The 288,358-nt window shown below is 40.6% G+C and overlaps 9 protein-coding genes and 1 long non-coding RNA gene across 14 annotated transcripts in view; 7 read left to right on the top strand and 3 right to left on the bottom strand.

The window, feature by feature from the left end:
- The window catches only part of LOC117292236 (serine/threonine-protein kinase SMG1-like), an 87,245-nt gene extending 1,438 nt beyond the window's left edge, over positions 1 to 85,807 (top strand). Inside the window, exons 2-72 of the mRNA XM_033774212.1 lie at positions 317 to 450; positions 1,206 to 1,264; positions 5,185 to 5,262; positions 5,964 to 6,045; positions 7,256 to 7,352; positions 8,580 to 8,656; positions 12,054 to 12,126; positions 13,477 to 13,574; positions 14,733 to 14,845; positions 15,307 to 15,391; positions 15,829 to 16,074; positions 16,496 to 16,597; positions 17,502 to 17,578; positions 18,716 to 18,908; positions 19,251 to 19,381; positions 20,482 to 20,625; positions 21,537 to 21,652; positions 22,261 to 22,354; positions 23,962 to 24,063; positions 24,675 to 24,878; positions 25,708 to 25,798; positions 27,195 to 27,315; positions 28,057 to 28,125; positions 28,379 to 28,506; positions 30,151 to 30,315; positions 31,582 to 31,736; positions 32,739 to 32,979; positions 33,271 to 33,407; positions 34,884 to 35,138; positions 36,467 to 36,623; positions 38,295 to 38,424; positions 38,767 to 39,390; positions 40,190 to 40,343; positions 41,231 to 41,396; positions 43,146 to 43,334; positions 44,662 to 44,887; positions 45,786 to 45,953; positions 46,193 to 46,505; positions 46,875 to 46,986; positions 48,069 to 48,239; positions 49,172 to 49,306; positions 50,453 to 50,646; positions 51,823 to 51,976; positions 52,765 to 52,851; positions 53,912 to 54,012; positions 54,948 to 55,101; positions 55,626 to 55,745; positions 56,698 to 56,972; positions 57,643 to 57,816; positions 58,654 to 58,826; positions 60,516 to 60,583; positions 61,193 to 61,297; positions 62,831 to 62,916; positions 64,271 to 64,488; positions 65,968 to 66,066; positions 66,868 to 66,986; positions 68,206 to 68,469; positions 69,051 to 69,305; positions 69,674 to 69,791; positions 70,918 to 71,018; positions 71,597 to 71,847; positions 73,270 to 73,413; positions 74,146 to 74,350; positions 75,052 to 75,176; positions 76,738 to 76,942; positions 77,698 to 77,917; positions 79,738 to 79,822; positions 80,654 to 80,718; positions 81,599 to 81,748; positions 82,628 to 82,794; positions 83,116 to 85,807. Of these exons, the coding sequence (XP_033630103.1) occupies positions 317 to 450; positions 1,206 to 1,264; positions 5,185 to 5,262; positions 5,964 to 6,045; positions 7,256 to 7,352; positions 8,580 to 8,656; positions 12,054 to 12,126; positions 13,477 to 13,574; positions 14,733 to 14,845; positions 15,307 to 15,391; positions 15,829 to 16,074; positions 16,496 to 16,597; positions 17,502 to 17,578; positions 18,716 to 18,908; positions 19,251 to 19,381; positions 20,482 to 20,625; positions 21,537 to 21,652; positions 22,261 to 22,354; positions 23,962 to 24,063; positions 24,675 to 24,878; positions 25,708 to 25,798; positions 27,195 to 27,315; positions 28,057 to 28,125; positions 28,379 to 28,506; positions 30,151 to 30,315; positions 31,582 to 31,736; positions 32,739 to 32,979; positions 33,271 to 33,407; positions 34,884 to 35,138; positions 36,467 to 36,623; positions 38,295 to 38,424; positions 38,767 to 39,390; positions 40,190 to 40,343; positions 41,231 to 41,396; positions 43,146 to 43,334; positions 44,662 to 44,887; positions 45,786 to 45,953; positions 46,193 to 46,505; positions 46,875 to 46,986; positions 48,069 to 48,239; positions 49,172 to 49,306; positions 50,453 to 50,646; positions 51,823 to 51,976; positions 52,765 to 52,851; positions 53,912 to 54,012; positions 54,948 to 55,101; positions 55,626 to 55,745; positions 56,698 to 56,972; positions 57,643 to 57,816; positions 58,654 to 58,826; positions 60,516 to 60,583; positions 61,193 to 61,297; positions 62,831 to 62,916; positions 64,271 to 64,488; positions 65,968 to 66,066; positions 66,868 to 66,986; positions 68,206 to 68,469; positions 69,051 to 69,305; positions 69,674 to 69,791; positions 70,918 to 71,018; positions 71,597 to 71,847; positions 73,270 to 73,413; positions 74,146 to 74,350; positions 75,052 to 75,176; positions 76,738 to 76,942; positions 77,698 to 77,917; positions 79,738 to 79,822; positions 80,654 to 80,718; positions 81,599 to 81,748; positions 82,628 to 82,794; positions 83,116 to 83,193 (10,772 nt within the window). The 3' untranslated portion in view covers positions 83,194 to 85,807. The remainder of the gene's footprint in view (positions 1 to 316; positions 451 to 1,205; positions 1,265 to 5,184; positions 5,263 to 5,963; positions 6,046 to 7,255; positions 7,353 to 8,579; positions 8,657 to 12,053; positions 12,127 to 13,476; positions 13,575 to 14,732; positions 14,846 to 15,306; positions 15,392 to 15,828; positions 16,075 to 16,495; positions 16,598 to 17,501; positions 17,579 to 18,715; positions 18,909 to 19,250; positions 19,382 to 20,481; positions 20,626 to 21,536; positions 21,653 to 22,260; positions 22,355 to 23,961; positions 24,064 to 24,674; positions 24,879 to 25,707; positions 25,799 to 27,194; positions 27,316 to 28,056; positions 28,126 to 28,378; positions 28,507 to 30,150; positions 30,316 to 31,581; positions 31,737 to 32,738; positions 32,980 to 33,270; positions 33,408 to 34,883; positions 35,139 to 36,466; positions 36,624 to 38,294; positions 38,425 to 38,766; positions 39,391 to 40,189; positions 40,344 to 41,230; positions 41,397 to 43,145; positions 43,335 to 44,661; positions 44,888 to 45,785; positions 45,954 to 46,192; positions 46,506 to 46,874; positions 46,987 to 48,068; positions 48,240 to 49,171; positions 49,307 to 50,452; positions 50,647 to 51,822; positions 51,977 to 52,764; positions 52,852 to 53,911; positions 54,013 to 54,947; positions 55,102 to 55,625; positions 55,746 to 56,697; positions 56,973 to 57,642; positions 57,817 to 58,653; positions 58,827 to 60,515; positions 60,584 to 61,192; positions 61,298 to 62,830; positions 62,917 to 64,270; positions 64,489 to 65,967; positions 66,067 to 66,867; positions 66,987 to 68,205; positions 68,470 to 69,050; positions 69,306 to 69,673; positions 69,792 to 70,917; positions 71,019 to 71,596; positions 71,848 to 73,269; positions 73,414 to 74,145; positions 74,351 to 75,051; positions 75,177 to 76,737; positions 76,943 to 77,697; positions 77,918 to 79,737; positions 79,823 to 80,653; positions 80,719 to 81,598; positions 81,749 to 82,627; positions 82,795 to 83,115) is intronic.
- A 6,180-nt stretch (positions 85,808 to 91,987) lies between these two features.
- Positions 91,988 to 110,726, top strand: LOC117293045 (adhesion G-protein coupled receptor G4-like). Its single transcript, XM_033775258.1, has 13 exons — positions 91,988 to 92,107; positions 94,999 to 95,187; positions 97,107 to 97,350; positions 99,371 to 99,487; positions 100,389 to 100,528; positions 101,410 to 101,556; positions 101,942 to 102,314; positions 103,195 to 103,370; positions 105,387 to 105,548; positions 106,242 to 106,357; positions 107,852 to 108,105; positions 108,666 to 108,735; positions 109,251 to 110,726. The coding sequence occupies exons 1-13, from the start codon at positions 92,015 to 92,017 to the stop codon at positions 109,948 to 109,950; spliced, it is 2,781 nt and encodes a 926-aa protein (XP_033631149.1). The 5' UTR covers positions 91,988 to 92,014; the 3' UTR covers positions 109,951 to 110,726.
- A 6,354-nt stretch (positions 110,727 to 117,080) lies between these two features.
- LOC117292885 (ethanolamine-phosphate cytidylyltransferase-like) lies at positions 117,081 to 133,382 on the bottom strand. 2 transcript variants are annotated; one of them, XM_033775053.1, is made up of 13 exons: positions 133,216 to 133,382; positions 129,093 to 129,308; positions 128,248 to 128,336; positions 127,557 to 127,718; positions 127,324 to 127,390; positions 126,679 to 126,726; positions 125,131 to 125,209; positions 124,092 to 124,230; positions 122,583 to 122,659; positions 121,699 to 121,776; positions 120,712 to 120,843; positions 120,060 to 120,148; positions 117,081 to 118,288 (listed from the first exon to the last, which is right to left on the bottom strand). In XM_033775053.1, the coding sequence occupies exons 2-13, from the start codon at positions 129,206 to 129,208 to the stop codon at positions 118,126 to 118,128; spliced, it is 1,239 nt and encodes a 412-aa protein (XP_033630944.1). In that variant the 5' UTR covers positions 129,209 to 129,308; positions 133,216 to 133,382; the 3' UTR covers positions 117,081 to 118,125. The 2 variants fall into 2 exon arrangements, with proteins under 2 accessions (XP_033630944.1, XP_033630945.1); XM_033775054.1 differs by having other exon boundaries at positions 133,228 to 133,382.
- Positions 133,383 to 133,455: 73 nt separating this feature from the next.
- Positions 133,456 to 139,717, top strand: LOC117292886 (centromere protein X-like). The gene is made up of 5 exons (XM_033775055.1): positions 133,456 to 133,524; positions 135,912 to 135,963; positions 137,112 to 137,165; positions 138,675 to 138,763; positions 139,443 to 139,717. Exons 1-5 carry the CDS (start codon positions 133,486 to 133,488, stop codon positions 139,455 to 139,457), a joined length of 249 nt encoding a protein of 82 aa, XP_033630946.1. The 5' UTR covers positions 133,456 to 133,485; the 3' UTR covers positions 139,458 to 139,717.
- Positions 139,718 to 142,368: 2,651 nt separating this feature from the next.
- On the top strand, positions 142,369 to 202,634 carry LOC117292520 (regulatory-associated protein of mTOR-like). Of its 3 annotated transcripts, none has more exons than XM_033774594.1 (32): positions 142,369 to 142,621; positions 148,899 to 149,001; positions 150,235 to 150,317; positions 150,949 to 151,107; positions 153,556 to 153,702; positions 154,803 to 154,981; positions 156,955 to 157,014; positions 157,565 to 157,665; positions 158,985 to 159,129; positions 160,175 to 160,349; positions 161,271 to 161,354; positions 163,211 to 163,321; positions 163,889 to 163,963; positions 164,852 to 164,917; positions 166,933 to 167,124; positions 168,451 to 168,594; positions 169,819 to 169,951; positions 179,760 to 179,876; positions 184,879 to 185,159; positions 187,089 to 187,201; positions 187,916 to 188,096; positions 188,832 to 188,936; positions 190,409 to 190,517; positions 190,896 to 191,010; positions 191,570 to 191,694; positions 193,457 to 193,564; positions 194,482 to 194,588; positions 196,480 to 196,610; positions 198,152 to 198,241; positions 200,039 to 200,158; positions 201,555 to 201,684; positions 202,551 to 202,634. In XM_033774594.1, the coding sequence occupies exons 1-32, from the start codon at positions 142,481 to 142,483 to the stop codon at positions 202,617 to 202,619; spliced, it is 3,999 nt and encodes a 1,332-aa protein (XP_033630485.1). In that variant the 5' UTR covers positions 142,369 to 142,480; the 3' UTR covers positions 202,620 to 202,634. The 3 variants fall into 3 exon arrangements, with proteins under 3 accessions (XP_033630485.1, XP_033630484.1, XP_033630486.1); XM_033774593.1 differs by having other exon boundaries at positions 169,819 to 169,987; XM_033774595.1 differs by lacking the exon at positions 179,760 to 179,876 and having other exon boundaries at positions 169,819 to 169,987.
- A 4,003-nt stretch (positions 202,635 to 206,637) lies between these two features.
- Positions 206,638 to 209,796, bottom strand: LOC117292907 (rRNA methyltransferase 2, mitochondrial-like). Its single transcript, XM_033775083.1, has 4 exons — positions 209,697 to 209,796; positions 209,112 to 209,282; positions 208,425 to 208,578; positions 206,638 to 207,462 (listed from the first exon to the last, which is right to left on the bottom strand). The coding sequence occupies exons 2-4, from the start codon at positions 209,259 to 209,261 to the stop codon at positions 206,996 to 206,998; spliced, it is 771 nt and encodes a 256-aa protein (XP_033630974.1). The 5' UTR covers positions 209,262 to 209,282; positions 209,697 to 209,796; the 3' UTR covers positions 206,638 to 206,995.
- Positions 209,797 to 209,918: 122 nt separating this feature from the next.
- LOC117292769 lies at positions 209,919 to 223,307 on the top strand. The gene is made up of 11 exons (XM_033774917.1): positions 209,919 to 210,020; positions 211,545 to 211,685; positions 212,804 to 212,930; positions 214,003 to 214,066; positions 214,627 to 214,710; positions 215,494 to 215,648; positions 217,332 to 217,481; positions 219,008 to 219,047; positions 219,846 to 219,914; positions 221,813 to 221,934; positions 222,952 to 223,307. Exons 1-11 carry the CDS (start codon positions 209,921 to 209,923, stop codon positions 223,001 to 223,003), a joined length of 1,104 nt encoding a protein of 367 aa, XP_033630808.1. The 5' UTR covers positions 209,919 to 209,920; the 3' UTR covers positions 223,004 to 223,307.
- A 1,300-nt stretch (positions 223,308 to 224,607) lies between these two features.
- LOC117292683 (centromere protein M-like) lies at positions 224,608 to 229,378 on the bottom strand. Its single transcript, XM_033774819.1, has 5 exons — positions 229,215 to 229,378; positions 228,749 to 228,828; positions 228,326 to 228,424; positions 226,752 to 226,923; positions 224,608 to 224,899 (listed from the first exon to the last, which is right to left on the bottom strand). Exons 1-5 carry the CDS (start codon positions 229,287 to 229,289, stop codon positions 224,765 to 224,767), a joined length of 561 nt encoding a protein of 186 aa, XP_033630710.1. The 5' UTR covers positions 229,290 to 229,378; the 3' UTR covers positions 224,608 to 224,764.
- A 333-nt stretch (positions 229,379 to 229,711) lies between these two features.
- LOC117292463 (RNA polymerase I-specific transcription initiation factor RRN3-like) lies at positions 229,712 to 259,946 on the top strand. Its single transcript, XM_033774507.1, has 17 exons — positions 229,712 to 229,829; positions 231,489 to 231,683; positions 233,518 to 233,574; positions 235,037 to 235,126; positions 236,345 to 236,489; positions 238,008 to 238,119; positions 238,429 to 238,498; positions 240,071 to 240,169; positions 241,847 to 241,945; positions 242,987 to 243,143; positions 243,731 to 243,861; positions 245,214 to 245,344; positions 246,395 to 246,518; positions 246,964 to 247,127; positions 254,256 to 254,411; positions 255,757 to 255,832; positions 256,102 to 259,946. The coding sequence occupies exons 2-17, from the start codon at positions 231,540 to 231,542 to the stop codon at positions 256,210 to 256,212; spliced, it is 1,866 nt and encodes a 621-aa protein (XP_033630398.1). The 5' UTR covers positions 229,712 to 229,829; positions 231,489 to 231,539; the 3' UTR covers positions 256,213 to 259,946.
- A 6,685-nt stretch (positions 259,947 to 266,631) lies between these two features.
- LOC117293062 lies at positions 266,632 to 275,545 on the top strand. 2 transcript variants are annotated; one of them, XR_004519352.1, is made up of 8 exons: positions 266,632 to 268,697; positions 268,808 to 268,901; positions 269,807 to 270,568; positions 270,875 to 271,037; positions 271,438 to 272,649; positions 273,612 to 273,744; positions 274,234 to 274,482; positions 274,727 to 275,545. It is a non-coding gene; the product is annotated as an uncharacterized LOC117293062 (long non-coding RNA). The 2 variants fall into 2 exon arrangements; XR_004519351.1 differs by having other exon boundaries at positions 270,875 to 272,649.
- Positions 275,546 to 288,358: the final 12,813 nt, after the last annotated feature.

The following is a 288,358-nucleotide window of genomic DNA, read 5'->3' as shown; positions in this document are numbered from 1 at the left end:
TCTCATTGAGGTAAATCACATGTGCCTATCCTGGGTGTCATTTTGGTGGTCAAAATCATAATACAACCATGCACAAAAGAGAGTTGACATCCAATATTACGCGCATTGTTCGGAGGAGCGTTCTGTATTGTGTAATAAATCAATAGCTCCCCCCTTGCATAACGCGAAACGCTACAGGTACGCTGAGGTCGCGCGCACGTTTTTACACACAGAGAACAGCTATTGTCCAATGATCTGCCTCCTTTTTGAGAGTGTGACGTCAGATGCAATGGGTCTTATACATTTCTTGTTCTGTGTTTGTGAATCCTTTTCCCAGGTCGGAAGTTGTTTTCTGATAGCTCCCACCTGTCTTCCCTGGTCAACAAGGCACTCCACGAGGATGACAAGGAAAGACGGATCACTTCCCTGAGGAATCTAAAGGAATACGTACTGAGAAACGATCACATCAAGGTAAAATACACACTAGAACTATAGATACTTAAACCACAAGGAGTCTGTTAGATTTCACCTCGTTTTGTCAGACTTTTATGGATTCATTCAAGTTAGTAATAATAATAATAATAATAGTAAATAATATTTATAAAGCGCCTTTTACAAAAGTTACAAAGCGCTGTACAGTAACTACAAATAAACACAAATTATAATAACTTATCTTAGCATAATTAAATGAGTTTTTAACATGGCTTTGAAGGATTCAAGAGATGAAGCCTGACGGATGTGAAGAGGTAGATTGTTCCATAATGTAGGTGTGCTGACTGTGAAGGCTTGTTGGCCATACCAGGTGTGGGTGCGGGGTGCAGGAGACAAGCACAAATGGGAAGTAGAAGAAGAACAAAGATTGCGAGTACTGTGGGCTTTGGTAGAAATAAGGTTCTGAAGATAAGTAGGAGCAGACCATTTCTGACTTTGGAAACAAGCAGGAGGACTTGTTAATGGGAAGCCAGTGAAGTTAACCCAACCAAAATATCAGGCTTTGCTTGGGGGCTAGCAGATCTGGGATCAATTTCACAAAACATTAAGATTCATCTATACATGGAATTGATCTTTACTAAAATATGAATTCAAAGATATTTACTAATAGGGAGATTGCAAACATAGGTTAGACCTTCTGCTTGTTAAAATATTCCTACTTTTTTCAAATTCTGACCAAAATATCATGCCTGTTTTTTTAATGTTTCCTTTGTCCTGTTTCTCTACTCAACCAGGAGGTACAAAGGCAATCAGACAACCTGCTTTATGTCCTAAATGATGTCATCACTGAAAGGTTAGTAATCCCTTGCTCATTACCAGGGTTGTAGCTAGACAAATTTGAATGGTGGACAATATATCAATTTTTATTAAAGGCACTGGACACTATTGGTAATGACTCAAAATAATTATTAGCATAAAACCTTACTTAGTAACAAGTAATGGAGAGCTGTTGATAGTATAAAACATTGTGAGAAACTGCTCCCTCTGATGAAGTGCTGAGTTTCAAGAAAGAAGTAATTTTCCACGAATTTGATTTCGAGACCTCAGAATTAGATTTTGAGGTCTCGAAATCAATCATCTGAAAGCAAACAACTTCGTGTGACTTGAGTGTTTTTATCTTTCATCATTATCTCGATTTTTCGACGACCAACTGATTTCAAATTTTCACAGGTTTGTTATTTTATGCAAATGTTGAGATACACCAAGTGATAAGACTGGTCTTTGACAATTACCAATAGTGTCCAGCATCTTTAACACTAATACAATGTATAGAAATTTGAAGATAATAACTACAGAATTGTACATATTTTAACAAAAAAGGGCCATTATTTCTGACCGTGCAAGCTTCAGGCATGACGCCAGGTTTCCAAACTCTTTGTGTTGTTGGGCCATGCAATAAAGTTCAATGGCCTTTTGACTGTGTTCTTTCTCTGTGGATATCCTGAAGACGAGCAAAGTTTTGAAACGTCTACACCAAACCGGCTCTTTTCAGAGCCAACACACTCCCTCAAAAAAGAGATTTTACACATGGTTGTACCCGCAAGTTTACTATTCATATTTATATTTATAGTTACTCAGACATCCATGCAGAGTGGACAATATTTTGATTTACTGTAGGGGAAATCTGTGCTGGGCTGACAATGTATTTTGTTTAAGAGTACTATGCAAAAATTGTGAGTCCTGGGCAGGCCCGCCCAAGACCGCACACCTTAGCTATAACACTGCTCATTACAAAGATTTGAAACCCTTGTAGGTCACTTCATATTAATCCTTGGTTGCAGCTGATACTGTCTGTATCAGACCGTGTCCAATCATCAGGTGATCATCAGTGGGTGGTTGAGTCATATTCCAGCTGTTAGTACAAATTAAACTGGGCGCAACTCTTGACACCTCAGTGGGCAAAAAAAAATTCATTTGCTTCGATTCCCCTGTAAAAAACTTGTGGTATTGTTTATCTTCAAAGCGCGCAGTCTGGGCCCATTTTCATGGCTCTGCTTACCGCTGAATTCTGCTCTTAGGATCACGATTCCCCCACTTACGTGCAAGCGCCCAATTTCTGTACTAGCCTTGTAAGCGTAAAATGACAAGGAGTACGCACGCGCAGAAGCCAAAATTCTACCGCTAACCCATGGAATACGCTTGCCATAAGCACATAATTCCCTGCTTCCGTAGGCGTAAGCGTCGATTCGGTGCTTACTGTAAAAAGAGCCATGAAATTGGGCCCTGGTTTCTTGAAAGTGTGCATAAAGTATGTCTTAGAGATTAGGTCCCATGCAAGAATTGAAGAATGGCCCTTGAACATGAAATACAAAATTAAAATGTTAGCAAAATCAAAGGCACAAATTCTGATGACTTCACTGTTTTCTTTATTAAGTGTGATGACCCGGTCTCTACTACACGGTAATGACCTTGGTTGGTGCGAGGACTATTATATTAATAGCCACCAGACCAACTTAAGAGTCCCTGCCTGTAAGAATGTACCAAATTAGGGGGGGGTGTGATTCATGGGTTCGCAGATCTTCCCAAATTTTGTCAAAATGTTGGCAAACTATGAAGGGGATAGGTCTCCAAAATGAACTTTGGTCAAGAGATAGACTGGACTTGTTTTTACAAATGGTGTTAGTTTAATGTTGGTTGGTAACTGTTGCCAAGGTCAAAGGTTACAAAGAATATGGGTGTTTTTTATATTTTCTGTCAAGAGCCAACTTCAGAGCCTTTTCAAGATTTTATTTAAAGAACAAGGGCTCTATCCTTTCAGTTTGGGACAGCCACTTATAATATCTAGGCACATGTGATAGTCCCAAATTAATTATAGAGCCTTTGTTCATTTGATAAAATGTAGACATGGCTTTGAAGTTGGCTCTCCACAGAAAATATTGGTGTTTTGTAATACATTTTCTGTCAAGAACCAACTTCGAAGCCCTGTCAACATTTTATCAAATAAGGAAGGGCTCTATAATTAATTTGGGACAACCATATGTGCCTAGATATTATAAGTGGCTGTCCCAAACTGAAAGGATAGAGCCCTTGGTCTTTAAATAAAATCTTGAAAAGGCTCTGAAGTTGGCTCTTGACAGAAATATAAAAAACACCCATATTCTTTGTAACCTGTGACCTTGGCAACAGTTACCAACCAACATTAAACTAACACCATTTGTAAAAACAAGTCCAGTCTATATCTTGACCAAAATTCATTTTGGAGACCTATCCCCTTCATTGGTTTGCCAACATTTTGAAATTGGGGGATATTTCTCACTTCCGGTTGCCACAGCAATGTACAAATGTAAGTATAGGCATGTATTGTGAACTTTTGATCTGTAATATTTGTTAGCGCCACTCAAATCCCATTTGGTTTTTGCTTTTTATGTGTTGCTGAGAATCTATATAATCAAAAAACGCAGACAACTTAATGGGATCATATTGGCACGTGGATTTCTAGACGACGCAAAATCACCCGAAATAGGCAGTTGTGTAGTTTCATATGACCTTTGACCTTTGTTATATTGGTGGGCCAACATGATCCCAACTATTTTTCAATTGAAATCTGTTTAGGAACACTCAACTTAACCAAATACAAGAAAACACAGATGATGGGATCTTGTTGGCACAGATACTTACAGTGATGAAAAAAGTGAATGTTGTCCCAATTTAGGCCAAAATGTGTGGAATGACAATACTTTAGAAAATTTTCAAAAAATCTTTTGACATGCAAGTTGCAGAGATCCCAAGATTCTTTTTCCATTTGTCATTAGATGAAAACTGTTCCAATACCCAGTTGCCATAAAAACAATATTTTGTTGTTGGCGTGCGAAGTTACGGAGGTGCGAAAACGCAATATATTGGTAAAATTTGAACTTTGACCTCTATTATCTCTCTGCGCCTACGAGATCCCACGCACTTTGCACTTAAATTTGTTTTAGGGATGCAAGTTCTTTCATTTGAACTTGTTTAATTCATGGGATCTTATAGGCGTGCTGAGTTATGAGGCGTTGAAAATGGCACGAGGGCACTGTTTGTCAAAGGTTCAGGTGCGCGTAAACATGACGCGCCAACGAGATCCCAATTTTTTTTTTTTTTTTACTTTTGTTATAAGCCCAACTGGAGGTTTCAAAAAGTGTTTTACTTTTGGTGGGATGACCTTGGCGCACATTTTTGTGTTTGCGGGGAATGTACTATTCGTTTCTCAAGGGCTTTTAGGCCGAAACTTTGATAACTGGTAACTCCAAAACCGAAAGCGTCAGCAAACTAAAATTTTGGATTTATTTGTTTGGTATGATGATGTATCACTTTAATTTTTTAGAAGAAGATCTGAGAATCTATGAATCACCACTTGGTACACTCTTACAGGCAGGGACTTATTAGAGTTATTACCATGCAGTGAAGATTGGGTTCTTGCAATGTTATTGTCTAAAAAAACTATTGGATACTGGATTTATTCTTTGAAATGTCAAAATGTCCAAAGGAATCTTGAAAGGCATCTAAGACCTTTATTGATTTGTTTAATTATTTATTTATTTATTTATCCGTTCAGGCTTTAACATCAAAAACACACAGCAACAATAACAGAAAATGGAGGATTTAAAAACATTAGGAAAACATTTAGAGACATATCAAAAACAAAAAATCTCTTATGCAGATGCCTTTTAGCAAATAATCATGGTGCTGTTTCTCATGTGTGAATACCATTTTGTTTGTACATTATCTATGCTGTAGGGTTAGTAGTGACGTCCGGGTGGAGGCAGTATTCTGCATTGCAGCAGTGGGAACACAAATGGGTCTGGATCTCAGAAAGTAAGTATCTTTATGTTTATTTTGGTTTTAAACCCATTGCATATGACATCACACTCTCAAAAAGGAGGCAGATCATTAGACATGTTAGACAAAAGCTGTTCTCTGTGCGTAAAAACATGCGTGTGACCTCAGCGTACCTGTAGCGTTTCGCTTTCTGCAAGGGGGAGCTATTGATTTCTTACACAATACAGAAAGCTCCTCTGAACAAAGCGCGTAATTTTGGGGGTCAACTCTCTTTTGTGCATTTTTGTGTACGATTTTGACACCCAAAATGACACAGTAGTATGCTGCTCGTATTGGAAGGGGTCTATATACACTAAAGTGTGTTAGCACTGTATATTCAGTACTAACCCGAGTTCTGTGAAAAAAAATCTCAGGCATATTACTCGGGTGGGATTCGACCTCACGACCCTTGCAATTCTAGAGCTGTGTCTTATACCAACTAGACTACCGAGGTTGCCCAGTAGCTAGAGGCAGTTCAAATCCTATGTTTTAGCAGCTGGTACTGCAACGATTTAATACGATTTGAACTGCTTCTATGTAGCTACCGGGCAATCTCGGTATTCTAGTTGGTAAGACACTTCTCTAGAATTGCAGCTTGCCTTTAACCTGCATTTTTGGAGCAGCACTAATAATTATTATGAGTAATTACCAATAGTGTTCACTGCCTTTAAATGTATGTATTTTGTTTTTCATTGTAGATTTTTCCAGTGGGTCTTTAACAAGGTGCAAGCTGCCTCAACAGATGATGCCAAGTCCCTTCTTTTACTAGCTGTAGTACAGGTACATTTGGTTATTACTTTGAACCAGTTTTTAATTTGTTCCACTTTCTTTTTTTGTTCTGTTAAAGCCATTATACACTATCGGCAAAAAAAAATAAATAAAAGTTCACAGATTTACAAATAACTTTCAGGGTTTACAGAAGGTAATGGTGAAAGACTTCTCTTGAAATATTATTCCATGAAATGCTTTACTTTTTGAGAAAACATTAAAACAATTATCAATTCTCGTTGTCGAGAATTACGGATTTATTTCAAACACATGTCATGACACGGCAAACGTGCGGAAAACAAGGGTGGGTTTTCCCCGTTATTTTCTCCCGACTCCGATAACCGATTAAGCCTAAATTTTCACAGGTTTGTTATTATATATATAAGTTGTGATACACGAAGTGTGGGCCTTTGGGCAATACTGTTTACCGAAAGTGTCCAATGGCTTTAACCATTCTGTTTTTTGTAAGGCAACAACTGCCACCGTTGGGTTACTCAGTTTGCATGAGCAATAATCTAAGGGTGCATTTGATTAGCTTGTCTGGGTCGACCCCGCAGTGCTCACTTGGATGAGCCCCTGACAAGGGCTAAACGAACGATCACTCACCGCTCTTGTAGTGACATAATGCACCTGGGGCCAGCCCCCAAGTGACCCACTCCACAAGCAGGGCACTTGGGGCTGACCCGGGTGAGCCCCTGGATTGACGTCAAAGCTATTCGATTGTACCAAGGGCAGACCGGGGTCGACCCAGGGAAGCTAATTGAATGCACCCTAAGATCAATCCGGTGAATCCAGTTTTAGATGTGGGAGGAAAACCCCAATGGGGAAAACCGAAGCGATCAGGTGGGGAATGAAAACTGAATCCACATGCAAGGCTCATGTCTGAGGTGAATGCATGGAAAAAGCACTGAACCAACATAATCCCCCTTCAGCATTGGTAATTTTGTTGAACTTGAGCTCTACTAATATATTTACTTTAGAATTGGAATTACTTTGGAGCAATATATTGAAAACAACAGTGTCCTAATTTGATTGAATTCATCATTATTGTGCTTAAAACCAAATAGATTTCCTTTCAAGATTATTTGCTAATTTTGGGGTGTACTAAATAAGAGACTTTGTAGGCTTTCGGATAGAAATTATTGGCCCAACAATTTCTTTTTGTGAGTTATTGCCAAAGTGTGACCCTACCTTCAACAAGAGTATTTGGTTTTTGTTGTAGACTTTGAAGCGAGACAATGAAAAAAAACAGTGTAAGAATTTGATCGCCTTCATCATGACCAACATACAGGCAACATTGGAAAATGCTGACTCCCCAGGTATGATTAAAGTTGCTTTTCCTACACCCAGTTCAGACAGGCGCACCAGAGTGGCGCCGAACCAAATAGATTATGAGCGGCTCTAGGTCGACCCAAATAACTTTTTGTTTCAGACAGGGAAACTTAACAAAACATTTACATTGGCTCGGCTCTTGAAAAGTTTGACGTCTGAAACCAAGGCGCTCCAGAGTTGTTCCTAACTACTGCAACAATTGATCTTTCGACTTTTAGCGCATCCAGCCGCTCCTAACTGTTTCAGACGTCAAACTTTTTATGTACTTAATTCAGAATTTGGTTCAGCGCAACTCTGGAGCGCCTGTCTGAACCGGGTGTTATTTATTTTGTTTAAACGTCCTATTGTCTGACCGATCACAATCATTCACCTTGTTTTTGATCTGCTACCTTCGGGGTCTGGTCAATATTAATCCAGGGGTTGATTTCACAAAGAGTTAAGACTAGTCTCATCTCGAGTTAGGACGAGTTTCTTAGGACTAGCCATAGGTTTTTAATATCTCCTAGGACTAGTCCTAAGTTAGAACAAGTCCCAACTCTTTGTGAAATCGACCCGTGGAATAACAATTCTCTGTTGTCATATTTTGTTGAATTTTTTTTAGAGACATGGTCAATGGTATTACTCACTGAAAGACGCACAGTTTGGATGCAATAAAGACATGCCCTTTGTCATACACCCTGCTGAGCACTCTGTGGTTGAACTTCCAACGCAATGTAGTAGCTTCATATATTACTTGTTTTTGCGTGAAATATCATTCTAAGAAATTAACTTGTGAAAAAAATGTTCTACTAAAAATCTACTTAACTATGTTATGTTAAAAATGCACGCCCTCATTTGGTTGAATGAGCGTCACGTGGGCGTATTCTGCGTGGAGCATTTCAACCAATTTCAAGAAAGCGTTGTCTTTGCGTCGTGATTATATCGTTTTTGTTATCGCTGCAGTGTGACTTGGCCTTACCTCGTATACATCAATACTTTTCAGTTTACGTTTCAGATTTCAGGGGAAAACCCCAGGGAAATATTCCTGTGAAACCCATGCAGTCAGATAGGGACTGAAAACCCAATCCACATAGTGGCCCCTGTGGGATTTGAACTGGGGTCCTAGAGGTGGGAAGACGAGGAAAGATACCACTATGCCAACCTGACAACCTTGTCTCGATACAAATAAAAATCAACCAAAATAACAGTTTTGTCTAACTTTCTTTTTTTTACAGAATTGTTGATTTCCTCAGTGAATGCCATTCACTACATTTGCCAGTTTTATCCCTCTGCATTCAATGACCACTTCAAGGTGAGCTAAGTTTACATTTTGTTTTACATAGTGAGGTGGATTAAGGAAAAAAAAACCGAAGATCGTGACACGGCGGACAAAAGCACCAAATTTTCACCTAAGCATCAGTTTGACCCGTAGATTTAAAAAAAGTCATGCTCCAAAAAATCTGAGCATGGGATGACCTTGAATTACGTCATTATGACGTCATTATGTCTTTTAATGTAATAAAGCAAACGCAAATACCATGGTTGGATTTCTACATGCCAAAATTATGTTTCTGAGGCCAAGGAATTTAATGCGGGTGGTATTAGTTTGTAACAAATTAATATCCTTTATGGTGACTATGTTGATGCTCAAAAAATTGCAATGACCTTGACCTTAGGACGTAATATATTCAAAATGTCGGTCATTTCCTTAAAACAGCATAACTTTAGTTATGTAATGCCGATGCAAGTGATTTTAGTGGACAGTGAACCAAAACTAGAAGAGCTTGGCAAAGCGCTAGATACACTCTCCCCGGGAAAAGCTTGAGGAAAAGATGGCATCCCCGAAGTCCTCAAGTGCGTAAAAGGAATCCTCATCAAGGATCTGCATGAGATATTTTGCCAGTGCTGCACAGAAGGTACAGTGCCACAAGTCATGAGAGACGCCAACATTGTCACTCTCTACAAAAACAAAAGTGACAGGAGCGATTGCAACAACTATCGCCCAATCTCTTTTCTTAGCATTGTGGGGAATTCTTTGCTTGAGTTGTCTTAAAAAGACTTTGAATTCTTGGTGAAAGAGTCTACCCAGAGTCTCAGTGTGATTTCAAGCCAAACTGTCGACCATTGACATGATATTCTCCATCAGGGAGTAGGGAAAGCCACCCTACATCGCCTTATAGACCTCACCAAGGACTTTGACCTCGTGAGCAGAGACAGCCTTATTGAGATCTTGGCCAAGATTGGTTGCCCTCCTGCTTTGCTTTGCATTGATAAGTCCTTTCAAGAGAACTTTAAGGGGTCCATAGTCTCAGTGGCGTAACATCTGAACCCTTCGACCTCTGCAACAGTGTAAAGCAGGGCTGTGTCTGGCTCCAACCCTTTTTGGCATTTTCTTCTCTGTTCTACCCAAGCATGCTCTTGGGTCAGCCACAGAGGGCATCTACCTTCGTATGATCTCGGATGGAATCCCCTTCGACCTTCCAAGACTCGGAGCAAAGACCAGAGTCCGAACGAGATGCCTTAGAGATTTCCTGTTTGCAGACGACACAGCCATCACTACACACACACACACCAGATGACCTGCAGCAGCTCATGGATCGATGTTCTGCAGCTTGCAAAGACTTTGGACTTACCATCAGTCTAACAAAAACGCAGGTAAGGGGCCAGGTAGTTGATGAACCACTGTCTACCAGCATTGCCAACCATGAGCTTGAGGCTGTCCATGAGTTTGGTTTGTGTATCATGTCTCAACCATCTCCGACAATCTCTCGCTTGAAGTAGAACTCAACAGGCGTAAAGGAAAGGCTGCCACAACACTCTCCACGCTTACAAAGAGATGCAACAAAAAGCTTTCAGAGCATACCAAAGTCCAGGCCTCCAAGGCTTGTTTGGTGAAAACGCTCCTCTACGGCAGTGAACCCCGTACCCTAGGCTCCCGTCAAGAGCATAGACTCGACGCCTTCCACATGCAACGCCTGAGACGCATCCTCTGAATCTCCTTGAGAGACCACATACCAATAACACATTGCTTGATAGAGCGGCAAGTTTCCATGTTTACCACCCTCAAGTAGAGACGCCTTGGCTGGGACATGTCACCAAGTGGAGGGCGGACGTATCCCAAAAGACCTCCTGTGTGGAGAGCTGGCATCACTGGGAAGAGGCCGTTCGGAAGACCCAAGCTGCGCTACAAAGACACTTCCAGGTGTGACCTCAAGTCACTTGCCACCAATTCAACCACCTGGGAAGCAGCCACTGCAGACCGATGCGCCCGGAAGGAGGAGGTGCAGAGAGGTTTTTCCAAGTCCAAGACCTGTCGCAACGAGCAGATGAGGGATGACTCCCGAGGGATGACTCCCGAGGAAGGCCCAGCCTCAAGCAGTTAGAATAGCTTCATCTTTCATCTGCAGTTACTGCGATAGAGACTGTCATTCCCGCATTGGACTCTTCAGCCACACCATAGGCTATTCCCTACCGACATCCAATGGCACAACTCCGTGGTTCTCAAGGATTGACGGATGCCTACTACAAAAAGTTTCATTTTTGACCCTCCGTGAGACTTTTTTTTTGCAACCTTTCCTGTGAAGTTCCCCATATGCGCTATTCAACATAATTAATCTCCCCTATAACCTATATCCGGTCGGAATCATTGTGTTAATGTGTTTTGTTTTGGTTGATAGTATTGTTTATGATATCATACATCACGGTATCTTATAGATCAGTGCCTTGGTAATTGTACCAAATGAACACAAAAAGATTAGCATTTTGGTAAAACCACACGACATTAATTTTGTTTTCAGACTTTGTGTTATTTGTGTAGTGTTGATGATGATGACGTTATAATTACATCAATATACTCACCATAAAGGATATTATTTTTTTACAAACTAATACCACCCTAATTGAATTCCTTGACCTTTAGAAACATAATTTTGGCAAGTACATGTACATTGTGTAGAAAATCCCATTGCATGGCATTGTCCTATGCTTTATCACATAAAAAGAGGTTATGACGTCATAATGACGTATTTCAAGGTGATGCCATTCTCAGATGTTTTGGAGCATGACTTTTTTTAAATCTGTGGGTCAAACTGATAATTTGGTGAAAAAATGGTGCTTTTGTCCGCCGTGTCACGATTTTTTCCTTAATCCACCTCACTAACACTCCTTGTCAGAAATTTTAAAAAATAGTTGAAAATATTTCTGCAAGTAACTTGAGTGACCACCAAGGCCATGCACTATATTCACCTGACGTGTTCACAATCATAAAATTCATTTGGTTTGCGGTAACACCTTGTGTGCATCTACATGTACTTGCCAGGTAGAGTTTGTTCTGAGAGAACTGTCTACATTGGGTCCCCTGAACCCCTATAAATAAGCCCTCTTATCTCTTCAGTCTCCTGACAATGACTAGAGCAAGCTAGTCGAAGCGTTGAGACCAATTCAAGAACTGACTCCGCAGTAGTGCGATCATAAAGCTAAAGTAATAGTCCCAGCCAATTTTCTGTACCTTTTGCTCGGGTAGTAGTTAAAAAGCAGGACTGTTCTTTTCAGAACTGAGAAGTCCCCAAACATCTGATAAATCTACTCCGCGGTAGTAGAATAAAGAAAGACAGTTCTTTAAGATTAACATTAACTATTCCTTTTTATTTGTTGAACAAATCAACCTATGAGTCATATAATGAAAAGTTTCTGTTCATTTCTAACTTTAGGACACTGTTGACATTCTGGTTGGATGGCACATCGACACGTCACAGAAACCCTCACTCATCAAGTACTGTGCAGGTAAGCTCCCTTTCTAGGACTCACCCTTAAAGCCATTGGACACCTTCGGAACAGAAAAAAAAATAAAAGTTCACAGATTTACAAATAACTTTCAGGGTTTACAGAAGGTAATGGTGAAAGACTTCTCTTGAAATATTATTCCATGAAATGCTTTACTTTTTGAGAAAACATTAAAACAATATCAATTCTCGATATCGAAAATTATGGATTTATTTTAAACACATGTCGTGACACGGCGACACGCGCGGAAACAAGGGTGGGTTTTCCCGTTATTTTCTCCCGACTGACCGATTGAGCCTAAATTTTCACAGGTTTGTTATTTCATATATAAGTTGTGACACACGAAGTGTGGGCCTTGGATAATACTGTTTACCGAAAGTGTCCAATGGCTTTAAAGGGTCTATGTACTTTTTCTAACACAAAACACAATGTCCACAGATTTACATTAAACTTACTGGGTTTGAAGATAATGATAATAGAAAGCTTCCCTTAAAATATTACTTACTGAGGTAGTGTAGTTTTTGAGAAATGACTAAAACAAGTCACAAAATAATTTTTGTCTCAGTGAGACGAAAATTATTTTAGCATGTAAAAACCTATTAACCAGTTATGATATTATACCATACCAATACGTTTTTACATGCTAAAACAGAGACGAAAATTGTTTTTGTTACGTTGTTTTACACATTTCTCAAAAACTACAGCACCTGAGTAAGTAATATTTTAAGGGTGCAGTTTGGCGTGTTGATGACGCAGTGATTGCGTAGGCGGTGTGACATGTTTGTTTGACAGCTGGGTATCTCAACAAAAGTGTCGTCATTAGTGCAGGGTGCTATTGTGGAAGTGTCGTGGTCGAGCAGTTAAGAGCACCGAATTCAAACTCTGGTGTTTCTGATCAGCAGAATGTGGGTTCGAATCTCCAACCGTGACACTTGTGTCCTTAAGCAAGACACTTAACCATTGCTTCGTCCTTCGGATGGGACATTAAGCCGTTAGTCCTGTGTGTTGTGTAACGCAAAAGAACCCAGTTCACTTATGGAAAAAGAGAAGGGGTTCGCCCCGGTGTTCCTGGTCCGATCGGCAGCAAATTGCTCCACAGCACCTTGTAAAACATTACATGGTGCTATCAGAATTAGGTCTCATAGTTCAGTTGTAGTCCCACATCTTGCAGGAAATACTGTACATGTGTATGTTACAGCGCCAGGAACGTCACTGAGTGACGGATATGTGGGCTATATAAGAAGCCACAATTGTTATTATTATTACATTTGCTTTTTCCACATGTCTGAGTTTCAATTGGTGTATCGGCCACTCATGACAAATTTACATGACACTGTTATTTCTCATCAGATTCTCTGATCAGTTTCCATGTATACTGGCTGTCAGATTTCAATTTCTCCATCACGCTTCTTGGTCAGTTCTTGGAAGATATGGAGGCGTATTCAGAGGTAAAATTTGTAAATGTATTGGTTTTCTGTAACACCATAGTGTACAAATAAAACATGGTGTGGTGTGGACAGTTGATATAAGCTCCCAAACCTTCCAATCTGATGGGAGCCAATATCAACTTGTCCATGCATATCAACCCTGTGAGTGAATACTGGAATGCGCGATTGGTAAACAGCACATGAGACCAAATTTGGCTCTCTTTCATAAATATATGTACAGGTTATAGTAACAGGGAGGTTGCGCATGCAAACGGATACGGTTAGTGCAACGGATACGTCATCATTATGACGTCATGTGCTACTTGCTATCCGCTATACGTGCAGACGACACTGATGTCCTGCTTGCTACATGTAAATAGGTTACGGATAGCTAAATGTATGCGTATCCGTTCGCGTGCAAACATTGACTGCTATTGAGTGCTAGGGTTAAAACTCTGTTCTATTTCCAGAGGCTGAAGCCTCAGGAAAAAAACAAACAGTCTGGGAACACTGAGGGAATTGTAGTTTTAACCCTAGCATGAGTAAAAACAGACTGTTTTTGTATTATGACACCCCATCCAATACACTACCTTAAGACCATGTCACACGAAGCAATTTACTGGCAACCAGTCACAGGCAATCTCAAGGAAGAAAAGCAAATTCACATTTCAAGGTTCACAAATTTTCTTGTTGATCATAAGACAATGTTATAAAATTACTCATGTGCTGTTAAAGTGGTCCTGTAGCATGCACTGCAGTTGGTTGCCTCCAGGTTGCCTGTAAAAGTTGCCTCCTGTGACAAGACCCTTAGACTTCTAGGCACCAAGAAGCTACCGTTGCTAAGGGGAATAGCACACTAGTTGCCATTGGTTCATTGGTGACTATGGGTATAGTTGGTTAAAATAAGACATATCATGTGACAGGCTCTGAACCAATCAAAAGCCATAATCTTATTTTAGAAGATAAAACGCTGTTGCACAAACACAATATTATTCTCTTCACACCGAGGGTGTGTTTTCACAGCTGTAACCAGTAACTGTTACGGTCACTGAGTAGTGGTTAACCAGTGGCCAAGTCGACCAAAAAGATTATTGGTTAGGACCGCGAAAACACACCCCATCACAGTGCATGAATAGACTTCTACCAAGTCCTTTTCCCTTCCTCATTTTGGTCTGTCAGGATCTAAGCAACTGTTGCCATGGCGCTACTGGTTCAGGAGATGGTGGTAGAGGGGACGAGGATGAACAGCAGACTCCAGAGATCTGTCGGAGTAAGATCCTGGCTCTCCTCAAGTAAGTTCCTCATGAAGATTTGAGCCGAGAACCATTCCTTGGCAAAACAGCCGAATTTGAAAAATGACATTTTAAGAACAGCAAGTACAGTGATCAGCTGTCATATAACATGCATTCTTCGCTTACACAGCTAGCGCAGAAATTTGGCGCTTGCACAATAAGTGGAGAATGGTGACTATAAGCGCAGAATTTGACGGTATGCAGAGCCATGGATTGGGCCATGGTGGTTTTGTTTTCCACTCAAATTAATTGTAGGCCTGTGATTAATTATGATTATTCTTGAGTGCAGGATTTGAAGAGCTTAAAGATTATTATTGTAGCGCTTTTTAACATCGGACTCAAGCTCTGGTATTTCAGGTTAAAGGATAAATACAATTACTAAAACCCAACAGCAATTTTAATTGATTGTTCCAGTGAAGTTAACCATAATTGATATATAAATCTTTGTTCTGTTTTGATAGTGTGTTCACCACAGTAGTCAAGTGTCTGGGAGCTGGATTCAGCCCCCGACCAGGGTCTCCCATCACGATCGACTACATGTCAGAGGTAAACTCAAGCCTGCAATTTGTCAGGGTCTGTCACCAGTCTGCCTTGCCTTCAGATTTTTTCGAAAACTACTGCCAAGAAAGGAGTAGACCCTTGTTCTGACCAAGCCTTTAGGTTTTGATTTTGTAATGTTATAGAGAGTCTGTATACCATACCCCATATGTGGCAGAGGGTGCCCCATTCCCGAGGTGTTCCCATACTTTAACACACTCTTTTCTTCTTGTACAGAAGAACATCTCTACAATTCTCTAAAGAATAGACCTTATTATGCGATTTCACAAAACACTAAGATTCATGTTTAGATGAGTTGATTCTGTCAAAATTTACATCCAGAATGCTCAACAGATTTGATTTGGGGTTTTTTCCCAGTATAAAAGAACCCAATATATTTGTAGTAATTTTGCATTACAATGGTAATCTTTCCTCAATACCTACAGGTCTTCAAAGGAATCATCCAATGCGTGGAAACAGTCCGGAGTGAGAGCCAAGGAGACGGTACCGATGACGTCATCGTCACGGCAGGCAATGAGTGCCTCTCCATCCTCTGTGATGGTATGAGATCCTCTTTAGTCCAATGTCGTCAAGACGTCTTCAGCTTTGCCCTGATGCAGGTTGAGGAGACCCTAAAGGCGGTGCTCCCCCGGACCTCTAAGATCCTGTCACCACTTGGATTGATGTACAGGGTGAGTTTAAGATGTGGGTTCAAATCCCCAGCCATGAAACATTGTGAGAAACGGCTCCCTCTAAAGTAACATAGTTTTCGAGAAAGAAGTAATTTTCCACGAATTTGATTTCGAGATCTCTGAATTAGATCTTGAGATCTCGAAATCAAGCATTGGAAAGCACACAACTTCATGTGACAAGGTTTTTTTTCTTTCATAGTTATCTCGCAACTTCGATGACCAAGTGAGCTCAAATTTTCACAGGTTTGTCATTTTATGCATATGTCATGTATGTTGAGATACACCAAGTGAGAAGACTGGTCTTTGACAATTACCAATAGTGTCCAGTGTCTTTAAATTACCGTATTCATGCCATGGAAATTGTGCAAATCTGTATACATTTATGTTCTTAATCTTACCAATGTTGTGTACACCCTTTCAGGTACTGAAGCATCAAAGCACCGGTTTACCCCCCGACCTAGTTGAGATGCTCTACGGCCCAGAATCAAAGTTCAAGAAGCTACGCTTCCATAACAATAAAGAGGTAGGCGTTGACCTATAGCCCAGCAGGTCTCAGTCTAACCCATGACAACCACATCATTTGCCGTGGTGTCCTGTGCAAGGTTTCAATACAAATTTTCATTTTCCTCATGGAAGTGCCCCTTATCAAAGCATAATTGCTGTGCCCCTTCAAGGGTAGAGTTCAAGGCCTGTCCCAGACAGTCATCTGGGTTTTTTTTTCCATTAAATTTTTGTAGGCATGGGATTTGTCCGGATTTTTTTTAGTTTGAATAGCTTACAGATGTGCAATGTACATGTACAGCGTTTCTAACAATTAGGGCATTTATAAATGGGAATAATAGAGTGGTGACTCAACTTAAAGGGAAGGTACACGTTTGGTAATTACTCATAACAAATATTAACTTAAAAACTGACTTGGTAACAAGCAATGGAGAGCTGTTGATAGTATAACACATTGTGGGAAACAACTCCCTCTAAAGTAACGTAGTTTTTGAGAACGAGGTAATTTCTCACTAAAATAATAAAAGACTTCAAGCTAGAAGTCTTTTATTCCTATCTGAAAGCACACAAATTCGTTCAACAAGGGTATTGTTTCTCTCATCATTTTCTCGCAACTTCGATGACCTATTGAGCCCAAATTTTCACAGGCTTGTTATTTTATGCTTATGTTGGGATACACCAAGTGAGAAGACTGGTCTTTGACAATTACCAAACGTGTACCTTCCCTTTAACAATTTTGTGTCTTAAAAACTGATATATATTTTTCCAAGACCACATTCCTTCGAGGTGAATTGATTCTTAAAATGCTTTTTATAATCAAAAACTGCTGTACGTCTGTCCAAGTAAGTTTTTGTTGCCATTAATTTAAAGAGTGATTACCAAACTTAAACCTTCCCTTTGAATGATTTTAACTTATTTTTGTTTAGGTCCTAGCGTTGTTGCTGAAAGTATACCAGAAGCTTCTGTGTATTAAAGATGTGCCGATGCTAGAGGCAATATATAGGTAAATGTTTAACTAAGGGAATAAAAGGGTAGCAACGAGTTCTTAAACAGCCGTTTAAAACCGGCAGGGCCACGACCCTGCAAGGTTTTAAACAGCAGTTTAAGAACGAGTAACTACTCTTTTATTCCCATTCATAAATGCCTTTTTGGGTAAAAGGCGTAATAAAGTATGAAACTCTGTATAACTTATCCGTTTCCAACATCCTTGAGCTCTGTACGTGTGTTGCATTTTATAATAATAATAATACTATCGAAGTCTTATATAGCGCACGTATCTACCAAACAAGGTACTCAAGGCGCTGAGTATATACAAACTTTCAGAAAGATAGGTAATTGCAGTGATGAATTCTGAGACCCAATTATTTAGCACCTTATAAGGGTTTACAAGGTGCTCGGCGCATACAGCAGCCACAGCCAGGAACACCGGGGCGAACCCCTTCTCTTTTCGATAAGTGCACTGGGTTCTTTTACATGCGTTACACAACACATGGGACCAACGGCTTTACGTCCCATCCGAAGGACGAAGAAATGGTTAAGTGTCTTGCTTAAGGACACAAGTGTCACAACTGGGGATTCGAACCCACACTCTGCTCATCAGAAACACCAGAGTTTGAATTTGATGCGCATTTAAGCGCGTAATAAGCATCTAAGCGTATCCGAAAACAACCGGTTATAAACACCAAGTGATAAGACTGGTCTTTGAAAATTACCAATAATGTCCAGTGTCTTTAAAGGGAAGGTACACGTTTGGTAATTGTCAAAGACCAGTCTTCTCACTTGGTGTATCCCATCATAACAATAAAATAACAAACCTGTGAAAATTTAGGCTCAATTGGTCATCGAAGTTGCAAGAAAATGATGAAAGAAAAAACACCCATGTTGGACGAAATTGTGTGCTTTCAGATAAGAATAAAAGACTTCTAGCTAGAAGTCTTTATTATTTTAGTGAGATATTACCTCTTTCTCAAAAACTACGTTACTTCAGAGGGAGTCGTTTGCCACAATGTTTTATACTATCAGCAGCTCTCCAATGCTTGTTACCAAGTCAGTTTTTAAGTTAACATTTGTTTTGCGTAGTTACCAAACATGTACCTTCCCTTTAAACAATTAACTCTCTGATTTTCTTCTCGCCATGCAGCTTCCTCCTAGCTGATCTAGAACTGGCCTACGATACCCTCCTCTCCTACGCCGGCTCCGAGACCCGATGCCAGCTTGTACCTGATAACCCACTGAAGGACAGTCATCTGACGGTACAAGAGGCTGAGATCATGGTGGTGTTTGATCTCAGCACGCTGTCTGAGATCGGCAGTACTAAGAGCTCTATTATTGTGGTATGTAATTATAACATTCATACTCAGTTCTTATGTAGCGTTTTATCACACCCTAGAGGCGTATCAAAGCGCTCAGTATTATTTCCTGCAAGGTCAAGTAGCTACGTATTGAAGTATGAGACCTATTCCTTTATAGCACCATGTAATGCTTTACAAGGTGCTGTGGCGCAATATGCTTTCGATCAGACCAGGAACACCAGGGCGAACCCCTTCTCTTTACGATCAGTGCACTGGGTTCTTTTACGAGCATTACACAAAACACAAGACCAACGGCTTTACGTCTACCTCCAAGGGAGGAGAAATCATGTGCTTATCTAAAGACCTCTTTCTTGTTTCCTGTAGATGTGGGCGTTATCACCAAGTCTCTTTGAGCTTCTGACCAAGCACCTGAGTGCTACTCACTGGCTGATTGCTGAGTGTTTCCCAGCTACTCATTACTCACTACTCAATACTCTGTGTGCTCATAGTGAGAGGTAAAGTAGTAATGTTGAGTTCATCATAACATAGTCAAATTCAATTTTTCAATTTCTACTAGTTTCCCAAAAGCCTGGTTCATACTTCCTGCGAATGCGAATGCTAAGCGTTTTTTTTTTTAGCTCAGAGCTCTGTACTTGGTGTGGATGTTTCGCTAGAGTTGAGAACATTTTTAGTCTTCCGAATTGTTCGTTGATAATTTGTGATTTCAAAATTTGTGAGGCATTTGCACTTGCAGGAAGTATGAACCGGGCTTCACTTTGTTGGTATTGGTATGGATGGTTGTGTGTCGGCCCAAAAATGAAATAAAAAGCTGTCATCTATTGGACCTAAGTTTATTTTGTCTTTGTTTATTGTTCCATGTATTTTCTTTGTTGTTTTTTTCTTCCTTGTAAAAGAACACTGTACTATTGTTTATGACAATTGTATTCTCTGTGTTGTGTATTATGTATATGTGGGTGGTTTACAATGAATGGTCCTATAAGCACAGAAAATAGTAATAGAGAGGTTTTGCAAGCGTGCAGATAGAGATACAGATACGGATATGATAACTGTATCCGTTCACGTCAGCCGCATGTTGGATTTTGTTTCGCAAACTATAGGTATGTTTCACTTGAGTGCGCTCGCATTCATCATGAGTTTTTTTCTGACAAACATGACCGATAGAGACCCCGTTTTTTATACACTGCATTTTCTCTTCGTTTTGCTTGCAAATGACAAACAATTTTCTATCTATATCAAGCACATTACCAGTGAAAGCAACTCTGTAGGAAATGGTTATGATCTGGGACAAAAATACAACTAAAAGTCTGCAAAACAGTATCTGTTTTTCTGCGACGTGTACGAGCTTCCGTATCCGTTGCTAATGTGTATGCAAAATATGATAGTCGCGGATACTCGTTGCGTGAACACACAAAGTGTCGACGTATTGGTATCTGTATCTGTATCCCTACGCTTGTGAAACCTCTCTTTTGAGTGGTCTGGCACCTGATAAGCTCTGCTGCTTTGTCTCATGCCCACCAACCTCAATGGCAGATTGTCCATCATGATAAATATGAGTTAGAATGACTTTTCATGTATCTATGCTCTTCTCTTATAGCAACGCCCATTTCATCTCAAGCAGCTTCGGTCTCGCCTCAACCAACCTCGGCTCGGGTTCCTCTAAGACCAGTAGCTACTTCCGTACAGTTCTTAATCTACTCGGCACTGTACTGCCCCACCCTGCCGTGTCCAACGATAGCAGGTAAGCATCAACAATCAGTCAGGAGTTTTTTTGGGCCAACTCCCACAAGGGGATATAAACATTGGTTTAACGTCTAGGATTATGAATTGCACAAATCAAGAAATTGTGTATAATAGATGTTAAATTTGCATCGGGATGAAGAATAGTAATTTTTGGTTTTTACCCATACGCCGATGTGTGTTAGCACTGTATAATCTGTAGTACTTTCTCGAGTCCTGTGAGAAAATATCACAGGCATATTACTAGGGTGGGATTCGAACCCACGACCCTTGCAATTCTAGAGCAGTGTCTTACCAATTAGACTACCGAGGTTGGCCGGCAGCTAGAGGCAGTTGGAATCCTATCTTTTCAGCAGCGGGTACTGCAAACGATATGATAGATGTTAAATTTGCATCGGGGATGAAGAATATTAATTTTAATACAAAGAAATTGTGATTTAGTACCTAGACAACAACACTTATTCAAGTCATTGTGAAATCAGTGGTTAGCTTGGTAGGGTTTGGACCCACAACCCGTTGATTGCAAGTCCTATTAAAGTAAAGAAAAGTCTGTTTTTTAGTATCCGGTTTCATAGGCATTAAACGACTTTGAATATTTCTATTCCCCTAGACAGGATGCCAGCCCATCGTAGATTTTCATCCCAAGTAACCATTTGTACTCCTGGGTGGAGAAAAGCAATCATGATTAAGTGTCTTTTTAAGTGCCTTGGTCAAAGACACAAGTGTCGTGACTGACCAGGCCAGGATTTGAACCCACATTCTGTAAATTAGAAAAATTGAGTCCACTGACCTAGACCGCTCGGCCCCAGGACAAAGTAAATGATTGGTACTTATTACCCCCCCCCCTGAAACAATTGGGTGCCAACACCTATTTAAGAAAGTAATGCCTGATCTTTACTTTGTGACTCACAGGCGTCTGTGCTTGCAGTGGTTTTACAGCATCTTACAGCACCTTCAACAAGGAGATTACAAGATTCTATATGTGACTGCTCCATTCAATCTTGCTATCCAGGCACTCCTCCCACTAGGTAAGTCATCAACGATAACACCAGCCCTCAATAATAATAAAAATAAATCTTATAAAGCGCTGGTATCTAGAAAAAACTATTGACTGCGCTATTAATATATCCAATGGGAAAATTAATGGTAGGCTTGACTGAAGAGGTAAGTTTTGAGATTGGATTTGAATGAAGAAATGTCAGGTTGTTATCTAAGGGTGAGAGGGCTGCAACCGAGAAACTTCTGTCCCCATAAGTTTTCAACCTGGAAGGTGGAACGGCAAGCAAGTTGGCATCACTGGACCTTAGCTGGCGAACGGGCTTATACGGCAGGAGAAACCTCTGCAAGTACAACGGGGATGAAGTCTCTGTCATACAACGGTATGTTGTACAAAGGAGTTTGAAGATGATGCGTTGCTCAAGGGAGCCAGTGTAATGCTTGAAGAACCGGGGTGGTGTGCTCAAACATTATGAGTGATTCGCAATACAGTGCGCCCTCTCTTGTTGAAGTTCACACAATTTCTTTGAGTTAATCAATTAAATGTGAGATGTCTACTCAACAACAAGTTTGGAAACTGATTGCAAAAACAATCTAGAACAAACGGCATGACAATGAACTGTAATTTGTTTTTCCGCAGCTCACAGTAAAGAACTGAACATCTGCCTGGGGGCATGTCAGTGTCTTCAGTTGGTACTTACCTGCGGGGAGCCATGCACGGACTTCTTACTAGGGTAAGTTTAATAGTTTGTTTGTTTGTTTGTTTGTTTGTTTGTTTTTATCTTTTTTCTTTCCAAATATCACAATAAATAATAATAAAACATACAAGGAAAAGGAACAAAGGGTGATAAGAGGACGGCACCAAAAAACCTAGACTTAAGGCCCAGTCACACAGGCCCAGATAACGAGAACGATAACGAGAACGATAAAAATGCACGCTCTCGATTGGTTGAATGAGCGTGGGCGTATTCTGCGTGGAGCATTTCAACCAATCGAGGGCGTGCATTTTTATCGTTCTCGTTATCGGGGCCTGTGTGACCGGGCCTTAAGCCAGGTTCATACTGCCCGTGAATGCGAATGCGATACAAATGTTGACGTCACAAATTCACAACGAAATTCGCACTGAGTTGAGTTCATCTCAACTCACTTGCGAATATCGCTGCGAAAGGAGGGTTGTGGCGTCAAATTCACATCAAATTCGCTTCGCATTCGCATTCGCAGAAAGTATGAACCGGGCTTCATACAGAGCCTGGACCCTTTATAATAGAAAATTAATTGGTTTTAGTTTACAACATGAACAATGTTGATTGGTGAATTGAAAGGTAATAGAAATAGAAATAATAATAGCATAGAGTGTCCAAGGCACCTACAAGAATACAATACAATAACTTGCTACAGCTTACGGAAGCAGGGAACTCCGCGCTTACATCAAGCGTATTTCACGGGTAAGCAGGGAATTATTGCAGGTGCGCATGCATTACTAGGCATTCTTCACTTATACCGCTAGAGCAGAAATTAAGCTGAGAATGGTGATCGCAAGCGCAGAATTCGGCGGTAAGCAGAGCCATGAAGTTGGGCCCAGCTGTACAACCAGAACAGGGCCCAATTTCATGGCTCTGCTTACCGCCGAATTCTGCGCTTACGATCACGATTCCCGGCTTACGTGCAAGGGCCGAATTTCTGTGCTAGCCTTGTTAGCGTAGAATGCCTAGTAACGTGAAGTACGCACGTGCAGAAGCCAAAGTTCGCCACAAACCTGTGAAATTACGCTTCCCGTAAGCACAGAATTCCCTGCTTCCGTAAGCGCCGCTTCTGTGCTTACGGTAAGCAGAGCCATAAAATTCGGCCCGGGTCTGCCACTTTGGGAGTTCAATTGTATATAAAGATAATGGTGGAAATAAAGCTAGAAAGATTTCATGTTGGTGGACGTGTAACTGATTCATTATATCAGAGGAAAGAGTGTTTGTCTTTTTAAACCCCACCTTTTTAAAACCTTTTTAGTGTGTCTTCTTCTATGGTCACCTTGCCAGTTAGTTTAGAACTCTAGCATAGATAGGGTTAGAGGGGTCTGTCTCCTGAAAAGGTCAAAACATTACTGATGCCAGCAGGGATAGGTCTATGTAATAAGTAATTAATTAGTTCTCTGTTGGCGGGACAGACGTATCCCCATACTTTTTTTTGGGCACTGGCCTTGTGACTAGTCTTTTTTCTTTGTCTTTTTCTTCCATTCTGTGCTTTTTAACATGTGTTCTGCGCCTCTGATCATTTTGTATGTAAGGGGGGCAATATAAATTATTATTAGTTGTCTTTTGAAATGAACTAATTTTGTTGTGAACTTCAGGTGCCTTGAGATGTGCAAAGTGAAGTTACTCAACACCAATAAGATAATCAGGAAAGCCTACACGTCTCTACTAGCCATGCTCCCATGTGACATCCTCGTAAGGTATGTGCTTAGACTAGTCCCCTGTTTTTACCCGCAAGGCTAAAAACAGGTATTGGTTTTAAAGACCCAGTGATTTCATTGGATAAACAAGCAGTGACATGGTGCATTCTTCTGAAGACGAGCAGAGTATACTGTTCAAAACGTTGAGACCACACCAGCTTATTTCAACGCTTATTACACAGGGTTGTACCCGCAAGTTTACTGTTTATTTATAGTCAGTCTCCTGACGATGACTAGAGCAAGCTAGTCGAAACGTTGAGACCAATTTAAGAACTGACTCCGCGGTAGTACAGTAATCACAATCCTATAAGCTAAAGTAGTAGTCCCAGCCTACTTTGTATACCATCCGCCCGGGTAATAAATAAAAAGCAGGACAGTTCTCTTCAGAACTGAGAAGTCTCCCGAACCCCCGCACAATCTACTACGCGGTAGTAGAATAAAGCAAGACAGTTCTCTAAGAACATACTCTACTTGGCAAGTAGATACACACACGGTGTTACCACAAACCAAATTTATATTTATAGTTTCTTCTTATTCATCCAAACCATGCAAAGCTTGAAACAATACTCAAATATACATGAACTTCTTTCTGCTATTTCTTGATATTCTAGGAGTGATGCATCCCCCCTGACCCAAGCCAAGCGTCTAAGTGAGCGGAAGCAAGCCACAGTCACCTTCTCTGAGGAGGACCCTCAGGGTGTGCAGGCCTTCAGGCTAGCCAGACGTAGCCACATCAGTAAGACACCCATGGGGACATTCCACTCTCAAGATTTTCGCACTGTTATCTCCTTCATTCTACTAGGAGAGGCACCAAGGTAATAAAACGAGCCTGTGATTTGGCAAAAAAAAACAAAATTGGCAGTTCATTTATACTTACAAATCTGGCTTTCTAGGTGTGTATGAAATGTTGTTTATTTTTGAGGAGTGAATTTATTTTTTACATTTTTAAGTTTTCAATGAAACTCATGGAAGTGGCGTGGCCCAACGGTTAAGAGCACCGACTTCAAACTCTGTTATTTCTGATTAGCAGAGTGTGGGTTCGAATTTCCAGCCATGACACTTGTGTTCTTAAACAATACACTTAACCATTGCTTCGTCCTTCGGATGGGACGTCCCATGTGTTGTGTTGCGCATGTAAAAGAACCCAGTGCACTATGCGTTGTAGCACCTAGTAAACCCTTATAAGGTGCTAAATAATTGGGTCTCAGAATTCATCACTGCAATAACCTATCTTTCTGAAAGTTTGTATATACTCAGCGCCTTGAGTACCTTGTTTGGTATATACTTGCGCTATATAAGACTTTGATATTATTATTATTATTATTATTATTATTATTTGAGACTATGTCAGGGTTGTCCAGGGGTTAGACTGCAGGACTTGCAATCATGACTTGCAATAATAAGGTGGTGGGTTAGAATCTTGCCAAGCTAATCGCTGGTCTCACAAAGACTAGAATTGGGGCGGCTGAAAAAAAAATGTGTTCCAACTAAACTGTTGTATGATGTACTTTGTTTTCAACTGGCTTCCTGCTCATTTCTGCTAAGTAGATAAATGTGTCGGACAATATGTGTAAGTAGGAACTATATCTCGGTATTTGTCAAATTTCGTTTGACTGACCTTGTGACCTCTTTAAAACCTTACAGCAATGCTGATTGGCTGGAGAAGCTTTACCACACATGCCAGCGTCCAATCAAAACAGCGGACGTCAAGGGAGAGATCACACTGCCTGATTTTGTAAGTATTGATATAGGCCTTGAATTTCGTTCTCGAAGGGGGTACAGCAATTTTATACGAGTAACCTTCTTTTCTTTTTTTATTGGAACTCTGCGAAGGGCACCACAGCAAAAGCACAAGGCACCAAGGCAATTGCTGTGTGGATCTCCAATCCTCCAATCAAATGAAAAGGATCAACTTGGGTGTTATCTAATAAGGGAATATAAGTGTGGTACAAGGTCTTAAACATTTGTTTAAAACCTGGTAATGCGCCTGCGCACTAATAATTGGTGTACATTAATTATCTGTATATTTATTGCATTATGCATTAAGTAGCGCTACGTGTATGTGTTAAAGGGATGCTGCAGTGAATTCAAATAAAACCGTTAATTTTGCTGTCATTTATTTCGGATATATGTATTGAACATCAATAAAATGTGTTTTGTTTATTCCCGACATATCTGACTTGCGTAATTAGCGAATAATTCATGCCCCCCTTTTGTGGATTGTTACCGCCCCCCCCTACCATCGACGTCACGTCGGGAATTCAAACATATCGTCGGCAAAAAGAGTCTTGTCCCTAACTACACGCGCCTAGGAACCAGGCCACACAGTGCACACGTCTCTATATGCACACAGCCAGGGGACCCGACGGCTCGGGTTACCGACATGACGTCACGTTTATGCAAATGAAGGCTCCCTTTTAGGGGCGGGGTGGGTTCCCCTAATCTCTTGAAAACCATTTTTAAAATACTTGCGCATTTAATAAAAAATAGAAACAAATATTACAGGTTTAAAAAGTCATGTTTAATCGTTTAAATGAAGAAGAAAAAAACTGCAGCCACCCTTTAAGCTTGCACCTCATGGCTATGTTGAAAAACTTCTAGCAATGTTTATATCACACGTTTAGACACCCACATGTGACGTGCTCTCCACCAATAGGAATAGAGAAACAGGTCTTTGGTATTTACGAATATGTCATAGGTCGTCACGGTTAAGAGCATCAAATTCATATTCTGGTGGTTAAGTCACTTGAGTTTGGGTTCCAATCCCGGTCATGACACTTGTGTCCTTGAGCAAGACACTTCACTATAATTGCTTCCCTACACCCAGGGGTATAAATGAGTACCTGCGAGGGTAGAGGTTGATATTGTGAATGAAAAAGCCTTTGGAGCGATATAAACTGTTGCCCAGGTTGTATACTCCCAAGGGAGCTGAGAAAGAATAAAGGGATGCTATTGGCCCAATGACCAGGACACTAATGTAAAGCGCATTGATACGGTTATTGTGAAATGCGCTATATAAGAATTTGTTGATATTATTAATAACTTACCAATGTGTATGTTTAGCAATTACTGAATAAATAATTTTAAATTGAATTAAGTAATCTCAAGTTTGTTTTATTTGTGTGAATCAGATCGATGGCAACAATGGTCTGCAGTGGTTCTGGGCTACGTGGGAAGCAGCTCAGTTCTGCGTCTTGGTGAAGCTCAGAACGCCCATCGGTAAACCTCAAGAGACGTTCAGAGCCATTGAAGGTGAGGGGAAAAAAACCACAATTAATGGATTTAAACCATTACAGTATTGTAATGGCGCGCTCAAGTGAATCCAAGTCCACTCTACATTTACAGTGGCAACCATTTTGGCGTGCTGATTTTTGTTGATATTTGTCAATATATTTGCTCTGGTCAATTTGTCTTTGTTCAAATTAAAATCTTTATGTAAACGTTTTAGTTTATAATACTCAGGTTTAAGCTTAAAGGAACGTTACAGAATTGGTAAGAAACAAAAACCGTAAAGATCACAGATTTACATAAAACTTACACGGTCTAATGATGATGATAGTAGAAAAGATCCCTTGAAATATTTTTGTCTGAAATGTCATATTTGATGAGAAATAAATAATCTTAATTTCGCGTTTGGAGTTTATCGCTCAGTGAGCGTTTTTATTCATTTTTGTTTTGGCATCGCTGCAATGCAAAATTTGTAATAGGTTTTTTACTATTCTCTTGTGACCCTGATGGTCGACTAATCTCAAACCTCTACAGGTTTGTCAGTTTATGTATCTGATGGTTTACATAAAGTGCTTACACTGCCAGCAACTGTTTTGTAAGCTAAAACCAGTTCCGTAATGTTCCTTTAAATGTGGAAACAAAACGATGAAGAAAAACCCCCACAGAATTGCACTTTTTTGAGTCAATCTGTAAAGAAAAAGAGCACAGTAATTTATTTGTGTCCGTCCTACGAACTTGTCTTAGCATCATTTCTTTTCCTCACAGCTGCTCTTCTGGAGGTTGGACGAGATCCCAAGCTGCAATCAGACGCCACTTCAGACTCTTCCTGTAAAGGTAGGACTTGATTTGATTTGAGTTTAATCAGATAAAACAACAGCCAGAACATTTTCAAAAATAGCACAGACTTGACAGATTATCTGGAGATCGCTGGTTTTTTTTTCTTTATCTTACTTTTGATTGAAAACTGAATTTTCAACTTTTCGACCCACCCAGCCACAATTTTGCCCATGTGATCCCAACACCACGTCATAGGCTTTTGTGATTTTGCCTTGGTGTAACCTAGTCTGATTGTTCTCCTGTCCCTTAGTACTGAGTCCTGCATACACCCTCCATCAGCTGAGACCAGTTCTTCTACTGCAGTTTCTGGAACATCTAGAGAAGCTCATGTACAATGCATATGAAGGATGTGCCATCGCTATGCCATCAACACCTAAGGTATGTATTGATTGCTGATTTTATTAATTAAGTCTAGAAAGGGTGGGTCCCCATATTACCTGAGATTTCTTGAAGATTCCCTCCCCCCATAACACTTGGAAAGATAAAGTCTAAGTATAGACCATGTGACCTTGCACATTCTTTGGCTAGTCTGGCAGGCAAGATAATAATAATAACAAATTCTTATATACATGTAGCGCATTTCACAATAAACCGTATCAATGCGCTTTACATTAGTCCCCTGGTCATTGAGCCAATAAACATCCCTTTAATCTTTCTCAGCTCCCATTAGGGAGTATACAGCCCCGTGCTGCCGTGGCGCTCCGAAAGCTTTTCATTCACAATACCAACCTCTACCCTCGCAGGTACCCATTTATACCCCTGGGTGAAGAGAAGCAATTATAGTAAAGTGTCTTGCTCAAGGACACAAGTGTCACGACCGGGATTCGAACCCACACTCCGGTGAATTAGCACCAGAACTAAGATACTGCACTGGTCATATGGGAAGGTTTACTTTTGGTGTCACAGTTTCCACATAAATCCAAGGGTTATGAAAGTAAAAGCTGGACAAGTTTTGAGATGTCCCCCCCCCCTTTCATCAACACCTAAAGTATGGATTACTGATTTCATAATTGCATCTGGAAAGGGAGTGTTCCAAATCTTACCTGAGGTTTCTGAAGATTTTTTCCCCCACAGCACTTGGAAAGACAGAGTCAAAGTGTACCCTTCATTTTTGGAAACGTTCAATTTTTTTAAACTCATGTGAATGAAGATGTATTCGATAAAACTAAGAATTGTTTTTAAAGTAACGATAAGAATACATGTAGAAGTGATTTTTTACTCATGTCACATTCAATTCAAACTCACATTTATTTCCATACTTAAGTATTGTTTGAAGCTTTGCATGGTGTGGAGAGAAATAAGGAAAAACTATAAATAAATAGTAAATTTGCGGGTACAACCATTTGTACATCTCTTAGGGTGAGTGTAGGCTCTAAAAAGAGCTGATTGGGTCTCGACGTTTCGAACAGTATACTCTACATAGTTGTACCCGCAAGTTTACTATTTATTTATAGTTTCTCCTTAATTCCATACTTCATGAACATTTCAAAACAGTACAAAGCCAAAACAATCATTTTTAAAGGAGTAACCAATAAGAAAAGCTCTTTTGTTTCAAGTCAGGAACATAATTAAGTATGGAGGCATCATCTAGAAGCCGAGGCTTGTGGCTAGGTGCCTGATGGACGGACGAATATAACATAAACAGGAAAGAGAATAAGTAGGATTTGAAACGTTGCATGGTGGAAATATGATATAGAAAAGGTTTGCGGTAACACCATGTAATGACTATCTCTAATGAGTTTAGGTGGTTCTGAAAAGAACCGTTGGTTTAAACTCGACGTTTCGATCAGTATGCTCTGATCGTCTTCTGGAGAAGAAAAAAAAGGAAAGAGAATGTACTTATTATCTACTTATCTGTTGAGCGAATACTACAATTGCATTGTTCAATGTTCCCTATGCCGGTAGGCAATTAGCTAAGAGTTTTACACACAATAGTGCCCTCAAGAGTCCTATCCCCGACGCCCTCGTTTTAACAAAATCCAGAGAAAGGACAATAAAAACTTTTGGTTTCTCGTTTTATAGGCGGTGAGGACATTCTTCCGGACAAACCGTGGTACGTGTCAGGACTGGCTGCGTAACATACGCCGTCTTGCTGTAGCCGCTGCAGTCAACTGCGGTCAGCACGCCATCGCTCTCAGACATGGTCTGATCATGCTCAGTGACCTCACAGTCAAGAACAACACAACCGTAAGTTTGTAATTCTCTACTAGAGGTCATTTGTAAAAAATAGTTAAAGGCAGTGGACACTATTGGTAATTACTCAAAATAATTATTAGCATAAAACCTTACTTGGTAATGAGTAATGGGGAGCTGTTGATAGTATAAAACATTGTGAGAAACAGCTCCCTCTGAAGTGATGTAGTTTTCGAGAAAGAAGTAACTTTCCACGAATTTGATTTCGAGCCCTCAGATTTAGAATTTGAGGTCTCGAAATCAAGCATCTGAAAGCACACAACTTCGTGTGACAAGGGTGTTTATTCTTTCATTGTTATCTCGCAACTTCCATGACCGATTGAGCTCAAATTTTCACAGGTTTGTTATTTTATGCATATGTTGAGATACAGCAAGTGATAAGACTGGTCGTTGACAATTACCAATAGTGTCCAGTGTCTTTAATATAGATTACATTTTTTTGGTGTTGATTTTGTAGGGACCTTCAGGTGGATCATAAAACTGTAGGTCCAAGTAGGTTTGATGCATTGCATGGTGAAGTGTCAACAGTAGTTTGGCTTGCAGTAACACCATGTGATTGTATTTATTTTGCTGTGTAGATTTTTCTTGTAAGAATTTGTCTTGATATTATGTTACTATTGCTGCTAGAATTTTCCTGCTTGCTACCATTTCCCAGGTTGTATCGTAAACTTGGGTGGGATCCTTGACATGGCAGTTACAGGTGTAATGGCTTCTGACTGGCAACCCCCAAACAAAGATGTTGGCAATAGGGAGCCCACCAACAGGGCTAGATTCACCAGTTGGCAGAGCGCCGCTCTAGTAAATTTGTCTTTGTTTAACCCCTAATCCTTGTCATGTCGTGGCCGAGCGGATAAGAGCACCGAACTCAAGCTCTGGTGCTTCTGTTTAGCAGAGTGTGGGTTCGAATCTCGGTCGTGACACTTGTGTCCCTGAGCAAGACACTTAACTGTATTGCTTCTCTCTACCCAGGGGTAAATGGGTACCTGTGATTGATTTAGCCGAGTAGCGCATATTAATGTTGCACAAGGCTGTATACTCCCCACCAGGGAGCTGAGATGGTTTAAGGAGTGGATTAAGGCCCAGTGACCAGGGGTAATAATGTGAAGCGCTTTGGGACGCCCTCTGGGTGTAAAAAAGCGCTATATAAAAACGGGTAATTATTATTATTATTATTATTATTATTATTATTATTATTATTATTATTAAGTGGAGATGGTACTAATAAAATATTGTTATCGTAATTATTATTATTATTACTAGGGTCAGGTGTTTGAGGATGCATCCCTGAGGGTCTTAATGAGCCTAGTGAAGCTACGCTGCCCCCATGCCATCACAGGTCTGCATAACTGGATACAGGAGGAAGCAGGCAGGTCCCTAGGCTGGCTCACAGCATGCTTACCTGCTGCGGATGGCAGGTAAATACCAGGGCCCAATTGCTTGATTTCAAGACCTCGAATTCTAATTCTGAGGTCCCGAAATCAAATTTGTGGAAAATTACTTCTTTCTCAAAAACTAAGTTACTTCAGAGGGAGCCGTTTCTTACAATGTTTTATACTACCAACCTCTTCCCATTACTCGTTACCAAGTAAGGTTTTATGCTAATAACTATTTTGAGTAATTACCAATAGTGTCCACTGCCTTTAGGCAAAAGAAACCTTGCTTAGTAAAATCAGATTACCGGTCAAGAATCCTCTCAATTGTTATGCCAAGTTAACAGCAGCCAAAAACCAGTTTCAAGCAATGTATTTGCCATGAAGTTTTGAGCAGTAACGTATTAAAGCTCATTTTTTGCTTAAGCAGGCCCAGGAACCAATTTCATAAAGCCTGTAAGCACAAAAACCTGCTAAGTACATGACAATCTTGCTTAGCAAAAACAGGTTACCATAAAGTTTACACTGTTGTGACTTGTGCCCCACTCATGTTTGTGTTTAGGAGAGAAATTTGTCCAGCAGTATTTTCTGCTAAACAGCTTTATGAAGTTGGGCCCTGGAGTGTTTCCAAGCCAGGGCCAAATTTCATGAAGCCGTTACGCGAAAAATTCTGCTTAGCAAATTTCTTGGTTAGCAAGAGATGACTTTGAAACCAGTCACAGCAATCGTAAGTGTATGGTATTCTGGCTACGGTGCGTACAGCAGCCATAGCCAGGAACACCGGGGCGAACCCCTTCTCTTTTGGATAAGTGCCCTGGGTTCTTTTACATGCGTTACATAACACATGGGACCAATGGCTTTATGTCCCATCCGAAGGACGAAGCAACGGTTAAGTGTCTTGCTTAAGGACACGGCTGGGGATTCAAACCCACACTCTGCTGATCAGAAACACAAAAGTTTGAATTCGGTTATAACCGCTCGGCCACGACACTTCCACATGATCGTTTGGATCATTCGTCTCATCTGATTTTTTGTCTTGTTCAACAGACATGAAGCCTGTATCAATGAAACCCTCCTAGCCATCAAGAAGTACCTGCAACTAGACGAGATCCCACGCTACGCCCATCTCCCAAAGACCACTCCCTCCACGGATCCTTGCCCTGGCAGCCCAAGGTCAAAGGCCACTGAGGGTCAACAACCTCCAACGAAGGTGTTGACCAGAAACTCTGAGACAACACCTCAAGTGGTGACCCAGAGCCCAAGAGTTGTCGAGTTTCTTGTGAACCAGGTAGCGAAAATATTGACATTTTAAGGTTTATGTTCACATTAACTTAAAGGGGCACGCTGTTTCAGGGATTTGAAGGTAATGTTTCCCTTCAACCATTTCCCGACACTATTAAAAAACATTTACCCTGCCTCTGGATGGTATTATTTTTTAGGACTTTTTACCACTGTAAAAAAAGACTGTGTGGATGTCTGTAAGTCCCAACATTATGTGGTCCACACTTTATTTGTCGCGATAAAACTTTGTGATTGACATTCTGTAATATGTTATTTTATCATTTTTGTTTACTTCCAGGTGACGCAGTCATACGTTTCCGTGTCTGATTGGAAATCAGCCTTAAAGTGGCAGGAAGCCCTAGTAGAATTACGGGTTATGGTTCCTGATGCCCTGCAGAAGCATGTAGTACTGGGCCAGGACATCAATGTAATCAAGTAAGACACTATTCCTTTAATTTTTTCTAACATCTTGACATCAGTTTTACGTCCAGCATTACAGACTTGGGGGTCAAATTTAAGAAAACGCTAAACACTACAAATGATGCCCAATTCCTGCTGAATGGGAAATTGTTTAGCAATCTTTTCTGCTTAATGCAGTCGACACTATAGGTAATTACTCAAAATAATTATTAGCATAAAACCTTATTTGGTAACGAGTAATGGGGAGAGATTGATAGTATAAACCATTCTGAGAAATGGCTCCCTATAAAGTGATGTAGTTTTCGAGCAAAAAGAAATTGTCCACTGATTTTATTTCATCTGAGCACCTGAAAGCACACAGCTTTGTGTGACAAGGGTGTTTTTTCTTTCATTATTATCCTGCAACTTCGACGACCAATTGAGCTCACATTTTCACAAGCTTGTTATTTTATGCATATGTTGAGATACTACAAGTGAGAAGACTGGTCTTTGAACCTTACCAATAGTGTCCAGTGTCTTTAAGGAGCGCTATGAAATTGGGCCCTAATCCACAAAACCAAAAAATGAAAAAGTTAATTATAGGATTTTGAATTAAACTTACATGACTTAGGAAACAGATTTTTTTAATATAAATTGAAGCACTTTGGAATGTAAACGCAGCCCATAATGTCAATAGTTGGCATTTATACATAGGATTGAAACAATCAAACAGTAACAAACAATTTTGGTTTTAACCAAAGGTATACTTTCCATATAAAGACGTTTTTGTTCTCAAAGGAAATATTTTTGTTTTTCCCAAGAGCATGACATCAAATAAACAACAAGACCTACTTCCCAAATAACAAAATAGGGGGGTTAATTATAGTCCTGTTAGCTAAAGTAGTAGTCACAGCCAATTTGCCATACCTTCCGCCCGGGTAAAGTGTCATGGCCAGGTGGTTAAGAGCATCGAATTCAAGTTCTGGTGCAGTCACCGGAGTGTGGGTTCGAATCTCGGTCATGACACTTGTGTCCTTGAGCAAGATACTTTACTATAATTGCTTCTCTTCACCCAGGGGTATAAATGGGTACCTGCGAGGGTAGAGGTTGATATTGTGTATGAAAAAGCCACAAGCGCCTTACAGGCAGCTCAGGGCTGTATACTCCCCAGGGAGCTAAGAAACATTACAGGGATGTTATTGGCCCCATGACCAGGGCACTAATGTAAAGAGCATTGATACGGTTATTGTGAAATGCGCTATATAAGAATTTGTTATTATTATTAGTATTAGTTAAAAAGCAGGACAGTTCTTTTCCGAACTGAGACGTCTCCCGAACATCCGATAAATCTACTTCGCGGTAGAAGAATATAGAAAGACATTTCTCTAAGAACAAACTCTACCTGGCAAGTAGATACACACATGATGTTAACGCAAACCAAATATATATTGGTATACTTTTCTTTTAAATACAATTTATTTTTTCAAATGAATAATTGTTGTTTTCCCCCAGAGCGCTAAGCCATTTTGACGACCGGGATTTCACCGCCATCACCAACCACTTGGATCTTGTGCCAGGTCTGTCCCCGGACTCCAGTGATCTTGATGACATCTCTATGACTCCAGAGATGATCCAGAGTCCGGAGGCCGTACTACTGAGAGGAGAGCTGGAGTTAGTGAGAGGGTTGACCCACTACCACGTATCGGGATGCATCAACACTATGATGGCTGCCTTCAATAAGGATGTCTCGTGCCAGCACCCTGAAATGTGAGAAATTTTTTCATGACATTCATCCATACTTTAGTTTCAATTTTAATTTCAGTTTCAATTCACTTTATTATCCACGATGGCAAATTCATTTCGGCCTTTTATCATGTTTGTACAACAAATTTACAAAATTTACATAAAATTATGATCTACCACAAAAACAGACAAAAAACACAACAAGCCACAAAAGTCTATACAAATATATATATATATATTACATGAAAAGCTGCATTATAAAAAGATTATAAAATATTATAGAAAATCTAGTATATAAAAAATAAAACCCATGACGATCTCTGTATTATTGCATGAAAGAATCAACGTTCCAATTGTTCATTAAAAATCCGGACACCTGAGAAAACAAATGAGTTAGCATAATCTAATTTCCAGTTGTTTTGCCCTCAGAAAATCGGTACAAGATTATTATAAACCCTTTACTGAGTGGGGCCTACTGAAAGGTACACCAACTTGTCTTCTGGTTAAAGTGGCTTTTATTGTGGTGTGGGAGGGGTGGGGAGTTGGGGGAGTGCTAGTAACTCTTAAAGGAACATGTTGCCTTGGATCGGTGGAGTTGGTCTTTGAAAAGCGTTTGAAACCATTTGTTGTGAAATGCATGTGGGTAGAAAGATGTTAAAGCAGAATACAATGATCTACACAAATATGCCTCAGAATCTTTTTAACTCGTCGACTAACACGGTCGGCCATTTATGGGAGTCAAATTTTTGACTCCCATAAATGGCCGACCGTGTTAGTTCGCGACGCAAAAGGAAAACCGTGCAATTTTGAGTGATACTTGTGTGGATCATTATATTCTACTTTTAAAACATCTTTCTAACCATATGCATTTCAAACACTTTTTATAGACCAACTCGTCCGATCCAAGGCAACGTGTTCCTTTGAGCTACTCAGACATCAATGTTACAGCCTGATACAATAAACAGATGGCTGGAATGGATCCACTTTATAAGAGTGTTGGAAATGTGTGGCCTGTGTTGACACACTCACACTACGCCATGTGACAGATTTTGGACCCATATTTTGTGTAACGCATATAAAAGAACCCAGTGCACTTACCGAAAAGAGAAGGGGTTCGCCCCGGTGTTCCTGGCTGTGGCTGCTGTATGCCTCCTAGCACCTTGTAAACCATTATAAGGGCCCTACATAATCGGGTCTCAGAATTCATCACTGCAATAACCTATCTTTCTGAAAGTTTGTATATACTCAGTGCCTTCAGTACCTTGTTTGGTAGATACTTGCGCTATATAAGAATACAATATTATTAAAAACTGCAGCTTACAAATGCTATGCTTTTTTTTTTTGGATCGTAGGTCTGCGTTGATTAAAATCCTAGAACAAGCTCATCAGATGGCAGAGGGTAGCCTGGCACTGTCCTGGCAGGATTGGCCATCGCACACACCGTCTGGCTGCGCTATGCTCATGCAAAGAGCCAGGGCAGTGCTTCATACCATCCATGGATACATGCAGGTTAGTTGAGAGTCGGATGTTAAAGATGCTATGTCAGATTTTTGGCCCCAAACATAAAAAAATAGATTGTTTTGAGTGAATGGTATTTCAAAGAGTATCAACCGCTCTAACAAAAAAAGTTTAACTTTTACTTTTAATGGTCAGGAACCATGACAAAAATTTAAACATTTCTTATAAAACACATAAGAATTGGTCACATGATATATTGTTGGGATCCCGACAAAAACTTATTTTGAGCACTTTATTTCACTGCTACTAATAATTGCCGGACCTTTTCGAGCAATAGCTCAAATGAAAGCTTGTAACTTTCTCGACCCCCTTCAAAATACCCATTGAATTTTAAATCAAAATTTTTGGGTCAAATCGGCCAAAAATCTGACATAGCATCTTTAAACATGGGCTACAGGATAATCTCAATATTTTAACTAATACCCTTTTTGGGTCAAATAGACATCGTAGATAACGTTTAATAACACTTTTACGCTTAACATTTGCATGTAGTAATGAATAATTTAAGTCAAAAATGCACCGCTCCGCACGACATTTTCAGCCGAGAGTCAAAAACTGCTTATCTATGATAATAGTATGCAATGACCTCTTGACGTCATTGGCGCAATTTCCCAATAGGGTTTGTGCACAGTTCTCCAGCTTTGGCCAAATGAGGGCGCTCTTTTCCATATCAAAAAGTGCCGATGACGTCACAATTTCTTTGACGCACGGATTTGTTTCGACCTCGCGTTTTTCTGAATTTTGGCTGCTGAACAGAAACACCAGAGCTTGAGTTCTCTGCTCGACCACGACACCCCATTAAATAACCCAGTAGTATAAACAAACTTGAGGCCTTGGAGTGATCTGAAAGGTTTAGATGACATTACATTTAACAAAGATGATGTTGTAGTATGAATTTTAAGTGACCCATGTAGAGACTCCCCTCCCCTCCTTGTCTTCCAGTAGATAGCGATATAACGCCCGTTCAGACAGGTGCTCCAGAGTCGCGCCGAACCAAATTCTGAATTAAGTACATGAAAAGTTTGACGTCTGAAACAGTTAGGAGCGACTGGACGCGGTAGACGTACAAAGATCGACTGTTGCAGTCGGTCGGAACGACTCTTGAGCGCCTTGGTTTCAGCCGTCGATCTTGTCATGAGCCGAACCTAATGTAAATGTTATATTAAGTTCACATGTAAAAAACCAAAATTTAATTGGGGCGACCCAGAGTCGCTTCTAATCTATTTGGTTTAATTTGGTGGACCCAGAGTTGCTCCTAATCTATTTGGTTTAATTGGGTCGACCCAGAGTGGCTTCTAATCTATTTGGTTTAATTGGGTCGACCCAGAGTGGCTTCTAATCTATTTGGTTTAATTAGGTCAACCCAGAGTGGCTTCTAATCTATTTGGTTTAATTGGGTCGACCCAGAGTGGCTTCTAATCTATTTGGTTTAATTGGGTCGACCCAGAGTGGCTGCTAATCTATTTGGTTTAATTGGGTCAACCCAGAGTGGCTTCTAATCTATTTGGTTTGGCACGACTCTGGAGCGCCTGTCTGAACCAGGTGTAAGTCTCTGCGTTTTGTAAACAAATAGAACCCCAGTTTATAAACCCTCCGCTGTGTGTTATTGCATCCTCCAAAGCGAACCTGTTAACGCAGTTATTTACATTTTTTTACCCCTAGGACTGCCTGATACCCATTTCTGAAGGGCTGAGGTTCGAAGCCTCCCAGCATGACATCAGTAGTGTAGGTCAAGTGTCAAAGGTCACGACCTACCAGTATGGACTTAGTCAAGACAATTCAAACTGCGCTGGTATGTACTTCATATTCTTTTGGAAGGTTTTTTATCAAACCTCTACTGTCCCAAATCCTCCAAACATTTCAAATGAGGAGTTTATTAAGTATTGTTTTCGTCTCACTGAGACGGAAATTATTTTGTGACTTGTTTTACTCATTTCTCAAACACTACAGCACCTCAGTAGATAACATTTTAAGGGAAGGGAAGTTTAATGTATTCTTTGGACATTGCATTTTGTGTTAGAAAAAAGTACATAGACCCTTTAACATTGAGGTACCAGGACTAAGATGGGTCGCAAGAGTTGCAGTTAAACTCTAAAGTTTCTAGCTTATGACAAGTGACTGTTTTAATTTTCAGGTATGGCCTCTGAGATAGCAGCCCACCTCTCGAGGGTCCAACTTGCCACCGTGCAGCTAGCTCGGAAACAGGGCAACCATAAGTACGCCCAGCATCGCCTCCTTGAGTACCTGGACCTGCTAGCCCCATCGGTGGACAACTCTGCATCGTCCACCGCGGCATCCATGGGACTTGAGATTCAAAACCGCATGAAGAAGTCCGCACAGCCACTTCTGACAGCCCTGGCTTCGGTCGGCCACCATGACAAAACGTCGTCCGAGATGCAGAAGGTGATCCGTGAGAGTGCCAAGCTCCTCCATGCCATGGGGTGCCACCTGGAGGCGTGGGACGTCCTGTCGACGAGCAGCGTCAAATACGCAACGCTCATCAACACCAACCTGGTCCTCGAGGGCGACGTGGAGATCAGAGACACCAGCGCCCGCTCCCTGCTGAGCTTTGTCAAGTGGTTCACGGCGGATCATCGGAACGCACTGCCGCATCTTAAGATGGCGTTGAGGGTAGACTCTGGAGAGGTTTCCAAGCTGGCTAAGAATGTCTCCATCTTGTTGGATATAGAGCATGTTGGGGCTGGAGAGGGACTTGGCCTTGGATTGGGAGAATCAGTTGATGTGTCACGACAGGAAGGTAATATTATAACTTTATAACTTTTTTTTTTTTTTCAACACTAATAAAAAAACTTGTAATTTCATCTGTCAAATTGTTAGGAAAAGTATTTGTTTTAGTGACAGAAAGTTTCAGACAAATTCAGACACTTTTTAATTTGTTTAGGTTAAGTGGCAAATCACAAACTAGTTTCCGTGTTGGCTGGGTTTTTTTTTTGGGGGGGGATAAAGAGACACTAGAGAGCATAGTACTGTAAAATCCACATCTATTTCTCTATTTCGTGAGAAACTTTGCAAAGGTTTTTTTTATTCCTTTTTGAAAAAGAACGACCCATTTTTTTTTAAAAGCAGTAAAAAGCATTTAAGGAAATCAGCTTACAAGTCCAGATTATAACTATATTGCCTGACTGTTTTAAAGGTAAGGGCTATGCTCAACTGATTTGGCCTGTCACCAAGGGCACACTGCCACCTACTCCTGGGGCAGCTGAAACAGGGTTACCCCTTTCACAGATTGTAAGGATGTAGGCAGGTGTGTCATCCACTAGGAGTCGGGCTGGTCTGGTAGAGCAGAATGCAATTCCTTCTACTATGTGCTTGGATCCAATAAAATTTAGAAACCACACTGTTAAAAAGTATTTCAATTATAATTTTTGTACAATATTCTACACCAAAACCTTTGACTGATAATACTTTCGAGAAAGACTCTTCTTGGCATTCTTACAATAGATCCTTTTGGTTGGTAAGCAGTTTGTTAACAGCTAATTTCATTTTTCCGAAATCATTTTTAAATTGATTTTATTCATGTGTGTGTGTGTGTTTAGTTGTTGGTAGTAGTCCCGCCATCATTGATACCGATGCCGTGTGTGGACGTCTGCTTCACCTCACCACTATGCAAGCACCGTTACTCACCAAAGCCTGGTCATCTCTGGCTTCATGGTGCTATCGATGGGGACGTAAAGCTGTGGATGTTGCAAGGTGAGTAGTAATTCAATCACATCCTCTTCTCAATTCTCGTCACAGAGGGTGCGTTCGATTAGCTTCCCTGGGTCGACCCTGGTCTGCCCCCGGAACTTTTGAAAAGCTTTGACATCATTCCAGGGGCTCACCCCGGTCAGCCCCAAGTGCCCTGTTTGTGGAATGGGTCACTTGGGGCAGCCTCGAGGTGCATGACGTCACCACGAGAGGGCGAGTGTGATCGTTGGATTAGATCTTGTCAGGGGCTCACCGCAGGGTCGACACGGGGAAGCTAATTGAACGCACCCATAATTATTTTGTATCGCTTCTGCTTGAACTGTTTTGCCATCTTGTCGCTAACTATGAACTTGATGTATTTCCTGTGATCTATCTTTTATCAAGAGTAGCTGTCTTGTCTTATTTTCTTCTGTCCTTTTGTCTGCATGTCTGTCTGTTTGTTTTGTTTCTTTGTCTGTCTGGCTGTTCTGCTAATCAAAACGGCCCCATACCCTATTTATAACATTTATCCTGCTTACTGCTATTTAAAGGGACACATTGCCTTGGATCCGGCAAGTTGGTCTTTGAAAAGCGTTTGAAACTGTTTGTTATGAAATGCATAGATAGATAATTTAAGGGTGGAATATAATGATCCTCACAAACATGCCTCAAAATTGCACGGTGTTCTTTGTACGCCGCAAACTAACACGGTCGGCCATTTTATGGAGTCAAAAATTTGCTTTTACGTCGTAATATAAAAGTAAAACCGTGCAATTTCGAGGCAAGTTTATGTGGATCATTATTTTCTACTTTAAAATATCTACCCTAACCATATCTGTGATCTTAACGATTTTTGTTTCTTACCAATTCTGTAACGTTCCTTTACCTACTTGCTCATTGTGGCTTTTCAGTTCTGAGGGCGGAGTCCAGTTGACTGAGGAGGAGAAGGCTGAGGTCTTGACCACCCTCCCTGCTGAGATAACAAACAGCGAGACAGACGCCATCTTGTCTATCCTGAGCCAGGCTCACTGCAGCGCAACCAGCATCCATGAAGAAGACATCCTGGAACAGATGCAGGTAAAACTCAAACCTAAACTTAAAACTAATAATAGACCCCTTGCAGTATGCACAACGCACTCACGTGTGCCTATCCTGGGTGTCTCTCTTTGGGTGTCAAAACCGTATACAAACATGCACAAAAGAGAGTTGACATCCAAATCTTTGCGCATTGTTCGGAGGCGCGTTCTGTATTGTGTAAGAAATCAATAGCTCCCCCTTGCATCACGCGAGACGCTACAGTACGCTGAGGTCACGCGCATGTTTTTACGCACAGAGAACAGCTATTGTCTGATGATCTGCCTCCTTTTTGAGAGTGTGCGATAGGTCTACATGTATATAGTAATAATATCAAAGTCTTACATGTATATAACGCACATATCTACCAAACGAGGGGTGGATTTCACAAAGAGTTAAGACTAGTCTTATCTCGGGTTAGGACGAGTTACTAGCCTTAAGTTTTAGGACTAGCCTTAAGTTTTGAATATCTCCTAGGACTAGTCCTAAGTTAGGACTAGTCCTAACTCTTTGTGAAATTGACCCAAGGTACTCAAGGCGCTGAGTATATACAAACTTTCAGAAAGATAGGTTATTGCAGTGATGAATTCTGAGACCCAATTAGTTAGCACCTTATAAAGGTTTACAAGAAGCTACGGCGTATAATCAGCCACAGCCAGGAACACCGGGGCGAACCCCTTCTCTTTTTAATAAGTGCACTGGGTTCTTTTACATGTGTTACACAACACATGGCCCAATGGCTTTACACTGTACACGTCCCATTCGAAGGACGAAGCAATGGTTAAGTGTCTTGCTTAAGGACACAAGTGTCACAGCTGGTCAGAAACACCAGAGTTTGAATTCGGTGGTCTTAACTGCTGGGCCACGACACTTCCACAATTTTTGTCATTTTGCCCTCAAGAAAGACTCTGCTAGACTACCTTACATTGAGACAGGTTTTAAATTACCAGGTTCTAAACATTCTTTCCGATTGGTTTAAACGTGATGATGTTTTAACCAAAACCAGCCAAATGCCAAAACATGGTTATCACTTTTTTTAAACGGCCGGATCCCACTTTGTCTTTCTCCATAGATTCTGTTGATTTAAGTAGTGTCCAGAGTTGGGAATGATTTAAAATGGAATATCCATGTAGACAGGTAGACGACATTGTATCCAGAGCCTCACGGGAAATATACTCTATATTCTTGTTGAAAGAAGCCAAGGTTGACAATAATGTGGTAATAATTAAAGTTACCAGGAATATATGTTTTCATTTATACCATTTATATGGTTTGTAAGCAGTTTGCAACAGCTTATACAACTTTTCTCTACCAATCCTGTATAATACCTTTAAAGGAACACGTTGCCTTGGATCGGACGAGTTGGTCTTTGAAAAGCGTTTGAAACCATTTGTTATAAAATGCATATGATTAGAAAGATATTTTCAAAGTAGAATATAATGATCCACACAAGTATCACTAGAAATTGCACGGTTTTCCTTTAACGTTGCGAGCTAACACGGTTGGCAATTTTATGGAGTCAAAATTTTGACTCCACAAAATGGCCGACCGTGTTTCTTCGCAACGTCGAACGAAAACCGAGGTATTTTTGTGTGGATCATTATATTCTACTTTTAAATTATCTATCTAACCATTTGCATTTCTTAACAAGCGGTTTCAAACGCTTTCAGACCAACTCGACCGATCCAAGGCAACGTGTTCCTTTAACTGTTGATAAATTATAATTTGCCGTTTTGGGTTTTTTTTTCGCAGTCCGTCTACCATGACGGTACAGAGACCACCCGTCGACAGCTCCTGAGTGCCTGCCCCTCTCTACAGTCTGCCCACCCTAAGGTAGTGACTGACCTCTTGGAGGTGTGGAACAGTGTCTGCCGAAGGATCTTCAGTCACTACCGTCTAGCTGCCAGGAGTTACTTCATATTCCTCAAACTAGCTGGAGAGGTAAGAAGCATCTTCTAGCAAACCCTTTTCACACCCAGAAATTCGTTGGGATGTTCTGACAAATAAATTGTGTGTGTATATTCACCCTCCAAGTTCTTATCTAAGTAATTCCTGGGAAAAAGCGTCCCCTTGTTAATAATAATAATAATAATAAAATACAATTTATAAGGCGCACAGTATCTGGAAAAGAACCATTCAAAGGGCCGAGTGCTAGCAAGCTGACAAGTTTAACAGATGAGACTTGAGGTTGTGTTTGAAAGTAGAAAGATCAGGTGTGTCCCTCAGCTCGTCTGGCAAGGAATTCCAGAGACGCGGTGCGCAGCTGGAAAAGGCACGATCTACGTAACTTGCCAGACGAGTTCATGGCTCAGAAAAGTTCTTTTTATGTCCTAGCAGTGAGGTGACCTTTAAGGGACAATAGTGTCTCTGGCCGGTTCCCCGGTTGGAGAGTTTGTACAACCCAAAAAAGTACAAAATAATTGCAGGTCTTTTCACACTTGTTTGTGTGCAGTGATATTCAAACCAACGACTTATAGTAAGGACAGTAAGTCTATGATTGCCCATAACATTGGTATTTTTGTATTTTTTGCTTGTCTTTTTTTTCTGAGTTGCCTGGCTTGGCTGGATGGTGGGTAAGACGTATCACTCCTGTGGAGGATGTGTTTGGTCTTGTTATTGTCTGGAACCAAATGGTTAGCCACTTTGAAAGTGACTTTTTGTCACTATTGGCTTTCTCTGCCAGGGTTCTTGTCTTTTGTTTGCTTCTATCGTTTTGTGTGTCACCTCCACTGGAGGTTGTTTCCTACAGTACATGTATCTGCCCCCCGGCCAGGCCGTGTTTCTCAGTACTTTGCTTAGTGTTTTTACATTTTTGTCTCCTGACGATGACTAGAGCAAGCTAGTCGAAACGTTGAGACCAATTTCAGAACTGACTCCGCGGCAGTACAGTTAATTACGATCCTATAAGCTAAAGTAGTAGTCCAGTCTAATTTCTATACCATCCGCCCTGGTAATAGTTAAAAGCAGGACAGTCCTGTTCAGAACTGAGAAGTCTCCCGAACCTCCGATTATCTACTCCACGGCAGTAGAATAAAGCAAGACAGTTCCCTAAGAACAACTCTACCTGGCAAGTAGATACACACATGGTGTTACCGCAGACCAAATATACATTTTGTATTCTTCTTTAAACTATTATATGGCTTGTTCTTGTAAATCTTTGATTTGCTGGGAAATAAAATGAAATGAAATGAAATGAAATAAAACATATTACAAGTACTTTGTAATTACTTGACTGTTAAAGAATGATGTTTACTATTTGTTGAATCAGCCCTCCAAGAAGCTGTCTGTGAGTCACCACATTGACAGTACGACCCTGAGTAGCTTGAGAGACTTTGGGGAGACGGAGGCGGACTCAGCCGAGGCCCAGGCAACCCACGAAGACGGTAACATCACCGCCACACTGCGTCTCCTAAGACTGCTTGTCAAGTACGCAGGGGAGCTCAGAGATGTACTGGAGGATGGCCTGGCACACACGCCGACCGGACCATGGAAAAGTAAGGGTACTGGGTTGGTTTGGCCAGCAGGACCAGATAGCTTGTCATTTCACCGGCCCATAATAATAATAATAATAATAATACAAAGTATTTATAAGGCGCTATACAAAGAACAGAGCGCCTAACAAAGGGAGGGCAACACAAGAACAAAAACAAAAACAGACCAACGACAAGCCAATAGATAAACAAAAAAAGGAGCAAGTTAGGATGGTCAGCTTTTTTACTGGGCCATATTTGCAGAGACGCAACTTTTCCAATTTTTGCCCCCCCCCCCCAATGTCGTAAGTCATCTGCTCTAGCAATGCAAAGGTCATGGGTTATTAAATCCCACCCAAGTGATTTGCCTGTGGATTTGTTTACAGAACTTGGGGAAAATACATTTACCCAGTTTACAGTGCTTCGTACACATCGTTGTAATGGTAAACACAAATTTAATATGGCAATGTTGCCCAACACATCTTGAGATGAATCATAGAGTCTTGCTTGTTAAAGCCGTTGGACATTGTTGGTAAATACTCAAAAGAATTATTAGCATAAAAACTTACTTGGTAACGAGTAATAGAGAGCTGTTTATAGTATAAAACGTTGTGAGAAATGGCTCCCTACTGAAGTGAAGTAGTTTTCGAGAAAGAAGTTATTTTCCACAAATGTGATTTTGAGACCTCGGAATTAGATTTTGAGGTCTCGAAATCAAGCATCTGAAAGCACACAACTTCGTGTGACAAGGGTGTTTTTCTTTCATTTTATCTTGTAACTTCCCTGCCCAATTGAGCTCAAATTTTCACAGGTTTGTTATTTTATGCATATTTTGAGATACACCAAGTGAGAAGACTGGTCTTTGACAATTACCAAGTGTCCATTGTCTTTAATTGGAGCCTTAATTCTTTTTATCCCTCAGGTATTATCCCACAATTGTTTTCTCGTCTGAGTCACCCTGAAGCCTACGTCCGTCAGAGCATCTCAGATCTCCTGTGTCGTGTAGCTCACGACTCTCCTCATCTCATCGTCTATCAGGCTGTCGTTGGATGTCCGTCCACCACGGCGGAAGAGAAGAAGAGTAAAGATGGTAGGTTTGGATGAATAGCCTCAATTTCTAAGCAATTCAACAATTTGAAAGTGTTATGGCTGAGTAATCTGCTCATTGACATGTTTTGGTCATGTGCGATTGTGGGTTCACATCCCTTTATTAGCATAATAGCCCTGTCCTTCAATCGGCCACGGCACGCCAAAAGCAGGGGTTGACTGGAATTTCTGTTTCAGCATGAACCAATCAGTAATTTTATCTCCATTGATCTCTCCCTTCAGTCGTCCAACAGGGAGTAATCTCTAAGCTCCTTAAGAGCCCCAGCAAAGATGCAACCGACGACACAGACCCCTCGGACGTACCCCCATCAGACCCCGAGGCGGATGACAGCCTCGAGGAGACAGACGAGGAGCATAATCGCTCCATGAGCATCCTGGAGGACTGCCTGACAGCCATCGTGGGCACCCTGAGCAAGCACAGCCCGGAACTGGTCGTCGAGATAGAGGTCTTGGTGCAGGAGCTGAGACGCATCACGGTGCTGTGGGAGGAGCTGTGGTTGGGGACCCTCAATCAGCTCCACGTGGACGTCACAAGGTGACTAGGCATTGAATGCGTATATTTTGATATCTTTCTTTGGAAATCCAGAATTATGTTCATGTAAAACTTCCAACAACTTCACGTCTGATGATGAGTATACACATTTAAATTGACAGATGGTGGACGATTTTGTTCGCACATAATTACTTCGGAGCGCCCTCGTTTTGTTGCATACAGTTAACACAAATATTTAGCCGAACATTCCATTGTGGCACGTGCATAGGCACCTGTCTCTCACCGCCGGAAGGACCACTGCTTAAAAAACCTTGACTGATGGTGCTGTCACTGCTTCCAAAGGGAGACTGTCCTGCAAATTGTGAATGAATAGACTCTTCCTTTAATCAATGTTTTGCTCTTTCTTTGAAGACGTCTTCACCAGCTTGAGGAGGAGGTGAAGAGAGTTCAGAGGAATGACGGACTGTCTCCAGCAGAGAAGAAACTGATCATAGCAGAGAAGCACAACGCCATCATGAAACCGGTCAGTCAATGTACTAACATATTACAATAATGTACCACATTGGTGCCCAGCTGGGCCCAATTTTATAGAGCTGCTTAAGCATAAAAAGCAGCTCAGCACTAAAGTATTATGCTCCCTGGAATAAGGTTACCAGTCAAACTGCCATGTATTGTGTACAAGTTGTCACTGGTTTCCTGCTCATTTCTGCTAAGCAGGAAATTTTTAAGCAATATTTTCTGCTTAAGCAGCTCTATGATTGGTGCCCATGGCCCAATTTCATAGAGCTGCTTAAGCACAAAATTTTGCTTAAGCACGAAAATCCTTGCTTAGTAAAATCAGATTACCGGCCAAGACGCCACTCAATTGTTATGCTAAGTAAACAACAGCTAAATACCAGTCACAAGCAATGTATATGGCATGAAATTTTCGCCAGTAACATGTGTAAAATAAGCGAGCTGTTTTCGTGCTTAAGCAAATTTTTTGCTTAAGCAGCTCTATGACATTGGCCCCAGGTCAATGGGCCAGTAATGATCCTGTAATCTTTCTTAGCTTCCTGGGGAGTGTGGAGCCCAACTTCAAAAACAAAAATCTTACTGTTTTAACATTGACTACTCTGAATGGTCCCTTATGGCAGTAATAATGATTAGTTTAGCTATGCAGTAATGCATTCGTACCAAGCTAAGTGTACTTTTAAAGGCAGTGGACACTATTGGTAATTACTCATAATAATTGTTAGCATAAAACCTTACTTGGTAACGAGTAATGGGGAGCTGTTGGTACCATAAAACATTGTGAGAAATGGCTCCCTCTGAAGTAACTTAGTTTTCGAGAAAGAAGTCGTTTTCCACGAATTTGATTTTGAGACCTCAGAATAAGATTTTGAGGTCTCGAAATCAAGCATCTGAAAGCACACAACTTCGTGTAACAAGGGTGTTTTTTCTTTCATTATTAACTTGCAACTTTGACGACCTATTGAGCTCAAATTGTCACAGGTTTGTTATTTTATGCATATTTTGAGATACACCAAGTTAGAAGGCTGGTCTTTGATAGTAGATTCTGGAAAGTCTAAACTGACTTGTTTTGTTCATTCTTTGCATCTAAAGGTGGTGTACTCACTGGACCAGGTGCATTCCATCACCAGCCAGGCAGCAGAGACCCCCAATGAGAAGGCCTTCCAGGATGCGTACAAGGATACCATTGAGAATGCCCTCAACTCACTTAAGGATCCAGAGACCCCTAACAAGCCACAGTCCAGCTGGACACTCTTTAAACAGGTTAGTTGTGAAACTGAAATATGTTCAGGAAACATGTCAACTTAAAGGGGGATGCACTCTAAGGCCGTGTCCGAAACGACGACTTCGGCTACAGCTACGTCTAGATCAGCGCGTCTACCAGTGTTAAAGAATAGGCAGACGCGCGCGATCTAGCCGTAGCTGTAGCCGAAGTCACCGTTTCGGACACGGCCTAAGTTACCATAAAACTAAACTGGTTAGAAGCACTTAAGATGATGTATAACATTTTGAGAAATAATAAGGGAATAAAAGTGTAGCGACGAGTTCTTTCACGGCCGTTTAAAACAAGCAGGGTCATTGCCGTGTGATAAAGGCCTTCGGCTCGGGCCTTTATCACACGGCAACGACCCTGCAAGGTTTTAAACGGCTGTTAAAGAACAAGTCACTACCCTTTTATTCCCATTCATGAATGCCTTTTTAGTTTTAAAGGCGTAATAAAGTAAGAAACTCTGTAAAACTTATCCGTTTCTGATGTGCTTGAGCTCTGTATGTACATGTACGACGTCCGTGTGTTGCATTGTTATGACTGAGGCGCCTATTTCCCGCAGTTTCCGGTTGCGTTCGTGCGCGTATAGTCTTGGTGCAACATGTTCTCGTTTTCCTTTCACACACAGCGCGGCTAACTTACCGACAGCGCCCGCATTTCCCGTAACAAGACTAGCGCGGAGTATCCGCTCACAACCGGTTAGAAACACTGGTCATTATCAAAGGTTTAAACACCCCCACGTAACGCGCTCTCCACCAATATGAATAGCGAAACTGTCTGAGGTATTTATGAATCCCTTTTAAGGAATGTGGTTTTAGAGAAAGGGATTTAAACAAATTTTAATGAAACGTTTCTTAGATTGTGAATTTCAATTACAGATTATTCTTCTGGCGTTGACTCGCATCTGGTTTGATTTTTGTATTTGCAGCTTCATTCTGCGCTCCAGCAGAGAGCCACCAGGAAGGCCACCTTCATGTTGCAGATGAAAGACATCAGCCCAAGGCTGTTCTCTATGGAGAACACTACCATCCCACTACCAGGGCTAGTGTGCCATCGCAGTCAGGTACCATAGCCCCAAGATTACCAAAAAAACATAGAAATATAACCCGGAGAACATTGACTGCAAATTATTTTGCCATACAGTAGACATCCCATTGATCAATGAACAAGAGTAGAACGGTCTATTTGCGCTGCCATCGTGCCATTTTGCCATACACGCATGTCACGTGATGCTGATTTTGCCATACACCGTGTCACGCGATGATCATTTCTGCCATACACGCATATCCCGCAGTATCGATACAGAAGGGCGGCCGAGCTCAGTTTTCTTTGGGTTCTACTTCTATGGGAAAAAACATAAAGGTCATGTCACTCAAGGCTGTTAACAGGCAACCAGTTCCACTACCAATAATATCAAAGTCTTACATAGCGCATGTATCTACCAAACAAGGTATTCAAGGCACTGAGTATATACAAACTTTCAGAAAGATACATGTAGGTTATTGCAGTGATGAATTCTGAGACCCGATTAGTTAGCACCTTGTAAGGGTTTACCAGGTGCTTCGGCGCATTAAGCAGCCACAGCCAGGAACACTGGGCGAACCCCTTCTCTTTTCGATAAGTGCACTGGGTTCTTTTACATGCGTTTACACAACACATGGGACCAACGAAGGATTTACCTCCCATCCGAAGGACGAAGCAATGGTTAAGTGTCTTGCTTAAGGACACAAGTGTCATGGCTGGGGATTCGAACCCACACTCTGCTGATCAGAAACGTCAGAGTTTGAATTCGGTGCTCTTTACCGCTCGGCCACTACACTTCCATATCTCTTCCAATTTGTGATTGCTAGTCCTGCTGTCTAACCACAAGACCATAGTGACTATGTAAATAAGTGTAAACAAAATTCATTTCCCAAATTACTTTTACCTAACGCGAGTTTGAAAATACATCCATTGTATCTCGCTTACATAGTCTGCCTGCACGCTCAAAACCTCTGGCGGCAAGATGCAAAGCTTTTGCACGAAACCCCTCTCGTGCAAAAAACCACGGTGCTACAAAAATCATGAGAATCAATGACATGTTATCATTTACACAAACAATTGGTTAATGGCCTGATGTTTCAGATTCTAATTAGAATCAAATATATTAAGCAAGTTTTGCTGCTATGGTTGAAACCATTTCACTAGATGACTCCCTGTACCTCAACAGGTGGTGACCATTGCCTCCTTTGACAACTCAGTCAACATCCTGCCGACCAAGACGAAGCCTAAGAAGTTGGTGTTCCACGGCGCTGATGGCAAGAGGTATCCGTACCTCTTTAAGGGGCTGGAGGACCTCCACCTGGACGAGAGGATCATGCAGTTTCTCTCAATTGTCAACACCATGTTTGCCAGGAACAAGAGGTACGTGTCATATGTAGGACTCTTCCTCTGTGCTATTTCCTGAAGCTGCCAAGCAGAAAATATTGCTTGACAAAATTCTTTGCTAAGCCAAAAATTGGTGGGGCACCAGTTGCATCGATTGGCCGGCCTTTCCCAGCTTTGCACCTCATCTCTGGAGTTCCTTGCCAGACGAGCTGAGGGACATAAGTGATCTTTCGTTTTTTAAATAAGGGAATCAATGTGTGGTGAAGAGGTTTTCAACTAGTGGTTTAAACCAAACGAGGCCTGGTTCTTGATAATTTTACCGAGACGAAGTCAAGGTAAATTATCACCACACATTGATTCCCATTCATAAATACCTTTTCGGTCAAAAACATCAACACTTTTTAATCAAAAAGTAAAATAAATGCAAAAATTATAGTTGTTCAATGATTTCTTTCAATGTTCAACACAACACCCCTCCAGCTATGAAATGGTAAAGCCCTCCGCCGCCCTCGGTTAAACAACTCCTTATAAGGGAATGTTGTGCGTGTATCGCGTGATGTGGCACAACTGTTTCAGCCGTTGCTCTCGATCAATAGGAATGAAGAAACTGTCTTATAAGCACAGGTGCAAGCTCGCGTGTCACGCCCATGTTTCAACACTTTTTACTGGTCATAAACAAAGGTTTATACACACCCACGTGACGCGCTCTCCACCAATAGGAATAGCGAAACTGTCTGAGGTATTTATGAATGCCATTTTAAGACCTGTCTTTTTAATATTTCATTTGAACCACAGTGCTTTGCTAGCGACCAGGGCCCAATTTCATAGAGCTGCTAAGCACAAAAATTTGCTGAGCATGGAATTTCTACCTTTGTAAAAACAGGATTACCAACCAAATTTCAGTTTGTTGCATATTCCTTGTTACTGGTATCCAGCTGTTGTTTGCTCATCCTGAAAATCACATTGAAATTTGGTTGGTAATCCTGTTTTTGTCAAGGAAGACATTTCATGCTAGGCAAATTTTTGTGCTTAGCAGCTCTATGAAATTGGGCCCAGTACCATGTTATAATTTTTTTTAAATTATTATTACTGTATAAAAAAAACTATGGTTTAAGTGTCGGGTATAATGTGATAGATTTATGCAGTATTCTTAACGCAAAACAAACACCTAGATTCATGGCCTAATGCTGGATCTTTTTTTTTTGCCGCCAGACAAGAGGCCTCCTTATACCATGCCTGCCACTACTCAGTGACCCCTCTAGGCCCTCGATCAGGACTTATACAGTGGGTGGATGGAGCTACTGCTCTCTTTGGGCTTTACAAACGTTGGCAGCAGAGAGAGGCCATAGCTGCAGCCGCTGCTAAGGTAGGTTATCTTAATCAAATTCAACTTATGGATTCCTAAATCTTCAGTGGCCACCTTTTTTTCTCATTTTTTTTAAAACAAAAAAAAACAAGCTTTTTATGTTTTTCAAAATTCTGTAATAAAAAGAAGTCTTTCTGACCAAACAAAATGTATCTTGCTGATTTGTGTTGCCTTGGTACTTTCCCAAAGTCAATAGTTTTTCTTAAGTGAAAATTTACTTTCATATTATGGGTCGTACATGATTGATTTTTGAGTTCATAAAATGAGTTCATAAAATAGATCGTACATGTACGACCTTGGCATTGAAATAACATTTCAATGTTCCTCTTAAAAATGTTGATCCTAGTTTCAGCCAAATAGCTCTCAAACAATGACTGTCGCCCCTGTATGCACTTAAACAAAAATAAATATGCAAGTTGACCCAAAATAAAGCTAACAGACACTCTAGGTTAAGGGCTACAAGGAAGATAACATAGAAATGCAGAAACTCAGTGGAGCTGAAGGTAGGAATTGATATTCCTCTAAGAGATGGCAGATCATAGGATGAAGGGAAACATGCACCAGGCAAGGAGTTCCAAAGAGATGCAGTACGAGGGGTAAAGCTACTGGAGTAGCTCTTTGTTCAACATCTTGGCACAGCCACAGTATAAGGATGAGAACAAGCAGAAAGCCTGGTCTCGCGCTCAAACACCCTGACAGGAGGAACAAGGTTGAATAGACTGGTGGAACATTTACCATGGAAATACCACTTTAATGGAAATGTTTTTGTTCCATTTTGTTTCCTTTAGAGCACCGGTTCATCAACTGGTCAACCTCAAGTTCCGCGTCCCAGCGAGGTGTACTACAAGAAGATGAAGCCAGCCCTGGAAGAAAAGGTATGAGTAACATCGTGAAAAGACTTATGTATCTTTTAAATGTTTTTTTTTTACTGTAAAGCTTTTTTAGGAGTGTTGTCCTTTTCCGGGTTTGAAATTTACACTGAACGTCTTTCCAGAGGCCAGTTAACTCAACACCTGATAACTTACTTTGTAAAGTTATCACACAAGCGTGAGTGGAATACAAAGAAATATAGCGCTTCTGCGTCCCATATCCAACGAGGCCGAAGGCCAAGTTCGATATGGGGCGCAGACGCGCTCTATTTTTTCGTATTTCACAGCGCGCGTTTGATAACGAATTTATCTTCCAGTCTCACTTGCAACGCGCAAAATTTCAGAGCGTATTTCACGCGCACAAAGTTTAGAATGTAATTTTTGCACTGTCCGTAGACGGAGCGTGACAAAATGACGTTTTACAATACGCACTGTGTAATAAAAACAGAGGAATTAGGATATAAAATGGAGGTTGTAGCATATATGTTTTTATCCCCCTAGTAGTTCGAGCTTCTGATTGGTGGATTAGCGCGTACTGGAAGATAAACAAATACAACATGGCTTGAGGGTGACTAGTCGATATTAGCTCCCCGAGGTATTGGAAGTTGACAAACTGGTTCCCGAGGCGAAGCCAAAGGAACTAGTTTGTCAACTTCTAATACCGAGGGGAGCTCACACTGACTAGTCACCTTAGATAAACCATGTTATATTTGTTTTACTATACTTTATAATTCAGTTGTTTAGAGCAAGGGAAAACTACGACTGTAAAATAAAATGAACCATGATAAGTTTGTTCATGCGATGGATGTCGCTAGAGCGATGTTCGTGCATGTGTACAACTGTAACACGATCGTAAAGCGCATGACAAGTTGAATAGCTCCCGGGGAGCTATTACTTGTCGAGCGCATTTACCACTTGCATGAATACTCGCGTGCGCGCTTGGTAATTAGCAAAATTAACACCTGGCACGTGATGATAAATGGACCAATGAGAACTCGACTCTCGGTCATGAATATGTACGATGTATAGTAATATCTGTTACTTTATTCATCATTTCTGTGTTCAGGGTTTGTCTGAGCAGACTCCACGTAAGGACTGGCCGGTGAATGTGATGCGTACCGTCATGCAGGATCTGATGAAAGACACACCCAGTGATCTACTGGCTAGGTAAGAACTTTTTCAACATCTAAGTCTAAAAATTTGTTCTATGTCCCAATTTAAAAAAAACATTGTGATTATTTGTGTTTTTATTTTGTTTTGGTGTGGGTGCAACTTTGTCAATGGATACATGTGAATCAAGTTTTGTAAAGAGACGCTACTGTCCAACTACCGAAGTGTTCAGCAGTAGACCAAGTAATTCTGTTAAATTAGCTATACATGTAGTTTGAGATATATATATTTGGTTTGCGGTAACACCATGTGTGTATCTACTTGCCAGGTAGAGTTTGTGAGACCAATTCAAGAACTGACTCCGCGGTAGTACAGTTTATTACTATCCTATTAGCTAAAGTAGTAGTCCCAGCCAATTTTCTATACCTTCCGCCCAGGTACATGTAGTAGTTCAAAAGCAGAACAGTTCTTTTCAGAATTGAGAAGTCTCCCGGAGTCTCCCGAACACCCGATAATCTACTCCGTGGTACATGTAGTAGAATAAAGAAAGACAGTTCTCTATGAACAAACTCTACCTGGCAAGTAGATACACACATGGTGTTACCGCAAACCAACTATATTGATACTGAACCTCACCATGCAATGCCTCAAATCATAAATAGTTTAAGATATATTGACAATTTTGTGAGTTTGGATTTTTGGTCAAAAGTCAACAATCAAAGAAAATGAAAGAAAATGAAAGTTAAAATATGACTTACAGATCAATTTACTCAAACATCATCTCCATCCATCACAACATTCAAGACAAACTTAAAATCTCACCTGTTCAAACAAGCATACTCACACAATCCTCAGTCCTAATTTGTCTCTCCTCAATCCCCATGAGCGCCTTTTTAGGCGGATACCAGCGCTCTATTAAGTGTTCTTTATTATTATTATTATTATTATTATTATTATATTGACTGAGCTTTCCCTTGGTGTTTCCGTTTCAGGGAGTTGTGGTGCTCAAGTGGCAGCTCATCAGAGTGGTGGCATATCACCCAGGCCTACTCTCGCTCTACGGCTGTCATGTCCATCATCGGTTACATCATCGGACTCGGTGACCGTCACCTTGACAATGTCCTTGTCAACTTCCTCACTGGTGATGTAAGTAACACTGTGTGGTGATGTGTTTTTTTTTTTGAGAAATAATCTGGTGTATTAAGAATGGCGTGTTATATTGTGTCTTCCACTTTTTGGAAATGTAACTCTGCCCACAAAAGTTGTTCGCTTATTTTTTGAATATTTATTTTACTATTACCATATATTTTAATTTTAAAAAAGAGTGCAGAGAAAGAACATTGATGATAGTACATGTTTCAAATCTGGGCTACTAAAACTTCCAGGGGGTCAGGTAACATGCACAGTTAACTAGCCTTAGACCGATTTCACGAAATGCTAGGATTAATCCTATCTCAAGTTAGGACGAGTAACTCATCCGAACGTAGGATGGGTTCAATGCGTCCTAACGTCTATGAATACGGAACTTAACTCGTTCCTAAGTCCTATGATTAAGTTAGGAAGAAATTGGTGAAATTGGCGGCTGGTGGGCTACTTTACAAAAAGCAAAAAAGACAATGCCTGTAAAGAATGAACATTGATAGATGTACTATTTTGTTATTTATCGCCAGGTTGTTCACATTGATTACAATGTGTGTTTTGAGAAGGGTAAGAATCTACGAGTCCCAGAGAGAGTGCCGTTCAGAATGACCCAGAACATCCAATCAGCTCTCGGAGTCACAGGTGTTGAGGTAAGTGACAAACAGAGCCAATAGGCCGTATCCAATAACCCCTGGCCATATTGTAAGGCAGGCCGTATGCGCGTCTAAACGCAAACATCAATGTGAAACACACAGCGTTCCCGGTTTGATTTCTATGGCACCCTGTACACATTCACAGACGCCATGTTGTGGCCAGGTATTTGACTGGTAATGTCATATTTGATGCGGTCTATTTTCATGGCGCTGCTTACCACCAAATTTTGTTCTTATGATCGCCATTCTCCGCTTACTGTAAACTTTTCACAGTTAGTCTTGAGATGTATTTTCTTCAGAACTAAATGCTTCGAGTCCCGGTCTTTACACTTGTGTTCTTAAGCAAGATACTTGACCATTAATGCCTCGACCTTCGGATGGGATGTAAAGCTGTAGGTCCTGTGTGTTATGTAATGTAAGTAAAGGAACCAAATTAAACCTAACGCTAAGAGAAGGGGTTCGCCCCGCTGTTCCTGGCAGTAGCAGCTGTAAACGCTGCTTGTAAACCCTTATATAAAGTGCTTTATGAATGAGTCTCATAATTCCAAAACCTAGCTCTGCTTATCCTGTTGAAAAACTGAGCACTTTGATTCATCCCTTGAGATGTGATAAAGCGGTATACAAGAAGCCAGTATTGTTATTAAAGGAATTGAGGCATTGCATGGTGAGGTATCAATGTATATTCGGTTTGCGGTAACACCGTGTGTTACCGCAAACCAAATATACACAGTATTATTATTGGTGTTATGTCTGACAACTTATTGAGAAAACAGAATAAGCTCTTGCAAACAACTTACAAACCAAAAGGACCAATGGTATAAATGCAAAAATAGTTAATGGCCTGACGTTTCGACCCCATTAGAGTCTTTCTTGAAGGCTAAATGACAACACAACAAACATGAACAGTTGACTAAATGTACACCTCCACTCCACCATTTGTTGTTTTCAGGGAACCTTCCGCCAGTCAGCAGAAGAGGTACTAAAGATCATGAAGAAGGGACGGGAGACCCTACTGACACTCCTTGAAGCCTTCGTCTACGATCCCCTGGTGGATTGGACTACCGCCAATGAGGGTGGTTTTGCCAGCGCCGTGTACGGTGGCGGGCAGATGAACCCCGTGGTGGCCGATGGAGGTCAGAGCAAGAGAGAAATGGAGAAGGCCATCACCAGGAGTTTATTCTCGTCCAGGGTGGCGGAGATGAAAGCTCCATGGTTCAAAAACAGGTGAGGTGCACTTTCTGTTTCTTCCTCTTCAGTGCAGCCTTCATGATTGAAGATAAACGCACTGCCAGACAACCGGGGCGTTATGTGCGTTGATAGTTTTTATAACAACACACGGGACCTACAGCTTTATGATCCGTCCGAAGTATGAAGCAACAATGGTTTTGCTTAAAGGAAGTGGACACTATTGGTAATTACTCAGAATAATTATTCGCTTAAAACCTTACTTGGTAACGAGTAATGAGGAGCTGTTGACAGTATAAATCATTGTGAGAAACGGCCCCCTCAGAATTAGATTTTGAGGTCTCAAATTCAGGCATCTGAAAGCACACAACTTCATGTGGCAAGGGTGTTTCTTCTTTCATTATTATCTCGCAACTTCGACGACCAATTGAGCTCAAATTTTCACAGGTTTGTTATTTTATGCATATGTTGAGATCACCAAGTGAGAAGACTGGTCTTTGTCAATTACCAAGAGTGTCCAGTGTCTTTAAGGACACAAGTGTCACGATTGGGACTCAAACCAACACTTCATCTCCATTCAGAGGATTTCGTCATCTAGGTTTGGGAGATTGACAATAATTGTTGCTGCTGAAACCATTGATTTCAATAAACTTCTTAGCTTTCTCTTAATGGTGTGTTATTGTTTAATGCCCCCCTCCCCCCCCCCCAGAGATGACATGCTAGATGCTCTCTCCAAGCTTGAGGATCAACTAAACACTTACCTTGAGGCGGTGAGTGACAGTAAAACACTGGAGAGCAATACAGACGAGTACACCCATCACATCAGCACCTTACAGGCCGCTCTGAATGATAAGAACCACTCATTGCATACACTACATACCAGGTGAGACCAAGAGTCCTGGCTCGGACGCCCTCAACAATATCCACCAGCGTGATTTTTGCACAGTATCAAACACATCCTGGAATTGGAGCAGGAGCCTAAACTGAGGTTTACAAAAAATCCCCTAATTTTATTATACTGTTAAAATAGAACAATTAGGTCCCGAATGCCCCCACAAACCTGGGAAAACCATTTATGCTTTGTGCTCTGTTATGGCAGATATCCAGCATTGCTTTTGGAATGTGACATCAGCGAGAAGGCTCTATTTTTATCTAAAAGTGCATAAATGGTCATAAGTAGAGTGTCATGGCCGAGTGGTTAAGAGCATCGACTTCAAGTTCTGGTGCTAAGTCACCGGAGTGTGGGTTCGAATCCCGGTCGTGACACTTGTGTCCTTGAGCAAGAAACTTTACTGTAATTGCTTCTCTTCACCCAGGGGTATAAATGGGTACCTGCGAGGGTAGGGGTTGATATTGTGAATGAAAAAGCCTTTGGAGCGATATAAACTGTTGCCCAGGTTGTATACTCCCCATGGAGCTGAGAAACATTACAGGTTATTTGCCCTATGACCAGGGCACTAATGTAAAGCGCATTGATACGGGTATTGTGAAATGCGCTATATAATTTTTTTTATTATTATAATAAGTAATGTTTAAAAAGTTCTATTACTAGATAAACACAAAACGTTCTGTACACAAAATTTGAGTAACAACACAAAATTTTAAAGAAGCTTCCGGCGTATGGTAGGGAAGTGCCATTATAGATACAAATAGGTTAAAAGTTAAAGCAACTAGGAAAGCAAACCAAAGTGTACTAAACTTGTAAATGATTATGGTTCAGATATGCGGAGTGTCACCAGGTCGACACAACCACGACGGCTACACTGCAAGCTGTCCAGGAGAAACTGCGAGAGTTAGAGCATTGGCACATCCAGCACAAGCTGGCCCTGGAGACGGCTAGGGGTAACCACCTGACTGGGATAAGCCAAGAGACTGAGAAAGATCTGGACTTGGGTAACGTCTTGTAGTGGTATTATTTAACGGATGTTAAGTTTGCATCAGGGATAAAGAATATTCTTTTTTTGTTACCCGTACACACTGATGTGTGATAGCACTGTATTTTCAGTACTTGTATTTTCAGTTCAGTGCTAACACACATCGGCGTATACGTAAAACCGAAAATGAATTATCCTTTATCCCCGATGCAAATTTAACATCTATTGAATTGTTGCAGTACCCGCTGCTAAAATATAGAATTCAAACTGCCTCTAGCTACCAGGCAATCTTGGTGATCTAGTTGGTATGACACTGCTCTAGAATTGCAAGGGTCATGGGTTCGAATCCCACTCGGGTAATATGCCTGTGGATTTTTTGTTCACAAACTCATAAATTACTGAGTATACAGTGATAACGCACATCGGTGTATTTGGGTAAATTTAAAATGTTTTCTTTATCCACGATGCAAATTTGTTATTGTTATTAATATTAATAATAATAATAATATTAATAATAATAATAATAATAATAATAATAATAATAATAATAATAATAATAATAATAATAATAATAATAATAATACTAATAATAATAATAAGACTTGGAATGCACATGTATTCACCCTGCTGGGTGTTCAAGGCGCAGTAAAAACCAACAACAAACCAAACAAAACAAACCAAAGAAAAAAACAGACACAACAAAGATAGTCTTTGAAAACCTGTGACATAAGATAGGTTTTGAGAAGAGATTTGAATGTTGTGGTACAAAGACAAGATCTAAGATTAAGTGGTAGAGAGTTCCAGATGCGTGGCGCAGCTGAAGAAAAAGACCTGTCACCCCATGAGTGTTGAGACTTGGGTTCAATGAGAAGAAGCATGGAACTTGATCGAAGATTCCTTGATGGAGTGTTAACTCGAAGAAGTTCAGAAATATAGTGGGGAGCCTTGCCATTAAGTGCTTTGTGGACAATGAGCATCAGCTTGAAGATGATTCGTTGAGAGATAGGGAGCCAGTGTAGTTATTTCAGAATGGGGGTGATAGCACAGGATTTTCTAGACAGTGTCACAATGCGGGCAGCAATTTTGGAGCCGTTGAAGTCGGGAAATCTGGTTGTTAGAAAGACTGTAGAGAAGAGCATTGCCGTTGTCAAGGCGAGAAGTAACAAATGCGTGAATGACCTTTTCAGTGGCACTTTTGTCCAAGTACTTATTGTTATCATTATATATTTCTGGTAATGAAACCAAGGATGCCTCTGTAAGTGGACAACCACATTTTACTTGTAGTCATGGTACTTTTTCAACCCATCCTTTTGAGAGTCAAACATTCCTTCCTGAATATTAATTATTTTCAATAATTTCAATCAACATTCATATTCGAGCAGGACATGGAGTTATATATAAGTACTAGAGGGCGCACTGGCCTATATACACAACCCGGCATGCGCACAGGCGGCCATTTTGTAAGTTGACAAAACAGCATCGCGTAGTGTTCAATAAACACAAACTCCAACTTGTGTTTCATATACAACGCGCGTACAGACCGGCGCGCGCATGTCTCCTTGCGGTCCTGTCGCGCTTGTGCAAGAAGCATCACCCTCTAGTTCTTATATATAACTCTATGGAGCAGGATCGTCAATGTAGAGTTTATCTGTTTGTTTGTTTGTTTGTTTGTTTGTTTGTTTATTTATTTGTTTGTTTGTTTGTACAGGTACTCCACCCTATGCTCTTTGTGTGCAGTTCCTGACCACTGCAGGCCAGACACAGATGATTTCACAGGTAAGACAAACAGCTTTTTGCAAAGCCTCTGTTATTGTTGGTCCTACACACTAAGAACTGACCATAAAACCACGACCAGAGCGTTTTTCTGTGTGTGTCCGTATGTGAAAATTTTGTCTGAGACGCCCCCCACAAGTTTTTTCATGAACAAAAATAATAATTTTTCAAAAAGAAAAGAAAACTGTATAGAATTATCCAGATTGCACAGTAATGCTTTTAATATCGCAGACATTTTTGCAATTCAGCGTTCTATGGCAAAATGTCAAAGATTTCGGTCCAGAATGCCCTACAGTGACAAAAATGGTTATACACTGACCTCTATAAAAAAAAAAAATTAGAGCTTTTTCCAGTGCTGTAGCTTATAATCTGGTTGGCTTATCGACCCCATGCACAGCTGCAGCGCACTTGCAGGTGCCTATCCTGTCCACCATTTTTAGAGTCAAAATGTACACAAAGGAATAAACTCCAAAAATTGTGGTAATGGTAGACATGCATTGTTCTGCGTTGTGAAGGCCAAAAGTCACAGTAGGTGTTGGATGTTTCCTATATAAATGTTTCTTGCAAACATTTGGTCATCTTGGTTTGTGTTTTCTGTTCTTTGATATCCAGTGTGAGCATCTTGAGACGGAGCTAAGCAGTCTACTGAAGCAGAGACGTACAATGCTACGGGGATGTGTAGAGGTTCTACAAACATACTGTAATATGGCGGGACAGGTCAGTTCCAATCAATCAATCAGTTTATTTCCACAGTATCAAAATCACAATCAATATCAAATCAAAGGCAATGTAAATAAGGGAATAAAAGGGTAGCGACGAGTTCTTACACGGCCGTTTAAAGCCAGCAGGGTCGAATTGCCGTGTGATAAAGGCCCGAGTCAAAGGCGAGGGCCTTTAGCGAACGGCAACGACCCGGACGTTTAAGAACGAGTCACTACTCTTTTATTCCCATTCATAAATGCCCTTTTTGTTAAAAAAAGTTAAAAAATACAATTACAGACACTTGACAGTTAAAAGTTCGAGGTTTGAAATATTTTTTTCAAAAACTTTGTGAAGAGTCTGTTGCGCATGGGTTGTGTGTACGCGTGCGCGCTTAGAAATAGATTACGCGCGCGTGCTTAGAAGTACTAATAGCTATGAATCGCGTTCCGCATGATAATCTTCGGGCCTGACACGCGGAAGCCAGCCAGTTGTAAACACTTGTCATTATCAACCGTTTAAACACCACCAATAGGAGTAGAGAAACTGTCTGGGGTATTTATAAATTAGAAATTAAGAAATAAATAGTTGTTTGATAAGATTTATTAAATGAATAATAAGCATGGACATTCATGAAACTGTGGAGGGACCCATAAAGAAGCAAAGCTTGTAAGGTTATGGTTCCCTGAGCAAGCTTGTGCATTAAGCTAATAATTGTTTAGATGTATTGTGTAAGATACCACTCTATGTAGAAAAAATGTTCCGGAAAGGACAAGTGTATTCAAAAAGGCTCAGTTCACAAGCTGCTAACAATGAAAGTAGTTACCAACAAAGACAATTAAAGACAGGTCAGCAATGTAGGAAAGAAAATGATCTGAGACCATCTTTTTCCCAGCAGACATTCATGTTAACATTCAATCTATGTAGTGGTCTGGGGAGTGAGATGGGGAGTCTAAAAAGAATTCATTTGTTTCAAACATCCTTACAATGCAAGGAACACGTTGCCTTGGATCAATCGAGTTGGTCTTTGAAAAGTGTTTGTAACCGTTTGATATAAAATGCATATGGTTAGAAAGATGATTTAAAAGTAGAATACAATGATCCACACAAATTTGCCTCGAAATTGAGTGGTTTTCCTTTTACTTTGCGAACTAACATGGTCGGCCATTTATGGGAGTCAAAAATTCCTTAAAGTTATTTGTATTATACATAAACTACATACATTATTCAGAAAAATTTCTGTGAGTTTCTGAGTATTGAGTATACAGTGCTAACACACATCGGTGTTTGGGTAAACAAAATAAAAATTAATATTCTTAATCCCCGATGCAAATTTAACATCTATTATATCTGTGAGTATCGTTATTTTCAAGAATTCTATATTAGTTTTTCAAGTGGTTTTCTTTTTTTCCAAAGGATGCAAGACTTGCACAGCCTATTTATTTATTTATTTATCTATTTATTTATTTAATTTTGTTTAAGTCAGGCTTTAAAATACAAGGCAATGCAATTGCTAAGTTTGTCTTGCTCTTACTTTTTCCTCTATTGCAGTTCCCGGCCAATTTTGCTGAGATGAACCGAGCTTATGTGTGGCAGACATGGCTGCAGGAACTGATCAATGATCTTACATCCGCCACGTAAGTACTCAGACTGTACACTTGTGGAAGTGTCGTGGCCGAGCGGTTAAGAACACCGAATTCAAACTTTGGTGTTTCTGATCAGCAGAGTGTGGGTTCGAAACCCCAGCCGTGACACTTGTGTCCTTAACAAGACACTTAACCACTGCTTCGTCCTTTGGATGGGACGTAAAGTCATTGGTCCCGTGTGTTGTGTAACGCACATGTAAAAGAACCCAGTGCACTTATCGAAAAGAGAAGGGGTTTGCCCAGGTGTTCCTGGCTGGATTGGCAGCATATTGCGCAACAGCACCTTGCAAACCATTACGTGGTGCTTAAGATTAGGTCTTATATCTCAAACTTTCGTCCCACTCACCTTGCAATAAAAAATACCTGGCGCTTTGTATTCTTTGGCAAAAGGCGCCTTATAAATGTTAAGCGCTTTATAGGCATTATTATACACATATTGACTGGCAATGAGGTAACTAGTATACGTCTATTCCCACAAGGGACTTTGACTGACCAGAAGAGCGACCTATTTCCTGAGGGCGAAGGCCGAGGGAAATAGGCCCCTCTTCAGCTCGGTTTTAAATGTCAAATAAGAACAGAAAAAGGAGTTTTGTAGTTGTTGTTCACGGTTCAAGTCAAGAGAGGGCGCTGTTACCGCGGGCACTATTTGCAAAGTCTAGTGCCCGCTCTGGTACTATTCCCGCAAAACACGCGCGCGCGATAACTAGCCTATATTAGTTCATCCCACGTGACCCTGTTTCAGCCAGCCAGAATACAGAACAAGCAAGAGGTGTGGTATAATTATTATTATATTTTATATAACACCCGAGCAGATCCTTGCCATTTGATTGGAGGATTGTCCGTCACGTGTTAGCAAATAAAAGTACTATTGCACTTTACGTCACTCAGCGAGCATTTTTCGTTCCATCCGAAAAGTACTACTGCACGCTGAGTAAAAAACATCACTGCGTGCGCGTGTCTAGTATTTGGTAATGCACCAGTGTTACAAGGCACATACTACATTCGGCATCTGCGTGTCTCAAAATAGTTGTGCACAACGCACATTGTCACTGTTGAATCCAACATGCCAATCCAAAAGAAATGGGTGTAATTTCACAATTAAAAATTGTAGGCGTACACGTTGTTTGTTTTGAAAGTTGTATCCTCCAATCAAAATGACAAAGATCTACTTGGATGTTATATTAAACAAATATTGAATGTTTTTCATTGTGCAATGGTGCGAATATGTTCATTCGTTGAAAGATGGAATGTTCAATTCATTCGATTTTTCATCTCATCAACATATTCGCACCATTGAACTAAAAAACATTCATTATTTGTATAATAATGCTTCTTTCTATCACAGATGCAAAGATATACAAGCTCGCTTCAAGGCCAAGTACACCACCCCAACCCCAGCTCACATCCAGGGAGTGGTGGCCACCGAGCTAGCCCTTAACAACATGATGACTGAATCTAATAAGAGAATGGTCAAGACAATGGACAGTATGGCTCAATCAGATGTCACTCAGATGGATACCACACTGCAGCAGACGCATGTACAGATACGCAGCTTTGTCAAAGGTGACGACTCTTGCATTCACAAGGTTGTGGGTTCGAATCCTGCCAAGTTTACCGCTGATTTCACAATGACTAGAATAAGTATTGTCGTCTCGTTACTGAATCACAATGTCTTGATTTGTGCAATTTTATGGTGGTCTAGTGGCTAGATTGCAGGACTTGCATGCACAAGGTTGTGGGTTCGAATCCTGCCAAACTTACCGCTGATTGCACAATGACTATAATAAATATTGTTGTCTAGTTACTGAATCACAATTTCTTGATTTGTGCAATTCATCGTGGTCTAGTGGTTAGATTGCAGGACTTGCAATCACAAGGTTGTAGGTCCGAATCCCCCAGCTTACCACTGATTTCACAATGACTAGAATATATATTGTCGTCTAGTTACTGAATCACAATTTCTTGATTTGTGTAATTCATATCATAGACGTTAAACCAATGTTTGTGAGGGAGATTGGCTGTTGCCAGCTTGGCGTTTATATCCCTTTGTGGGAGTTTGCCGTGTTTCCTTGACGGGAAGATCATTCAAACAAACAAACGCAAAAGCTTTTTTGTCTTTTCCATGCCTACCTGCAGTTAAATGCAAGTTTACCCCTACCATGGCAAGAAGTCGTTCTTGGTAAGTGGCTCCAAGAATGAAATCTTTAAGATGAAAATAACTCATGGGAGCTGAAAGTGGAGTTGATATACCACTTTAAAACTGTCTAGATTGTTGGATGTAGGGAAACATGCACCAGGCAAGGAGTTCCAAAGAGGATGCAATGTGGAACAAAGCTGTTGAAAATGGCTCTTTGTTCTACATCTCAGCAAAGCGAGAGTGAATGGGTGAGAAGAACCGGATGATTGGTTTCACCCTCAAACATTCTGCCTGCAGGAACAGGTCGGACACAGTGGTGGCACATTTACCGTGAAAATGTCCGTAGAAAAGATTGAGGGTAGCTAGTACAGATCTATAGTGGGAAAGAGGTTATGCCATTGAGCCCAACCTCTTCACCAACAATACTAAGAGTATGCTTCTTTGCATTAAAGACACTGGACACTATTGGTAGTTGTCAAAGACCAGTCTTCTCACTTGGTGTATGCATAAAATAACAAACCTGTGAACATTTGAGCTCAATTGGTCGTCGAAGTTGGTAGAGAACTATGAAAGAAAAAACACCCTTTTCACACGAAGTTCTGGCTTTCAGATGCTTGGTTTCACGACCTCAAAATCTAATTCGGAGGTCTCGAAATCAAATTCATGGAACCAACTTTTTCTCGAAAACTACGTCACTTCAGAGGGAGTCGTTTCTCACAACCTCTCCCCGTTACTCGATACCAAATAAGGTTTTTTGCTAATAAATATTTTGAGTAATTACCAATAGTGTCCACTGCCTTTAAAGATAAATGAAGGGCAGAGAGTCCTGACATTTCTTGTTTCTGAACTTAAGATTGTTTCATTGAAACTGACGTGACTGCGTCTATGTATATTCCTCTCCTCAGAGAATGGTGATACTGGAGTTATGACGTTAGCGGCAGTCCTGATGAATGCATTATGTTCATTCAGTCAGCGTTCTCTCATCATGGAAGGAGCTGTGGCAGGTAAACGGTCCAGAATCTGGAATTGTTTATGAATCTATTATTCAAGAATCAAAATGCTTTATATTTTTGGTTATTAGTGTTGATAGATGATAATAGAGAGGTTTCGCAAGTCTACGAATACACATACAGGTACCGATACGTCAACACTTTGTGTGTTCATGTGACGCATATCCACGATTATCATATTTTGCACACATGTTGCTATGGATACAGGAGCTTATACACAGAGAAAAATTGATACAGTTTTGCAGCCTTTTTGTTGTCTTTTTGTCCCTGTCCCTAGAAAATTGTTAGTCATTTACAAGCAATACGATGAGAAAATGCAGCGTATAAAACACGGGGTCTCTATCGGTCATGCCTGTCGGGGGAAAACACTCGGGATGAATGCGAGCGCCCTCAAGTAACACATACCTATATTTTGCAAAACAAAATCCAACACGCGGCTGACGTGAACGGATACGGTTATCAAATCCGTATCTGTATCTGTATCCGCATGCTTGCGAAACCTCTCTAATATGACATTGATGCAGTTACAACAACAAAAGTGATAGCAAGAAGTTTCATCTTATCATACCTGTTTGAAATAATCTGGTGAAATAAATTATAAATGAAGATGATGAGTGTAACTATTAACTGATTCTGTTATTAGTTTGTATCAGGAATAACGCAATTGGCATTGCATGACTCGCCTTCAATTTTCCATACAATCAAAAAGGCAAACCACTTTAAAGGAAAGACATTAGGTTGAAAAGGTGCCTTCTAAATTGCACTGAGTCATATTTTTTGGTTGTGCTATCCAAGGTGCCGGTGACTCTTTGGTTGACTTTGCATCCCGCAATGGGAACTGGTTCCTGGAGGAGCTATGTAGTATGATTGCCAATCTGGATATTATCGTCAAGCTTATCAGTGGATGTCAATGGGTAAGTATAGACCTCAAACATGACCCCTTAACCCCCTCCCCTAACTCCCCCTTACTCCACCCATGCACCCTATCCCTGACCCAACCACTCACCCTGTGTACCCTTTGCAAGTTAGATTTAAAGGCAGTGGACACTATTGGTAATTACTCAAAATATTTATTAGCATAAAACCTTTCTTGGTAACGAGTAATGGGGAGAGGTTGGTAGTATAAAACATTGTGAGAAACGGCTCCCTCTGAAGTCATGTAGTTTTCGTGAAAGAAGTAATTATTTACAAATTCGATTTCGAGACCTCAGATTTAGAATTTGAGGTCTCGAAATCAACCATCTGAAAGCACACAACTACATGTGACAAGGGTGTTTTTCGCAACTTCAACGACCGATTGTTATTTTGTTATTTTATGCAAATTTTATGCACTAAGTGAGAAGACTAGTCTTTGACAATTACCAATAGTGTCCAGTGTCTTTAAACAATATCTGGTACAATGCATACCTTCCAACTGTCCCTGTTTTCTAGGGACCGTCCCTACTTTAGAAAATCCCATAGTTAAAAAATAGAGCAAGTCCCCAATACACCGATCCATTAGGCTCCGTCCACGGCGCACGTGTGAGCAAGAACATGTGAGCCTCTCCAATGCCATTCTGCACAACTCTGCCACACGCGCCCAGCATACGCGCACGTGTGACGAGGGTGACAAGGGATATGAATTTGGTAATGAAGCTGGCCTTCATAATAACTTATGACTGTGATCTTAATTTTCTGGATCTTACAAATGCTTGAATCCATTGAAATATTTTGTTACGTGCCCATTTGTGTCTTTGTGCACATCTACTCACAGACTGTTGGTGTGAGTGCCTTGTTCTCTCACAGGTTGATGCTCAACTTCTCAGACCTAAACAGCAGGTTTTTTTAACAGTGGATTGCGTTACAGAAATCAAAATTATATGTTTTAGTCGGGCCTAAGTACCATAGACTCCTTTACAGATAGGCCGGAAGTGGTGATTATGATGCATTTTGGGAGAGTTTACGAGTTAGTTAGCTATGCACGTTTTATGCATGATGAACATCCCAAAACATCGCATCCTATCCCAGAATGCATTGTTTTTTTCCTATTTGTAAAGGGGTCTATGAAAAAAGGAGTTAAAAGACAATTTTGGTTACTGTTTGTAATCTGTCATTCCCTTCTAATAATTAATCATTTACAATGTGTGCATTCAGCCTCAGGAGTTTGACAGCGGCCCCATCATTGCTTCCCTGGAGTGCTTCAAGCTGATCAGACTCGTATACGAGAGTCTCCAAGACATGCACAGTCACTTCAGGAAGACTGTCCTCCCACGGACCATCGCCAGCCTGCAGTCCGTCGACGACTCTGTAGATACGATGATGGCAGAGCTGAAGGGCATGTGTAATGGGCCGTCCCTCTTACCAGGTGTATTGTACCAGATTGAGCAAGATCTGACCAGCGTCACTCTAGGAATGAAGGTACAGTCGACTCTTGTTTACTGGAAGTGTCGTGGCCAAGTGGTTAAGAGCACCGAATTCAAACTCTGGTGTTTCTGATCAGCAGAGTGTGGGTTCGAATCCCCTGCCGTGACACTTGTGTCCTTTAGAAAGACACTTCACCATTGCTTCGTCCTTCCGATTTGACGTAAAGCCGTTTGTCCTATGTGTTGTGTAACTCACATAAAAGAACCCAGTGCACTTATCGAAAAGAGAAGGGGTTCGCCCCGATGTTCCTGGCTGTGCCTGCTGAATGCACCGTAGCACCTTGTATACCCTTATAAGGTGCTAAATAATTGGGTCTCAGAATTCATCACTGCAATAACCTATCTTTCTGAAAGTTTGTATATACTCAGCGCCTTGAGTACCTTTTTTGGTAGATACGTGCACTATATAAGACTGCGATATTATTATTATTATTAAAACAAGGTCTGCTGGATTGGCCAGTTTTCTTTGTATTGTCCAAACCTTGTCTTAAGCAATTGGTTTGTTTCTCTGCTGGATTTGACCAGTGTTTGTGGGGGATAATGAGGTTTGAATCGAATTTAATCTAATCCCCCCAGGGTGATTTAGTCTCAGCCAGCGTCGTAGACGCCCTACGAACCAAATACAGTGCACTCCTACGAGTGCATGCCACTGACCCCTCAGAGACGGGTCAGACACCGCCCACCCAGGGGCAGGTCCTCCTGACGTTGATCAGCGCACCCTTTGCCAAGGTGGAGGCGAGCATTGCTGAGTTTGTGCTCAAGATGGAGCAGTTGGTTGTGCCGACACAGTGGCGGAAGGTTGACGTGATTCAAGAAGCTAAGAGCCTGCAGGTAAAGATTCTGATGTTAGGGAGGATAGGTCCTGCGATGGCAAGTGGTTTTAAAGATTTTTAATAAAACATGGAAGACCCCCTCACCAAAAATGAGGCCTGCAACAACACAACTAAGCCTGTGCGTTTATGGTTATTTTTGTAAATGTGCAACTGTTTTTCAAACGGTCGGTTAGCAGAAACAAAATTAAAAATATTCACCGAGTCTAGCTATTAGTCTATGTACTAGTTAGTTTCTCAAAAGAAAAATCCAAACTCACAAATCTTTTAAGATATCTCAAATTATGGCTATGGTCTCAAACCTTCCTTTGCCTCTAGAATGTGCCCTACTTATGAAATTGTATGCATTTGCTTTCATTGGATCCACAGTCGACTGTACTAAACGCCAACACCCAGCAGCTCCTGAGAGACTGGTCCTTCATCAAGCAGCTTGAAGCCACCCAGGAATTCCTGTTACAGTGCCAACAGTTTGCCAAAGCTACCAACGGTAGGTCTTTTATTCTCACTGAAAATAGTAACCGTTTAAAGACACTGGACACTATTGGTAGTTGTCAAAGACCAGTCTTCTCACTCAGTGTATCTCAACATATGCATAAAATAACAAACCTGTGAAAATGTGAGCTCAATTAGTCGTCAAAGTTGCTAGATAATAATGAAAGAAAAAAACACCCTTGTCACACGAAGTTGTGTGCTTTCAGATGCTTGTTTTTTTTTACCTCTAAACCTAATTCCTAATGGCAATGCCGCTATGTTTTCTTTGATCAGCTCTTCATCTTCTGTTTTGTCTTCTTTTTTGTCCCTCTTATGTTAAATGTAATCATAAATATCTCACTGATTGTTGTACAAAATCTCCCTGATTGAAAGATGCAAATGTAGGCAGCTCTGCATCTGCAATAAAATGGTTTGGGTACTTTTTGTAGAACACGAAACACAATGTCCACATATTTACATTAAACTTACATTAAACTTACACAGTTTGAAGATAATAATAGTAGATAGCTTCCCTTGAAGTATTACTTGCTGAGGTGCTGTAGTTTTTCAACAATGAGTACAAAAAGTCCCAAAAGTAATTGTCTTAATGAGACGAAAATTCTTTAAGCATGTACAACATTCCAGTATTTGTATACAATTATTTTAGCATGCACAACGTATTTACAAGTATTGTTATTTAAATACCAACCCTTTAAAGGAACACGCTGCCTTGGATCGGTCGAGTTTGTACATGAAAAGCATTCGAAACCGTTATGGTTAGAAAGAGATTTTAAAAGTAGAATACAATGTTCCACACAAATATGCCTCAAAAGTGCGTAGTTTTCCTTTTACTTTTTTGATCTAACACGGTCAGCCATTTTATGGAGTCAAGAACTTGACTCAACAAAATTGCAGACCGTGAAAGTTCGCTGAGTAAAAGAAACACAGTGCAAGTCTTTCCAACCATATTAATTTCATAACAAACTGTTTCAAACACTTTTTGAAAGACTAACTCGCCCTATTCAAGGCAACGTGTTCCTTTAAGCTGAAAATTGAAATTAACCGATACCCTCAGCGAGATTTGTTGGTCGGAAACTGAAAAGACCAGTGTTTTCAAGAGGTATTCTTTTCCTTCCCCTCAGGATGTCAAGATGAGGTAGCAGAGGTTCAAGTATCCCTCATCTCGGAGGCTCAGTTCATCAAACCCATCAAGAAGTTCATGGCTGGCTTGATCAGGAAGCAGGTAAGATTATTAACCATAGATAATTCTGCAATTTGGTTCTACCAATAGCCACCTACAGCTCCGAAATATGGACACTAAAGAAAGCGGATGAACAGAGATTAAGGGTTTTCTAGTATTGTGTTCACTGATTGACTTCCTTTCTCTCATCGATTCTCGACATCCTCATAGACCATTGGCATCTTATCCCAAACCATTGGTATCTGTACCTGCACACTGATCCACCAGCTGGGTCTAGACACCCTGGCGGAGATCAACGCTAGAGACTTAGGAGCCAACTCTTGTTTTTGCTAGATTCCTGTTTTTTATTATTTTGTCCAATATTGTGTTCAATGATTGACTACGTTTCTCTCATTGATTCTTGACATCCTTGCAGACCATCGGCATCTTATCCCAGACCATCGGTATCTGTACCTGCACACTGATCCACCAGCTGGGTCTAGACACCCTTGCGCAGATCAACGCTAGAGACTTAGGAGCCAACTCTTGTTTTTGCTAGATTCCTGTTTTTTATTATTTTGTCCAATATTGTGTTCAATGATTGACTACGTTTCTCTCATTGATTCTTGACATCCTTGCAGACCATCGGCATCTTATCCCAGACCATTGGTATCTGTACCTGCACACTGATCCACCAGCTGGGCCTAGACACCCTTGCGCAGATCAACGCTAGGGACGTAGGAGCCAACTCCAAGGCCTCCCTGGAGGATATGTGCAAGAAGACCATCGATCTGACCGTGCAGAATGGACGGGTGCAATCCCACCTCTATGGGGTCTTGAATAACTACACCAAGGCGTACGATGCAGGCTGGAGGACACTGGCTCAGGCGAGGTGAGTACTGGGTGGAGAAGGGGTACCTGGCCAGTGCAGTTTGGCAGAGTACTTCAGTTTGAGGAATCTGGCTCAGGCTATATGTGAGGGTAAATACAGGTTGAGTTGCAGAAGGGGTTGCCTGGCTATGTAGTTTGAGTGGGGCTATGTGAGGGTAAACACTGGGTTGAGTTGCAGAAGGGGTTGCCTGGCTATGTAGTTTGAGTCGGGCTATGTGAGGGTAAACACTGGGTTGAGTTGCAGAAGGGATTGCCTGGCTATGTAGTTTGAGTCGGGCTAGGTGAGGGTAAACACTGGGTTGAGTTGCAGAAGGGATTGCCTGGCTATGTAGTTTGAGTCGGGCTAGGTGAGGGTAAACACTGGGTTGAGTTGCAGAAGGGATTGCCTGGCTATGTAGTTTGAGTCGGGCTAGGTGAGGGTAAACACTGGGTTGAGTTGCAGAAGGGATTGCCTGGCTATGTAGTTTGAGTCGGGCTAGGTGAGGGTAAACACTGGGTTGAGTTGCAGAAGGGATTGCCTGGCTATGTAGTTTGAGTTGGGCTAGGTGAGGGTAAACACTGGGTTGAGTTGCAGAAGGGATTGCCTGGCTATGTAGTTTGAGTCGGGCTAGGTGAGGGTAAACACTGGGTTGAGTTGCAGAAGGGATTGCCTGGCTATGTAGTTTGAGTCGGGCTAGGTGAGGGTAAACACTGGGTTGAGTTGCAGAAGGGATTGCCTGGCTATGTAGTTTGAGTCGGGCTAGGTGAGGGTAAACACTGGGTTGAGTTGCAGAAGGAGTTGCCTTCCCATGCATTTTTCCTGCAGGTTTGAGGACTCTGAGTTGTTTTAGGTGAGGGGTGATACTGGGTTGAGTTGCAGAAGGGGGTTCCTGCAGGTTTGAGGACTTAGAGTTGTTTTAGGTGAGGGGTGATACTGGGTTGAGTTGCAGAAGGGGGTACCTGCAGGTTTGAGGACTCTGAGTTGGTTTAGGTGAGGGGTGATACTGGGTTGAGTTGCAGAAGTGGGTTCCTGCAGGTTTGAGGACTCTGAGTTGGTTTAGGTGAGGGGTGATACTGGGTTGAGTTGCAGAAGGGGGTACCTGCAGGTTTGAGGACTTTGAGTTGTTTTAGGTGAGGGGTGATACTGGGTTGAGTTGAAGAAGGGGGTTCCTGCAGGTTTGAGGACTCTGAGTTGGTTTAGGTGAGGGGTGATACTGGGTTGAGTTGCAGAAGTGGGTTTCTGGCCATGCAGTTTGGCCAGGTAACTCTTTTTATAAGACACAATTTTGAGGGTTTCGACTCGGCTGAGGTTTTTGAATTGTTGTGTTGTACAAAAAGTAGGTGAAGGCACTGATGGAGAGAGTTCCTAGAGGTCAACTTGGGTCTTTACATCCTTATTGATCTTAGTGACCCCTGACCTTTCACTGTATCCGACCCTTTTCAGGCAACAGCTGACCGCAGTCACAGCAAACCAGGAGAGTCTACAGTATGTTCAACTGCAGTTGGTGCGCTACCAGTGGTTATATGAAGACGTACTACAGCAGGCTGGCACACACAGACAAAACATGCCGTTCTTGCCCCCATCAAGGTACATGCGGGTTCAAAATTAACACACACAACTCTGCGTTGCAGTCACTGTGTTGACATTTCTTTGTTCTGTACATTGGAGGAAAATCATATTCTTCACTGTAAATAACACAGCGTTTCAAGTCCCTACGTTATGTGGACTTCTTTTATTTCTCAGGTCTACACTTTGTATGTAGCGTTAAAACTGGACCACAGGACTGAGGCCAGTGCTTTTAGTGTCTGCCTCGAACAGGGCCCAATTTCATGGCTCTGCTTACCGCCGAATTCTGCGCTAACGATCACGATTCCCCGCCTACGTCCAAGCGCCGAATTTCTGAGCTAGCCTTGTAAGCGCAAAATGCCGAGTAACACGGAGTACGCACGCGCAGAAGCCAAAATTCGCCGCTAACCCGTGAAATACGCTTGCTGTAAGCACAGAATTCTCTGCTTCCGTAAGCGCCGATTCTTTGCTTATGGTAAGCAGAGCCATGAAATTGGGCCCAGATCTTGTGTTTTTTTTTTTCATTTGTGTACAATCTGTAATAAACAATTTCTGGTTAGCGTTTTGAGTTTGTTTGAAGGGGATACATTTTTGTAGATCACATATTTTAACATGTTTTAATGTTGCAGTAAATTAGAGTTATGCGTTGTTTGATGTGTTTTATGTGGTAAGTAACAAATATTTAAATCCACAAAAAATTTTAAAAAGGTTTCTTGTAATAATTTTGTTTTCCTCCAAAATTAAAATCCACAGATCAAGCGTCATGTCCGATCTGCGCAAGCGGACTCAGGTACTTTCATCACTAGAGGGCGCCATAAAAGCGGTGCAGGATCGTGCCGACACTCAACAGAACAGCGTGAGCCAGCGATTGAAGTGGGCGGCGGGTGCCAATCCGACCTTGCACAATGTGATGCATGAGTTTGAGAAGGTGGTCCAAAACAGGTTGAAGAATTATGCAGTAAGTGTAGATAACTCGACTGAAGCATATTTTCCTAAACGGTTAAGTGGAGCTTGTGACTTCCAGTTAGCCATTTGAAGACACTGGACACCTTTGGAATTTGTCAAAGACCAGTCTTCTCACTTGGTGTATCAATGTATGCATAAAATAACAAGCCCTGGGAAAATTTGTGCTCAATTAGTCGTCAAAGTTGCAAGAGAATAGTGGAAGAAAAACACCCTGTGTTGTGTGCTTTCAGATGCATAGTAAAAAGCTTCAGCTAAAGTGATAAATTACCTCTTTCTCAAAAACTATGTTACTTCAGTGGGTCTCTTTTTTTTTACAATGTTTAATACTATCAACAGCCTCTCCATTTCTCATTACAAAGTCAGTTTTTATGCTAACAATTATTTTGAGTCATTACTAATAGTGTCCAGTGCCTTTAATCATTTACATCGATTCCAATCTGAACTATGAGCCGGCCTCTTAAGAAGTGAATGTCAAATTACCACAAAGGAATTGACTCCCAAAATGGCGGAAATGGTAGACACGCATTGTTTGGATCATGCAAGGGGTCAACATAAAATGTTTAAAACATCACACTGCATCCATTCTATGGGTAATGTCTCAGTTGTCTTAGCTGATATAAACATTGGGATTTGAATGGATTAAAAAGACTTTGACAAAATTAATATTAATAGCATTTTCTTCTTCTACAAAAGTTGGAAAATAAAAGATCTGCTGAGGTGGCAGCACTGAGTAACGCCATTCTACACTTTGAGGCATTGAGGACGAGAACCAGCGAGGCCATTAATGCTGAGACTAGCTTTGCTGCACTCCTTACAAGGTGAGTGTGCAGGAAGGCTTCCATGGAACGGGGGACGGGAGGCAAGGAATGCAATAATAATAAGGGAATAAAAGGGTAGCGACGAGTTCGGCAGGGTCGAATTGCCGAGTGATAAAGGCCCGAGCCGAATAGCGAGGGCCTTAAGCGCAAGGCAACGACCCTGCAAGGTTTTAAACGGACGTTTAAGAACGAGTCACTAGTCTTTTATTCCCATTCATAAATGCCTTTTTGTTAAAAAACATTTAAAAAATACAATTACAGACACTTTGGCAGTTGAAAATTCTAGGTTTGAAATATTTTTTTTCCAAAAACTTTGTGAAGAGTCTGTTGCGCGTGGGTTGTGTGTACGCACGAACGCTTAGAAATAGATTACGCGCGCGTGCTAAGAAGTAGATTACCCGCTGTTACTAACAGCTATGAATTGCGTTCCACGTGTGTCTTGCGCGCCTGACATGCGGAAGCCAGCCGGTTATAAACACTGGTCATTATCAACCGTTTAAACACCCCCATGTGACGCGCTCTCCACCAATAGGAGTAGAGAAACTGTCTGGGGTATTTATGAATAATAATTAACCGTTCTAACATAGTGCATAACACCGCGAAGGTCCCTGCGCGCTGTCAGTATTTTCCTACAAGGTATAATGTATGGCTATGTTTTGAAGTATGAGACCTATTCCTTTACATAGCACCATGTGTAGGCACCGTTGGCTTGTGCGTAAAGCGCTCGCCTCTTACCAAGGTGACCCCGGTTCGATTCCCGGCCGTGGCCATATAATGTGAGTTGAGTGATGGGTTGGTTCTCTGCTGTGCCACGAGGGTTTACCAGACTTTCCTCCTTCAGGAAAAAAATCAAACACTTTCGATCTTGGCTGTGCTCCGTGGTCATAATGGGTTGATGTGGCTGGCAGCTGAAGGCGCCCTTGCATGCCTGCTTCTCGAACACGTTGTCGCAATTCAGCTCTAGCTGGGAGTAAGGATGATTAGCCCCCCAAATTATTATTATTATTATTATTATTATTATTATTATTATTATGTAATGGTTTACAAGCTGCTGTGGTGCAGTATGCAGCCAATCAGACCAGGAACACAGGGGCGAACCCCTTTCTCTTTACGATAAACGCTCTGGGTTCTTTTACATGCACTCACAACACACATGCAATTTTACGTCCCATCCGAATATGAAATCATGCAAGGCACCTTTGATTTTCCTTTTTTTTTCATTATCACTATTTAACATTGGTAATAATATTAATACCCAGTCAGTTTCCCTTGTGGTTTATATTGATATCTGAAATGAAAAGTCGCATCCCCTTAAGGTGATCCCCTGGCTGCCACTTCCCAGGTTGTATCGTAATTTGGGTGTGATCCCTGGCTACACGGCAGTTTACGGTTTATGGCTTTTGACTGGCACCCTCGAGGGACACTGCCAACTGAGATAGCTCAGTTGGTAGAGCGCCGGCATGTGAATCCGGAGGTCGTTGGTTCGAATCCCACTCTAGTCAATTCGTTGTTCAACCGCAATAATAATAATAATAAAGATATCTGTAATATATCTTTACAGATGCCAGGAGAGCTGCAACAAAGCTCAGCTGTGCACCACTACCATCTCAGATCTGGAGCAGACTTTCGTCGACTTGAAGTCCCCGACGTCAGAACTGCCCATCGGTAAGAAATGGATGCGTAGTCTACTGGAACTACTGGAGCAGAGGGAAGCTGACAAGGAGAGTGCTGTAGCCGAACAGGAGGTCATGGTTCATAGTGGGAGGGTGAGTTTGGGAGAGGGGGGTTGGGGTAGGGGAAAGGGAGTGGGGATACTAAACAGTTGGTAGGGCATAGTTTACTGGAACTACTGCAGGAGAGTGCTGTAGCCGAACAGGAGGTTATGGTTCATAGTGGGAGGGTGAGTTTGGGAGAGGGGGGTTGGGGTAGGGGAAAGGGAGTGGGGATACTAAACAGTTGGTAGGGCATAGTTTCCTGGAACTACTGGAGCAGAGGAAGCTGACCAGGAGAGTGCTGTAGCCGAACAGGAGGTCATGGTTCATAGTGGGAGGGTGAGTTTGGGAGAGGGGGGTTGGGGTAGGGGAAAGGGAGTGGGGATACTAAACAGTTGGTAGGGCATAGTTTACTGGAACTACTGGAGGAGAGTGCTGTAGCCAAACAGGAGGTCATGGTTCATAGTGGGAGGGTGAGTTTGGGAGAGGGGGGTCGGGGTAGGGGAAAGGGAGTGGGGATACTAAACAGTTGGTCATAGACACTTGTGTCCTTGAGCAAGATGCTTTACTATAATTGCTTCTCTTCACCCAGCGGTATAAATGTGTACCTGCGAGGGTAGAGGTTTATATTGTGTATAAAAAAAACCCATTGGGGTGCCACGGGAGCTCAGGGCTGTATAATCCCCAGGGAGCTGAGAAAGATTAAAGGGATGTTATTGGCCCAATGACCAGGGGACTAATGTAAAGCACATTGATACGATTGTTGTAAAATGCACTATATAAGAACCAGATGTTGTTGTCATGAATAGGATGCCCTTCATTCTCAAATCGACGCGGTTAAGAACACGCTGTCCACTCATCACAAGCTCATGTCAGAGGTCAAGACTCACCTGAAGACGCTAGCCAGGGGGGAAGAGGATGAGGTTGAAGACGGTGGCCTCGGTAGTGAGGGAGTGGTCAAGACGTTCATGGTGGAGTACAAGGGCTACTCGGAGGAGTTCACATCTACTCTCAAGACGCTGTTGGTTGGTGAGTAGCTGTAGAGGGAGACGGATGTTCAGACTAGTATACAAATATTGACTGCTTCGAGTGCTATGGTTAAAACTATGACTCCCGAGGTGATCACCGGAGCGTTCTATTTTCCCTCGGCTTCGCCTCGGGAAAATAGAACGCTCCGGGGATCACCAAGGGAGTCATAGTTTTTAACCATTGCATGAGTAAAAGCAGTCAATATTTGTTTTATAACGCCCCAAACATTTCTAAATACTGTACTATTATTATTAAGTTACAGACCTGAATGCTACAATCCACGGACGACGCGAATACAGATTGCAAACACTTTTACTTATATGTGTTGTATGTAGTGTCGTGCAATCCGAAATGGTTACAGACTATTAATTTATCATCCTCGTACACGCAACGGACGTCTGGGTACTGCACGCCGTGTGCTAGTCTGTCAGACTAGCGCACGGCGCCGTGTGCTAGTCTTCGGACTAGCGCATGGCAAACCGACGCACTATCACACGGCCGTCGTCTAGCGAAACTAAGACATGTCATGTGACGCGCTCTAAACCAATGAGCAGGCACAATACTTGCAAGGGGTGTTATAATAGATTTTAGTAGCTAGGGCACTTTTCACACTATATTCCTCGGGGAATATTAGTGATCCTTTAACACTAGGATCACCTTACCCCTGAAATAGGCATCCCCTGGGGAACAGGCCTTGACAAAAGGCTACATATCAAAAGGCTACATAATTTGGAAGTGTCTTGGCCGAGCGGTTAAGAGCACTGAATTCAAACTCTGGTGTTTCTGATCAGCAGAGTGTGGGTTCGAATCCCCAGCCATGACACTTGTGTCCTTAAGCAAGACACTTAACCATTGCTCCGTCCTTCGGTTAGGACGTAAAGCCGTTGGTCCCATGTGTTGTGTAATGCATGTAAAAGAACCCAGTGCACTTTTCGAAAAGAGAAGGGGTTCGCCCCAGTGTTCCTGGCTGTGGCTGCTGTATGCGCCGTAGCACCTTGTAAACTATTATAAGGTGCTAAATAATTGGGTCTCAAAATTCATCACTGCAATTACCTATCTTTCTGAAAGTTTGTATAAACTCAGCGCCTTGAGTACCTTGTTTGGTAGATACACGTACGTGCGGTATATAAGACTTTGATATTATTATTATTATTATTATTATTATTATAATTTGTGAAATTTGTGTTTGGATGCTGAATAATTTCCTTAAGCTTAATGATCAAAAAACTAAAAATTTTATACCCGGTTCATGGCAACAACTCACTAAAGTTACTATTCCCCATGTTAATGTTGGTGACTCTGAAGTTACCGCTGTTACAAAAGCTTGTAATCTTGGTGTGATATTCGACTCTTCCATGACACTTAGTTCACATATTGCACGTTCCACCACATTTCACATTGGTGATATAGGAAGTAAGGAAATACTTGACACTAAATGCAACTGAGCAGAAAGTCCAGTCTGTTGTAGTTTCCAGATTTCTTCTCAACTTAGGCTAACGTTTTAATTTTTGTTATTGTATATTATTTTAATGTAATTGTTTGTATTTTAGCGCCATGAGCACTTTTGTGGATTTGTGCTCTTTATAAGTTTTCATTGTTATTATTATTATTATTATTATTATTATTATTATTATTATTATTATTATTATTATTATTATTATTATTATTATTATTATTATTATTATTATTATTATTATTATTATTATTATTATTATTATTATTATTATTATTATTATTATTATTATTATTATTATTATTATTATTATTATTATATCACTGTGCGCTAATGTTGTTGTCTTCATCATGATCACTTGCCACAGGTTCGTCTGAGGAGGATAAAGAAAGCATCTTGAAGTTATCTGAGATCGCTCCCAAGATGGAGATTCTTGAAGATCAAACCAAGAGGTCGGTTCCTCCATTCTCTCGTTATTATTCATTTAAAAATCACTAAAAAAGAGCAATAATACATTTTTTTTTCACAGGACTCCGGAAAGTACCGAGTATAAATTAATATTCTTTATCCCCGATGCAAATTTAACATGTCTAATAATACATGTACATACCAAAACAACTGATTGGTTGTCAGGCTTAGGTTTTGTGATAAGACCTTTCCACAAATCTCACAAAATAAATGCATTCTTTTCACAGTGGACACTTTGGTGCTCTAACTCTTGGACAATTTCAAATGTCTCCTTTTCAGATATCATATTTGTTAAATTCAATAAAGTGTTTTAAAGCCATTGGACACTTTCGGTAAACAGTAATGTCCAAGGCCCACACTTCGTGTATCACAACTTATATATAAAATAACAAACCTGTGAAAATTTAGGCTCAATCGATCAATCATCGGAAAAATAACGGGAAAACCCACCCTTGGTTCCGCACGTTTCGCCGTGTCATGACATGTGTTTAAAATAAATCCGTAATTCTTGAGAATGGAATAGTATTTCAAGAGAATTCTTTCACCATTACCTTCTGTAAACCCTGTAGGTTATTTGTAAATCTGTGAGTTTTTTTTTTTTTCTGTTTCGAAAGTGTCCAATGGCTTTTACATAAGATGCCTAGTTGTTTATTATACCATACATGTTAAAAACAAATTCGACGGGCTGATTCAACATGAAGCTTATCCACAAATCTCAATCTGTTCTACGAGAGTCGACTGTACCTAGTTTGATCAAATTTATTAGCAGGCCTGCTGAACATAATATACTTCATGCAAACTTTCTCTTCCTAAAGGTTGTGTGATCAACTGGTTGGTTTAGCTGCTCCATTGGTACCCAGACTACCCTTACTTGACCAAGGTAAACAACTTCAAAAACTGAATCACTTAATCGATTTTAGTTGAAAAATTGTTGAGCTTCAAATAGCTTCATTACCACTGGACGAAAAACTTACCATGATCCAACCCGGTCGAAGTTGGTAGTTGCTCGGGACAAGAGGATAATTTGGAAATTTTTTGCAACTTTTTGTAATGTGCTTTTGGTTTGTGGATCACTCTCATTTGAGCAGCCTTATATTGACTTATGCCAATTCTACACTTTTAATTCTAATCTGTAGTGCGGTAATTCATAATGTGGAGTGGTAAAACACAAACAAAACAGGGCTTATCACACAGCTTATTATGTCGCACTGATAATTGGGATGCGGGGTCAAACGCATAGAATTCAAACTTCTCCTGCTGACATTCAAATCTCTTGACCAATCCGCACCTCACTGTCTTCAAGATCCCCTTCATCTTTATGTACCTCATAGTACCTTCCGCTCCAGCTCTACCTCTCAACTAGTCCCATACATCACTCGCACAAAGTCTTATGGCCACCGCTCGTTCTCATATTCTTCACCCTCACTCTGGAACAACTTGCCGCACAACATCAGAACTGCTCCAAACGAGAAAGTTTTCAAACATCTGCTGAAAAAACTTACCTGTTTACTCATTAGTTTTTGTAAAGTGCTTCGGGACTGTTGTGTGAAGCGCTATATAAGTGCGGTTCATTATTATTATTATTAAGGTACATCTGCCAAGCGAGCAAGGTCGGTATTTGGCATTATTCTCGAGCCTGGAAGAGAAGTGAATTGAATGTTCAGGCTATAATTAATTTGCCCTTGGTATAACCACTCATTGAAACTAAACAACTACTGGAAATCTATTCTCACATGTCTTTTTTTTTCCAGCGCCCAAAGTGAGTGATGGTGCCACCCCTGTGGATGAGCCTAAAGATAGCAGTAATGGCAAAGGGAGTAAGACTGGTTCACCCATCAGATCCTCGTCAATACTAGGTCGAGGTGCCGAAGGGACCCCAGCCACGCCACCAATTGCCTCCAAAGCTGCTTGTGAGTTTCTTATAACCCCCCCCCCCCCCAAAAAAAAAAAAAAAAAAAAAAAAAAAAAAACTATAAAACTTAAAAAGTTAATTGTGACTCAACTTCACTGAGCCCATCACAATTATGATATCCCTTGTGATTTATTACTTAATTAAAGAAAAAATTGAAAACAAAATTGTTTGCTTCTCTACTTTTTTTTCAAACCCTTCTTCAAAGTTGTTTAGCAGATATAAACTGCTGAGCAGGGTTCCACTTGTTATTGACTGGTTACCTGTCAAACAAGATTGGTTTATTGTACTCAAATTATGTATCAATGTTTGCTTGATGACATTGCGCCATGTATGGTATTCGGTAAAACTTGTTCCCACTAAAATACTATTATACACATAGTGACTGGCAATGAGGTAACTAGTATACGTCTATTCCCCGGAGGGACTTTGAGTGACCAGAAGAGGGACCTATTTCCCGAGGTCTTAATTCCCGAGGTCTTAATTGTCAAATAAGAACAGAAATCTGGAAAAGAAAGGAAGTTTTGTAGTTGCTGTTCACAGTTCAAGTCAAGAGAGGGCGCTGTAACCGGGCACTATTTTCAAAGACTAGTGCCCACTCGGGTACTAGTTCCCGCAAAGCACGCGGGCACGATCACTAGACTATATTAGTTAATCCCACGTGACCATGTTTCAGCCAACCAGAATACAGAACAGGCAAGAGATGTGTTATAATTTCATTTATTCTTCTGATGTAAGTTACATTAATAAATGTTGAAATAAATGTTGAAATAAATGTTAATTAAATGTTAATTAATAATTAATGTACACTCACTCCATTTCTCTGTTTCTTCTCCCTGCAAACTAAGCTTACTAGCTTTTTTTTTTATATATCCCTCAGTGTTAGCACAGCAGCCCAAAGGCTCTCCGTCCGTGATGCGCGATCCACGGACCGGTAAGGTGATCCAAGTGCGCAACACCCACGCCATCAACGTGTGGCGTCGTGTTAAGGGGAAGCTTGACGGAAGAGATCCTGACCCTTCAAAGAGACTGAGTATACCTGAACAGGTAAGTTGAAGAGGAATTAAGCCACTAGGATAGTGGATTAAGAGATAATCTCTGTAGGTTGGTTGGAGAGGGATTAGAGTAGGCTAGTTCATTAATGTTGTGTTCCCATTGGACTTTGTTGTTGTTAGAGTACCGTGACTTTTCTGTAGAATGACAAAACTAATTCCAATAGGGATGCATGATAAACTGACCTGGGGACGCATGGTAAACTGACCTCCATGACAACCTACCGTCATCGTTATGTAAGACAAACAGGCCAAAAGAGGTCGCGAAAGACTTCTGCATATTTTCATTCTTGCTCTGATCCTCTTCCCCTTTTAGGTGGACTTTGTGATCAAGGAAGCAACCAGCCTAGACAACCTGGCTACACTCTACGAAGGCTGGACTGCATGGGTCTGAAACCTAGACACCAAACATCCTGTGGTGTTATGGAAAAGCAAAGTACAACTGGATACAGACCAGTCTGCCCCAAGGGAAAACCATCCAGGTGGTCACATCACAGCCGGATCCAACTTGTTCCAACCGGTTCCAGCTAGATACCACCTCATCATAAGGATACAAAATTCCCCCACAACACGCCTAGCTAGCTATGGAAAGCGGCAGGAGGCGGTTGTCTTAAAGGGGTTGTAACAGCAAGGTACTTGGGAGGATTTATAATAAAGTAGAGAGAGAGAGTGGCGTCCCCTCTTTAAAGGTATGTCCGCAATTATCATTTATAGTTGTCTCATCAGGAGGCCAGACAGTCACTTTAAAGAGCGGGATGTGGTGGTCGGATCGAAAACCAATTTGGCAAGACCCAAGATTGGAGTATTGTCCACCAATCCACTTCAAAATTAGACACGTCCGGGGGCCATTCATGAACCAAAATCAAGTGTGATGGTCCCCCGGGGGGAATCCGTCCTCATGTCTGATTAGTAGAGGTCGTTGCAGAGAGAGAAAATTCTGATGTTTGTTCTTGTTGTTATGGGAACAGTGTTTTTTCGTCAGTTGAGTGTTTTTTGTTTACGACACGAAAGACTTGGTTACTTTTAGCAGTTAAAAATATGTTTATTCCGACGCTAATTTACTCGGATTCTGATCATTTTGAATAGATGACGAACATGTTTACATTGGATGAGTAGGGATTGGACGGTAACTTTTAGATTTCCAGAACTTGAGATTCTAGAAAAGAGTGTAAAGATCTTACTCTCTTGCTTGCTAGTTTCTTAGCATGGAAAGCTTTTTCTGAGCAGGTACTTGTTACCGGCCCAAAATGGTGTGTTAAAAAATACATTGACATAACTGGTACTCTGGTAATTTTTTGCTTAGCGAATAAATTTGCTAAGCAAAATGATCTCTGTAACAGCTTATAAAATTGCGCGGGCCCTGGTCTCGGTCTCCCATAGCAGCTTCACCTAAAATTCAGTTAGTCTTAGAAAGTTTTAAACTTGGGGCGAACTTGCACACACAAAAATAAATACAAAAGTTTGTGAAAGGGGCACCCAATACGTCTCAAAACTCTCCCATTACTAGAAGGCCACAGATTCATGTGCCCCCTCAGAAATATTCCAACATATTTTCCAAGGGTGGTGCTCTTTTCAAAATGGAAGTTGCCTTGGCCGCTTGACGAATGAGGATCCAGGCATGCTTCGCAATTAGCTGCATGTGTTATGGGTTAGATTAAGAGCCTAAACCATCATATACAAATATGGCTTGAAAGTTTGCACGGTGGAAAGAAATCACGTCAGAAATTTACGATGACGCCATAAAAAAAATAGTTGGATCTCTTTTGAGTGATTCATGGTTTTGAGAAGAATGGGTGAACTCAACGTTTCGGACAGTTTACTTCGTTCCTTGTCTTCAGACGAGCTTAACAGGAAATATCTGAATGGAGGAATACAGAAGTCTGATAAAATTTAGACCTGTGTGTCGCCCTGTAAGCACAGAATTCCGCGGTTGACGCAGAGTAAGTGAAATTGTCCTCGGGTCGTTCTGACTCAGCGCAAGCCGAGACAACATCCACATGGCGTTCGATACTTGTACGGAACCGCCCTATGGGCCTAGAGCTTCAACTGCATGCTTCACTTGTAATGTATTTATGTATTTGTTTGGACGAGAGTGTCATTGTTACATTCTCAGGACAATACAGATTTCAAATAATAAACCACAAGGAAATCTGACTGGATAAATTTTAAATGGTTTGGAGTTCAACAAATACAAATTTGCTGGAGTGGGATTTGAGCCAACAACTTCTAGATTAACATGCCAGCACTCTACCATTTGAGCTTTCTATCTAATCCTTTGTTGGCGGTCTCGCTCAGTGCAAATCTCAACACATAGTTATGTAATGCTTCTTTTCACTGCTACCCGAATTTGAGGCTCAGAACACAAATGGGTGAGCGTGAAAGGTGGAAGAACAGCATGGGACCTCTTTCAGGTGGCAACGTGGACATTTTGAAATGTCATCGAGGCATTTTGGTTTTGTTACCTTTTCAAGTCATAACCAGGTAAACAATCACAATCTTAGCGTTTTCCAATGTAAACATGGAATATAAAAAGGGGTTTTCCCTTTCGTCTATCTTTGTTCTTATTTCTTGTCCTGTTTTTTTTTATCTTGCTTGATGATGAATGTTTCAAGCAGTTTACCTTTTTGCGTTCAAATATTCCAATGAAATTTCCTTATAGGCTAGATTTAGAAGAATCGATAAAATCTAAAAGTGTTTGAGGAAAATTTGGTTCCCCCCAAAAAAGGAAGCCGTATAAAAAAGGGTCAAAGTGTGCAGACAAAGCTTTCATATGAGGGAAACACCAAGAAAGCGAAAAAAAACTAAATTTGTTTCGTACATTTTCTCAATGGAACTGGAAAGAAAAAGTCTTTTTGCCCAAGCATCGCCAATTCCTCTAAAATCCATCCTGTGGTTTTAGTGAATCAAGTTCATCAATACCATACTAACCATGCTTGGCTTTGGACTGAGTTTCAGGACAGGCTTTTGACTTGGCTTGGGATAGGGCTTTGGGCTGGGCTTGGGGCCGGGCTTGGGGCCAGGCTTGGGGTCGGGCTTTGGGCCAGGCTTGGGGCCTGGCTTGGGGCCAGGCTTGGGGCCGGGCTTGGGGCCAGGCTTGGGGCCAGGCTTGGGGCCGGGCTTGGGGCCGGGCTTGGGGCCGGGCTTGGGGCCAGGCTTGGGGCCGGGCTTGAGGCCAGGCTTGGGACCAGGCTTGGGGCAGGGCTTGGGGTCGGGCTTGTGGCCGGGCGCGCTTGGGGTCAGGCTTAGGAGTTTTTTTTGGGTTAACCATCAGCTGAAGGATTTTGATTGATTCATAAATACTAACTAATTTTGGGTTAAACTGAAGAATGTCTTTTACTAACTGAGATGTTACTCAGGTACCATTTGCAGAAAAGTTCAAAAGGTACAAAATATTCTGGATTGCTAATAGTATCAACAAATTTGTGTTTTGTGATTGTATTGTAATATAACACTGGTAGTTGGTGTAATTTATGCATGGCTTTAAATGTAGTTACAGTGCAAGTTAAATGCATTGTTTTAATTGTTATGTAGTAATGTGTATGGGTAATGTTAAGAGGATACACCTGTCTAGTTTAATCAAGTATTCAAAAATACCTCAGACAGTTTCGCTATTCCTATTGGTGGAGAGCGCGTCACGTTGGGGTGTTTAAACCGTTGATAATGACCAGTGTTTAAAACCGATTGTGAGCGGAGACCCCGCGCTAGTCTTGATGCAAGTGGTTTCTTGTTACGGGCGATGCAGGCGCTGTCGGTGAGTTGGCCGCGCTGTGTGTGAAAGGAAAACCAGCGAATATGCACCAAGACTATACGCGCATGCGCATGAACGGAACCAATGGCCGCATGCGCGCATGCCGGGTCGCGTCTATAGGCCAGTGCGCCCTCTAGTTCTTATATATAACTCTATGGAAACAGTCCACACTTAGTCCAAACAAGGTATTGAGTTTCTGGCTATGCACAGAGTTTGAACCTGTAAACATCTTTGGCGTACAGGGTCCAAAAGAGGGGGGACCCAGGGCCGCAAGCCATATTCAGGAACTCTTTTCACATACTACATACTTCAAGTCTCATCCCTGCACTGCCTTAGAGCTAGCTTGGCTGGTACTGTTGCTGATGTCCTGCTGTGAATCATATTGTTAGAGGTTTTTGGAACACCAAGTTTTAAACTTGACATTTATTTCCCTCCACTTTGTATCTCATTAACTCATTCATGTACCGAGGTTTTTTAAGTTAGGAAATTAGATGCTCCACTTTTCCAAGGTACATGTACTAGAAATGAGTACACACATGAGTTTAGTGACTGGCCAGCAGGACCCGTTACATGTACATGTAGCTTGTCATTTTGCTAGTCCATCAGTTTTTTACTGGTTCAAATGCTTTTCCTGACTGCACTTGCCAGTCAGATCACTGGGAGTGAAGAGTGACTGATTCTCTGGTGTTTTAACTGGTATTTGGCAAGCAGACTAGTGATAAAGGCAAGAGAAACTATTGGTAATTACTCAAAATAATTATTAGCATAAAACCTTACTTGGTAACGCATAATGGGGAGCTGTTGATAGTATAAAACATTGTGAGAAACGGCTCCCTCTGAAGTGACGTAGTTCTCGAGAAAGAAGTAATTTTCCAGGAATTTGATTTTGAGACCTCAGAATTAGATTTTGCATTTTGAGGTCTCGAAATCAAGCATCTGAAAGCACACAACTTCGTGCAACACGGGTGTTTTTTCTTCCATTTTTATCTTGCAACTTTGATGACCAATTGAGCTCAAATTTTCGCAGGTTTGTTATTTTATGCATATGTTGAGAAGACTGGTCTTTGGCAATTACCAATAGTGTCCAGTGTCTTTAAGGGAGAATGCTGATTTGCTCAATATACTCATGGCAGACAGGAAGAGGTTGACATCAGATAGTGCATGGATTAAACTGGACAGGTTGTATTAGTAATTCAGACGTTAGATTAGACATTTAGGTGGAAACAAACAGTTTTTCGTGATTGTATTGTGTTGGGGAGGGTGTTGAAATGCAAAAATTCATTTTGTTGAATGTTAACAAATTTCTATTAGATGTTAAATGCGCATCAGGGATAAAGAATATTCATTTTGCCTCTAGCCACCGGGCAATCTCGGTGGTCTAGTTTGTATGAAACTGCTCTAGAATTTCAAAGGTTGTGGGTTCGAATCCCACCCGAGTAATATGCCTATGATTTCTTTCATAGAACTCGGGTACATGTTAGTACATGCTAACAAACATCGGTGTATATGGATTATTTAAAAAAAAAGTTTAAAAAGTTCAGAAAATTATCACTTTAATTCAATCATTTGTGAGTTTCAAAGAGTAAAAATTCACAGACAATTTCATGACATCAAGAGCGGTCATATTTTATAAATTTGACTTGGTGCCAGATTCCCTGGCATTTGATATTCACTTCACTTCACTATCTTCACTTATCTTGAGCTACCTTTAAGTAAACTGTAGTGCATAAATCATGTAGGAGAGGGAAATGTTGGGCCCAAGGGCCCACTCCCGTAGACCTTTATCTCGGTTTGGTCATCTTGATTTTACTCCATTCCAACTCATTGTTATGAAAACGAGACTGGCTGAAATAATGGTCTGGTGTTAGCATTCATTACTGTTATTGGTAACGGGGAACATGACCAAGATGGTGCAACGTGATAAAGGTCTATAGGGCTGCTCTATCAGAAAGTATTGCTTAATTGTTCTACCATGGAGGAAGGAAGAGAAGGAGTATGAACGGCCCGCCAAACCGTAGAGTAACAAAAGAAAATCCGGACAATGGTTCCTGTCTGACCAGTGGAAAAAGATAGGAGACCTCCTGCTGGATGGCTGATTAGTGAACCGCGATTAAATCTCTTTGTACAGAAGGCTCGGTACTGCCGCTCTGCACTGTTGCCTCCGTGTAAAGTTGAATCATTGGAGACAAGAATTGTGAATATACAGTACACTTCTTCATTACCGTTTGTGGTGTTTTCATGGAAATATCATAGCATATTTTCACATTTTGCAACTTTCCGGTCACTAGCGGTGGATCAAAATTTGGGTACACGCGCACGAGGGTGGTTGGTATTCAATTGTGTTCGTCGTTTAGGTGTCCGGTAGCGCCCAAAAATGTTATCGCGTCTCAAAAAAAAAGTTTTTCCTTTATTATATCCATACGACATACAACGCTATAGTTTGGTGAAGAACCAAGTGCGCACGCGCAAACTCACATACGCCAGGTCGCCCATTGTTTGTGTAAGGTATGTGGGTGATTACGAGGTGTCGTTAAACGACCGCGGTACCACGAGTTTGACTTTTGACGTCCCTTTGTTCGAACTCCTTCTCTTCCGTCCTCCATGGTTCTACTAAGCAAACATGAGCAAGATACCAGTTGCAGATGGTTGCATGTGGTATATTGGGGGGTAAGCTTACATTGTTTGTGTTGAGTGACTTTTTGGGTGGCTAAGCAGCTCTTTGAAATTTGGCCCTGTTAACACAAGAACCTATTCTTATTGGGAGAGCAATTCTAGTTACCCAAAAATGTTCACTGTAACACTGGACATTTTAAGTTGGAAGGGTCATTGAAAAGTGCCTTCTCAGTGTTCAACTTAAAGGAACTTGTTGCCTTGGATTGGACGAGTTGGTCTTTGAAAAGCGTTTGTAACCATTTGTTATGAAATGCAAATGGTTAGATAGATAATTTCGAAGTAGAATATAATGATGCATGCAAGTATCACTCCAAATTGCGCGGTTTTCCTTTTACGTCGCAAACTAACACGATCGGCCATTTTATGGAGTCAAAATTTTGATCCCACTAAATGGCCGATCGTGTTTCTGTGTGACGTAAAAGGAAAACCTGGCAATTTTGAGGCATGTTTGTGTGGATCATTATATTCGACTTGTAAATTATCTATCTAACCATTTGCATTTCATAACAAACGGTTTCAAATGCTTTTCAAAGACCAACTCGTCCGATCCAAGGCAACGTGTTCCTTTAACTGCACTTTTGGTACTTATCATTGTCATTGTCACCAATCTTTGTATCCGTTATAATTTTTCTTTGTGATAAATTTCTTGTGATTTGAAAAGGGACACTACAATCGGATGCCAGTTGGTATCGTAATAAAAAACTTTGATCTTTGTCCTTTTGTGGGGGGGGGGGGGAATTAGTTACTGTTACTCATTTAACAAAATTTAATTCCATTAAAGATACATTTGTCATCACTTCATTCGTTTAATTCCATTCAATCAGATTTTTCTTCATCTCCAGAATAAGTTTCTCTGGCATTTAAATTATTTACCAGGAAGTTCTTGATGACACATTAATGGTGATTGTAGTGTCCCTTTGATAAGAAACTTAGTTGATATAATTTTGTCCATTTAATGTTAAATTGTTTAGCTGTTACTGTTCTACAACGATATTGCTCAATAAAATAATATGATCAAAAAAAGTGAACCGTGTTAAAATTAATTATTTGTTTTGTTTTACTTTAATTCATGCATCTATTTTCTGTAAAGCTATCTGTCTTTATATGTGGTGTAGCCGAGCGGTTAAAGCCAATATACACTTTCGGTACAGAAAAAAAGAAAAAAGTTAACAGATTTACAAATAACTTGGTAATGGTGAAAGACTTCTCTTGAAATATTAATCCATGAAATGCTTTACTTTTTGAGAAAACATTAAAACAATTATCAAATCTCGCTAACGAGAATTACGGATTTATTTTAAACACATGTCATGACACGAAACGTGCGGAAACAAAGTATGGGTTTTCCCGTTATTTTCTCCCGACTCCGATGACCGATGAGCGTAAATTTTCACAGGTTTGTTATTTTATATATAATTGTGACACACGAAGTGTGGACCTTTGGACAATACTGTTTACCAAAAGTGTCCAATGGCTTTAAGAACCCCAGACTCGAGCTCTGGTGTTTGGGTTCGAGTCCGAGTCGTGACACTTATCCATTATTGCTTCGTCGAATGGGATGAAAGTCGAAGGAAGGTCGTGTGTGTTGTGTAATGCAATTCACAGAACCCAGTTACACATATTGCTGTTAAGAGAGGGGGTTTGCCCCGGTGTTTCTGACAGCACCTTGTAAACCCTTAAAAGGTGCTCCATGAAACGTTAACGTCTTCGACATTTCATTTTTATTTTATCACTTTTTTTTTTTTTTTTTTTTTAGATAATGAGGTACATTTCATTTATATTTGATTATTTGCTTTGTACTTTATTTAGTTTCAAAAAGTATGTCTCATTTTCATTTAATTTGTCTTTATGTTTTCTAGTTAACAAGGTAATATTCATTTTTATTTTATAAACTTTCTTGATTTGTTTTTTTTAACAAAGTACATTTTATTTCCATTTGATCAATTTATTTCATTAAGTTAACAAGATACGTTTCGATAATTTTCTTGACCAAGATACATTTCACTTGTTGTGTTGATTAAATTACAGAACAGACTGTGCAAGTCTACTATTGACAGTAAATAACCCACCTCTGTGTCATCCCCATACCCCCCCCCCCCCATGACATCACAGAGTGTCTCCACCTTCAACAGGTCACCTGTCACACCTGACTACCCACCCACAATACCCCCCTAAAAGCGGGTACAATAGGGTACAGGTATATGGGTGTAGTCATGTACCTCTCTGCAGTGGGTACTTTGGTACACTTCAATGGGTTTCCCTGCATGCTTCCGGTGTATACATAGATATGGTTATAATTCTTGCCAATTCAAGTTTGTTTTATTCACCATTAGAAAGTTATTTGCCATCTAAAACATCTATTAAAACTTTACACATTGTATCAACTCCACCATGTACTGTTGTAGTGAACTAGACCCCATCTTTACCTGAAGTGAAATTCCTTCTGAAATAGTCTGTGGTTCATGACTTCAATTGAGTGATAATGCAGTGAAATAACTTTCACTTTTGCCGCCGCATGTACATTCTTTACCAGTGGAGTTGGTATTATTAACAGTCGTATTGAGCATTTGGATTTGTAGAAGCTGATTTGTTTGCAATTGGACGATCCCGAGCACAATTTGTAAAAGAGGAGAGAGCATCAAGTTTGACCAGAGAGAGACTCGAACAGAAACTATACAAAAAAAAAGAAACGGGTTGGATGCGAACATCTGACTTGCCGTACTCCCTCTCTCTCTTGCTTCATTTCATCAAAGAGTGTCGTCACAGAGGAGCGATTTCAAGTTTTTATCCCAACATGAGTCGTCAAATGTCTTGCGGTGGTGTTCATCAAACATTGCTGATTTTGCTGATTCTGGTTTCTTGTACTATTGCACAAAACTACACAGGGGTGAGTTTGCCATTCTTTTTTCATTACATTTTTTTTTTTTAATTCCTCATAGTGGTCAAGAGAGACGGTAATTGTAAACTATGTTGACAAAAGATTTTGTAATTGCCACTTTTCACATACCAAAACAATAATCTTCAAGTAATATATTTAAAACTGCAAATATTGTACCCCGGAGAACCCGTACCCAGGAGAGCTCGTACCCAGGAGAACTCCAACCCAGGTTGTCTCGTACCCAGGTTAATCAAATTTGTATCCAGGTTAACTTAGACTCCGAGTGAACTCATACCCATGCGTACCCAAGTCAACTCGTACTCAAGTCAACTCGTATCCAAGTCAACTCGTATCCAAGTCGACTCGTACCCAAGTCGACTCGTACCCAAGTCGACTCTTACCCAAGTCATCTCGTACCCAAGTCAACTTGGGACTGTCTATTGTACACATTTGTTTGATTGAGAAGTTAATTTTCACATCTTGAAAACTTGATCAAAGTCCGACCTGCATCTTTCATTCCACTTATTGTTTGTACCTGGCTTCTTAAAGTTCTGGCTGTACCAGTAGTTCACACATGGGGTATACTCCCTTAGCTGTCTTGATTGTTTCTGAATTATTTTTTTTTTTTTTTTTTTGGGGGGGGCAAATATCTGTCCTACATGACGTATTTGTACAGAAATTTGATAAAAAGGATCAGTTGTATTTACAAAGAAATAAACTGTATTGATAAATGCCTCCAAATAAAATATAAAGGACAACACAACTTATCTTCAAGTACGTGCTAATCCTCCAATCAGATTTGCAGAGTGGAGTGGTGATAAAAACCTATATTGCACGGCTAATATCACTACCTGCGTCTTGTGTGTTCTATCATCGTCACGCGCCAAGTTTGCTTGAAGATAACTACGTTATCACCTGCGCGCTCGTGGAAATATGGAAAATATACGTAGCGCGTCTGCGGCCTCATTGGATATGGGACGCAGAAGCGCTATATTTTTCCGTATTCCACTCGCGCTTGTGTGATAACTTATAACATTGCTAAAATGGTTGTCTGTGTTATTTTCATCTAAAATTGCTGCATGGACACCCTTCACAAACAGAATCTGCAGTAACTTATATGACAAAAGGAACACCCAGCAGGGTGGATATGTGCGCATTACAAGTCTTTATTATTATAAATACTTCACCAAGGTTGAGAATAAACCTCCCACATATAGACGATGTAACCTGTGACATCACATGTTTACAAAAGAACCACAAATTTTGGACTTCCTGCAGGCTAGATTTGTACACAGCCTAATGGAAGAAAACATAAAATCTTATATTTTATGGAGATTTCACTGTCTAACTCTTATCAACTTTTTTAATGATGAAAGGGGTACATCTCAAAACTTGTCCAGCTTTTACTTTCATAACTATTGGACTTACAGTATGTGGAAATTATGACACAAAATAGTCGGTGCAGTATCTTGCCTGCCAGACTAGCCAAAGAATGTACAAGGTCACACTTATAGTAAACAAAGTTCACATGGTCTATAAACTAGCATTGGACAATATACTGTTTGGATATATCTATTTTGTATGAATCTATTGAACCACCAAAGAGTTTGTGCACTGGCTTGGTCTTAGTTTCATGGCATTGTTTACCACAATGTTTAAAGCGTGGAATTCTATGGGGTATAAGTGCAGTATGTCCAATAAACCATTCAATTCAATATGCTGTCATAAGTAGTGCTCACAAATACACGTATGGCACCCCGCCTGCTACTGTACATATGGCACCCTGCTGAGAACAGACTTCTGTGGGTCGCAAATGTATATATTTCCTTGGTAAGTAGTGCCCTTAATAATGGGTGTGTGGCATGTTAAGGCCGAGTGGTCGGTCAAGAACACTAGACTCTAGCTCTGGTGTTTCTGACTAGCATGATTAGCAGAGTATGGGTTCGAGTCCCGGTCATGACACTTGTGTCCTGACAGAAAGAACCCATTACACTTTTCAGTAATTAAAGGCAGTGGACACTATTGGTAATTGTTAAAGACTAGCCTTCACAGTTGGTGTATCTCAACATGCATAAAATAACTAACCTGTGAAAATTTGATCTCAATCGGTCATCAAAGTTGCGAGATAATAATGAAAGAAGAAAACACCCTAGTCACACGAAGTTGTGTGCGTTTAGATGGTTGATTTCTAGACCTCAAGTTTTAAATCTGAGGTCTTGAAATCAAATTCGTTGAAAATTACTTCTTTCTCGAAAACTATGGCACTTCAGAGGGAGCCAATTCTCACAATGTTTTATACCATCAACCTCTCCTCATTACTCGTCACCAAGAAAGGTTTTATGCCGATAATTATTTTGAGTAACTGCCAATAATGTCCACTGCCTTTAAGAGAAAGGGTTGGCCTCTGTGTTTTCTGGCTGCAGGTTGCACTACAGGACCTTGTAAACCATCTCGTGTAGATGTACTAATTAAACTGGTGTTGTACATCGAATGTAGCTCCGCATACAGTACCTTATAGAAAAAATAACGAGCTATATAAACGTGTCACCGTGGTCAAGTGGTTAGACTGCTGGACTTGCAATCACAAGGTTGTGGGTTCGAATCCCCCAGCTAACCACTGATTTCACAATGACTAGAATAAATATTGTCGTCTAGTTACTGAATCACAATTTCTTGATTTGTGTAGTTCGTAATCATAGACGTTAAACCAATGTTTGTATGAGAGAGATTGGTTGTTGCCAGCTTGGTGTTTATATCCCTTTGTGGGAGTTTGCCGAGTTCCCTTGATGGGAAGATCATTCAAAACAAAACAAAGGTGTGTGTGTTAGTATTATTATTAAACTGTGGTCATAAATCTGACAATTAAATGAAAGTTTTTAACAATGTTGGCATCCAAACAGGGAGATGATGGGCTTCTGAGCGTGTGTGCACTAAGCTCTGACCAATCAGCAACTATCGTCACAACCGAGGTCAACTACGAGAATATTTTCCTTATGACGACATCGATAAGCAACTTGGAATATAACTTGAGGTTCGCAAATCCGGATGACCAACTTTTTAAAAGTACAGCCACTGCATTCGAAAATGAGGTAAGATATATTAGGTTGTTAGTAATTAGGCACTCATAAATACCCCAGACAATTTCGCTATCCCTATTGGTGGAGAGTGTGTCACTTGGGGAGCGTTTAAACGGTTGATAAAAGACCAGCTGGAGCTGCTAAAGATCAGCTGGCTTCCGCGTGTCGGGTGCGCAAGCTCAAGTACGTCAATTTTATCACGCAGAACAGAATTCATAGCTATTAGTATATAAAATATGTACAAACCTCAAATTTTCACTCTGAAGCAGATTGTCAAAGTGTCTCTAATTGTAATTTTCTACGTTTTTTAACAAAAGGGCATTTATGAAAGGGAATAAAAGAGTACAGTAGTTCGTATTCGTCGCTACCCTTTTGTTCCCATATTTATAGGTGCTTTTAAACATTACATCAATTTGCCTGACACTACTACTACCCCTGTTCATTTGGACCGTCAAGGAAATTGGTAATCACTTTCAAAATTAATGGCAATAAAAACTTTTGGTTAAAAGCCCACAGCAACTTTCGACAGTACATGTATGTACAACATTTTGAGAAACATTTTACTACCAAGTAATTATGTGGTCATATGAAAAGATGTCGGTGACGCTTCTCAGGGATTATTCTTCCTGCATAGACATATTCCCTCCGGATTTTTGGCGATACCTCAAAAGCGCAGTCTTTTGAAATGAAATTTGTTCATGTTAGTTTAATTGTATAAATCTACATTTATAAAGGAATAGTTGATAATGCACCAGTACAGTTACTGCTACATGTATGCACATACTAAATTACGACGCCCGCGTTTCTCACAATTATGCAGCGGCACAGAAAGCACTTGGTCACTGTTGAATCCAATCATGCCGAACCAAAAGAAATGGGTGTAATGTCACGATTAAATATTGTACACTTTGTTTGTTTTGAAAGTTGTATCCTGCAATCAAAATGACAAAGACCTACTTGAATGTTACATAAGAATCAAAAATAATGTTTTTCATTCGTGCAATAGTGAGAATATTTCCATTCATTGAAAGATGGAATGTTCCATTCAACTCGGCTCCGCCTCTTAAAAAGAACATTCCATTTTTCAACTCATGAAAATATTTGCACCATTACACTCATAACATTCATTATTTGTATAATAATTTGAAGTGTCGTGGCCGAGTGGTTAAGAGCACCGAATTCAAACTCTGGTGTTTCTGATGAGCAGAGTGTGGGTTCGAATCCCCAGCCGTAACACTTGTGTCCTTTAGCAAGACACTTAACCATTGCTTCGTCCTTCGGATGGGACGTAACGCATGTAAAAGAACCCAGTGTACTTATCGAAAAGAGAAGGGGTTCGCCCCGATGTTTCTGTCTGTGGCTGCTAAATGCGCTGTAGCAGCTTGCTAACCCTTATAAGGTGCTACATATTTTGGTCACAGAATTCATCACTGCAATAACCAATCTTTCTAAAAGTTTGTGTATACTCAGCACCTTGAGCACCTTGTTTGGTAGATACATTGTACGTGTGCTATTTAAGACTTTGAAATTATTATTATTATATTAACATTCTTTTTATTGTTGTTCTTATCTTAAAGGAACATTACAGAATTGGTTTTGCTAGCAAAACAGTTGCTGGCAGTGTAAGCACTTTATGTAATCCACCATATACATAAACTGACAAACCTGTAGAAGTTTGAGATCGATCGACCTTCTGGGTCACGAGAGAATAGTGAAAAACCGATACAAATTTTGCATTGCATCGATGCCAAAACAAAAATGAATAAAACGCAAATATGAAATTTCAGACAGAAATATTTCAAGGGATGTTTTCAACTATCATCATCATTTGACCGTGTAAGTTTTATGTAAATCTGTGATCTTCACGATTTTTGTTTCTTACCAATTCTGTAACGTTCCTTTAATTTTTGTCCTTACTTTTTTATTTTCAGATTGTAAGTCAACTCTCTCCTTTGATTCAGAAGCCACCCCCATCCAGCGGTACGGTTCTCCTCGATGCTTCAGTCATTCTGATGAGCCCAACTCCAATAGGGCAGTCTACTGGAACTACCTTAGAATGCATCTTGAGTACAAACGATGATTTGATGACAGAGTCATTTCTATCTTCACGGCTCAGGACGGTGGCTATAACGTCTTCAGTGTATCCTGGGTTCGTTTCCAGTTTGTCTAACTCAGGTAAGGCCCAATTCAATGGACCCTTCCCATGAAATATGCTAATTACATTTACGCATGCGTACAAACCCTATTGGTTGGCAAACACCATAGAGTTGTGCACTAAGCAGACGCGCAATCGCGTCTGCGTCACGCAGCCATTAGCCATGTACAAAACAGCGCGATTTTCCCTCATTTTGCCAACCAAACTGTTAGTGCCCACGCGCTGTGTGCAGTTAACATATTTCATGGGAAGGGTCTATTCAATGGGTGACTTTCGGGATTCTTGGTGGCAGCAGACTTACCAGGTAAATCCATTGTTTGTGGTAATGCGCGCATGCTCAGAACTACGTAAACAATGAAAACTTACCTGGTTAGTCTGCTGCCACCTAGCGTCCCAAAGTCTCCCATTCAATTCAGTTAATCTTGATTAGATCCCAAAAAGGGTAATTCCAATGCTCGCACACCCCGCTGTGGTCAGCGAGTTTTTGCTGGGAATCAGTGTATGCGGGTCCCATCCTTAAACACTGGACACTATGTGTATTTGTCAAAGACCAGTCTTCTCACTTGATGTATCTCAACATATGCATAAAATAATGAACCTGTTAAAATTTGAGCTCGTTTGGTCGTCAAAGTGGCGAGATAATAATGAAAGAAAAAAGAAGTTGTGTGCTTTCAGATGCTTGATTTTGAGAAAAATCTAATTCTGAGGTCTTAAAATCAAATTCAGTGAAAATTACTTCTTTCTCAAAAACTACGTTACTTTAGAGAGCAGTTTCTCACAATGTTTTATACTATCAACAGCTCCCCATTACTCGTAAGCAAGTAAGTTTTTATGCTAACAATTATTTTGAGTAATTACCAATAGTGTCCACTGCCTTTAATACCTCACAATCCACACAGCCTGAGCTATTTGAAATCTCAACGAAATGGCTTTGCAAATATTATTGCTGATTAACACTGTTAACATTGATTAGATGTTTCACAGATTCAGATTATTATTATTTTTTGTCTTCTCTCAAAAACTTCCTAAACTCATTCCCAATATTTTACTGACTATGATGGATTCAGGCAAAGCAACTGTTCTTGGCATTTTGTTTCCCAAAATGGCTAACCTTGGACAGACAGTAACCCTGCTTGACATACACAATTTTCAAGTTTTGACAAGTCAAACAATTTGGTAAGCAGCAGTTGTTTTTTGTCAAAACAATTTAAGTTAGGTAACAAGAAAGTTTAAAGGCAATGGACACTATTGGTAATTACTCAAAATAATTATTAGCATCAAAAACCTTACTTACATGTAGTAACGAGTTATGGGTAGCTGTTGATAGTACAAAACCATGGAGGTGATAAACATTGTGAGAAACGGCTCCCTCTGAAAAGACATAGCTTTCGAGAAATAAGTAATTTTCCACGAATTTGATTTCGAGACCTCAGATTTAGAATTTGAGGTCACAAAATCAAGCATCTGAAAGCACACAACTTCATGTGACCAGGGTGTTTTTTCTGTTATTATTATCTTGCAACTTCAACGACCGATTGAGTTCAAATTTTCACAGTTTTTTTTATTTTATGCATATTTTGATATACACCAAGTGAGAAGACTGGTCTTTGACAATTACCAAGAGTGTCTAGTGCCTTTAAAGCCAATTGGACACTTTCGGTAATCAGTATTGTCCAAAGGCCCACACTTCATGTATCACAATTATATATAAAATAACAAACCTGTGAAAATTTAGGCTCAATCGTTCATCGGAGTCAGGAGAAAATAACGGGAAAACCCACCCTTGTTTCTGCACTTTTCGCCTTGTCATCACATGTGTTTAAAATAAATCCGTAATTCTTGCTATTGAGAATTGATAATTGTTTTAATGTTTTCTTAAAAAGTAAAGCATTTCATGGAATAATATTTCAAGAGAAGTCTTTCACCATTACCTTCTGTAAACCCTCCAAGTTATTTGTAAATCTGTGAACTTTTTCTTTTTTTTCTGTTCCGAAAGTGTCCAATGGCTTTAACACAAAGTTTCTTATTCATTCCGCTCAGTGAGCTACTGTCTACGTGAAGTAATCATGACGCATTTTGGTACTTTGACATGGCCTGTAACTCTAGTAGAGACAGACACAGGAACTGAAGAGCTGTGTCCAGTTGGAACCAAGTACGGTAGGTGTTGTTCATTTATAGCTCTTTGTAACAGTGAACCTAAGTTTAAAAGTATTGGTAATTTTCTATGCACCGTATCGGGGGAAATTGAATATATGGTTACACACCTTTGTTCCGACACCCCTATAGTAATAATGATACTGCCCTTTTCATACCCGAAGAGCTTCTCAAAGTGCTCCAACGTCATAGCCTCTGGTCACTAGGCCATTTAATTCATTCCTTGAGCCACGACACTTGTGTCCTTGGGCAAGACACTCAACCATTGCTTCGTCCTTCGGATGGGACGTAAAGCCGTTGGTCCCATGTGTTGTGTAACGCATGTAAATGAACCCAGTGCACTTATCAAAAAGAGACGGGGTTCACCCCGTTGTTCTTGGCTGTGTCTGCTGTATGCGCTGTAGCACCTTGTAAGGTGCAAAATAATTGGGTCTCAGAATATATCTCTGCAATAACCTATCTTTCTGAAAGTTTGTATATACTCAGCGCCTGAGACCCAATTATGTAGGACCTTATAAGGGTTTACCAGGTGTTTACGGCGCATATAGCCAGGAACACTCTTTTCGATAAGTGCACTGGGTTCTTTCACATGTGTTACACAACATGTGGGATCAACGTCTTTACGTTCCGTCCGAAGGACAAAGCAATGGTGAAGTGTCTTGCTTAAGGACACAAGTATCACGGTTGGGGATCCGAACCCACACTCTGCTGATCAGAAACACCAGAGATTGAATTCGGTGCTCTTTACCGCTCGGCCAGGACACTTCCACGAGGCACTTTCTAAGTGCGCTGTGGTAACCGTGGGGCTTTACTCCACTGGGATAAGAGGCACAGTGTGAAAAGGACTCAACTTCTGACACCCTTATGTTCTGACAACCAAATCCATTTCTTGTTTATCTTGCAGTTGGTGAGAGGTCACTCGGCCGACGTTCTTGCAGTCGCTCTCCAGTACCTCCTGGGCATGCTCAGTGGGAGCCGTATATCTGTCTGGATTGCGGGAAGATCATTCAGGTCGACGATTCGCTGTTAGCCATCTATAATGAGGTAAGAAATCTTAAAGTGGTCCCGAACCCCCTCGTGTCTTTGGTTAAAGAATCTCATCACTATAAGGAACACGTTGCCTTGGATTGGTCGAGTTGGTCTTTGAAAAGCATTTGAAACCGTTTGTTATGAAATGCAAATGGTTAGTTAGATGATTTTAAGATACACGGTCGACAATTTTGTGAAGTCAAAATTTTGACTCCATATAATGGCCGACCGTGTTAGTTCGCGACGTAAAAGGAAAACCGTTCAATTTCGAGTCATACTTGTGTTGATCATTATGTTCTACTTATAAAACATCTATATATGCATTTCATAAGAAACGGTTACAAATGCTTTTCAAAGACCAACACGTCCGATCCAAGGCAACGTGTCCCTTTAAAAGTATCTTGACATTGATGAGACATTTGTTGTATTGCCCTATAGTAAGCCCAGGCACGATATGACTCGTTGATGCACCCTGCTTATGCCAGGGTTTGCTGTGGTGCCTTTAGTAAGGGGGAGGTGCCCTCTACCAGGGCAAGATTGTCCTTTTAAGAAAAAATTGTAAATTCTACTTCTACAGGCTAAACCCCCTCATGCTAGGTAACCAGGTTTACCATTCGGTCTGTTGTCTTAATTTTAAGCTGTTGAATTAACCACAGCTGAAGATCTTGCAGCCGATTTCACAAAACGCCAGGATTATTCCTATCTCGAGTTAGGACGAGTGCTCGTCCTAACTTAGGATGGGTTCAATGATTCCTACGTATTCGAATACGGAACTTAACTAGTCCTAAGTCTTAAAATTAATCCTAAGTTAGGAAGAGTTTGATGAAATCGACGGCTGGTTACTTAATTTTACAGAGCTTTTACCAGTTTTTAATAACGATTTCTCTTGACTGTAGATTTTGCAGAATGGTTCCATCGTGTTGGATGGAGTAGACCGTGCTGGCATCTTACTTAACGAGGTGGAAGATATCACAGAGTCTGGCATGGACTCAGTGGCATTTATCCTGGAGTATGTGGCTGAGCTGAACGTCATCAGTACACAGGTAATATAAAATCATATCTCCCTCTACTCTCAAAACAAGTCATTGGGAATAATAATAATAATAATAATATTTGGTTTTTATTTCGCGCTTTATACACCATGTCTCAAAGCGCTTCCAACATTATTACCCTGATCAATGGGCCATTTCATTCCTTAAACCATCTTAGCTCCCTGGGGAATATACAGCCTGTGCAACAAATATGTAGCGCACTAAGATACTAGCCACAAGAACCATCTCTGCTCTCACAGGTACCCATTTACCCCGGGTGGAGAGATAAACGCAGGGGACCTGTCTAAATTGTATTACTTCAGAGGGAGTTGATTGTCCCGATTCAAAGTAAACTCATTCAATCCCATATTTCTTTCTCCTATTCCTGTATTAACAGCTCCTGGATGCAGTCCTACGGTTGCTAAGCAACCTCTTACAACAAGACGCCGAAATCTTCAGGTTAGCAGAGAAACAATCCAGCAGCTCCACGCGTATCGTCCAATCACTCCGCACCATCCTAGTAAACACTGCCCTCGCTGGGTCAGCCGTCGAGTACGTGTCAGTTCATCAAAACATCGCGGCGTCACTGCTGGACATTCAGCAACCTCAGATTCAGGATGAGTGGATAAGTTTTGGATCTGTGGTCGGTCCGATCGTAGATGCGCCGTTGACAGAGGGCAGCATTGGTCTGTTTACAGGCAGAACGTTGTTGCTCTTGCCTAACAGTGAGGCGTACGTCCACATCAAGGTAGAGGGACCGGTTATTACAGGTAATTCAAATAAATTATCACTGTATAGGCATACTAAGTACGCCCTCGGTGTTCAAGCCGGCTAATGCGGTCTACTGTTGTACGTTACTGTGCTATTTTATCAATTGTGAACTACTACCACTACTTTCTTGTGAAGATATGTAGTTGCTTTTATACTGTGTGTCTTGAGATGTCATCGCGTAGTTGTGTTTTCCATGAATGCTGTATTCTTTAGGGTTAAGCCCGGTTCATACTTCCTGCGAATGCGAATGCGATGCGAATGTTGACGTCACAAATTCGCAACGAAATTCGCACTGAGTTGAGTTGTGCTCAACTCTCTTGCGAATATCGCAGCGAAAGAGGGGTTGTGACGTCAAATTTGCATCGCATTCGAGTTCGCAGGAAGTATGAACCTGGCTTTAGGTTGGTCATTATTGTATTGTACATGTACTATGTGAAGATTTAAGCTGTTTTCAAATACTGTTGTATTACTGTTGTTTTGTGTACTGCTGCTAATTTTTAAGAGTATATAAATTGCTTGAGATTTATATATTGAATTTGTTTGAGATGTTATGGTGTTGGCTTTGTATTTTTGATGAATGGTTGTCCTTTTTTAGTAAAGGACTCTTGTACTTCCACAATATTTATTTCAACTTTTTTCCTAAGGCCCAAGTATCATGCTTTTTTTTCCCAGCACCCCTATTGACCTATTGCACAACTTGCAACACACTTACATGCACATATCATCTGTTCGCCATTTTGGTAGTCAAAATGTACACAATGGATCCAACTCCCAAAATAGTTGAATTGGTAGACGCACATTGTGTGGGAGCGCATTTCACATCATGCAAGGGGTTATGAGTCCTTCGGTGTTAATTTACTTTCTTGCTATTGATTACAGATTCAACCAATGTGCGGACAATGTTCGTCATCTACCACAATGGAAAGCTCTTTCAGTCCGTAAATGCTGACGTAACAACAACGACAGCGACGTCCACCATCAATGGTCGTGTTGTAACGGCAGACATTAGAGCAACTCAATCTCCTCAGGTGACTGTTATTACAAGATTCAAACCGGTAAGAACTGATCAAATTTTGAAAAAAGGTTCCACAACTTCTCCTCTAACCCCACCCCAACCTCGACCCCTTCATCCCCACCCCAACAGCGACCCCTCCATCCCCGCCTCAATCATCCAATTTGACCACCTCAGGGACCAATTTCATAAAGCTGTTAAGCAGAAACTACTGCTTGACAAACTTCTTTGCCTAGCAACTATTGAGTAGGGCACCAATCACAACAATGTAAACTTCATATTACTTTGGCTGGTAACCTGTTTCTATGAGCAATACTTTCTGTGCTTAGCAAGTAATGTAAATGTGTTTGTTAACTATCAATATTCTTACAAGTGTGTGTACAGCACATTGACTTTTATTCGTTTTTATTCATTCCTACCTTATATTCATGATATTGCATTTTAATGTTTTGAATGGAATTGTACTTTTGTGTCTTTTGTTTGTCACCTATCAATATGCTTGAAGTGTGTGGAGAACAATGGTTATAATGTTCATTGTTTTTCATTATACCTTATATTCATTATAATATTGCATTTTAATGTTTTGAATTGAATTGTTCTTTTGTATCTTTCGTTTGTCACCTATCACTATGCTTGCAAGTGTGTGTACAGCACATTGACTTTTATTCGTTTTTATTCATCCTATGTTCATTATTGTATTTTAGTGTTTTGAATGTAATTGTTCTTTGTGTCTTTTGTGTGTCACATATCACTATGCTTGCAAGTGTGTGGACAACAAAGATAATTTTAAATATTATTCATTTTTTTCTTAAATTCACTATACTGCATTTGAGTGTTATTAATTGTATTTTTATTTTATGTATTTTGTTTGCCTTTCTTCTATGGTCACCTTGCCAGTTAGGCATAGATATGGTTAGAGGCGTCTGTCTCCTGAAAAGGTCAAAACATTACTGATGCCAGCAGGGATAGGCCTATCATGTAATAAGTATACAACTATTAAATATCTGTTGGCAAACGGGGCCCAATTTCATAGAGCTGCTAAGCACAAATATTTGCTTAGCATGAAATTTCTTCCCTGATAAAAACAGGATTACAAACCAAATTTCCACAAAATTTTCAGAATAAGCAAACAACAATTAAATGCCAGTAACAAGCAATATGCAACAAATGGAAATTCGCTTGGTAATCCTGTTTTTATCAAGGAAGAAATTTCATGCTAAGCAATTTGTTGTGCTTAGCAGCTCTATCAAATTGGGCCCTGATGTATTCGCATACTGTGGTTTGGGCAGTAGCCTGGCAACCAGTCATGTTTCTTTATATTTTCTTCCATTCTGTGCAAGTGTTATGCACCTTTTGATTATTTTGGTGTAAGAGGTGCAATATAAATTGCAATTGTTAAGTTTCACTGTTAAGTTTTTTGTCAAAGTCGAGCTGTAGGCCTAAGGGTAAGGGGAACAAACAATTTATAAAATATTCTTTGCTAATCAAACAGCTATGAAAGTCAAACTGTCTGTCCCATGTAACCTATGATAACATAAGGGATTTGTGGGGCATGCATGGTGAGGTATCAATATATATCTGGTTTGCAGTAGATTTAACTTGCCAGGCATGCCAGGGGTCGAGTTCACAATGAGTTAGAACTAGTCCTAGGAGATATTAAAAACATATGGCTGATCCTAACCCAGGTCAAAATTCCAGTTGAACCCAGTTAACTGGGGTCAACTGGTTCAACTGGATAGTGACCAAACTCGTCCATTTTCCATATTAACCAACTGGTTTGGACTAGGTTTAACTGTGTTCAACTAGGTTTAAATTATAAACCAGTTGGTGTCTGTCCATTTTCCATATTAAACCAACTAGTTTTAACTGTGTTTAACTAGTTTATCATCTGGTTTTCAACTAGTTCCAGTTAAACACAGTTTAACTAGGTTCAACTAGAATTTTGACCTGGGAAGTAAGGATGAATAACTTGTCCTAAGTTGAGATAAGACTAGTCTTAACTCTTTGTGAAATCCACACCTGGTACATGTATGATAGTACTTCTTCACTTCATTCCCAGCTGGATCCTCAAGTGACCAATGTGGGATGCCGTTCTTGGGACCAAAGTCTAAACAACGGTCATGGTGATTGGTCAGGACTCACCTGCATGCTGAATAGCACAGAGACCATCGACAGGGTCAAATGTCATTGTGACCAGCTGGCTGCTTTTACCATCTTTGCTGTGAGTTCAAAGTACCGCCCAACAAAAATAAGTCAGAATAATTAATTTTATTTAACACCCTAGCAGATCCTTGCCTTTGGATTGGAGGATTGTCCGTCACGTGATAGCAAATAAAAGTACCATTGCACGCTGAGTCACCGTGCTTTTTCGTTCCATCCGAAAAGTACCATTGCACGCTGCCAGCGGATGGAATGAAAAAGCTGAGTAAAAACATCACTGCGTGCGCGTTTCTTTGGTAACGCAGCAGTGTTACTGCAAGGCGTATTAGTAAAATTACTAGCATTCGGCTTCTACAGTTAAAAATTTTAGGCCTACGCTTTGTTTGTTTTGAAAGTTGTATCTTTCAATCAATATGACAAAGATCTACTTGGATGTTATATAAAACAAATAATGAATGTTTTTCATTCGTGCAATGGTGCGAATATGTTCATTCGTTGAAAGCTGGAATGTTCAATTCAACTCGGCTCCGCCTTGTAAATAGAACATTCCATCTTTCAACTCATGAACATATTCGCACCATTGCACTCATAAACATTCATTATGTGTATAATATCAGTCATTGTTTTCCTGTCTTTCTCAATATCCCTTGAGCGCTCTTGAAGTACCTTAATCATTTACGCATTAAATGTTTTCCTTGAAATGAATGTTTAAATTTGTATAACGCCCTTTTGAATGTTGAATATTTCCCTTCAGGATTCTGATGATAGCGGAACAGCTGGTGCCAAAGGTGTGAGCGTTATTGTCCGGGTTGGTGCCGTCATCTGCATAATATGTCTTCTAGCTGCGGCTATCCTCTTTCTTATTTTCAAGTATGTCAGGGAACCAGTCTGAGGCCCTTTTCGAAACGACGGCTTCGGCTTTAGGTTCGGCTCAGGCTAGCTTGGCCCCACTGGTTGTTTTGACAACTTGCGCGTGTTTTGCGTATACGCGCTCAGGGCCTCAGACGAGAGAACGGAGCCTCAAGCCAAATCCAAAGCTGAAGCCGTGGTTTCGAAAAGGGCCTGAGTTTCCATTAACTAAACTTTGGCTGTTAAAAAAAATAATACTCGTATTCATTTTGGAAGTATTTACCGATGACCCTACCTTTAAAAGCAGTGTATAACCTTTGGTTTTTGGAACCAGTTGATGGTTTTAAAACTATACAAATGTAGATGTATGTATAGACGATGTGGCCTATGTTTACATTTAAACTGCCCTCTCTTGACAAAACACTGTATACGTCATGTTTCGCTTGGCAAAAAGACGCATAGTCATGGTAAGAATGCATACACTTTTTTAGCTGCCTGCCAAAACACAAAGAATTTACCCGGCGGTATGCGCGCGAATCATGTTATGGTTTTCGAGTGACGTCAGAGGTCACATCGTCTATACAGTTAAACTAACATTTGAACATTTTGTTAGGTGTTAGAATTTTTTGATATCTTGCTGAAAATCTTAAGCGGTTATGTCCACGTAGGAAGAATAATCCGTAATTGGAATATACTATCTGAAAAAACATATGTGATAGTTACGTTTCTCAGATTCAAACGTTGGAGGATAATGATTTTCAAAATGCTTCATACGATCGAAAGCTGCTGTACTTCAAACTAAGTAACTTTTTATTGTCATTAATTACCAAATGCCAAAAGAGTGATTACCAAATGCAAAATTCCCTTTAAAGGCAGTGGACACTATTGGTAATTACTCGAAATAATTATTAGCATAAAACCTTACTTGGTAACGAGTAATTGGGAGCTTTGATAGCATAAAACATTGTAAGAAACGGCTCCCTCTGAAGAAACGTAGTTTTCGAGAAAGAAGTAATTTTCAACGAATTTAATTTCGAGACCTCAGAATTAGATTTTGAGGTCTCGAAATCAAACATCTGTGATACATGTATGCGTGTAGCACACAACTTGGTGTGACAAGGGTGTTTTTTCTTTCATTATCTCGCAACTTCAAATTTTCACAGGTTTGTTGTTTTATGCATATATTGAGATACACCAAGTGAGAAGATTGGTCTTTGACAATCACCAAAAAGCCTTTTTGAGGTATGGCGGACGTGATACGCGCGCGTCACACGCGGCGACTGATGCCACGCTCACCATGTTGGTGGTCATTAGGTTAACGTGTAAACGCCGCGTCGCCCAAAAATGCGCACTTCACTGAATAAACATACATTCTATTTCTATGGTCAATATGCACAAATTTACATGTACCACAACTTTACAGTGTTGTAGCATTGTGTCCGCCATACCTCAAAAAGGCTTATAGAGTCCACGGTCTTTCAATGATATATCTTCCATTTGTTTCTTTATCATCAGGGAGTTCAGAAGTCGCCGTGAGCTACAGATCCTCTGTTGTCTTTTCTTGACCCTTGCCGCCTTCTACTTGATTCTAGCAGTAGGGATCGATCAGAGCGGTGCAGGTTGCATCATCGTTGGGTCTCTTCTGCATTACTGTCTGCTTGCAGCGGTAGAATGGATGGGTATTGCTTGGGTTCATCTCTACGATCTGTCCAGGAGGAAACCGTGGGTGATAACGTGGTTTATGGTCAAGGTGTCTGGAGTAGTATGGGGTATGTTCATCACTCTTGTGCCAATTAACAGGCAATCTTGAGTTTTGGCTTATTAACTGCATTAAGCATTTTAATTTTTCTATGCCTCCCAGTGGCAAAACTACATGTATGGGTGGCAGATACCCCCCCCCCCCCCCCCCCCCCCCCCGCCAATAGACCATGCATATGACATCATTGCCTAATGGTCAAAATGAGGTTGTCCATTGGCCAATCCTGTGCACCCAATGTAAAAATCTGCGAGTTTCCATTGTCTCCTCACCAGTTTATTTGTAGATGGCGGCTGGATGACGTAAATGCATAAAGGTCTATTGAATTATTTTTTTTTTTTAATTGCACTCTAAAATATCCTCAGATGGAAAGGACGCACTAGAAATGTAATTAATCATTATTATTGTTACTATTAGTACTGCAGTGTTATTAATGTTGTTAGAATCTCCCTTTGACAATTTTTATCACAATTGAAGACAATAAATATTAACTTGTCAAAGTTTTATAATGTCATTATTACCATCTTCATTGAAGGTTGTTGTATAATTGTTTTCAATGTTTGTTCGTTTCAGGTTTCCCGTTTCTCTTTGTAATCATCACAGTTGCTGTCAATCCAAACCATTACATCACACCAACTCAAAGGTAAGGGTACTTTAATGAGGTAGGTCAGTCGTAGAAAGTAGTCCAAAGTAAAAGCACCATATAAATGGCATCATTGCATATATTTAAATAAATTAACATAATTAATAAATTAACATAATGAAACAGCCTTAAATTTATATAATCAGTATTAATGCTGCAGTGTTAATTTATGGCAGAGTCGATCTCTGCAACTGTTAACTCTGTACTATTATTATTATTTTAACTAGTGAAATAATTTGCCGCTATTGAGACAATTGTAGAGGCCATGTTAAGGTTAAAAAGCAAATTTTTATTGGCATGCTCTTTGGTCATTTGATTGGCCTTATGTACAGTAATGTTTCAGACCAAAAGCCGCAGCGTGTGAAATAATTCTTAGGCCTTAAACTTGCTCTGCTACTTATATTCCGCGGGAGGTGGTGGTTATAGACTGAAAATTACAGAACATCTGTTCTAAAATTACATGCTTTGGTATCAAATAAAAGCATCTTGTAAGATCTATACAATTTTTTTTCTAGATGTTTTTTATCATCGGATCCCATCTACAATCTCATCCTGACGGTGATTCTTCCCATCCTGGCCATGCTCATTGCAATGGGCGTGGCCTTTGGCTTCACAGCTCGCAATGTCATCCTCGACGATGAGGCAAAACCAAACATTGAGGAGGAGGAGGAAGAAGGTGCCAAAGCGGCATCCAAATTCTGGAAATTGTGGAAGTTATATATTTTTTACTCGACGGCCATCGTTGTGATCATCTTGACGTTGGTCTTCTTTATCATCATGGTGAATAGCTCTTCCAACGGGGCTGAGTACATCTTCGGTCTTCTTGCTATCGTCAAAGGCATCCTTATCATCGTGATATTCTGCATCTACCATCGAGGGGTACGGGATACGCTCAAGATCAAACTGGGGTATATAAACGGGCCGGACAGCACTAAGTTCCAACCGTATTGGTCGGCGTCCAAGTGGAAATCTGGACAAGGGGTGCTTCCGGAGAATGATGTAGAAGAAGAGGACAACAACACCAAGAAGCTGTATTTGGATAATACGCAGGCATCGGGGACGTTGACCAATCAGCGGTTTAAACCAAACTCTGTTCCGCTCTCCTCGATGGAGATGCAGAGGATGGGGCAGAATGGGGTGTCGTCTCACGTCAACGGTGGGATGGTCGTCGAGGCTGATTTTCACACGCCCCCTGATGCGGATGCTAGCGTTTGAAACACACAGAAGTTTATTTACACTATAAGCTTAACATGGCGAAGCAGCTTACTACATATCCTTATTTCAGTTAACATTGAAGACAGTTTGGAGAAGAGAGAGCGGTTCTTGTGCTTAGCGAGTTTTAGAACTCGGGCATAAACAAGCACAAATGATACAGTTCACAGGACCCATTTTCTTAAAGCAGATCATTTTGATTTAGCAAACACATTTCTGCTAAGTAAAAATTAGCAGGGAACCAGTCGCAAACAATAAAAATTACTCTGTGTTTTCGATGGTAAGCTGTTTCCGCTAAACGAGATTTATCTGTGCTAAGCCATTTCTTGTGCTTAACAACAGATACAGCACACTGTTGCATCTCTGTCGTTAAATTTACCCATACATTACAACCACATAATATATGATTTAATTGCATCAGAGAAATACAAGCAAAGTTGTTTTGGTTTTAAAATTCATAAAAGTTGTCGCTCCTTCTTTCCCGGTCTTAAAAAAAAAAGAGATATCACGAGGCCGAATGTCCACTACAAGGTGAGGGCTTCACTTAACTGATTTGGGCTGTTGACCCAGATCACCAGGGGCTCGTTGCCACCCACTCCTGGGGCTGAAACAAAGTTACTCCCTTGACAGTCCTTAAGGACTAGACATGGGTATCGTCCACTAGGAGTCGGCAGGTAGAACAGAATGCAATACTTTCCCATCTTTATATGAAGCAATAATGGTCGGGCACCTTGCTCAAAGGCACAAGTGTCAAGACCAGGTATTGAACCCACACTCTACTGCTGACAATAATAATAATAATAATTGTGGCTTCTTATATAGCGCGCATGTCTGTCACTCAGTGACGCTCCTGGCGCTGTAACATACAGTATTTCCGGCAAGATGTGGGATTACGTTTGAATTATGAGACCTAATTCTGATAGCACCATGTAATGCTTTACAAGGTGATGTGGCGCAATTTGCTACGGATGGGACCAGGAACACTGGGGCGAACCCCTTCTCTTTTCGAAAAGTGCACTGGGTTCTTTTACATAACACATGGGACCAATGGCTTAACGTCCCATCCGATGGACGAAGCAATGGTGAAGTGTCTTGCTTAAGGACACAAGTGTCACGACTGGAGATTCAAACCCACACTCTGCTGATCAGAAACACCAGAGTTTGAATTCAGTGCTCTTAACCGCTCAGCCACGACACTCCCGCAACACCACACGTCCGCAACACCAGCTTGAATCTGTTGAACTAGACTGCTCAGCCTCAACAAGCCACAAACTATGTAATACATGTAGATGTTGCGGTACCCGCTGCCAAAACATAGGATTCAAACTGCCTCTAGCTACCGGGCAATCTCGGTGGTCTAGTTTGTATGACACTGCTCTAGAATTGCAAGGGTCGTGGGTTCGAACCCCACCCGAGTAACATGCCCGTGGTATTTGTTCACAGGACTCGGGGGAAAGTACTGAGTATACAGTTCTAACACACATCGGTGTATGGGTAAAAACCAAAATTAATAAGCCACAAACTAAAATTTTGAATTTGTGAATATAATTGAACATGTGTACATGTACATTTAGATAGAACCTACAATAGAAAGAAGAATTGTTAGTGTCTCAGAAAAAAGTCAATATTTATAAAGATTGCAATAATGGAAAATACTGTGATGACACTGAAATAAAATACAGACATACTTATCATACGGATGAACATATGTTTTTTTCTGTAGTAAACAATTAGTTATCGAGAAGTATTACTCGTAGTCTGAAATGTATTAAAGGAAAGGAAATAGTTTTATTTAACACAAATGTCATATAATTTTTTACATCAGTACTAGATGTTTTGTAAATGCGGAATGAACATTAAACAACTCAATATATATTTGTACAATTCGTAGACCAGTGATTTGTTCTTGTTTTGTTGTCTGTGTTACTCAAATCAACGTCAAGTCGTGTTTCCCCCCCCCCCCCCCATTGAGGTTCGTGCACCATTTTTTTGCCATGATATTGGTTATTTCTGCCTAACATAATGCTGAGATGACGTCCTCTTTTTAAATCTTTTTATATTATTTTTATGCTATAAATGTCCTAATTTTACGATTATAAATATAGTTTTTTTTTAGTTCTTCTTCATCGTGTCCTTCCTGTTCTATTTGGTGTCCCTCCAGTGGTCCGCAAACAGGATGGCAGCGTCGTTTGCAGCAGAAAGGTCATTGGCTGTGACAGGTGAATTGAGTTGTCGACAACACAGGAGATGGCTCATGGTCTGCTTCTTCCCACATTCGCAGGTGTCTGAGTCGGTTCGCAAACCCCCTTTGACCATGTTGGTGTGGCACCTCCCGACTTGTGTGCGTAGAAGGTTGAGGCTTTTCCATGTGGTCCATTTGGAGTTGGCACCACTGGGCAGTCGTTCCGCGGCTGGATGTTCATCGCTGAGGTGTTTCTCTGCGTGGCTCGTTGGTGATCTCGTCAGAGTCGGGTTCTGGTTGTCACTGCAGTGTCTCTGAGGGGCAGTGAGCAGAAACTTCTCCTGGACTTCAGTCAGGGCCTTGCTTCCATCTGCTTTGAGCGTTCTATTTGGCTGGTGACAGCTCTCTGTATGTTGGGAGGGGCTACGCCAGCCAGTGTGTACAGGTGCTCCTTTGGTGTTTGTCTCAGGCAGCCGGTGATGATACGGCAACAATCATTGAGGGCCGGGTACAGCTTTGCAGCATGTGTTGAGCGTTCCCAGACAGGACATGCGTAATCGGCAACAGAGAAGCTGAGAGCCAGTGCTGTTGTTCGGACGGTGGATGGGTTTGCTCCCCACTTGGAGTGTGTGAGTTTCCGGATGATGGTGTTTCTCAAGCTCACTTTAGCCCTTGTCTTCAGGATGTGGGATTCATACGTGAGCGTGCGGTCAAGTGTCACGCCCAGGTAGATGGGGGTTGTCGCAGTATTGAAGTGGCTGGCCGTTCCATGTGACATTCAGATGTTTTCTCACATCTCTGTTCTGCAGATGGAATGCAGTAATCTGCGTTTTTGATGGATTCGTGCAGAGGAGGTTGTTTTTAAGTTGCAGTTACGATGCAGACTTTATTACATATATTTTATTTTGGGCAGCCTTTTTCTTAAATTTTAATTTTGGTTTACTTTTTTTTGTTGTGTTCGGCCACAGCCGAATAATGGTATGTTGGTCTTTTTGGTCAAGAGGTATGTAGTGAACCAGTGCGGTGTGATGAACATAACAACATCATGTTTTTATCCCCGATTAAATATCGATGCGGTACCCGCTGCTAAAAAATAGGATTCGAACTGCCTCTATTTACCGGGCAATCTATAATACCTGGCGCTTAGTATCCTTTGGCAAAAGGCGCGTTATAAATACGGTTATTATCATTATTATCAAGCCTAAATTTGAAAGTATTTCACATCATTAGTTAGGATAAAAAACACCATCGTTTAGTTTCAGTTCATACTAGAAATTAAAAAAAATCCATGAAATATTTCCCTCTGTAGTAATTTTATTTTATTTTATTAACTGGGGGTGCCCATCCGCCCTGTAGCGCTGCTTGCTGTTCAACATTTTCTGACTCTGAAAGACTACATGTATAAATAAAGACTTGAATCAGTAAAGCTCAGTTCATTTGTCAACATATGTGACCATCCACCACCAATGGGCTGTAAAGTTGACACTTTTACTGTTATGGGCTCAATGCATTTTTGGAGAGAGTGCGTAATCAGCTTCAAAATGATACCATCCACATTTAAATCAGACTTTTCTTGACAAAGTTATGATTTCTCAAAGCCACCTACTTTTTTATTCAGATTTCTCAAAGATTTCTTGAAAACCCAAACAATTTAATAGGCTCTGCAATGTACAAGTGCAACTTTACAGCCTATTGGTGGTGGATGGTCACATATGTCCAACATTATTTATTTCACCAATGTAATATATTTTATAATACATTTCCCAAACAACAGGTATTTTATAATTGATCAACATTCTATAACGAATCATTCTATAACATTAAAAAGGACATCACTGAAAATTGCACTGGAATAAGAGCAACTAACTATATACATGTATGTCTGAATAAAGATTATCATTCAATCTTACTTAATTCTTCACAACATTCGCCAATGAGTTGACCAACAATTATTTTAAACAAATCAACTGCACGCTGGGTTGAGTAAGTGTTGAACTAAAATAACTTGTACAGTGTAACTGTAGATACATTCACCACATATTGCAGGCTGGCACAGTACACCTATCATTTAAAATCATGTGAATGATGTCAACAGATTTGACATTAGGAGGTTTACAATTTAAATGAATCACTCTTTGTAATGTGCAGATTTGTGAAATAATACCGAAACGCTTGGGAAAAAAAAGAAAAAAGTTTTCAACATCCATCAAAAAAGTTGTTTTGATTCAACTACCTTGGCACAAATCACCTAGTACTATCCGATTGTTGATCTAAATTTATTTTCCATTATGAAATAAATTAGAAAGTTTAAACTAACCTATTGCTTAGAAAATACCGCTTGTAGTAACTGTAAATGCCATGTAACCATATACACACATGCCTGGTTTCCTGCTGATTACAGCTCGCCATAATTCCCTATATTATTCTTAAAAACCAGCCATCGATTTCACCAAACTCTTCCTAACTTACATGTTGGATTAGTCTTAGGACTTAGGATGAGTTCAGTTCCATATTCAAGTACGTAGGATGCATTTAACCCGTTAGGACGGGTTACTCGTCCTTACTCGAGTTAGGACTAATCCTAGCGTTTTGTGAAATCGCCTGCAGGTCCATTATACCTGTACACACACCATATTAAATTGTATACAAAATTCAAGACATCCATCACCACTAAGTTCACACTTAGTCCAATATAATTCTATTAAAAAACACATATTTTTGTGAAACATCTAGAACTTTCATGACACCTTAAGTATAGACTGTACAAGTCTTGTGCGTATCCAAAGACTGGTACTTGCATTCTATTGATCATGTGCATGTATGTTCGGATAACCATTTGTGTCCCTAACACTTGGGATAGGGTTAGGATTACTTAAATATGTACAATAGGCTGTTTGCGAGTTAGATTTGAATAGTGTCTAGTACAATGACTCACTTAGTTACAATGCACCGCTTACATTTGAATTCCTCAGACTATCGAGACAGTTGCTACGCCACGTGATTAGGGGCAAGCTTTTGTATTTAGCAACCTCCAAGATGAGCAAACCAGAATTGTGTATGGGTGTTCACCGTCTCTTACGTAACTTTGTCCCGTATCATATGACATAGCAACTGTCTTGATAGTCCGAGGAATTCAAATGTAAGCGGTGCATCGTAACTAAGCGAGTCATTGTACTAGACATTATTCAACTCGTAATCGACTTGTTGGAAGGTGCAGCCATTATATGTTTACGAATTATATTGGGATAGTAAATATTCTATACATAATTTATTACCCTGGAAATCTGCCTAACACTGATTCCTCAAGGAACACGTTGCCTTGGATCGGACGAGTTGGTCTATAAAAAGCTTTTGTAACTGTTTTTTATAAAATGCATATGGTTGGAAAGATGTTTTAAAAGTAGAATACAATGATCCACACAAGTTTGCCTCGAAATTACTTGGTTTTCCTTTTACGGTGCAAACTAACACGGTCGGCCATTTATGGGAGTCAAAAATTTGACTCCCATAAATGGCCGACCGTGTTAGTCGACGAGGTCAAAAGAAAACCGTGCAATTTTGAGGCATGTTTGTGTGGATCATTGTATTCTACTTTTACAACATCTTTCTACCCATATGCATTTTATAAAAACGGTTACAAACGCTTTTCAAAGACCAACTCGACCGATCTAAAGCAACGTGTTCCTTTAACGTCTGGTCTTCTCACTTTTCACTCCAAAGACCCAGTGAAGTAATATGCAGGGATATTGTATCAACCTCGTTCCTGTGGCTGTATCGATCTTGCCAGGCCGTTGCTTGATCTTAACCCCTGGAATTGGGTAACTTAATTTAGTTTTGTTTGGTTGACTGACGACTTGCCCCTTTTCTATTCTTGCATTCCATATTTTAATCGCGTTTCATTTTTGCAGTATTAATTTGACGCAGTAGAGTTATTTGCGTTCCCACCCCTTCGTATCACATGACATTCACAGTCCATTAGTTTTTGTTTTCATTCCCTCATTTCCTCCATGAGATTAAGAACTAGAACTGTTTTTCATGCAGGGGACAACTGGTCCCATACCATTTGCATTATGACACATGAACAGTGCCTAGCTATAACACTGTCCAACAAGCATGGTCACAAAGCCATATTTTTTGGGAGCCAATTGACATTGTTTGTCACCATCTCCCTTCAAGGGGCGAGAGACATAAATGGATTGATATGGCCCATGGGAACAAGGTTGATATATGAATCAATACCACGCAGCTGCCATCTTTGTTTGGTTTCCCTTTTAAGCCAGAACAATATGTACTGTTAATATTCAATAAATAAGGGGGTTCCATCTATCTTTTATCAGGCAGTCTCGCAATTTCATCACAAATATTAATTTGTACTGATGAGTGAAACAGCAGCAGATATGTTATTGTTATTAAAAAATGCTTGATACAAGCAATTCATATACATACATGTAATAATAATTAGTATTAGGTTTTTATATAGCTCTTTTTCACTCCCAAAGGGTGTCTGAAAGTGCTTCAAAATTGCTACCCCTGGTCACTGGGCCTTAAGTCATTCCTTAAACCATCTCAGCTGCCTGGGGAGTATACAGCCTCGTGCAACAAATCGCTACTCGGCTAAATCAATCACAAGAACCATCTCTGCCCTCACAGGTACCCATTAACCCGTAGGTGGAGAGAAGCAATTATAGTTTAATGTCTTGCTCAGGGACACAAGTGTCACGAACAGGATTCGAACCCAGACTCTGCTGGTACATGTAGTTATTCAAAATATTTCTTATCATAAAACTTTACTTGGTAAAAAGCAATGGAGAGCTGTTGACATTGACTGCATAAAACGTTGTGAGAATCAGCTCCCTCTGAGCGTAGTTTTCGAGAAAGAAGTAATTTTCCACGAACTTGATTTTGAGACCGCAGAATTAGAATTTGAGGTCTCGAAATTGAGCATCTGAAAGCACACAACTTCGTGTGACAAGGGAGTTTTTCCTTTCATTATTATCTCACAACTTTGACGACCAATTGAGCTTAGTTTTTAGTGTTTCAGACATCTGAAACCCTTTTGAAGTAAAACCACCCAGCGAGAGTCTCTTTTAGACATTTTGGTTTAAATTTTACATGTAAATATCTTGTAAGTGAAAAAGCTGGACTCAACCTCAGCAAATTTGGACACCATCTTACTAAATCCTGGCTAAACCCTTGCCAGCCAGTGTCCAGATATCGGGGTCATAACCCTTCATTTGCCACCCTAACGGCAGCCATCCCCCACCTTTGGTTGCTAGGATAAGGTGGTCCAAACACCACAGTAAACTGAAGACAGGAATATGCGGTTCAATAATTTCCAATGCTATGCTCGGCAGGTATAGTTGGGGCTATACGACTCATTAACTCATCATAGTTTGTTCTTCCCATCAAGGGAACTCGGCAAACTCCACACAAGGAGATATAAACACCAAGCTGGCAACAGCAAATCTCTCTCATACAAACAGTGAATGAATGAATGAATGACTTTACTGCCAACTTTCTTACAATGGAAAATGTAGGCAACCCAATTCCCTTCTCTAACATTTTTTTGCCTACCAAGCCAACAAAATTAATCAAATATACACTGAAAGAGAAAGAGAGTTTTACTCAAATGGTTAAGCACTTTCAAATGCTTTGCTCGACAGGCATGGTTTGGGTAAAGACAACAAGTCGTCACAGTTTTTTGAATGAATGAATGAATGAATGAATAACCTTATTGCCCGCGTTCTTACAATGAACAAATACAACTCAACCACCAAATTCCCCTCTCTCCCATTTGTTGCCTGCCAAGCAGACACACTATTTTGTTCTTGCTAACCTCTCCTTCTTTGTTATACTATAAGTTCAAATTTTGTTATTGTTGACCCAGGGTATGGGGTTTGTTCCGTTTTTGGAATAAAATTTGATACAATACAATACAATTAATCAAATACCACGCTTTTCTCTCTCTCTCGAGAGAGAGAGAGGGAGGGAGGGGTTTACTCAAACACCTCCGACACTGTGTCTGGAATATTGCTTTCGTGCGTCTGTCTTTCCAGTTTCTGTTGCCTCTCGACTTCTTCAGACTTCCTCCTCTCCAGGAGCTGGATCATCTTGATTTCTTTCTCTTGCTTCTTCTTGTTGCGTTGCTGGTAACGAATCCTAAAAGGATCACAGACAAAGACAACATTCTCAAATAGACCCCTTGCAATACGCGCAGCGTACTCACATGTGCCTATCCTGGGTGTCTCTCTTTAATAATAATAATAATAATACCATTTATAAAGCGCCTTTTCCAAAGGTTACAAAGCGCTCAGAGAATGACAGGAAAAAACAAAAAAGGAATGCAAACAAAAACCAAGAGGAAAACCACGACTAGGCAAAGCTAGCAGCATTTAGCCAAGAAAGACCCGCGCAAAGCCTGTCTCTTTTAGACTAGAACAGCAGGCCAAGCAAAGCGAAATTTACTGATTGAAAATGAATGTTTTCTTTGGGTGTCAAAATCGTATACAAACATGCACGAAAGAGATTTCACACCCAAAATTACACGCATTGTTCGGAGGTGCGTTCTGTATTGTGTAAAAAATCAATAGCTCCCCCTTGCATAACGCAAAATGCTACAGGTACGCCGAGGTTACGCGTACGTTTTTACACACAGAGAACATCCATTGTCTAATGATCTGCCTCCTTTTTGAGAGTGTGACGTCATACGCAATGGGTCTATACATGTAGGTATATTTAAGCTTGGGCGATATCGATTTATTTTATTCACGATATATCGCCGACAATATATCGCGATATTTGATATAATCGCGATTAATTAAACTTGACATCATCAGTCTTCAAACTCAAAGTGAAAGTTGTAGAAGAGACAATCATAGCATAAGAGAGGTGTTCTAATGACCTATTCTTCTGGTTTTACTCCAAACCTATGGGGTGAAAGATGTCTCAGCTAGCAAATACATCGCGATATTTAATCGATATCGCGATATATCGATATTTCGATTAAAACCAAATCCATCCGATATCAAAATCGTTTCCAAATTAATATCGTGATATCGCCCAAGCTTAGGTATATTTAGTATTTTTGTCTCAACACAGCATGGATTGTAATAAATGCACTCCACCACAAGCTGAGTCCATCTCTCCCGTGAACAAAAATACTGAAGGGAGTGTCTTCCCTGCCCGAGGATCAGATTGGCTCAGTGGTTTCTTTCCCTGCCTTTCACCTCGGTGGGCCCGGTTCGAACCCAACTTAAGACCCACAACTTTGTATGTGGATTGGGTATTATTCTCTACTGCAGTGCTGTCACATGGAATTATTTCTCGTGAGGATTGGTGCTGGTTTGAACTTTATAATAAGTGAGCTTTCAGATGGAAATATTTCTCTGGAGGATTGGTACTGGTATGAACTTTATTATCGGTGAGCCTTCAGATGGAAATATTTCTCTTGAGGAGTGGTACTGGTTTGAACTTTATAATAAGTGAGCTTTCAGATGGAAATATTTCTCTGGAGGATTGGTACTGTTATGAACTTTATTATGAGTGAGCTTTCATATGGAAATGATTCTCTAGAGGGTTGGAACTGGTTTGAACTTAATAATTAGTGAGCTTTCAGATGGAAATATTTTTCTTGAGAATTGGTACTGGTATGTACTTTTAATGAGTGAGCTTTCATATGGAAATAATTCTCTAGAGGGTTAGAACTGGTTTGAACTTAATAATTAGTGAGCTTTCAGATGGAAATATTTTTCTTGAGAATTGCTACTGGTATGTACTTTTAATGAGTGAGCTTTCATATTGAAATAATTCTCTAGAGGGTTGCAACTGGTATGAATTTTATAATAAGTGAGCTTTCAGATGGAAATTTTGTCATTGGATGGCGATCTACATGTATGTCTTTAAAATATTTGATGAATTTTATAGAGTGTACCTGTTTTCAATGATGCGTTCAACAATCTTTGCCGTTGATAAGTCGCTGCTGGAGTTCACACACTGCAGAATACCACGCTTCTTTGGTTCCTACAAAATATCCATACAACGGTTGAAACAACTCCATTAGAAGCGCATTGTTAACCTGGTTGGAGAAGAGTTAGGATCTACACTACAACCCCTTTCTCACCGAAGGTCTGTAGCCAGCCTCTGTCTGTTTCACAGATATTTCCATGGTAAATGTTCCACCAGTCTATCCAACCTTGTTCCTCCTGTCGGGGTGTTTGAGCGCGAGACCAGGCTTTCTGCTTGTTCTCATCCTTATACTGTGGCTGTGCCGAGATGTAGAACAAAGAGCTAATCCAGTAGCTTTTTCCCTCGTACTGTGGTGCATGTTTCCCTTCATTCTATGATCTGCCATCTTTTAAGAGGAATATCAATTCCTACCTTCAGCTCCACTGAGTTACTACATTTCTGTGTTTTCTTCCTTGTAGCCCTTAACCTAGAGTGGCTTTTAGCCTTGTTTTGGGCGAACTTGCACCCAAAAAAATAATAAAAAAATCAGTATACAAATATTACCAAAATGCTACTCAAACACTGTGACTCGCAAGTCTGATTTTTAGAAAAAGATTTAATGAAGAATTTTACCGTACCTCATATGGGTCACTGCCATCGGTCACTGGGTAAATGTGGGTCATTCCCTGAACGACAACATTGACCTTAAAATGGTCCAGCAGGTCCTTGTTAGTCGTACTTGGGGTACCGATGATGACCTCATCAACGTACTGCCATAACAAGAAAGTTAATACAATGTTAAAGGAACTAGAAAACAACATATGTAAAAAGCGAATTTGTGACCCTACAAATTATATATTCTACTCCCCCCCCCAAAAAAAAATTCATGAGGAAAAACCAAAATTAAAACAATTTAATTAAATTAAATTGAAATGGTTTATTGATAAATTACAATTTATATTTGTAATTGATGTTTCATGTGTAATTTTCACAATGTTCATGGCATATTTGTTCTTGTACTTTTTCGTGCCTTTGTAGGTTTCTATTGTATGAATAGCATTTAGAGAGCCATAATTTTCACTTTTGGTTTTTTTCACAGTCTTGTTTCCTGTGAAGTCCTTTTTTTGCTGTTTATTCTTTGAATGTGCCGTTTGCCTAGAAATAATAATTAAAAGGAACGTTACAGGATTGGTTTTGCAAACAAAACAGTTGCTGGCAGTGTAAGCATTTTTGTAATCCATCATATCATTAAGTGACAAACATGTACATGTAGAAGTTTGAGATCGATCGACCATCTGGGTCACAAGAAAATAGTGAAAAACCGATTACACATTTTGCATGACATCGATGCAAAAACCAAAATGAATGAAACGCTCACCGAGCAATAAACTCCAAATGGGAAATTGGATTATTTATTTCTCATCAGATATGACATTTCAGACAGAAACATTTCAAGGGATGTTTTCTATTATCATCATCATTAGACCGTGTAAGTTTTATGTAAATCTGTGATCTTCACGATTTGTGTTTCTTACCAATTCTGTAACATTCTTTTAAATAAAATAAATAAATACAATCCTCTTCACCACTATTGCTTCTCTCCTTGTGGGAGTACAATGCCTTACCCTGCATGCCAGTACGCTCAGCGTACGCTCATGTAAATTCATGATGGGGTAGTTACCACCATGGTAACGATTTACTTCCTGAAAAAAAGCAAGCATAAACAAAAAACAGGAATTATTATTTTCAATTGGTGTGTAGTGCAAATGACAGATTGCAAAGATGGTTCTTTGTGAGGGGTGACGGGAAAAAAGTTCTATACCAATTGATAATGTAGTGTAAGTTTTAAACTTGCCATGACACCATGTTATTTTTATGCATTGTGGTGGTCCTGAAAAGAGCCAAAGTTGTTGATGTTTCAAAGTTGTTGGTGTCTGGTAAACGCACAAATCTTATTCACTTCAAATATTCTCAGCTACAAAATGATAAACATTACTGTATAATCAGTACTTCCTCCCAAGTTCTGCTGAACAAAATCAATTGTTGCATATTGCTAGTTACTGGTATTCAGCTGTTGTTTGCTTATCCTGAAAATCCAATCGAAATTTGGTTGGTAATCCTGTTTCTATCAAGGAAGAAATGTCATGCTAAGCACTTTTTTGTGCTTAGCATCTCTATGAAATTGTGCCCAGGTAACGAGATTTGCTGGGAACTGTAATAGAAGCAAGGAGTCTGCATAAAAACTCATTTACTGAGAACCAAAACGAGAAACTACCGAATTCCTACAGACCTCCTCCACCGGACTTCAGAAATCATAATTATTTGCAACTAATTATGACTACTTTAAATTATGATTAGTGCACTCTATTTTTTAGACCCAGGTATATTTTCTCAGGTGGGATTCAAACCCAGGACCCCTGCATTCTAGACTAGATATCTTCCTGGCTTTACCCTTAAGCAGGCCCCCAAAGACAAACGAGTGTTTGAAGTAAATGTTTTAAACTCTTACATTGTCTGTGTGAAGCCCAACAATCAGGTAGTCACCAAGTTTCCTCGCCTGCTCTAAGAAGGCTACATGCCCAGCGTCTGATCATGGGTAGTCAAGGAACAAGACTAAACAATGCAATATGGCATGTCATGGCCGAGCGGTTAAGAGCACCGTAATTGATTTAGGTTGGTGCGCTACGTACTTGGCAGCACAGGCTGTATTCTCCCCAGGGAGCTGAGATGTTTGAAGGAATTAACTAAATGTTAAATTTCGGCTTAGCCCTTTATCACAAGGTTTTTAACAGCTGTTTAACCCTCCTACAATCGGCGCCTTTTTGTAACAAGTTGATACACCATTTGAAACCATTCAAGTGAATGGTATTGAATGGTATGATAGCTTTGCAGACAGTTGGTTCTCCAAATGGTTTTGAATGGTGGTGCAGCTGGTACAGAATCCTATGAGGATTGTTTTAAGTGGTGCATCAAGGATCCCACTTTGTCATGACTGAGTGATACCAGGCGGTGTGGGGGTGACCAATCTGTCCTTGGCTACGAGGTTACCACACACTATGTCATAGACACTACAGGATTTGTTAAACAGCTTGCTGACCATCTGAAACCATTCGGATGGTAATGCACACAGGTACAGCTTATGCACAGCTCAAAACCATCTGAATGGTTTTAAGTGGGGAAAAGTTTCTGTATGGCGCCACCACTTTTTCATTCGCAATAAAATAATATAGTATCTAATTTACCTGATTGATATATCCTTTTTGTAAAAATGAGTGAAAAAGTGGTGGCGCCATACGGAATGTTATCCTTAAGTGGTAGTACAGCTTATCATCAACCCTGCTCAAATGGTACTGCCATGTGTGTTCAAAAACGATGGGGTTGTAAACGTTAGTGAATTTTGAATGGTTTTGAATGGTGTATCAGTAGGAGGGTTAAGAGAGAGTCATTACGATTTTGTTGTACCTATTCATGAATTTTCATCAGTTGTGCGTACTCTCGCTTACGAAAAGAGTTAACATTAATTTTTGGAAATGCCTTTTCACCCAGGGTCATAATGTTGGAATGCCAAGAGCGTCACTGAGCATGCTGAGTGACGGATTAGAGCACTTTATAAGAAACCACTAATTTTTATTATAATACATACCCCTTTTGCTTGTTCTGTATTCTGTTTGGCTGAAACACAGTCACATGGGGTGAACTAATTTAGTCTAGTGACCGCGCGCGCGTGTTTTGCGGGAATAGTGCCCGCCAGGTACTAGTCTTTGCAAATAGTGCCTGGTTACAGATTAGATTTTCAAAGCGAGGCTAGATGTGAACAGCAACTACAAAACTTCCTTTCCTTTCCAGATTTCTGTTCTTATTTCACATTTAAGAGCGAGGTGTGTTATAAAACACGGCCTCGGGAAATAGGTCCCTCTCCTGGTCACTCAAAGTCCCTTGGGGGAATAAAAGTACTCTAGTTACCTCATTTGCAGTCAATATGAGTATATTATTTTAAACTGCATGTAGTCAAGGATACGGAAGAGGTCAAAGGCTCCTGGGCAGTAGATGATCTTATCTCCAGGTCTTGGTTCCTTGCCTTCTGCAAACTGAATGATCTTACGTGTTGTGGGAAGAAACTGCGACACTCCTGTGTATGGGCTACTCATACTGGAACACTGAAACAAGAAAAATACACTTGCTTTGGTCAGGCGTGATGTTTGGTCCTCAGTAAAAACAATACGGAACAATTTTGTTTAGGACAAGGGCTGACCTACATGTACCTGTGGTATGATAGACTTTTCAGGCTGTTTAATCACAGTTTTTCTGATTTAATCAATGGCAAAAGCACCAGACTCGAGCTCCGGTGTTTCTGATCAGCAGAGTGTGGGTTTGAGCCCCGGTCGTGACACTTGTTGGGTGTCCCAACAAGACACTTTACCATTATTACTAAGTCCTTCGGATGGGATGTTAAGCCATAGGTCCAGTGTGTTTTAAAAGAACCCACTGCACTTTTCATAAAGAGAAGGGGTTCACCCCTGTATTCCTGGTTTGGTTGGCTGCATATTGCATGGTGCTATTTAAAGGCAGTGGACACTATTGGTAATTACTCAAAATAATTATTAGCATAAAACCTTTCTTGGTGATGAGTAATGGGGAGAGGTTGATGGTATAAAACATTGTGAGAAACATCTCCCTCTGAAGTGGAGTCGTTTTCAAAAAAAGAAGTAATTTTCCACGAATTTGATTATGAGACCTCAGATTTAGAACTCGAGGTCTCGAAATCAACCATCTAAACGCACACAACTTCGTGTGACAATGGTGTTTTTTTCTTTCATTATTATCTCGCAACTTCGATGACCGATTGAGCTCAAATTTTCACAGGTTAGTTATTTTATGCATATGTTGAGATACACCAACTGTGAAGACTAATCTTTGACAAATACCAATAGTGTCCACTGTTTTTAAGAGTTGTAGTTTTAATTAGGCATAGCTGTTAGATCATGACTAGACCATGGCTAAACCATAGCTAGACCATGGCTAGACAATGGCTAGACTGTACACATGACTCTACTTACATCAGCATTATTGGATGCCTTGCTATCTGATGGTACGTCAGTGCCAGTGATGTGATGTGTCTTGGTCATTAGCAGCATTCTGTAACCATAGCAATTATCAAAGTACCATAAAACTGCTCAATACAAGTTTCTTTTTAACTCCAATACAAGTTTCTTTTTAACTTCTTTTCCTTCCTATAGCCTTGCTCACCCAGGCCAAATACTAGAAATACGAGACTCTGGCCAGTGAGTATTTCAAGCCCTTTGGTTACAGGCCTAGTACTAATATTACTGAATTCCGGCCAGTGGGTATTTCATAGCCATTGGGTAATTGATCCAATGCTAAAATTACTAGACTATGGAGGTTTACACTTCAGCTAAGTCCCTTTTAACTATTCCTAGAACTTCCTCCTCACATGGCGATCGTGCCTTTTCCACTTGTGCTCCTAAACTTTGGAACGCCGTACCTAATAACATCAGATGCTGTAGCAGGCCTGGAAATAACCCACAGCACCCACAGCAATTGCCGTGATGCCCTGTGCATTTGCTGTGGTGCCCTGTGCATTTGCTGTGGTGCCCTGTGCATTTGCTGTGGTGCCCTGTGCATTTGCTGTGATGCCCTGTGCATTTGCTGTGGTGCCCTGTGCATTTGCTGTGATGCCCTGTGCATTTGCTGTGATGCCCTGTGCATTTGCTGTGATGCCCTGTGCATTTGCCGTGATGCCCTGTGCATTTGCCGTGATGCCCTGTGCATTTGCCGTGATGCCCTGTGCATTTGCTGTGGTGCCCTGTGCAAGGTTCCTGAACAAATTTACAATTTCCTCGTAGAGGTGCCTCTTACGAGAGGGAAATTGCTGTGCCCCTTCAAGAGGGAAGTTCAAGGCCTGCTGTAGTTCTCTTCCATTGTTTAAAAAACTTGCTAAAAACTCACTTATTTAAATCCACATACACTTAGCTTGTTACATGTCTTGACTTAGATTTTTCATTGTATACATTTTTTTTGTATTTTATATTTCTCTTTTGTTGTATAGTGTTTTAGTTTTTTTTTTTTCTGCGCCTAAGAATAGGGTCTTGTACACTAGATAGATGGCGCATTATAAATGCATTATTATTATTATTATCATTATTTTTTAGCCCTTGGGTTACTTGCCAATGCTGAAATTACTAGGCTCTGGCCAGAGGATATTTCAATCACTGTACAGTGTGTAACATAGAGCCCTTTTAACCACTACATTTACATGTATTTAATGATATTCTACATAGGATTTGAGGCATTGCATGGTGAGGTATCAATATATGTTTGGTTTGCGGTAACACCATGTGTGTATTTACTTGCAAGGTAGAGTTTGTTCTTAGAGAACTGTCTTTCTTTATTCTACTTCCGCGGAGTAGATTGTTCTGGTGTTCGGGAAACCTCTCAGTTCTGAAAAGAAATGTCGTTCTGAAAAGAACTGTCCTGCTTTTTAATTATTACCAGGTCGGAAGGTTTAGAAAATAGGCTGGGACTACTAGTTAGCTTATAGAATCGTAATTAACTGTACTACCGTAGAGTTCTTATAGATACTTTACCTTCCTACAAGGTCGGTTGTTGACACTCCAGCAGTTCTCTGACATTCCCTGAAGTACAAATAAAACACCACAATCAGTTACCTTTTTAAAGGAACATTACAGAATTGTTTTTTGCTAACCAAACAGTTGCTGGTAGTGGGTAAGCACTTTATGTAATCCACCATATACGTAAACTGACAAACCTGTAGAAGTTCGAGATCGATCGGCCATCTGGGTCACGAGAATAGTGAAAAACCGACAACCCAATTTTCAATGCAAAAAGAAAAAATTGAATAAAACGCTCACTGAGCAATTAACTCCAAACACGAAATAAGATTATTTGTTTCTCAACAAATATGACATTTCAGACAATAATATTTCATGGGATGTTTTCTACTATCATCATCACTTGACCGTGTAAGTTTTTTGTTAATCTGTAATCTTTACGATTTTTGTTTCACACCAATTGTGTAATGTTACTCACATGGGAAGGTTCCTGTCATAGTTAACCTGTAAATCCGAACTTTAAAAGATATTTTGAGGGTGTACTGTATGGACCATCATGGCCCATTTTGCGACCGAGTTATTTACTCTGAAAACAGAGTGGACCACTTTTCTTTTAGGACAGACAAAGTTTCTTTGCGGGTAGTTGAGTAGGTGACTTACTTGTATCGACCGGCTTCTTTGACGTGACGATAAGTATCATTCCCATCCGCATCTAATGTGATGTCATCTTTAAAGTAATAGACAAATTACAGCATATTTTATTGTTAAGCTCATTTGGTAGAGTGCCGGTACGTTAAACCGGAGTTCATTGGTTCAAATCCCACTCTAGTCAATCTCTCATAATTCAACCCCAAATCTCAAAACAAAAAACCCTTAGACTAAATATGACTTACTCCCGTGGACACAGAAGTCGCAGTTGTGTTTGTCCAGCGTTTCTATTTCCGTCACATAGGGTGCATTCTCGATGACCTCATCTACCCATTTAATGGCGCGCACCATGGCGTAGCGTTCTTCCTCCCTGATGACTGGAGGCCCTTTGTGCTTCATGATCTCCGCTGTCAAGTAAACAAATCAATAAATACTAGAAATAAAAGTAATTAAAGGGAGTGGACACTATTTGTAATTACTCAAAATAATTATTAGCATAAAACCTCACTTGGTAACGAGTAATGGGGAGAGGTTGATATTATAAAACATTGTGAGAAACGGCTCCCTCTGAAGTAACGTACTTTTTCAGAAAGAAGTTATTTTCCACGAATTTGATTTCGAGACCTCAGATTTAGATTTTGAGGTCTCAAAAGCATCTGAAAGCACACAAGTGACAAGGGTGTTATTTCTTTTATTATTATCTCGGAATATCGACGATCGATTGAGCTCAAATGTTCACAGGTTTGTTATTTTATGCTTTAAATGTTGAGACACACCAAGTGAGAAGACTGGTCTTTGATAATTACCAAGGTGCCCAGTGTCTGAAAAAAAATTTTGAAAAAATGTAGCTGATTTTCTTCATTAGGCTGACTTCAAAAGTCTGCTGAATGCAGATAAAAGTTTGAAATTCCTCATCCGTGAAATTTGACTACATACCATCAGAGTGAACTCCTACAATCAGATAATCTCCCATGAGTTTGGCTTGTCGGAGAGAGTTGGCGTGACCAAAGTGCACCAGATCATAGCTGTAGAAAAATAAGTGTGTACAAAAAATGTCAAACATAAAGTTTAGAGATCGGGGCATAAACAAAAAGACAGCACACTCCTACAGTAACAACAGATTTATCACAAATCTGTCTGTATACACCCAAAATCAAACGGTATATTCCTAGGTAATCCCCAATGTCAACCAGCAGGACCAGTTGTGGAGAATTCTGGCTGGTCCTCAGGTGTTTTTTAACTGGCATTTAGCTTGCTGACTGATGTTAAAATATATGCATCAAAATATTATTAAAGGCAGTGGACACTATTGGTAATTACTCAAAATAATTATTAGCATAAAACCTTTCTTGGTGACGAGTAATGGGGAGAGGTTGATGGTATAAAACATTGTGAGAAACGGCTCCCTCTGAAGTGCCATAGTTTTCGAGAAAGAAGTAATTTTCCACAAATTTGATTTTGAGACCTCGGATTTAGAACTTGAGGTCCCGAAATCAACCATCTAAACGCACACAACTTCGTGTGACAAGGGTGTTTTCTTCTTTCATTATTATCTCGCAACTTTGATGACCGATTGAGCTCAAATTTTCACAGGTTAGTTATTCTATGCATATGTTGAGATACACCAACTGTGAAGGCCAGACTTTGGCAATTACCAATAGTGTCCACTGCCTTTAAACTGTAACCATAGGTAGCTTTTTACCAAGCGCATTTGAAAATTGTGTGCGGGTTAACAAAATAAAAAATTTAGCAGTTTAGAATTTTATTTATTATCAACCTACCAACCATCACACCAAACTCGTACTGCGTCTTTCCGTGGCCTCTTAGAGGCTGGTGCATTCTGACCGTCTCCTCCATCACCTCGCTTTGCCATTGCTGCAACACCATTAGATGCCATGTTGGTGTCTGGGTACCAGATGCCGCGCCAGTTATGGAGAAATATTGAGAGTGACTTTACAAAAATATCTTTTCCCGACTGAAGTGTTTTTCATCTAAAGCTGTGAAAACAAAAAGTCAAGTTGGATTTGTGTCATAATTTATACCCTTTGTACTATAAAACAAGTCAAGCTGCTTACAAACGAAGTAGACAAAACCATTTTTCCATGGGGGCTGGAGCTTTTCCGAACCCCACCCCCACTGCAGTCACTTGGAATGTCTCCTCTGTATTTTGTACCAACAGGGCGGACCTCTCCTGCCCCCAGTGCAGGGTCCCGTCTGGGGCCCCTTTTCTCTTAACTCTCTATTCTCTACTTTTTTAGTAAATTACTAATTAGTGAGCTTTCAGATTTGAAAACAATACAAAAAATCCTTAATTATTACTGATCATGGTTGTTCTCTCAGACATTTTCTATTTGTTCTAAGAATACTATCTATTAATTTTATCCTAGGTTACTATCTCTGATAACCCCTATGTTCTGTTTACTATCAATGTTCAATTGTTTAAATCACATCGAGAGGTTCATCATAATACCTCGAGTACATAATTTGATAAACAAGTAAAAAAAACAATCATTACAATATTCTGAGTCATCATAAGAAATTTGATAATCAGTGTATCTTCATAAAAACTGTACAAACATACAAATAGCACGTCCTATATTGTAATATTGTTGGTGTTTTTGAAAGCAGGAGAGGACAAAGTTGTTGGAACCAAGTTCCTGTTGATGTTGACATCATGAGAACATTGAGCATTTTTAAAATAATGGAATTGCACTACCTATTTAACCACTTTAATGTAGTGTGGAGTCTAAAACATCAGTATAGAGTCCAACTCTGATTGCATATACATGTAAGTCAAACCAGGCATCATCATCAAATTAATTCTATGTATTGTCTGACTTTATTTCAAAGGGTAGGCTGTTTGCAAACTGCTTCCAACTAAAACTACATGGTGTACGTGCAAAATATTGTTACTGGCATCACGCTTTGACTTTACGTGAGAAGAACTGAGAAGAACATTCAGTTCAAAGAGGTAAAAGTTTGTTGTCGCCACAATATTTAGTGAACCATACACAATGACACAATAACATCATTCACAAGAAAATCTATGTATGGAGGGTTACAGACAGCACACAATGGAACCGAAGTTTAATAGTGACAATGCCAAAAGTGCAACCATCAGCCCTTGAAGTTAAATATACTGTCTTCATGCACTGATGATGATCAAATGAAAGTTTGGATTACACACCTATATTCCGACACCCCTATGTTCTGACACCCCTATGTTCCGACAACTCAGCCTATATTCCAACATCCCCATGTTCCGACACCCCTATATTCCGACACCCCTATATTCTGACACCCCTATGTTCCGACAACTGAACCTATATTCCGACACCCCTATGTTCCGACACCCCTATATTCGAACATTATTACTCTGTTGACTAATAACAAAAACACAAGTTGTATTACATGTTTCCCGGCGAATTTCGGCCGGTAATAAGTTTGAACATTCATCAGTTGAATTTTGTCCATTGTATGTTTAAAGTGATTGAATCAAAATTAAGATAATTGAATCACACATGAATTTGGTGCTTTTGTTTTGTGGTTATAAACATGAGTTATGACTCCCCGAGTAAGCCCACAAGAAAATGCTCGGTACTTTACAATTTTCTTTGTTAGATGCGTGACCGTGACATGAGCCTTCATTTTATAAAAATTACAACTCTCCCCTGCGTTTTTAGCGCCGATGTGTAATTTCTTTCATTTGCCCCCCCCCCAATTTTTTTATATAATAATACAAGTAATAATAATACGTTAACAATTAATAATAACAAATAATCCAGTCTTCCCCCCCCCCCCCCAATTTACTCAGCCCTTCTTACTAAACCAAAGTTGCAGAATAACACTTTTCATATAAATTATACTCGCACCGTTTTTCTTGAAAAATTGTAAACACAAAATGTTGGTGCAGGTTGTCGGAACATAGGGGTGTTTTGGTTGTTGAAATAAATGGGTGTCGGAACATAGGGGTGTCGGAATATAGGGGTGTCGGAACATAGGGGTGTCGGATTATAGGTTGAGTTGTCGGAACATAGGGGTGTCGGAACATAGGGGTGTCGGAACATAGGGGTGTCGGAACATAGGGGTGTCGGAATATAGAGCAGTCACCGAAAATTTGCTGTCGCCATAACCACCGACTTAAATTAAACATACCATGAATCTACGCACAAATAAAATATTCAAAAGAATATCCATACATAGATTTTTATTTTTTTGATGCGTAAAATGATGTCCCAGCACTGGGATTTTCATGTGTTTTTGCTAGTTTCCTCAATCCCCAACCAAAGTGACTACAAAACGTCTCCATGGATAACAATGGCATATTTCAACTTTTTTTTTCCATTCTCCAGGATGTTGACTTCCCAAAATGAATTATCGAAGGGAAACGACATCCTACTTTTAGGATGTCGATATCGCGAGATAAATTATCACAGAAAGACGAAATCCTACTTTAAGGATGTCGACATCCCGGCATAATTATCTCGGTTTGTCGACTTATTTGCGTTTACGATGTTGTCATCCAAAGATGTTGTCAGGATCTCAACATGTCGGATGGCACCTCCAGCACTCCGTAGATAATCGTTAAATATAATGCCAAATGCAGCTATCCACAGTGCTCAGCTATCTCCAGATTAAATACTTCCCATGATTATGTTAAGCCTTATGTTCTACATCATAGGGGTATAATATAAAATCCACCTTTGCTTACAGCTTACACTGTACTTGTTACTGGCTTATTGTTATTAATGAAAATGACACGAACAAAGTCCAAACTTAGCATACCACTTAATACTTTTAGGTTTGATGGGATTTTTAGTATTGTAGGCTTAAATATCCATTTGTCAAAGCTGTTTTTGAACTGATTTGTTGTCCTAGCATTGACCACTTTGGTTGGGAGTCTGGTCCAGAAATCCACTAACTCGCTGTGTGAAGAAGTGGGATTTGCATGTGATACAAAGTCGGAGGAAAATGTCAATTTGAACCTGGGAGTTCCATCATTTCACTCATTGATCAAATCAATTAATAATTTTGATCAACGAGTGAAATAGAACAACTATCACGCTACTGATAAATAATTATAAATCACTTAGTTAGTTGCGATAACGTAACCCTCCTCCACGTTAGGTTATCACAACTATCACTCAGTGTGATAATTGGGATAACTTTCCGTATGGCGCCACCACTTTTTCACTCATCTTTACAAAAAGGGATACCCCATCGAGGTAAATTAGATACTATATTAATTCATATCGAATGAAAAAGTGGTGGCGCCATACAGAAACTTTTCCGTTAATTGTATTATTTAACCCTTGGCTCTCCTTTAACCATCAGGATTATAATTGGAGGTTGTCAAGAGGATCAATCAATGGTTTTGCAGAGGATCAAGATTGTTGTTGTGGGGAAGATCAATGAATGATCAAGTGTTGTCAGATGAAAAGGGTCACAAAATTCACCATAAATTACTCAAAATAAACTAATCAGAAAACTGTGAAGATCAGACCATTGACTCGGGGGTAGAAATATAATGAATCAGAATGTCAGACAGGACCTATTAATATTATCATCAGACATGGATTAGATGGAGGAGGGGCAAATAACTGCACTCAGTGCCCCATCACATTTTTTTCAAATCAATCTTTCTCTGCTGATACTCGACCTTATTTTTAATTAATATTGACATTACAAATGTAATTCAGATGGTGATGCCCTGTGGTGGTGGACTGAGATGGTGAGCTAGCTCAAAGTTCGACCAGCAGACACCAGTCACAGTGTGTTGGGGAAACATTTTCCTATTTGATATTTGAGTATAATTAATAGATAGGGGTAGCAACGAGTCGAGAAACAATCGTAAATTAACATTAACATAACTAACTAACACTACAGTGTTTTTCAAATATTTACCTCTCTTGTTACCTAAAAATCCAACTTGCTCAACATATCAGCAACTGTTCTGATGTTTATGTTGACATAGCATAGACAGTTATAAACTAATCACCCAACCAAAACCACAGCACAGTTAAATTGAAAACTCGCACATTATTTATTCACGCCCATCCACCCCATGCCCACAATCGACGGTCACACATCGTACGATATTTTATTTACAATGACTTTTTTTTAAATACCGCCCTCAAGTGGTCCAATTAGTTCAACTAAAAAGCAAAGGAGTCGATGATGGCTGATGAACGAGTTGGCGCAACTTTCAAAGTGGTTTGTGCATTATTTTTGCATATTAAATTTAGTTATTTTACCGGATAATGATTTTGTATTTCATAAGGAGTAAATAGAGGATGAACAAGTGTTTTTTTGAACATAGAACAAACAACGAAAACAGTTTTGCCAGTGACAGGCCACTGACATGCATCTGCTCTGTGTGCGTCACTGACAATGTGTGCCACCATGACCACTGGCACTGCACTGACTGAATTCGGGTCATCTCGTGCCCAAGTCAACTCGTACCCAAGTCAACTCATACCCAAGTCAACTCGTACCCAAGTCAACTTGTACCCACATAAATGTTTACCCAATTTGGGGGTTTCCTAGGTACTGATACATATTGTAGCTCAATTTACTTATTCATATTGTAAATCATACACTTAACTATTTATTGTTGCAGGTAACTGGTAAGAATCAGAATAAGCGAATAAAGCAATATTTTATTTTTTTACTTAATCAGAACTATAGTTTTCTTTTCTTTCCGAAAAAGATATTCAGATCTTATGCAAATTAATTTGTTTTGGGTTTGGCAACAATTTTTGTTTTTAATTGACTTGTTTGAATCGGAAAACGATAATCAGAAAATACGAAAATGAATGAATTTAATGATTTTTTACCATTTCTTTTGGGAACTCTTAAAATACACCCAGTGAAACATGACCGTTTGCATTTTATACATTGTATGTTTTTTTATTGAAAATAGATTTGGGTTTTTTGAGCAGAAAAGAGAGGAACATCAAAACAGAAACAGGGGGACTGTTTAAAACATTGGAAGAATATTACGCTACTAAAAATTTAAAAGAAACCATATTTTTAGGCCTATGCCTAGTACAAAGCAGAAACGAGGTGAACATCAAACATTATTAAAACGAAATTCGTGAGAAAGTATAATTAGTAATAAAAGTGAGTAGAACTTCATTTTTATTTCATCGCATAATCACGCCGAACGGAAATTCTCAGTTTCGGCATACAATGTGCGTTATACAGTACGACTTGACTTGGGTACGAGTTGACCTGGGTACGAGTTGACTCGGGTACGAGATGACTTGGGTGCAATATTTTGGGTTCGAGTTGACTTGGGTACGAGTTGACCTGTTTCGCACTGACTGACCTCCAAGGACTGACAGTGACACTGACAGTGACAGTGACACTGTGTTGCTGTTGATCTTGATGTTGATCTTGATAAATGATTGATTGGCTGTTGATCTTGATCTTGATCTTGATAAATGATTGATTGGCTGTTGATCTTGATCTTGATCTTGATAAATGATTGATTGGCTGTTGATCTTGATCTTGATAAATGATTGATTGGCTCCTTACTAGGAACAACACTCAATGATGAGGTTAGGTCAGTGGTCAGGAGGGAGGAACTCCAAGTCCTAGTCTATTTTTCTGCACTCTGACCATATCATCATATGGAGGTCTGACTTAATTTTGTGTATATTCGAGACTGAGCCCCTGTCTTTATATCTGCAAGGATAAAGATGGGTACCTGCTACTCAGATCCAGTGATTCCATTGGATACAATTATAATATATCATTGGATAAACGGGCATTACAGTATACACTCCTATTTATTACGTCTGCCATAGAATTTGACTGCGTGAAATGTAGGTCAAAGGTGCATAATGTACACGCCAGCTGGATGCCGGTCTCTGGCGTTATTCACAAGCCTCGAAGTGTGACGTCGGATGTTCTGGCTAAATTTTGCGATGCTAGTTGGTGTCTACTGTCAGTGTCATTGTGGCCAAACAAAAGGCATTGAATGGCCTAGGCGGCTTTGCAAGCCCCTTTTTCCTTCGGTTCCCACAGTGCCGTTCGGACATCCAGCATTCAGAGAAGCAGTCAGGCTGCAATCACGATAAGGTCTATGACTGAGTGACTATGGTCTTCATATTAAAGGATTTGGGTACTTTTTGTAACACAAAACACAATGTCCACAGATTTACATTAAACTTCCACCGTTTGAAGATAATGATAGTAGAAAGCTTCCCTGAAAATATTAGATCCCGAGGTGCTGTAGTTTTTGAGAAATGAGTAAAACAATGTCATGAAAATACGTTTTTACATGCTAAAATAATTTTCGTCTCATGATCAGTGAGACGAAAATTATTTTCATGACATTGTTTTACTCACTTCTCAAAAACTACAGCACCTCAGCATGTAATGTTTTCAGGGAAGCTTTCTACTATCATTATCTTCAAACTGTGTAAGTTTAATGTAAATCTGTGGACATTGTGTTTTTTGTCCTTAAAAAAGTACACACCCTTTGAAGACAAAATTGGTATAAAACGTATTTGTTACTTTGTTTGTATAATGAACACTGACAAAAACATAAACAAAAACAACAACATCAACATTCTTTCATCTTTATCAAATAGGAGACAATTCAAAAGCTTCTGCAGAGTACTTTTCAAGATGATAAAACAAAGAGTAAGTATTTAGTAGTTAGTTCTTTGTTGTTTTCTGCTCCTTTTGTGTTTATGCTTATATCATTAATTTGTTGATTTGTTCTATTGGTATTTTGTGTTGATGTTTTTCTTGTAAAGCGCTTCAAGACTTTCTGTGTGAAGCGCTTTATAAAAGCTGCGTATTTTTATTATTACTATTAGTCAGCATGCATGGTCAGTCTCAAGACCGGGGTGCTGTACTCCTACTTCTAGAAACTATAAAGTCCCGGTCACACAGGCCTCAATAATGAGACAACAACGATAATGTTAACAATGCACGCCCTCGATTGGGCGTATTCAGGGTGTTCTCTTTGCGTCGTGTTCGTTATTTATATCGTTATTGCTGCATTGTGACTTGGCCTTTAGGTTCCAGGGAGCCTTAGTTTCTAGAAGTACTGTACTCCTATAATAGAACCTAAAGTGGCATCTTGACAACTCAACTGTGATCTTTCTAGCTCCCCAGAAAAGTTTTTGAATCATGATAATGTTAATTTGCTATGATTTGCAGAACACCCATCCACAAAAAATGCCCCAAAATAATAAAAAAGACACACCAAAAAATCTTACAAATTGAGTTGTACTGTACTCTATAGTACTGCTGGCTTCTCTTCTAAGAATAAGATGCAACCTCAGGTATAGATGCAAGATCGTAACCCTACTTCTTCCCGACCATTGAGTATGGTGGGTTACGTTCATCGCAACTACCTCAGGTTTTATTTAATTGTACTCAGTATCATTTTTTTGTGCTCCAAATTGATTGTGTATGTCCGTAATCGGAGAAACTATCCATCGTGATCGATTTCTTTGGAATCGTTATATAGACGCGTGCCCTGCCTTCCACATCCTCATGTGGTCAAGTTTCAGGTTTGCCGCTGATACATTATAGGTAGTTGATGTAAATCAACGACTGTTTAAAAAAAAAAAACATGACACCCGATAAAGCGGTAAGCAGGGAACCCTTCAACTATATTACTGCCCTAGGTTTTCGTTCACCAAAGTATGTTTAAAATATCTCACCTATGGTTTTGGTCAAATGATTTACCTTATGAAATACTAATCAGAAAAACCAGAAGAAACAATTGACCCAATAACAACCCATGTCTTTTATTCCTTTTTTTCTTTCTTTTACAGTCAGTAAAGATGCTTTGAGGTTGATGGTGGAAATGTTGAGAGTTTTTACTGCAGGTAGGCATAACCTAATTCAACCAATTCATGGTTGTATGATAACAAAAATACTATCTACCTAAATGTACTGTTATCTGTGAAGGAAGCCCTCTTGTGTTCAAATCACACATTTCCCCTCCCATTAACCGTGATGACAATACCTTCTATTGACCCACTTCACCTGACGTCATCATCAGAAAAATCTTGGAACCGCCAGACGGGTGGGCAATGTCACTGTGCGTTATTCAGTGAAAAACAGTGCCTATTTTAGGCGACGCACCGTTTACCTATTGACCACCAAAATGGTGAGTTTGGCACCGTCGTTGCGTGCGACGTGCGTGCAAGGAGTCAATGTGTACAGCTAGCAAGGTTCATAATCAACTTGAGATATGTATAGCCTCTCGCCTTATGTTATGCATGATGAAGCTCCTGAAAGCCACCTCTAAACTTATGCAGCGGAAAGTGTTGTCAAGTGTAGCACTCATAAACTGGGCCCAATTTCATGGCTCTGCTTACCACTGAACTCTGTGCTGACAATCACCATTCTCCGCTTGCTGTGCTAATGTTAGATGTGGTAAGGCTAGACTGAGTCGGAGCAGTAAAATGATGACAACCGATTCTGCAGCCAAAAGGCCTGGGCCAATTTCATTTGGCTCTGCTTACCATGAGCACATAATCGGTGCTTACAGAAGCAGGGAATTCTGTGCTTACGGCAAGCGTATTTCACAGGCTAGCAGCGAATTTTGGCTTCTGCCCGTGCGTACTCCACGTTACTAGGCATACTACGCTTACAAGGCTAGCGCAGAAATTCGGCACTTAAGCGGGGAATCATGATCAAAAGCGCAGAATTTGGCGGTAAGCAGAGCCATGAAGTTGAGCCCTGATTGTTCGTTTTGTAAAGCGCAAGGGCACCAAGACGTTTTTCATTGTGGAAGTTTTCTATTGGAAAAGTTTGTAGTAATTTTGCTCCTTTACTGCCAGTGGAATTGAATTTCTAGGTTTCTAAACTGTGGAAAATAAATGCAATCTATCGGTCTATAGACGATGTGACCTCTGACGTCACTCGAAAACCATAACATGATTCGCGCGCATACCCCTGGGCAAAACCTTTGTGTTTTGGCAGCCAGCTAGAAAGTGAATGCAATCTTACCATGACTACGCGTCTTTTTGCCCGGCGAAACATGGCGTATACAGTGTTTTGTCAACAGAGGGCGGTTTGAATGTAAACATAGGTCACATCGTCTATAGTTATCATAACACTGATGGGTTGAGATGAATAAACTTATCTATTCTTCAAGGGGTGCTGTTAATGTTTATCTTCTAGAGTAAACTAAATGGAAAACAGGCAAGTTGGAAAATCTCATCATTGGCAAATGATGATTTGATCTGACCCAACAAAATGAATAAATATCCTTCCCAATACAAAGCTGTACATTTTTTATTTGTCAGTACTAGAAGTATAGACTTGTCAAAACTCTAAAATTATCTTAAATAAACAATTTTATTGTTGTTTTTATTTGTTATATTCAGAGGGTGCAGCAAGAGCGGCACAGCAGGCCAAGTCTGAATCTGGAACTATTGTGGAACCAAGACATTTTGAGAAAGTTCTACCGCAATTGGTAAGGGGTTTCACCCATCAGACAATCCAACCAGGGTCCAATTACAACTGTTTAAAGCCATTGGACCCTTTTGGTACAGAAACAACAAAAAAATTCACAGATTTACAAATAATATACAGGGTTTACAGAAGGTAATGGTGAAAGACTTCTCTTGAAATATTATTCCATGAAATGCTTTACTTTTTGAGAAAACGGTAAAACAATATATAAATTCGCGTTAGCGAGAATTACGGATTTGTTATAAACACATGTCATGACACGGCGAAACGCGCGAAAACAGGAGTGGGTTTTCCCGTTATTTTCTCCCGACTCTGATGTCCGATTGAGCCTAAATTTCCACAGGATTGTTATTTTATATATAAGTTGTGATACACGAAGTGTGGGACATGGACAATACTGTTTACCGAAAGTGTCCAAAGTGAAAAAAAATGCTCAAAAAATCTTTTCTGAGCAATGATGTTTAGGATTTTGATAATGATGAATAGATGGGTTGCAGTTCACAAAAACTCATTGCCCGATTGGTTAGTGATCACAGGGGCAAGTCTCATTGTTTGAGCGCCAAGCAAAAATTAAATTTTGCTCGTTAAAATGGCATCTATTGGGAACTATCTACAGAGAATTGAATGGTCTGTTATGGGTAAGAATACCAGATGACATTGTGTTTGTGTTTTCTTTTCAGCTTCTTGATTTCTGAGTTAAAGATTCCTCCTTTAACAAAATCCCAAAGATGCATTGGACCGATGACAGTGCCTGGTGCTGCATGAATTTCCTTGATGTATGAAAGAGGCTCTACCATTTCCTTACCTGCTTGTCCTGTGTTATTTTCCGGTCAGCTCTAATATTCCCGTAAAAAAAGCTTCGAGATTATTTAATCAAGGCTAAGTAGGATTTGAAAATTTACATGGTTGAAATACGATATAGAAAGGTTTGTGGTAACACCATGTAATGACTCTCTAATGAGTTGGGGTGGTTCTGAAAAGAACCATTGGTTTCAACACGACGTTTTGATCAGTATGCTCTGATCGTCTTCTGGAGAAAAGACGATCAGAGCATACTGATCGAAACGTTGAGTTACCGCAAACCTTTCTATATAATCAAGGCTCTCTATGTTTTGACAAAAGAGGGGGAGGCAAAAACATTAATTGCTTTCTGAAACACTTGGAAAGATGTGGCTTAGCTTTCTCTGAAATGTTCACATGATAGTTGGACTAGGCTATGATTTGTATTTTCAAAAGCAAATTTATGTACATTTTTGCCAAACAATAATGACATTTCTTTCACTAAAGACCAGAAACAAAATTTCAGTGCCAAGAACGTAGAGGACATGACAGTGTGATATTTACATACCCATGCTAAAATGGAATCTTCCAACTGTTTAATAATAGACTTGGAAGATTCCATTTGAGTATGGGAATGTCAATATCACACAGTTTTATTTATAACTGTTTGAGAGACTTGGTGAAACAAAGTCATAGTTTGTTTCAATGATCTTCCGATCGAGGGAACTTGGCAAACTCCCACAAGGGATATACATTGTGAACGCCAAGCTGGCAACAACCAATCTCTTTCAAACAAACATTGGTTTAACGTCTATGATTATGAATCACACAAATCAAGAAATTGTGATTCAGTAACTAGACAACAATTATTCTAGTCATTATAAAATCAGTGCTAAGCTGGGGGATTCGAACCCACAACCTTGTGATTGCAAGTCCTGCAGTCTAACCATTAGTAAGTTTGCATGGGATGAATGATGAGATGTCTCTAAACAAAAAATGCATTCTTCTGTACTTCTAAGTTTTAAACAAAGAGTCAAAAACTGTTTGCAGCAACACCAAAGACTGGCTCATCTGAAAGTGTTTTGTATTGTAAAATATTTTCATAAGTGTACATAATAAAAAGATTCACAAAATATCAGAAAGAAAAATGTGTAGATGTTTGTTGTGTATATAAAATGTGCTTATATTAATGGATTGTTGTTTATTTAGCCTTCAAAAACAATGACTCCTACAAATCAATGCTTAAAGACTCTGGACACTATTGGTAATCGTCAGGAATTGCCAAAGACCAGTCTTCTCACTTGGTGTATCTCAACATATGCATAAAATAATCTGAAAATTTGAGGTCGATTGGTCATCAAAGTTGAGAGATAATAAAAGAAAAAACACCCTTGTCACCCGAAGTTGTGTGCTTTCAGATGCTTGATTTCGTGACCTCAAATTCTAATTTTGAGGTCTCAAAATCAAATTCTCGAAAACTACGTTACTTCAGAAGGAGCCTTTTCTCACAATGTTTTATACTATCAACCTCTCTCCATTACTCGTTACCAAGTTACGGTTTTTAATAATAATTTTGAGTAATTACCAATAGTGTCCAAAGCCGAGCAATGAAGGCCAGAAAGAAGAAAAAATTACTGTGGTCCTCAGAGCTGCCCTTAAAAACAATTTATTTTTTAGTGAAAATAGAAACGGATTAAGTGTAAACATGGTGATGGCTTATACAATAATAATTATGTGTATTAAACCACAAGAATTCATCCTACTTATCCGACTTACTACGGTTATCCACATCTTCCCCTCAGTTTATCGTGCCCAACCCATGCTGTGTCATTTGCAGATCGAATGTAGTATTACTTCATGTATTATCATTATTCCATTTGCTTGTAAAATTACTCTTCATCATTCACTATTAAGTGTTTTGGTATTTGTTTGGATTTGGTTGATACACTCCCCTTTTTGGACCAAAAGAATGGAACACTCCCTAACCACATCAACATCAACACTATTCGTATTTTGAAGAAACCGTCCTCAAGTGTATCAACATTAATTTCATCCAGCTGTCTTGAGCGCCTTTGGAACAACTTTGGTTGATTTTGGAGCTAAATAAATCCCCTCTGATTGATTGATTGAAGAACACTGAGTGGATCCACTCAAGTTTTGATTCATTTTCGGTTGGACCATAGAGCAAGGAACATCTATGGTCGAACAAAGAAAAATATACTGGTACATCTCATTCTAATGGTAGTTTGTACTGTGTTTGTGTATCATACAATTTATCACCCAAAACAAATATATAACTTATTACCGAAAAGACCTCATCGTTTGCATAACCTTTAGGCTTTAAAATAACTCGATGAGGATAAAGTCCACGCAAACAGAAAACAAATGATAAGGGACAGGACAAGAATTGAAATTCACCATCACAAGGTGCAACAAAGTTTGCTTGGGGTTTAATGTGTTTAAACGTTCTTTATGGTTTTTATCATGGAGCATTTATTGCTCCATGTTTTTATGAAGTATTTCTCACAAAAATCATGCCCGTTGGGTTAGTTGTGTTCTTTGAACTGCTTTTATAAAATTGCGCCCTCAAATTTTGTGGCCATGTGATCAACCGCATGCTAATCTAACCTCGTTTAGAAACTTTTGTGTTGATCGAGCCCAGGTTATATTTTTGTTATTTATACCAAGTTAAATCCCAGGGAACGAGGTAGTCAACAATCTAGCCTCACCGGACTGGTACCCAGATCCAGACCACACGTAAAGTTTATGAATGGCACATGTAAATATAACGGACACCAGTTCAAGTGAAAAAGTACCCATCATAACACAACGAGCCACGACGAAGTGGAAGGGATTGTGGAAGTTTTTTGCAAATTTCGACTCAAAGTGTCTAATAAAGAAGCTTCCTAAGTGAAGGATAATACATTACAGCATCATCATGATGGAGGATTTAACAGCCGATGTAGAGGAGAGCGATTTGCAGGACTGGCAGCTACCGCTGGCCTTCATGAAGAAACGGCACACGGAGCGGATCGAGGGGAGTAAGACCGAAACACACACATGGCGGATGAAGGAACGAGTGAGTGTGAACTGAAACCTTCAATGATTTTTGCTTGTTGTATATCTTAACATACGATCAATGTTGATGATTGAAGTGACTTTTGTTCTCCAGGTCATCAAAGTGCCAAAGTTGATGGGCACTGCAGTGTATGTTTTTAGCCGGAATGTTGATTTTTGTTGATTTGTCCATCATAATCATGTCCATTGATTGATTGATTGATTGAAATGAAAGTCCTGACGAGGAGGTCGAATATGGAGAAAAGTTTCTGTATGGCGCCACCACTTTTTCATTTGATATGAAATACATTATTGTCTAATTTACCTCAATGAGATATCCCTTTTGGTAAAAATGAATGAAAAAGTGGTGGCGCCATACGGAAAGTAATCCAAAATTTGGATAACTTTCCGTATGGTGCCACCACTTTTTCACTCATTTTAACAAAAAGGGATATATCAATCAGGTAAATTAGATACTATATTATTTTATTTCGAATGAAAAAGTGGTGGCGCCATACGGAAACTTTTCCCAAAATTGTACACAATAAATTAAATTTAAACAAAACAGAATTGAAAACAAAATGAGATCTCAGAATTTGATCTGAGCATTGAGTCATGTCATGGAATGGAATAAGTACAGCAAAAGCTACTTGCTGGTTGGGCTTGTTTTCTGCTTTTAAAGATTTGAGTCTTACTCTTACGAGTTTATCAAAATTTAATATAATAAACTAATTTATATATTTAAAAAATGCTCATGCTAAAGTGTTGTTGGGTCCAGTAACACGAACTAGTCGCAAATGTAACAGGCAGTGTGGGTAGGCTGCATGCAGTGCAGTGACCCAGCAGACACTTTGAAAGTTAAAAGTTCGCGGTTTGAAACATTTTTTTCCAGAAACTTTGTGAATAGTATGTTGCGCGTGGGTTGTGTGTATGCGCGCGCGCGTTTAGAAATAGATAATGCACGAAATACATTACGCGCTGTTACATAGCTATGAATTGCGCGTTCCGCGTGATAATCTTGTGCGCCTGACACGCGGAAGCCAGCCGGTTATAAACACTGGTCATTGTCAACCGTTTAAACACCCCTACGTGACGCGCTCTCCACCAATAGGAGTAGAGAAACTGTCTGAGGTATTTATGAATGATGATTTAATGTTGAATGTGTTTTTGTATTTGTTTTAAGATTTCCAGAGAATTTAAAGAACACAGAAATTTAAACTCCTCTAGAAAGTGGCAATATTATTCATAATTGCAGTTCAAAAACGTAAAATCCTTAAATTCCTGCTATCAACAAAGCAAAACAAAACATGGGCCCACAGGTGACAAACTGTGCAATGGATTAAAAAAACCAGTAAGCAGTCAGCCAACAAAATTAGCGATTGAGCAGACCATTTCCCTACCAGAATGCCCAACATGCCAGCCATTGCAGAGACTGTGAGCTCCACCCATTTACTTACCTACTGAAGTTTTCAAAAGACACAAAACTGTTACATTTAGTTGTAACTTATTACAAAGTATAACAATACTAACATTTTTGGTGTCCCACATTATTAGCCGCAATAGACCAATTGCGCTACCAATGTTTACATGTGATCACTTGACCTATAGTGGGTATAGAAAAACACAGCTACACAGTAAAGACAAGGAAAGACTCGTACCGATGACCATAATTGGCTGTATTTTCAATAAATAACACTTTTAATTAAAAACGGAGCCCTTTTTATAAAGTTGAATATTGTGACATTGATTTAAATCACATTTGCTGTTTGTCACATTTTGCGTTGTGCACGGCGTGAAGTTGGGCTGTGAGATCCCGAAGTTTTCCGACTCTTAGCTGACAGCTACACCTTCCAATCAAATATTTTGAGGATGAAAATAAAGGGATTTGCAGCTTCATAATGATATTTTTATTGAAAATATTGGCAGGAAAATCATAAGAATGACAGTCTACCTGCAGTACACTAATCTCCTTTGTTATTTATCTGCGGGGATATGCAGCGTTTGTTCATGCGTGACCTCTATGTGAATATTAATTAGTCAAAAGGGCTAATTAATAGGCCCTTTTGACTAATTAGTATCCAACCCGAGGTCACGCATGAAAAATCATGCCTACTCGCGCAGATAAATCACAAAGGACACTTATTAAATCGAGTGTTCTGCGGGTAGATTGATGAGGGCAATGTAAAACCACACTTTTCGTTCACAAACACATGACATCGTGTGAACATTCTCTTGAAATTTCCTATTTGATGGAACTGTGTTTACCCATACTGGCATTGTTCAGCCATCGGTAAGGTCTCATGTGACAAAATCCGGAATATTCTTCAGTGATTTCGAGAATAAAGTATTTTTTGAGCCAAGAATTGCAATGAGCAAATTGAAATCGTTTCCAAATTAGTATCACGGTATTCGATAATATCGTGATATCGCCTAAGCTTAATTGAAATAGAAAATGTGAAAAAGAAAGACAGTTCTCTAAGAACAAACTCTACCTGGCAAGTAGGTACACACATGGTGTTTATACCGCAAACCAAATATATATTAATTGAAATGAACAAACTTGGGTGAAATTATCAACCAAGATACTCTTGATTGTGAAGCTCACTCACTTGAGGCTTATTTTAATTCAAAGTGGCCTTGCCCGTAAAAAATGTGTTATTACAGGCCTGTTACAAGCTAAACAACGAAGCTTGGTTTTTCAATATTTTTTCCTGACTCACCCAACCAACCAAAAGTTTTTGCATCTGTTATTTCTCGTAAAAGATTGTTGAGCTCACAAAACTCCACCAATTTGGTATCCCCAGACATATATATAGATCTACTTGTAGATTAAATCCTGTGATAGTTGGATCCATCTGTTCTTGTCACTAAATTAAAATATAATTAATAAGTCTCGCATCAGTGAGTATGGGTGCGTTCGTTTAGCTCCCCTGGGTCGACCCCGGTGTGTGGCGTTTTTTTCCCAGGATGAACGTGGGTAATTATCTGCACACGTTTTTCCTGGGGAAAAAAACGCCACACGACGGGGTCGACCCGGGGAAGCTAAACAAACGCACCCTATAAAAACAAAACTGTTACATGTATTAGATTCAGTTAGGCCTATTAAATTGTGTATCACGTTTTGAAAACAAGCTATAAGCTGTAGCAGCTCTGAAATCATAGTTATGAGCACTTTGTTGAGTTAAAAGAAAAAAACATTATTAAAAAAAAAAATATATATAAATTACGGGGCCTTATCAGTGGCATCAGAGTCAGATCAACTCTCACTTCCTCGAGTGTAATACATCAGATATGTACCTTGTACCGTTGCTGTGTTTTGATACAGTGCTTTGGTAACTGACTAGTTACAGCATAGTCAGTATCCTTCCTGACTGCACAGAGACGTGTACAATTATACACTGCATAGTTTATAGTGTTAGTCAGTGTTCACGCAAGGTGTGGAATTTCATCCAGGGCAAATGTCAGAAGGATTCAGGCTACTAGGGCTTATCTGTACACTATCACAATTCTGATTCAGGGAATGATTTGCCTTGTATAGCAAAATGCTACACAAAATGTATCAGTTTTTTGCAACTAAAAAACCATCATTTGTTACTCATTATCAGTATTCTGTGTGCACCAGTACCCGAACAAAGTTTGTTCTGTCAAAATATTTTGCTATGCAAAAGTGCTGGATGAAATCGTTCCCTGCAATTTGTATATTTAGATATTTTAAAGTGGTATTGTGGCCATAAGCAAGGCAGTTGATTTATTGCTCTCATGGCTCTTTGCATTTTAACTGTAAAAAAATATCATAAAAACTTACCTTGTACATGTGTGTGCAGAATGTTTGTGTGGTTAAATGGAATAGAGTGGCAATCGGGACTTAAAATAGCCATTTCAAACTGGCAGGGTCATGGCCGTGTGGTAAAGGGCCAAGTTGATGGGGTGGTCTTTTGTCGCCCGGCAGTTTTAAGGCACTGGACACCTTTTGTAATTGTCAAACACCAGTTTTCTAACCTTTTGTACATTATCTCAACATATGCATCAAATACCAAACCTGTGAAAATTTGAACTCAATTGGTCACACAAGTTGTGTGCTTTCAGATGCTTGAATTCGAGAAAGTGAGAAATTACTTCTTTCTCAAAAAGTATTTGACTTCAGAGGGAGCCGTTTCTCACAATGTTTTATACTATCAACAGCTCCCCATTAATCAGTACCAAGTACGTTTTTATGCTACAGATAACAATTATTTTACCCATTCATGAATACCTTTTTTTTTAAACTCACTTTTTTAACAAATTCATCAATGCCTTTTTTTCTCTTTTTTTTTCTCTACAACTTGAGGACAAATCCGACCGTGGTCAATGAACATTAGGTGTTCTTCAATCATATTTAATTTTGTTTTAATGGCCTTATGTTTTGACCCCAGCAGAGTCTTTCTCAAAGTCTCATACATGGGTACATGTAGTCGTTCTCAAAAGGCTTTTGAGAAATAAATAGGCTACCACTGCTACTTGCTAGGGTAGAAACGTGAGGCCATTAACCAATTTTGCTAGGGTAGAAACGTGAGGCCATTAACCAATTTTGCAGGGTTGTAGTTTTTAGTAGTGGGCACAAACGGAGAGCGGATCAACAACATTTTCATTATCAATTATCTAGGGCCATTATTGCTGAAGTGGGGCCAAGTATCCAAATGTTTGTGTTCTGGGGCCATGCAACAACTTGAATGGCGTTTTGACTGCAGCGTTCTTTCTCTACGACATTTAATAATCCTTATTACTATACCTCATACATATTCATGACAGAGCGTCGAGTTCTCACTGGTCCATTCATCATCGCGTGCCGGGTGTTAATTTGGCTAACTACCAAGTGCGCACGTGAGCGTTCACACAAGTGGTAAACGCGCATGACAAGTAATAGTTCCCTGGGAGCTATTCTACTTGTCATGCACACTACCATTGTGCGACGTCATTCCCGGGTGCTATTGATCGTGGCACCATTTTGTATACATGCACGAACAGCGCTCTCTAAGCGACATCCAACACATGAACAAACTTATCAAGTGCATTTTGTTTCACAGTAATCATTTTCTCTTGCTCAAAACTCATGTTCCGGTAACTGAATATGTATGAAGTATAGTAAAACAAATATAACATGGTTTATTTCGGGTGACTAGTCGATGAGCTCCCCTCGGTATTGGAAGTTGACAAACTAGTTCCCACGGCTTCGCCTCGGGAACTAGTTTGTCAACTTCCATTACCTTGGGGAGCTAATATCGACTAGTCACCCTCAAACCATGTTATATTTGTTTATTTTAAGCTGTGTCTCAGATCAATGCACAGTGGACAGTATGTTGAAATCTGTGCTGGGCGACACTTTTGCTCAGAGTGCTGGGCAAAAATTGTGAGTCTTGGGCAGGCCCGCCCAGCACCGCCCACCGTGGCTACAACACTAGTCATTTGGCAAGAAGTTTCACTACAGCAACTATGACTGATCTAGGACTTGAATACAGTGCATGACACTGCTCTGCTACATACTGAATGTAGAAATGCCAACTTAAAGGAACGTGCGTCGAGTTGGTCTTTGAAAAGCATTTGAAACCGTTTGTTATTAAATGCAAATGGTTAGACAGATAATTTAAAAGTAGAATATAATAATCCACACAAACATGCCTCAAAATTGCACGATTTTCCATTTACGTCGCGAAGAAACTTGGTCAGCCATTTTGTGAAGTAAAATTTTTGATTCCATAAAATGGCCGACCGTGTTAGTTCGCGACGTAAAAGAAAATCGTGCAATTTCGAGGCATGTTTGTGGGGATTATTATACCATACCTTTAAAACATATTTCTAACCATTTTGCATTTTATAACAAACGGTTTCAAACGCTTTTCAAAGACCATCCAGTCTGATCCAAGGCAACGTGTTCCGTAAAATTAGGTGACAGGTCACAACAACTCTTGGCATCTTGAATATTCTCGATGTCTTCGTTAAATGTTATTTTGGGTTGTCGGTTTGGATTGGCAGGGCTATCTTTCCTCGACTTCCACCTCTAGTACCCTGGTTGGAATCTTGTTGGGGGTACCATGTGGAGTAAGTGGTCCCTTACCTGATCGCGTAGGTTTTCTCTGGAATAATTCTCTAGGGTTTTCCACCCACATATAAAACCAAAACTTCCATCATTGTCTTTACTACCCGGGGTTCTTGGAAGAAGTGATTAAGTTCACCCATATTCTGAGAATCCTGGTTTCACAACCGAACCAAAATTAATGAACAACCAAAATCAACAAATATTTATTTTAATGATTCAATTTTAGATGAAGACAGTCAGCGTTGCCTTAGTGATGTGCCTCAATGTGGGTGTGGACCCTCCAGATGTTGTGAAGACCTCACCATGTGCCAAACTAGAGTGCTGGATAGGTAAGCTAGAACCCCCTTTCCTGGTCTTGGAATTACATGGAGTTAACTAAGCTGCACCAATGAACTATCTAAACACTTACCTCAAGCTCTGGTGCTTCTGTTCAGCAGAGTGTGGGTTAGAATCCCGGTCGTGACACTTGTGTCCCTGAGCAAGACACTTCACTATAATTGCTTTTCTCCACCAAGGGGTAAATTGGTACCTGTGAGGGCAGAGATGGTTCCTGTGATTGATTTAGCCGAGTAGCGCATATTAATGTTGCACAGGCTACATACTCCCCACCGGGGAGCTGAGATGGTTTAAGGAGTGATTTAAGGCCCAGTGACCAGGGGTAATAATGTGAAGCGCTTTGGGACGCCCTCCGGGTGTAAAAAGCGCTATATAAAAACGGGTTATTATTATTATTATTATTAATTGGTCAGATTTATCGGAACCTCAAATAGTATGCACAAATATAACTGATTAATTTGATTCACAGTTATCTCCTGCGCATTTTGATACCTCTTTTGTTGCGCTGCAATGCTGTTTGGCGGATTTATGGGAACTTGAGTGACTTAAGGTCGAATTTCAAAAGTTGCAAAGGCCCTATTCACCCCAATTCCAGAAGGGAACTTGCACAAGCATCACACACACAGACAAATCATTTATAAAAGGCGGGCAACAAAAATGCTGATCTTATTCGTCACAGTACAACGCTCTTGCTTGAATGGGCTTTTGCAACTTTTGAAATTCAACCTTAAGCCACTCAAGTACCCATAAATCCACCAAACAACATGGTAGCGCAACAAAAAAGGAAACAAAATGTGCAGAAGATAACTGTGTGTCGAGTTAAGGAGTTAATTTTTTGCATACTATTTGAGGTTCCGATATATTTGACCATTTGTAAGTGTTTATATATTTTATTGGCGCAGTTTATGTTGCCCTGGGTCAAATTTTACAGAGCTGCTTAAGCACAAAAAAGGCTAAAGGTTACAGACGTCGATCTTGTCATGAGCCGAACCTAGTGTAAATGTTATGTCAAGCACGCCTGTCTAAAACCAAAATTGAATTGGGTCGACCCAGAGTCGCTCCTAATCCATTTGGTTCGGCACAACTTTGGAGCGCCTGTCTGAACCGGGTGTTAGTGAGTTTCAGTTTTTAACTAGTCCGCTATTTGATGGGAAGTCCTCGAATCAATGTTATCTTCCAGAGACCAGTGATGTTAATGGTATTATTTTAATATCTCTTTTGTACAGACCCACTGTCTACCAGTCCACAGAAGGCACTTGAAGCAATTGGCAACAATCTCCAAAAACAGTATGAACGCTGGCAGCCTCGGGTAAGTTACTCTGACACCTTGCTTCTGATACATGTACACCAACAGATACTACTTGTGTTCCCCTTTATTTATTTCAGAAACCATGTTTCTTTTTTAAAAGGAACACATTGCCTTGGATTGGTCGAGTTGGTCTTTGAAAAGCGTTTGTAATCGTTTGTTATAACATGCATGGTTAGAAAGATGTTTTAAAAGTAGAATACAATGATCCACACACATTTGCCTCGAAATTGCATGATTTTATTGGAGTCAAAAATTTGACTCCCATAATGGCCGACCGTGTTTGTCGATGAGGTAAAAAGAAAACCACGCAATTGCAGTGATACTTGTTTGGATTATTAGATTCCACTTTTAAAATATCTTTCTAATCATATGCATTTAAAAAAAAAATCAAAAATCAAAACCTACTTCTTCAGTCAGCCTCGTCATTAATCTTTTGTTGTTTTGCTTTTATTGTTTCTTTGCATTGTTCTTGTTGATTGTTCAGCGCTTTGATCTACAGTATGTTAAAGGCGCTATATAAATACCTACCGTATGAATATTATTATTATATTATTATTATCACCTGTTGTTTGAATACTTGTAGCTCTCCAAAACCAATTACATGTATGTTTTTTTCTCTACTGCACAACAGGCTCGCTACAAACTATGCCTTGACCCTACAGTGGAAGAGGTAAAGAAGTTGTGTACATCTCTGAGACGCAATGCCAAAGAAGAAAGAGTTCTCTTTCACTACAACGGCCACGGTGTGCCACGACCCACCACAAATGGAGAAATATGGGTCTTTAACAAGGTTTGTCAATAATGCTTTCAAGTTTGTGGGTGTGAATCCCCGTTACTATAATAACCATTGATATAAAGGCCGAGTCACCCTGCAGCGATAACGAAAACGATAACGATCACGACGCAAAGAGAACGTATTCTATTGGTTGAATGGGCGTGTGCATATTCTGCGTGGAACAATTCAACCAATAGAAAGCGTTCTCTAGCATCGCGATTGTTATCGTTTTCGTTATCGCTGCAGTGTGACTCGGCCTTTACAATGACTAATAAGAATTGCAATACATGTAGTCACTGAATCACAGTTTCTTGATTTTCGCCATTCATAATTGTAGATGTTAAACCAATGTTTGTATGAGAGAGATTGCCAGCTTTGTGTTTGTATACCCTAGTTAAAGTTTGCAGAGTTCCCTTGACAGTAAGATCATCTAATTAAACGAACAAACAAACAAACAAACAAACAAACAAACTTTGTATAGAGCACATAGTAGTAGGCTCAACGTTTACACTGGACCTCGGGCCCGAGGCCAGTGATTTTGGCATCGGGCCTGTAAACTCATGGACAAGTCCAGCGGTCTTGTGTTTTTGTTTAAATGTTGACGTTCAGGCTAATAGAAATCTCTAAAATTCTATTGAATATTATTGAATACTTACCCCTAATACAGATGAGATACATCTTCACTTTGTTCTTGTTCAAATTAATATCGTTTAAATGTAAAACTGCGTAGGATTTTATATTATACTTATTCTGATTGGGGTCTTGTGAAAAACCATGAAAACAACCTGGTCCGGTCATTTTGTTTGCGGTCTTGCTTGTGGACTGTACCCTCAATGTTGTATTTATGTGTATTTATGAAGGTGCTTTACAATATTAGCATCCCTGTTAATCAGGCATACTTTATTACAATTCCTGGAACTTTCTCAGCTCCCTGGGAGCAAGGAACCCCAAGCTACTCAAATGTACGCCAATTGGTAATTAGAAAATGACATTTGATTTGACTGCTAGTGTTGTGATAATACTTGCGTAGGACTGGTACAAGTCTACCCTCATGTTTTATTCATATGCTAGTTAGCCTATGTACAATGTATGTCACACAACCGGTTCTCAAGTTGCTCAATAAATCATAGCTAGCTGCAACAGAATACAGCAATTTTTGCCTTTTGGTGCATGTTGTTGTATTTGGCAGGAATACAGTTAAGTGGTGAAATTTTTACTCTTACAATTTTCTCACCGCAATGATTACTAAAAGATTCACAATTGCCCTGTGAATGGCATCACTTTAATTGTTCAAAATACTTGTACTTTGTAACATCCAGTGGTCAAAAATAGTTTAGAACTGGACTTTGGCAGCGCTAGATCTTTTTATTCCGAAAAAAAAAATACCTCGGTACAAACATCCTCTTAGCAAAGGTCAACACCAACAAGTAAACAGGATCAACCCAGATAAACATGTTTTCCATAAAAATACAATTGATGGCAGTGTTTTGTGACACTTCTTGCGTAAGAATGATGGAATTGTGAACCTAAAGGGCCTGCTTGATACGCTGCACAGTCTGGCACAATCTGGCGGTACCTGACAGTAGCAAGGTTCAATGAGCGGTTAAATAGACTGTGCAGGTCTTGACGCATAATCAAAAACAAGACAACTGGAGCAAAGTCTATATTTTGCTATGAAATTAAATCATCTTTTTGAAACGTAATGGCGCTGAACACGTTTGGTAATTGTCAAAGACCAGTCTTCTCACTTGGTGTATCCCAACATAAGCATAAAATAACAAGCCTGTGAAAATTTGGGCTCAATTGGTCATCGAAGTTGCGAGAAAATGATGAAAAAAAAACCCACCCTTGTTGAACCAATTTGTGTGCTTTCAGATAGGAGTAAAAGACTTCCGGCTAGAAGTCTTTTAATATTTTAGTGAGAAATTACCTCTTTCTCAAAATCTACGCTACTTCAGAGGGAGCCGTTTCTCACAATGTTTTATACTATAAACTGATCCACAGCTCTCCAATGCTCGTTACCAAGTCAGTTTTGAAGTTAATATTTGTTTTAAGTAACTACAAATGTGTACCTTCCCTTTAAATATCTGAGAATATTTTAAATACAATTAATACTGACCTTAAAACAAACTTAAAACTTGTGACGAGGATGTCTTTTTTTGTCTCATATAATCACACAACTCAAATTAATTTGTGGGTTTTTTTTTGGGGGGGGGGGGTGGTGTTTTGAAATTTAATATGCCCAGCTTTTTGAGGTTCTTTCAAAAAAAAAATAAAAATAAAATAGCCTTTCATGCTGCTTTGTGTTGCTTTGGTACATCTCCACAGCCAGTAACAAGGGCATCGACAGCACTGGCTACCGTGTCCGCCGTGTAATTTGAGGCTCGCGCAGTGGCAGGTACCGGGCTAATATAAGTTTGCATACATTTAACGCAAGTATACTTTGGATTGTTTCTGTTGCAGAGTTACACACAGTACATCCCACTCTCCGTGTACGACCTGCAATCATGGATGGGAAGCCCGTCGATATTTGTCTACGACTGTTCCAACGCTGGACTCATCCTAGAATCGTTTGAGCAGTTTGCCTTACAGAAGGAGCAAGAGAGAGAGGTACGGGAAAACCATTGAGTTATATTTTTATAAGAACTAGAGGGCGCACTGGCCTAGTAACGTGGCCCGGTATGCACGCATGCCGCCATTAATAATAGTAATATCGACGTATCTACCAAACAAGATACTCAAGGCGCTGAGTATATACAAACTTTCAGAAAGATAGGTTATTGCAGTGATGAATTCTGAGACCCGATTATTTAGCACCTGTAAGGGTTTACAAGGTGCTACGGCGCATTCAACAGCCACAGCCAGGAACACCAGGGCGAACCCCTTTTTGGTAAGTGCACTGGGTTCTTTTACATGCGTTGCACAGCACATGGGACCAACGGCTTTACGTCCCATCCGAAGGACGAAGCAATGGTTAAGTGTCTTGCTTAAGGACACAAGTGTCATGGCTGGGGATTCGAACCCACACTCCGCTGATCAGAAACACCAGAGTTTGAATTCGGTGCTCTTAACCGCTCGGCCACGACACTTCCATTTTGTAAGTTAAAAAAACAGCATCACGTAGCTTGTTTGTAAGGATACACACCGATGTGTGCTTCATTTTCAACGCGCGTACATGTACAATGTTCATCTTACATAATGGCGCGCTTGTCTCCTTGCACTCCCGTCGTGTTTGTGCACGCAGCATCAGCAGTGTTCCCTCTAGTTCTTATATGTAACTCTGTGTAGAAAACTGACTTCCCGTACAAAACATGCGGAGAAACAAAATCTGATGAATGTGCACTAGTCGAACATGGATGTGTGCCTCATTTTGACCTGCTTTGTTTTGCACAACAGAGAACCACAGTGTCTGTCTGTTGATAATAATACATCCCATGTTTTAAAAATGTTCCATAGTTATCCAAATTTATTATTGAATTTTACACAAAACCATCTCGGCCCTCGAAATAACCCACGGCATCCACATCAATTGCCATGGTGCCCTGCGCTTTTACTGTGATGTCCTTTGCAAAGTTTCAATACAATTTTTTTTTTTTTCCAATATAGAAGTGTCCCTTTCCAGAGGAAAATTTCTGTGCCCCCTTTAAGAACCAAATTCAAAGCCTGACATCTTAAATACCAAGTATTGATTTACTTCCTGCCTCTTTTAGCTAGCATCCATGAATTCACACACCCTGTCAAGGTCACAAGCGCCCCTTCCTCCCTCGGCCAAGAACTGCATCCAGCTAGCATCTTGTGGCCCCAGCGAGCAGCTGCCCATGAATCCCAGTCTTCCAGCCGACCTCTTCACAGCATGTCTATCTACACCCATTAAAATAGCGCTAAGATGGTAAGAACACACATGTCGGTATTTATGTCTTACAAGAGTATTTTGAAGAGGAATTCACTGTTTATTGAGGCGTTTTGGATTCACCCTTCGTGAACCAAGGGGCACTCTTTGGTGAAACATGAATTCAATTCTAAGAAAGGGTGTACTTTTGCTAATTCTTCTTGGTACAGAACACTTGAGAGCTGTTGATATTGAAAAACAGTGTTAGAAACGAGCCCCTTTGATGTAGTTCAAGAGTAAGGGGTAATTTTTTCATACAAATAATTGAATCTGAGATAGGCTTCAGGCATGAAGCCTGTCTCAGGCATTTGAAAGCGCACTATTCTAATGTGCATGCATGCAACAAGGATGTTTTTTTCAACTGCTGGATCGTTTCCTTATAAATGAAACAATCCATTGTTGAAGTTCAGCTGTTGTTTCAGGTTTCAGGGTTTATTTCCATACCATTTGTACATGTACAATGTAAGGGAAAACTAATTTGTGGAACTTAATAACAATATGGGGAGGTCGTAGACAGGAAGCCTATAGGCTTGTACAGAGTCTGGCCTCTACAAAAAGAATACATATAAATAATAAGTTACAATCATGAGTTATGACAATAGATAAATAAGCAATATTCAATATGTGGTTTATTTATTGAATAACCATCCTGTAACTTTACAATTTTATTAATATTGAGTCATTGACAATTTTTAAAAGTAAAAGTAAAAGTTCATAAAGCTAAAAGTAAAAGTAAAAGTAAAAGAAAAGTAAAAGTAAAAGTTCACGAAGCTCCTAGTTACTGCTAACTATATTAAGAAGACGTTGCTTTTTGTAGTACTTCTTACAAACTCTAATTGAAGTTAATGGGCACGAAGATCAAAATTTATTCCAAAGGAGAGGTCCCTGATATCTTACAGTTGACACGTGGATCTTTATTACAGCAATGTTGCCAAAGGTTATACTCTCTGGGGAAAAAGAGCGATCCGTTTAAACAAGATAATCTTTCAGACGAGTAGATTTCGTTTACAACATTTGAAAAAGAAAAAAAATATTGAAAGCTAACAAGGTGTGAAGGGTTATTTTGTTTACATTGATTTATTGGGGTGAAGGGTTATTTTGGTTTCATTGATTTAAAGATGTTCATTTATTTGTTTAAACCCTCAAACTTTGTTTGGCACTAGAACGATTGATAAAGCCCGCAAATCATAATAGTGACTGTCTATCAACAGCACACACATTAGGCTTTTGTCAAGGCCTTCGTGGCTTGGACAGCTTCGTAGGGCTGCGGTCCCAAGCGACTGTAATGGGAGACCGCACCTGCAGAAGTCACGAGGGCCTTTTCCAACTTGTTTGCGGTTTTGTTTATGAATTATTCATAGAGTATGAAACGTGCATTAATGTATGCTGACCCGCTGACCCCCGTCACTTCTGATTGGTTTGGACTTTTGCTACCCTTTTGGGTTGCAAAGGTCAAGATTTGATGAAACAAGTGTGTGGGCTCCCGTTCCAGTCACTTGGGAGCGCGGCTCTGTGAAGCTGTGCAAGCTACGAAGCCCTTGACAAAAGGCTACACACACATAGGATATGCATCTTCTTCTGCACCAGTGTGCCACACGCAAAATACACAATGCTGCAATAAAAATGACACTTTGTTGTGGGATGTTTAGCACATCATATTTAAGTGTTATCCCTTGCTATACGACAGTAAAAGGTTAAATGGCTTTTGTCTGGCACCCTGAACAAAGACATTGATACTCAAAGACATTAATACTTATATCAAATAAGTGTAATATTGATCTTAGAAAACGCCCTGATCCTGTCAAAATACAGTAAATTGGGACAAAGCAAAACAAATCAATGCAATAATGCATGAAATCTATTGCATTAGTTTTAAGAACTGTCCCTCGGCCAAGCTTTGAAATAATCACTACACACGCCCTTCTCCTTTGGAAGTACAGATCAGGAATGTTGTCAATGTTCTCTCATTGCAGGTTTTGTTTCCAGAAAAGCAGTGAGCTTGTTCCAGGTGTAACGTTAGAACTTGTAGATAAGTAAGTAGCAGTCTCATTCGCTGTAACCAGAATTTAAACTTTCTCTAAGTTAAAAGCAGTGGACACTATTGGTAATTACTCAAAATACAATGTAGTTACTAGCATAAAACCTTACTTGGTAACGAGTAATGGGGAGCTGTTGATAGTAAAAAAACATTGTGAGAAACGGCTCCCTCTGAAGTAACGAAGTTCGAATCCCCAGCTGTGACACTTGTGTCCTTAAGCAAGACACTTTTAAAACCATTGCTTCGTCCTTTGGATGGGACGTAAAGCTGTTGGTCCTATGTGTTGTGTAATGCATGTAAAAGAACCCAGTGCACTTATCGAAAAGAGAAGGGGTTCGCCCCGGTGTTTCTGGTTGTGGCTGCTTAATGCGTCGTAGCACCTTGTAAACCCTTATAAGGTGCTTAATAATTGGGTCTCAGAATTCATCACTGCAATAACCTATCTTTCTGAAAGCTTGTACATACTCAGCGCCTTGAGTACCTTATTTGGTAGCTACATGTACATGCGCTATATAAGACTTTGATATTATTATTCTTATTTTCAGGTTACCAGGTAGACTAAATGATAGGAGGACACCACTAGGGGAGCTGAATTGGATCTTCACTGCAGTCACTGATACAATAGCATGGAATGTCTTGCCTAGAGGTAACAAGTCCAAGCATTTATACATTTGAAAAGAGCATAATCTATGCTTTACTACTGTTAATCCCCATCTTGATACAACCTTTGTCATTTTGGCTCAAAACTTGTGAAAGTAGAAACACCAAGAGATAAAACTGAGTAATAATAATAATGATAATAAGGATACAAAGCGCCAGGTATTATTACTGCAAGGAGTGGGACGAAGTTTGAGATATAAGACCTAATCCTTAGCACCATGTAATGGTTTACAAGGTGCTGTGGCGCAATATGCTGCCAATCCAGCCAGGAACACCGGGGCGAACCCCTTCTCTTTACGACAAGTGCACTGGGTTCTTTTACATGCGTTTACACAACACATGGGACCAACAGCTTTACGTCCCATCCGAAGGACGAAGCAATGGTTAAGTGTCATGCTTAAGGACACAAGTGTCATGGCTGAGTAAAAGGAGGTTAAAAGTCCATACAAATTTAACTCTTTTTTTTAAATGTTATTAATCAGAAAGGAAGCTGCCAACATAAAGTATGAAATATTTGGGCATTTTATATAACAAAAAGAATGTTATCTCTGTTGTCCTGTTTTGGCTTGAATCTCCTAATTAAGCTTCCCTGGGTCGATTCCGCAGTGCTCACTCGAGTGAGCCCCTGACAAGAGCTGATTGAATGATCACACTCTCCCTCTCGTGGTGACGCTATGCACCGCGGGTCACCCCCAAGTGACCCACTCCACAAGCAGGGCACTGGGGGCTGACCCGGGTGAGCCCTTGGAATGACGTCAAAGCTACTCGAACGTACCGTGGGGAAGACCGGGGTCGACCCAGGGAGGCTAAACAAACGCACCCATTGAAACGACTCTTTAGGCTGATCACATCACAAATGCTTTCTTAATCCCTTCTACTGCCTGACTGTTAAAATATCATCCACATGGTGCACTGTACATTTATCTGCCTGCATGATGTTATCTTGTAGTGAATGCAACTTTGCAGTACATAATCAAGCCTTCTATATTGTCTGACAGTTTAGTACCATCAATATCATCTTCTGTGGCAACTGTCGGGCCTGGATGCCGATAGACCTTTATCAGGCTGCCTCCATCTTGTTCATGTTCCTCGTATCAAATAACAATAATGAATGCTAATAATAATTATGCAAAATAGGAACCAGACTATTGTGTTCTTCCAGCCTATGTTTGGTACCAATGATATCAATGGGGAAAAATGAAGATGTCCGCACCATGATAACGGTCTATAGCATGGTTGAGTGAACACCAACAAAAAAACCGACTGGATAGAGTATATTTCAATCGATGAATGTTTTTATTCCAGAACTTTTTCAGAAACTCTTCAGACAGGACCTCCTCGTCGCCAGCTTGTACCGTAACTTCCTTCTAGCAGAGAGGATCATGAGGTCGTTCAACTGTAAACCACTCTCCAGCCCTAGACTACCTCCAACCTACCAGCACACAATGTGGTAAGCTTTCAACAATGAGAACAATTAAAGGCAGTGGACACTATTGGTAATTACTCAAAATAATTATTAGCATAAAACCTCACTTGGTAACGAGTAATGGGGAGAGGTTGTTAGTATAAAACATTGTGAGATACGGCTCCCTCTGAAGTGACGTAGTTTTCAGGAAAGAAGTAATTTTCCCCGAATTTGATTTTGAGACCTCAGATTTCTAAATCAAACATCTGAAAGCACACAACTTTGTGTGACAGGGTGTTTTTTCTTTCAATGTTATCTTGCAACTTCGACGACCAATTGAGCTCAAATTTTCACAGGTTTGTTATTTTGTGCATATGTTGGGATACACCAAGTGAGAAGACTGGTCTTTGACAATTACCAATTGTGTCCAGTGTCTTTAAACTGTGAGAACAATTAACAAGAATGTTTACTTAAAAATCACTGTAAGGTTTGGGCACAAATTTCACAGTTTTGTTTATTTTTACCAGAAAAATTCTCAATAAATTGGAAACTATGGCCAATAATTTACCCAGTCTTCACAAATGTAATGTCTTCGGTAGTCTGTTCTTTATCATTTGAACGTGCAATTACCAAAAAACTGTTGACCCAAATTCTGCGATTTTACCATTATGTTGATAAAACGATACAAGCACCAAACTGTTTAGACCCACCCAAATTCTCAAAAATTAAAAAATTTACCGTAAAACAACAAAAATTTAACTCACAAATCTCTAAATGTATCCCAAACTATTGCTAGTTTACCCAGTCTGCACATATGCAGTGTGCAAACAGCGAACAACCTTTGGCAAATACTATTTCAGCATGCGCAACTAGAGAAATAGTCTAATTTAATCTAAGAAGAGGTGGGCAAATGACATCATCACGAACAGCACCTTCTACCTCGAACATCGGAGAGCGCAAGATTGGCAAGAGTGGAAAGGAAAATTCGTGGAGCCAACGTCCCGCGGGTTACGGTGCAAGATTGATTGATTGATTGATTGAATCTTAGATTTGAGTTTTCAATCGGTTTTCGTTTTCACCTTCTTGACAGGCAAGCATGGGACCTAGCCCTAGATGTGTGCCTTGCCCAGCTCCCCGGTTTACTGAAGGGAGAGGAGTACGTCCATAGTCCGTTCTTCGCTGAGCAGCTTACAGCCTTCCAAGTCTGGCTCACCATGGGTTCGAAGAAGCGAGAACCACCAGAACAACTCCCGATTGTTTTACAGGTTAGTCATTAGTCAGGGCCCAATTGTATGGCACTGTTTACCGTAGAAAGGCATGCTTTACTGGCAGAATTCTGTGGTACGCACTGCCACGTAATAGACACAATAAGCTATTTGCGGGTTAGGTTTGAGTAATGTCTGGTACAATGACTCGCTATAGACGATGTGACCTCTGACGTCACTCAAAAACCGTAACATGATTTGCGCGCATACCGTCGGGCAAAACCTTCGTGTTTTGGCAGCCAGCTAGAAAGTACACGCAATCTTACCATGAGTACGCGTCTTTTTGCCAGGCGAATAATGACGTGTACAGTGTTTTGTCAACAGAGGCGGGTTTGAATATAAACATAGGTCACATCGTCTGTAGTCAAAATGTAATGCTTTCACTTGAATTCCTCAGACTATAGAGGCAGTTGCTATGTCAAATAGTTCGTGCAAGCTTTTGCATAGCAACCCCTAGATGAGCAATCCCTGGTACTATTGTGGCATACACATCCATTCAGAATTGTGTATGGCTGTTCACCGTCTCTTACATACCGACGCAAAAGCTTGTCCCTCATCATCTGACAAAGCAACTGTCTCGATAGTGTGAGCAATTCAAATTTAAGTGGTATCTTGTGATCAAGCATGCATTGTTCCAGACAATATTCAAATCTAACACGCAATCGGCTTATTCGCGAACGGAGCCGCGTGACACGTAGTGGGTATACAATACAAACAAACTAAGCAAGCGAAGTGTATTTGTGCATGGAAAAACGCATGCCTGCTTCCGACCATTGAGCAGAAGCACTCGGAAGCAGCCAAGCTTTTTCATACACACTTCATGTCACCAGTGAGCCAGCCCCACACGTATTTCATGATAATCTGACCATGATTTTATTTTACGAGATTCAAAGTTTTCATGAACTGTATTATTGATTACAGGTGCTGCTTAGTCAAGTTCACAGGTTACGGGCTTTGGATCTACTAGGGAGATTTCTAGACCTTGGACCATGGGCTGTTAGCTTGGTAAGTCTTGGCTTTAGTTGCCTTAGAGCAATGAGTAAAGGCCGGTTCATACTTTCTGGGAATGCGAAATGCGAAGCGCATTGGACGTGAATTTGACGCCACGACTATCCTTCAGCAGAGATATTCGCAATTGATTTGAACAGAGCTGAACTGCTGCGAATATTCGTTGCAAAGTTTTTGATGCAAAGCATTCTCAGGAAGTATGAACCAGGGTTTAGGCATTTAAGTTTCCAAAGTTATGGCGTGTCGAGGCTGGCGGTCCAGTTCACGTGACCCAAGCTCTGGTGTTTTCAGCAGCAGGGGTTGGGTTTGAATCCCAGTCATGACACTTGTTCCTTTGTGCAAGGCGCTTAACCATATATACTCTGTAAAAAGTTGGGAAGGTAGTGCATTCTGCTCTACTAGCCAGGCTCCAAGTGGATGACATCCAAGTAGTTCAAACTTTTCAATAGTCAACTAAAAGATTGACATGAAAGCAACCAAAGATGATTTATAAGTAGCTAGTCATTTTATTTGCTTAGTATTTACTTCAGGCAGGATTGTTTTTATTCTAAGTGTAGTGCATTCTGCTCTTTCAGCGCGTCACCTAGTGGATGATACCCATGCCTACATCATTTTGCACTGTGAAGGGGGGTAATCCTGTTTCTGCCCTCAGAGTAGGTGGCAATTTGCCCCCAGTGGTAGTTGATTTGGACCAACACGCCAAATCAGTTAGGTGTAGCCCTCATCTTGAATTTGCCGTTCGGCCTTGTGATGTTATGAAGCTCTTATTACTGTCGGATAATATACAAATAATGAATGTTTATGAGTGCAATGGTGCGAATACGTTCATGAGTTGAAAGATGGAATGTTCTATTAAACGAGGCTCAGGCCGAGTTGAATGGAACATTCCATCTTTCCATTGTTTGTTTTATATAGCATCCAAGTAAATCTTTGATTGGAGGATACAACTTTCAAAATAAAAAAAAGCTTTAATTTCTAATTGTGAAATGACACCCGTGTTTTTTGGGTCGGCCTGTTTGACAATGTGCGTTCTGTACAGCTATTTTGAGACCTGAGTTGCCGAATGCTAGTATGTGGCTTGCATGCAGTAACACTGCTGTGTTACAAAAGACACGCGCACGCAGTGATGTTGTTTGCTCAGCGTGCAATAGTATTTTTCGGATGGAACGAAAAATGTAGACTGAGTGACGTAGCGTGCAATAGTTATTTTATTTGCTAACACGTGACGGACAAACCGCCAATCAAATGGCAAGGATCTGCTTGGGTGTTATAAAAAAGTGCAACAAACAAACCCAATTGACACTTCCATTGTTTGAATCACCCCTATATTTAAAGCGTCATCAACCGCTATAATTGATGGTAATGAATAAGTGCATATATGTGACCCGCTGAGGAATATCGAGTAAATTTCATTTTTGAGTTTATCATATTATCCCAACAAGCAAATCTCAACATTTTAAACGACCTTCCAGTCCGAAAATAATATGGAATTTTTGAACCTTGACGCTAATTTTTATGCACAGCTCTTTAGCCAATAATAGGCTTGCACGCGTACATTCATTCAAAATTATATTTATTTCCATACTTTATGAAAACAGAGTACAAACAATGTTTTTTAAGGGAATAACCAATAAACAAAACTATTTAATGAGGGTGAGAAAAAAATAATTAGAGTATGGAGGCATCATCTGGAAGCCGAGGCTTATGTGGGGATGCCTGGGGACAGACAATAAACAGGGACAAGAACGAACGGACATCAAATACGGTGGTGGATGACGCTTCAAGTGCAATCTGACTATTGATGCTGAGATTCCAACTTTCATTGTTATTGTTGTTCTTTGATATACTTGAAGGCGTTGTCCGTAGGTATCTTCCCCTACGTCTTGAAGCTTCTTCAGAGTTCAGCCCGGGAGCTTAGACCTCTTCTAGTCTTCATATGGGCAAAGATTCTAGCTGTGGATAGGGTAAGCTCTAATCTGTCGTATGATTAATTTGTTTCTTTGCATTTTGTCCTGTCTCTGTAGGTGATCTGTTGCTAGTTAGTGAGCTAGTCTCTGAATATTTTAGTACATCCTGGAATTCTTAGAAAAACTGTAATCATGTTCAGATCTCAAATTTAGGGGGGAAGACAGCAGGACCTGATGACCATAATTTTAAAAGCAACCAGAGTTTCTATTTACACAAGACCAGAGTCAAAATGAGAAGAAAAAAAAAACATTTTAACAACTACACAATTTTTATTTGAACAAGCATTATTCACATGAAAACACAAGACTTGTCAAGAGTTTACTCTCCTGATGCTAGGCTCTCAGGCCTGTGCTCCGGTGTTATTTTCAACAACTGTATCAGCCTTTTTGAGATATGGCGTACCCAATGCTACAACACTATAAGGTTTGGGTAAATTTGTGTGTATACACCCAAACCAAACATTACACTCCTATCACGTCTGCCATACCTCAAAAAGACTTATGAATTTTGTATCTAGTTGGTTTCAAGAATGGAATATACATGTATCTCTCATTTTTTTGCAGTCTTGCAAGGCTGATCTTGTAAAGGACAACGGCCACAAGTACTTCTTGTCTGTTCTAGCTGACCCATATATGCCAGTGAGTATTCAAGCTGTATAGACCGTATTGAATATGACGTCACTACTCCATTACCTGCCCTACAACATGGCGTCTATGAGCCTGTGCATTGGGGTGTGCGTGCATGTGCCATAGAAATCAAACCGGGAACGCTGCGTGCTTCTTTGATGTAAGCGTTTATACGCGCATTCAGTCTGCCTTACAAGATGGCAACTTTCATAGCCACAAAGGGGTTATTCGATACGGTCTATAAATGCGGTAGTGTGTAGTGAAATCTTTGGGCATGCAACATTTACGCTAGACTGAGCCCCTGTTTTTATTCGCAAGGATAAAGACAGGTCGCTGCCGCTAGATCCAGTGATTCCATTGGATACAATGATATCATTGGATACGTGCAGTGACATAGATGCCCAAACAGTCACTGCTCTCAAGTCCGCGATGGAATTTGACTGCGTATTTTGTATGTGAAATGTGCGAGGTCAGAGGTCAAACTACACGCCGGTTTTGCAATTTTTGAGGGCGGTCTCTGGCGTTATTCACGAGCCTCAAAGAATGACGTCAAACGTTCAGGCTACATTGACACCTGTGCGTGACGCAACGGTCAAACAGTAATGCTCTCTCTCGTGCAAAGGGAGCCTACACCCGTGCATGTCGCAACGTTCAAACAGTAATGCTCTCTCTAGTGCAAAGGGAGCCTACACCCGTGCGTGACGCAACGGTCAAACAGTAATGCTCTCTCTAGTGCAAAGGGAGCCTACACCCGTGCGTGACACAACGTGCGTGACACAACGGTCAAACAGTAATGCTCTCTCTAGTGCAAAGGGAGCCTCTCGATGATATGACCCTCTTCACTAAATAAGAACTGTCTTATACTAATTATTGTTTCTCCATTGTCCACCTTCCATACAGGCTGAGCACAGAACAATGGCAGCCTTTGTCTTGGCAATGATAGTAGAAGACTATCAAAATGGACAGGTAAAAACTCTATGTTTAAACAGGATTTTATACTTTTGGTAATTGGAACCCATTGTTTGCTAATTCCTTATAGTTGTAGGATCAATATACCTTAAAACTCACCTGTGGAAATTTCATATCAAAAGTTGGTAGCAATCTTAAAGGAACTCGTTGCCTTGGACATGTTGGATCGGTCGCGTTGGTCTTTGAAAAGCATTTGTAACCGTTTGTTATAACATGCATATGATTAGAAAATATAGTTTAAAAGTAGAATATAATGATTCACACAAGTATCACTCGAAATTGCGTGGTTTTCCATTTACCTCGTCGACTAACACGGTCGGCCATTTATGGGAGTCAAGTTTTTGACTCCCATAAATGGCCGACCGTGTTAGTTCACAAAGTAAAAGGAAAACCAACAAATTTCGAGGAAAATTTGTGTGGATCATTGTATTCTACTTTTAAAATATTTGTCTAATCATATGCATTTTATAACAAACGGTTACAAATGCTTTTCAAAGAACAACTCGACCGATCCAAGGCAACGTGTTCCTTTCAAATGGATTGCTAAAAATCTGGAGTGGTAATGTCCATGCAGGAATACTAATCTACAATTGGATATACCAGTTGAGAAGTGTTACTGTCAGAGCTTCCCAGACTAAAATGTTGGGGTAAAAAATTGATATCCCTTTTTAGTGGTTTTTCTTGTTATTGTATATAGCCATTGTCTGTTTTTTAATGTTTTTAATGTGTCATTGTTTTTACTGTATGCGAGCATTTGAATTACCCTTTTTGGGATCTAATAAAGATTATTGTATTGTATTGTATTGTATTGTATTGTATTGTATATCATTTTTTCATAACTGCAGTATTTCAAAGTGAAAAGTTTCTAAAAGTGCTTTATAGATTCCAAACTGCCGTACTTCTGACCAACATGACCAAGAAAGTTTTGATTGCCATTAATTAACAGAGCTATTACCAAATGTAAACGTTCCCTTCAAGCAGCTCTATGGAGGTGGCCTTATAGGTTGAATCCTGTAATGAACAGCATTTAAAGTTTATGTGATAATTCCATCAATCATTATTAATAAGGGGTAGCGACGAGTTCTTACACGGACGTTTAAAGCCGGCATGGTCAAATGGCCGTGTGATAATTGCCTGAGCCGAAGGCGAGGGCTTTAAGCGCACAACAACGACCCTGCAAGGTTTTAAACGGACGTTTAAGAACGAGTCACTACTCTTTTATTCCCATTCATAAATGCCCTTTTGTTAAAAAATGTTTAAAAAAAATACAATTACAGACACTTTGACAGTTGAAAATTCAATAGATTGCACGCCTAGAAGAAGATTACGCACTGTTACTAATAGCTATGAATTGCGTTCCGCGTGATTCAGAAGCCAGCCGGTTATAAACACTGGTCATTAACTAGTCATAATCAACCGTTTAAACACCCCCACGTGATGCGCTCTCCACCAATAGGAGTAGAGAAACTGTCTGGGGTATTTATGAATAAACAATAACAATACTAGGTTTTTATACAGTCCTCATCACACCCCTAGGTGCTTTCCTGCAAGGTTGTTGAGTTTGATTTAAAGTATGAGACCTACTCCTTTTACATAGCACCATGTAATGGTTTACAGGGTGCTGTGGCGCAATATGCTGCCAATCAAACCAGGAACTACGGGGCGAACCCCTTCTCTTTTTGATAAGTGAACTGGGTTCTTTACGTGCATTACTAGGGACTTTTCGTTTTCGACGACGGATGGTTCTGCGACGGTTGTTCAGCTAAACGTTGTCGTTTTCAGCACAACGAAGACTCATCCCATGTACAGTCGTAGAAATTGAGGGACGACCGTCCTCAAAGCCGACGCATGCGCAGATGACGCCAAATGTCATCTTTGCCGTCGCAGAACCATCCGTCGTCGAAAACGAAAAGTCCCTATTGAACACACAGGACCAACGGATTTACATTGTACCGCCCAGCTGAAGAAATTGGGAATTCTTTTTCTCTGAAGTTTGGGTTCTTGCTTTACAGGAGGCAGCCCTCCAGGGTAACGTGATCGCCATCTGCTTGGAGCAACTCCATGACCAACACCCTCTCCTCAGGCAGTGGTTGGCGCTGTGTCTCGCTAGGGTCTGGACATCATTTGACTCGGCACGGTGGTGTGGCGTCAGGGACAGTGCCCATGAGAAGCTGTATCAACTACTTAGTGATCAGCTGCCAGAGGTAAGGAACACGTTGCCTTGGATCAGTCAAGTTGGTCTTTGAAAAGCGTTTGTAACCATTTGTTATAAAATGCATATGAGTGGAAAGATGTTGTTGTGACTCCCATAAATGGACGACCGTGTTAGTTCGCAAAGTAAAAGGAAAACCACGCAATTTCCAGGAAAATTTGTGTGGATCATTGTATTCTACTTTTGAAACATCTTTCCAACCATATGCATTTAATAACAAACGGTTACAAACGCTTTTTATAGACGAACTCGTCCGATTCAAGGCACACAAAAAATTGTTCTGCTTTGGAATTTGTACATTTAAATAATCTCAAACACTTGGGGTGTCATAGCCTAGCGGTTTAGAACAACCGACTCCAGCTCTGGTTTTCAGCAGAGTGTGGGTTCAAGAGTCGTGACACCAGTGTCCTTGAGCAAGACACTAAACCACGATGCTTCATCTTTGGATGGGACAAAAAGCCATGGGTCCTGTGTGTTGTGTAGCGCACGTAAAAGAACCCAGTGCACTTATCGAAAAGACGAGGGGTTTGCCCGGATTTCTGATTGGCAGCAAATGATCTGCAGCACCTTGTAAAACATTACTTGGTGCTATAAAAGGATTAGGTCTGATAATTAGTAGTCCCACATCTTGCAGGAAATACTGTGTGTTACAGCGACACTGAGTGACACTGAGTGACGAACCTTCAATGTTTTCTCTGTTTTCAAACTTTGAGTGTTGGACTATCTGTTTTACGCATTACTCAAAATATATTGCACTTCAAGGAAAAATATTTCAAAGGGAGTTTCCCACAATGACAAATTTTATACCACGTACATAAGTTGTGTGCAAATCTGTGAACATGTATATTTTTACTCTTACCAATGTTTCGCACACCCTCTCAAGGTACTGGACACTACTGGTAATTACTCAAAATAATTGTTAGCATTAAAACTTACTTGGTAACGAGCAATTGAGAGCTGTTGATAGTATAAAACATTGTGAGAAACAGCTCCCTCTGAAGTAACGTGGGTTTCGAGAAAGAAGTAATTTTCCACGAATTTGATTTTGAGACCTCAGAATTAGATTTTGAGGCCCGGAAATCAAGCATCTGAAAGCACACAACTTCGTGTGACAAGGGTGTTTTTTCTTCCATTATTATCTTGCAACTTCGACGACCAATTGAGTACAAATTTTCACAGGTTTGTTATTCTATACATATGTTGAGATACACCATGTGAGAAGACTGGTGTTTGACAATTACCAATAGTGTCCAGTGTCCTTAAACAGAGGATCATTAACTAAAACAAAGTTGTATTTTTTTCCCGCCTTTTCTACCAGGTGCGAGCGTCAGCAGTGATAGCTCTTGGAACTTTCATTGGAACTGGGACAACAGAGAGGACGGATCACGCCATTAATATTGATCACAACGTAGGAATGACACTCATAAACGTTGTGCAGGATGGAAGTTTTATTGTCAGAGAGGTATGAATATTCATTGGTTTATTCTTCAGGTTGTGAATATTCATGAATGAATATGAACCTTTGGGCCATTCAGAATAGTCAAAGTAAAACGAAACAAAATCTTTTTCTGAATTTGTTTTGACCCACCCTCCCATCCCATGTGAAAGTGTTTCATAATAAGGGAATCAATGTGTGGTGAAGAGGTTTTCAACTAGTGGTTTAATCCCAATGAGGCCTGGTTCTTGATAATTTTACCGAAGGTAAATTATCAAGAACCAGGCCTCGGAGGGTTAAACCACTAGTTGAATACCGATTCAACACACTTTGATTCCCATTCATAAATATCTTTTTGGTAAAAAAACATCAACACTTAGGGTCAAAAAGTAAAATAAATGCAAAAATTATATTTTTTCAATGATTTCTTTCAACACAACACCCCTCCAGCTATCGGAAATGGTAAGGCCCAGTCAAGGCCCTCGGGAAACAACTCCTTCGAAGGGAATGCTGTGCGCGTATCGCGTGATGTGGCACAACTGTCTCGGCCGTTGTTCTGGACCAATAGGAATGAAGAAACTGTCTTATAAGAACAGGTGCAAGCTCGCGTGTCACGCCCATGTTTCAACACTTTTTACTGGTCATATGAATATAATGAATAATTTATGAATATAATCTAAAACACTGGAGAACCAAAGTTATGCCTCAACTGAACCAAATATTTTAGATTAAAGGTCTGATACGTCGTTAGTTTTCAGCTGCCTCTCCCGGCTGGAAAGTTCTACTTTGTAGTATTAAATGTATAATCAGGAATGAATTTGATGATCTTGGCCAGCTATGCTGGTTTCACTTAGTTGGAGTTTTTATTCCCACATGTAAAAACTGAATTTTGTTTTCTAGGTTTTTTTTCCAAAGCGCTTCTTGTTTTGTTGTACATCCTGGCTGTTTTAAGTGAGACACACAAAACCTCACTCAGCAAGTTTGTGCTATTTGTCAGGAGATACAACATCTTTGCACTGACATGCCTTTATTGACCCAATTCACCTGAGGTCATCATCAGAATAATCTTGGATGCGCCATTTTGGTGGTCAATGTCAACGTGTGTTATTCGGAGAAGTGCGCATTTTAGGCGACGTAAACCTATTGACCACCAACATGGTGAGCGTGGCATCAGTTGCAGCGTGTGACGCGCGTGCAAGGGGTCAATAACATTGATTATATTTACTATCGTTATTACTCCTCTCTCAACAGCAACTCGTGGTGGCGCTATACCAGCTGATCAAGCAGTTTGAGACGCAGTTCGCCTCCATCGCCAGGCAGATCCTAGAGGAGGACCAACGAGCCGATGACAACATGACCCCAGTGGGGGCGGGCATTACGACCGGTGGGTGGATGGTAGTTCACGACCTTGGAGCCAATGGTATTGTCAAACATTGCATTTGTCTTTGTCTGGTGTTTGTGTTGTTGTTTGCTGTTTGTTGTTGTTGTTGTTGTTGTTGTTGTTGTTGTTATTATTGTTGTTGTTGTTGTTGTTGTTGTTGATGGGATATCTTTGGGGAAGTTCTTCAATTGGGATTGATCAGTTGTGCATCTGACAGACCCCCCTTTTTTGTACTCGGGGTTTAAGTCCAAATCGGGACACAGTTTGGAGATTCATGCAAATAGACTCGACCATCATCTACTGTGACCCAGACTTGGGCCCAAGTTCATAGAGCTTCGTCAGCAACAAAAATTGCTTACAACTTTCCAGCTTAACAAAAACAAGCAGGATACCACTCACATGTTGTGCATGTGACATTGTATTTTGACTGGTAACCTTATTCTGATAAGCAAATTGTTGTTTTGCTTAGCTACTTTTGTGCCTAATCAGCTCTATAAAGTTGGGCCCTGGTTTTGCCTCGGGAAAAAGGACAAACAAAGCTAACATAACCTTACGAGCTAGAACAGACCTGGCTGACACCATTCATCCGAGGGCTTAAATATTCTTATTGTGTTGTGCTAATGTCTTGTGTCTCGGCATTCACATATTTAATAATCTATAGATGGGCAGGAACATAAGCATATTGCTGAACAGGCCTTAAACTTTGCTCTTGTTCGAGCACAGCAATTCCCCTCTCGTAAAGGGCACCTCTTGGAGACAAATGTAAATGTGTACTGGAACCATGCACAGGGCACCACTGCATTTGCTGTGGGTGCCAGGGGTTATTTCGGGGCCTGGCTGAAGCCTTGTGCACTGCCTACACCAAATGAGTCCAAACTCAAAAAAAATCATAATTTATTACCAGTTATTGATACAATCTAGAGAGACAGAAGTGTATTTCTTTCTGTAATGTTTTACCACCTTGCCTGGAGATATACGGCAATACAGCCAGGGCCCAATTTCATAAAGCTGCTAAGCACACAAATTTGCTTAGCATGAAATTTTTGCCTTTAAAGAAATAGAACTACATGTACCAACCAAACTTCCATGTGATTTTCAGGATAAGCAAACAACAGCTGAATACCAGTAATAAGCAATATGCAACAAATGGAAATTTGGTTGATAATCCTGTTTTTGTCAAGGAAGAAGTTTCATGCTAAACAAATTGTGCTTAGCAGCTCTATGAAAACGGGTCCTGGTGTTTTTGTTTATGCTGTAAATCAATTCCTGGCCATCTGTAGATTCTTTCGTTCATCGCTTTCTTTGGTATAAACAGGCATGAGAATCTTCCGGATTTTTCCGGATTTCCAGATTTTTCACTTCAAAATATGTGGTCTCCGAGTTCAATGTGAATTTGATATAAAATTTGGGGGGTAAGTCCAGGTGGGTTAAGGTCAAATGTTGAAAAATATTGTGAAAATTTCCAGAGAAAATGCATATTTAATTCATTGATGCCGGATGGAAAGGAAGTGCGCTTTCTCGTTTCGTCCGTGTTTAATATGTGTACACAAAAAGACGTCGAAGTGTTTCTTATATTCGGATCCTCACTGTTTACGTCACCGAAATGCGCATGTATGGAGAATTTGTCAAGACGTGATACGTAAAATACAATCTTTCATACACGCGGGGCACTGTGCAGTCAGCCAAATTCTCACTACATCCTGTAGACTGTGAAGAACAAGTCCTCTGTGTGTTTTATGTGTGTGGTTGGCGCGCGTGATGTGTATCACAATGCTAGTGTTGAACAAAATAACTAACTGCGACTTGTGCGAGTCTATTTGCTACACATGTTGTTGCACAACCAGCGGCATGCACATGGCAGACATTTTCCGCTGTCGCTGAGTCAAAATGGCACTCAGTGTAGCGTTTGTGCAACGTGATGCCGCTGTTGATATTAAGGAAATTGACAAAACGATAAAGAATAAATGGAATTGGAGCTGGTGCGACAAAGTTTTGTTTCCTGGATCTCCTGACCAGCATTTAGTCGGCGATTGTTTTCGCAAGCTTAATCAAGCTGGCGATGCATTTTGTACATGTTGCCAAGCCACGATCAGATATGGAAGCTCTGGCTGGACTGCGTTGCAGAAACACGCAACCAAGAGTGAGCACAAACGCCGGTTAAGAGAGAGGCGAACCAACTATCGGTTATCAGTGGTAGAACACGGTAATTATGAGCTTTGTTTCTATTATTTTAATATTAGGTTGTGTCTTAATAATTTTATAGATTGTTTATCTGTGTTTTTTTTTTACTTGCTTGAGTGACGAACCTTGTTGTATTGTAATCATTGTATCCTCCACATGCACAATGTACGTTGTCACATACAAGTCAAATTTCCAGGGGTTGGAAAATGCACTTTGTGGAGTCTAATCTCAACCTCGTTCTAGTTATATTCAATGTTAAATTATAACCTCGTACTCATAAACACATCGCTCTCGCCGCATAATATTTTCCCAGTGTGCGCCGTCGTTGGTCATTAAATCACGAACATTTCATTGCAAAAGATGTGCTATACAACCGATCCTCAAATCGCAAACACATAAGAAATGATTGTTTATGAAAAAGTATTATTCAGGGCAGAAATTTGGGCCAAATAGTGAAAAAGCAAGTTGTTGTTTTTTTTCTATTTGCTGTCGTTTTGGGAACCTTACCTCTGTTTTATTTATTTAATTTGTTGTGAATATTAGTACGTTGCATACCAATATCTTTCGAGCCAGTGTTGTTTTAATTTTAATATGTTAACAATGGTTTCAAATATACTTTTTCCACAGGTCAATCCTCCAGAAGCACCCCTCCATATGGTTTGAATCCTCTCCTTTTGCATCCTGGAGACATTGGAGTAGACACAAGAAATCCAACAGAGCCAGCAAAGCCTAGAGTTACCAGGGCCGACAGCCGCACAGGTGATTATTCATTTAGTTGTAATATGTATTGGTTACATTGTGACATTTTGTTTATTTTAGCATTAGACTTTTAGGTTAAAAAACTTGTCGACATCATTTTGAATTTGTGTTTTCAATTATTAAAATGCACTGTGTTTTTCTTTTGTTTTGATTAAAAGGCAGTGATATTGGGTGTACTAGCTGAGCACAACCTCCCCTTCACTATGGCACCTGTCCTAATAGACACTGCTAAAGAGCTTGTGAAGGATAAGAAAGTCCTTGATGACCCCACCATGGACAGGACTACAGCTTCATACAAGATGCAGTACGGCTTAAAGAAAACTGTCATGGAGAAGACACTTCATAATATCAAGAGCAGTTCATTCTCCCTGAACATAGATGAAGCCACAAGCAGCGGAAACAAGAAAGTGCTAGCCATACTCGTCAGCTACTACTCAGAAGAAGACAAATGTGTCATCGTAGAGCACCTCCAATCAGTGGAACTGGTTGTAGTTAATTCAGAGTCACTCTACAGTGTGCTGGTACAAATTTTTCACGACCATGAAATTCCATGGAAGAATCTTGTATCTCTTCTTATGGATTCCTGTGCAGTAATGCGCGGAAACAAGACAGGGTTAGAGAAGCGTATTCGGGACAATAAGGCACCCCATCTTGTGGACATAGATGGAGACATATGTCATCACATCCACAACGCGACAAAGAAGTTCTGCAAGCCATTTGATAAGTTTGTGGAGCGGTTATTCAGTGATCTGCATAATGATTTCAAATGGTCACCTGATTTGAAAGAGGCACTGAGGGAAATCTGTGAGATGATTGGATTATCATTTACGATGCCTGACCAATTGATAGAGCACAGATGGTTATCATGCTATGATGTGGCTGTATCTACACTGCGATTGATCAATGCCTATCAACTGTTCTACTATGGCTTTTTTTTCCACCTGCAAATAAGTTTGTCTATCAGGCAGTGGTCCTTCAACTTGTTCGCAAATATGGCTTGGACACAACAGAAAGAGACAGAATAAAAAGTATTCAGAGAACACTGTCGGCAAAGAATCTCACAGAGCAAGGCAGAGATAGGAAGAAGAGGATAGTTGAGAAGTTTTTTTATTACTCTCACAAGACACAGCTGACCCTCCATCTCTACAAGTCTGTTTTACCACAACTCAAGTCGTATGTCTGCTTGTTCCAGACAAAAGTTCCACTAATCGTCAAGGCACATGATGAGCAGGAGAAGCTATTCAAGGGCTTCCTGTCTTGCTATATAAAGCAGGAATTCCTGTTGAACTTGAATGCGCATTCACTGAAGAAGTTCAAGCTTGATGATCCATCCAAGTATCTTTCCAGTAGAGATATTTTTGTTGGATCGGGTGTGGCAAAGATTGCCAAAGCGAGAGGCCCAACAGACCAAATTGTTCGGACATTCATGGAAGCCACATGTGATGCCTACAAGGCATGTGGAATATATTTGCAACTCAAGTTGCCACTGGCCAACCCGTGTCTTCAGGCTGTATCAGCCATTGATCCTGCGGCCCGAGGCCATAGCCTAAGTTGTCGTCTTTTGAAGAAACTCAAGTCTGAAATTTCTGCATGCCTTTCAGAAGATGAGGAAGAGCAGTATGATCTACAGGTGCAGAACTTCCAGACTGATAGGATGCTGCCAGCGTATAATGATGGTGATAGAGCAGATGTGTGGTACGTTGATGCTTTCATGAAGTATCCAACCTTCGGGAAAGTTGTCAAGGCATGTTTGTCAATTTTCCACGGCCCACAGGTGGAAAGCAGCTTCAGTGTGATGGGGCATATCCTGGACCCTAAATCTTGCAGGATGAACATACCTACCTTTTCCTCCATCCAAACTGTCAAATACCATATGCTGGCTAGAAATAAGAATGCATTGACTGCATTTCAAACATCTCCCCATCTAACTCACAACATGCGTGGTGCAGCTGCTGCCTACAAGGCTGTGCTTGCAGCAAAAAAAGAAAAAGAAAGTTGCGACTCCTGCGGCAACAAAGGCTGCCTTCAAGAGACAGGCTGCTATTGCTGATAGGGTTGGCAGGTTGGCCTTCGAGGCAAAGCAGAGAAGGATTGCCCGAAAGAAGGCTTTGGAAGCTCTTTCAAAGAACAAGGCACCAGGAAGGAGACCATAAATATTAAAAAGAATGAGTGTTTTTCTTTTTCGTTTGTTATTTTTTCCCAACTCTTTTTCCCGCAAAAGATTATTCCTGGAACTCAAAAACGTTAAAATTTGACTGACTTTGTTGATCGCATGATGGACAAATCGGACAGCAGGTACCAGACTATGCAACAGACGCACGCAAAGTCGCACTGTATTCGTAATCGGGCGGTGCGTGGGTAATGGGGTGGTCGCACATTGCAGGTCGGAACTCACATTGCTTGCAGTACTACGCGGTCGCACAATGCAGGTCGGAACTCACATTGCTTGCAGTACTACGCGGTCGCACATTGCAGGTCGGAACTCACATTGCTTGCAGTCCTACGCGGTCGCACAATGCAGGTCGGAACTCACATTGCTTGCTGTACTACGCGGTCGCACAATGCAGGTCGGAACTCGCATTGTAGTGTAAGCTGAATGGGGAAATTCAAGACTTTCACCGTGGAAGAATCTGTCCATTTAATTTGTAATATTGTAAATAAATCAGTTGTATATAAAGGTGGCGATCTATGTTACAAGTTTTGGAATGGCTTGTCAATAAATATCTTATTCATTCTGGTTTTCTGTATCAGGGGGGAGATCGTATCGTAGGAGGTCCTGTTTACGAGGTGTCCCTAAAATCGTGGCAAATCTTTTACCTCTCTGTGCACGATGTAAACAGTCCCAAGATAAAAATTGTGTGGTTTTATTTGCCAAGCAAAGAGTTTCCTCTCCCTTGACCAAAACTTAGAAACACGTGAGCCTCCACTGGATATTTGCACTTGTAAATGCAAAAAGTTTGGTAGTTTAGGCATTTCTACAAGGTACAAAAATATGTCATAATGTTGAGGCCATATAAAAATATTTGCCCACCGAAAAAGTTTCATCAAACACTATTTCAATTCACAAATCATGATGATCAAATCATGTGACTGAATATTTTGCTGAGCATTCTGGAAAAAAAGTACAGAGGCTTAAAGAAGCCATGTGCCTTATATCATTTTCTAATATTTTTGGAGGTTTTTCTTTTTAACACTCCGATCAATATTATTATTTATATTAAAATTTATTAAAAGTGATCCCCAACTCCTTTTCCTCCTCCTGGCTGTATTTTTTGCGATACTCATTCCCCCACGTTTCCCTTTTTCCTTCCTTTGTCACACCTTTCTTCACTCTTCCCCCTGGCTCCTACCGATACCCACTTCACTCCCTCCTTGTTACCCCTCCCCATATACCCCATCCATGGGCTCCTGCCCATACCTGCTTTCTGTCCTTACCCATACCCACTTCACTCCCTCCTTGTTACCCCTCCCCATATACCCCATCCATGGGCTCCTGCCCATACCTGCTTTCTGTCCTTACCCATACCCACTTCACTCCCTCCTTGTTACCCCTCCCCATATACCCCATCCATGGGCTCCTGCCCATACCTGCTTTCTGTCCTTACCCATACCCACTTCACTTTCTCCTTGTTACCCCTCCCCATATACCCCATCCATGGGCTCCTGCCCATACCTGCTTTCTGTCCTTACCCATACCCACTTCACTTTCTCCTTGTTACCCCTCCCCATATACCCCATCCATGGGCTCCTGCCCATACCTGCTTTCTGTCCTTACCCATACCCACTTCACTCCCTCCTTGTTACCCCTCCCCATATACCCCATCCATGGGCTCCTGCCCATACCTGCTTTCTGTCCTTACCCATACCCACTTCACTCCCTCCTTGTTACCCCTCCCCATATACCCCATCCATGGGCTCCTGCCCATACCTGCTTTCTGTCCTTACCGATACCCACTTCACTCCCTCCTTGTTACCCCTCCCCATATACCCCATCCATGGGCTCCTGCCCATACCTGCTTTCTGTCCTTACCCATACCCACTTCACTCCCTCCTTGTTACCCCTCCCCATATACCCCATCCATGGGCTCCTGCCCATACCTGCTTTCTGTCCTTACCCATACCCACTTCACTCCCTCCTTGTTACCCCTCCCCATATACCCCATCCATGGGCTCCTGCCCATACCTGCTTTCTGTCCTTACCCATACCCACTTCACTCCCTCCTTGTTACCCCTCCCCATATACCCCATCCATGGGCTCCTGCCCATACCTGCTTTCTGTCCTTACCGATACCCACTGCACTCCCTCCTTGTTACCCCTCCCCATATACCCCATCCATGGGCTCCTGCCCATACCTGCTTTCTGTCCTTACCCATACCCACTTCACTCCCTCCTTGTTACCCCTCCCCATATACCCCATCCATGGGCTCCTGCCCATACCTGCTTTCTGTCCTTACCGATACCCACTTCACTCCCTCCTTGTTACCCATCCCCATATAGACCCATTACATATGACGTCACACTCTCAAAAAGGAGGCAGATCATTGGACAATAGCTGTTCTCTGTGTGTTAAAACATGCATGTAACATCAGCGTACCTTATGCAACGGGGAGCTATTGATTTCTTACACAATACAGATCACGCCTCCGAACAATGCGTGTAACTTTGGGTGTCAACTCTCTTTTGTGCATGTTTGTATACGATATTGACACCCAAAATGACACCCAGGATAGGCACATGTGAGTCTGCTGCATGCGTATTGCACATGTTGCAAGGGGTCATGCAGATGTAGATGTACAATGTGCATGGCGAACGGTTCCGTGTTCCTGTATGGTTGGGGACGGCACACGCTTCGGGATCGGGTCAAAGAATTATTATTTTTTATCAGAACTGGTAAACAGAAAACTAGCAGATTAATTTTGGTTTATTTATTCAAAAATGCCATCGCAGCATGCCGCTGAATTGCGGCATAATTGTAAGGTGAATTTGTCCAGGGGTTCATCGGCCAGTAGTATGAGAGCCATCGGCAGCCATGAGTGCCGTGCGTGGCCGCCGTGAATTTGATGATATCTTTTGTCCAGTGGCCAGTTTTAAATTTCCTTTAATTCATGTTGGTAGTGCTTTCTCAATCTGTTAATCACAAGCTCGCTAGTTGCACTCAAAAATCAAGTGTAACGAGTCTCAATTTTGTTGAGTGTCGGATACGGCTCATTCCGTGTCAAATCACCCCCAAAAAGGGCAATTTTAAAACCTACCCTGCTCAAGTTTGGTTTATGGGGTAACCGTGGCTCAATTTCATTGAATTTCCGCAGGCAGGCTCATTTTGACCCAAATCAACGAGACAGAGCATGTCGTAACGCGAAAACCGTTTATCGGATGGAGCTAAAATTTGAAATTTGATCTTGTTGAGCCAAGATTACCCCTGAAACCAAATTTGAAGAGGGTGGGGTTTAACCTATTGGGTGATATGACACGGAATGACCCATATCCGAAAACCAACCCGTCAACGCACAGGCTTACCCCATATACCCTCCCTGGCTCCTGCCCACACCCTTTTTTGTTACCCCTCCAGGTTACACTCCTGCCCATACCCACTTCCTTTATGTGTTATATGTTACATATCGCAGGGCATTGTCTATACACAGCTGTTGGCTCTATATAAAAATTCCTATTACATTATTCATAGTGTTATCCCTCTGTAAAAGCATCAAGAATGTTTTTGTTGCTGGTTCATGGAATGGGTTTTTTTTATTATTAGTTATTCTTTAAATTATGAATCTTAATTATTTTATTTTCAGTTCTTGTTTATTATTTTTCTTTCGTTTGAGATGGTTGACTAGAACCACTAACAATCATGTAGTTATAATTCATTACAATTATAAGTCATTTCATTTAGGTTTCTCACACATTGCTTTTGGTTATTTCATAATTCATTTCTATGTGTGTTTCCATGAATTTGTACAAAATTAATAAAAACAAAACCGTACAATTATTGACGTCAATTATTGACAAATAGAGATATAATTACACTTGATGTGCTTTCTTCTCTTAACAAAATGACAACCAAATTTGTTCAAATTTCATTAGAAAACATCGCCTAACTACCTTCAGTTTGGGGGATGATACTCCTTTCGTTATTTAAAGGCCCTGGACACTATTGGTAATTACTTAAAATAATTATTAGCATAAAACCTTTCTTGATTACGAGTAATGCGGAGAGGTTGATAGTATAAAACATTGTGAGAAACGGCTCCCTCTGAAGTAATGTAGTTTTCGAGAAAGAAGTAATTTTCCACGAATTTGATTTCGAGACCTCGGATTTAGAATTTGAGGTCTTGAAATCAAGCATCTGAAAGCACACAACTTCGTGTGACAAGGGTGTTTCAGGCCTGTTTGCTTCGTTTTTAAAAGGGCAAGGGCACCAAGGTATTTTCTTCTTGGTAAAGGGCACCCTATGTGGAAATTTGAAATTTGTACTGTAGCATTTCAAGGGCACCAAGGCAATGACCAGGGGCCACGGAGGCAATCGCCTTCGTTGCCTCAATGAAGTATCAGGCCTGGTGTTTTTTTCTTTCATTATTATCTCGCAGCTTCGACGACCGATTGAGCTCAAATTTTCACAGGTTTGTTATTTTATGCATATGTTGAGATATACCAATTGAGAAGACTGGTCTTTGACAATAACCAATAGTGTCCAGTGTCTTTAAGTGAAAAATGCAAGACCACCGAGATGGTCCTCCTACTGTAGGCCCATTGCCTATGTGGTCTCTGTGTCATTCTCAAACTGGGTAAAATATGTATTGTAAATTTGCAAAAGTTTGAAGGTTAAAACGTGTGCATGTGTGTTCCTGTGTTGTCCTGTTGCTAACCCAGGCCAGGCTCTTCCCAATCGGAGAATGTCGCTACAGCAGGCTCCTAGCTCCGGCAGGCGATCCACTCAACAGCTACCTCACTCTACAAGCATGGGGAACCTCCAGCAAGCCGTCAATGGTATTTGCTCCTCTCACTCCTTAAAAACCACCTTCCTGCAAACATTGTCAGCCATTATACCGTCTAGAAGGAGTGGACATGTTGTAGTTTTCATTTATTGCTGTTTATGTTTTCTGCCCAGAGTTTGGGAGCTGCTCTTGTTCACCTATTTTTCTCATCTGTGCTAAAGTTTCATGGCAATGCTTATCTTATAAGGTTAAATTTGCATCAAGGATAAAACATATTAACTTTGGTTTTTCCCATATATACAGCAATGCGTGATAACACTGTATACTCAGTACTTTTTTAAGTTCTGTGAACAAAATCACAAACATATTACTGTTTGTTTGCTTCAGCGAGCAATGCCATGAAATTTTGCCCTGTTCTAGCATTTTGTGACGGATCATTTCCAGTATCAACAAGGATCAAGTGAACAATTCTTATCCCGTTTTCATGAGTTTCTTTGCTTTTGAAGATGTCCTGCCTTCTTTTGCACTGCTGCCATCTTGTCTTCTTCAAAACAAGTTTACATGGATTAACCCTCCTACTGTCAGACCGATCAATATCATCCACTGGTTTTGGAGGATACATTAACTATGCCATCCTGCAAAATGTCATCACGTTGTAAACAACCCTTCTATGGCCGAACATCATGACCATGCACTGTCATATGGTTTAGAATGATATATCATGTACTGTTAAAATGCATTACACATTACATACATTACAAAGATTGCTTTGTGCACAGTTGTGCCACCTCCATTTGCAGTTTTATGCTTTTCAAGTGGTTGGTCAACTCACTGGAAAATGGTGGTAATAGTAGGAGGGTTAACACTGACAAGTTTTTATTCTGATTAAGTCTTGCCACAACTGTCTCTGAGAAAAAGGATCCCATATAAAAAAACACTATGCCTAAAATAGTCGATAAGCAGCCATCTTTGGGTTTAAATAAGTGATGTTTTACGACTCTTGAAAGTCTGCCTTTTAAAAGGCTCTGCCACTAACATGTTGCTAACTTCCCTCGTGTAGTTGATTTTCTTCTGAGTTTCTATACATGTAATGTTCTCTAACTAACACAAACTAACAACAACTTCTAATGATCAGGTGCAAAGAGACAAGCAGCATACATGTAAATGGATTTGGATACAGAAACACAACATGGAGCTAATTTCACAAAGAGTTAAGATTGATCTTGAGAAGGGGGGGTTGTAAGGGGGGTTGCAAACTTTAGTGCTTACTGTAGCAGAAAAACTTGCTAAGGTGCAAGCCTATTTCACAGGTTAGCAGAAAAATGTGACGGCCATATTGCGCGTTTACCATGAATTTGCATTGTGACGTCATTTATTTTCGTGCGGTAAGCACTGGAAAGTTAGCATGCCTTTTCGTCTGCCTACGATTAGCAGTGCTATGAAATGGAAATCGCACAGTAAGCACAAAATTGGCCGCTAAGCAGCACTATGAAATTGGACCCTGGTCTTGGACTTCACTCTTGAAGGGGTACATCAATTTTCCCTCTGGTAAGGGGCAATTCTAGGAGAAAAACTTAAATTGTATTGGAAACTTGCAGAGGGCTCTACAGCAAAAGCATAGGGCACTACGGTAATTGCTGTGGATGCTGAGAAAAACTTAAATTGTATTGGAACCTTGCAGAGGGCTCTACAGCAAAAGCATAGGGCACTACGGTAATTGCTGTGGATGCCGATTTCACGAAACGCTAGGATAACATCCTAACTCGAGTTAGGGCGATTAACCCTACCTAGCTTAGGATGGGTTTAATGCGTCCAACGTATTTGGATACGGAACTGAACTCGTCCTGAGTCCTAAGATTAATCCTAAGTTGGGCAGAGTTTTGTGAAATCGACGGCTGAACTTCACTGCAAAGCAAAGTTTAACATCACAAACCAATCGATTACGATGAATTTGCCAATTCATATCAAGATGAATCTTAGTGCTTTGAGGAATCAAGCCCTCGCTTACCTCATTACACTTTTTTTTTACATAAGCACACAATTTTTTTCTTCAGAATTCTGCCGAATGCCCTCATAGCCTACTTACCAGTCTATGAAGCTATCATATATTATATAACACCCAAGCAGATCCGTGCCATTTGATTGGAGGATTGTCCGTCACGTAATAGCAAATAAAAGTACTACTGCACACTGAGTCACTCACCGTGCATTTTTTGTTCCATCCGAAAATTTTTATTGCACGCTGAGTAAAAACATCACTGCGTGCGCGTGTCTTTGGTAGCGCAGCAGTGTTACTGCAAGGCACATACATTTGGCGTCTGCGTGTCTCAAAATAGCTGCACAGAACGCACATTGTCACTGTTGAATCCAACAGGCTGACCCAAAAGAAACGGGTGTAATTTCACAATTAAAAATTGTAGGCCTATGCTTTGTTTTGAAAGTTGTATCCTCCAATCAAAATGACAAAGATCTGCTTGGATGTTGTATTATTAAACAAATAATGAATGTTTTTCATTCCTGCAATAGTGCAAATATTTTCATTCATCGAAAGATGGAATGTTCCATTCAACTCGGCTCCGCCTCGTTGAATAGAACATTCCATCTTTCAACTCATGAACATATTCGCACCATTGCACTCATAAACATTCATTATGTGTATAACAATAAATAAAGTGGCTGACAAGCTAGCCCTGTGTGTTAATTACATTATTCTACTAAAACCCAAACTTTAAACTGTTTTCAACCTTTCTTGCATGCTACTCATGTCATGGTACATCTCATACAGAAATAAATATCAAGACTTCTTTTTCCACTAAAATCTTTCACCTCGGTTCTTTTGTTTTAATCCCCTTTTTCAAATTTGCTGGCAATTATTTTAACAGGTGTTCACAACTTGGCTATCTCTAACACAATTCTGCTCTTCATTTAGCGAACAGATAATTTAGTGAAGCACAATGAATTGCTTTGTACATATTATAGTCTTTCTAATGTTTAATTTTGTCAGGCTAATTTTGTTTGTTTTTGTGTGTGTGTAAGTTTGGCTTTTTGTTACTATTTTTAAATACATTTGATTGCAGTTTATTTTAATTAATCTTTAATTATGGTTAATGAGTGTAAACACAACTGTATGAGTGTTTATCCTGATAATTCTTTTTCAATTCTTTTTTTTTTAAATGAAATATGTTCGCCAAATCTTTCCAAAACTGAATCAAAATCATTCTGTATGTAAGAGGCACTATGCCTTTCTGCCTTTACATTGTGTGGCAATAGCTTTGGAAAATCAGTTATTAATGTGCATAATTTCTCCATCAAGCAACTGAAGCCCTGTTCATACTTCCTGCGAATGCGAATGCAAAGCGAATTTGACGTCACAACCCTCCTTTCGCAGCGATATTCGCAAGTGAGTTGGACAAAGTTGAACTGCTGCAAATTATTCTTTGCGAATTTGTGACGTCAACATTCGTATCGCATTCGCATTCGCAGGAAGTATGAACCGGGCTTGACTCTCTAATGATACAAAAACCACAACTGGGACTCAAACCCACACTCTGCTGATCAGAAACACAATAGCTTAAAGGCGTGGTCACACAGGCCCCGATAACGAGAACGAAAACGAGAATGATAAAAAAGCACGCCTTCAATTGGTTGAATGAGCGTGGGCATATTCTGCGTTGAGCGTTTCAACCAATAGAATGCGTTCTCTTTGCGTTGTGATTGTTATCGTTTTCTTTATTTCTGCAGTGTGACTTGACCTTAAGTCTGGTGCTTTTATCCTTTCGGCCACTGACAAAGCTGTTAACTCAGTCATGGCCCAAGTCCTTCCTTCTTATGACTGCATGTTGGTTTAAGCAATACATTTTGCATGTGGATTGTTTAGTTTGCTGTGTGACTGCTGTATTTCTGTGAAGTATGGCGAAAGCTAACTTTGAAAAGGCTGTTCCAGCACACATCACTTCTGAGCAGTGTCAAGGTTTGCACAGCATAAAACAATGCAATGTGAACTGTTTGCACCTGAAACTCTATTATGATTAATTAAATAAATCGTTGTGAATAAATGTTTTTGAAGGCCATGTTCAAGTCAGCCATTTGCGAGTTTCATTTGAATAACATCTGGTAAAATAACTTGCTTAGTCACATGTTACCACTTGCATTTTAATGCCTCAGACTACAATGTATAGAGACAGTTGCTATGTCAAATGGTTCTGGGTAAGCTTTTGTATAGCAAAACCGGGTACCATTGTGTCATACACAGCAAAAGCTTGCCCTGAATCACGTCATGTAGCAACTGTCTCAACAGTTTGAGCAATTCAAATTTAAGTGGTAACTTGTGACTAAGCATGATGAGCAAGTTGTTGTACCAGACATTATTCAAATCTAACATGCCAACGGTTAATTGGCAGCTGTTGCTTTGTGCATGCTATGCTGCATGTTAGCATGGTGATTAAACCGCAGCTGCTAATTTGGACATTGCCGAAGCGTACATCGTTTGTGCTGCACAGCAGTAGATTTCTGTTTGCATCCCCTCCTGTCTTTGCTACTGTTTCACAAGCAGACAGCACTAGTCTCTCTAAAAGGCCTAAAAGAAAATTGGCATTATATGCACACAGAGTGTTCCTTATCAAGAAAATCACTAACCAATCTACTTGGTTATCAATTCTGACACATGTGTTATAAACTGTAAACATCCATTTTTTTTTTTTTTTCCCCTTGTCTTTTTTATCGTTTATTCTGTTTATAATTTATTTTAAATATATTTTCACAGTCGTTTATGGTGGTCTGTTTCTGTTCCCTATTTTATTTTACTTAATCTTCAATGTATGCTTTAATTTTCTTTCCTAAGATGATTCTATTTTAATCGTTAACTTTGTACATATCAGATTGTTTTTATATAGGCTATATGAATATTTCTTATTGTTTTTTTTGGTATCCTTTCCTGTAATTGGCGGCTCGTCCGCTGTTGGTTTGGTCAATAAATATATATAACATATTTTTTGAACATGAAAAAAAGAAAAGAAAAAAAAAACATCTTTGGAAATGGTTTCTCCAAACTTCAGGTCAAGTGTCTAGATCACCCGGCAACAGCAGCTCCGGTTCCTCAGGATCTAACGGCTTCACATCGTCTGGAAGCGGGGACGCCTTCTCGGGCAACGGCCCGGTGCTGTTTGAGAGAGGGCGACGTAGCGTAACTGCGGGGATCAGCCAGAGCAACCTGCTGAAGTCAAGCTACAGCAACGTGTACGTGCAGATATGGAAGACCATGCTGACTCTGGCTTCAGATCCGATGCCTTGCGTCAAGAGACTAGCCCAGCAACTCGTCAACCAAATCAACCTCAAGGTAAGGGCTGTGTCTGTGCTGGCGGCTACAGCTACGGCTGGATTAATAATTGTATTGTATTATGTTTTATTCCAAACTGGAACACACCCTATATCCCTGGGTAGGATAACAATATTATAAAAACAAAATACAGTTAATGAATAAGTCATACAGAAAGGAATTTAACTTCTAATAAAAACAAATACATTGGAAAAGCATAATCACACAGTTTGATTTTCTTTTAAAACAGTAAATAAAAAGACATACATGTACTTGGCAACTCAAAAACTTAGCTTCGTCAGGAGTGTCCATCAAAAACTTAAACCGGTCTTCCCTACCAAGAATTTCAAAGCCTTTGTAACGATCAATAATATAATATAAGAAAACGGATTTCTGTTTCAACATCAAGGTGACAATGAAAAAAAATTCTTTATCGGAGTCTTATATAGCGCATGTATCTACCAAACAAGGTACTCAAGGCGCTGAGTATATACAAACTTTCAGAATGATAGGTTATTGCAGTGATGAATTCTGAGACCCAATTATTTAGCATCTTATAAGGGTTTGCAAGGTGCTACAGCGCATACAGCAGCCACAGCCAGGAACACCGGGGCGAACCCCTTCTCTTTTCGATAAGTGCACTGGGTTCTTTTACATGCGTTACCAAACACATGGGACCAACGGCTTTACATTAACGTCCCATCCGAAGGCGTAGCAATGGTTAAGTGTCTTGCTTAAGGACACAAGTGTCAGGGCCATGGTGTTATGCAGTGACATGTAGGACATCCTTAGCAACAGTCATTCCGCCAATTCACATAATAATAATAGTAACCCGTTTTTATATAGCGCTTTTCACACCCTGAGGGCGTCCCAAAACGCTTCACATTATTACCCCTGGTCACTGGGCCTTAACTCACTCCTTAAACCATCTCAGCTCCCTGGTGGGGAGTATGCAGCCTGTGCAACATTAATATGCGCTACTCGGCTAAATCAATCACAGGAACCATCTCTGCCCTCACAGGTACCCATTTACTCCTGGGTGGAGAGAAGCAATTATAGTGAAGTGTCTTGCTCAGGGACACAAGTGTCACGACCAGGATTCGAACCCACACTCTGCTGAACAGAAACACAAGAGCTTGAGTTTGGTGCTCTTATCGGCTCGGCCACGACACATATGACCCAGGTGTTCTCATCGGGAATTTGTCTTTTTTGTACAGCTTTATGTTCTCTAGCTTTCTGTACACAAGTGTGTCTTAGTGCATTGTTTACGAAGCAAAGAAAAACATCTATGGGTCTTTTTAAAAAGGGTGCCAGTGCTAAGACATCTGCTCTAGCAATGCAAATGTCGTGGATGCATATCTCATCCGAGTTATTTGCCAGTTGATATTTTTCAGAGAACTCTGGAAAGTACTAAGTATACATTGCTTAAAGGTAGTGGACACTATTGGTAATTACTCAAAATAACTATTAGTATAAAACCTTACTTGGTAACGAGTAATGAGGAGAGGTTGATAGTATAAAACATTGTAAGAAACGCCTCCATCTGAAGTAATGTAGCTTTCGAGAAAGAAGTAATTTTCCACCAATTTGATTTCGATACCTCAGAATTAGATTTTGAGGTCTCAAAATCAAGTGACAAGGGCGTTTTTTTTCTTTCATTATTATCTCGCAACTACGACGACCAATTGAGCTCAAATTTTCACAGGTTTGTTATTTTATGCATATGTTGAGATACACCAAGTGAGAAGACTGGTCTTTGACAATTACCAAAGGTGTTCTGTGCCTTTAATACATTTAAGTGTAAGGGTCAAAGCACTGCCTTGACGAACAATAGCCTCACTTCTAAATTACAGCCTCACTTTTAAACTGCTGCTTCACTTTCATATCGCCCGAGAAAACCACTCTGTGTCACTTTGTGTTTACTTATATTATAATTTTGTATACCATCAGGCAACCGTAATGGCCAAGCCCCAGCATGTTCTTGATGCAACACGAAGGCCATCAACGTCCGCTCCCAACAGTCCTTCAACGAGAAACGACAACGCCTTGCCCCTCAACCTCAGGTAAAACAATCCCTCTTCTCCACAGATATAGGAGAGCTTTATATCTCAGGCATCGCAAAGAGTGCTTTTTATCAAGTTGTCTCAATCAGGCTTGGAAGTTTCGACCTCCTGATGTTACTCAAGTTTTATCTTTCATAAAGCCTGTAAGAATAAAAAATTGCTAAGCACATAATGGGCAACCCTAACAATAGCCCTGAGCCCGCCAACCACACAACCAATCAGAGCGTTGATTGACTTACACTGGATCCTGTGAGCCCCTTTAAATAAGCCCATATCTCCCTACCTCTTCAGTCTCCTGACGATGACTAGAGCAAGCTAGTTGAAACGTTGAGACGAATTTAAGAACTGACTCCGCGGCAGTACAGTTAATTACGATCCTATAAGCTAAAGTAGTAGTCCTAGCCTATTTCTGTACCATCCGCCCGGTGCCTAGGTAATAGTTAATAAGCAGGACAGTTCATTTCAGAACTGAGAAGTCCCCAGAACACTCGATAAATCTATTCCGCATTAGTAGAATTAAGCAAGACAGTTCTCTAAGAACAAACTCTACCTGGCAAGTAGATACACACATGGTGTTACCACAAACCAAATATACACAGAAAATTCCTGCTTTAAAAAAAACTGATAACCAGCTGAAATTCCATAAAGTTTACTTTGTTGCAACTTGTGCCCCAACACTATCATCAAACCCAGCCATCTTCTCTATCCTTTCAGTGACTCGCCTCCACCGACTACGCTAAATATCCCCAACGAGATAGTTAAACCGGTGCCCATCCGCCCTGGCGAGCAGCCCCCTCCAGCTAGGCCGCAGAACCCTGGTCCAATCGGGGTGGCGTTTTCTCACTCCCAGAACTTCTCGAGGTCCAGGAAGATATTCGACAAAGGTCCAAGCATTGTGAGTTATTTTACAATTCAGACACTATTATACACATATTGACTGGCAATGAGGTAACTAGTGTACGTCTATTCCCACGAGGGACTTTGACTGACCAGAAGAGCGACCTATTTCCTGAGGCCGAAGGCCGTGGGAAATAGGCCCCTCTTCTGGTCAGTGGGGCTTTCTAAACCAAAGATTAATGTATGTAAGCAGGCTCGCAAGCTTTTATGCTTGCAAGCTTTAGAGAAGGCCCTATCACCATAAGTGAAAGTGTCGTGGCCGAGCGGTTAAGAGCACATATCTCAAACTCTGGATTTTCTGATCAGCAGAGTGTGGGTTGGAATCCCCAGCCGTGATACTTGTGTCCTTAAGCAAGACACTTAACCATTGCTTTGTCCTTTGGATGGGACGTAAGCCGTTAGATCCATGTGTTGTGTAAACGTATGTAAAAGAACCCAGTGCACTTATCAAAAAGAGAAGGGGTTCGCCCCGGTGTTCCTGGCTGGATTGGCAGCAAATTGCGCCACAGCACCTTGTAAACCATTACATTGGTGCTAAGAATTAGGTCTTATATCTCAAACTTCGTCCCACCCCTTGCAGTAATAATACCTGGCGCTTTGTATCCTTTGACAAAAGGCGCGTTATAAATACGGTTATTAATATTATCATTATTATTCATAAGTGGCAAGGTGGGTCCGTATCTCTCTCATTACTTACTCCTTTTGCTTCCCAACTCTCCTCCGCAAACTACAGACATACGGAGAGGCAGATGCAGTCAATATCACCACCAAGGATCTCAACATCTCCAGCAAGTTTACGGATTGGTGCTGCAAGTATTTCGCTCAGTCTGTCATGAGGGTAGGTGTTGAGTAGCAGCACAGCATTCCCTTATAAGGAGTTGTTTACTCGAGGGCGGCGGAGGGCTTTACCATTTCATAGCTGGAGGGGTGTTGTGTTGAAAGAAATCATTTAACAATTATAATTTTTTGCATTTATTTTACTTTTTGACTAAAAAGTGTTGATGTTTTTGACCGAAAAGGTATTTATGAATGGGAATCAAAGTGTGTTAAATCGGTTTGCGACTGGTGGTTTAAACCCGCCAAGGCCTGGTTCTTGATAAAATTATCAAGAACCGGGCCTCGTTGTGATTAAACCACTAGTTAAAAACCTCTTCACCACACATTGATTCCCTTATTTAATCACATTGTTTACCCTGATTTTTCCAAATGCAAAAACAATCGGAAATCAGACTTTAGTAGGAAGAATATCATGTCTATAGGATTTGAGGCATTGCATGGTGAGGTGTCAATATATATTTGGTTTGCGGTAACACCATGTGTGTATCTACTTGCCAGGTACAGTTTGTTCTTAGAGAACTGTCTTTCTTTATTGTACTACCGCGGAGTAGATTTGTCGGATGTTGGGGAAACTTCTCAGTTCTGAAAAGAACTGTCCTGCTTTTTTAACTATTATCCGGGCGGATGGTATAGAAAATAGGCTGGGACTACTACTTTAGCTCATAGGATCGTGATTAACTGTACTACCGCGGAGTCAGTTTTTTTAGACAGCAAGACAGTTCTCTAAGAACAAACTCTACCTGGCAAGTAGATACACACATGGTGTTACCACAAACCAAATGTATTATGATACCTCAACGTGCAATGCCTCAAATCCTTGTATCATTTCCGATTTTTTTGTTTTTCCCCACCGGAAATCAAAATCTGAAAATTTGTGATAAAACAGCCTGAAAAGTCTATTGACCCCACGGCGACTAGTGCCACGCTCACCATGTTGGTGGGCAAGTTAGGTTTACGTGTATTAATGCCGCGTTGCCTTAAATGCGCACTTCGCTGCATAACGCACAGCATACTCTATGCATAGAGTTACATATGAAAACGCACAGTGAAATTGCCCACCAGTATGGCGCATTCAAGATTTTTCTGATGATGACGTCAGGTGAAATGGGTCAATAAGAGCCTACACCATGTGTACATGTAGGTCGGCCCTTTTACTCAATCAAAAGTTCCTACTTTTTTTTCCAAGGGCCAAATATTATTCCTGACCAATCTATGGCCCTTTTTGAAACTTCGGCTTTGGATTTGGCTTCAGGCTCCGTCATCTCGTCTGAAGCCCTGAGCGCGTACGCAAAGCTGGTGCAAGTTGTCAAAACAGACGCGGGTCAAGCTAGCCTCAGCTGAATCCAAGGCCAAAGTTGGGTTACGAAAAGAAGGTACTTTTACCAAAGGTCCTTCTAGTTTTCTAAAGGACCCTGATTTTAAAATGAGTTTGATACTTACGGAGTAACGTTTGATCATCTCTGTGTCTGACAGGCACCTGAGGAGATGGATCCATACAGCACGTTACATCAGGAGCGGGAATGGCGATTTCTACGCAACGCCATGGGTAGGAAAGCAGCGAGAGAACAATTACATCGAGCAGGTCAGAAAGAAAGCTTCTTCAATTATCTGCCGTTTTTTAGTTCTGGTTCTGTTTGTCCGATAGTTCTAGCTCTTTTGGTGGTGTTGGTCGGGGATGACATTCCGTTTTTCCGACTTTGAAAATACGTCTTTTGTTTTCAGTCTCGACTTTTTGATATTCCGACTTTGGCAAATTGACTTTTGAAGCAGCAAGCAATTCTCATTTTTTCTTTATTAGTCCGTCGAGCGATGTCCAAAAATTGTTCCATGTCACAATGAATCGGTTGCATATGTGTGCATTATAAATGTTGTTATTATTAGTATACAACTTTATGGGAAAGGGAATGGATATAAATGTTGATCAATCCACTTAACTCTAGTCTCTCCTACTTTTCCACAGCCACATGTCGTCTGGATGACCAGATTTTCATCAACAAGAACCAGGGGATTCCTATTGCGCTCCGCTTCCAGCATTTCAGCCCCCACATCATCGTGGCTGACAAAGAGGGCGTATGGTAAGGACAGAAACACTCATGGAATCACCACTGCTCGAAAGACAAAAACATTGTGGCAAAACATTTCTAATCATGTGAACTCAATTTCCTTATTGATTGAAAAACATTTAAAACTAATTCAGCAAAGATCACAACTTGCTGTTTTCGTTCAAGTAGGTCTTTAAAGACACTGGAGCCTATTGGTAATTGTCAAAGACCAGTGTCTCACTTGGTGTATCTCAACATGTGCATTAAATGACAAACCTGCGAAATTTTGAACCTAATTGGTTGTTCGAAGTTGTGAGATAATAATGGGAGAAAAAAACACCCTTGTCACACGAAGTTGTGTGCTTTCAGATGCTTGATTTCGAGACCTTAAAATCTAATTCTGAGGTCTCAAAATCAAATTCGTGGAAAATTACTTCTTTCTCGAATACTATGTCACTTCAGAGGGAGCCGTATACCATCAACCTCTCCCCATTACTCGTTACCACGTGAGGTTTTATGCTAATCATTATTTTGAGTAATTACCAATAGTGTCCACTGCCTTTAACAGCCTGATTGAATTGTTTCTTGCTAGTGTTTGGAACTGGAAAAATGGAGAGCGAGTAAACACGTTCTCACATCTCAACCATAAAGACACCAAGCTAACGTCAATGGATATACTCAACTCTCACGACATCTCACTCCTCATGACTGGCAGTGGTGAGTAGCTAATTACGTAGGGTGGGTTCGTTTAGCTTCCCCGAGTCGACCCCAGTGTGTGGCGTTTTTTTTAAAATCCAGGACGAACGTGGGTAATTATCTGCACACGTTCATCTTGGGAAAAAAAAAACGCCACACACCGGGGTCGCCCAACTTCACAAGAAGTAGCTAAGCACAACAAAATTATCCTAACCGTGGTCGAGTGGTTAGACTGCAGTACTTGCAACCATAAGGTTGTGGGTTTGAATCCACAAACTAACAGCTGATTTCACAATTACTAGAGTAAATATTGTCGTCTAGTTACTGAATCGCAATTTCTTGATTTGTGCAAATCATAATCAAAGACGTTCAAGCATCGTTTGTATGAGAGAGATATGGGAAGATCATCTAAACAAACAACAGAACAAACAAACAAACAAACAAACATGGTTACCAGCCAAAATACCATCTCACATGAACAAATCTTAGGCTGTTATCCTGCTTAATTGTTTAAGCAGTATTTTCTGGTTATTGGGCCCTTCTAGCGGCTAAACACTGAACTAAAGATCCAATTGTATCAAATATGACGTCACCACTCAAATACCTGCCACACAACCTGGCGTCTGTAAGCGTGTATGTGTGCGTGCGTGTGCCATAGAAATCAAACCGGGAATGCTGGGTGCTGTGTGCTTCATTGATGTATGTGTTTAGACGCGCATATGGCCTGCCCATACAATATGGCTACTTTCATAGCAACAAAGGGGTTATTCGATAGGGTCTATAAGCAGGCATCTTGAGGCCTTTTCACACTACGAAAAATCTCCGTGTTGGACACGGATTTGATTCGGATAATGTGCACTGACCTTTTCACACTACAACTTTTCAACACGGAGTCGATCCGGATATGGCACTTTACCGTGTCGCAACCTACCCTGCCCGGGAGGTGGGTTGATAAATCTCTATCCGTGTCGAAGATTTCAACACTGATCGAAAGCCGTAGTTGGACCTCCGGGTTAATTTTCCAGTCGTGTTGAGTGTGCATGGTGCCATCCGCCCACACTACAGTTGTCCAGCGCGTACGAAAGGCGCTGCGTACATAAAAAGTAGCCGCGTCCTGCTTTGATCCGTGTAAGATTTTGCAGGATGGTGAAACGGTCCCACAATATCCGGATTGAAAGTTACACGTGTAACCAAAAAGCTGATTTCCTGCAGAGCTAGTGTGAAAGCGAAGCTGTTTGTATCCGTGTTACAATTTTACCGAACCAACACGGACCCTATCCGGATAAGGTTTGACACGGATAGAAGGTCGATAGTGTGAAAAGGCTTATGTTCTACAAGGAAACATTTACCTTAGATTATTGAAGTAGTTGGATTGTTTTAATCATATATAAATGAAGAGTTTAGGTGAAGCGTTTGTAAAGTAGTTGTGTTTGAATTGTGCTAGAATTTGGTTGCGATAGGGTTGACTGACCTATCTCAGCTATGTGTACGGCACAGACATTAAATAGTGGTACAGAGATAATATGTGACCTCTCAACTACCCTTGGTTGTTGGTCTTTCTCTTTCCCATCTTACAAACACAAATTGATTAAAATCTTTTAAAAACATCAGTAATCAATAAGGGAATAAAAGAGTAGTGACTCGGTCTCCGTTTAAAACCGGCAGGGTCGTGGATCCTGTGGTAAAGGCCCAAGCCGAAAAGGGCCTTTATCAAATGGCTGTGACCCTGCCGGTTTTAAACGGACGCAAGGTTTCATTCGTTTGTATTTGTTTGTATTTTCAGATGATGGTGCTGTACAGATATGGCGTAACTATTTACCCAATAATGAAAGTGGTGTGGAGCTAGTGTCGTCATGGCATGCCTTATCAGACATGCTACCCTCGGTCAAAGGTATGTCAAATACATAACGTAAATCAAAAGACCAATGGCATTGTCTGCTAGTGTGTATTGTGCTTGTCTCTCACCACCGTGGGCCTGGTTTGATTCCAAACATTTCCCTTTTGGGTAAAAACTACTATTAATATTCTTTATCCCCAATGCAAATTTGACATCTATTATATATCGTTGCGGTACCCGCTGCCTAAACAAAGGCTTCGAACTGCCTCTAGCTACTGAGCAACCTTGGTGGTCTAGTTGGTATGACACTGCTCTAGAATTGCAAGGGTCGTGGGTTCAAATCCCACCCCGAGTTATTTACCTGTGTTATTCTTTCACAGGACTCGGGGAAAGTACTGAGTATACAGTGCTAACACACATCGGTGTTTGGGTGAAACCAAAAATAATATTCCTTATCCCCAATGCAAATTTAATATCTTTTATTGTTATTATTGTTATTATTAAGGGAATAAAAGGGTAGCAACGAGTTCTTTAACGGCCATTTAAAACGAGCGTGTGACGACCCTGCAAGGTTTTAAATGGACATTTAAGAACGAATCACTACTCTTTTATTCCCATTCATAAATGCCCTTTTGCTAAAAAAACAATATAAAACAAACCAATTATAGACACTTTGACAATTGAAAGTTTGAAGTTTGAAATATTTAAAAAAAAAAACTTTGTGAAGAATCTGTTGCGCGTGGGTTGTGTGTATGCAGGCGCACTTAGAAATAGATTACGCGCTGTTACTAATAGCTATGATTCGCATTCCGCGTGATAATCTTGCGCGCGCGCCCGACACGTGGACCCAGCCCGTTATAAATAGTTCAAGCTGGTCATTATCAACCGTTTAAACACCCCCACGTGACACGCTCTCCACCAATAGGAGTAGAGAAACTGTCTGGGGTATTTATGAATATCTATTATTTCAGGAGCTGGTCTAGTGTTAGACTGGGAGCAGGAGTCTGGTATGCTCTTAGCGTCCGGTGATGTTCGTATTATCAGGGTATGGGATACTCAGAGAGAAATAAGACTACAGGTTAGTATGCATTATTTATTGGTATTAAAAGTACCCATGCCTACAGCCTTACTGACTGTGGAGGGGGGGGTAACCCTGTTTCAGCCCCAGTTGTAGGTGGCAACATGCTCCAATTCACCTGGGGTTGAATCCACAAAGAGTTAAGACTAGTCCTACCTTAGGACTAGTCCTAGGAGATATTAAAAATTTAACGCAAGTTAGTCCTAAGTTAGGACGAGTAACTCATCCTAACTCGTAGTCTTAACTCTTTGTGAAATCCACCCCTGATGTTGGTAAATCTTGGTTGCACAATTTTTAGAGCCAGATTTTTTGTGTAGTACTGTCCAACGTGTAATTTAGGTGAAGCGTTTTGCATAGTAGTGATGTTTAAATTGTGCTAGAATTTGGTTGAGATGTGGTTTACTCACCTATCTCAGCTATGTGTACGGCACAGACAGTAAATAGTGGTACGGAGATAATTATGTGACCTCTCAACTACCCTTGGTTGTTGGTCTTTCTCTTTCCCATCTTACAAACACAAATTAAATAAAATCTTGCAAAAAGGCACAGTTATCAAAGAACATTCTGTGTGTGAGTTGCATCTTGGAGACCGTTGATCTAAAATAGCTAGTTAATTTTAGGCATTACTTTCTTCAGTTTTCTGGGTGGGTGAGTTGTGACAGAAAAATCTTTAAAAAAAGAGTCAACATTTTTAAAGATTTTTAATATTAAGAGTAACTATAAATATAAAATGAATAGTAAACGTGCGGGTACAACCATGTGTAAAGTCTCTTTACACATCCAGCCAGCAACCAACTCACACGATTAAAGACAGTGGACACTTTTGGTAGTTGTCAAAGACTAGTCTTCACAGTTGGTGTATCTCAACAAATGCATAAAATAACAAACCTGTGAAAATTTGAGCTCAATCGGTCGTCAAAGTTGCGAGATAATACTGAAAGAAAAAACACCCTTGTCGCACGAAGTTGTGTGCTTTGTGATGCTTGATTTCGAGACCTCAAATTCTAAACTTGAAATCAAATTAGTGGAAAATTACTTCTTTTTCGAAAACTACGTCATTTCAGAGGGAGCCGTTTCTCACAATGTTTTATACTATCAACCTCTGCCCATTACTTGTAATCAAGAAAGGTTTTATGGTGATAATTATTTTGAGTAATTACCAATAGTGTCCACTGCCTTTAACCGGACAAGAACAGCTTGGATCCTTCCAGCCATACATAAGCTCAACCACCACCAGTAGTCCAGCATTCTCCTGAAGACGAGCAGAGTATACTGTTCGAAAAGTTGAGACCAAGCCGGCTCTTTTCTCCCTCAAAAGAGACTTAACACATAATAATAATAATTGTGGCTTCTTATATAGCGCACATGTCCGTCACTCAGTGACGCTTCTAGACTGTAACATACAGTATTCCCTGCAAGATGTGGGACTACGTTTGAATTATGAGAACTAATTCTGATAGCACCATGTAATGTTTTTACAAGGTGCTGTGGCGCAATTTGCTGCCGATCGGACCAGGAACACTGGGGCTAACCCCTTTTCTTTTTGATAAGTCACAGTGCACTGGGTTCTTTTACATGCGTTACATAACGGGACCAGCGGCTTAACGTCCCATCCGAAGGACGAAGCATTGGTGAAGTGTCTTGCTTAAGGGCACAAGTGTCGCGGCTGGGGATTCGAACCCACACTGCTGATCAGAAACACCAGAGTTTGAATTCGGTGCTCTTCTTCACGACACTTCCAAATGGTTGTACCCGCAAGTTTACTATTCATATTTATATTCATAGTTACTCTTACTCCCCACACCATGCAAAGCTTCAAACACCATTTATTTTTTAATATTGAATGTTCTGAATGGCTTCTTATTCTAACATTACTTTTCTTGCACTTCAGGATATCCCAACAGGTGCAGATAGCTGTGTAACTAGCCTGGCTTGTGACAATGTAGGTAGATCTCTACTCATAGCTGGGCTCGGAGACGGTAGTGTCAGGCTATATGACAGGAGGCTGGCCCCAACAGACAGGTAAGTTAAAAGGAAATAGGTTAACTCTTATATGGGATTTGAGGCATTGCATGGTGAGTTATCAATATATATTTGGTTTTCGGTAACACCATGTTTGTCTACTTGCCAGGTAGATTTTGTTCTTAAGAGATCAGGGCCCAATTTCATGGCTCTGCTTACCGCCGAATTCTGCGCTTACGATCACGATTCCCCGCTCACGTGCAAGCACCGAATTTCTGCGCTAGCCTTGTAAGGGTAGAATGCCTAGTAACGTGGAGTATGCACGCACAGAAGCCCAAATTCGCCGCTAACCCGTGAAATACGCTTGCCGTAAGCACAGAATTCCCTGCTTCCGTAAGCGCTGATTCTGTGCTAAAGGTAAGCAGAGCCAAGAAATTGGGCACAGTCTTGCTATATATTATAGTACTATTTTCAGATTTTTGGGTGACTTCTAAGTTCTAAAAGAACAGTACTACCTGGGTGGAAGGTAGAAAATCAGCTGGGACTACTACTTTAGGTTATAGAGGATCGTTATTGACTTAACTATCATGGAGTGAATTTTGTTTGGTCTCACATATCAACCAGCTTGCTCTAGTCATCGTCAGGGTATACTCTTGACATCAAAACCAGTTGATGCCGGATGTTGTGTCACCATGCCAATAGATGGAATGCACTTAGTGTCATTGACCGCCATATTTGATGATAAACAATGGAAAAGTGCACGTGCGAGTCAGCTCTTAGCCAATGATAGCCTTGCACTATGCACATTTCATCAAATGTGGAGGTTGATGACGCTTAGTGCAATCCATCTATATTGTCCCTGGTAGAATTTGGGTCCCGCTTTGTTGTATTTTGTGTCGCATCAGTTGATGAAAACAAATGCTGCCCGAACTTTACACACTACAAAGCCGGGTTAGAGCATACAGTCCCTCTGCTTTGTTTCACTCACACAAATACCTCATTTTATTATGTTTGAATTGTGCTAGAATTTGGTTGGGATAGTGTTGACTCACCTATCTCAGCTATGTGTACGGCACAGACAGTAAATAGTGGTACAGAGATAATATGTGACCTCTCAACTACCCTTGGTTGTTGGTCTTTCTCTTTTCCATCTTACAAACCGATTTATTAAATTCTTGTAAAAACATCAGTAATCAATGAACATTCTGTGTTAGAGTTGCATCTTATTCCGGAAGCTATACAGAAGTTGCCCCTAACTTTTTTGTCAACTGGCCAGCAGGACCAGTTGGCTTTGATCCATAGAAATAGAACCCGGAGAATGCTGAGCTCGGCTGCCCTCTGTGTCGTCTGTGGTCGCGGCGTATCATTACAGTGCGCTACGCGTGTATGACAAATAATCACCGCGTGAGACGTGTGTATGGCAAAATGAGCATCAAGTGACACATGTGTATGGCAAATTTCATGCTAAGCAAATTTTTGTGCTTAGCAGCGCTATGAAATTGGGCCTGGTCAGAGCATGCAATCCATGTGCGTTGTTTCACCCACAAAAAAATAAACAATTTGATTTATCTTTTGTTTGTATTTCCTGTATTTATTTGCAGTCGAGTGTTGACGTTAAGAGAGCACAATAGTTGGGTGGTGAACGTTCACCTCCAGAAAGGATCAGGGGATGGCAAGATCATCAGCGCAAGGTAAAGCAAAATTCTTGACATTCCCACTCCTGGGGCGGATTGCAATAAAACGGTCTTAGTCAGCAGTCCAAGACCAGTCAGTTATAGCCGGCTATCTGCCTTAGACGGTCTAACATGTAGCAGATTTAAGATTTAAGACTGGCTATAATTATAGACCGCGCTATTGCAATCGGTCTAAAATTAAAGACTGTCTGAGCGCATCTCAAGTTAGCCGGCTATAGCACATAGACCGGTTTAAGACCGCTTGGTGCAATCCGCCCCTGGACACAATCTCATAAAGCTGCTTAAAGACACTGGACACTATTGGTATTTGTCAAAGACCAGTCTTCTCACTTGGTGTATCTCAACATATGCATAAAATAACAAACCTGTGAACATTTGAGCTTACTTGGTCGTCGAAGTTGCGAGATAATAATGAAAGAAAAAACACCCTTGTCACACGAGGTTGTGTGCTTTCAGATGCTTGATTTCGAGACCTCAAAATCTAATTCTGAGGTCTTGAAATCAAACTCTAAAAAATTAGTTCTTTCTCGAAAACTATTATACTTCAGAGGGAGCCGTTTCTCACAATGTTTTATACCATCAACCTCTCCCCATTACTCGTCGCAAAGAAAGGTTTTATGCTTATAATTATTTTGAGTAATTACCAAAAGTGTCCACTGCCTTTAACAAATTTCTTTGCTGAGTAAAAAATTAAGTGGGGCACCAGCCACAACAATGTAAACTTAATGTATATGTTTTTGGAGTCAACTGGGTGCTACTGTCCAATGCGCCTTGTTCCAATTGAAGCGTTTGGCTGAGTAGTGATGTTTGAAGTGTGCTAGAATTTGGTTGTGATAGGGTTGACTGACCTATCTCAGCTATGTGTACGGCACAGACAGTAAATAGTGGTACGGAGATAATATGTGACCTCACAACTGCCCTTGGTTGTTTGTCTTTCTCTTTCCCATCTTACAAACACAAATTCATGAAGTTCTTGTAAAAGCATCATTAATATATGACAATTCTTTGTTAGACTTGCACAATAGTGGGGCATTTTTATTTAGATGCTTTTTCCAAAATGTAGGGCATGGGGACTGTGCCATTAGATGTTTTCATTAGATGTATAGAAGTGCCTATTGTTTATTTGTTATTGTGTAGCATTGTGTGCGTATTTTATTGATTTATTTGTTAACATTTTTGGACTCTCCAACCAAATTTCAATTATTGTGTGCATATCAATCAATCAATCAAAGGTCATTTGTAGAGCTCCAAAATAAAACGTTTGCTCTAAGGCGCTGAGGCACAGTTGAATGGTTAGTAAACCTGCTGGTACAGGTGAGCTTTAAAGCCAGTGGACATATTGGTAAATACTCAAAATAATGATTAGCATAAAACCTTACTTGGTAACGAGTAAAGGGGAGAGGTTGATAGTATAAAACATTGTGAGAAACAGCTCCCTCTGAAGTAACGTGGTTTTCGAGAAAGAAGTAATTTTCCACGAATTTGATTTCAAGATTTGAGGTCTCGAAATCAAGTATCTGAAAGCACACAACTTCGTGTTACAAGGGTGTTTTTTCTTCCATTATTATCTCGCAATTTCGGCGACCAATTGAGCTCAAATTTTCACAGGTTTGTTATGGTCTTTGACAATTACCAAAGGTGTCCAGTGTCTTTAAGTAGTGTCTTGAATGAGGTGAATGAGCTGGCATTTCTGATCTGTGTAGGAAGCTTGTTCCACATTTTGTATATATAATGTATGTGTGACTACAAAACAGACTTGACTACTGACGTCCGTTACTGTTCTCTAACCTACAGTGTGAACGGCGATGTACGTTTCTGGGATCCCAGATTCTCGGAGTCGGTCAAACTGATCCAACCCAGCTTCAACACACTGACGGCAATGGCCGTCCATCCACAGGCTAATATATTCGCATGGTAAGTAACAACAATAGACCCAATTCACAATGCGCAGCGTACATACGCACGCGTCACCTATCCGCCATTTTGTGTGTCAAAACTTGCACAAAAGAAATGGACTCGTCAATTAGGCAGAAATGGTAGACGCGCATTGTTTGGAGGTGCGTAAATAGGTGTACCATCCTTTTGTGCATGTTTTGACAAACAAAATGGCAGACATGAGACGGGCGTGTATGTGCGCTGTGCATTGTGAATAGAGTATACTGCATAACATCAATTTCCTAAGGCCTGATAACATTTGTAAATGACTTAGTTTTACTTTATTTTTTTACCTTGGAGTAAACTAACCTCAAACATCCATTCCGTCTATACCTGCTGTACTGCTAGAAAAAAATCTTTATGTTAATTATCGTAAAATAACGTCCAAAAACGGTGTGGTTCAACGTGGCACTCTATATTGGAATAATCTGGATGACTTTCTTAAATCATCACCCACTCTGTATTTTCATATTATCTTCCATTACGCGCTAATCCACCAATCAGATGCTCGAACTGGAGGGTGGTATAAAAACCTATATATAGCTTCCAGTGTTTTTATTGCACAGTGCGTACTGTGAAGGTCAATGGGTCACGGTCTGTATACGGACAGTGTAAAAAATTACATTCTAAACTTTGTGGGCGTGCATGCTGTTCGTCGCGAAATAACGATCTGAAATTTTAAACTTTGCGCGTTTCACGTGAGACTGGAAGATAAATTGTTTATAACTTGCGCGTGGAATACAAAGAAAAATAGCGCGTCTGTGTCCCATTGGATATGGGACGCAGAAGCGCTATATTTTTCCGTATTCCACTCTTGCTTGTGTGGTAACTTTAAAAAATTGTCTTTTTTACCCTGCATGTGATTTGGCTTTTAGTCAAAACCATGACCTGGGTTGTGTGTACGTTCCTTCACGGATTGTTTTTTTAATAATAATTACTCGAAAGAAGAAAAAAAAAAGAAACAAATGTGTATTCTATGCTAAGATACTGTATGTTATTTGGTATGTATTGGGGTCATAACGTCCTTCTTTACTGTCTGAAACACCTGTTAATGTGCAGTCTTTTCGTGTATGTCTGTCTTTTTTGTCTATCTGTCCATATAAAAAAAGCTGTTGCTTCAACCCGGACCTAAACGGCTTAGTTTTATTTTATTTGTTTCAAACTTAGAATAAGTTAGGAATAAATTGTCCATAATGACCAGTGTAGTATCTTGCCTGCCAGAAAGGCCCTGGAATGTACAAGATCAATCTCTTTGTAATGGTTACTTTCTTTATACTGTAGACATACAATGCATGATAACTAAATAGCATCCTATACAAATCTGGTACGTACACCCCTAATCTAAGAAATTAAATCAACCAATGTCTGTCCACAGTGGCTCAGCCAATCAACTCATCAGTGTCTTTAACATGTCCGGTGACACACTCAGCAATATTAAGTACTATGAAGGGTTCATAGGTCAACGGATCGGCCCAGTCAGCTGCCTTGCTTTCCATCCACTTAAGGTGAGATATTAGCAACTTTAAGTATAACTAGACACCCCTGAACAAAATATTGACAAAATAGGGAGACTGCCAGCATAAGGCTACAATAATAACAATTTATAATAATAACAACATATATAGCGCATTTCACAATAAACCGTATCATTGCGCTTTACGTCAGTCCCCTGGTCGTTGGGACAACAACATCCCTTTAATCTTTCTCAGCTCCCTGTGGGGGAGTATACAGCTCCGAGCTGCCGTGGCGCTCCAAAGGCTTATTCATTCACAATATCAATCTCTACCCTCGCAGGTACCCATTTATACCCCTGGGTGACTTAGCATCAGAGCTTGAATTCGATGCTCTTAACCACTCGGCCACGACGCTCTACAATCCGGGCCATATCTCGTAGGGCCCCCCCCCTGCCCCCTTTCAATGTTGGTTCTGATTGCACGGGTTGCACGGTCGTCTGCGTTCCAGTCAACGTTGAGCAGGGGAACGGGGGAGAGAATGATTATTGTCAGTGGGAAGTGTACAGTGATTGGTTTTATGTAACGTTAGGAATGGGTGGCCCAACCATTTTGGCCGGGATTGTAGATAGCTCAGTTGATAGAGTGCGGGCACATTAATCCGGAGGTCGTTGCAGGAGTCCCACTCAAGTCAATTTTTTTCTTTGTTCAATCCTAAAAACAACAATGTGATACAGGCCTTATACAAACGCGATTTCCTCCATGCATCCCTGGTCATTGCCTTGGTGCCCTTGAAATGCCCCCGTTGCCTCTAGGGCTACTATTTGAAACAGTGCGTTGGTGTATGTGTGTGCGTAGTTTCCGATGGTGTAATGAACAAATGCTGTGAATTGTTAATGTTTTTATTTATTTGTCAACAGACACATCTGGCATCCGGAAGCAGAGACTCCTTCCTCTCTATTTACTCAACGGAGAAGAAAGGCAGATGATGATACTGCTTCGGGAGGGGGAGGGGGAGGGGGGATGGGGGGTTTAAGGGGTTCGAGGGAAAAGGAATTGCACTTACTTTTTCTACACAACACACACACCAGTATAGATTGTTCCCACTTGACGTCACGTAGTATCAAGTCAGCCATCTTTGGGGGCAAATCAATCATTTTTTTTACACACAACTGTGCGTCATTCGTAAATACGATGTGTGGCTAGCAGGTGTCTTCTTGCATGATTGGTCGGCAAACGACTTGACTGTATACAAAGGTTAGGACATTTTACACCGCTCAAAGCCATTACCCATGTTGACTACCCTACTAATCGCGCTTCAAATAGTTGTGACTAAAGCCAGCCTCAGGTCGACCTACGATTTTCTTGCACCCGCAACAAACAATAGGCAACGCACAGACAAAATATGCTCAGGTCACAACAGCTGAGAAATCGTGCGCCTGCGATTGGTTACTGACCGTCGGGATCACGTCGTACAAGTTGAATTTGTTCTCTTGCGACCTTTTTTTTTTTGAGCGGCAACTGTTTCAGATTGTTGGCAGAATCGTTTGGGCATGTTCTAAAATCTGTTGGACTGTTCATATTCTTTGTTGCAAAATCGTTGCGGTACCCGCTGCTGAAACATAGGATTCGAACTGCTTCTAGCTATTGGGCAATCTCGGTAGTCTAGTTGGTATGACACTGCTCTAGAATTGCAAGGGTCGTGGGTTCGAATCCCACCCGAGTAATACGCCTGGGATTTTTTTCACAGAACTCCGGAAAGTACCGAGTATACAGTGCTAACAAACATCGGTGTATGGGTAAACACAAAAATGAATAACCTTCCTTGTTAGGACAGTTTTCATTTGTTCGTGAAATTATTGGATGGGTTCAATATATCTACATACAACACTACGCATGTTTTGAACTCAGATGATCTTGTACTATAAGAAAAAAAGCAATAAAAGAGGCAGGTCTTCTTGATTTACATTACACCATAAGTTACATTGCCAAGGTTGTTTTCTGGTGCTTGTGTTGACTTGCATTGGCTTTTTTAATATGTGGACACTATACAGGGTCTGGATGTGTTTGGTAATGACTGAAAATTAATGGCAACAAAAACTTACATTGTAAGAAGTAGAGCAGCTTTGGATAGTATAATGCATTGGAGAAACATTTTTGGGATTTCCGCTTACGTCGGGCTCTCTGCGATGGGGATCCGCGATTCGCCTCTCCCGGCCGAGTGCCTAGTCCGATTCGGTCAGAACTTTCGCACATGAGAGAGGACGTACCCAGCAGTGACCCCTGCAATCGGAGGCCCTCCCGGGTGAAGCGTCGTGGTGGCGCATGTGCCCTAAAGTTGCGTAAAAACTACCGATACTGGGCCTAGGGTCCCGCCAGGAAGAGACGAGCTCTGGCCCTCGCCATAGTACGGTTCGTGATGCCGCACCCATGTAGGAGAGGAAAAAAACGGGGAAAAATGTGGACTTAGAAAAAGTATCACTTTTTACACCCCCAAATTTGAATGTACATGTAAGAAGTGTTGCCAGTAACGCTTCTAAGATTATGTGTATTCCTATTCCTGTGTGGACATATTCATTAAGGGTTTTCAGCAATATCTCAAAAACTTTACCCCTTTTGAAATGAAATTTTCATGGGTTAGTTTTATTTTATATATCTATATTTCCATAGGATTGAAACATTCAAAAGGTTCCAAATGTATACAGACCCTTTAAAAGCTAAGAAACGAAAAGATCAAGATGGGACTGAATACTTTATTTTGTCTGGTATGCATGGTGATGAAACCAACTTAAAAATGCTAAAATTGCTGTTCCTTATATAAACTGCTGTAGGTCTTCCTTTGAGTACAGTTTAAAGCTAAGAGTTTGCTGCATGGAACTTAAAAACTGACTTGGGAAACGGCTCCCTCTGAAGTAGCTTAGATTTTGAAATAGAGGTAATTTCTCACTAAAATAATAAAAGACTTCTAGCTAGAAGTCTTTTATTCCTATCTGAAAGCACACAAATTCGTCCAACAAGGGTGTTTTTTCTTTCATCATTTTCTCCCAACTCTGATGACCAATTGAGCTCAAATTTTCACAGGTTTGTTATTTTATGCATATGTTGAGATACCTTAAGTGAGAACATTGGTCTTTGACAATAACCAATAGTGTACCTTTCCTTTAAAGGCAGTGGACACTATTGGTAATTACTCAAAATATTTATTAGCATAAAACCTTACTTGGTAACGAGTAATGGGGAGAGGTTGATGGTGTAAAACATTGTGAGAAACGGCTCCCTCTGAAGTTGCGTAGGTTTCGAGAAAGAAGTTATTTTCCACGAATTTGATTTCGAGACCTCGGATCTAGAATTTGAGGTCTCAAAATCAAGCATCTGAACGCTCACAACTTCGACGACCAATTGAGCTCAAATTTTCACAGGTTTGTTTTTTTATGCATGTTGAGATACACCAAGTGAGAAGACTGGTCTTTGACAGTTACCAAAGGTGTCCAGTGTCTTACTGTTTTCTGAAGGTTTGGATGTTTTCATGTTTTCCGGGGTTAAGTAGGTCCAATTTTGCTATCTTAACCAATGCCAATTGTGCTTATGTTATTTGTTAGCCCATGTCAGCCTGGTCAGCAAATGAAATCAGTTGTTTCATACTAAAATGAACATTTATGCTCGACTGCATGCTATTTTTACAGTATTTTAAAGTCAGTCGCAAACAAGGAGCCAACACAACTTGTACCAGGGATGTAAATTTAATTTGTTTTCCAAATGTTTTGTTTGTTGTAAGTAGTCAATATGTAAATATGACTATAATGTACATTGACAGATAAAAGTATAGAAAATATTAATAAATAACAAATTTTATTAAAATATCTATACTGTAAAAGTAATAAAGCAGTATTTTAGGGGACTGTTTTACCATTTAAATGTGTACGGCTGTGAGACTTTCAAAGGCCGATGAAAAATTGTTTTATAAACAATTAATCACAACACATAACTTTATGTTAAAGGCAGTGGACACTATTGGTAATTACTCAAAATAATTATTAGCATAAAACCTTACTTGGTAACAAGTAATGGGGAGAGGTTGGTAGTATAAAACATTCTGAGAAACGGCTCCCTCTGAAGTGACGTAGTTTTCGAGAAAGAAGTAATTTTCCACGAATTTGATTTCGAGACCTCAGATTTAGAATTTGAGGTCTCGAAATCAAGCATCTGAAAGCACACAACTTCGTGTGACAAGGGTGTTTAATCTTTCATTAATATCTCACAACTCGTCGACGACCGATTGAGCTCAAATTTTCACAGGTTTGTTATTTTATGTATTTGTTGAGATATACCAAGTGAGAAGAATGGTCTTTGACAATTACCAATAGTGTCCACTGTCTTTAAAGCATTTATTATCCAAACAACCTTCATTTACAAAGGAAAATAAGTGAAATATGCAACATGAATACAAATATATAGGTTTCTGAAAATTTAATAAATTATTGTTTTATTATAACAAAAGTAAATGTTGTGACTTATGTATTTCTTGACAGACAGACGGACAGTATTAATTAATACACTCTTTAAGAGATGGTTCAGGGCACAGTTTCATAGCGCTGCAAATTAAGCATCAACTTTTTGTGCTTACTGTAGCAGAAAAATTTGTCAAAGTCTTAACTAAGTGTTTTGGCCGAGCAGTTAAGAGCACCGAATTCAAACTCTGGTGTTTCTGATCAGCAGAGTGTGGGTTCGAATCCCCAGCCGTAACATTGCTTCGTCCTTCGGATGGGACGTAAAGCCGTTGGTCCCATGTGTTGTGTAAACGCATGTAAAAGAACCCAGTGCACTTATCGAGAAGAGAAGGGATTCCCCCGGTGTTCCTTGCTGGATTGGCAGCATATTGCGCCATAGCACATTGTAAACCATTACATGGTGCTAAGGATTAGCTCTTATATCTCAAACTTCGTCCCACTCCTTGCAGTAATATTACCTGGCGCTTTGTATCCTTTGGCAAAAGGCACGTTATAAATACGGTTATTTTTATTATTAATAAACGTATTTCACAGGTTAGCAAGAAAATTAGGCCTCCATCTTGCATGTTCCCCATGGATTTGTAATGTTATGGTATTAATTTTCGAGCAGTAAGCACCAGAAGGTGAGCATGCCTTTTTGTGTGCTTACTGTTAGAAGCGCTATGAAATGAAAACTGGGCAGTAAGCACAAAATCGGCAATTAAGCAGCTTTATGTAATTTGGCCAACATGGCTTACCGTAAGCAAAGAATCGGCGCATACGGAAGCAGGGATTTCCGTGCATACGTAAAGTATAGTTAATAGGTTAGCAAAGAATTGAAGAATTGTTTCTAGGCGAGTATCCATGAGTGCCAGTAATCATGTCCCGATACTGGACGGTTTCGCACCTACAGAATGAAATAAGTATCTCTTGAACCCTCGTCCCAGAAGAAACACTTCCGCAGACTCTTTCCGGCTGGCGTCAGGTTTCACGACCTTCACCCCTCGGAATCCTTTTGTGAGCTCTTCCTTCAACCGTCCAGTGTCTTGGCCCTGCCACAACTTGCACAGGAAATTGCCGTCCTCTCTTAGAACTTTCCTCGCAAATCTGAGAGCAGATCGGCAGAGTTCCATGATGACATCATGGTCCATGGAACGGACCCCGGTGGAGTTGGGCGCCATGTCGCTGACGACTGTGTTGACAAGTTGACCATTGAGTAATGTCAGAATGCTCGACTGTGTTGACGACAGAGTAAAGTCTGCATTTGGGAGGAGGATAGCGCCCTCTATTGGTTCAATATGTTGCAGGTCAACACTGATGACTTTTCCCGATGGCATTGTTGGATCTAAGAAAAGAAACAGATGAAAAATGTTTTATTTTTACCCCTTCTCTTTCACAAATTAATAATGCGCATTTTTAAGGTCTACGACTAGACTTGCTTGCTATGAATGTTGCCAATTGTAGCCTCTATATGCCATCTGAAATGAGTGGAGATCCGCATTCCTCACAGGGTATAGCTTCCAGATACACGTTTGTTCATCATCAGTAACTCATGACTTGGCAACAAGGGTTGTTTGAATAGCGCCCTCTAGTGTTGACATATTTCTCAACTCGTAGGGGTGAGAGACATTCGCTCAGCTCCAGCGGCCAGTCTACCAAGGACTGCTGGGATGGGCTAATCGCTTGCACAGATTCTTGTTCAGGAAGTATGTCATGTATGCAGTGCATAGAAATATGGTTCAGTGTGAGTTTGATGCATGATGGGACTGCGCATTATTTAACCAATGACTGCCCATCCCAGCGAGCGCCTTTGGTGAAAGCAAGGCGCTGGGGACGAGCGTATGAGAGACATTGCTGACAAAAATGTCTGAAACAATGCTCCAAATAATATAGTAGTGTGTTCAAATGAAGGCATTTTTACCTCTTGGTAACTCATAGAGCTGTGGATTTCTAAAAGCTTCATTAAGATCAAAGAGTGCGATCTCTTCATACTGTTTAAAAAATATGGGAAAAAATCAAAGCTAACCTTTTTTTGCCACCCCCCCCCCCCCAAACAAAATGGTGAATGCCGATAAAAGTCTGCCATTCTCATTCCTGCAGTTGTACAGGGTTTATCCTTGACTTTTCAGTGACTAGCCAGCAGGAACAGCTTTTGATTTCTCAGGTCTGTCAGCTTTTGTACTAGTCCATAATTCATATCAAAAAGGGAATGTTTTCCAACACGGAACTTGCCAGCCAGACCACTTAGAGTGAACTCTGACAGATTGCTGCTTTTAAAAAAAGTCTTCTTTAACTTTCTCTGATAACCTTTTCCAAGTGCATTGACTCTTTCCACAGCAACTTGTGACCAGGATCCAGGAGCTGCCCCACAGTCGACGACCACATGGCCCGGCCTGAGGAGTTGGTACCTGGCATCTATCTCCAGCAGTTTGAAGGCACTACGAGCTCGATAGTTGTCAACCTGCAACAAATAATTCAGTAGTTTATATTTGGCTTACGATAACACCATGCGTATATAACCTACTTGCAATTGGCGTTTACACTATTTAAAGCAATGGACACGGATGCTATCAAAATAATTGTGAGCATAAAAAACTTACTCTGTAACGAGTAATGGAGAGCTGTTGATAGTATAAAACATTGTGAGAGTTGACTCCTCTGAAGTAACGTGGTTTAAGAAAGAGGTAATTTCTCATTCAAATATTAAAGGACTTTAGGCCTGAAGTCTTTTTTAGGTATCTGAAAGCACACAAATTTGTAAAAGACCCCGTAAACACTTATCGCATCGCCTAGTTGCGATAACGTAACCCTCCTGCCGGCGGCGGTCGGCAGGAGGGTAACGTTATCGCAACTACGCATCGCCCTGGTGTGTCTGGCAGTGCGACTTTCTTCAATCGTGGATCTTATTCCTCCATGCTTCAAATAAGGCTGCACTTTAAGTATAATTGAAAGGAAGAAGAAGAAAAAGAAGAAGCATCAAATATGATAAATAACCTGAGCTTGTTTGACGTAGGGGTCCTTCATCTGACGAATGAGCCACTGCTGAGAGCTTGGAGTTCGACCTGTCATTTTAATCTTTGTCTTTTTTCGTAAACTCGCCGAAGTGTGGATGTATCTCCTTCCCCATATTGAAAATAGAATCATCTCAAGGAATCACAAGAGTGCCTGGAAACAGGAAAAAGGTGCATGTGATTGGACAGAAGTTTGAACTTGGGCATTCTATTTTAACAGCAGGGTAAATAATTGTTTATATAATAAGCCTAAAAAACTTCAATTGGTAACAAACTGGAGACATATATTTAAAAAACATTGGAGCAAACCATGCACAAACCACCCTTTATCAATCTATACAGATAAAGTTATGAACTAGTCCAAAATACACAGCACTGCACAGTGCAATACAGCAAGCAGAGCAGAGCAAGTTGTAGTACGCAAAACAAGTGTCATGATGCTTTGGGAGTGAGGGTCGAAGACCCGATCATGACGATTGCTTCATATTTTTTCAAACGAAAACTAAGGTTTTGCTTGAAGTGAATCCATATTAACGATTAAATGTATTATTTAGATACAAAAACTTACACAGGTTTTGGGGGACTCCGACTGTTTACACTTTACAAATTACTCATTCTTTCACGTGCTTTTTGAAGGGATTCCCTATTTAGATAGGAACCAGTTACTGGGAACCAGTTACTAAACCAGCAATGACGTAAACATTAGACTGGTACCTTCCTGTTTAGAAAATACACCCGTCTCACCATGTACAACACGTACAACAAAAGACCACATCCAGCGCTGCAGACGACATGTTCAGGAAAGTTATTTCTCGTTCGCTTCTTTGGAGGTTAAAAAAGCTCGAAAGAACTTTGCAAAAACAGTATGTGCCGTGCAGGTTATGTTCTTCGGGTAAGTATTTCATTATCTTTTCTTAATGGCGATACAATTTGGCCAGACCTGGGTCATAGAGGGTGAGTGATTAGATTAGTTGAGTTTACTGTGACCATTTCAATTTCATGATTTCGTCGTGTGGAGCCGGCCGGGTACTAGCGCGTGGGGCAGCCGCTCTAGCTAGCTCTGCATGGGGGTGTGGTTAGGTACGTCACTACAACATAGAGCTATATATATTGACTAGAGCGCTAACACCCCGTTGTACACGCACTAAGGTTTTGAAGCTGTATGGGCGCATCCATGTTTATGTACAAACCAATACAAAAGCTTGAAATTTTGTACGGCAATTGTACGGCTATTTGCATGAGTGCGTTTTTTTTTTTTTATGTGTCATCGAACCCAAAAATGCAGCAAATGTGAACGCACAATCGGCTGATGAGCGTACAAACTGCAAGCGTCATGTGCGTCATGTTTAAAAGGCGCGTATACTTTTTTTAGTACGTCAATCAAGTCGAACTTACGGTTTTCGTAGCGCGGACGTACGCAAATGGGCAGTCGCGTACGTAAGCGCACACGCCGAATGTACAAAAATCGCGGCAATGTGTGTTCTTCAAAATTAAAATCATTCCGTAGTCACGCAACACATCAAACATGTCTGCGCCCAGGGTGGCTTCAAAACGCAGAGCAAGTATAGCGCTCTAGTCAATATATATAGCTTTATGCACTACAACCATAGAGGCTTCCTCTATGCTGCAACAGCGCGAATTTGAAAATACTGAAACCTTACAGCAGGGTGCTGGCCGGCTCGCACTTGGTCCTTTGCATGGAAAAGTTTCCGTATAGTGCCACCACTTTTTCATTCGATATGAAATAATGTAGTATCTCTAATTTACCTCGATTTGATTTTGAGGCTCAAAAGACAAAAGGTCACTAATGAGATCCCTTTTTGTAAAAATGATTTCAAAGTGGTGGCGCCATCAATATCATAAGTTATCCCTTTGCAGGACTACGACCCAGCCGGTTTTAAACGACTGGGTAACCCCTCGTCTGGATATCATTAGGTAAGACTAAAGAGGACCAGCAGAATTTTTTTAGGAGAGACCGCAAGGAGGAGAGACCGCAAACGGTGTTGTAGCATCACTGCTGAATTAATGGAACAGCCATGACAGCAGCATCATAATACTAGCGTATCATTTTACGCCTGTTTTAACTTTTAATATGACAAATGCAATACGGAGGCAGGTAGTACAGCAGTGATACCCGTCCAAGAATGAAAGATTACAGCTTCAAGGAATAACACAGGAAAGTGTCTTCTTAGTAATACTATTAAGAAGGTGTGAGTGATGGTTTAAAAAAAATCATTTATTTGTGAGAGAATAGTGACAAAGAATCTGTGCATATAAATGAACACGCAATTACAACAAACAAACAAAAAGACTAACATTTCCTGGTATGACATCAAGATACCAGTTTTGTTATTCATGTATGGTGTGTAGTGTATGTTTTTTTTAATCCTTGCATTTCTTGGAAATTGTTTTTCAGCGTCCAAGCCAGCTGAAGACAAGCCAGACGAAACTTTGGGTAATTCCTCAAGACCTTCTTCAACAGCAGACTTAGCAGAGCAGAAACAGGAAGAGCTCATCAATAGCTTCAGAAATGTCATGAGGACAGTTCCATCCCCAGGTAGTATTTTTGACAAAGAATCTGTGCATATAAATGAACACGCAATTACAACAAACAAACAAAAAGACTAAAACTGACTAGGGCTACATAAACCTGTAGATGTGTTGCTTTTAACCGTAGCTTTAGAAGTGTCATATGAGGACAGTTCCATTCCATCTACAGATTAGTGAGCCAGAATCTGTGCATACAAGTGAAAAACAAATAAACAAACAAACAAACACCCCCAACAAACAAAGACAGCAGAGCAAGCAAACAAACAAACTAACAAATAAAACTAAAAAGGGCCATATGAACCTGTAGATGTGTCGCTGTTAATCTTGGCTTTAGAAATGTCATGAGGACAGTTCAATCCCCAGGTTGGTAGAGTAAACAAGAATCTGTGCATACAAGTGAAAAACAATCAAACAAACAAACAAACACCCCAATAAACAAACAAACATACCAAGACAGTAATCAAACAAACAAACAAACAAATATAATGCGACACCTGATTATGCTTTATACAATGTGATCAGGTCACCTCCATAATAAGGGAATAAAAGGGTAGCGACGAGTTCTTACACAGCCGTTTAAAGCCGGCAGGGTTGAATTGCCGTGTGATAAAGGCCCAAGCCGAAAGTGAGCGCCTTTAGCGCACAGCAATGACCCTGCAAGGCTTTAAACGGACGTTTAAGAATGAGTCACTACTCTTTTATTCCCATTCATAAATGCCCTTTTGTTAAAAAACGTTTAAAAAATACAATTACAGACACTTTGACAAGTTGAAAATTCGATGTGTGAAATATTTGTTTCAAAAACTTTGTGAAGAGTTTGTTGCGCGTGGGTTGTGTGTACACATGATAATCTTGCGCGCCTGACACACGGTAGCCAGCCGGTTATAGACACTGGTCATTATCAACCGTTTAAACACCCCCACGTGACGCACTCTCCACCAATAGGAGTAGAGAAACTGTCTGGGGTATTTATGAATCAGGGTTTAATGTGTCCAATAGTTTAAATGTTGAGTTCACCATGGGATGTTGGATCTTGTTGGTAAGGAAGGATCCTACTACAGAGTTTAAGGAGGAAACAATTTCTGAGATAGGTAATAATTAAATTGTCGATTTTTTTGTCTGCAGTTGTTGTAGTAACAGCAGCAAGCTATGTGGACTCACAATGCTGTTTAAAACGAGGTGTGACGTGTAGCTCCTTTACCAGTGTGTCTAAGCAACCTCCAATCATCTCTTTGTGTATAACAAGACCAAGGTAAAGACATGAGTAGTTTACTTGGTTGTAATTAGACGACTATCCCAGGCCTGATACTTCACGGAGGCAACAGAGGCGATTGCCTCCGTTGCCCCTTGCCATTGCCTTGGTGCCCTTGAAATGCTCCAGTAGAAATTTACAATTTCCTCACAGGGTGCCCTTTGCCAAAGAGAAATGCCTTGGTGCCCTTGCCCTTTCAAAAACGAAGGATACAGGCCTGCTGAGCATTCGGTTTATTAATAGGTATCCGCGCCCCTTGCGGATATCCGGTTAGGTCAAAAACGGTATTTCCTGTTACGGTTAGGAAAAGCTATTCGCCATTAACTGGATATTCAAATTATTCGCCCAGACTTGAGTGTAACATTTTTGAACTGTTTGGTTGTTTGAGCCAGGAACCTCAATCTGTTCCATTTGGTCAGGTCATGTCTGTTTTACACTTTTTTGATTATTATAAACCATAAATAAGGGAATCAATGTGTGGTGGAGAGGTTTTCAACTAGTGGTTTAATCCCAACGGGGCCTGATTCTTGATAGTTTTACTGAGACGAAGTCGAGGTCAATTATCAAGAACCAGGCCTCGGCGGGTTTAAACCTCTAGTTCAAAACCGATTCAACACACTTTGATTCCCATTCATAAATACCTTTCCGGTAAAAAAACATCAACACTTGGGGTCAAAAAGTAAAATAAATGCACTAATTATAATTTGTCAATGATTTCTTTCAACACAACACCCCTCCAGCTATGAAATGGTAAGGCCCAGTCAAGGCTCTCGGGTAAACAACTCCTTATAAGGGAATGCTGTGCGCGTCGCGCTTATCGCGTGATGTGGCACAACTGTCCCGGCCGTTGCTCTCGACCAATAGGAATGAAGAAACTGTCTTATAAGCACAGGTGCAAACTCGAATGTCCGCCCAATAGGAATAGCGAAAATTTTCATTAAATGAAATGGGGCCACATTTACCATTAACTCTGTTTAATATTGTCCCCAATTGAAACCGATCATGTGCTTTGTCTTGAAGACTTTGTGATAGAAACTTTCAACAGCATACATTTTTTTAAATACATATACAGTCGAATGCACTCTCTCTTGAAAGATACAAGACATTTTGCTGTGAATGTCCTCGCTCAAGATCAGGTATGTTTATTTCATTCTTAAAGACATTTTTAAAGTATTTTATTATGAACCTGAAAGCACACAGATTTGTGCAAAAAAGGGTTTGATGACCAATTGAGTTAAAATTATACTGACAGGACTGAGAGGAATGCATAAGAATGTTTGTGTTAAAGACACTGGACACTATTGGTAATTGACAAAGACCAGTCTTCTCACTTCATGTATCTCGACATATGCATAAAATAACAAACCTGTGAAATTTTGAGCTCAATTTGTCTTTGAAGTTGTGAGATAATAATGAAAGAAGAAACACCCTTGTCTCACGAAGTTGTGTGCTTTCAGATGCTTTATTTTGAGACCTCAAAAACTAATTCTGATGTCTCTAAATCAAATTCGCGGAAAATTACTTTTTTCTCGAAAACTACGATACTTCAGAGAGAGCCCTTTTTTCACAATGTTTTATACTGTCAATAGCTCCCCATTATTCGTTACCAAGTAACGCTTTATGCTAATAATTATTTGGAGTAATTACCAATAGTGTCCACTGCCTTTAAAGATGATATGATTCTCTCACTAAACAGGTGCACTATGGAGTTCATTTCTCCAAGCCAGCAAGGGAGGATGAAGACCAGTTTAACGCCATCCCCCACAAGCTGGGATTATCAGTGAGTAGTAAATTTCAACACATTTTAACAAAAATATAGGTACACCCAGGGTTTCCTCATTGTAATAGGGTTTTGATATCTTTTTGTAGGTTACTCACTGTGAACGAATGTATGAAAATCACAGAGCAATGTTTTCAGGAGAGTGGCATAAATCCGTTGTACATGCTATAATAATCGTTTGTGAAATTGTTAAGTTACTCATTTCTCATATAAAACTACAGCACCTCAGCAAGGAGGAATTTTGTGTGTTGTACAAAAAGTACACAAACCCTTTACTACTACTACTAAACCTGCTACTACTACTAATAATAATAATACAATTTTATATAACCCAGCAATAACTCTTTAATAAAAAGTGGCGTGGACTGAATTCAAACTCTGGTGTTTCTGATCAGCAGCGTGTGGGTGCGAATCCCCAGCCGTGACACCTGTGTCCTTAAGCAAGACACTGAAACATTGCTTCGTCCTTCGGATGGGACGTAAAGCCGTTGGTCCCATGTGTTGTGTAACGCACGTAAAAGAACCTAGTACCCTTTCGAAAAGAGAAGGGGTTCGCCCCGGTGTTCCTGGCTGTGGCCGCTGTATGCGCCTCAGCCCCTTGTGAACCCTTATAAGGTGCTAAATAATTGGGTCTCAGAATTCATCACTACAATAACCTATCTTTCTGAAAGTTTGTATATACTCAGCGCCTTGAGTACCTTGTTTGGTAGATACGTGTGCTATATAAGACTTTGATATTATTGTTATCATAATTATTAATACATTGCTTCGATCCTGTGGTAGGGTGTGCCTATTATCGAAGGTGCAGCAGCAGTGCTTCAGTGCCAGGCCCATGCCACTCATCTCATTGGTGACCATCATGTATGGTATGGTGAGGTGATAGATGCTAAGTTAGACCCGGCCACTGAGGGACAACACCCTTTACTGTACTTTGCTAGGTATGTAGTTAGGCCACTGTCTACCAAAATACATGCTCAGGTCTTGAACTTCATTCTTGAAGGGGTTATTCTATGAGAAAAACTTTAATCTTGTATCAAAACTTTCAAAAGGGTACCACAGCAAAAGCACAGGGTATCGCTAAAGCCTCGGTCACAACCCACCATGCGTGTTTTTTGTTTGTACGTTTTTTTGGGAGGCCACGGCCGCCACGTTTTTCTGAAAACGTAGGGAGGGAGTGGCAAGAGCAGGGAGGTAGTACGTCAACGCACGTCACTCGCACGGTTTGTGCAAGGTGTAAGTACGTGGCCCGCACGCCACACCTGGCCGTGAGTGGTTGCGTGCAACGTACGTTGCGCACGTGGTAAGTGAGTTGTACATGCTTACAACGTGCTTACAATGTGCTTACAACGTACGATCATCTTGAGATCGCCACTTTATCGTACGGAGGCCGTACTTACACGTGCTTGTCACGTACGGTGTCCTTACTCACTCGCATGTTGTAAGTGCGTGCAAGTGCGATAAACGTGAGTTTTTCGCCTGACGTCGGGGGGGGGGGGGGGGGTATTATGACGAAAGCTGAAAGTGAAAGTTTTACACGTCAATAAGTTTCCTTTCTTCAATTCACATGTGAGTTCTGCGTGCTCATTGGACAGCTGAACTGGGGAAGTGCCGAGTAAGCACGGACCACGCACTTATCACATGCGCAGCATGCACGTGCTAAGTGCGCTGTCCGTGGAGCAAGTGACCGTTGGAAAAAATTAATAGGACTCACAGAGTCAGTGCGTTGTGCGCTCGTTGGCTGTAGAGGGCACGCGCGTCACCCGTACTTCACCCGTACTGGGGGTGAATCCGTACGGGTGATGCAGAGAAAGTTCCCCATGCACTAAAAGTGCTACGTCGTGTCTGCGTGCTCCCAAATCCGAACTGAGGCGGTACTCATCACGTACGGATCCCCAAATCTTGCCCACGTTTTTGCAAGTAGACAGCACTCACTTGCACGCACGGCGGGTTGGGAAACGCTGCTTAAGGCACCTTGGCAATCGCTGTGGGTGAAATGGGTTTACTCCAGGCCGCATGGTTTTTAGTATCCCACAAGCGATCTTTAAGGCAAATGCGAGCAGGGCCCAATTTGACAGAGCTGCAAAACAAAATATGGCTAATTTTCAGGGCTTTCATTTTGTCTCCCTTTCCTGCCATGGTATACTATCTTGGGCTTACCTCCCATGCTGGCAGGCAGCCTGTATATCTTGCATAATCCAGATTTCGGGCATGACTTCCAGTACCCTTTGTTCCTCTTTTTGTGACTGGAAATTCTTTTAACGCTGGGATTTTTTTAAACAGGTTACACCCGTTTCAGACAGGCGCGATTGAGTCGCGCCGAATCAAATTCTGAATTAATTAGTTATTACATGAAAAGTTCGACGTCTGAAACAGTTAGGAGCGACTGGACGCGCTAGACTGTTCTTGTCATGAGCCAAACCTAATGTAAATGTTATGTTCGCCTGTATAAAACCAAAATTTGATTGGGTCGACCCAGAGTCGCTCCTATCTATTTGGTTCGGCGCGACTCTGGAGCGCCTGTTTGAACCGGGTGTTAAATGGCTCCTTTGCATGTCCATGAATGTTTTGCCTGTTTACTTGTTTTTTGGCAATAACTGGAAGTTTTGTTTGTGTGACAATAGCTCCTTCAGGTCGATCGGTGATGAGGCATTCATGAAGGCATTTGAGGACACAACGTTATTGTTTGATGACTGGTCTCACGAAGCTCATCTTAGAATGGCGTGGAACTACATCAGGAGAAACGGCAAAGAGGAGGCTCTTCCTTTAATCAGGTGAGATTTGGATATAATGTGTACATGTACAAGCGTTTGAACTCGACCTCTGGCCATGAATACATTTTTAATTGTGACCCTAACCCTAACCTTAACCCTAACACTAACCCTAACCCTAACGATTTCAAATCAAATCAAATCGAATAATACCATGCCATCTCATCATTGACAGTGACTGAAAGAAAGGAAATTTTTGAAAGGAAATAGCTAGCAAAGTTTTTAAAAAATTGTATTCATTTTATTTTGTTATGAAATATTGCCTTACATCACAAGGCACTGGACAGCCACTTCAAGGGGTGGGCAATACTTAACCATTTTGAGCTATCGACCCAAATCAATGGGAGACTTTCTGGGACGATAGAGGGCAGCAGACTTACCGGGTAAATCCATTGTTCTCAGAATTATGCGCATGTTCAGAACTACGTAAACAATGGAAATTTACCCGGTATGTCTGCTGCCACCTAGTGTTGGAAAGTCTCCTATTGCTACTAGGGGCATGTTACACCTACTCCTGATCTGAAATTGGGTTACTCCCTTCACGGTCTGTAAGGATGTAGGCATGGCGCCTGACTGGTAGAGCAGAGTGCACTACTTTCCAAAGTCTTTTAGGAAGCTTAAAAGTGCATAGCTCAAGTGCATTTAAAAAAATGTTTTAAGCTGTTGCATTTATACTTTTATGGTGTTTATGGCATTTTAAATGTATAATGTGTATTTTTCGTGACCTAGGGTTTTTTGTTGTTCATTGTGTGCTTTTACTCTATGGTATTTAATTAACTAATTATTTGTTTACTGATTAAATGGTTTATACTGTATATTTTGTTGTGATATTCTGTAACTGTAAAATGCTATGTGAAGGATACATTATTATTATTATTAAGGGAATCAATGTGTGGTGAATCGGTTTTCAACTAGTGGTTTAATCCCAACGAGGCCTGGTTCTTGATAATTTTACCGAGACGAAGTCGAGGTAAATTATCAAGAACCAGGCCTCGACGGGTTTAAACCACTAGTTGAAAACCGATTCAACACACTTTGATTCCCATGCATAAATACCTTTACGGTCAAAAACATCATCACTTTTTGGTCAAAAAGTTTTAAAAAAGCAAAAATTTTAATTGTTAAATGATTTCTTTCAACACAACACCCCTCCAGCTATGAAATTGTAAAGCCCACCGCCGCCCTCGGGTAAACAACTCCTTATAAGGGAATGCTGTATCACGTGATGTGGCACAACTGTTTCAGCCGTTGCTCTCGACCAATAGGAATGAAGAAACTGTCTTTTAAGAACAGGTGCAAGGTTGCGTGTCACGCCCATGAATTAACACTTTTACCGGTCATAAACAAAGGTTTATACACACCCACTTGACGCGCTCTCCACCAATAGGAATAGCGAAACTTTCTGAGGTATTTATGAATGTGAGTTAAACTGGGGTTTTTCGAGAAAGGACATGATGTAAATACTGATTTGAATAACAAAATGTGGATGGAACTTTTACACCATCAATGGTCTGTCTTGTTTCTTTTAGAAATGGTATCAAAAAGTACAACTCACAGCATAAAAACAAGGTAAGTCATGGCATATGAACAAGGGAATAAAGGGTAGTATGCATCTAGCGTCCTTGAGCTCTGTACGTGTGTTGCATTTTTATGACTGAGACAGTTTTCGGATATGCATTCGTGCGCGAAGTTAGTCTTGTTGCAAGATGTTTCTCGTTTTCCTTTCACACACAGCGCAGCCAACTCACCAACAGTGAAATGTCCTGCACCAAGACTAGCGCGTAGTATGCATCTAAACCTACCTGAAAACAACCGGTTATAAACAGCTCCAGCTGGTCATTATCAACCGTATAAACACCCCCACATGCCGCGCTCTCCACCAATAGGAATAGTGAAACTGTCTGAGGTATTTATGAATAGTGATTTTACTATGAATTTTCTGAAAGACAAAACCTGAGCTTGGTGGGAAAATCCACAATAAACTTTAGTTATTGGATTCATTCACCTGTTACTTTGTTGTGTTTTTATATTTCATGTACATTTACATGTACTTGGCTTGTCCCTTTCAATGCACCTAATGAAGTTGTTGGTGCAATCAGCTTGCGAGTAATTTTTTTAGTTAGTCATTAAGTGCTACCACTACTCTCCTTGTTACAATGTAATCTTAAGTCATAGAAACTTAAATCCTTCTAGACAATTTTGTTTTTGATTCTAGTTATTAATGTTGTATGTTTTCATTGGATTCTTCTTATACATTATAAATTCTGTAAGGCGCTTTGAGTGTCTTTTAAGGTGGATTATGGCCTTTACACGTATTACCGATATTACTTTTATTACCCTAAATCTTCTCACTTCTTTTTTATCTAGGTACAACGAGGCTACCATGAGACAATGACCATGTTCTTTACCCATGTGGTGGCTGAAGCCATAAAACAGGTACAAACAAATAACCTACATAAATCAAATAATAATGTACATTGAATATATCTATTTTACTATCGGTACACTCCCCTGTCTACAGAAGACTGGAGACTAAAGCCCAGTTCATACTTCCTGCAAATGCGAATTTGACGTGAATTTGACGTGAATTTGACGTCACAACCCTTATGCAGCGATATTTGCAAGTGAGTTGAGCAGAGTTGAACTGCTGCGAATTATTCGTTGTGAATTTGTGACGTCAACATTTTGTTTTGCACTCACCACATTCGCAGGAAGTATGAACCGGGCTTATGTGAGTTTTTCTTGTGGTTTATGACTTTTAATTCAAATACATTTCATGTATAGATCATTATTTTGGGGTTATAATTTGTATTCCTATGTTGCTAAGCGCCTTGAGCATCTTTTTATGCAGTTTTTTGCTCTCATAAATACTGTTTGTTATTGTTATTATTAGAAAAAACATTCATAAATACCTCAGACAGTTTCGCTATTCCTATTGGTGGAGAGCGCATCACCTGGGTGTGTATAAACCTTTGTTTATGACCAGTAAAAAGTGTTGAAACATGGGCGTGACACGCGAGTTTGCACCTGTGCTTATAAGACAGTTTCTTCTTTCCTATTGGTCGAGAGCAACGGCCAAGACAGTTGTGCCACATCACGCGATACGCGCATAAGGAGTTGTTTACCCAAGGGGCCTTGACTGGGCCGTACCATTTCATAGCTGGAGGGGTGTTGTGTTGAAAGAAATCATTGAACAATTATAATTTTTGCATTTTTTTAAATACTTTTTGACCATAAGTGTTGATGTTTTTTTACCGAAAAGGTATTTATGAATGGGAATCAAAGTGTGTTGAATCGGTTTTCAACTAATGGTTTAAACCCGCCGAGGCCTGGTTCTTGATAATTTACCTCGACTTCGTCTCGGTAAAATTATCAAGAACCAGGCCTCGTTGGGAATAAATCACTAGTTGAAAACCTCTTCACCACACATTGATTCCCTTATTAAAGAATTGGTTTTTGCTTACAAAACAGTTGCTGGCTGTGTAAACACTTAATGTAATGTAATCCACCATAAACATAAACTGGCAAACCTGTAGAACAGAAGTTTGACATTGATCGGCCATCTGGGTCACGAGAGAATAGTGAAAAACCGATTACAAATTTTGCATTGTATCGATGCCAAAATAAAAATGAATAAAACACTCACCGAGCGATACTCACCGAGCGATAAACTCCAAACGCGAAATTAGATTATTTATTTCTCATCAAATGTGACATTTCAGACAGAAATATGTAAAGGGATGTTTTCTACTATCATCATCATTAGACCGTGTAAGTTTGATATATTCTTACCAGTTTTTGTTTCTTACCAATTCTGTAACGTTCCTTTAAAACTACTATTTCTGAATGTGCTTCTGATTGTGCCAGCATGCCAGCTCTAAAATGCTGTACCGGTACTTTAAAGGCAGGGGACACTATTGGTAATTACTCAAAATAATTATTAGCATAAAACTTTACTTGGTGACGAGTAATGGGGAGAGGTTGATATTATAAAACATTGTGAGAAACGGCTCCCGCTGAAGTAACATAGTTTTCTAGAAAGAAATAATTGTCCACGAATTTGATTTCGAGACCTCAGAATTAGAATTTGAGGTCTCGAAATCAACCATCTAAAAGCACACAACTTCTTGTGACAAGGGTGTTTTTTTCTTTCATTATTATCTCACAACTTTGACGACCAGTTGAGCTCAAATTTTCACAGGTTTGTTATTTTATGTTTTGTTGAGATACACCAAGTGAGAAGACTGGTCTTTGACAATTACCAATAGTGTCCAGTGTCTTTAATAGATAACTCTAAAAGACTGCCACCTTTTTCCCCAACCTTTATCGGACAGTGTGAGAATGTGGACATCACCTTTGAGGAGTTTATTTCTCAACACGGTCATCTGACTGATCGGAGTCTCATATCCAAGTATTACTCTAAGGAACTCATCAGCTCACCAACAGCTAGACTCAGGTGAGTAACTCACACTCAGTTAGGTTTCATACTCAAAAAAATGATAGTAACCGTATTTATAATGCGCCTTTTGCCAAAGGATACAAAGCGCCAGGTATTATTACTGCAAGGAGTGGGACAAAGTTTGAGATATAAGAGCTAATCCTTAGCACCATGTAATGGTTTACAAGGTGCTGTGGCGCAATATGCTGCCAATCCAGCCAGGAACACTGGGGCGACCCCACTTCTCTTTTCGATAAGTGCATTGGGTTCTTTTACATGCATTTACACAACACATTGTACCAGCTGCTTACACGAAGGTCGAAGCAATGGTGAAGTGTCTTGCTTAAGGACACAAGTGTCATGGCTGGGGATTCGAACCCACACTCTGCAGATCAGAAACGCCAGAGTTTGAATTTGGTGCTCTTACCACTCGGCCACAACACTTCCACTAAATACTGATTGATAAAACTGGTCAGTACAGGACTCAAGTTCAGGGCCCAGAGAAAGCATTTCAGACAGAAATATTTCAAGGGATGTTTTCTACCGCCATCATTATTAGGCCAAGTAAGTTTTATGTAACTCTGTGATCTTAGACGATTTTTGTTTTCATACCAATTCTGTAATGTTCCTTAAAGGAACGTTACAGAATTGGTGAGAAACAAAAATCGTGAAGATCACAGATTTACATACAGGTAAAAACTAACACGGTCTAATGATGATAGTAGAAAACATCCCTTGAAATATTTCTGTCTGAAATGTCATATTTGATGAGAAATAAATAATATAATTTCGCGTTTGGAGTTTATCGCTCAGTGAGTGTTTTATTCATTTTTGTTTTGGCATCGATGCAATGCAAACTTTGTAATTGGTTCACTATTCTCTCGTGACCCAGATGGCCGATCGATCTCAAACTTCTACAGGTTTGTCAGTTTATGTATATGGTGGATTACATAATGTGCTTATACTGCTAGCAAAACCAATTCTGTAATGTTCCTTTAACTAAATTTAATTTGGATATTTGATGTTATCCTGCAGGTTTGAGCCTCCTGACCTGCAAGACCTACCGGGAATGGAGAGAGGACAGTAGAGCGTTGATCAGAAAATAGAAATGTTAGTGTCATCTGCAAATTATTGTTGTTATCTGCAAACATAAGCCCTTTTCACTCTGTATCTCTTATCCCCATGGAATTGAAGCCCGGGGGAGTCCCATGAGTTTTTCTTACCCCACGGTAACCTTGGTTCACTTTCACACTGTGTCCCTATTCCACGGAGTTCCAGCTGCACGTTTCAAGAATACCCCAGGGATTTACTGCTTACCTCTCCTCCTGGGGCCAATTTCATAGAGCTGCTTAAACAAAAAATTTGCTTAAGCACAAAAATAGCTCGCTTATTTTACACATGTTACTGGCCAAAATTTCATGCCATATACATTGCTTATGACTAGTATTTAGCTGTTGTTTACATAGCATAACAATTGAGTGGAGTCTTGGCCGGTAATCTGATTTTACCAAGCGATGAATTTTTTGCTTAAACAAAATCTTTTGCTTAAGCAGCTCTATGAAATTGGGCCCAGAGCTGGGCCCAATTTCATAGAGCTGCTAAGCACAAAAAATTTGCTGAGCATGACATTTTTTCTTTGATAAAAACAGGATTACCAACCAAATTTCCCCATGCGATTTTCAGGATAAGCAAACAACAGCAGGATACCCGTAACACGCAATATGCAACAAATGGAAATTTGGTTGGTAATCCTGTTTTTATCAAGGAAGAAATTTAATGCTAAGCAAATTTTTGTGCTTAGCAGCTCTATGAAATTGGGCCCAGGTGTGGCTATTCCCCAGGGAATGCCCATTTGCCGGGGCAGAGGGCAGACTGTAAAGCGATCATAGTGTGAAAAAGCTGGCCTTTTTTTCCCTGGGGCAACCCGGGGAATAGAGTAGTGTGAAAAAGGTTAAAATTTTATGTACATGTACAGTGCATAGTGAATTTCCACAAACCATGTTCCAAGCTGAAGCTATCCCAGGCATAAACACAAAGCGATGACGTCGAGATTTTTAGAGGCAAGGTTTTTGTACTGATGAGAAGAATTAATAAAAAGGTAAGGCTTGCAACAGTTCCATTCCCCAAAATAAGATCAGAAATGATATCTTCGACCAAAGTTAATAACAGTAAATATGTAATTTCCTGCTGTTTAAAGTGTTTGAAACTGTTCAACTAGAACAACATGTGATCGGTAAAGAAATATTGCATATATTTCACTCTATAACAGAAGACAGAGACTGCCCATGAAACCCAAAACAAAACGGACATCAACAAGGAATTTCTCTGCAAACTTAATGTGACTTTATTTTACTTTTTACATTGTTTTATTGTACATTGTACTTGTTGATAAGATAAACTTATACTGAAATAAAATGATTGTAGTATTTACAATTTATTAAACATACACACTGCATTTTTTTAAGGGGACAACAATTTTGTTTAGGTTTGGAACATTTTTTAAATAAGGGAATAAAAGGGTAGCGACGAGTTCTTAAACTGCTTTTTAAAATGTGCAATAAAGGCCTGAGCTTGGTTGTCAAGCCAGGGGCTAGTTTCATAGAGCTGCTTAAGCACAAAAAGTAGCTAAGCACAACAAAATTATGTTTACTAGCCAAACTACCATGTCGCATGTACAATTTGTGACTGGAATCTTGCTCATTTCTGCTTAGCAGGCAATTTTTAAGCTTTTTTGTTTCCTGCTTAAGCAGCTCTATGAAATGGGGCGCTTAAGCCATGCAGATCCAGATCTGTCCGATTAGAGCCAGACCATAATGGCTTGTATTGAACACTTCATGTGTTAAGTGATTTATAAAGTCTCCATGAATTCATAAGTGTGTTTGGTGGCCTGTATGAGCATGGGGGAGACACCGTGCTTGAACCCACTGCTGACCTCCGTCAGGCAAAGAAGTTTCCTGGCCAGACACTTTCTTGGGCTCTCATCCTGTGAAAAAAACAAAAAAACACAAAATTATCTCAAAATCACACTCATTAGAGCATTTGGCCAATTTTGGCAATTGTCAAATGCCAGTATCTACACTTTGTGTTAGACTAATTATATGACTCGCCATAAAAAATATACACACGAACATGCCTTAAACTTGACTCTTGAAAATTGAAGGTGCACAGCAATGTTCCTCTACTAAGGGTCACTTCTATGAAGACAACTTTGAACATTGCTCAATCAGACATTGGAGTAACGAGAAAATAGTGAAGAAAAACATGTTTTCAAACGTCAAGTTTTGAACACGATAGGAAATATCTATCCAATTTGATAAGCATATGTTATAGACCGATCCAGGCGCGCAAGTGCTGGGCGCCGCCATGCGCTGCGCGCCATTGCTGGGGTTTCTTTGTGCCTAGTTATGTGCACAAAGACACGAGAAAATCGTTTTCCTTTTCACTTTCTATGGGAATTTAATGTCTTCCTCGATCATCTATGAAATTTCCGTGATATGGCTGATTGATATAACAACGTATTACAATCTTGATAATTTGTTTTAATTAAGCAGAAAGTAAAATACTGAAATTCTGACAAACTACCTTGCCGATGTACCGCATTAGCTACTTTTATGCAGTTTCCGCGTGTTTGACCCCTAACTCCCCTAAGACAAGCACTTTTTCAAGATGATTCGGCTTATATTTTGTCGTAAATTTTTGTGGTCAGTGATCTACATTGGTATTATCATGATGTCCTGTTAACCAAATTGTGTTATTCGTTGAGGAAAACATTTAATTTCCATAATAAGTAAAAAGAAACATGATTTCCTTATGTCTTTTTGCACAAAACTTGGCACATGTGCACCCCTGCAATGGCGCGCGGTGCTAAACATTTGCGCGCCCGGTGCGCGTCGGATCGGTCTATAGTCCTCAGTCCTTCTGAATCCTTCATTTAGGCACAGAGGATCCAGAAGGCTTTGTTTGTTTAGATGATCTTCCCTTCAATGGAACTTAGCAAACTCCAAAAAGTAGATGTTAACACTGAGCTGGCAACTGCCAATCTCAGCCAACATCTCTCATTCTCAAACAAATATTTGTTGTATTGGCACAATTCAATGTCTATGATTATGAATTGCCCAAATTCAATGTCTATGATTATGAATTGCCCAAATTCAATGTCTATGATTATGAATCGCCCAAATTCAATGTGTCTATGATTATGAATTGACTAAATTCAATGTCTATGATTATGAGTTGCCCAAATTCAATGTCTATGATTATGAATTGCCCAAATTCAATGTCTATGATTATGAATTGCCCAAATTCAATGTCTATGATTATGAATTGACTAAATTCAATGTCTATGATTATGAGTTGCCCAAATTCAATGTCTATGATTATGAATTGCCCAAATTCAATGTCTATGATTATGAATTGCCCAAATTCAATGTCTATGATTATGAATTGACCAAATTCAATGTCTATAATTATGAATTAACCAAATTCAATGTCTATAATTATGAATTGCACAAATCAAGAAATTGTGATTCAGTAACTAGATGACAATCCTTCTTCAAGTCATTGTGAAGAAATCAGCAGCTAGCTTGAGGATTTGAACCCACAACCTTGTGATTGCAAGTCCTGGGGTGGATTTCACAAAGAGTTTTAACTCTTAAAAGACTAATCTTATCTCGAGTTAGGACGAGTTACTCGTCCTAACTTAGGACTAGCCTTACGTTTTTAATATATCCTAGGACTTGTCCTAAGTTAGGACTAGTCCTAAGTTAGGACTAGCCCTAACTCTTTGTGCAATCGATCCCTGCAGTCTAACGTGACCCCGGTTAAGGAAAACCAACCTTTAGATTTGCACACAGCATTGGTGAGTCGTACGCATCGCACAACCCTGTAATGTCGGTCATATCAGCACAGTGGAGGCTGTCACTGGTTGCATTTAGTACCACGAAACACGCCTTCCCCAAGTAATAACTCACATCAAGCTCCTTAGCTGAGGCAACTGTTTTACTTATACTGTGAAAAGAAAGTACCATAGCCCAGTTTCATAAACCTGTTAAGCAGAAAATATCCTTTAGCAAATATCTTTGCCAAGCGAAAAATTAATGTGGCACCAGTTGAAAACTGTAAACTTGCTGGAATTTCGGCTGGTACCGGGTAACCAGTTTCTGTTGAGCGAGATTTGTCTTTGCATAGCAAGTTTGTGTGCTTTCATGCTTTATAAAATGGGCCCAGTATGCTTTGTTAAAGTCAGTGGACACTATTGGTAATTGTCAGACTAGTCTTCACAGTTGGTGTATCTCAACATATGCATAAAATAACTAACCTGTGAAAATTTGAGCTCAATCGGTCATCGAAGTTGCGAGATAATAATGAAAGAAAAAAACACCGTTGTCACATGAAGTTGTGTGCGTTTAGATAGTTGATTTCGAGACCTCAAGTTCTAAATCTGAGGTCTCGAAATGAAATTCGTGGAGAATGACTTCTTTCTCAAAAACTATGGCACTTCAGAGGGAGCCGTTTCTCACAATGTTTTATACCATCAACCTCTCCCCATTACTCGTCACCAAGGAAGGTTTTATGCTAAAAATTATTTTGAGTAATTACCAATAGTGTCCACTGCCTTTAAAGGTAAGGGCTTTTGTGTCAGTGCAAATACTGACTTATAGGCCAAATTATCAAGAAAATATTAAGTCAACTAATTTTGTGACTGAAGATTTTGCTGAACACATTTTCCACTCAGTGAGAAAACAGCATAAAACTGTTTTGGTATTAATCAAGAATGCCAAATTAATCCACATTGAGGGAGGTGACAGCCAGTACCAACCACATCTCTGGCCACAGCATTCACAAACGACACCACAGAAATTTTGAATCGCCAAAACTCGCCTCAAGGTGAGACATGGGTATTCAACATTTTGTCAACATACATCATCATATTATTACTTAAGCAGGATTCGAACCCAACACCTTTGCCAATCCAGAGCAGATATCCCACCAACTGCCCGGTACCTAGAGGCAGAAAAATTCTAAAAATCAGGAAAATTCCTGGTAAATCACAGACTCTTAATGCCGGCCTCACGTCGACCTTGCGCCCCCAAAAAACAGTTGTTGACTGACTTTTCAGAATCACACTGCGCCTGAGCTAAGACCATCGGGAACTTTTCAGTTGGCGATTATTTAAGACCTGAGCGTAACTGCGATGATTTTAAGACAATCTGAAACAGTCCTTGCTCGAAAAAATCAACAGTCGCAAGAGTAGAACAGTTTCAACTTCTACGACGTGATCCCGACGGTCGGGAACCAATCGCAGGCGCAAGATTTCTCAGTTGTTGTGACCTGGGCATATTTTATCTGCGCATTGCCGACCGTTTGTGGGCGCAAGAGGTCCACCTGAGGCCGGCTTAAGGATGAATACCTGAGATTGTTACTAGCATCAAGGATGAAGACAACAAAGTCAATCTTTGGTCGACTCTCGCTGTTTTCTGCAGGCAGAGGGAGATGGGTAGTAGTCCGACTAAAAAAAAAAGAATTGTTAAAATAAGGTTTTATTATTAAAACATTCGTTGTACAATGTATGATCCAGGCCTTGAACTCTACTCTTGAAGGACCACAGCAATTTTCCTCTGCTAAGGGGCACTTCCATGAAGAAAATAGAGGTATTGGGCAACTATGCAAAGGGCACCACAGCAATTTGTATGGGTGCTGTGCGTCAATTCGAGGACTAGTTCATGACAAAAAGATACAATAAGTCAAACTTCATTCTTGTAATACTTTTAAACACTGCAAGAAGAAAACGAAATGCGAGATGTTTTTGGCAATGTTTTGTTATTTGACTTACACTTGAAGGGAGTATAACGTGTTGAGTTCCAGTAAAGTCTCTGCCAATTTGTGCTGGCCGATTCCTTGACCTCCGACCAACTATTAAATAAAAGAAATTTTAATTAATTGATGCAATCTAATTTAAATAAAACAAATGAGAGAAACAAACAGATGTAGTACGGTGGAAATGGAGTAGACATGAACCATAGATGTGGCTACCCCCCCCCCCCCCCCCCCACATGAACTACAATGTTCATTCCGCTATCGTCTCCACGATGATAGCGGAACAAACATTACAGTTCTAGGTAGGAGTAGCCCGCCCACCCCTCTTGGATAACTTTCCGTATGGCGCCACCACTTTTTCACTCATTTTTACAAAAAGGGATATATCAATCAGGTAAATTAGATACTATATTATTTTATTTCGAATGAAAAAGTGGTGGCGCCATACGGAAACTTTTCCATAAACTTTTTGAATTATTCACAAGAATTGTAGCTGTGTTCAGTTCTGGCAGCTTGCTGTGTGATGAAAACTCCGCCATTCTGCTCAATCTACCCATAGAGTAAGGACAGGATCTACCAGACCATTGATTAGCTATCACAGACGAACGAACCGCGCCGCCGCCGTCACAACAAAAACAACACAATCAAAAATTTCGCCATAATTGAAGTCTTGTCCCCATTTATTTATCACACCTACACACACATGTGTACAAAGCACCAGTCTGGACAAGGTTTGTACTTTGGACCAGTTGAAAATATGCCCGATTAAAGACTATCGTTGGAAAAATCACTGACAAGTTTATAAAACAATTAAAACAAAAACTATGTTGTGAAGATGTTGAACTTGTTACTCGATTGTCTTATTTTGGGACATTTAATTAGAATTTTGCCGACTTTTTGAACAGCTGTTTATTTCTTATTGGGCAATAATTCTAACTTGGGTTCAATATTGTATCATTGGATGCGCAGCATGGCAAGAAATAAAACGTGCCGAGTGTGATTGTGCAACAGTTTCTGACTGACATCTTGCAATATTTACGAATGGGGAAAATGATAATCAACAAGGCTGGAAGATATTTTCATTCAAGAATCGTTATGTAAGTTAAAACTAGAACTACTCAATATGGTCAGCTTGAATTTGTAAAAAACAAAGTGCTATTTTTTCCATATCGCCATCGGTCTATCCTGGCGATGTGTCACACGCACACCGCTGCACACCACCGATGAGGGCGCGCTGTAATTTTTATTTTTTTTTTACTAAATTTAATCATGGAGGTAGAAATATTTTAATTAAATGGTTTGAATACTTTGTGTAGGACACAAACACAATCATAAATGTACACAGATATACATTAACATTACATAAATAAGTTACAAGGTTTGAAGATCATATAAATCTTATTATTAGGAATAACTTTCCGTATGGCGCCACCACTTTTTCACTCACTTGTACAATAAGGGATACCTCATTGAGGTAAATAAGATACTTTTTCGAATGAAAAAGTGTTGGCACTATACGGAAACTTTTCCCATTGAGTTATTGAGGTAATTAATAAGATATTTCACAGCGATTGAAAAAGTGGTGGCGCCATGCGGAAAAATTTGCCATGATAGTAGGCCTAGTAGTAGAAATAGAATGCTTCCCTTACCAGCTTATAACAATTTTACTTGCTGAGAGTGAGGTGCTGTATTTTTTGTCAAACAATAAACATTAACAATGTCACAAAAATAACTTTCGTCTCGGGTGACGAATATTATTTTAGCATGAACCCCGGTACAATGTTTTTACCAGTTAAATACGTTGTATACCTACATGCTAAAATAATTTGCATCTCATTGAGACGAAAATTATATGAAAATTTGCATGGTGGTCAGGTGGTGTCAGTTCTAAATCTAATCCTAACGTTCCAAAGTCTCACATTGTCTGGATGTAGGATTGAAACAACCGTTAATATGTTTACGTTGATAACTCGGCAGGATCAGTAAGTGAGGGTGTTAAAGATAGTGGACACAATTGGTAATTGTTAAAGACTAGTCTTCACTGTTGGTGTATCTCAACATATGCATAAAGTAACAAACCTGTGAACATTTGAGCTCAATCGGTCGTTGAAGTTGCGAGATAATAATGAAAGAAAAAACACCCTCCGTCACACGAATTTGTGTGCTTTCTGATGCTTGATTTCGAGACCTCAAGTTCTAAACTAGAGGTCTCGAAATCAAATTCGTGGAAAATTACTGATTTCTCGAAAACAACGTCACTTCAGAGGGAGCTGTTTCTCACAATGGTTTATACTATCAACCTCTCCCCATTACTTGTAATCAAGAAAGGTTTCATGATGATAATTATTTTGAGTAATTACCAAGAGTGTCCACTGACTTTAAGCCAACCATTCTGTTCGAAGTACCAAACTTATACCTACATGTAGTTGTGATAAGGTTACCCTCCTCCCGACGGCGAAGCCCTTTTATGCCAGAAACGCTTTTGCCTTGGGCTTGGCTGAAGCACAAGTTTCTCAACTTTGTTCTTTATTCTTTGTCATAGAGCATTCTCAGTAGCTGCACCAACTTGCTGGAACAAGCTCCCTCTTCACATCCTTGACTCATCCTCAATCAGCTCATTCAAGACTCGGTTAAAAACATAACTTTTCAGACAATGCTGTAAAGCGCTTTGAAACGCCTGTGGAAAGTGCTATACAAATGTAATTTATTATTATTATTATTATTATTATTATTATCATTCATATTTCTCTTTACAGTTTGAAGTATAACTTGGATTGAATCCGCATCGCATTTGATCGGTCACAGCTATGCCAGAACGACGTTCATCGGCTCCTTTGATGTCCACTGATTCTGTTTCTACTATGGCTACAGATGGGCACACCAGAAAGAGATCCTTAACTTCTGAGAAGGAAATGAAATCAATCATGGACATTCTGCAGAATTGTCAACGGGTAATTAACACTTAAGGGAAGGTACACTATTGGTTATTGTCAAAGACCAATCTTCTCACTTGGTGTATCCCAACATAAGCATAAAATAACAAACCTGTGAAAATTTGAGCTCAATTGGTCATTGGAGTTGGGAGAAAATGATGAAAGAAAAAACACCCTTGTTGGACGAATTGTGTGCTTTGAGATAGGAATAAAAGACTTCTAGCTAGAAGTCTTTTATTATTTTAGTGAGAAATAACCTCTTTCTCAAAATCTATGCTACTTCAGAGGGAGCCGTTTCTCACAATGTTTTATACTATCAACAGCTCTCCAATGCTTGTTACCAAGACAGTTTTTAAGTTAATTGTCTTTTTTGAGTAATTACCAAACGTGTACCTTCCCTTTAACAAAATTCTCAATATTGAAGATTCTTAAAACTGCTCCCTGGCCCAAACCCACAGAGGCCATGGCCTATATATTGCCATTGGTCTTGGCCTTTTGCCCATCAAAAATTGTCCATAGTTTTTCAAATGGAAGTGCCTTTTGCAAAATGAAATTGGCATCGGCCGATACAAATATGAAATCACAGGCCTTTACCTCTCCCTTGAAATGAATTGTAGAGAAGTTTAATTTCCTGAATTTATATTTTTTTTAACCCTCCTACTGTCTGACCACTCACTATTCATCCAACTGTTATTTATCAACTGTTATTGTAAATGATAGTTAAACCCCAGACCTGATACTTCTTGGAGGCAACAAAGGCGATTGCCTCTATGCCCCATGGTCAATACCTCGATGCCCTTCAAACGCTTTTTAGAATTTTACATTTTCCTCAGTCATAGGGTGATCTTTATCAAGGAGAAAATGCCTTGGTGCCCTTGGCCTTTGAAAAATGAAGCATACAGGCCTGAAACTATGTTAGTCTTCGATTTGGTCTACTGGGTGACTACAGACAGATCTGTGCACAGCTATTCTACCATACACAACCCATGCTGTTAAATTGTTTTAAATTGTTGTTCAACTCACTGGAAAATGTTACCAAGAGAAGCTTAAGTCCAGTGCTTAACAGTAACAGGCCTGTATGCTTCGTTTTTGAAAGGGCAAGGGCACCAAGGCATTTTCTCTTTGGCAAAGGGCACCCTATGAGGAAATTGTAAATTTCTACTGGAGCATTTCATGGGCACCAAGGCAATGACAAGGGGCAACGGAGGCAATCGCCTCCGTTGCCTCCGTGAAGTATCAGGCCTGCAGTAATGCTTGATAATACCCACCCACTCATACACTTTTTGTTTTTAATAGGTCTGGCAGATTGCGTACACTCGAATCAAACACAAATCGTCATTGCTTCTCCTTCTTACCCAGTGTATATCTTATTTTAAAACAACAATTTATTTTAAATTTATTTTATTAGATGACTTGCTTCGAACTTCCCAATCCATGTCACCTATGCCCTCTCCCTCGTTCCCATGTATTGTCTTCACACTCCCCCCACCCCTCCACCCCACCCCTCCTTCTGTCCTGTTCCGTCCCCTTTCCTTTCCAAGTCATCCTTGGTTTATTTTCTGTTTTGATGGATATTTTAATTAAATTATTTATTTGTGCCATGTGATATTTTATATTTTATTGTTGCTGTTTTAATTTCTACGGTACATGTATGTTGCTCTGCTATTTTTAGTTACTGTATTTTAATGTGCGAACCGAGAAAGTGATTTTCATGCTGGGCATGATGAATAAAGATTTGAATTGAATTGAATGCTGTTGTACTCACGATATGAGCTGTCTTCAAAATACCAATCAATTTGAATAATGTAGTGGTGCATGATTTGTTTGCCTTATAGTTGTTTCTTTACTGCAGGGTTCACAAGCAGATTACCTGCAACTACTTCAAGCCATTGCAAACCCCAATCTTGATGTGAGTATTTCAAATCTCAGCTTTAACCAAGTACAGTTTTAAAATAAATCAAACGTCTCAGATGGATGCCTTTTTTTAAATAATACATACATACAAGGCCCTTAAAGCCATTGGACCCTTTCGGTAAACAGTATTGTCCAAGGCCCACACTTCGTGTATCACAACTTCTATATAAAATAACAAACCTGTGAAAATTTAGGCTCAATCGGTCATCGGAGTCGGGAGAAAATAACCCCAAAATTTTGATTTAAAATTCAATAGGTATTTTTATGGGGGTCGAGAAAGTTACAAACTTTCATTTGAGCCATTGCTCAAAAAAGTCCACCAATTATTAGTAGCAGTGAAATAAAGTGCTCAAAGTTAGTTTTTGTCGGGATCCCGACAATATACCACGTGACCGATTCTTATGTGTTTTATAAGAAACTTTTTAAATTTTTGTCATGGTTCCTGACCATTAAAAGTAAAAGTTAAACTTTTTTTCGTTAGAGCGGGTGATACTCTTTGAAATACCATTCACTCAAAAAAATCTATTTTTTAATGTTTGGGGCCAAAAATCTGACATGGCATCTTTAAGACTTTTATCAAAATTTATACTTTTTTTAAAGTCTGCCTTGCAAACAACTTTCCCTAAGTTAAATATGTCATGCTCTTTGATCAACCTCTTTAGGACTGTGGATACTGTTCCCAAAAGCTCTTTGGATTCTGTGCTTCCAGGGGTGTATCTCACAAAGAGATTGGGACGAGTCATACCTCACTTGTCCTAACTTAGGACTAGCCTGAAGTTTTTAATATCTTCTAGATGGTAGGACTAGTCTATAGAAATAGAACCCGGAGAACGCTGAGTGTCTCATGGTGTGTGCGTTTTCGTTGTGAGGCCATTTTTATGGACGCGCATACGCCATTTTTTGTAACGCGTGTATGGCAAAATATTTTGCCATACAATTTTTGCCATACAATGACATCATCATTGACCAATGAAAACACTAGAAACGGTCTATGTCATTTTGTCATACACGCGTCTCACGCGATGATAATTTTGCCAGATGCGCGGTATTGATACGCCGCGTCCACAGAGACACAGAGGGTGGCCGAGCTCAGCGTAGTCCGGCTTCTATTTCTATGGACTAGTCCTAACTCTTTGTGAAATCGACCCCTGGTGTTATCAAAAGGTTGAAGTGCCTTCATTTAATATACCTTCTTTAAGGTCTGGATCCCAGTTTTAAACTTTCTTGCCAGCAATGACTCTCACCTCTGCATTTTGCTTGAACACAACTTTTATGTTGTTAATTGTGGTTTTTACCTATACTCACCGATGTGTGTGAGCACTGTATACTCGATACTTACCCGAGTACTGTGAAAACAAATCACAGGCATATTACTCGATGGGATTCGAACCCACGACCATTGCAATTCTAGAGCAGTGTCTTATCAACTTTATGTTGTTATTTCTTTCCCTCCTCAGCCATCTACTCTTATCATATGGATCAAAGAATTACAGAAATGCACTTCATCCCTTGGTCAAGAGTTTGAACCTCTCGTTAGAGCTCTTTTGGTAAGAACTTCTCTTATGGTTTCTTTTGAGCCTAGGCAACTAGTGTGATTAGTGTCAACATCATGTCTATTTATTGCTTAGTCAAGTTGCGAATACTGTTTTTTTGTAATTACTTGTTGCCTCGACTACTATGAAAATGGCTGCGACTACCTGCTTGGTGAACCAATTGTATCGCTCATGACTATTCGTGACAGCGTAATTTACTTACAAAACACAATCAGACATCAGTGATACAATCCTGTAAACCTTTCAGCGTGAATTTTACTGTATTGCGCCTGTGGCAAACAATTTGTCACAATACATCTTGGGAGTTATAAAAATTTAGTCAAGACTCGTGTCGAAGTCTGGACTATTTGAGGCACGACTAGTTTCTTTTAGAATTTCTGTGAACACAAAATTATCGTCACTTATGTATGAATGCATTAAATAGTTTAATGACCCTGATGTTGCAGAGTTTTTCGCGAGGGCTAAATGACAACACAGTTTGCAACAGCCAACTGTATTTTCCCTTTTTACATTTATGTATGATAATTTGTTTTGGGACGATTTGCTCAGAAATGTGATTCTTTTATATTTTAATGTCTCTCAACTTGAGTGATACCAGTCTATGGATGTTCAAAGCACACCCAAAACAAAACACTAAGTATATATTTTTTGAATTTCTTATTTGCATAATAATAATAATGTATTTTTATATAATGCTTTACACACCCGAAGGGTGTCTCAAAGTGCTTCGAAAGTTATTACCCCTGTAGCCGATTTCACGAAACTCTAGGATTAATCCTAACTCGAGTTAGGACGAGTAACCCGTCCTAACTTAGGACGGGTTCAATGCTTCCTACGTAACTGGATACGGAACTCAACTCGTCTTAAGTCCTAAGATTAATCCTAAGTTAGGAAGAGTTTGGTGAAATCGACGGCTGGTTACTTGGCCCCTTAAACCATCTCAGTTCACTGGGGAGTATACAGCCTATGCAACAAACATGCACTACTTAGCTAAATCAATCACAAGAACCATCTCTGCCCTCACATATACCCATTTACCCCTGGGAGGAGAGAAGCAATTATAGTTAAATCTTGCTCAGGGACACAAGTGTCATGACATGGACTCGAACCCACACTCTGCTGAACAGATCACCAGAGCTGAGCTCGGTACTCTTATCAGCTCAGCCACGACAACTCACAATTAGTTTGTTTATTTATTTATTATGAATGTAGCGTATCAACTGGTCGGCGAGTGGTCCAAGGCTGATGAAACAGTATCAACTGTTTGTGACTCATCTGATTTCGGCTCAATCTGTGTATCTGGCTGCCGTCCTCACCATGCTGGCCAAGAACCTCCTCCCATCAGATCCTCCACCAGGTAATAACATCAGAGTCTTATATAGCGCACCTCCATTTTAAATTCTAGTAATCTCCGGGGATGGCTTCCCCCAATAGTGGAAGTGTCGTGGCCGAGCGGTTAAGAGCACCAAATTCAAACTCTGGTGTTTCTGATCAGCAGAGTGTGGGTTCGAATCCCCAGCCGTGACACCTGTGTCCTTAAGCAAGACACATAACCATTGCTTCGTCCTTCGGATGGGACGTAAAGCCGTTGGTCCCATGTGTTGTTTAAACGCATGTAAAAGAACCCAGTGCACTTGTCGAAAAGAGAAGGGGTTCGCCCCGGTGTTCCTGGCTGGATTGGCAGCATATTGCGCCACAGCACCTTGTAAACCATTACATTGTGCTTAAGGATTAGGTCTTATATTATCTCAGAAATCGCCCCCACTCCTTGCAGTAATAATACCTGGCGCTTTGTATCCTTTGGCAAAAGGCGCGTTATAAATACGGTTATTATTATTATTATTAATAGAAACAACCACCTTAGAAATGCTGCTCAGCGCACTGCCGTTAAATGTAGAACCAGCAGATATAACAACAGTTGTATCCCCAAATTGACTAGTCTGCTTAATCACAATTCTTAGGTTTTTGTTGTCTTTGGTGTTCTGTTTTCTTAACAATTCTCTGGCTGGCCCAGTTTTTAGTTTTTGTTTTTAGTTTTTAAATTGACTGTTTGTTTTTATGTCTTTTCTCGTCTTTTGGGAATTTGTAGTGCCTTTTTGGTTAATTTTTTATACCTGCTCCCTTGTGTAATATGAATATGTTTAACGTTAAAGTTTTTGTCTTGAATTTTAATAGATTTATAGTAATAATTATTGTTTTTTACTCTTTGAATATGTGCATCCGCAATTCGGCTTTTTGGCCGCCATGTTTGCATTTTTAATAAACCAATAATAATAATAATAATAATAATAATAAAAAGTATCTACCAAACAAGGTACTCAAGGCGCTGAGTATATACAAGCTTTCAGAAATATAGGTTATTGCAGTGATGAATTCTGAGACCCAATTACTTTGCACTTCATAAGGTTTACAAGGTGCTACGGCGCATACAGTAGCCACAGCCAGGAACACAAGATAATGATAGTAAAAGCTTCCCTTGAAATATTACCTACTGAGGTGCTGTAGTTTTTTAGAAATTAGTAAAACAATGTCACAGAAATACTTTTTGTCTCAGTTTTAGCGTGTGAAAACATATTAACCAGTTATGGTATAGTTTGGTATAATATCATAACTGGTTAATACATTTTACATGCTAAAATAATTTTTTTCTCACTGAGACAAAAATTATTTTGTGACTTGTTTTACTCATTTTTACTCATTTCCCAAAAACTAAAGCACCTCAGTAAGTCATATTTGATGGGAATCTTTCTACTACCATTATCTTTAAACCCTGTAAGTTTAATGAAAATCTGTGGACATTTTGAAAAAGTACCCAAAGCCTTAAAGTCTGCATTTGTAATAATGATGGCTCCTTTTTTTCCTTTTTGCTCCATAGCCATTTTGCATTCAAATCCTGAAGAGCTGGTGGCTGAGCATGAAGCTATAGAGAGGTCAAAGTTCACATGGGTACACGAGACACTAGGCATGCTTCTACATGTCGCACCAGCGTAAGTAAATAAGGGAATAAAAGGGTAGCAACGAGTTCTTAAACGGCCGTTTAAAATTGACAGAATCGTTGTTATTGCACCGCAAGGTTTTAAACGGACGTTTAAGAACAGTCGCTACTCTTTTACTCCCATTTATAAATGCCCTTTTGTTAAAAAGCGTGAAAAAATTTCAATAATAGACACTTTGACAATTGAAAATTCGAAGTTAAAAAAAAAAAATCAATGCGCGTGGGTTGTGTGTACGCGCGCGCTTAGAAATAGATTACGCACTAACATGAATTTTCCTTGATTATTGTTTGTCTTGAACAGAACTCCCAGACTCCTTCTCCCAGTTTTAACCGACTGTTTTCCCTGGATCAAGGGATCATCTTACATAACAGTAAGTTGTGGAATTATAAAGATATGATATAGTAAGGTTTGCGGTAACACCATGTAATGATAGTCTGTAATTGAGTTATCATTATACAATCGAAGTCTTATATAGCGAACGTATCTACCAAACAAGGTACTCAAGGTGCTTAGCATATACATTTATACAGAAAGATAATAATACAAATAATAATAATATCAAAGTCTTATAGGGCACGAATCTACTAAGCAAGATACTCAAGGCGCTGAGTGTATACAAACTTTCAGAAAGATATGTTATTGTAGTTATGAATTCTAAGACCCAATTATGTAGCACCTTATAAGGGTTTACAAGGTGCTACGGCCGTATAGCAGCCATAGCCTGGAACACAGGGGCGAACCCCTTCTTTTTTCGATAAGTGCACGGGGTTCTTTTACATAAGCTACACATCACATGGGACCAACGGCTTTACGTCCCATCTGAGGGATGAAGCAATGGTTAAGTGTCTTGCTTAAGGACACAAGTGTCACGGCTGGGGATTCTAACCCACACTCTGCTGATCAGAAACACCAGAGATTGAATTCGATGCTCTTAAAGCCATTGGACACTTTCGGTAAACAGTATTGTCCAAGGCTCACACTTCGTGTATCACAACTTATAAATAAAATAACAAACCTGTGAAAATTTAGGCTCAATTGGTCTTCGGAGGCGGGAGAAAATAACGGGAAAACCCACCCTTGTTTCCGCACGTTTCGCCGTGTCATGACATGTGTTTAAAATAAATCTGTAATTCTCGATATCAAGAACTGATATTGTTTTAATGTTTTCTCAAAAAGTGAAGCATTTCATGGAATAATATTTCAAGAGAAGTCTTTCACCATTACCTTCTGTAAACCCTGTAACTTATTTGTAAATCTGTGAACTTTTAATTTTTTTTCTGTTCCGAAAGTGTCCAATGGCGTTAACCGCTCAGCCACAATACTTCCAAAGATCTATAGGTTATTGAAAGTTATGAATTGTGAGACCCAATTATATGTAGCACCTTATAAGGGTTTACAGCAGCCAGAGTTGGGGTGGTTCTGAAAAGAACCATAGGTTTATCTTGTTGAATCTGATATGACAAAGATACAATTGTTAATTTTAAAGACATTGGACACTATTGGTAATTGGCAAAGATCAGTCTTCCCATTTGGAGTATCTCAACATATGCATAAACAAATGAACCTGTGAAAATTTGAGCTAAATTGGTTGTCAAAGTTGCAAGATAATAATGAAAGAAGAAAAAAACCTTGTCACACGACGTTGTGTCCTTTCAGATGCTTGATTTTGGGACCTCAAAATCTAATTCTGAGGTCTTGAAATCAAATTTGAGGAAAATAACTTCTTTCTCGAAAACTACGTTACTTCAGAGGGAGCCGTTTCTCACAATGTTTTATGCTATCATCCTCTCCCCATTCATACCAAGAAAGGTTTTATGCTAATAATTATTTTGAGTTCTTACCAATAGTGTCCACTGCCTTTAGATAGATCCCCATTGTTTTTTATATTCATCTAACTAATCATTTCATTTTCATTTCTGTCTTTTCTGTGTCTCCACATTAGAATGGCTATGTAAAGAACCTGTTAGAAATCACTGGTTATCTACCTGAGCTGAGAGTCAAAATATTAGAGCTGATAATCCATCGCATGACGGAACTCGATGTAAGTACAGTTGTTGGGTTAAAAATGAGTCTGTGGGTGACTTAACAACTTTTTCAAATGATACAGAAGAGACTTGTGGAGACATTTTAATATGTGTGGACTGGGTAAAATTAGCCATAGTTTGAGATATTTTGAGAATTTTGTGAGTTTGGATTTTTTTGTTAAAAATCATAAAAAAGGGGATTTTTTTCAGAATTTGTGTCAATAGGCTTATGTTTCAGTGAATGTAAGGGGATTTTTTTCAGAATTTGTGTCAATAGGCTATGTTTCAGTGAATGTATGGTTTCAAATGATACAGAACAGATATTGAAGAAAAAAGATTCTTGCAGTCTGGGTAATTTGCGATGGTCGTGGGTTATCCCCAACCCCCTTCCTTGCATGGTCAACCCTGTCCCCTGTAAATATACGGTTTCAAGTTCTCAAATCAATCAATCAAGTTTATTTCCACAGTATCAAAAATCACAATCAAAATCAAATCAAAGAGAATGTAAGTTGGGTGTTAAAGAGAAGGTACACGTTTGGTAATTACTCAAAACAAATATTAACTTAAAAACTGACTTGGTAACAAGCATTGGAGAGCTGTTGATGGTATAAAACAACGTGGGAAACAACTCCCTCTGAAGTAACGTAGTTTTTGAGAAAGAGGTAAATTCTCACTAAAGTAATAAAAGACTTCCAGCTAGAAGTCTTTTATTCTTATCTGAAAGCACACAATTTCGTCCAACAAGGGTGTTTTTTCTTTCATCGTTTGCTCGCAACTTCGATGACCAATTGAGCCCAAATTTTCACAGGCTTGTTTTATTATGGTTGTGATGGGATACACCAAGTGAGAAGACTGGTCTTTGACAATTACCAAACGTGTACCTTCCCTTTAAGAGATAAGTACCTTCCCTTTAAGAGATAAATAGTTGTTTGAAGATTAATTAAATGAATAAGAAGCATTGACATTTATGAAACTCTGGAGGGACCCACAAAGAAGCAAAGCTTGTAAGGTTATGGTTCCCTGAGCAAGCTTGTGGCATTGAGCCGATAACTGTTTTGATGTTTCATCGATGATACCACTCCAGGTATGAACAATTTTCCTGAAAGGACAGGTGAGTTCAAGAAGGCTCAATGCGCAGGCTGCAAACAATGATCCAGAGAACACCATTGAGGAAATTTTATTTGTGCGGAACGGGTTAACTAGCTATAGTTTGAGAATTTTGTGAGTTTGTATTTTGTTTTCAAAAATTGACGAAATCCACCATGCCAGTATCGTCAAATTTTTGAACTTTGAGCCAAAATGTTATGTTTTCAAATGATACAAAACGGACCATGCCGGCTAGGTCTAATTTATAATCTTTGGTTCAAATTTTGTTTGGTGATTTTATAGTTTCAAATGGTTTAGAATGGTGTACTGGAGAAATGTGCGGACTGGGTTAATTAGCCATAGTTTGAAGTGTATTTAGAATTATGTGAGTTCTAATTTTCTGTCAAAAATCACCAAAATTGTAAAGTTTTCAGAATTTGGGTCAACATTTGTTGGAATGGTTTCAAATGATAAATGCCTTGCACCATCTACTTTCGTTGACAAGCCACAGGTGCATAAGTGGTTTACTCTGGGGGCTATTCCCTCTTCTTCTTGGAGAAGGTTCCCTTCATGAATTCATTCAGGGATTTATTTTAATTTTCTTGTAGGCAAATTCTCCTAAGGAGGATATATGGGATGCTGAGAGTATTGCTGAAAGCGTTGACAAAACCGACAATTCTGGGGGAGACGACATGCAGTTTAAAATGGTAAACTAATCCTCGATATATTTCCACTCTACTGTCATATATGATTTGAGACATTGTATGGTGAGGTATCAATACATATTTAGTTTGTGGTAACACCATGTGTGTATCTACTTGCCAGGTAAAGTTTGTTCTTAGAGAACTGTCTTTCTTTATTCTACTACCGCAAAGTAGATTTATCTGATGTTAGGGAGACTTCTCAGCTCTGAAAAGAACTGTCCTGCTTTTTAACTACTACCCTGGCGGATAGTATAGAAAAATTGGCTGGGACTACTACTTTAGCTTATAGGATCGTAATTAACTGCACTACCGCGGAGTGAGTTCTTGAGTTGGTCTAGCTTTCGACTAGCTTGCTCTAGTCATCGTCAAGAGACTGGAGACTTTACTGTCACATTACACTCCTCCAAGATTTCTTCGGTCCACACTCGCTTGAATGTTCTCCAAGTAAACAAAGTTCTAGGTCAAAAAGCTTCCAGTGTAGCTGGGCCTATGATTTAGAAATTTTTTCGTAAAGGTCGAAAGACTAAACTTTTTCCCCATGTTAATTGGTTTCTAGTGCACTATGATTATGATGGAATATTGCCTTAAAAATGTTAAATGTTATGTTATGTTACGTTAGCCAGACAAAACATTCCACTACTTTAGTGATCACTAAAGTAGTGGAATGTTGCCATCATCAACGCACCACATGGCACTTGCAGTAGTAGTGCACGTTCACATAAAACATGGACACGTACGCGCGCGTATGTTAATGAAATACGTTCATCTGAGATCTGGGTACCAAGCTACAAACCACCTATGTGGACACCTTGTGCTGGGACTCTGGCCTGCGACGGGCAAACGTGTTTGGAGGGCCATCATCCGCTGCTCCGCATAGACTGAATTAATTTTTGACATTAGTGCGGAGTGCTATTGGCTTGCGCGAAGTCACAAAATTGCCATTTTAGAAGATTGCGCCCAACAACGATATGCAACTCTATGGTCACACATCATCAACCTACTTATGATAATGACAAGAACCTGACACTATTTTCACTGATTCAGGACGGAGTTGAGGAAGGAGGCGGCCATGTTGACAAAGATTGCATCAAGGATGCTGGTGATGAGAAGAAGGCAGCCGTCAAGCACGAGATGGGTGACAAGCTGGACACGCTCATGAGCACCATGATGGTATACATCAAAGAGTCATGCTTTAAGAACGGTAAGTGATGCTTGTTATAATAATATACAGGGTGTCTAAGAAAAACACTAGACACTTTTGAATTGGCTGTCGAATAAAAAATATATGATTCTGGGGGAATTATTGTTTTCCCCAATAGATTTGGCGCTATATAAATTGTTGCCATTATTATTATTTATTATTATAATGTACTTTATTAATGCTGTTAAAGGCCCTGGACACTATTGGTAATTGTCGAAGACCAGTATTATTCATGCTAAAAGTTATTTTGAGTAATAACCAATAGTGTCCACTGCCAACTGTTAATCATTATCCCCAGCCGTGACACTTGTGTCCTTAAGCAAGACACTTAACCATTGCTTTGTCCTTTGGATGGGACGTACATAAAGCCGTTGGTCCCATGTGTTGTGTAACGCATGTAAAAGAACCCATGCGCCGTAGCACCTTGTAAAACCCTTATAAGGTGCTACTTAGTTGGGTCTCAGAATTCATCTCTGCAATAACCTATCTTTCTGAAAGTTTGTATATACTCAGCCCCTTGAGTACCTTGTTTGGTAGATCCGTGCGCTATAAAAGACTTTGATATTATATTATTATTATTTCCTTAGATGAGTTCCAGTTAGAGGGAGCCAGACTTCTCCACAAACATCTCCTTCAGGTCTTTGACAAGGTCATCTTGCCGACCCACGGCTCAAGCCACGTTCAGTATCTACTCTTCTACTTCTGTAGCTTCAGACAGGTAAGACGCTTTGAGGACGGGAAACGACCAAATTCAAGTTTAGAGGGTTTGGGTACTTGTTGTAACACAAAACACAAAAAGTATACAAGCTGTTTCTTCTCCTTCTTCCGTGTAAGTACAGACTCAATTACATGAGCAAAAGCGTACTGCGAAGGCGTGCATGAGTTGCCTGGCAAATGACCAGACATGTGCGGTTAAAAAGTGAAAACCATGATGGGTGGAGCTACATCGGCTGTTTAACCCTCAGAGCTGCCTTGAAGGTGTCGAGGGATGAGTTTAAAGCTGGATCCTTCTGTAGATTGTTCCAATCCCGGATGGTGCGGAGGAAGAATGAGTTGGTGTACACTGGTTTGTGGGATCCTGAAACGAGAGCACCATTAGTCCCTGGTCATTGGGCCAATAACATTCCTGTGATCTTTCTCACCTCCCTGGGGAGTATATTACAGACATGTGCTACCGTGGTGCTCCAAAGAATTTTTCAAACACAATATTAACCTCTACCATCGCAGGTACTCATTTATATCCCTGGGTGGAGAGAAGCAATTATAGTGAAGTGTCTTGGTCAAGGACACAAGTGTCATGACCACGATTTGAACCCACACCCAGATAGCTAAAACATCAAAATTTGAGTGTGGTGTTCTAGACCCGCTAAAAAAACATACATTATATTTGTACATTATATTTTCTTTATTTTCTTCATGCCTTTCTGTTTTCACGTATTTCTAATCGGGCAATTGCAGAAAGCTTTCTGGAGTATTACTGTGGCGAATGCCATGACCGGATGGCACACCCAGATGACTAAACCACTAGAACTTGAAGTTTTTGCTCTAAACTGCGCCATGACACCCTAAAAAAACATGCATTATATTTGTGCAGGATGTTTCTTACGCCTGTCTGTTTTCATGTATTTCCAATTGTGACCCGCTACGTGAAAATGAGTCAAATGAGTCACATGTCGCCCAATCATACTTATGTCTAATTTGTATCCTTTCGCAAAAAATGATGTGTTGGCTAATTTCAAACGGGAGTAACTCAGCGACGTGTCACACCCCACAAGCTTAGACATACCAAATTACTGCTGCTGGTGTGTTCTGTCCAGCCATGCATACAATTGTATTCTTGAAATTGTCAACATCTGACTCATTTTCCTGTAGCGGGTCACAATTAGGCAATTATACAGTTATAGAGAGCTTTCTGGAGTAATGCCATGACCGGGATTCAAACCCACACCCAGATGACTTAACCACCATAATTTGGTGCTCTAAACGGCGAAGTCATGACAATATATTGTCATTAAATTTGTGCTGGATGTTGCTTTAAACGCCTTTCTCGTTTCATGTATTTCCAATCAGGCAATTATAGAAAGCTTTCTGGAGTATCTGTGGAAGCGCTTCACCAATCCCAACACACCGGCAATCCTACGTCAAGCTACTGCCTCCTACATAGCAAGCTTCATCTCTAGGGCAAACTTCCTTCCACACAGGTAAACCTCGACTCATTTAGCTTCATTGGCTTCCCGTCCGGCAAATAATTCAACTTAAGGTCGCACTCCTCATCTTTAAATGTCTGCACCACACAGCTCCACAATACCTTCATCGCTGTATCCAACTTCATGTTTCTGGTCGGTCCGGTCTTCAATCCTGCTGTGATAGTACGCTGCTGTCGGAACACAGGTCCAAAAACACGGACAAAGCCTTCACAACTCCCGGCCTGAAACTGTGGAACAGTATACCATTTCGCATCAGAACACTGGACACTGTTTCGTCATTCAAAAACCACTTAAAAACCCACCTGTTCCCAGTTACTCTTTAATTGTATTTGTTTTTCATTGCCTGTTGTTGTTGAGCGCCATGATCTAGATGGAATGGTGCTATACAAATCTGGTTATTATTATTGTTATTATTTTGGGGATTTTTAATGCAAGTTCGCCCAAAACAAGGCTAAAGGCCTGGTCACACAGGCACGAGAACGAAAACAATAACGATAGAAATGCACGCCCCCAATTGGTTGAATGAGCGTGGGCGCATTCTGCGTGGAGCATTTCAACCAATCGAGGGCGTGCATTTTTATCATTCTTGTTTCGTACTCGTTGTCGGGGCCTGTGTGACCGGCCCTTAAAAGGCACTTTTGGTATGAGGCTACAAGAGGAACAATTATTTAATGTGCAAAGAACTCGGGGAGCTGAAGGTAGGAGTTGATGTTCCTCTTAAAACAGTCTAGATTGTAGGATGGAGGGAAACATGCACCAGGCAAGGAGTTCCAAAGAGATGCAGTACGTGGAATAAAGCTGTTGGAATGGCTCCTCTACATCTCAGCAGATCAAGAGTGTATGGATTAGAAGAAGCATCAGGTTTGCTTTGTAGCTTCTTACCCCTGTCTTTCACGGCAGTGGACCTCACAATGTTTTATACTATCAACAGCTTTCCATTGTTAGTTACTTAGTAGGGTTTTTATGCTGACAATTATTTTGAGTAACTACAAATAGCATCCGGTGCAATAATTTGTTTCAATTTGATCTTGACTTTGTCCACAGTACGGTGACAGCATGTTTGGATCTCATGGTTGGATGGATTAACTATTACATCGAGAAGCAAGAAAGCAATCCTAGATTACTACAAGACGTCAACGTACATGGACCGTTTTATTCTCTCTGTCAGGTAACACCCGTTATAGACAGGCGTTCCAGAGTCGCGCCGAACCAAATTATTGAATTAAGCGCATGAAAAAAGTTCAGCGTCTGAAACAATTAGGAGCGACTTGACGCGCTAGAAGTAAAAAAATCGACTGTTGCAGTCGTTCGAAACAACTCTGGAGCACCTTGGTCGCTGAAATACCAGATAGCAGTGAAAGAAAAAACACCCTTGTCACACGAAGTTGTGTGCTTTCAGATGCTTGATTTCGGGACCTCAAAATCTAGTTCTGAGGTCTCGAAATCAAAGTCATGGAAAATTACTTCTTTCTCAAAAACTATGTTACTTCAGAGGGTGCCGTTTCTCACAATGTTTTATACTATCAACCTCTCCCCATTACTTGTTACCAAGTGAGGGTTTATGCTAATAATTATTAAAATTTATGGTCGACTCTTTCCGGTTTTGTTTTCAGGCGGTGTTTTATATTTTTGTTTTCCGCCATCGCCAACTTCTGGAGGACAACAAGGGTCTGCATTATGTGATGGGACTGAACTTAGAACGTATTGTCACATGTCGACTCAATCCGATCAGAGTATGTCTGCCGTCCATAGTCAATGTGTTTGCCACTCTAACCAGGTATGTTGAAACAACAACAAATGTTTTTTTAATTTCATGCTACTTCGCTACGCTCATACGCATGAAAAACAGTTTGGTGTTAATGGACACGCCATAATAAAGGAAAAAGGAGGCAATAGGATTTGATTCGAATTATTTATTTACAGCATGGGATAATGGTGGGATCACAAACACCGAGTCTTAAAATTCCCTTTTTTAACTTCCAAATTTAAGGAATACAGCACTGGATCATCTGATCCTCGTGTATCACTTCTGGTCATCTGACCAACATAACACACTCAATTGGTCATCTGACCATGTCGGATCATTTTATCATCTAGCTCGTTCGTGCACAATTTCAATTACATGTAATCTTATTCAACTTAGTCGTTTCTGATCATTCCTTGCAGAATCATTCCTTGCAGATGCAGAATCTCAATAAATTCGAATTAAGTACATCAAGTCTCTTATAATTAGAACAAAAATTTCGTATAGGTTCAAATTAAGTACATGTCAAACTCTCCTTAAATAGAACAAAAATCTCACAAAATCTCAAATCTCTGGACGAGCCACCTGGCTGTTTCGTAGTGTTAAATAGTAATAGGAAAATTCTGATGCAAATCATTTTACACAGCCAAATTTCGTATATGCACAATTTGCTCCTTAAATTGTTAATGCAGAATTCCAATAAATTCAAATAATAAGTACGTATCGACTCTCTTATAATAGAAACAAACTCGTCTGTTCCTTAAAACATATCAACTCTCTTACAATAGAAAAACTCTCTTATTATACTGGACGGATCACCCGACCGTTTCGTAATGTTGAGTATCAATAGAAAATTCTAATGCAAATTATTCTACACCGCCAATTATTATACAGTAAGCCTACTCTTTGAAGAGTGTTTTTGACAGGTCTAGTCTTTGTTTGATATCCCATTTGACGTATCTGTTTTTAGCCTCAGTGGTCTTCCAGCGACCTTGTTGCATTATCAAAGCTTCAGGAACATGTTTGTTAGCTAGGTGGGAAGCCCCGCCTGATCTTAGGCTATGAAGGCCATATACCTTGGGATCGGTTACGCCTATGCGCCTGAGGGCCTCAAAAAACAACTCTCTGCACCTAGTGTAACTTAAGGGTCTATCAGCGCCAATTTTGTACGTTTTTGTACTGGACAAAAATATAACAGGGGTGAACAGATATTTGTCTTGACCCAGATTGATCCCGGCAGCCTCTAAAAATCGGCGTAAAATCGCAACTGGTGAGTAGGTGTCCAGTGTGTCGCAAAGAAAAGCAGTACTACCATCCCTGAAAATGTCGGTTTTTGATTTTGGAATAAAGATTGAAATACCCTTATTGTTTGGCAATTCAGATAAGTGGGTAGCCTTCATACCTGCCATCTCATTGTGACGAAAAAGGAGAGCATATTTGAGGGAGACATAGCAGGCAGATCTAAGATCTAAAAGTGAGGCATCAGGACCCGCGAAAAGGTCGACAATGGCTTTGACTTGACTTAGGGAAATTGGCTGTTTTTGTGCGGGCGGATGATGTAGTTCCCGCCTACCGCTGACTATCACATGTTGAATGATGGGTGCATCAAGCGGGTTACTTTTGACATTAACCAATGAATGTAACCATCTCAATGAAGCAGCAGTAGAAATCAAAGCACTATCAGAGTTTGAATGGGATTTTATATGTGACAGGTAAATTGCTAACACTTGTTCAGAAAAGGGGAGCATCGGAGGAATACCTTGCAATTCTAACCAGGACAAAAATTGACGACATTTATAGAAATAAGCCATAACCGTACCCTCGGATTTAGCAAAGATTACATCTAGCAGCATTATTTCTTTCTTGGCTTGGAAATGGAGGGGGAAATCGAGCCAAAATGGGTGGTTTCGGACTATCTGTATGCACAAAAAAGAGAGGAAGAATTAAGAATGAAAATATGTGATACTCACACTGTACAAGAGTGAGAAGGGATTAAACTGGAACAAAGTCTAGATATGCGGCTGCAACGCAGCCATCGAAATCATTTGAACCAAGTAGGGAGTTGTGATTTCTGCCATGTTTAAGTGCGAGATAACCAACTTCAGTAATGAGGTCCTTGACCCAGGTACGGTATTGGGACCATAGTAAAGGCCAGAAGGGTTGCGAAGGCCACCAGGGGAAAATTATTACGCCTTTACATTTGCAAAGATGCATGTGTTTAAGGGTGGATGCCACTAAGGCTACAGGGGGAACCAACAATGCATTTTCACCGTGCCAGTTCTGGGCAAAGGCGTCTACACCCGAAGAACCTGGGTTCCAAAAACGAGAATAAAATCGGGGCAGTTTAGCATTGTAAAAAGTAGCAAAGCAGTCAATTGTGAATGGACCCCAGTGAGCATTGATAACAGAGAAAAACTTTTCTGAAAGGGACCAATCGTCCGTCTCGAGAATCCTACTGACAAAATCAGCCTGGTCATTTTTAGCCCTGGGTATCCACTCAACATCAATGCGAATAGAGTTGTTCAGACAAATATTGAAAATATCAACAGCCAGATTGTTCAGATTTGGTTTCATACTCCCGGACTCGATAATTTTTGCTGCACACTGACTATCGGTAAGCAACTTCAACTCAGTGGCATGAATCAAAGGGAGGAAAGACAAGAGCGCAAAGCGAATCGCCTCGAGCTCGCGCCAAGTGGAACTTTGGACTGATTCTGTGTTAGTCCACAATTTGTGGGCTGTGTGAACCTCGTTACAGATTATAGCACCCGCACCTGTGGAGCTGGCATCTGAGCAAATTATCTTGTTAACAACTCGGTGAGCGAAAACAAAACGAACATTCAAAATTTTGGCATTAGCTCTCCAAAACTTAACTTCAGAAAGACAGAAATCTGTAAGAACGACTGGAACGTTTTCATCAAAGGCGGCTGCGATTGTCATTTGACAGTGACGAGTCATTAATCTAGAAATACTACCAACAACGGGGGACAACGAAATAATTTGGCCTACGAATGAATGCAAATCTCTTATTGTGAGAGGTGTATATTGCTGTAGAAGAAAATCAATGGATTTATTAATCTTAACAATCCTACGATCAAGAATCTTAAGTGTGCCCTGTGCAGTGTCCCATCTCATACCTAACCAATCAATAGTAAATACAGGGCTCCAAATACTCTTAGAAATATTGTATACAAAACCTGCTTCTAAAAGATCAGAACGAATGTGGTTAGAGATGTTTAAGGCAATCTGGTTGTGTTTTGATGATTCCATTGGTCTAGGGATGACAATGAAACCATCATCCAAGTAGAGAGCTATTAAAACTCCACATGACCTCCAGTGGGTGACCAAAGGTTTCAGAGCTTTGGTAAATATGTAAGGAGCGGATTTGAGTCCGAAAGGCAGAACTGTAAATTCGAAATGTCTGACTACCCCGTTAATAGACCAAGAAAATCCCAGAAAGCATTGGGAGGCAGGGGCAATGTCAAAATGATGGTAGCCCGATTTTAAATCGAATGTAACCATGAGAGCATTTTGTGACAGAAATTGAATACCCGATTTCCAGTCGTCCAATTTAAAGCGCGTTTTTGGTATGAATTTGTTGAGAACGCTGAGATCAAGAATAAGTCTATTTTTCTTCGAAGCTGAGCATGAGACAGATAAAGGGCTGTTCACGTAAGAAGGATGAGATTTTTCTGAAATACGGGAAGAAGCCAGTAAATCTAAAATGGAATCTGTTACAAATTTGGCCTCGCGTAAGGCCGACTTATTATTCCTGAAAAACATAGGAGGGGGTTCCTCTTCAAAAGGGATTACATAACCTTGCTCGATTATTGATAAAATCATGTCAGGGGAACCTATATCACGCCAGAATTGAACATGTTGTTTTAGTCTCCCTTTAACTGGTAAATTATCAGACTGTAAGGATGCCTTTTCAGGAAAACAATGTACCTTTAGAACGTCATCGAACTTATTGCGAATATTGTCTTTACTGTGCTTTTGGCAATGTTGAGGCGGTGCTGGTACTGGCGGTATCAAAAGACCCTGTCGGGGCAATTCCCTGGTTGCCTGCTTGGGGCAATGCTCTCTGGAACTGGTAGGATGGGGCGTGCCATGATGGGAATGGAGGTCTCTGCCCGGTGAAAGGGACGGCTGGTGTGGGTCTTGCCTGATTTCGGTAACGTGAGTAGGTGTTGGAACCAAAGGAGTAGGGGCAATTTCTGGACCAATGGCCAGACATTCCACAGGAGAAGCACGACTCAAAAGACGGCATGCCTGGAAAAAAACCACAATTTTGAAAAAAAAGAGAGAAAGAAAAACGGCGACTGGAAATACTAAATAAAATATTTTAATTAATTTAAACCCTTTGCCCGGGGATCGGGAGGGTGGGAGGGCACTAAGTCAGGTTTAAAGTATTATTGTCAAAGATAGATGATACTCGGTGTGTTTGTGAAATCACCTGAATGGGGAAGCTGAGAAAGCGCTTCATTTATATAGGGGTACGCTTGAATGAGTTAGACTATCAAACACAATGGTATGGGTGCATCTCTGCCGCAAGGAAAGCATAAAATGCAAATTAGAGAGAAGGCCTATGGCGCGCCAAACAGACAAAACTAAATTTTCATGCTACTTCGCTACGCTCATACGCATGAAAAACAGTTTGGTGTTAATGGACACGCCATAATAAAGGAAAAAGGAGGCAATAGGATTTGATTCGAATTATTTATTTACAGCATGGGATAATGGTGGGATCACAAACGGCCTTTGAAAATTGACAAAGTATAATAGGTAGGGGTTTAACAAATCGCTTTACAATACCTCGAAAAAGATGGCGATCAGGATGACCAAATGTGGGCCTAGAGCCACTCTGCTGGTGTTGCGGAGCCTCATTCCGTCGCCGCTTGCGCGACTCTATATCTTTTAAAGCAGCTTCCTCTGCGACGAGCACCTTTTTCTGCTGTTCAGCAGTCAGTTTGTCGACGTTGGTTTTGTCTAGATGTGACACGGTGCCCCAGCCGGCCTTGCTGGAGTCGGCTATTCGAACTTTCTGCTTTCTTTCGGCAATCAGGGTCGTCCCTTCTTGTACGGCTTGTAGGGCTGCTTCGATGTTGATATCGACGGTCAAGGCAGATTGGATTTTGCAAAGCACAATCTCGAGTTGTCCGCAGAATTCGTACTGGGCGATATTGCCTGGTCTTGACAGATCTTTGGCTTCAAGTTTGAGTTTTAGTTCTTTCAGCGCTGTAGTGTCATTAGGTGTTTTGTTGATAGCGCTAAACTTAGCGTCGAAATAGTCTTTAAACTTGTCAAAAATTTCGGCGGTTTGTACGTGGTCGCTTGAAGTAGACATGTCAGGTTTAAAGTATTATTGGCAAAGATAGATGATACTCGGTGTGTTTGTGAAATCACCTGAATGGGGAAGCTGAGAAAGCGCTTCATTTATATAGGGGTACGCTTGAATGAGTTAGACTATCAAACACAATGGTATGGGTGCATCTCTGCCGCAAGGAAAGCATAAAATGCAAATTAGAGAGAAGGCCTATGGCGCGCCAAACAGACAAAACTAAATATTTATTGTTAAAGGAACAATACAGAATTTGTAAGAAAACAAAATCCTGAGGATCACAGATTTACATCAAACTTACACGGTCTAATGATGATAATAGTAGAAAACATCCCCTGAAATATTTCTGCCTGAAATGTCACATTTGATGAGAAATCTTGGTTAGTGCTAGACACAAAAAAAAAGTTGTTTTTCATCATTGTTCCGCACGTACTGATTTGTTTGAATTGTCCATCCCCTGCCATTTTGCTTGGAAGCTGGAGTAACTTGCCTACTGACCTTAATTGTACACAGATACGAATAAAAACAGGCAAACAAATTATATTTTGATTGATTTCCACAGCCTCTGAAAACTGTTGCCGAAAAACTTATGGCTAACCATTCACACACTAAAATGCTTGGGATACACATGACCTCTTATTTGGCCATACCTGGCTTCTTCTACACCATTATACACGTGACACAATAACAAATTATCTGAGTCATACTTATGTTTGAATTGTGCTAGAATTTGGTTGTGATAGTGTTGACTCACCTATCTCAGCTATGTGTACGGCACAGACAGTAAATAGTGGTACGGAGATAATATGTGACCTCTCAACTACCCTTGGTTGTTGGTCTTTCTCTTTCCCATCTTACAAACAAAATTAATTGTCTAGTATGAAGTTTGTTGTTATTTTATTGCATGTGAGGATAACTATATTTTTATTATGATGTGAGACCAATACTTCAAATTCCTGGGACCGTTTTTATTCTCTGTCTAAAAAAAATTATTCTAATTAAACTTCGCTTTTCTTGCGAGCTTCACAGTTCTTTCGTCCATGAGCAAGTTTGAGTGTGCACCATGGTTAAAGGAACACGTTGCCTTGGATCGGACGGGTTGGTCTATTAAAAGTGTTTGTAACCGTTTGTTATAAAATGCATATGGTTGGAAAGATGTTTGAAAAGTAGAATACAATGATCCACACAAATTTGCCTCGAAATTGCGTGGTTTTCCTTTCCTGCGAACTAACACGGTCGGCCATTTATGGGAGCCAAAAATTTGCCTCCCATAAATGGCCGACCGTGTTAGTCGACGAGGTAAAAGGAAAACCATGCAATTTTGAGTGATATTTGTATTCTACTTTTACAACATCTTTCTACCCATATGCATTTTATAACAAACGGTTACAGACGCTTTTTAAAGACCAACTTGACCGATCCAATGCAACGTGTTCCTTTAACTAAAGGGTTACTATTTTGACTGGAACCCAGGCTGGTCCACCATTGGTTGATTACTGTAGTTGACCATTTGGAACCAGCCTCATGATTCATGACCATGGTTTCTTCCCTGGTCCCAATAGCCTATGCTAACATGAATAAAGCGCAGAGGGAATAAGTGGCACCATAGATAAATCGCAGAAGGCAATGGATTGTTGATCTCCGTGGTACCGATGGTTGACTAGGCATCTAAATGAGTATGTATGTTGCTGCGCATGTATGTTGCTGTTCAGTAGTCGACTCAATGTGCGCACTCAAACTTGCTCCATTATAGGCCTTTATAAGTAGTCATTAGTCAAATGAAAATACATGAATTTTGTTAACCCTTTTGCTTTTCACAGAAAATATCAGATCGCATACTGTTATACAATCATGGAACGTAACAATCGGTCGTTACATCAAGTGACCAAGCTGCACTCCAGCGGGGCTGTGATGTCTCTCTCTTCAACCAACTCGCTGGACTCCTTCTTCCCTTTTGATCCCTACTTGTTACCAAGGTAATGTTTCGTTTTTAAATTACTTTCCTTATATCTCGATTGCCTTACCCTCCACTTTAAAGGAATATTACAGAATTGGTTTTGCCTGCAAAAAAGTTGCCGGCAGTGTGAGCACTTTATGTAATCCATTATATACATAAACTGACATACCTGTAGAAGTTCGAGATTGATCAGCCATCTGGGTCATGAGAGAATAGTGAAAAACTAAATTCAAATTTTGCATTGCATCGATACCAAAACAAAAATGAGTAAAACGCTCACTGAGCGTGATAAACTCCAAACGCGCAATTAGATTATTTATTTCTCATCAAATATGAAATTTCAGAAAGAAATATTTCAAGGGATGATTTCTACTATCATCATCATTAGACCATGTAAGTTTTATGTTAATCTGTGATCTTCATGATTTTTGTTTCTTACCAGTTCTGTAACATTCCTTTAAAGGGACATATTGCCTTGGATTGGGCGAGTTGGTCTATAAAAAACGTTTGTTGTAAATGCATATGTTTGAAAGATGTTTTAAAAGTAGAATACAATGATCTACACAAATATGTCTTGAAATTGCATGGTTTTCCTTTTCGTCTGAACTAACACGGCCCGCCATTTTGTTGCGTCAAATTTTTGACTCCGTAAAATGGCCAACCGTGTTAGTTGGCAAAGTAATTGGAAAACAGTGCAATTTCGAAGCATATTTGTGTTGATCATTGATTGATTTGTGCTAGAATTTGGTTGATAAATGCTACTCCTCACATTTCTCAGCTATGTGTACGGCACAAACAGTAAAATGGAGGGAGTGACGCAACCTCTACTCAGCACTCATGTTGTTGACTGAAATTGCGTTCTCCCGCTACAGTTTTGTTTAGTGGTTGGACTGTTGGAATTGGATATAGGATAAGGCCGAAGGTGAGGGCCTTTATTGCACGGCCACGACCCTGCAAGTGTTTAAACGGCAGTTTAAGAACGAGTCACTACTCTTTTATTCCCATTCATAAATGCTATTTTGGTAAAAAGGCGTATTAAAGTAGGAAACTCTGTAAAACTTATCTGCTTTCCGACCGCCTTGAACTCTGCACGTGTGGTGCATTTATTTTTTTTGATATTTATTTGTGCGCGTAGTTATGCATACTCGTATCCATGGGCTAAAGTGGCGTGGCGAGATCGATCAACCCTGGGAACGAAGTTGTGGTCTAACCCGCACAATGCTGTCGGAAAACAACCGCTCATAAACAGCTCCAGCTGGTCATTATCAACTGTTTAAACACCCCACGTGACACGCTCTCCACAAATTGAAATAGCGAAACTGTGCGGGGTATTTATGAATAAGTTTTGTTTTTACATTGTTTAGGTCTGGTGCGTTTATCAATCCTATGTACAGACAATGGGAAGGCTGCAAACCTGAAGAGGAGGCTTCGGCTAAAAAGGTAAGTGACAGCAAGTTCATCCTGGATTGCCTCCTGGATTGGATTGCCTTTTGAACATGGTATTTGGCTTTTTTTGATGGCTGAAGCATCGCCGGATCTGAATGCATGCTCCTTAGCAAGAAAGTCGGTACGAACTGACAGGTCAAACCATGGTTTGTCATTTGGGTACCTTTTCACCGTTTTCTTAGGAATGCATAACTCTTCACAGAATTTAATGTAGTCCATCCATTATTGGCGAGTAATCATTGATTTTGCCATTTATTTTACAGAGGGAGGAAGAAGAAGATGAGTTTGTGCAATACGAAGAGTGGGACAAAGACCTCCCCCTGGGGATTACACCAACGAATGTAGCGTGCATCTCACCAGGTTTCAGGAGCTAAACAACCCCACACCCTGGGGGTTACACCAATGAATGTAGCATGCATCTCACCAGGTTTCAGGAGCTAAACAACCCCACACCCTGGGGATTACACCAATGAATGTAGCGTGCATCTCACCAGGTTTCAGGAGCTAAACAACCCCACACCCTGGGGATTACACCAACGAATGTAGCGTGCATCTCACCAGGTTTCAGGAGCTAAACAACCCCACACCCTGGGGGTTACACCAACGAATGTAGCATGCATCTCACCAGGTTTCAGGAGCTAAACAACCCCACACCCTGGGGATTACACCAACGAATGTAGCGTGTATCTCACCAGGTTTCAGGAGCTAAACAACCCCACACCCTGGGGGTTACACCAACGAATGTAGCATGCATCTCACCAGGTTTCAGGAGCTAATCAACCCCACACCCTGGGGGTTACACCAACGAATGTAGCATGCATCTCACCAGGTTTCAGGAGCTAATCAACCCCACACTCTGGGGATTACACCAATGAATGTAGCATGCATCTCACCAGGTTTCAGGAGATAAACAACCCCACACCCTGGGGATTACACCAACGAATGTAGCATGCATCTCACCAGGTTTCAGGAGCTAAACAACCCCACACCCTGGGGATAACACCAACGAATGTAGCGTGTATCTCACCAGGTTTCAGGAGCTAAACAACCCCACACCCTGGGGATTACACCAACGAATGTAGCGTGCATCTCACCAGGTTTCAGGAGCTAAACAACCCCACACCCTGGGGATTACACCAACGAATGTAGCATGCATCTCACCAGGTTTCAGGAGCTAATCAACCCCACACCCTGGGGATTACACCAACGAATGTAGCTTGCATCTCACTAGGTTTCAGGAGCTAAACAACCCCACACCCTGGGGGTTACACCAATGAATGTAGCATGCATCTCACCAGGTTTCAGGAGCTAAACAACCCCACACCCTGGGGGTTACACCAATGAATGTAGCTTGCATCTCACCAGGTTTCAGGAGCTAAACAACCCCACACCCTGGGGGTTACACCAATGAATGTAGCATGCATCTCACCAGGTTTCAGGAGCTAAACAACCTCACACCCTGGGGATTACACCAACGAATGTAGCATGCATCTCACCAGGTTTCAGGAGCTAAACAACCCCACACCCTGGGGATTACACCAATGAATGTAGCATGCATCTCACCAGGTTTCAGGAGCTAAACAACCCCACACCCTGGGGATTACACCAACGAATGTAGCTTGCATCTCACCAGGTTTCAGGAGCTAAACAACCCCACACCCTGGGGATTACACCAACGAATGTAGCGTGCATCTCACCAGGTTTCAGGAGCTAAACAACCCCACACCCTTGGGATTACAACAACGAATGTAGCTTGCATCTCACCAGGTTTCAGGAGCTAAACAACCCCACACCCTGGGGGTTACACCAACGAATGTAGCATGCATCTCACCAGGTTTCAGGAGCTAAACAACCCAACACCCTTGGGATTACACCAATGAATGTAGCTTGCATCTCACCAGGTTTCAGGAGCTAATCAACCCAACACCCTTGGGATTACACCAACGAATGTAGCTTGCATCTCACCAGGTTTCAGGAGTTAATCAACCCCACACCCTGGGGATTACACCAATGAATGTAGCATGCATCTCACCAGGTTTCAGGAGCTAATCAACCCCACACTCTGGGGGTTACACCAACGAATGTAGCATGCATCTCAATAGGTTTCAGGAGCTAAACAACCCAACACCCTTGGGATTACACCAATGAATGTAGCTTGCATCTCACCAGGTTTCAGGAGCTAATCAACCCAACACCCTTGGGATTACACCAACGAATGTAGCTTGCATCTCACCAGGTTTCAGGAGTTAATCAACCCCACACCCTGGGGATTACACCAATGAATGTAGCATGCATCTCACCAGGTTTCAGGAGCTAATCAACCCCACACTCTGGGGATTACACCAATGAATGTAGCATGCATCTCACCAGGTTTCAGGAGATAAACAACCCCACACCCTGGGGATTACACCAACGAATGTAGCATGCATCTCACCAGGTTTCAGGAGCTAAACAACCCCACACCCTGGGGATAACACCAACGAATGTAGCGTGTATCTCACCAGGTTTCAGGAGCTAATCAACCCCACACCCTGGGGATTACACCAATGAATGTAGCATGCATCTCACTAGGTTTCAGGAGCTAAACAACCCAACACCCTTGGGATTACACCAATGAATGTAGCTTGCATCTCACCAGGTTTCAGGAGCTAATCAACCCAACACCCTTGGGATTACACCAATGAATGTAGCGTGCATTTCACCAGGTTTCAGGAGCTAATCAACCCAACACCCTGGGGATTACACCAACGAATGTAGCTTGCATCTCACCAGGTTTCAGGAGCTAAACAACACCACACCCTGGGGGTTACACCAATGAATGTTGCATGCATCTCACCAAGTTTTGGAGCTTTAACAAAAAACATCCAGATCTGTCCTGTGGAAAAGATTGTCGTGGCCGAGTAGATAAGAGCACCAGACTAAAGCTCTGATGCTTCTGTACAGCAGAGTGTGGGTTTGAATCCCGGTCGTGACACTTGTGTCCCTGAGCAAGACACCTAACTATAATTTCCTCCTCCACCCAGGGTTAATTGGGTACCTGTGAGGGCATAATATCTTGTGATCCCCAAGAAATGTATGTGAACATTCAAATGTGAATGGCTTTCCTTCTTGGAGATTGCCTGGAACCAGTTGCCTGTAAGACGTCTCTTGTGACATGGCCCTTACACCAACCAAGAAGATTTGTCCCGATATTGGTACATTTCGTAATATTTATAAAGACTGAAATGTCAATGTATTTATATAACTGGACATTCATGTAGTGTACATATAAACTCAGATGAAAGTCATAAATGTATTCTTATTTCAGTCTAGTCATTTGATATTGCTGCAAAAATGTAAGTTTGTAATGGGCCATATTTGTTACTGCTTGAGGGTGGTCTCAATGATTCATACCCAAAACAGTTATTAAATACTGTAACACATTACCTCCCCAGACATCTAATCCGTACTGGACAATAAGACTTTTAAAGAAGCCGTTTTTATCCACCTCTAAAGCAACTACAAACTACGTCGCAACAAAAGTGACAGAATGCCTATTAAAACTGTGGAAGGACTAATCGCATTTAACCCTGGAAGTGATAAAAATACTATTGAGAGCGCCCTCACGCGGTCAAAAATTCGGTGCATTGAGATAATCAATGTTATTGCCAATTGTATAGACTATTTTTGTTAATAATAATAATAATAATAATAATAACAATAATAATAATAAATAAAGCTAATAAACCGCCTTACATCCATGACTGGACCACAAGGCGCTGTACAAATTAAAGTAGCTCCAAACAAGAGGCAGAAATAACCAAAGAGCATAACAGATTTCTAAAAAGATACGGACCAGAAATACGGACCAGCCAAAAATTTAAACCACAAACCATGAAATTAAAAAAGTTATGAAAAAAGCACTTCTGTGAAAACATTAGTGAAATAATGATAGTAATAATAATTAACTATTCTTGTTTAGCGCATAACACATAGTAATTAAACATGTCCCTAAGCGCTCTAGAGAAAAACGCAACAGAATACAAATACAAGATGTACTGGGTAACAAACAAAAATGGATGGTGCAAATTTAACATCTCTTATATCGTTGTGCTACCCGCTGCCAAAACATAGGATTCGAACTGCCTCTGGCTGCCGGGCAGCCTCGGTAGTCTAGTTGGTAAGACACTGCTCTAGAATTGCAAGGGTCGTGGGTTCGAATCCCACCGAGTAACATGCCTATTTTTCACAGGACTCGGGAAAGTACGTGTACTGAGTATACTCTGCTAACACACATAGGTGTATGGGTAAAACCAAAATTAATAAAAATGGATGAATTAAATGTTTAATGTCTGTTTAATAGTTTAAGTTACAATACTTTAAAAAAAGTGTCCATCAGAAAGAGACGTTAACAATTATATCAGTCCTTTTAGGACTAGTCATGGGATTGTTAGATAAGACTTAGCCCTAACTCCCTATGAAATCCCCCCCCCCCCCAAGAGGATTGTTGTCATGTTAGACTGACAAAAGCTCTACTCAATGAAAAAATGCTAATTTTATGATTTTAGGGTTCGATTTCATTAAAGCACTATTGATTCATCGAAGGACTAGTCGTCAGCTATTGCCAAAATGACTTGTAATGTGAAACCCCACTTTGCTGAGGAACTTTCCAAATTTTCAGTATTTTTTTCAGGTTGTGCGGTGAAAAATACTTTTGAGGTCCCCCACCTTCCCCCACGTTACTTTTAAAATTAATTTTACTTTTTCTTTTACATCCAACATTTTACGTTCCTTTTAAAGCCAGTGGATACTTTCGGTAAACAGTACTGTCCAATGCCCACACTTCGTGTATCACAACTTGTATATAAAATAACAAACCTGTGATAATTTAGGCTCAATCGGTCATGGGAGTCGTGGGGGAAAATAACAAGAAAACCCACCCTTGTTTCTGCATGTTTCGCCGTGTCATGACATGTGTTTACTATAAATCGGTAATTCTCGATGTCTAGAATTGATAATTGTTTTAATGTTTTCTCAAAAAGTAAAGCATTTGATGGAATAATATTTCAAGAGAAGTCTTTTACCATTACCTTCTGTAAACCCTTAAAGTAATTTGTAAATCTGTGAACTTTTATTTTGTTTTCTGTTCCGAAAGTGTGTAATGGTCTTGTACACCCCTCCCCCTGTCTAGGTTTAAATGTTGAAAACCCTTGGGCAACCCCTTGGCATTTATAGGCACTGGACACTATTGGTAAATTTGCACTCAAATAAAAATTGGGGGGGGGGGCATAAAAACTTACTTGCTAGGCCCCTACTGATCAATGGAGAGCTGTTTGTTATTATAAAACATTGTAACAAAACAGCTTCCCCTGAAGTAAACTAGTTTTTGTAATTTCTCACTGAGGTCTTGAATTCAAGGCATCTAAAGCGCACAACCAACTTGTGCGTCGAGGATGTTTTTTCTTCCATATTTTTCTCGCAACTTCAACAACCATTTTGTTATGCATATGCTGGGAAACACCAAGTGAGAATACTCATCTTTGACAATTACCGAAGGTGTTCATTGCCTTTAAGATTGATACTCATATTAAGATCAACTTTACCTATTGGCAAAATCAAGTTCAGAGGTCAATTTCATAGCGCTAAGCTCATTTTTTGTGTTAACTGTAGCAAAAGAATTTGCTGAAGCCTAAGTGTATTTCACTGGTTAGCAAGAAAGTTAGGTGGCCAGCTTGCCTGTTCAGAATGGATTTACATTGTTACATCATTTTTTTTTTTGTGTGCTTAGCCGTGTACGGGGTAAGCACAAAATAGCATGTCTCTGCTTACAGTAAGCAAAGAATCTGTGCTTACAGTAAGCAAAGAATCTGTGCTTACGAAAGCAGGGAATACGTTGCTTATGTCAAGTGTGTCTGTCAGCTTAGGAGAGAATTTTCCCTTGTGCGTTAGCGTAGTTTACTTTACTACTAGACATTCTTTGCTTAGCAGCTAGCGCAGAACTTCGTTGCTTGTCCTGTAAGTGAAGAATGGCGATCACTAGCGCAGAGTTCGGTTGTAAGCAGAGCAATGAAATTGGATCCTTGTCTTGTATGTAACTTACAAGATTTTCATTTGTTTTTAATCATGCTTATTTTGTTTTCAAAGTCTATGCAAAATGTTATAATGCACACATTCTCTCATTGCTGTCTCACCATTGGTTTTATGTACAAAACAGATTTTTGCAAAACAAGGTTTCAGAGACTAGTTATTCATAAAATTTGTCAATAACAGTTAGACGTTGTGTTAGGTCTGTAACAGCTGAACAACATGAGCCTTGACAATTCTTCCATCCCTGATAAAAAATTACAGTGCTATTTCTATAAATATGGGGTTTTAAGTTCCATAAAACCTTTGCCTGTGACGTCATGGGTAACATGGTCTAATGACCGATCATATTAAAGATGCTATGTCAGATTTTTGGCCGATTTGACCCAAAAATTTTGATTTAAAATTCAATGGGTATTTTGATAGGGGTCGAGAAAGTTACAAGCTTTCATTTGAGCCATTGCTCTAAAAAGTCCGCAAATTATTAGTAGCAGTGAAATAAAGTGCTCAAAATTAGTTTTTGTGGATATCCCGACAAAAACACGTGACCCATTCTTATGTGTTTTATAAGAAACGTTTTAAATTTTTGTCATGGTTCCTGAGTTAAACTTTTTGTTCGCTAGAGCAGGTGATACTCTTTGAAATACCATTCACTCAAAAAAATCTATTTTTTAATGTTTGGGGCCAAAAATCTGACATAACATCTAGAAACCAAGGACAGTTGAGTAAACTTTTACTGTTTGTCAATTCTTTTTACAAGGCGATTCTTGATATAGGCCTATTATTGAAAATTTCGGGAAAGATTTGTTATATTTTGAAAATTTGGCAACCAAATTGACAAGTTTTCTCATGAAAGTGTTTAAAATATCGGGGTTCGGGTTTTGTTGTTGAAGTTCAATAGTTTGAGTGACGCAATTTCTCGATGAAGTGCGCCCTCTGCCTGTCTTTTGAAATCTGTTTTTAAAATACCATCTTTCAAAAAGTCTTTTTCCTAAAAAGTTGTTAACTTTTGTTCTTAGGTGCAGTTTACCTAGTTTCAATTTGATTCCAAAGTTACTGGTTAACAGTGGAAAGCTTTTTTGGAAGGGGAATTGATTACGCTTCGGTTCGATCCTATTTGCGCTAATGTAGGAAGTGGCACGTGGAAATTTTGGGCTTTTTTGGGCTCGTTTAGTGAGTGGTCTTTTGTGTCGCATTGCAGCGATCTTTATAAACCGATGCGCGCTAGGTTTAAGTATTCAGACTCGACGTCAACGAACAAGACAACAAGATGGCCGCGATCCCGCGCTTTTGGGTGATTGGGAATTTGTGGATCAAGCCAGCTCAGAAACCTTCAAATTTCTTCGTCAAGGACATCTGTAAGTATGAAATTGTGTGCATGAATAATGTTGTGAAATTGTGCGCTGTTTGTGTGGTATTTTTGACCGAATTTTCATGTTGTAAAAATACGCACTGCCCTTAAAAATTTGGAATGAATTGAAAGACACTGGACACATTGGTAATATTGTCAAAGACCAGTCTTTTCATTTGGTATATCTCGACCTTTTTTTATGCATAAAAAACGAACTTGTGAAGATTTGAACTCATCGTCGAAGTTGTGAGATAATAATTGAAGAAAAAACACCCTTGTCACACGAAGCTGTGTGCTTTAGTTTTAGTTAGATGCATGATTTCGGGACCTCAACAGTCTTATCTAATTCTGAAGTCTTGAAATCAAATTCGTAGAAAGTTACTTCTTTCTGGAGAACTACGTTAATCACAATACCATCAACAGCTCTATATTGTTTGACAACAAGTTTTATGCTAAACATTATTTTGAGTAATAAGAACATTCCTCATGGGCCTCCATTGGGATAACTTTCCGAATGGCGCCACCACTTTTTCACTAAATTTTACAAAAAGGTATATCTCATTGAGGTAAATTAGATACTATATTATTTCATAACGAGTAAAAAAGTGGTGGCGCCATACGGAAACTTTTCTCTTGTCATTTGGCTTAGTAAGTTGTACTTTTTTATATGAAATTATTGGGGGGGGGTTCAAACCAAAGACTAACTGAATGCATGAATAGATCGAAGACGTCCCAATTGAGTTTCAAAAATACCAAGTCTTGTGATGAAGTCATCATGACATAATTTCACAATTTGCAAGATCTTGCCGATATCTAACGACCTAACAACGTCCTGTATCCAAAAACAACTGGTTATATATATCCAGCTGGTCAATCAACCGTTGAAACACCCCCACGTGACGTGCTCTCCACCAATAGGAATAACGAAATTGTCTGAGGCATTTTTTAATGCATTCATTTCATAAAAATACAGTGCCATAGCTATGGGAGGGGATCAAATAGCATGGCAACTGTCTTGTTACCATCAGGATTTGTTTTTTGCACTTGGGACATTCGTAAACGACCCACTCTCCCGAAGCTCTCATGGATAGGAATCGTAAAGCAATTACTTCACCATTTGAGTTTCTCCACAAATTGAAGCGAATCTTTGTTTTCTGAGCAAATAGCATGGTCCGAACTCCCCCCCCCCCCCCCCCCAAAAAAAAAAAAAAAAAAGATTTTATGACTCCTCTGGGTCTGTCCCAATTCCATTTGAAATTTTGAATGTTAAAAATGATGGATTACTTTGTAAAAACATTGCAACTGCCACCAAAACAAGTGTAATTAAAACGACCAATTGAGCTCAAATTTCCACAGGTTTGTTATTTTATGCATGTTCAGATACACCAAGTGAGAAGACTGGTCTTTGACAACTACCAATGTGTCCAGTGTCTTTAAATGGTGCTGACTGGACGTGTGTATCCAGCTAGCCTCTGACTAGTCAGCTTGCGTCATCAATTTGGGTGAGGTACGTTAAATCCTGTCAAATCATTCTTTTTTTAAAGATACTACACAGCGACCTGGGCCTAATTTCATGGCTCCTGCTTACCGCAAATGCAAGTTTTGCATTTGCGATCACCATAAATTGTATATTTCTGTGCTAGCCATAGCGAAAAAAGCCTTGTAAAGTGGACTATGCATATACGCACAGGAACAAATCCCAGTGAACCTGCGTAATACGCTTGATGTGAGCACAGAATTTCCTGATTCTGTAAGCGCCATTAATTGGGCCTTGGTGTTATTCTGCATTGATCCTTAAATGGAGGGTAAACCTTTGGTAATTACTCCAGAAATTAATGACTAAAAAAGTTACTGCAGCTGTAATGAATAACATTTTGAGAAACAATTCCCTTCAAAGGAACGTAGTTAAAGAAAAGGGATTCAAAATTTTAATCTGAGAAATGTTTTTGCAAAAATATTTTCTCAGATTGCGTTTCCAATTACTGGTTGTTCTCTGCCTGCATGGACAGCCTCCAGATTTTTGTCAATATCTTCAAAACGTTACCACCTTTGGAAAGGATGTTTCAGAGATTAGTTTTGTTGTATTTTCTAGACGGAATTAAAACAATCAAATGATTCCCAAAACCCAAAGTTTATATGCCTTAAGCATTTTTTTCTCAAAGTATTAAATGCCAGTGGGAGAAAATAATATGCTCCCCTTTTCAATCTTGTCAACACATGTTTTACTTTTGCAAGCCTTAATTAAGTAATAAAAATGAATACTTGTTTACTAAATATTTGTTTTTGCTTTTCTTTCATGTACCCATTTACCCTGAGTGTGAATTCAACCAACCAATTCGATCTTGTGATGTTTGCTTCTAGTCCCTGTGTGCATGCATCATGAGTGCCATATTCCTGAGTAAGTCAGCCCAACTCTTTGGCCACAAAATATACATCTTGAAGTGGTGCAGTTAAGAAGTGTTTATATTTTATCACACTGTCAGTTAATATCATGTTAGAAATTTAGGGTAATATATCTTAACACTCTCGCTGTTACACTTTGGTTAGGATTAAAAAGGTTTCAAGTAAGATGTTTTTTCAAACAAACAAATTTCTGTCTGAAGTAATCCCTTTTGCAATTTGTTCTAAAATTTATGTTTTTTTATCGGAATAAATATGAGCACATTTGAGTGGAAATAAAAACTGCCAAACTTTATTTTATATGAACCTCACCTATGATTGTACTCGCATCATGAAAAACATGTCCTGGCCCTAACTAATAACTAATATAAAGGGTTGTTTTCTTAATATTGTTTTCTCTCTTTTCTTTCATGTGGTCCTTTACCCTGAGTGCGCTTAACGAATTCAACCAGCCACGATCTCGTGATGTTTACTTCCAGTCCCTGTTTGCATGCGCCAGGAGTGAATTTCCATCTAATAATTACTTGGTAAGTCAACCCAACTCTTTGACCATAAAATATACATCTAAGAAGTGCCTAAATTGTAACACAATGTCAGTTAAAGCCATTGGACCCTTTCGGTAAACAGTATTGTCCAAGGCCCACACTTCGTGTATCACAACTTCTATATCAAATAACAAACCTGTGAAAATTTGGGCTTAATCGGTCATCGGAGTCGGGAGAAAATAACGGGAAAACCAACCCTTGTATCCGCGCGTTTCGCCGTTTCATGACATGTGTTTAAAATAAATCTGTCATTCTCGTTAACGAGAATTGATATTGTTTTACTGTTTTCTCAAAAAGTAAACCATTTCATGGAATAATATTTCAAGAGAAGTATTTCACCACTACCTTCTGTAAACCCTGTAAGTTATTTGTAAATCTGTGAACTTTTTTTTTTTTTTTTTTTTTTCTGTACCGAAAGGGTCCAATGGCTTTAAACAGCTACTTGAGCGGAACGTTTTTTAATGGAAATGCTATTTTAACTTGTTTATAATGAGTTGTTCACCGTTTAAATGTTACTTTAATATGTGTACATTTCTGAATTTTTCATAATTATCGATTAGAAAATCAAGGTTTTGAAAAACTAAAAAAGAATTCTGCCGTTGAGGGCGTGCGTCAAAATGACAATGCTTTGATGCCATGTCTAGGAGTTTTCTTTGTTATACCTCCCATACCTCCTATACAAATTAGAGCTCCGAACTCTGACACAACATGAGTGATGACAAAATGGAGCTTTTCGCGAATCTTTCAGAAAAGCCCTAGATAATTGAGTATTCAAAATGATTGTTTTTCTACACAATTAAAATCTAGTTACAGTCAAATGACTCAATTTCCTTATTGATTGAAAACATTTTAAATGAACATCAGCAAAGTTCATGAGTTGAAATTTTCGTTCAAGCAGGCCTTCAATATCATGTTAGAAATTTAGGGTAATGCATGTTAATAATTTCCCTGATTTATTATCATAATAAGTGTAGGCCCCTAAACACACTTGAATTGAAATAACAATTGAAAACTTTAAATTTTGAAAAACATATGACCTGGCCTAAATTAAGAAACCATAAAGATATTTGTTTTCTGTTTACTTTCATGTGCCCCCTTCACCCTGAGTGCACTTGATGAGTTCAACCAGCCACGTGATGTTTGCTTCTAGTCTCTGTACGCATGCACCAGGAGTGAAATTAGTCTTTACTGAGGTCGCCTCAAGATACACACCAATAATAGGGGGTCAGCATCGATGATCATCGGTTCCCGGCACTGTAGTCCAGACTGTTGTGTTGGATTGGAATCGCAAGAAACATTAAATGGATGTCATTTAACTGTAAAGGAAAATATGCGCAGATGCGTATGTAATGCACTTGAGCACAACGCACTTGCACCAAATAACTCTGCATTATATTAACCAGCTAACATTATTTTTCCACCTCTTTCTTTTCATGTTGCATCATCTCTAATCCACTAATTACTCACACTGGATCATATAACAATGGTTTCAATTATGCACCTCAAATAACCTCCCAAATATTTGTATTGAATTGAGATTATAGATTTGTTTTTCTTTTCTGTTTTGATTACCGCAATGATGGCACGCTGTGAGCAAGGGCTGAGATGGCATCAGATGGGTGTACTGGTCAATGGACAACAGTTCACCTCTTTTAGATTGGTTGAAAGCTGGCGTTTAAACTGACCAAACAGGGAGTGACAATCATGGCGCAAGGAGTGACAATCATGGCGCAAGGAGTGACAATCATGGCGCAAGGAGTGACATGTGTAGTGACATCATGGCGCACTGAGTGACATCATGGCGTAGTGACATCATGGCGCAGGGAGTAAAATCATTGCGTAGTTACCTCATGGCGCAAGGAGTGTTATGGTAAGAAGTCGGTGAGATGTGACATTTTAAATGGTAAGTTGACTTACACACAGCATATTTATGATAATTATTAAGAATGAGACGGATTAGTTTCAATCTGAAAGACCAATAATTACCAAATTATTATCAATACAAATTCTTCCTGAGAAATACTTCAATTCAATTCAACTATGAATTTATTTTCATAATGCGAAGTGTACATTTATAGAAGTAAATAGTGAGGTCTATTAAACAAAGATATGTGAAGAATTATAAAGAATAATAATTACATGAGACACAAGGAAAAAGAGCAAAAATACTTTTATCTGAAATACTTATATATAAGATATATACATGTTGCTTATTTTGATTGCTGCAATCAAAATAAGCCTAGCGTTAATGTGGAAGTAATCAAGAACAAAACATGAACCAAAGAATACAATAACAAAAGTTATTATGTGTATCTTTTTTTAAACGAATTAACCTTTCTAGTTGTATTTTATTTTTTTAATTGTTCTAACACGTGGCAGTCTTTATATGCTTTTTGGAAAAATATTCCACAGGTTCAACACTCGGAGATTCACATCAGAGGTGTGTCTTGCTGTAAGAATGACGTCTACTCATTAACAAGTTAAAGGATGGAATACTGGGGTAAGACTTCTCTATTATTTCAGCTTGATAACTTAATCTAAATGTAGGCCTGTCATTTGTACCATGACTCTATGTTTAATTTACTATCTGTTTAACCAAAAATTCCACAGGTTCAACGCTCAAAGATTCACATCAGAGGTGTGTCTTGCTGTAAGAAAAATGACGTCGACTACTCATTAACAAGTTAAAGAATGGAATCTTGGGGTAAGATTTCTCTTTCAACTCGGCTTGATGACTCAACCTTAAAGTAGGCTTTTAATTTGTACCATGTCTCTCTGTTTAATAAGGGAATCAATGTGTGGTGAAGAGGTTTTCAACTAGTTTTATCCCAACGAGGCCTGGTTCTTGATAACTTTACCGAGACGAAGTTGAGGTAAATTATCAAGAACCAGGCCTCGGCGGGTTTAAACAACTAGTTCAAAACCGATTAAACACACTTTGATTCCCACTCAAAAACACCTTTTTGGTCAAAACATCCACACTTTTTGGTCAAAAAGTAAAATAAATGCAAAAAATTGTTTAATGATTTCTTTCAACACAACACCCCTCCAGCTATGAAATGGTAAAGCCGTCCGCCGCCCTCGGGTAAACAACTACTTATAAGGGAATGCTGTGGGCGTTGCGCAAATCGCGTGATGTGGCACAACTGTTTCAGCCGTTGCTCTCGACCAATAAGAATGAAGAAACTGTCTTATAAGAACAGGTGCAAGCTTGCGTGTCATGCCCATGTTTCAACACTTTTTACTGGTCATTAACGAAGGTTTATACACACCAACGTGATGACGGCGCGCTCTCCACCAATAGGAAAAGCTAAACTGTCTTAGGTATTTATGAATATCTGTTTAACCAAAACCTTTACAAACATAAGATTTTTTCTGTGGAGTTAAGATGTACCTTGAAGAAGTTAACATTGAGTCACAACTGCTGTTGTTTTGTATTCAGTCAAACCCCCCATTTGTTTTAAAACTTGTTAAGACTTCAACATAAGCCCATAATAATGTTTCATATTTGCTTTTTTACAAGAATTTGTAGCTTGTGTATATGTGTTCTTGAAAGAATAATTTGTAAGGTGAACATGTTTCAAAAAGTGAAATTTGATTTGTTTTCAGGATTGAAGATGGAGTGACATTATGGCGCAGGGAGTGACATCTCGGCGCAGGGAGTGACATCTCGGCGCAGGGAGTGACATCACAGCGCAGGGAGTGACATCATTGCGGCTATCAGTTGGAACCTGGAGGACCTTGGATAGGTGTGTAGGGTAAGAAGGCAGTGAGATGTGGCATTTCAAATGGTAAGTTAGACTTAAACGAATCATTTTTATGATAATTATTGAGAATAAAATGGAACAGTTTCAATATGAAATCTAAATAGTTTCCAAATTAGTATCAGTATTAATTCCTCCCAGGAACTACATCAATGCAACTCTAAATGTATTTTTATAATGCGAAGTGTACATTTATAAATGTAAATATATAGAGGTCTATTAAACAAAGTGATGTGAAGAATTATAAAGAATAATTATTAAATGAGACACAATGAAAAAGAGCAAAAATACTTTTATCTGAAATACTTATATATAAGTGTCATACACTAGTTGCTTATTTTGTACCCTAGTGTTAATGTGGAACTAATCAAGAAGAAAAAATTAACCAAAGAACACAATAACATAAGTCTATGTATATCTTTCTTTAAACGAATTCGCCTTTATAGTTGTATTTTATTTTTTGAATTGTTCTAACACGGGGCAGTCTTTATGCTTTTTTGGAAGAATATTCCACAGGTTCAACGCTCGGAGATTCACATCAGAGGTGTGTCTTGCTGTAAGAAGAATGACGTCTACTCATTAACAAGTTAAAGAATGGAATCTTGGGGTAATCTAGGCCTGTAATTTGTACCATGACTCTATGTTTAATTGATCTGTTTGACCAAAACTTTTACAAACATAAGGTTTTTTCTTTGAAGTTGAGCATGCTGCCTTGATGAAGTTTATCCTGAGTCACAAATGCCGTTGTTTTGTATGCAGTCAAACCGGAACTATTTATTGTCAAACTTATTGGGGCGTCAACATTAGCCCAGTGATGCATCGTTAGATTGCAAAACATTTCATATTTGTAGTCTTTGAAGAATAATTTGTAAGGTTAACATGTTTCAAAAAATGAAATTTGATTTGTTTTCAGGACTGAAGATGAAGTGACATTACGGTGCAAGGAGTGACATCACGTCGCAGGGAGTGACATCATGGTGCAGGGAGTGACATCATTGCGGCTATCAGTTGGAACCTGGAGGACCTTGGATAGGTGTGTTATGGTAAGAAGGCAGTGAGATGTGGCATTTCAAATGGTAAGTTGACTTAATCAAATCGTATTTGTGATAATTATTGAGAATAAAATGGATCAGTTTCAATCTGAAAGATCAATAATTACCAAATTAGTATCAGTACCAATTCCTCCAGAGAAATACTTCAATTTAATTTTAGTTCAACTCTACATTTATATCCATAATGCGAAGTGTACATGTATACACAAAAATATCTAGTTCTATTGAACAATTTGAAGAAATATTTAAATACTAATACGTGAGACACAATGAAAAAGAGGAAATATACTTCTATCTTAAATACTGAAGTGTCAAGGAATTAGCATTTGAAGATTCATACATGTTGCTTATTTTGACTGTTGCAAACAAATAAACCTAGTGTTAAGATGTTCTAACACGAGGCAGTCTGTATGCTTTTTGGAAGAATACTCCACAGGTTCAACGCTCAGAGATTCTCAAAGCTCAGAGGGATGACATCTACTCATCAATGAGCTGTCACTGGGAACCATGACAACATTGAGCTGTGTCGCTCTGTGAGGGATGTACATCTACTCATCAATGAGCTGTCACTGGGAACCATGACAACATTGAGCTGTGCCGCTCTGTGAGGGACGTACATCTACTCATCAATGAGCTGTCACTGGGAACCATGACAACATGGAGCTGTGCCACTCTGTGAGGGACGAACATCTACTCATCAATGAGCTGTCACTGGGAACCATGACAACATGGAGCTGTGAGGGACGTAGATCTACTCATCAACAAGCTGTCACCAGGAATCATGACAACATTGAGCTGTGCCGCCCTGTGAGGGACGTACATCTACTCATCAATGAGCTGTCACCAGGAACCATGACAACATTGAGCTGTGCCGCCCTGTGAGGGACGTCAACTACTCATCAATGACCTGTCAACATGAACCATGACAACATTGAGCTGTGTCGCTATGTGAGGGATGTACATCTACTCATCAATGACCTGTCAACATGAACCATGACAACACGGAGGTGTGCCTCTCTGTGAGGGACGTACCTATACTCATCAATGACCTCTCAACAGGAACCATGACTACATTGAGCTGTGTCACTGTGTCAGGGACATACATCTACTTATCAACGCGCTGTCAATGGGAACCATGACAACACGAAGGTGTGCAGCTCTGTGAGGGAAGGACATCTACTAATTAACGAGCTGTCAACAGGAACCATGACAACATTAAGCTGTGTCACCGTGTCAGGGACGTACATCTACTCATCAGCGAGCTTTGCCTCTCCGTGAGGGTCGTACATCTACTCATCAACAAGCTGTCAACAGGAACCATGGCAACATGGAGCTTTGCCTCTTCGTGAGGGTTGTACATCTACTCATCAATGACCTGTCATCAGGAACCATGACAACATTGAGCTGTGTCACTGTGTCAGGGACATACATCTACTCATCAACGAGCTGTCAATGGGAACCATGACAACATTGAGGTGTGCCGCTGTGTGAGGGATGACATCTACTCATCATAGCGCTGTCAATGGGAACCATGACAACATGGAGCTGTCAACAAGCTGTAAACAGGAACGGAGATGTGCTGTTGTGCGAGGGATGTACATGTACTCATCAACAACTTAGTCAAGGCAAAGTCAAGGTAAGAACTAATTTGTACTTGTCTTGCAACTTGGAAAGTTTTGAAACTTGGGAAGTTTTGAAACTTGGGAAGTTTTGAAACTTGGAAAGTTTTGAAACTTGGAAAGTTTTGAAACTTGGAAAGTTTTTGGGTGTTGAATCATTTCAAATGCATTTGATTGAAATTTCTTTTGAATATATGTTGGACAAGAATAACTTCTTCTTAAACACCTACATTGGTGAGGATTTGTTTGAATGAATGGCTTGAATACGTGTTTGCTAAACAAACAAAAAAAACTTTCGAAAAGTATTTTTCACTTGTCCAGTCACTATACATCTGCAGGTGCAACATGTATACAATTTTGTTAACACTTTTCATGTTAAGTTTATGTGAACATTTTGGTGTTCAAAAATCCATATCATAATTCCCAAAAGTAGGAATATAATCGTCTTTTAAAGCCATTGGACCCTTTCGGTACAGAAGAAGAAAAACAAAGTTCACCGATTTATAAATAATTTACAGGGTTTACAGAAGGTAATGGTGAAAGACTTCTCTTGAAATATTAGTCCATGAAGTGCTTTACTTTTTGAGAAAACGGCAAAACAATATAAATTCTCGTTAGCGAGAATTACGGATTTGTTATAAACACATGTCATGACACGGCGAAACGCGCGAAAACAGGAGTGGGTTTTCCCGTTATTTTCTCCCGACTCCGATGTCCGATTGAGCCTAAATTTCCACAGGATTGTTATTTTATATATAAGTTGTGATACACGAAGTGTGGGACTTGGACAATACTGTTTACCGAAAGTGTATAATGGCTTTAAGACTGATGTTATCATGATTAAATTTAGGCATTTTCTGATGATTAGTGAAAAACTTGCCTTTGGAAAACACTTTTACTAAAGTTTAACTTTGAAGACTTATTTGTTAATTTGACCAAGCTGTTGATCCAATGTTGACTTGATGTATTATTATTCCAGATTGTCAAGAAATCGTTCTGATGCAGTGTTCCTCCAACAGCATGGCGATTGAAGGCATCAAACCGGGTTGTGGCTTGGCTAGAGGGAATGACATCCAAGTACTTACTACCAATCTGCAGTAAGCAACTTCAAGGTAAGATCTTTAAAGGCAGTGGACACTATTGGTAAGTGTCAAAGCCTTCACAGTTGGTATATCTCAACATATGCATAAAATAACAAACCTGTGAAAATTTGAGCTCCATCGGTCATCGAACTTGCGAGATAATAATGAAAGAAAAAGTAACCCTTGTCACACAAAGTTGTGCGCTTTGAGATGGTTGATTTCGAGACCTCAAGTTCTAAAATGTGAGGTCTCGAAATCAAATTCATGGAAAATTACTTCTTTCTCGATAACTATGGCACTTTAGAGGGAGCCGTTTCTCACAACGTTTTATATCATCAACCTCTCCCCATTACTCGTCACCAAGAAAGGTTTTATGCCAATAATTATTTTGAGTAATTACCAATAGTGTCTACTGCCTTTAAAATGAAAAGCAAAGTGTTTTTGTTTAGTGGTGAACTAGAAAAAATGTAAGCGTTTGGCAGATTTCAATACAATTTTTTAATTGTTGTTGTGTCTTAGGTTATCATCTGGATTTGCTAAGATGTTTGCTTGATGTCAACATGGAACACAAAGACGCTGATGATGTAGTCTTGTCGGAGGTCAGGAGAGGTTGTCTTTGTACTTGCTTGTCAGAAGAGGTCGTCTTTGTACTTGCATGTCGGAGGTCAGGAGAGTGACGTCTTTGTACTTGCATCTACTCACCACTTAGATGGGCAGAACTAACTGCTAGAAACATCTGACTGACGAAGGCTGTGTGCTCCTTTGATGGTATGGTATACACAATCACTGATGCAATTTCATCGCAGTTAACTTTGAAAAAAATACATGTATTTGGCTCTAGTATTTGGTGGCAATTGTTGAAAATTCTCACATGAATCATACAACTATTACAAAGGTGAATAGTTTCCGACTAATAAGATCAGTCATAATGTTATGTGGTCTCTAGCTTGCTTGAAAATGTTTGAGTTGAAATTGTACTTTTTTCTTTTACACTTTTATCCTCATGTATTAGATGTTCACTGATAAGATTAAGATCATCTGATGAGCAAGGTTTGATGAGCCAAGATGCCATGCTGTTTTACTTCTTCAATACTTCCAAGAAGGACCAGTTCTTCTTGATGTAGCGAGAATATGATGTTCAGGGAAGTCCTGTTCGTCAGTCGTCAAACCAAGTACAACAGATAAACGGAGGCAGTTCACAGCATGAGATCATTCATGCACAAGATAATTGCTAGGACGGAACATTAATATCTATAGATCATAATGTCGTTAAACAATTTGACTCCCTGAACTCGGAATCAACTGTTCGAAGTGGACATTTAGTGAAACATTTGAGTAATTCATCTGAGGATGCGAACAACATTGAACATTTGATTTTGACGTCTTCATTGCGAACAACTCTTCATATGGACAAAGATGTAGGACTTGATCTTCCAGAAATCATCTGCAGCAAGATTGAACTTCAGCACAAGATGATCATCTTCAGGAACAATGAAGATTGTTCACTAAGAAGTTTACTAAGAATGTTGTCAACATACTTGCAATGAGGTACTTCATTGCAAGTATCTTGACCAAATACATGTATATTACTTGTACATGTATTTCTATGAACGATTGCATTCTTGTAATGAGGTACTTCATTACAAGTATGCAAGAATATCATAATTTGCAATGAAGTACCTCATTGCAAGTATGATTAAGTTTTATGCTGGTTTATGAAGTACCTCATTACAACGTTGATAAGTAAAGCAGGGGTTTATCACTAAACATATTTTGTCAGGATCAACTAAACTGTATTAAATCTCTTGTAATGAGATGCAGTGGTATATTGTGGTATTTGGGACAAAGGACAAAGGACAAAGGACAAAGGACAAAGGACAAAGGACAAAGGACAAAGGACAAAGGACAAAGGACAAAGGACAAAGGACAAAGGACAAAGGACAAAGGACAAAGGACAAAGGACAAAGGACAAAGGACAAAGGACAAAGGACAAAGGACAAAGGACAAAGGACAAAGGACAAAGGACAAAGGACAAAGGACAAAGGACAAAGGACAAAGGACAAAGGACAAAGGACAAAGGACAAAGGACAAAGGACAAAGGACAAAGGACAAAGGACAAAGGACAAAGGACAAAGGACAAAGGACAAAGGACAAAGGACAAAGGACAAAGGACAAAGGACAAAGGACAAAGGACAAAGGACAAAGGACAAAGGACAAAGGACAAAGGACAAAGGACAAAGGACAAAGGACAAAGGACAAAGGACAAAGGACAAAGGACAAAGGACAAAGGACAAAGGACAAAGGACAAAGGACAAAGGACAAAGGACAAAGGACAAAGGACAAAGGACAAAGGACAAAGGACAAAGGACAAAGGACAAAGGACAAAGGACAAAGGACAAAGGACAAAGGACAAAGGACAAAGGACAAAGGACAAAGGACAAAGGACAAAGGACAAAGGACAAAGGACAAAGGACAAAGGACAAAGGACAAAGGACAAAGGACAAAGGACAAAGGACAAAGGACAAAGGACAAAGGACAAAGGACAAAGGACAAAGGACAAAGGACAAAGGACAAAGGACAAAGGACAAAGGACAAAGGACAAAGGACAAAGGACAAAGGACAAAGGACAAAGGACAAAGGACAAAGGACAAAGGACAAAGGACAAAGGACAAAGGACAAAGGACAAAGGACAAAGGACAAAGGACAAAGGACAAAGGACAAAGGACAAAGGACAAAGGACAAAGGACAAAGGACAAAGGACAAAGGACAAAGGACAAAGGACAAAGGACAAAGGACAAAGGACAAAGGACAAAGGACAAAGGACAAAGGACAAAGGACAAAGGACAAAGGACAAAGGACAAAGGACAAAGGACAAAGGACAAAGGACAAAGGACAAAGGACAAAGGACAAAGGACAAAGGACAAAGGACAAAGGACAAAGGACAAAGGACAAAGGACAAAGGACAAAGGACAAAGGACAAAGGACAAAGGACAAAGGACAAAGGACAAAGGACAAAGGACAAAGGACAAAGGACAAAGGACAAAGGACAAAGGACAAAGGACAAAGGACAAGGACAAAGGACAAAGGACAAAGGACAAAGGACAAAGGACAAAGGACAAAGGACAAAGGACAAAGGACAAAGGACAAAGGACAAAGGACAAAGGACAAAGGACAAAGGACAAAGGACAAAGGACAAAGGACAAAGGACAAAGGACAAAGGACAAAGGACAAAGGACAAAGGACAAAGGACAAAGGACAAAGGACAAAGGACAAAGGACAAAGGACAAAGGACAAAGGACAAAGGACAAAGGACAAAGGACAAAGGACAAAGGACAAAGGACAAAGGACAAAGGACAAAGGACAAAGGACAAAGGACAAAGGACAAAGGACAAAGGACAAAGGACAAAGGACAAAGGACAAAGGACAAAGGACAAAGGACAAAGGACAAAGGACAAAGGACAAAGGACAAAGGACAAAGGACAAAGGACAAAGGACAAAGGACAAAGGACAAAGGACAAAGGACAAAGGACAAAGGACAAAGGACAAAGGACAAAGGACAAAGGACAAAGGACAAAGGACAAAGGACAAAGGACAAAGGACAAAGGACAAAGGACAAAGGACAAAGGACAAAGGACAAAGGACAAAGGACAAAGGACAAAGGACAAAGGACAAAGGACAAAGGACAAAGGACAAAGGACAAAGGACAAAGGACAAAGGACAAAGGACAAAGGACAAAGGACAAAGGACAAAGGACAAAGGACAAAGGACAAAGGACAAAGGACAAAGGACAAAGGACAAAGGACAAAGGACAAAGGACAAAGGACAAAGGACAAAGGACAAAGGACAAAGGACAAAGGACAAAGGACAAAGGACAAAGGACAAAGGACAAAGGACAAAGGACAAAGGACAAAGGACAAAGGACAAAGGACAAAGGACAAAGGACAAAGGACAAAGGACAAAGGACAAAGGACAAAGGACAAAGGACAAAGGACAAAGGACAAAGGACAAAGGACAAAGGACAAAGGACAAAGGACAAAGGACAAAGGACAAAGGACAAAGGACAAAGGACAAAGGACAAAGGACAAAGGACAAAGGACAAAGGACAAAGGACAAAGGACAAAGCTATTTACTTGGCCAAGCGGCTGCTATTTACTTGGCCAAGCGGCTGCTATTTACTTGGCCAAGCGGCTGCTATTTACTTGGCCAAGCGGCTGCTATTTACTTGGCCAAGCGGCTGCTATTTACTTGGCCAAGCGGCTGCTATTTACTTGGCCAAGCGGCTGCTATTTACTTGGCCAAGCGGCTGCTATTTACTTGGCCAAGCGGCTGCTATTTACTTGGCCAAGCGGCTGCTATTTACTTGGCCAAGCGGCTGCTATTTACTTGGCCAAGCGGCTGCTATTTACTTGGCCAAGCGGCTGCTATTTACTTGGCCAAGCGGCTGCTATTTACTTGGCCAAGCGGCTGCTATTTACTTGGCCAAGCGGCTGCTATTTACTTGGCCAAGCGGCTGCTATTTACTTGGCCAAGCGGCTGCTATTTACTTGGCCAAGCGGCTGCTATTTACTTGGCCAAGCGGCTGCTATTTACTTGGCCAAGCGGCTGCTATTTACTTGGCCAAGCGGCTGCTATTTACTTGGCCAAGCGGCTGCTATTTACTTGGCCAAGCGGCTGCTATTTACTTGGCCAAGCGGCTGCTATTTACTTGGCCAAGCGGCTGCTATTTACTTGGCCAAGCGGCTGCTATTTACTTGGCCAAGCGGCTGCTATTTACTTGGCCAAGCGGCTGCTATTTACTTGGCCAAGCGGCTGCTATTTACTTGGCCAAGCGGCTGCTATTTACTTGGCCAAGCGGCTGCTATTTACTTGGCCAAGCGGCTGCTATTTACTTGGCCAAGCGGCTGCTATTTACTTGGCCAAGCGGCTGCTATTTACTTGGCCAAGCGGCTGCTATTTACTTGGCCAAGCGGCTGCTATTTACTTGGCCAAGCGGCTGCTATTTACTTGGCCAAGCGGCTGCTATTTACTTGGCCAAGCGGCTGCTATTTACTTGGCCAAGCGGCTGCTATTTACTTGGCCAAGCGGCTGCTATTTACTTGGCCAAGCGGCTGCTATTTACTTGGCCAAGCGGCTGCTATTTACTTGGCCAAGCGGCTGCTATTTACTTGGCCAAGCGGCTGCTATTTACTTGGCCAAGCGGCTGCTATTTACTTGGCCAAGCGGCTGCTATTTACTTGGCCAAGCGGCTGCTATTTACTTGGCCAAGCGGCTGCTATTTACTTGGCCAAGCGGCTGCTATTTACTTGGCCAAGCGGCTGCTATTTACTTGGCCAAGCGGCTGCTATTTACTTGGCCAAGCGGCTGCTATTTACTTGGCCAAGCGGCTGCTATTTACTTGGCCAAGCGGCTGCTATTTACTTGGCCAAGCGGCTGCTATTTACTTGGCCAAGCGGCTGCTATTTACTTGGCCAAGCGGCTGCTATTTACTTGGCCAAGCGGCTGCTATTTACTTGGCCAAGCGGCTGCTATTTACTTGGCCAAGCGGCTGCTATTTACTTGGCCAAGCGGCTGCTATTTACTTGGCCAAGCGGCTGCTATTTACTTGGCCAAGCGGCTGCTATTTACTTGGCCAAGCGGCTGCTATTTACTTGGCCAAGCGGCTGCTATTTACTTGGCCAAGCGGCTGCTATTTACTTGGCCAAGCGGCTGCTATTTACTTGGCCAAGCGGCTGCTATTTACTTGGCCAAGCGGCTGCTATTTACTTGGCCAAGCGGCTGCTATTTACTTGGCCAAGCGGCTGCTATTTACTTGGCCAAGCGGCTGCTATTTACTTGGCCAAGCGGCTGCTATTTACTTGGCCAAGCGGCTGCTATTTACTTGGCCAAGCGGCTGCTATTTACTTGGCCAAGCGGCTGCTATTTACTTGGCCAAGCGGCTGCTATTTACTTGGCCAAGCGGCTGCTATTTACTTGGCCAAGCGGCTGCTATTTACTTGGCCAAGCGGCTGCTATTTACTTGGCCAAGCGGCTGCTATTTACTTGGCCAAGCGGCTGCTATTTACTTGGCCAAGCGGCTGCTATTTACTTGGCCAAGCGGCTGCTATTTACTTGGCCAAGCGGCTGCTATTTACTTGGCCAAGCGGCTGCTATTTACTTGGCCAAGCGGCTGCTATTTACTTGGCCAAGCGGCTGCTATTTACTTGGCCAAGCGGCTGCTATTTACTTGGCCAAGCGGCTGCTATTTACTTGGCCAAGCGGCTGCTATTTACTTGGCCAAGCGGCTGCTATTTACTTGGCCAAGCGGCTGCTATTTACTTGGCCAAGCGGCTGCTATTTACTTGGCCAAGCGGCTGCTATTTACTTGGCCAAGCGGCTGCTATTTACTTGGCCAAGCGGCTGCTATTTACTTGGCCAAGCGGCTGCTATTTACTTGGCCAAGCGGCTGCTATTTACTTGGCCAAGCGGCTGCTATTTACTTGGCCAAGCGGCTGCTATTTACTTGGCCAAGCGGCTGCTATTTACTTGGCCAAGCGGCTGCTATTTACTTGGCCAAGCGGCTGCTATTTACTTGGCCAAGCGGCTGCTATTTACTTGGCCAAGCGGCTGCTATTTACTTGGCCAAGCGGCTGCTATTTACTTGGCCAAGCGGCTGCTATTTACTTGGCCAAGCGGCTGCTATTTACTTGGCCAAGCGGCTGCTATTTACTTGGCCAAGCGGCTGCTATTTACTTGGCCAAGCGGCTGCTATTTACTTGGCCAAGCGGCTGCTATTTACTTGGCCAAGCGGCTGCTATTTACTTGGCCAAGCGGCTGCTATTTACTTGGCCAAGCGGCTGCTATTTACTTGGCCAAGCGGCTGCTATTTACTTGGCCAAGCGGCTGCTATTTACTTGGCCAAGCGGCTGCTATTTACTTGGCCAAGCGGCTGCTATTTACTTGGCCAAGCGGCTGCTATTTACTTGGCCAAGCGGCTGCTATTTACTTGGCCAAGCGGCTGCTATTTACTTGGCCAAGCGGCTGCTATTTACTTGGCCAAGCGGCTGCTATTTACTTGGCCAAGCGGCTGCTATTTACTTGGCCAAGCGGCTGCTATTTACTTGGCCAAGCGGCTGCTATTTACTTGGCCAAGCGGCTGCTATTTACTTGGCCAAGCGGCTGCTATTTACTTGGCCAAGCGGCTGCTATTTACTTGGCCAAGCGGCTGCTATTTACTTGGCCAAGCGGCTGCTATTTACTTGGCCAAGCGGCTGCTATTTACTTGGCCAAGCGGCTGCTATTTACTTGGCCAAGCGGCTGCTATTTACTTGGCCAAGCGGCTGCTATTTACTTGGCCAAGCGGCTGCTATTTACTTGGCCAAGCGGCTGCTATTTACTTGGCCAAGCGGCTGCTATTTACTTGGCCAAGCGGCTGCTATTTACTTGGCCAAGCGGCTGCTATTTACTTGGCCAAGCGGCTGCTATTTACTTGGCCAAGCGGCTGCTATTTACTTGGCCAAGCGGCTGCTATTTACTTGGCCAAGCGGCTGCTATTTACTTGGCCAAGCGGCTGCTATTTACTTGGCCAAGCGGCTGCTATTTACTTGGCCAAGCGGCTGCTATTTACTTGGCCAAGCGGCTGCTATTTACTTGGCCAAGCGGCTGCTATTTACTTGGCCAAGCGGCTGCTATTTACTTGGCCAAGCGGCTGCTATTTACTTGGCCAAGCGGCTGCTATTTACTTGGCCAAGCGGCTGCTATTTACTTGGCCAAGCGGCTGCTATTTACTTGGCCAAGCGGCTGCTATTTACTTGGCCAAGCGGCTGCTATTTACTTGGCCAAGCGGCTGCTATTTACTTGGCCAAGCGGCTGCTATTTACTTGGCCAAGCGGCTGCTATTTACTTGGCCAAGCGGCTGCTATTTACTTGGCCAAGCGGCTGCTATTTACTTGGCCAAGCGGCTGCTATTTACTTGGCCAAGCGGCTGCTATTTACTTGGCCAAGCGGCTGCTATTTACTTGGCCAAGCGGCTGCTATTTACTTGGCCAAGCGGCTGCTATTTACTTGGCCAAGCGGCTGCTATTTACTTGGCCAAGCGGCTGCTATTTACTTGGCCAAGCGGCTGCTATTTACTTGGCCAAGCGGCTGCTATTTACTTGGCCAAGCGGCTGCTATTTACTTGGCCAAGCGGCTGCTATTTACTTGGCCAAGCGGCTGCTATTTACTTGGCCAAGCGGCTGCTATTTACTTGGCCAAGCGGCTGCTATTTACTTGGCCAAGCGGCTGCTATTTACTTGGCCAAGCGGCTGCTATTTACTTGGCCAAGCGGCTGCTATTTACTTGGCCAAGCGGCTGCTATTTACTTGGCCAAGCGGCTGCTATTTACTTGGCCAAGCGGCTGCTATTTACTTGGCCAAGCGGCTGCTATTTACTTGGCCAAGCGGCTGCTATTTACTTGGCCAAGCGGCTGCTATTTACTTGGCCAAGCGGCTGCTATTTACTTGGCCAAGCGGCTGCTATTTACTTGGCCAAGCGGCTGCTATTTACTTGGCCAAGCGGCTGCTATTTACTTGGCCAAGCGGCTGCTATTTACTTGGCCAAGCGGCTGCTATTTACTTGGCCAAGCGGCTGCTATTTACTTGGCCAAGCGGCTGCTATTTACTTGGCCAAGCGGCTGCTATTTACTTGGCCAAGCGGCTGCTATTTACTTGGCCAAGCGGCTGCTATTTACTTGGCCAAGCGGCTGCTATTTACTTGGCCAAGCGGCTGCTATTTACTTGGCCAAGCGGCTGCTATTTACTTGGCCAAGCGGCTGCTATTTACTTGGCCAAGCGGCTGCTATTTACTTGGCCAAGCGGCTGCTATTTACTTGGCCAAGCGGCTGCTATTTACTTGGCCAAGCGGCTGCTATTTACTTGGCCAAGCGGCTGCTATTTACTTGGCCAAGCGGCTGCTATTTACTTGGCCAAGCGGCTGCTATTTACTTGGCCAAGCGGCTGCTATTTACTTGGCCAAGCGGCTGCTATTTACTTGGCCAAGCGGCTGCTATTTACTTGGCCAAGCGGCTGCTATTTACTTGGCCAAGCGGCTGCTATTTACTTGGCCAAGCGGCTGCTATTTACTTGGCCAAGCGGCTGCTATTTACTTGGCCAAGCGGCTGCTATTTACTTGGCCAAGCGGCTGCTATTTACTTGGCCAAGCGGCTGCTATTTACTTGGCCAAGCGGCTGCTATTTACTTGGCCAAGCGGCTGCTATTTACTTGGCCAAGCGGCTGCTATTTACTTGGCCAAGCGGCTGCTATTTACTTGGCCAAGCGGCTGCTATTTACTTGGCCAAGCGGCTGCTATTTACTTGGCCAAGCGGCTGCTATTTACTTGGCCAAGCGGCTGCTATTTACTTGGCCAAGCGGCTGCTATTTACTTGGCCAAGCGGCTGCTATTTACTTGGCCAAGCGGCTGCTATTTACTTGGCCAAGCGGCTGCTATTTACTTGGCCAAGCGGCTGCTATTTACTTGGCCAAGCGGCTGCTATTTACTTGGCCAAGCGGCTGCTATTTACTTGGCCAAGCGGCTGCTATTTACTTGGCCAAGCGGCTGCTATTTACTTGGCCAAGCGGCTGCTATTTACTTGGCCAAGCGGCTGCTATTTACTTGGCCAAGCGGCTGCTATTTACTTGGCCAAGCGGCTGCTATTTACTTGGCCAAGCGGCTGCTATTTACTTGGCCAAGCGGCTGCTATTTACTTGGCCAAGCGGCTGCTATTTACTTGGCCAAGCGGCTGCTATTTACTTGGCCAAGCGGCTGCTATTTACTTGGCCAAGCGGCTGCTATTTACTTGGCCAAGCGGCTGCTATTTACTTGGCCAAGCGGCTGCTATTTACTTGGCCAAGCGGCTGCTATTTACTTGGCCAAGCGGCTGCTATTTACTTGGCCAAGCGGCTGCTATTTACTTGGCCAAGCGGCTGCTATTTACTTGGCCAAGCGGCTGCTATTTACTTGGCCAAGCGGCTGCTATTTACTTGGCCAAGCGGCTGCTATTTACTTGGCCAAGCGGCTGCTATTTACTTGGCCAAGCGGCTGCTATTTACTTGGCCAAGCGGCTGCTATTTACTTGGCCAAGCGGCTGCTATTTACTTGGCCAAGCGGCTGCTATTTACTTGGCCAAGCGGCTGCTATTTACTTGGCCAAGCGGCTGCTATTTACTTGGCCAAGCGGCTGCTATTTACTTGGCCAAGCGGCTGCTATTTACTTGGCCAAGCGGCTGCTATTTACTTGGCCAAGCGGCTGCTATTTACTTGGCCAAGCGGCTGCTATTTACTTGGCCAAGCGGCTGCTATTTACTTGGCCAAGCGGCTGCTATTTACTTGGCCAAGCGGCTGCTATTTACTTGGCCAAGCGGCTGCTATTTACTTGGCCAAGCGGCTGCTATTTACTTGGCCAAGCGGCTGCTATTTACTTGGCCAAGCGGCTGCTATTTACTTGGCCAAGCGGCTGCTATTTACTTGGCCAAGCGGCTGCTATTTACTTGGCCAAGCGGCTGCTATTTACTTGGCCAAGCGGCTGCTATTTACTTGGCCAAGCGGCTGCTATTTACTTGGCCAAGCGGCTGCTATTTACTTGGCCAAGCGGCTGCTATTTACTTGGCCAAGCGGCTGCTATTTACTTGGCCAAGCGGCTGCTATTTACTTGGCCAAGCGGCTGCTATTTACTTGGCCAAGCGGCTGCTATTTACTTGGCCAAGCGGCTGCTATTTACTTGGCCAAGCGGCTGCTATTTACTTGGCCAAGCGGCTGCTATTTACTTGGCCAAGCGGCTGCTATTTACTTGGCCAAGCGGCTGCTATTTACTTGGCCAAGCGGCTGCTATTTACTTGGCCAAGCGGCTGCTATTTACTTGGCCAAGCGGCTGCTATTTACTTGGCCAAGCGGCTGCTATTTACTTGGCCAAGCGGCTGCTATTTACTTGGCCAAGCGGCTGCTATTTACTTGGCCAAGCGGCTGCTATTTACTTGGCCAAGCGGCTGCTATTTACTTGGCCAAGCGGCTGCTATTTACTTGGCCAAGCGGCTGCTATTTACTTGGCCAAGCGGCTGCTATTTACTTGGCCAAGCGGCTGCTATTTACTTGGCCAAGCGGCTGCTATTTACTTGGCCAAGCGGCTGCTATTTACTTGGCCAAGCGGCTGCTATTTACTTGGCCAAGCGGCTGCTATTTACTTGGCCAAGCGGCTGCTATTTACTTGGCCAAGCGGCTGCTATTTACTTGGCCAAGCGGCTGCTATTTACTTGGCCAAGCGGCTGCTATTTACTTGGCCAAGCGGCTGCTATTTACTTGGCCAAGCGGCTGCTATTTACTTGGCCAAGCGGCTGCTATTTACTTGGCCAAGCGGCTGCTATTTACTTGGCCAAGCGGCTGCTATTTACTTGGCCAAGCGGCTGCTATTTACTTGGCCAAGCGGCTGCTATTTACTTGGCCAAGCGGCTGCTATTTACTTGGCCAAGCGGCTGCTATTTACTTGGCCAAGCGGCTGCTATTTACTTGGCCAAGCGGCTGCTATTTACTTGGCCAAGCGGCTGCTATTTACTTGGCCAAGCGGCTGCTATTTACTTGGCCAAGCGGCTGCTATTTACTTGGCCAAGCGGCTGCTATTTACTTGGCCAAGCGGCTGCTATTTACTTGGCCAAGCGGCTGCTATTTACTTGGCCAAGCGGCTGCTATTTACTTGGCCAAGCGGCTGCTATTTACTTGGCCAAGCGGCTGCTATTTACTTGGCCAAGCGGCTGCTATTTACTTGGCCAAGCGGCTGCTATTTACTTGGCCAAGCGGCTGCTATTTACTTGGCCAAGCGGCTGCTATTTACTTGGCCAAGCGGCTGCTATTTACTTGGCCAAGCGGCTGCTATTTACTTGGCCAAGCGGCTGCTATTTACTTGGCCAAGCGGCTGCTATTTACTTGGCCAAGCGGCTGCTATTTACTTGGCCAAGCGGCTGCTATTTACTTGGCCAAGCGGCTGCTATTTACTTGGCCAAGCGGCTGCTATTTACTTGGCCAAGCGGCTGCTATTTACTTGGCCAAGCGGCTGCTATTTACTTGGCCAAGCGGCTGCTATTTACTTGGCCAAGCGGCTGCTATTTACTTGGCCAAGCGGCTGCTATTTACTTGGCCAAGCGGCTGCTATTTACTTGGCCAAGCGGCTGCTATTTACTTGGCCAAGCGGCTGCTATTTACTTGGCCAAGCGGCTGCTATTTACTTGGCCTAGCGGCTGCTTTTTTCTTGGCCTAGCGGCTGCTTTTTTCTTGGCCTAGCGGCAGCTTTTTTCTTGGCCAAGCGGCAGCTTTTTTCTTGGCCTAGCGGCAGCTTTTTTCTTGGCCTAGCGGCAGCTTTTTTCTTGGCCTAGCGGCAGCTTTTTTCTTGGCCTAGCGGCAGCTTTTTTCTTGGCCTAGCGGCAGCTTTTTTCTTGGCCTAGCGGCAGCTTTTTTCTTGGCCTAGCGGCAGCTTTTTTCTTGGCCTAGCGGCAGCTTTTTTCTTGGCCTAGCGGCAGCTTTTTTCTTGGCCTAGCGGCAGCTTTTTTCTTGGCCTAGCGGCAGCTTTTTTCTTGGCCTAGCGGCAGCTTTTTTCTTGGCCTAGCGGCAGCTTTTTTCTTGGCCTAGCGGCAGCTTTTTTCTTGGCCTAGCGGCAGCTTTTTTCTTGGCCTAGCGGCAGCTTTTTTACTTGGCCTAGCGGCAGCTTTTTTACTTGGCCTAGCGGCAGCTTTTTTACTTGGCCTAGCGGCAGCTTTTTTACTTGGCCTAGCGGCAGCTTTTTTACTTGGCCTAGCGGCAGCTTTTTTACTTGGCCTAGCGGCAGCTTTTTTACTTGGCCTAGCGGCAGCTTTTTTACTTGGCCTAGCGGCAGCTTTTTTCCTTGGCCTAGCGGCAGCTTTTTTCCTTGGCCTAGCGGCAGCTTTTTTCCTTGGCCTAGCGGCAGCTTTTTTCCTTGGCCTAGCGGCAGCTTTTTTCCTTGGCCTAGCGGCAGCTTTTTTCCTTGGCCTAGCGGCAGCTTTTTTCCTTGGCCTAGCGGCAGCTTTTTTCTTGGCCTAGCGGCAGCTTTTTTCTTGGCCTAGCGGCAGCTTTTTTCTTGGCCTAGCGGCAGCTTTTTTCTTGGCCTAGCGGCAGCTTTTTTCTTGGCCTAGCGGCAGCTTTTTTCTTGGCCTAGCGGCAGCTTTTTTCTTGGCCTAGCGGCAGCTTTTTTCTTGGCCTAGCGGCAGCTTTTTTCTTGGCCTAGCGGCAGCTTTTTTCTTGGCCTAGCGGCAGCTTTTTTCTTGGCCTAGCGGCAGCTTTTTTCTTGGCCTAGCGGCAGCTTTTTTCTTGGCCTAGCGGCAGCTTTTTTCTTGGCCTAGCGGCAGCTTTTTTCTTGGCCTAGCGGCAGCTTTTTTCTTGGCCTAGCGGCAGCTTTTTTCTTGGCCTAGCGGCAGCTTTTTTCTTGGCCTAGCGGCAGCTTTTTTCTTGGCCTAGCGGCAGCTTTTTTCTTGGCCTAGCGGCAGCTTTTTTCTTGGCCTAGCGGCAGCTTTTTTCTTGGCCTAGCGGCAGCTTTTTTCTTGGCCTAGCGGCAGCTTTTTTCTTGGCCTAGCGGCAGCTTTTTTCTTGGCCTAGCGGCAGCTTTTTTCTTGGCCTAGCGGCAGCTTTTTTCTTGGCCTAGCGGCAGCTTTTTTCTTGGCCTAGCGGCAGCTTTTTTCTTGGCCTAGCGGCAGCTTTTTTCTTGGCCTAGCGGCAGCTTTTTCTTGGCCTAGCGGCAGCTTTTTTCTTGGCCTAGCGGCAGCTTTTTTCTTGGCCTAGCGGCAGCTTTTTTCTTGGCCTAGCGGCAGCTTTTTTCTTGGCCTAGCGGCAGCTTTTTTCTTGGCCTAGCGGCAGCTTTTTTCTTGGCCTAGCGGCAGCTTTTTTCTTGGCCTAGCGGCAGCTTTTTTCTTGGCCTAGCGGCAGCTTTTTTCTTGGCCTAGCGGCAGCTTTTTTCTTGGCCTAGCGGCAGCTTTTTTCTTGGCCTAGCGGCAGCTTTTTTCTTGGCCTAGCGGCAGCTTTTTTCTTGGCCTAGCGGCAGCTTTTTTCTTGGCCTAGCGGCAGCTTTTTTCTTGGCCTAGCGGCAGCTTTTTTCTTGGCCTAGCGGCAGCTTTTTTCTTGGCCTAGCGGCAGCTTTTTTCTTGGCCTAGCGGCAGCTTTTTTCTTGGCCTAGCGGCAGCTTTTTTCTTGGCCTAGCGGCAGCTTTTTTCTTGGCCTAGCGGCAGCTTTTTTCTTGGCCTAGCGGCAGCTTTTTTCTTGGCCTAGCGGCAGCTTTTTTCTTGGCCTAGCGGCAGCTTTTTTCTTGGCCTAGCGGCAGCTTTTTTCTTGGCCTAGCGGCAGCTTTTTTCTTGGCCTAGCGGCAGCTTTTTTCTTGGCCTAGCGGCAGCTTTTTTCTTGGCCTAGCGGCAGCTTTTTTCTTGGCCTAGCGGCAGCTTTTTTCTTGGCCTAGCGGCAGCTTTTTTCTTGGCCTAGCGGCAGCTTTTTTCTTGGCCTAGCGGCAGCTTTTTTCTTGGCCTAGCGGCAGCTTTTTTCTTGGCCTAGCGGCAGCTTTTTTCTTGGCCTAGCGGCAGCTTTTTTCTTGTATTTTAACATGTTTTTGGGAAAACATCATAGGTATCTCTTGACCTTTGACCCCT

This window comes from Asterias rubens, chromosome 7, assembly GCF_902459465.1.
Source record: "Asterias rubens chromosome 7, eAstRub1.3, whole genome shotgun sequence".
NCBI classification, from domain to species: domain Eukaryota; kingdom Metazoa; phylum Echinodermata; class Asteroidea; order Forcipulatida; family Asteriidae; genus Asterias; species Asterias rubens.
Note: the sequence above shows the minus strand (reverse complement) of the source record. Positions and strands in the feature narration are given on the sequence as shown.

Bases quoted from the DNA above. Each gene is read 5' to 3' on its own strand.
- LOC117293045 (XM_033775258.1), top strand. From the start codon at position 92,015: ATGAGTCGTCAAATGTCTTGCGGTGGTGTTCATCAAACATTGCTGATT. The intron at 103,371-105,386 runs GTAAGAACTGAT...CTTCATTCCCAG, and splicing joins TTATTACAAGATTCAAACCG to CTGGATCCTCAAGTGACCAA. The intron at 105,549-106,241 runs GTGAGTTCAAAG...ATTTCCCTTCAG, and splicing joins CTGCTTTTACCATCTTTGCT to GATTCTGATGATAGCGGAAC.
- LOC117292885 (XM_033775053.1), bottom strand. From the start codon at position 129,208: ATGGCATCTAATGGTGTTGCAGCAATGGCAAAGCGAGGTGATGGAGGA. The intron at 125,210-126,678 runs GTAAAGTATCTA...CTATGGTTACAG, and splicing joins ACAACCGACCTTGTAGGAAG to AATGCTGCTAATGACCAAGA. The intron at 118,289-120,059 runs GTACACTCTATA...TGATCCTTTTAG, and splicing joins GAACGCATCATTGAAAACAG to GATTCGTTACCAGCAACGCA.
- LOC117292886 (XM_033775055.1), top strand. From the start codon at position 133,486: ATGATGGCTGATGAACGAGTTGGCGCAACTTTCAAAGTG. The intron at 133,525-135,911 runs GTTTGTGCATTA...TTTATCAAATAG, and splicing joins TTGGCGCAACTTTCAAAGTG to GAGACAATTCAAAAGCTTCT. The intron at 135,964-137,111 runs GTAAGTATTTAG...TTTCTTTTACAG, and splicing joins TCAAGATGATAAAACAAAGA to TCAGTAAAGATGCTTTGAGG.
- LOC117292520 (XM_033774593.1), top strand. From the start codon at position 142,481: ATGATGGAGGATTTAACAGCCGATGTAGAGGAGAGCGATTTGCAGGAC. The intron at 150,318-150,948 runs GTAAGTTACTCT...ACTGCACAACAG, and splicing joins ATGAACGCTGGCAGCCTCGG to GCTCGCTACAAACTATGCCT. The intron at 193,565-194,481 runs GTATGTCAAATA...CTATTATTTCAG, and splicing joins CATGCTACCCTCGGTCAAAG to GAGCTGGTCTAGTGTTAGAC.
- LOC117292907 (XM_033775083.1), bottom strand. From the start codon at position 209,261: ATGATTCTATTTTCAATATGGGGAAGGAGATACATCCACACTTCGGCG. The intron at 208,579-209,111 runs GTTATTTATCAT...TATTTGTTGCAG, and splicing joins CCTACGTCAAACAAGCTCAG to GTTGACAACTATCGAGCTCG. The intron at 207,463-208,424 runs GTTATCAGAGAA...TTCTTTTCTTAG, and splicing joins AGTCAATGCACTTGGAAAAG to ATCCAACAATGCCATCGGGA.
- LOC117292769 (XM_033774917.1), top strand. From the start codon at position 209,921: ATGTTCAGGAAAGTTATTTCTCGTTCGCTTCTTTGGAGGTTAAAAAAG. The intron at 210,021-211,544 runs GTAAGTATTTCA...ATTGTTTTTCAG, and splicing joins GTGCAGGTTATGTTCTTCGG to CGTCCAAGCCAGCTGAAGAC. The intron at 219,048-219,845 runs GTAAGTCATGGC...TTTTTTATCTAG, and splicing joins ACTCACAGCATAAAAACAAG to GTACAACGAGGCTACCATGA.
- LOC117292683 (XM_033774819.1), bottom strand. From the start codon at position 229,289: ATGGGTAGATTGAGCAGAATGGCGGAGTTTTCATCACACAGCAAGCTG. The intron at 228,829-229,214 runs GTGAATAATTCA...TTTATTTAATAG, and splicing joins TGAACACAGCTACAATTCTT to TTGGTCGGAGGTCAAGGAAT. The intron at 228,425-228,748 runs GTAAGTCAAATA...TTTTTTTTTTAG, and splicing joins ACGTTATACTCCCTTCAAGT to TCGGACTACTACCCATCTCC.
- LOC117292463 (XM_033774507.1), top strand. From the start codon at position 231,540: ATGCCAGAACGACGTTCATCGGCTCCTTTGATGTCCACTGATTCTGTT. The intron at 233,575-235,036 runs GTGAGTATTTCA...TTCCCTCCTCAG, and splicing joins TTGCAAACCCCAATCTTGAT to CCATCTACTCTTATCATATG. The intron at 245,345-246,394 runs GTAAACCTCGAC...CTTTGTCCACAG, and splicing joins GCAAACTTCCTTCCACACAG to TACGGTGACAGCATGTTTGG.